This window comes from Camelina sativa, chromosome 11 (assembly GCF_030686135.1).
Source record: "Camelina sativa cultivar CO46 ecotype springtype chromosome 11, ASM3068613v1".
NCBI lineage: Eukaryota > Viridiplantae > Streptophyta > Magnoliopsida > Brassicales > Brassicaceae > Camelina > Camelina sativa.
The window spans coordinates 45,226,907-45,502,349 of record NC_141890.1 but is presented as its reverse complement, the minus strand read 5'-3'; the positions used below and the strand labels follow the sequence as shown (position 1 = coordinate 45,502,349).

General features: G+C 36.0%; 39 protein-coding genes, 3 long non-coding RNA genes, 1 other non-coding gene and 16 pseudogenes across 68 annotated transcripts in view; 24 read left to right on the top strand and 35 right to left on the bottom strand.

Annotated features, from left to right (window-relative positions):
• The window catches only part of LOC104726180 (gibberellic acid methyltransferase 2-like), a 2,333-nt gene extending 990 nt beyond the window's left edge, over positions 1–1,343 (bottom strand). The window contains exons 1-2 of the mRNA XM_010444979.3: positions 472–1,343; positions 1–131 (exon numbers count right to left, since the gene is read on the bottom strand). The exon at positions 1–131 is cut by the window's left edge and continues 157 nt beyond it. Coding sequence (XP_010443281.1) covers positions 1–131; positions 472–987 — 647 coding nt within the window. The 5' untranslated portion in view covers positions 988–1,343. The remainder of the gene's footprint in view (positions 132–471) is intronic.
• Positions 1,344–4,439: 3,096 nt separating this feature from the next.
• LOC147935470 (uncharacterized) lies at positions 4,440–4,988 on the top strand. The gene has a single exon (XM_087473025.1). The coding sequence runs from the start codon at positions 4,440–4,442 to the stop codon at positions 4,986–4,988; it is 549 nt and encodes a 182-aa protein (XP_087329151.1).
• Positions 4,989–16,722: 11,734 nt separating this feature from the next.
• On the bottom strand, positions 16,723–22,834 carry LOC104726179 (peroxisome biogenesis protein 5). Of its 2 annotated transcripts, XR_015571826.1 has the most exons (16): positions 22,451–22,834; positions 22,158–22,286; positions 21,934–22,066; positions 21,366–21,559; positions 20,651–20,902; positions 20,192–20,311; positions 19,689–19,850; positions 19,157–19,338; positions 18,553–18,787; positions 18,359–18,443; positions 18,119–18,228; positions 17,809–18,033; positions 17,662–17,727; positions 17,474–17,568; positions 17,218–17,380; positions 16,723–16,981 (listed from the first exon to the last, which is right to left on the bottom strand). XR_015571826.1 is itself a non-coding variant. In XM_087474047.1 (15 exons), exons 1-15 carry the CDS (start codon positions 22,571–22,573, stop codon positions 17,302–17,304), a joined length of 2,190 nt encoding a protein of 729 aa, XP_087330173.1. In that variant the 5' UTR covers positions 22,574–22,834; the 3' UTR covers positions 17,121–17,301. The 2 variants fall into 2 exon arrangements, 1 of the variants encoding a protein (XP_087330173.1); XM_087474047.1 differs by lacking the exon at positions 16,723–16,981 and having other exon boundaries at positions 17,121–17,380.
• Positions 22,835–23,167: 333 nt separating this feature from the next.
• Positions 23,168–25,363, top strand: LOC104726178 (COP9 signalosome complex subunit 6a). The gene is made up of 9 exons (XM_010444976.2): positions 23,168–23,538; positions 23,695–23,783; positions 23,894–23,987; positions 24,079–24,140; positions 24,226–24,304; positions 24,388–24,480; positions 24,617–24,717; positions 24,807–24,862; positions 25,031–25,363. Exons 1-9 carry the CDS (start codon positions 23,241–23,243, stop codon positions 25,110–25,112), a joined length of 954 nt encoding a protein of 317 aa, XP_010443278.1. The 5' UTR covers positions 23,168–23,240; the 3' UTR covers positions 25,113–25,363.
• A 231-nt stretch (positions 25,364–25,594) lies between these two features.
• LOC104726177 (putative WRKY transcription factor 2) lies at positions 25,595–29,581 on the bottom strand. Its single transcript, XM_010444975.3, has 5 exons — positions 28,722–29,581; positions 27,689–28,146; positions 26,634–27,610; positions 26,389–26,547; positions 25,595–26,289 (listed from the first exon to the last, which is right to left on the bottom strand). The coding sequence occupies exons 2-5, from the start codon at positions 28,094–28,096 to the stop codon at positions 25,734–25,736; spliced, it is 2,100 nt and encodes a 699-aa protein (XP_010443277.2). The 5' UTR covers positions 28,097–28,146; positions 28,722–29,581; the 3' UTR covers positions 25,595–25,733.
• A 4,073-nt stretch (positions 29,582–33,654) lies between these two features.
• Positions 33,655–35,618, top strand: LOC104726176 (putative 4-hydroxy-4-methyl-2-oxoglutarate aldolase 3). The gene is made up of 2 exons (XM_010444974.2): positions 33,655–33,983; positions 34,933–35,618. Exon 2 carries the CDS (start codon positions 34,955–34,957, stop codon positions 35,453–35,455), a length of 501 nt encoding a protein of 166 aa, XP_010443276.2. The 5' UTR covers positions 33,655–33,983; positions 34,933–34,954; the 3' UTR covers positions 35,456–35,618.
• A 4,094-nt stretch (positions 35,619–39,712) lies between these two features.
• Positions 39,713–44,353, top strand: LOC104726174 (uncharacterized). 2 transcript variants are annotated; one of them, XM_010444972.3, is made up of 4 exons: positions 39,713–39,966; positions 40,840–41,074; positions 41,569–42,529; positions 42,651–44,353. In XM_010444972.3, the coding sequence occupies exons 2-4, from the start codon at positions 40,950–40,952 to the stop codon at positions 43,989–43,991; spliced, it is 2,427 nt and encodes an 808-aa protein (XP_010443274.2). In that variant the 5' UTR covers positions 39,713–39,966; positions 40,840–40,949; the 3' UTR covers positions 43,992–44,353. The 2 variants fall into 2 exon arrangements, with proteins under 2 accessions (XP_010443274.2, XP_010443275.2); XM_010444973.3 differs by having other exon boundaries at positions 39,962–40,150.
• Positions 44,354–49,185: 4,832 nt separating this feature from the next.
• Positions 49,186–54,072, top strand: LOC104726173 (uncharacterized). 4 transcript variants are annotated; one of them, XM_010444971.2, is made up of 4 exons: positions 49,186–49,401; positions 50,256–50,490; positions 50,891–51,890; positions 51,987–54,072. In XM_010444971.2, the coding sequence occupies exons 2-4, from the start codon at positions 50,366–50,368 to the stop codon at positions 53,829–53,831; spliced, it is 2,970 nt and encodes a 989-aa protein (XP_010443273.1). In that variant the 5' UTR covers positions 49,186–49,401; positions 50,256–50,365; the 3' UTR covers positions 53,832–54,072. The 4 variants fall into 4 exon arrangements, with proteins under 4 accessions (XP_010443273.1, XP_019088646.1, XP_087330171.1 ...); XM_019233101.2 differs by having other exon boundaries at positions 49,214–49,401; positions 51,984–54,072; XM_087474045.1 differs by having other exon boundaries at positions 49,239–49,580.
• A 173-nt stretch (positions 54,073–54,245) lies between these two features.
• On the top strand, positions 54,246–60,116 carry LOC104726172 (PRA1 family protein G2 pseudogene; annotated as a pseudogene). Its single transcript, XR_015571825.1, has 5 exons — positions 54,246–55,059; positions 55,952–56,017; positions 56,299–59,396; positions 59,530–59,594; positions 59,897–60,116. The product of XR_015571825.1 is annotated as a PRA1 family protein G2 pseudogene (transcript).
• Positions 56,080–59,176, bottom strand: LOC104726171 (uncharacterized). The gene has a single exon (XM_010444968.3). It carries the CDS (start codon positions 59,174–59,176, stop codon positions 56,249–56,251), a length of 2,928 nt encoding a protein of 975 aa, XP_010443270.2. The 3' UTR covers positions 56,080–56,248.
• Positions 60,117–61,678: 1,562 nt separating the features above from the next.
• On the top strand, positions 61,679–64,057 carry LOC104726170 (WPP domain-interacting protein 2-like). Of its 3 annotated transcripts, none has more exons than XM_087474043.1 (3): positions 61,808–62,003; positions 62,869–63,136; positions 63,273–64,057. In XM_087474043.1, the coding sequence occupies exons 2-3, from the start codon at positions 62,917–62,919 to the stop codon at positions 63,947–63,949; spliced, it is 897 nt and encodes a 298-aa protein (XP_087330169.1). In that variant the 5' UTR covers positions 61,808–62,003; positions 62,869–62,916; the 3' UTR covers positions 63,950–64,057. The 3 variants fall into 3 exon arrangements, with proteins under 3 accessions (XP_087330167.1, XP_087330169.1, XP_087330168.1); XM_087474042.1 differs by having other exon boundaries at positions 61,808–62,767; XM_087474041.1 differs by having other exon boundaries at positions 61,679–63,136.
• A 1,125-nt stretch (positions 64,058–65,182) lies between these two features.
• LOC104726169 (uncharacterized) lies at positions 65,183–67,395 on the bottom strand. Its single transcript, XM_010444966.3, has one exon. The coding sequence runs from the start codon at positions 66,918–66,920 to the stop codon at positions 65,403–65,405; it is 1,518 nt and encodes a 505-aa protein (XP_010443268.1). The 5' UTR covers positions 66,921–67,395; the 3' UTR covers positions 65,183–65,402.
• A 2,702-nt stretch (positions 67,396–70,097) lies between these two features.
• LOC104726168 (putative WD repeat-containing protein C2A9.03) lies at positions 70,098–73,572 on the bottom strand. Of its 3 annotated transcripts, none has more exons than XM_010444964.3 (12): positions 73,251–73,550; positions 72,898–72,966; positions 72,648–72,733; positions 72,428–72,549; positions 72,163–72,330; positions 71,986–72,072; positions 71,662–71,796; positions 71,451–71,561; positions 71,198–71,289; positions 70,993–71,098; positions 70,817–70,903; positions 70,098–70,733 (listed from the first exon to the last, which is right to left on the bottom strand). In XM_010444964.3, the coding sequence occupies exons 3-12, from the start codon at positions 72,658–72,660 to the stop codon at positions 70,320–70,322; spliced, it is 1,335 nt and encodes a 444-aa protein (XP_010443266.1). In that variant the 5' UTR covers positions 72,661–72,733; positions 72,898–72,966; positions 73,251–73,550; the 3' UTR covers positions 70,098–70,319. The 3 variants fall into 3 exon arrangements, with proteins under 3 accessions (XP_010443266.1, XP_010443265.1, XP_010443267.1); XM_010444963.3 differs by having other exon boundaries at positions 72,898–73,129; positions 73,251–73,346; XM_010444965.3 differs by lacking the exon at positions 72,898–72,966 and having other exon boundaries at positions 73,251–73,572.
• A 3,425-nt stretch (positions 73,573–76,997) lies between these two features.
• Positions 76,998–80,852, top strand: LOC104732846 (actin-related protein 8). Its single transcript, XM_010444961.3, has 12 exons — positions 76,998–77,593; positions 77,665–77,750; positions 77,847–77,917; positions 78,036–78,103; positions 78,210–78,271; positions 78,365–78,462; positions 78,724–78,805; positions 79,048–79,190; positions 79,374–79,522; positions 79,817–79,950; positions 80,130–80,248; positions 80,536–80,852. The coding sequence occupies exons 1-12, from the start codon at positions 77,244–77,246 to the stop codon at positions 80,605–80,607; spliced, it is 1,434 nt and encodes a 477-aa protein (XP_010443263.2). The 5' UTR covers positions 76,998–77,243; the 3' UTR covers positions 80,608–80,852.
• LOC104726166 (GPI-anchored protein LLG1) lies at positions 80,845–82,188 on the bottom strand. The gene is made up of 3 exons (XM_010444960.3): positions 81,881–82,188; positions 81,706–81,765; positions 80,845–81,392 (listed from the first exon to the last, which is right to left on the bottom strand). Exons 1-3 carry the CDS (start codon positions 81,969–81,971, stop codon positions 81,028–81,030), a joined length of 516 nt encoding a protein of 171 aa, XP_010443262.1. The 5' UTR covers positions 81,972–82,188; the 3' UTR covers positions 80,845–81,027.
• Positions 82,189–82,790: 602 nt separating this feature from the next.
• Positions 82,791–86,519, bottom strand: LOC104726165 (phosphatidylinositol/phosphatidylcholine transfer protein SFH14-like). 7 transcript variants are annotated; one of them, XR_015570960.1, is made up of 15 exons: positions 86,318–86,519; positions 85,971–86,024; positions 85,611–85,890; positions 85,425–85,524; positions 85,064–85,330; positions 84,904–84,981; positions 84,646–84,750; positions 84,513–84,562; positions 84,300–84,399; positions 84,107–84,205; positions 83,918–84,023; positions 83,689–83,824; positions 83,254–83,600; positions 83,090–83,155; positions 82,791–82,978 (listed from the first exon to the last, which is right to left on the bottom strand). XR_015570960.1 is itself a non-coding variant. In XM_087471685.1 (15 exons), the coding sequence occupies exons 2-15, from the start codon at positions 85,975–85,977 to the stop codon at positions 82,955–82,957; spliced, it is 1,770 nt and encodes a 589-aa protein (XP_087327811.1). In that variant the 5' UTR covers positions 85,978–86,024; positions 86,318–86,519; the 3' UTR covers positions 82,791–82,954. The 7 variants fall into 7 exon arrangements, 5 of the variants coding, with proteins under 5 accessions (XP_087327811.1, XP_087327813.1, XP_087327810.1 ...); XR_015570959.1 differs by having other exon boundaries at positions 85,611–85,902; positions 86,318–86,453; XM_087471685.1 differs by having other exon boundaries at positions 83,918–84,028.
• A 503-nt stretch (positions 86,520–87,022) lies between these two features.
• On the bottom strand, positions 87,023–91,623 carry LOC147935469 (uncharacterized). The gene is made up of 4 exons (XM_087473023.1): positions 91,083–91,623; positions 90,719–90,901; positions 90,064–90,570; positions 87,023–89,226 (listed from the first exon to the last, which is right to left on the bottom strand). The coding sequence occupies exons 1-4, from the start codon at positions 91,621–91,623 to the stop codon at positions 87,023–87,025; spliced, it is 3,435 nt and encodes a 1,144-aa protein (XP_087329149.1).
• Positions 91,624–93,229: 1,606 nt separating this feature from the next.
• On the bottom strand, positions 93,230–95,274 carry LOC104732815 (ubiquitin-conjugating enzyme E2 30). 2 transcript variants are annotated; one of them, XM_019231535.2, is made up of 5 exons: positions 95,017–95,274; positions 94,393–94,481; positions 94,166–94,293; positions 93,942–94,046; positions 93,230–93,602 (listed from the first exon to the last, which is right to left on the bottom strand). In XM_019231535.2, the coding sequence occupies exons 2-5, from the start codon at positions 94,460–94,462 to the stop codon at positions 93,459–93,461; spliced, it is 447 nt and encodes a 148-aa protein (XP_019087080.1). In that variant the 5' UTR covers positions 94,463–94,481; positions 95,017–95,274; the 3' UTR covers positions 93,230–93,458. The 2 variants fall into 2 exon arrangements, with proteins under 2 accessions (XP_019087080.1, XP_019087079.1); XM_019231534.2 differs by having other exon boundaries at positions 94,393–94,478; positions 95,017–95,168.
• An 810-nt stretch (positions 95,275–96,084) lies between these two features.
• On the bottom strand, positions 96,085–99,756 carry LOC104726162 (KH domain-containing protein At5g56140). 2 transcript variants are annotated; one of them, XR_015571824.1, is made up of 8 exons: positions 99,356–99,754; positions 98,718–98,803; positions 98,172–98,317; positions 97,621–97,734; positions 97,417–97,533; positions 97,202–97,345; positions 96,874–97,120; positions 96,085–96,390 (listed from the first exon to the last, which is right to left on the bottom strand). XR_015571824.1 is itself a non-coding variant. In XM_087474039.1 (7 exons), exons 1-7 carry the CDS (start codon positions 99,529–99,531, stop codon positions 96,971–96,973), a joined length of 933 nt encoding a protein of 310 aa, XP_087330165.1. In that variant the 5' UTR covers positions 99,532–99,756; the 3' UTR covers positions 96,593–96,970. The 2 variants fall into 2 exon arrangements, 1 of the variants encoding a protein (XP_087330165.1); XM_087474039.1 differs by lacking the exon at positions 96,085–96,390 and having other exon boundaries at positions 96,593–97,120; positions 99,356–99,756.
• A 117-nt stretch (positions 99,757–99,873) lies between these two features.
• On the top strand, positions 99,874–102,475 carry LOC147935468 (THO complex subunit 3). The gene is made up of 11 exons (XM_087474038.1): positions 99,874–100,070; positions 100,169–100,264; positions 100,486–100,615; positions 100,943–101,034; positions 101,152–101,220; positions 101,396–101,453; positions 101,553–101,652; positions 101,747–101,833; positions 101,912–101,990; positions 102,085–102,220; positions 102,310–102,475. The coding sequence occupies exons 1-11, from the start codon at positions 100,008–100,010 to the stop codon at positions 102,342–102,344; spliced, it is 945 nt and encodes a 314-aa protein (XP_087330164.1). The 5' UTR covers positions 99,874–100,007; the 3' UTR covers positions 102,345–102,475.
• LOC104726160 (uncharacterized) lies at positions 102,466–103,767 on the bottom strand. The gene is made up of 2 exons (XM_087474040.1): positions 102,852–103,767; positions 102,466–102,774 (listed from the first exon to the last, which is right to left on the bottom strand). Exons 1-2 carry the CDS (start codon positions 103,542–103,544, stop codon positions 102,736–102,738), a joined length of 732 nt encoding a protein of 243 aa, XP_087330166.1. The 5' UTR covers positions 103,545–103,767; the 3' UTR covers positions 102,466–102,735.
• Positions 103,768–104,098: 331 nt separating this feature from the next.
• On the bottom strand, positions 104,099–106,190 carry LOC104726159 (transcription factor MYB80-like). Its single transcript, XM_010444947.3, has 3 exons — positions 105,775–106,190; positions 105,514–105,643; positions 104,099–105,035 (listed from the first exon to the last, which is right to left on the bottom strand). Exons 1-3 carry the CDS (start codon positions 105,905–105,907, stop codon positions 104,312–104,314), a joined length of 987 nt encoding a protein of 328 aa, XP_010443249.1. The 5' UTR covers positions 105,908–106,190; the 3' UTR covers positions 104,099–104,311.
• A 2,955-nt stretch (positions 106,191–109,145) lies between these two features.
• Positions 109,146–111,150, top strand: LOC147935467 (protein FAR1-RELATED SEQUENCE 5-like; annotated as a pseudogene).
• Positions 111,151–112,556: 1,406 nt separating this feature from the next.
• Positions 112,557–113,221, bottom strand: LOC104726158 (uncharacterized; annotated as a pseudogene).
• Positions 113,222–113,456: 235 nt separating this feature from the next.
• LOC104726157 (heme A synthase COX15) lies at positions 113,457–115,941 on the bottom strand. The gene is made up of 7 exons (XM_010444946.3): positions 115,540–115,941; positions 115,043–115,341; positions 114,716–114,941; positions 114,398–114,643; positions 114,193–114,303; positions 113,982–114,113; positions 113,457–113,865 (listed from the first exon to the last, which is right to left on the bottom strand). Exons 1-7 carry the CDS (start codon positions 115,711–115,713, stop codon positions 113,689–113,691), a joined length of 1,365 nt encoding a protein of 454 aa, XP_010443248.1. The 5' UTR covers positions 115,714–115,941; the 3' UTR covers positions 113,457–113,688.
• Positions 115,942–117,550: 1,609 nt separating this feature from the next.
• Positions 117,551–118,095, bottom strand: LOC104726154 (uncharacterized). The gene is made up of 2 exons (XR_758014.2): positions 117,973–118,095; positions 117,551–117,863 (listed from the first exon to the last, which is right to left on the bottom strand). It is a non-coding gene; the product is annotated as an uncharacterized LOC104726154 (long non-coding RNA).
• A 444-nt stretch (positions 118,096–118,539) lies between these two features.
• LOC104728925 (uncharacterized) lies at positions 118,540–121,705 on the top strand. Its single transcript, XM_087473022.1, has 3 exons — positions 118,540–118,631; positions 118,750–118,781; positions 118,876–121,705. Exon 3 carries the CDS (start codon positions 121,013–121,015, stop codon positions 121,703–121,705), a length of 693 nt encoding a protein of 230 aa, XP_087329148.1. The 5' UTR covers positions 118,540–118,631; positions 118,750–118,781; positions 118,876–121,012.
• An 810-nt stretch (positions 121,706–122,515) lies between these two features.
• On the bottom strand, positions 122,516–124,822 carry LOC104728924 (nucleotide-sugar uncharacterized transporter 2-like; annotated as a pseudogene).
• A 15,577-nt stretch (positions 124,823–140,399) lies between these two features.
• Positions 140,400–141,361, top strand: LOC147935466 (uncharacterized). Its single transcript, XM_087473021.1, has 2 exons — positions 140,400–140,741; positions 140,855–141,361. Exons 1-2 carry the CDS (start codon positions 140,400–140,402, stop codon positions 141,359–141,361), a joined length of 849 nt encoding a protein of 282 aa, XP_087329147.1.
• Positions 141,362–150,724: 9,363 nt separating this feature from the next.
• LOC147935465 (small nucleolar RNA R71) lies at positions 150,725–150,831 on the top strand. Its single transcript, XR_015573295.1, has one exon. It is a non-coding gene; the product is annotated as a small nucleolar RNA R71 (small nucleolar RNA).
• Positions 150,832–155,561: 4,730 nt separating this feature from the next.
• LOC147935464 (uncharacterized) lies at positions 155,562–161,186 on the top strand (annotated as a pseudogene).
• A 2,003-nt stretch (positions 161,187–163,189) lies between these two features.
• LOC109131677 (uncharacterized) lies at positions 163,190–163,889 on the top strand. The gene is made up of 2 exons (XR_015571067.1): positions 163,190–163,367; positions 163,659–163,889. It is a non-coding gene; the product is annotated as an uncharacterized LOC109131677 (long non-coding RNA).
• A 1,219-nt stretch (positions 163,890–165,108) lies between these two features.
• LOC104726151 (uncharacterized) lies at positions 165,109–165,558 on the bottom strand (annotated as a pseudogene).
• Positions 165,559–167,379: 1,821 nt separating this feature from the next.
• LOC104726150 (nicotianamine synthase 2 pseudogene) lies at positions 167,380–168,647 on the top strand (annotated as a pseudogene).
• A 392-nt stretch (positions 168,648–169,039) lies between these two features.
• On the bottom strand, positions 169,040–169,941 carry LOC104728921 (uncharacterized protein At4g26485 pseudogene; annotated as a pseudogene).
• A 1,095-nt stretch (positions 169,942–171,036) lies between these two features.
• Positions 171,037–175,562, bottom strand: LOC104728920 (uncharacterized protein At4g26485 pseudogene; annotated as a pseudogene).
• A 1,640-nt stretch (positions 175,563–177,202) lies between these two features.
• On the top strand, positions 177,203–178,417 carry LOC104726149 (uncharacterized). The gene has a single exon (XM_010444944.3). It carries the CDS (start codon positions 177,334–177,336, stop codon positions 178,168–178,170), a length of 837 nt encoding a protein of 278 aa, XP_010443246.2. The 5' UTR covers positions 177,203–177,333; the 3' UTR covers positions 178,171–178,417.
• Positions 178,418–180,869: 2,452 nt separating this feature from the next.
• On the bottom strand, positions 180,870–184,816 carry LOC104726148 (leucine-rich repeat receptor-like serine/threonine-protein kinase RGI4). Its single transcript, XM_010444942.2, has 2 exons — positions 181,642–184,816; positions 180,870–181,551 (listed from the first exon to the last, which is right to left on the bottom strand). The coding sequence occupies exons 1-2, from the start codon at positions 184,451–184,453 to the stop codon at positions 181,091–181,093; spliced, it is 3,273 nt and encodes a 1,090-aa protein (XP_010443244.2). The 5' UTR covers positions 184,454–184,816; the 3' UTR covers positions 180,870–181,090.
• Positions 184,817–187,442: 2,626 nt separating this feature from the next.
• Positions 187,443–194,635, bottom strand: LOC147935462 (uncharacterized). The gene is made up of 10 exons (XM_087470901.1): positions 194,574–194,635; positions 190,047–190,545; positions 189,755–189,958; positions 189,596–189,685; positions 189,406–189,513; positions 189,074–189,325; positions 188,955–188,993; positions 188,567–188,866; positions 187,952–188,470; positions 187,443–187,874 (listed from the first exon to the last, which is right to left on the bottom strand). The coding sequence occupies exons 2-10, from the start codon at positions 190,533–190,535 to the stop codon at positions 187,599–187,601; spliced, it is 2,277 nt and encodes a 758-aa protein (XP_087327027.1). The 5' UTR covers positions 190,536–190,545; positions 194,574–194,635; the 3' UTR covers positions 187,443–187,598.
• On the bottom strand, positions 191,084–194,403 carry LOC147935463 (uncharacterized; annotated as a pseudogene). The gene is made up of 4 exons (XR_015570414.1): positions 194,285–194,403; positions 191,599–194,187; positions 191,405–191,510; positions 191,084–191,317 (listed from the first exon to the last, which is right to left on the bottom strand). The product of XR_015570414.1 is annotated as an uncharacterized LOC147935463 (transcript).
• Positions 194,636–201,134: 6,499 nt separating the features above from the next.
• Positions 201,135–203,470, bottom strand: LOC104728919 (protein transport protein sft2). The gene is made up of 4 exons (XM_010447834.3): positions 202,777–203,470; positions 202,043–202,301; positions 201,853–201,957; positions 201,135–201,392 (listed from the first exon to the last, which is right to left on the bottom strand). The coding sequence occupies exons 1-4, from the start codon at positions 203,007–203,009 to the stop codon at positions 201,282–201,284; spliced, it is 708 nt and encodes a 235-aa protein (XP_010446136.2). The 5' UTR covers positions 203,010–203,470; the 3' UTR covers positions 201,135–201,281.
• Positions 203,471–203,500: 30 nt separating this feature from the next.
• On the bottom strand, positions 203,501–206,453 carry LOC104728918 (heat shock protein 90-3). The gene is made up of 3 exons (XM_087470900.1): positions 206,109–206,453; positions 205,660–205,801; positions 203,501–205,560 (listed from the first exon to the last, which is right to left on the bottom strand). The coding sequence occupies exons 1-3, from the start codon at positions 206,229–206,231 to the stop codon at positions 203,726–203,728; spliced, it is 2,100 nt and encodes a 699-aa protein (XP_087327026.1). The 5' UTR covers positions 206,232–206,453; the 3' UTR covers positions 203,501–203,725.
• A 2,697-nt stretch (positions 206,454–209,150) lies between these two features.
• On the bottom strand, positions 209,151–212,203 carry LOC104726147 (heat shock protein 90-2). Its single transcript, XM_010444940.3, has 3 exons — positions 211,856–212,203; positions 211,227–211,368; positions 209,151–211,127 (listed from the first exon to the last, which is right to left on the bottom strand). The coding sequence occupies exons 1-3, from the start codon at positions 211,976–211,978 to the stop codon at positions 209,293–209,295; spliced, it is 2,100 nt and encodes a 699-aa protein (XP_010443242.2). The 5' UTR covers positions 211,979–212,203; the 3' UTR covers positions 209,151–209,292.
• Positions 212,204–215,042: 2,839 nt separating this feature from the next.
• LOC104726146 (heat shock protein 90-3) lies at positions 215,043–217,984 on the bottom strand. Its single transcript, XM_010444939.3, has 3 exons — positions 217,627–217,984; positions 217,133–217,274; positions 215,043–217,033 (listed from the first exon to the last, which is right to left on the bottom strand). The coding sequence occupies exons 1-3, from the start codon at positions 217,747–217,749 to the stop codon at positions 215,199–215,201; spliced, it is 2,100 nt and encodes a 699-aa protein (XP_010443241.2). The 5' UTR covers positions 217,750–217,984; the 3' UTR covers positions 215,043–215,198.
• Positions 217,985–220,612: 2,628 nt separating this feature from the next.
• On the top strand, positions 220,613–221,217 carry LOC147935461 (zinc finger BED domain-containing protein RICESLEEPER 3-like; annotated as a pseudogene).
• Positions 221,218–221,369: 152 nt separating this feature from the next.
• LOC104728917 (linoleate 9S-lipoxygenase 5-like) lies at positions 221,370–227,045 on the bottom strand (annotated as a pseudogene).
• A 114-nt stretch (positions 227,046–227,159) lies between these two features.
• On the top strand, positions 227,160–229,379 carry LOC147935460 (uncharacterized; annotated as a pseudogene).
• Positions 229,380–229,687: 308 nt separating this feature from the next.
• On the bottom strand, positions 229,688–232,320 carry LOC104726145 (calcineurin B-like protein 2). The gene is made up of 10 exons (XM_010444937.3): positions 232,062–232,320; positions 231,461–231,520; positions 231,206–231,372; positions 231,013–231,095; positions 230,848–230,907; positions 230,655–230,763; positions 230,515–230,567; positions 230,345–230,425; positions 230,150–230,262; positions 229,688–230,017 (listed from the first exon to the last, which is right to left on the bottom strand). Exons 3-10 carry the CDS (start codon positions 231,327–231,329, stop codon positions 229,960–229,962), a joined length of 681 nt encoding a protein of 226 aa, XP_010443239.1. The 5' UTR covers positions 231,330–231,372; positions 231,461–231,520; positions 232,062–232,320; the 3' UTR covers positions 229,688–229,959.
• A 1,299-nt stretch (positions 232,321–233,619) lies between these two features.
• LOC104726144 (uncharacterized) lies at positions 233,620–234,147 on the bottom strand (annotated as a pseudogene).
• A 129-nt stretch (positions 234,148–234,276) lies between these two features.
• LOC104726142 (E3 ubiquitin-protein ligase At4g11680) lies at positions 234,277–236,710 on the bottom strand. Of its 2 annotated transcripts, none has more exons than XM_010444935.3 (4): positions 236,130–236,710; positions 235,356–235,893; positions 234,903–235,275; positions 234,277–234,700 (listed from the first exon to the last, which is right to left on the bottom strand). In XM_010444935.3, exons 2-4 carry the CDS (start codon positions 235,865–235,867, stop codon positions 234,554–234,556), a joined length of 1,032 nt encoding a protein of 343 aa, XP_010443237.1. In that variant the 5' UTR covers positions 235,868–235,893; positions 236,130–236,710; the 3' UTR covers positions 234,277–234,553. The 2 variants fall into 2 exon arrangements, with proteins under 2 accessions (XP_010443237.1, XP_010443238.1); XM_010444936.3 differs by having other exon boundaries at positions 234,903–235,182; positions 236,130–236,699.
• A 2,324-nt stretch (positions 236,711–239,034) lies between these two features.
• LOC104726141 (uncharacterized) lies at positions 239,035–241,742 on the bottom strand. Its single transcript, XM_010444934.2, has 2 exons — positions 239,507–241,742; positions 239,035–239,420 (listed from the first exon to the last, which is right to left on the bottom strand). The coding sequence occupies exons 1-2, from the start codon at positions 241,370–241,372 to the stop codon at positions 239,325–239,327; spliced, it is 1,962 nt and encodes a 653-aa protein (XP_010443236.1). The 5' UTR covers positions 241,373–241,742; the 3' UTR covers positions 239,035–239,324.
• A 1,524-nt stretch (positions 241,743–243,266) lies between these two features.
• LOC104726140 (nucleotide-sugar uncharacterized transporter 2) lies at positions 243,267–245,772 on the top strand. 2 transcript variants are annotated; one of them, XM_010444933.3, is made up of 7 exons: positions 243,267–243,817; positions 244,047–244,198; positions 244,290–244,498; positions 244,604–244,697; positions 244,790–244,956; positions 245,048–245,218; positions 245,334–245,772. In XM_010444933.3, exons 1-7 carry the CDS (start codon positions 243,739–243,741, stop codon positions 245,656–245,658), a joined length of 1,197 nt encoding a protein of 398 aa, XP_010443235.1. In that variant the 5' UTR covers positions 243,267–243,738; the 3' UTR covers positions 245,659–245,772. The 2 variants fall into 2 exon arrangements, with proteins under 2 accessions (XP_010443235.1, XP_087327821.1); XM_087471695.1 differs by having other exon boundaries at positions 243,556–243,817; positions 244,290–244,697.
• Positions 245,773–246,028: 256 nt separating this feature from the next.
• On the top strand, positions 246,029–248,092 carry LOC104761642 (ER membrane protein complex subunit 8/9 homolog). The gene is made up of 5 exons (XM_010444932.3): positions 246,029–246,449; positions 246,860–247,006; positions 247,101–247,160; positions 247,603–247,769; positions 247,862–248,092. The coding sequence occupies exons 1-5, from the start codon at positions 246,045–246,047 to the stop codon at positions 247,890–247,892; spliced, it is 810 nt and encodes a 269-aa protein (XP_010443234.2). The 5' UTR covers positions 246,029–246,044; the 3' UTR covers positions 247,893–248,092.
• A 253-nt stretch (positions 248,093–248,345) lies between these two features.
• On the bottom strand, positions 248,346–252,927 carry LOC104726138 (oligopeptide transporter 1). Of its 3 annotated transcripts, none has more exons than XM_087471692.1 (6): positions 252,585–252,927; positions 251,311–251,507; positions 250,778–251,232; positions 250,372–250,469; positions 249,700–250,272; positions 248,346–249,615 (listed from the first exon to the last, which is right to left on the bottom strand). In XM_087471692.1, exons 2-6 carry the CDS (start codon positions 251,375–251,377, stop codon positions 248,544–248,546), a joined length of 2,265 nt encoding a protein of 754 aa, XP_087327818.1. In that variant the 5' UTR covers positions 251,378–251,507; positions 252,585–252,927; the 3' UTR covers positions 248,346–248,543. The 3 variants fall into 3 exon arrangements, with proteins under 3 accessions (XP_087327818.1, XP_087327820.1, XP_087327817.1); XM_087471694.1 differs by lacking the exon at positions 252,585–252,927 and having other exon boundaries at positions 249,700–250,111; positions 250,227–250,272; positions 251,311–251,543; XM_087471691.1 differs by lacking the exon at positions 252,585–252,927 and having other exon boundaries at positions 249,700–250,469; positions 251,311–251,549.
• Positions 252,928–254,475: 1,548 nt separating this feature from the next.
• On the top strand, positions 254,476–258,375 carry LOC104726137 (25S rRNA (cytosine-C(5))-methyltransferase NOP2A). The gene is made up of 16 exons (XM_010444930.3): positions 254,476–255,151; positions 255,241–255,304; positions 255,418–255,551; positions 255,672–255,755; positions 255,840–255,914; positions 256,021–256,092; positions 256,181–256,254; positions 256,454–256,506; positions 256,601–256,710; positions 256,886–256,954; positions 257,037–257,111; positions 257,193–257,285; positions 257,380–257,459; positions 257,545–257,644; positions 257,741–258,009; positions 258,107–258,375. The coding sequence occupies exons 1-16, from the start codon at positions 254,594–254,596 to the stop codon at positions 258,153–258,155; spliced, it is 1,959 nt and encodes a 652-aa protein (XP_010443232.1). The 5' UTR covers positions 254,476–254,593; the 3' UTR covers positions 258,156–258,375.
• A 2,644-nt stretch (positions 258,376–261,019) lies between these two features.
• On the top strand, positions 261,020–263,788 carry LOC104726136 (serine/threonine-protein kinase D6PK). Of its 2 annotated transcripts, none has more exons than XM_010444927.2 (3): positions 261,020–261,414; positions 261,877–262,635; positions 262,714–263,788. In XM_010444927.2, the coding sequence occupies exons 2-3, from the start codon at positions 262,001–262,003 to the stop codon at positions 263,573–263,575; spliced, it is 1,497 nt and encodes a 498-aa protein (XP_010443229.1). In that variant the 5' UTR covers positions 261,020–261,414; positions 261,877–262,000; the 3' UTR covers positions 263,576–263,788. The 2 variants fall into 2 exon arrangements, with proteins under 2 accessions (XP_010443229.1, XP_010443228.1); XM_010444926.2 differs by having other exon boundaries at positions 261,070–261,414; positions 261,872–262,635.
• Positions 263,789–263,809: 21 nt separating this feature from the next.
• Positions 263,810–266,141, bottom strand: LOC104726135 (altered inheritance of mitochondria protein 32-like; annotated as a pseudogene). The gene is made up of 5 exons (XR_015570303.1): positions 265,723–266,141; positions 265,139–265,224; positions 264,747–265,052; positions 264,490–264,573; positions 263,810–264,400 (listed from the first exon to the last, which is right to left on the bottom strand). The product of XR_015570303.1 is annotated as an altered inheritance of mitochondria protein 32-like (transcript).
• A 4,332-nt stretch (positions 266,142–270,473) lies between these two features.
• LOC147935459 (uncharacterized) lies at positions 270,474–271,208 on the top strand. The gene is made up of 2 exons (XR_015571495.1): positions 270,474–270,580; positions 270,724–271,208. It is a non-coding gene; the product is annotated as an uncharacterized LOC147935459 (long non-coding RNA).
• Positions 271,209–271,669: 461 nt separating this feature from the next.
• LOC109127203 (altered inheritance of mitochondria protein 32-like) lies at positions 271,670–272,743 on the bottom strand (annotated as a pseudogene).
• Between the last annotated feature and the right edge of the window lie 2,700 nt (positions 272,744–275,443).

Genomic DNA, 275,443 nt, shown 5'->3' with positions numbered 1-275,443 from the left:
CTCAAGAAATCATCCAAATCTTTGTCTGATTGCTCTGCGTATGCTTCCACCACCTCTTTCTTTGCTCCTTCTATCCATGTTTTCCCTTTGTTCCACGTTCTTGATCCTTTCTCCAATACTTTCTCCGGTATCTGCATTTATTTTTTCAATGGACACATTTTAGAAAAACGGTTTTGATATATAATGTTTTTTTTTTTTTAATTATAGTATAACCGTTATAGCAAATTTAAAATTATAGTCGTAACGTATATCCACTATATATATGAAACCATATTCCCCACCCTTAGAAAAAAGTATGATAATTACATTAAGAAATTCAAAAAGCCTTATAATAATAAAAAATGTTGATGTTTTAACATTAGTAGATTTGCTATAAAAAAAAGATATACCTATAATGCCAAATTGACGTCATTGATAATTACGATTAAAACATTATAATATAGAAAAAAATGATTAGTGAATATTTTAGACCTGAGAGAGCCAGTGTAAGGCACTTAAGCTCACAGCGACATGAATCGTTCCTCTCGGAAAAAGCCGATCATAGAACGAACCAGCAACGCAGCCGGCGAAGTATTTCGCCAGAGAATCAGCTTTCTGTTTCTCAGTCAACAGCTTGAACAACATATTAAAATCATTAGAAGGCAAATCACAGAAGAAAGCCTCGAACTCCGACGAGCCACCACCACCGTACACCGTCGTGTATCGCCGTTGTAAAGTCTCGACCACCGTATCAACGGTGGTAAACGTGTTGGAGCCGGTGGCGCAGCCGAGGTCGACGATCCTGATAGGAGAAGTTTGGTCGGGGACGTGTTTGAATGATTGGAGAGATGAGATAAGGATTGGTTTGCTTAAGGTTATAGCCAGAGCTTGGCTGTCGGAATTGTTGACGTAGCTGAGGTCATCTTCGCCACCTTGCACAGCGAATACACGGTGGAGACTGGTGGTGGTCCAGTCTTTTGCCGTCGTCAGAAGGCTTGGTGACTCCATGAATGTGTTCTATCTCTTCTCTATTATTCGATGTAGTTGTAATTAAAAGAGAGAAAACAAAGTTTGAAGATTTTGGTGTTGGACTTAGAACTAAAGAACGCATAGATGAGGCTTCACATTTATACACACACACACAAACATTCATGCATATTAAAAAAAAAAATATATATATATATATATATATATATAGCTTGGTAACTAATGATACATGAATATATGTTAAGTACTCATGTGGTTCATAATTGATGCCTTGATGGTAATCAATGGTCAATTAGTATGTTTTGTTTATATATTGGTTCTTCTCTTTTCCTTTACACTATTAGACCTTCTTTATCCGTAGTATATTAGGGGGTTGTTAGTGGGGTTTTTAGTGTTTTTTTGAGAAAAAATAAATCAGAAAGAAAGAAAAAACAGAAGAGATCCTCTTATATAATAGACTCTCTTCGGATGTAAGAGGCGCTACGTGTCTTTGTTTGGTTGGACGAGAGTAAAATAGAAAAGGGAAATATAAATTTTTGACGCAGAAATTTTTTTCTTTCTCTTTTTCTTTCTTTCTCTCTTTCTCTCTTTGTGTCGCGATAAAATTCTCGATCCGACAAAGGAAGTTCTGCATGAATCGGAGGTTAAAGAATCAATGGAGTGTTGGGTCGGAGGCGATTTGAATCAGCGGAGATCTTATCGGAGGCGACTGTAGGGCAGGCGATTTGAATCGTCATGGAGATGGTATCGAAGGCGAATTGAAGGAGAAGGCGATTCAATCGGAAGAGAGTGGATCAATTCGATTGAGAGGGTAAGTTTCTCAGTACAATAGTATGATTTTGTAAATTGTTAGGTTTATTTGATTTTGGATCGCAAATTAGGGTTTTTGATGTTTGTTCGAGAAATTGGGATCTTGGTGTGTTTGTGTTCCGATTGATAATTGAGGCTTTAAACGGATTAGGGCAACTTGGTGTGCATGTGTTCCGATTTGGTTTGTTTGTGTTCCGATTAGGTGTGTTCAGTCATTATTTGTGTTTGTGTTTAGTACTTTTTGTTGTTTGTGTTTGTGTTTGTGTACCGATTGATAAGTGATCTTGTGTGTGGTTTAGACACGATTGTAAAAAAACAAAGCATATTGTTCTTGTTCGATTTAGGTTGTATTAGTATCCACTCCTTGTGATATTCATTGTAATTTGCGTAATTGTGATATATGTCTCTCTTTTGTTTTGAGGTTAAATGGGCAAAAGTGGATTGTTGGATTGAGAAGTAGAGAGTGTGCTACCTATTCGGCCATGAAAGAAGGTAATTATCAGTCTATTCTTTCTTTATTTATTTGATGTGAGTTAAAGTATGAGTTGAGTTACTTGTTGTTGTTTGTGTTTGTGTTTAGTCTAGTTAGTCATTGTTTTGTTTTTGTGTTTAGTACTTGTTGTTGTTTGTGTTTGTGTACCGATTGATAAGTGATGTTTTGTGTTGTTTAGACATGATTGTAAAAAAACAAAGTATAGTTCTTGCTCGATTTAGGTTGTGTTGTTTAGACATGATTGTAAAAAAACAAAGTATAGTTCTTGTATCCACTCCTTGTGTTTGTTTGATATTCATAGTAATTTGCGAAATTGTGATATATGTCTCTCTTTTGTTTTGAGGTTAAAGCTTGTGTTAGCTGGCAGTGATTAATGTGTTTAGTACTTGTTAGTGTAGCTATTAGTCTAGTCAGTCATTGATATTGTACTTGTTAGTGTAGCTATTAGTCTAGTCAGTCATTGATGTTGTACATTGAAGTTTTGTGTTAGTTGGTTGTGAGATGTTTAATGTGTGGTTAGTTTAGGTAAAGACTTAATTTCACAATTTAAACCAACTAGTTGTAAAAGTAAATAAAACATAAACCTTATAAATTAAAAGACTTCCCCTTCATAGTAAAAAAACAAAACTCAACCAACTAAACGCTTTACCAATCTCTTCATTCTCCTTAAACACAAACAAACAAAGTAGGATATGGATCCAAACGATTACATGAATCCATATCGTCCCACCTCTGGCTATTTGAATCTGTTACAAACTCAACTTGATACCCAAAACCTCGATTACTCTCTTTTCTAACTCCATGTTCTGATGCTCCATCTTCACCTGCATCCCCACAAGAAAACCGCAAGTCAAGGCAAACATGGTTACCAATAGATGATACCATGTTGGTCAGCGCTTGGCTCAACACTAGCAAGGATCCGATTGCTTCCAACCAGCAAAGACTTGCATCCTTTTGGGGGAGGATTGCGACTTGGTGTGAAAGTTCGTTGGATGTTACGAGGATGCAACAAGGGAGAAGTCTAGTGGACAGAATGAAGATGATGTGATGAAGTTAGCACATAAGATATACTTCAATGACCATGGACAAAAGTTTAACTTGGAGCATGCATGGCGAGACTTAAGATACGATCAAAAATGGTGTGCCTCCACATCTATTAAAAATAATGGTGTGAAAAGGGGAAGAGTGAGTGTTGAGGCTGCAAATGATTTCGATGAACCATTGCCCCGGCCTTCTGGTGTTAAGGCTGCGAAGGGGAAGTAAAAAAAAAGCTCCAAGGCCGAACCGGATGTGGAGGAAGATGGTAAAGCTTACTTGGAGTGTCAGTTGGAGCGTGTGTCGAGGATGTATGAGATGAAGGAGAAGGACTTTGCACTGAAAGAGAAGGAGTTTGCATTGAAGAAGGAGCATATCAAGCATGTGATGCTTGAAAATCTGATTGCTAAAAAAGATGAACTAACTGAATCTGAAAAAGCTCTTAAGGAGAAGTCAATTGATGACATGATGTCTTAAGCTTGAATGTTAAAGAATGTAGTGTTTTTTTTAACTATGTTTGTGTTTTTAGTGCTTCTATCGGTTGTTTGATATTTGGATGGTTCTTTTGTTTTTTGTAATCGGACAAGTATGTGTAAGTCTGTTTAAGTATGTGTAATCGAATGGTTTCTTGTTTTTTTTGTAATCGGATAAGCTAATTAATCTGTTTAAGTTTTTGTAATCGAATGGTTTCTTGTGTTTTTTGTAATCGGACAGGTCGAGAAAGAAGGCAACCTCTCATTAGTCTGTGAAGCCAACCTCTCATCAGTCCGTAAAGCCAAAAATCTATCTCATGTCCGGGACACACAACAACTCTCTCACATACTATTGTAACATTGGTGTTTGACCACATGTTTTTACAAGCTCTTTTGTATTTTTGTGCTTCTACCACATGTTTTTACAAGCTCTTTTGTATTTTTGTGCTTCTACCACATGTTTGTACAAGTACTTTTGTCATTTTTAAGTTCTACCACATATTATTTCCAATGGTTGTGTACCATAAATTTCAAGAACTCAAGCTACCACCTTTTTCTATATAATGATCAACGCTTCTCAACAATATGTATCACAAGCAGTTTCCTATTATTCTCAATACCAACAAAAAAAACTCCTTCTCTTTAGTTTCATTTTTTTTACAATGGCTTCTCCTTCCCATTCTTCTTCCCAAAATGATGTTGATGACATACTTGATGAATGTTTTAATCAAACATGCGATCAAATCACCAATCATGTATGGCAAAATCTTCTTACTCCACCAATCCAAAGTCAACCACCACCTAAACCAAGAAAAAAGCGAATTCACATTAAAAGAAATCGAGAAGTCGGTCATGACCACTTGTGGAATGATTATTTCAGTGAGGATGCTACTTATCCTCCCAACATTTTCCGTCGCCGTTTTAGAATGAACAAGCCATTATTCATACGTATTGTGGATAAGCTCGCAAATGAAGTTCCCTATTTTCAACAAAGAAGAGATGCTACCGGAAGGTTGGATCTGTCTACATTGCAAAAGTGTACAGCAGCAATTCGTATGATGGCATATGGTTCTGCAGCTGATGTGTTAGACGAATACCTCCGACTTTCTGAAACCGTGGCGCTATCATGCTTGGACAATTTTACAGATTCAGTCGTAAATTTAATTGGATATGAGTACTTGAGAAGACCCACACCAGCAGATCTTCAATGACTACTCGACATTGGCGAGTTTCGCGGATTTCCTGGCATGATAGGAAGCATCGATTGTATACATTGGGAGTGGAAGAATTGTCGCACTGCATGGAAAGGTTAATACACCCGCGGATCTGGAAAGCCCACAATCGTTTTAGAGGCGGTGGCTTCTTATGATCTCTGGATCTGGCATGCTTTCTTTGGACTACCAAGTACATTAAACGATATCAATATTCTTGACCGATCTCCAGTCTTTGATGATATTTTGCATGGTCGAGCTCCTAAAGTTAAATACAGTGTCAACAGACATGAGTATAAATTGGCTTACTATCTGACGGATGGTATTAATCCAAAATGGTCTACTTTTATCCAATCTATTCCACTGCCACAAACTCCAAAAGCCTCTTTATTTGCAAGACAACAAGAAGCTGCACGTAAAGATTTAGAGCGTGCTTTTGGAGTTTTGCAGGCTCTATTTGCCATAGTCAAAAACCCGGCTCTTATTTGGGATAAGGTAAAAATTAGAAAAATAATGAGAGCGTGTATCATACTGCACAATATGATAATAGAGGACGAACAAGATGGATACACTTTGTTTGATAAAACTGAATTCACACAAATGGAGTCAAGTATAGCTTCATAAGTTGATTACACGCTTCCAACACCCAGGCTTTCATGTGTCGCTACTATGCTCAAGAATCGAAAGGATGTTCGTGATCGAGAAAAAAATAAATGCTTGCAAGATGATTTGGTTGAGAATATTTAGGCAAAATTTGGAGCAAATCAGTATTAAAATTAATCATTCTCTCTATTTATAAATTGCACTTCTGTTGTAATATGTATTAATGTTTTTATTATGTTTTGTATGTTTGAAAATTAATTAAAATGCAATATTTTCTAATTTTATAAAATCTTAAATGTTTACACATATATACTACTTCTATTATATTTAAAAATTTTAAATTTTAAAAAACAATATTTTCAAAAATAGGAGACCTAAAATAATAACCTACTAATGGAAGAAAAAATTTTATCCAAGAGATGATGAATTCTTATATTCCAAACAATACACAATTAATTCATAAAAAAATTTAAGAACCCTTTATAACATCCTACCGATAATTATGCTCTTAAGCGGCTTTCTACTGATCTCTGATGACACATTTTTAAAATATTTGCTTGTTTCGTTGACTTTTTTTTTGGGGAGAGGGCTAAATTTCACAATAAAGGCTAAATAGCTATATATATATACATATTTTTTTTAATTTAAAAACACAAGTGTGATATCATTTAAAATAATATGTCCTCGAATAAAATGACATGTAATTTGTTTATACAAATAAAAGTTAGCCATTTGTTTAAAACATGCTCAAAATTTTAGTTTATTAGTTTGCCAATAAGTCTCTAGAATTTGGTGTATGATATCGATATTGGAATGAGTTTTTAAAATATTAAACTTCTGCAGCAATAACGTCTACATTTGATTTTCTGGAACGTTTAAATTGACTTAATTGTAACGCTAACATCATGTTAATTAATTTTATAAGTTTAATTCTAAAAAAGATACCAATCCGCTTAGCTGGAAGATTAACTAATTGATATCCTTTTCAGCAAATTTATACTTTTTGGTACCAATTACATCTAGTACCAGTGTATTAAGTTTGTTGTGGCCAAAGCATATGCTAATCTGTCTACGAAACATATACGTTTTACACAGTGTATAGTATCTTTAACCTATTTTAAATTCATTTTTCTTAGTTGGATTTTGAAATATATATCACGTCCTCAGCAGATTAAACGGAAATTAAGTCTTCTGTTATATATATATATATATATATATATATATATATATATATTCGAAAAATTGTGTTTATATTTTTATAAATTATATAGTTAGTTGATTTCATTGTTCATTTTCTGAGACAAACATCTATCAGTCAGATTAGATTCATAGGTTCATAGCAATCTCAAATGTCATAATGCCCCTATAGGGGAGATTTAAATTACCAAAATTTGTTTATGTAGACACTTTAGTTCCTTTAAGAATGAATAACTGAATTAGTAAGCTTTCCATTAATACTATATATATATATATAGCTATAACTATTAACTACATATACACACACGTCGTTGTCAATCTTTAATCATAAAAGAAAAAAATGGGCAGTAACTAGCCTACATTGTATGTAGCGTTATTTATGAATGTCTCTGTATCTCTGCTCTATAGATTCTTTTCCTCATTTGTTTATTGTAAAGTATACGTTACTATATCTTTCAGGTTCTTTATTCTTCTAGAAACAGATCAATGTCTCTATTTATCCATCCTTATCTTCGTCACTTTATTTTTTCGTGTCCAAAAAAAAAAAAAAAATCTTCGTCACTTTATCTATATATATGTAGTGGAGAGATTATTAACATAAGTAGACTGAAGATTTCGTAGACGTCTTATATATAATCTTTTCAACATATGATTAAATGTGAAACTAATTAAGTAAGAGTGGTTTTCATTGTAACAAAGATTGCTTATCAAAATAAGCAAGTCCCGATTAGCAAGGTTATGAATGGTACGTTAGTGGTTCATATATATGTATTTTTTTTTTTGGTGGTTGATGTGTTACATCTAATATATCACTTGGCTTTTATTTTTCTGAATTTTAGTATGTATTTTCATTTAGCTGCTGGTATATATATATATATATTCATATATACTTAATTATTAACATTTTGATCTCATATACCTTCACGTTAAACTTATTTACTCATTTTTTTGGATCCCTTTTCTTTTTTTTTTTTGAGATTTCATCTCCATAAACTTCGTGATCTCTCACAACCTCGACCTTTTTTTTCTAATTTATCTTCGAACCTTTGTAACATGTTTTATCAAAAGACTTTAATTGTAATATGTTTACCATACGGGTCTACAATTAATTTTAAAAGACGATTGCCATTCTGCATTTCTGTAAAGTATGGTTTCTATTTATTTTGTTTTATTTTTACCAAAAATAGTTTGTACTTTAGAAACTTTGGTTTGGTATAATTTGTGTTTATGTTCGCTTTCCAATTCATAAGAGTTGGAATGGTTCATTATTTGGTTTTTTTTTCATATAGATAAAGATATAATATTCGTTTGTGACTAGTGGATATGTTATTCAATGATCGCTTCTTTAAGATTCTAGTTGGACTACTATTTCAATTCCGGAATGTAAAAATTATTTCCAGTTTGATGATCTTAATCGACAATAGATTGTGGTTAACCGATTCTCAAGACATTGATCCGAATATTTTGTTTTCCGGTTCGAACTAAAAATATTGATCTGGCCCTAAACTCAAACCATTGGTACAAGTCTGTCTACCTAAAAAGAAACTATAAAGTAGAGGGGCTTCGAATAAATTAACTTTCAGAGAAAATGGACCTTTGAGTTCGGGTTAATTAGAGGATGAAGTGGTCCTTCAAACACCTATGGCTATATGTATATATAGAGGGGTTAGAGTTGTCAATATCCTCTTTTTAATCTATGGTCTGAGTTCCCTCCCACTTGCTACCACCAAAATCTTCTATAAAATATTGTATAATCCTATGTAACCACTTCTAATGACTTTGGCATGAAACAGACTTAATTATCCAATTATGTAATAAACATAAAGAAATACTTATAATATTCTTTGTTACTAATTGAACGCACTATAATTTATCATATTATTCCTAATCCCCATACTTACTTTCATCAAATATCATTCCAAGAAAATGGTTGTTCCACTCTAAATCGCCAAGTTAAATTTCAGTGAAGTGAATGATGATATCATCGTATACGCCAAAGGGAATAGTTTAATACAAACAAAGGAATAAATCATTATACACAATTTTAAGCTATGGCCTAAACGAGATTCTTATTATAATAAATAACCCACACGCAACCATTGTCGATATATATGTCATTCGTGATGTCTAATGATCGAAATGGACCGTAAAGGAAACAGTTGAACTTTAGCTATCGTTTTTACTGAGTAAGTGGGGCTATATATGCTTTAGCGGAGGTATAGCAGTGGCCAAGCCGGTAAGATATGGGTGAGAGGGGAACTTTGAACTAGAGAGGTCTTTTTATTAGAAACAAAATACAAAAAGTAGCCAGAGAGAGATGTAACCGAAATATTTTCAAAATATAATGTTAATTTCACAAAATTCCAACTTGTTAATGTAAAATCTTTAGCTGGTTTAAAATTCATAATACAAATCTATACTAATAAAAAGTAAGAGCTATAAGCTCCTATGGCCGTCCACATAGGATTTTAAACAACCAATAGAAATTTGACATATCACTTATTAACATTTTATACAATTTCCTGAATTTTCTATATTAAGAATTATTTTAAACAACCTATCATGATTTGACATGTCATTCATTAACATTTTTTAAATTTACAGAATTTTTTAGAAAAAGGAAAATTTTAAAATTATGGAAATCAAATAACTAAGCACAATATCCCACATCGGCTAGAAATTTTTTAGACAATGGTTCAGAACCAGTATAAATAAGATTAATATGTTTCTAACAACGAATGAGCAGGAAAGCTTGATTTATCAGGCGTCCAAGTTTAAAAGTTTTATTTGGTTTGATCTGGTTTTTTATTTGATCAAATTAAAACTTTAAACAGTTTCAAAAAAAATATTATAATATTTCAAAATTTTAAAAGTTTAAATATTATAAATATTGAAACTTTTTAAAGTTCTTAGCTTTTAAAAAGTTTTTAAATATTATAAGTTTTAAATTTTAAAAGTTTAAAATATTATAAATATTGAAAATTTTTAAAAGGTTCAAATTTTATATTTTGAAACCTTTTAAAAGTTTAAAATATTATAAATATTAATGCAAAACATAAATTATCTTATTTATCTATATTTGTGCTTTTTATTTCTTATGAGCTGTAAAACATATTTTTGTATATGATTTTATAGATGAGTTGATATTCTTTCATTAATTTTTTATTTTTGGGTTTAAGGAAGAAGGATTGACATCGTGAGACCTTAATTTGATGTTTGAGTCAAATTTTGAGGTTTAAAGAAGAAAGATGGACGACAAACACACATGTTTTATTAGCTATACATAGGCATGACCAGAGTTACGGTTGTCACGGTTAAGGTTTATCAACCATCGGTGATGGTTAGAATTTTTTGTAATCTTAACCAGAACCGTTTAACAAACGGTTACGTTTAAATACGGTTACGGTTCAAGCGGTTACTATTATATACGGTTACGGTTATTTGATAATATGATATGGTTGATATTATTTGATGATATAATATAATTGATATTATTTATTTATAATTAATATGTTCTTATAGTGTACTCATATTTCTATATATCATATGATTCATATTAAATAAATAATTATTAGTATATTTTATTATGTTTTTAAAATATTATAAACCAAGTAAGGATTTTGGTTTGAGAAGTTTCTAAACGCGTGGATCTAAAACCAAATAAGTATATGGATAAAATTGTCAATAATTGGGTGCAAGTGTTGACTATGCTAGTAATCATGAATTTCACAAATTTTATGAGAAAAGAAATGATTTTGTTTTAGGAGTTTGATGGGTTAACAAGTTGTGTGGTAGTCTAAAAAAAGGTTTTTCAGTGAAAGAATGTGAAGAAGTTGACGAGGAAGAAGAAGAAAAAGAGTATAACGAAGAACCAAACGGTAAAAGTTACGATGACAATTAACACAAAATTTGATAATGAAAATGACAAAAAAGAATATGAAGAATAAGAAAACATTGAATAAAAAACACGAAAACATAGGTGGTAGCGATCAATTAAATATGAAAATGAGTTAAATTCATGATTATAAAATTGTTTCGTTTTTCTGGTGGTCAAAGAAAATGGTTTAAGATATGTGAGGTCATCAGTTTGATTTGCATCGCCTGGATGTTAAGTTAAATTTATGATTTTTTATCAGATTTGATTTTATAACACAACTGATTTTTATATTTAAAAAAATTGTGTATCTGAAATTTATTTTTTTCTTTAGTACTAATTAAATTTTTTTTTATGAGATAATATTTTATTACCGTAATTAATTATATATAATTTTTATCAAAATATATCAAATAAACTTACACATGGCGTGGATTCAAAACCTAGTATTAAAGTATATCATATGTTGTTAATATCTATTAGTTAATAGAAGATACGTTGATCTTAGCAACCGTGCTAAAATATGATGTGACGACTTAAAAAAAATAACAACTCAGCAATCTATAACAAAATAGAAAAAAGGTAGTTTCAACTTTCAATTGATACCCACCATTATAAAGAATATACATACATTATCTGAAGTACATATTCAATAAGTATATTGTAAATATATATATATATATATATATATTTGGGAGAGACTGAATTATACAATAAAAATAGTATCTAAACTAAAAAAGTATTAAAATAATTAAACCAAACTTAAATTTTAAAATTTTCTTTTGAACTAAAATTTATAGATAATCTAAAACTAAACTAAAATAATTACAAGCACACTATACCAAGTACATGTCCAAAACAATGTGAGATTAACACAAAAATCTGATCATAGAATAAAAATTCCTATGGCTTATACTTATGAGTTATGATATGACATATACTTAATTAATAAAATTTGGTCATAAAATACTATCCAATTAAATTATGATGTAACCAAAAATAGATTAGCACAAGAGTGACCCACCGTACGAAGAAACATTAAGGAAAAGACTCTCTATCACATCAAAGCCAAGTGAGTCGTTTTTTCCGAGGTGGGAACACTAAAGGTGTAGTGGACCGGCTTAGATACACGTACGACTGATCCCTACCATTTTACTCTTCTTAATTTAATATATAAATATTAAGTGGGAATCGTAAAGGTTCGGATAAGCTTTATATATGGAGATCGGTCCATAAGCAATCTCGTCCAGTATACGCTACAACCTTTAGGTCTTGAGATCGGTCTTCGAATTGATACTTAGTTTTAAAGGGTATAAAAAGGGTTACCATTCGAATGGCAAAAGTTTTAAGCAATTGCACGTATGATAATTAAATTTATTTGGTTTTCAATTTTCGTTTAATTTCGGAGTTATTCTAGGGGGGGGGGGGGGGAGGGGAACCGGAAACTAGAACTAGTTTCCAGCCAAACTGAGTCGAAATATAATCATAACATGTTATTAGTTAACTTCCAATGTATGGGATGGGACTGATCTATGAAGATATGCTATGGATGCTACCATGCATGTAGGACATTGTGTTTCATATCCTTGCATCAAATGAAACTTAGACATGACGACATCATAACATGCATAAGAGGGATATATATGCTTTCAGTGACAATCTAATTGGTCCATCGTATTGCGGCCATATGTTCAAGGCCTTGGTGTCGAGTAGACTATCCTTTCTATATTTGTTGATGTCTAGATCAATCAAAATATCTATTTTTTACAGAACATTAAGGAAAAAACGGAGAACTTTTTACTAAAAGCTACCAAAGGTTCAGCGATTGTTTGTTTTAAAATGCTCGAACTAATTGATTATAGTCGAAGTAAATGGTTGTTCTCTCTAGTTTTTTCTCAGTAAAACCAGGATCCCTCTTGTGGGTGGAATACTTTCCTCTACATATAGGGAGAGGTAGTGACGACCTAGGACTCAACTACCAGTACAAATAACATATATTCATTAAACTTAACAATATATCACTTGTATAACTTGAATTTAAAAGGCTAAGATCATGAGAGAAAAAAAAAACTGGATATATGTTCTTTCAATCACCTAACACCACATATAAAACTATTTCTATCTCGAGCTCTCGTTTTATTTATATGCATAATACAGTAATATATACATACCGTATTTTTTTACTTTTTGACAAAGTATGGAATTTTGTACACTTCAATGTATAGCTGCGTACTCTCGTTAGCTATAGGTAGGTATAGAGTAAGACTGGGGTAGCTAGAGAGAAATGTTAAGAGTTAGAACCCTACGAATCACGTGAAGCACTATTGGTCTGATCAGAAGTACTATACTGTAACACTACTATACTATAGTTATCGTGATCTACTCTCATTGGCTATTAACTATTGGAACAGCTAGCTACTTAATTCCGTTCAGATTTGTGTGACTTCGTTAGTTAATTTGGTGAAAGTTTGGTCAGAAAACTGTGACAAAACAGAAAACCTAGTTCCATTCCAGAGAAGAGAGAATATATATATAATACAATAAAAAAAAGTGAATATTATTACCAATACAATGGTCACAATAAATAAATATTTGGTTAAATAGTAACGTATTAATGACCAAATTAATAAATACGTCATAGTTTTGTATGTAAATCGTCACAATTTTTGGTCATAATATTAACTTCTTTTTTTTTGTAGTGAAATGATCATATATACAATTTTGCAAAAAATGCTGTAGTGAGTCAGATAATTTTACTAATCATCACCCCCATTGATTTTTTTTCTTTTCAGAACTATATATATGGTGATCAGATGTCAACTGAAAAAATTGACCACGTACATCAATATATGTAGCTCTCAATAGGAAGGAACGGGTAATAATGAATAAGGCTTTCTTAGGTTTGGGACGATGACATATCGTTGTGAACTTGTGATATCCGAGAGACCCTATTTTCGTACAAGCCAATTCTTCGATGATTTGAAAATACATGACGTCTCTTTCCACTCAAAGGCCAAGCTTGTTAGCTTCTGCTACGTCTTATATAAAGATGTATCCTATTATTATTTACACTATGTTTATGGTCCCCTACCTTCTCCTTTCTTCCTAGTTTTGATGAGTGTTACCTCTATGGTCTTATTATATTAGGCCCATAGAGAATCTAATACTCATTCCACGCGTCGGCTCCTTCTATAGTCTATACGTTCGAGTATTACTTCCTACGTAAAAAAATATATTCATATATAGTTTTTTTTTTTTTTTTTGGGTAACAATGTGAAGGCATTCATATATAGTTGCTACAATGTTTATGATCAAAATCATGTGTACATATCTATTTTATATTTTTGTAAACCGAAACTACTACAGTAACATATTTTAAAGGAACTTTTTCATCATTTTCTTTTTAAAAAGTTTTGTTTTTTCTCGAATCTTTTGCTATGATATATTTATTCGTTTCATCCCTTAGCACAAGGTGCACCGTCGTCCATAGAAGACATCATCACCTTAAACAGTTTAGGTGAATCCATTTTTTTCCATCAAAACGCGTCCATTCAGGTAGACGATAAGGATTCACAACAGATTTATTAAATTTGGCCAAATCTCGAAGAGCAGGATTTTCAATTGGGAGATAGTTTTTAGAAACATTTTGGAAAAACTTTTGTTTTTTAATTTTATATTCTAATTTAATTAATATTTAATATTTCATCATTAATTTGTAAGATTAGAAAACAATAATCTCCTATAAAATAAATTTTGAACATTACTGACTTTGTTTGTCAACTGAATTATAAATACAACAAAAATGTAAAGCTATTTCGTAAGGTAAAAGCTTGCATGCATATATACACATAACAATGCACATACACAATGCATTGACTTTACCCTTTAATAACAGAAAAACAACGCATTCTCAAACCGAAGTTAACAAGGACATATGTATAGAGAACAAACTCCTTTAAACTAATTTTTACTACTCATCTTTACAAAACAAGATGTTATTAAAGGGTAAAGAAGTTTGTTTAAACAAGATGTTACTATCCAGCTGCACTAGATGATCAAATGTCAACTTTAAAAATTGACCAACGAACATAACTTTATATATATATGTAGCTCTCAAGGAGGAAGGGTAATAATGAATATGGTTTTCTTAGGTTTGGGACGATGACATATCGTTGTGCTATCCCGAGAGGCCCCATTTTGGTACAAGCCAATTTGTCGAGGATATGGCAATATATGACATCTCTTTCCACTGAAAAAAGCCAAGCTTGCTAGCTTCTGCTACGTCTTATATAAAAGTGTATCCAATTATTATTTATACTATATTTAAGGTCCCCTACCTTCTCCGATCCCTTCTTCCTACTTTTGATGATTGTTACTTCTACGGTCTTCCTACTTTCATAAGTCCATAGAGAATCTAATATCCATTCTATGCCTCGGCTTATTCTATTCAAGTCTTACTTCCTATGTTAAAATAAAATTCATAGTTGTTATTTACAATGTTTTTTGATAAAGTAGTTGTTACAATGTTGCTGATTGTGTATAAAAAAACACCTATCAAGTGAGTTTCTCTGAGATATTCTGCGGGTTCAAGTATCGTAAATACACAGGCTGGTAAAAGTAATTTTTTGTTCGCTAGTGATTAGAAACCACTATGTCATGAGATTTTATCTAATCATGTATACATTTCTACTTTATATTAAACTAAATGTATATATTTTTACTTTTTTAGAAGAAAAATTCCCTAATTAAATTTTTATTTAATCTTAGATTCTAATTTAATAAAAAAATCATCATTTGTAAATTCTTTTCATGGTTTGTCTTTTGAAATTTCGATAGAAACTGATTTGCTGTCTAGAAAATCACTCGAAACTAAGATTAGAAAAGGATATTTTCTCTCCACAAAGTGAACTTTGATAGTACAAATACCATACAGTAGAACCTCTATAAATTAATACTCGGTAAATTAATAATCTCTATAAATTAATAATTTCCTCTGGTCCCAAGTTGGGATTAGTGTAATTTTGGACACTATTCGATAATATAATAAGATAATATATTTTTTGAAAATCCTTTATAAATATATGGTCTCATCAATAATATAAATTAATAATTATATAAAATTATCTAAATATATATATATATATATACACATTAATTTTTATTAGAATTTATTTTTAATATTTTTACTATATAAAAATCTTTGAGTGTTATTTTCAAAACATGATAATTGTTATTTTTCTTGGAATTGATTTTATAAAAATATTAGTTATAACGATTAAATTTTATTTTTGATTTTTTTTTTTACCAAATTAGGAAAGTCTCTTTATAAATTAATAATTATTAATTTATCGAGAAATTAAAAACCTCTATAAATTAATAGATTTGCATGGTCCCAACATTATTAATTTACAATTATTAATTTACTGAGGTTTTACTGTAATTATTTTTTCTTTCCCTCTCGAGGAAAAAGACACTAAAAATAACGAAGTTAAGATCTGATGATTATGCATGGTCCATCGTTCTCTTATCTCTTTTCGCTTTTCTCTCAATACCAAAATGTGGGAAAGCCAATAAAGTGTCTCTATAATATTAAAAACATCACTTTATTTTTATGATTATATATATTGCTATGCTACATCATCCAAAATATATATATTTTTTAAAAAAACTGAAATAGAAAAACGGTATTTTTTATGGTGTTTATTGTTTAATGTTTAGTACTGTACGCTAAAAAGTACACTAGTATATAGACCATAGTCTGTATATGGTATCCCTCGTGACATTGTCCTCAATTGCGTTTATAGGATTCATAGTATGCAACCCATAAAATGAAGTGAAAAGAACGAATAACGATCTCATGAGTAGGGATCTCTCGAAACATACATCTCATTCGACGTCTTCGCGATTCATGGAAACCAAATATATATACAATTTATCTATGTATATTCTCTTCATTGTCAGCATATATTCTCTTTTTAATTGCTTTAAATGATTAGTTTTTTTATATTCTTAGGGTTCGCAATCTCATTCACCACTTTAAAAGAAACACACACTCGTCTCTATTAAAACATATGTCACTTTTATATTATTTGCACGTTTTTGCGGTGTTCATCAGAGTTTTCAGTGCGTGGCAGCTAATTTAGGTCTAATGCATAGCGTTTTAAATATGCAATTAGGTAACCCATACATACTTTAAGACAATCACTAGCAATTAGCGTCCATAGACATCATCATTCCATGATTGAAGACCCGTACAGGTACATCATTTTATGTTCCAACAATTTTGGCTTTGGGACCATATCTTCAGATTAGTGTTGTACTGAAACAGAGCATAAAGTGTTACTTCACGTCTAAATTCTAGAATCAGTGTAATACTAGCATCTCTCCGGTGAAGAGGAACAAGTTACTACTATACATTATACAATGCATCATGAACGAATCAGTTCCATATTGCAACATTTTACGAGAATAATTTTATTTATTTCAACCCAAGGTTTATATTTTTAAATTTATAGTTTACTTTTACAAAACTAAAAAAAAAATGATGTTACTTACTTAATTGTAAGATTTTCACATCTGGCCACTTCGATTGTAAACGATCGATCTCAGGGTAGGATTTGAATCAGCTGCCTTGTCTACTCAAAGCGGGAATTCTTTCTGCAAGAGATCGAGGTTCCTTGACTCGCAGGCTTCGATCAGGTCTTGCCTTGAGGCACAACTGCAGAATTTTTTTAACAAAAGAACCAAAATTTTAACTCACTTTGAAACAATTCACACCGGAGAATAATGTTCACGAGTTTTTTATACGTACCTTAACGAGAGCCTCAAGTATTGCCATGCGTTATCAGCTTTAGGATTCATCGCAAGGGCACGAACATAATACGGGATTGATTCTTTGTACATCCCCTGTTACAATTACAAACACAATAGCATCCCCAATCTCAGTACTTTTTAAGTTGTCAAGTATTATCAAACAAGAAACAGAGACCGAACTCAAACCTGGTTTGCATAACTGATTCCCATGTTTGCCCATGCACGAACATAATTAGGCTTCAAATCTAGAGCCTGCAAGTACAATAACATAGTTAGAAAGAAACAGAAAGATGAAACCTAGAGAAGTTTTGGTTCCCGTGCTTAGAGCAGTACCTGTTGATAAGCAGATATGGCATCAGCACTCTGGACACTGTTGGCTTGTGTTGCACCGAGCTTATTCCACAGAGAATAATCGTTTGGTTTTAGTTGTAATGCTGTTTGGAAGGAAGTAATGGCTTTATCAAAATCCCTCGACAGATTGTAGAGCACACCTAACACTATATGCACATCAGCATCCTCAGGATGCATCTGAGAAGCTTCATTGAATAATCTAGCAATCTGTTTACACATAGATAAGCAATTGGAGTTTCAACACAAACCACTGAATCAACTGTGGAGTATTTAGAAGAGAAAGAGCACTTACATCAGCATGGTATAGAGAATCAGCCAGCTCTGGAGGCGCAATTGCTCCATATTTTGGGTGATTTCGCAGCCATCCATATAAATATTTCAAAGCAGTTGCTTGCTCCAACTCTGTAATTACAGAGAACAAGATATTAATTACCTATCTAATTCCAAAGAATGTATGACCATATGTATTCCATATTGAGCAACATGATACAAGACCAAAACAAACACATATTGCTACATAGCAAGTACTGACCATTGGTATGACTCACACCAAGCGCAAGAAGCACCTCTAGATTTGTGGGATCGGCCTCCTGTGCACGCATCATTGCAGCTATGGCCTGTGCATCCACAATGATGTTTTTTTGAAAAATGAATTGCGTAATAATAATCTCTTCTTTTTGACATGTATAGGTGATTAATTGTTAACGTAAAATAAATATGACTAACCTGTTGATCATCATCGTTCTCAGCATGTGTGACCCCAAGTAATCTCCAACCTTCAGCATTCTCAGGGTTTTTCATAACCTCCGCTTCTAGAGCAAGCGCTGCTTCACTCAGAAGTCCTTTTCGAAACAATTCCTGCCCTTCTTTCATGGGTTCAGGGTGACCCACATAAGGATTCATGTCAGAGAAGACGTAGACACCACTGGTTTGTTTTCCAGCATTTTTCTCACTCAGAAACCTAGAGAGCCACAGATTTTGTTAGATGAACTTGAAAGTCGAAGATGCATCTTGGATAAACATTGTCCGACCCCACAGATATAATTTAGGAGTTTATCATAAATAATCTCTTGACCAAACAGGTGAATCACGAATGTTAAATATAAAAACCTGGTATGTAGAAATAACAAAGAACTGCATAGTTGCAAAATGTTCGTCTAAGCAAGCATTAAGTAACCAGAGAGAAATGCAGAGAGGGGAAAGTAAGAAAAAAAAAAAAAAAAACCATCGTGTCTGCACTAACCCACCCCCTCAAGGATTACAGAATGGACAAGCAGAACGAAAAAAAAAGAGAACTTATAATAGATCAGTTAGAGAATAGTGGACTTACTCATCATAAGCATTTGCCCATGCATCAGCTGAACTATCACCCACGGGCCCTTCAGCAAATTCATCTATCCAGTCATCAACATTCAACTTCGAAAACTCATTAACCCATTGGTCTTCCGCTGATTCTTGCTGTCCTCTCCCGGAAGCAAACTCATCGGCCCACTGTTCTGGTCCACGTGCAAGCTGTAACCCACCAGATTATAAGCTTATTTTAGATGCTTCTTATACAAGAAAAAGAAAAAAAAGAGATGATACGTTGCCAATGTACTTTCTACCATGGCAGGACTTCATATTATGTAACTATAAGGAATCACTGGAAAATGTGCAAAGAAAGATCTAAAGGGAAGCCCTTCCACTATAAACACGTTACTAATACAAAGTCATCAAAATTACTAAACCTATCATCATGAGCTTCAATAGCGGATATAAAGGCAATCAAGACAAAGTATAGCAATAGATCAATTACATTAGCATGCTAAAGTGGCTAAGTAAGACCCTAAAGTGCACAGATACTTAATTATATAAGTACGTACTTTCTCATTTGCGAATTGATCAGCCCAACTTGGTGGCCCCAGATACTGCTGTTCATATTCTGTAGCCCATTCCCCGGGGGCTGATGCTTGCTTGACCTGATTCTCATCAATAATAAGCTCACCGCGGCTCATCTTTGAGACAAATTGAAGGAATCTTGAATTCTGCATTCACCAAACATTTTGCCAAGCTTAAACACAAATCTCAGGAGAACAGCCCGCACATGAATTCAAGAAGAAAAGCATAATATAATTTTGCGATATAATTAAAGAAACCATCAAATTCTAGCACATAAGCCCAACAAAAACATTTTCTATCTGCAGTAAAAGATCTCAGCAATGGCCATAAGTCCATAACTGGTTAGAACAGCCCAGAAAAAAGGATATGTCGTCCAACAGTACAATTTACTGCAGCCTGAGCGATTGATAATACTATCAAAGGCTGTTTAGAAATGAAGAAATTCAATTTGAAAGCACATAAATTATTTATGCTCGGCTACGCTGACCTGAAATTTAGGATTCCCATCCTGAGATAGTGTATGCGCAAGCTTACGAGTCTGCTCCATTGCAGCCATATTTTGCATATCCATACTTCTCATTTGGTTTGACATCAATTGAGATTGACCCTTTAAAAAGTTCAAGAAAATAAAAAAAAGATGAGGCACCATATATATTCAGAAGAACATGATAAATTATCATAGAACCGAGTTGCTGGCAAATAAAATGTGAGTCAAACACTGACGACTAATACAGCACTAAAAATTCACAACATATTCAGGCTTTCGTCTTTTGAACCCTAGGGACGATCTAAATCAAATCCTACGCTACACCAAAATAAATGCCCTATATTTGTCATGATATTCATTGAAAGCTTATCAAACATATGTTTGGCATGGACAATCAAAGAGAAGTTTTCAAACAACTGAAGGAAATTTTTCCTATCATATAGCTTATGCTAGAAGTACCTGCTCAAACTCAGTGGCCCACCCATTCACACCATGTTGCTGCTCAAAAGACTGGACCCATGAATCAGGACCACCATGATACGTCCCATGTTGGTTAAATTCATCCCCCCAACTGTCAGCAGGATGTAAGTTAGGTTTCACAACAGCTTGAGACTCATTCCAGTAATTATCTAGCTCCTGAAATCTCCCGGGAACATGACCTCTAGCTTGTATACCCTCGTCGATATCTAAAGATGACAATAATGCGTTTACCTTGAAAAACAAGATAGAATAAAATATTCAGCCGAAGAAATGGAGAAGAGAAGAGCAAAGAAAATTAAAGGAGAAGAGAAAAATACTTAGGTCAATAGCAGCATAAAAGGCTTAACCATACTGCATAGCTAGCATGGTCTCAACAAAATCCATACTAGACAGGAAAAAATTACCAAGTAAAACAACAGCAATAAACTAAAGCCCTGAACCACAGATGATTCTGAAATGTGATAGTGTTACATCTGTTGCCATTCCAAAATGTTACATTTTGATGTAAATTTAAGATCAAGGAGGGGCGGACCTAATGTTTATTGTTATTTCACTTGTCTATATAATTGAATAGATCTTCATTTCAACAAAGCGATGGGCATGAATAATTAAAGATCAAAATATGAAGCATATATACTCGACCCTTAAAACCTAAGTTGAATGCATATAACACAATGATGCTGCTACGGAAAACCTGAGAATTGATAAACTCCTCTCCTCTATCGGCAAAAAAATGCCGGGCCATTATGCTACTACGATCACGTATACATTGTTTGTCACTTTGTGACAAACCCAGAATTGGAACAGGTGCTGGACGAAACGGAATACCACCACGGCTACTCTCAACAAATGAATGCAAAAAGTTTGACAAAACTCTCTGTGGAGGTCCTGCAATATACAAGCAATGTGAGAAAAAAAAAACAAATCAAGCAAGCACAAGAGAACGCCTCACTAGACATTTGCTATACATCTAAGACGGAGCTATGAATATTCAACGAGCCATCCAGAAGAAATAGGAGTGTATAGAGAAGAAGTTTCATCAATAATGACCATGCTATACTAAACTACTAATAACACTTTCACTGTTAACTTTTATTCCTACAAAATACTGTTGTGTACTTCTTGGTTGAATATAAATGAGTGAAAACAATATCACCATTTCTTCACATTTCATCAACATCTAAACTGAAATATCTCTCCGTTTTATATCCGGCATTAAATAAAAGTGGTAAAGAAAGTCCGAGCGAAGTCAAACCACAAACCTTCAAATGTAGGCTGAACAGGCTCATACATAGGTCCCATAGGAGGCATAGGTACACCTTGCTGTACCTCATCCCAAGCAGCACCCAGACCATTTTGATCTACAGAGCGGAAGCTACGAAAGAACTCTGCCCCCTAATGAAAAAAATTGGCAAAACCCACCAGCCGTTACTAAGTCTATTCAGTCACAGTCAATAAAAAATCAAAAAAATTGCACAATATTAACCTGAGCACCCGGTTGCAGACCAGGTTGATCTAACTCAGAACCAGGAAGTGACCTTATATGTTGATCTTCCGAGTAAAATTGTGGCCCAGGACCTGAACGGTTAGCATTAGGTATCTCCTTGAGCCTTTCCTGCACACCAAATCCATCAACCATCAAATAAACATTTAGAATTTCACAGAAAAAAATATTAAAACCCCACGAAAAAAAGAAAGAAAGAAAGAGATCTACTTCGAATTCGAGAGAATTGAAATCAGGAGACTTCAAATTCAATACGGTATGATCAGGAACCTAACCTGAGTTTTGGAAGATGAACCAAGTAGGGCGTTGGTAAGAGCTCCGAGAGGATTAGAAGAAGAAGAAGAAGAACCAGGAACCGCACAGGCGGCTCCGCCGTTAACAAGGTCTCTCATCGCCATGGTTCCAACGCTTTATCTACAACTCCGCCGCAACCAACGTCGTCGAGTCTATTAGTATGGTTTACTCTGACCTCCGGAGTGGATCATCACCTCCCAATTCCCCCAATCTATATTATGTTGTCTCGTCTCGTGGCGGTGTTTTTTATTTTTTTTGTTTCTTGTGTTTTTAGTCAAAAACGAATTATAATTTTATTTGCGTATTTTTATTATTTATTATATACTTATTATCCACACCACACACATTTTTAGGCTCACCAACACATTTTTGTTTTTTTGTTTTTTTTTTCTTATGGTGAAAAAAATAAAAACATTTTACTTTATCTGTACTTTTAAAAATAATTGATTTTTTATTTATTATCTGTATTTTTTTAGAAAACGTTACAAACGAAGGTAGATTTGTTTTAGTCTTGTATCACTTTGCAGGACAAACATCACGTGACTTGCACGTGTATGCTCGGCCCATAATGCTTATAATTCCCACTTGTATAAGCTCGGCCCATACGGGAAAAGCTCAATATCCAATTAGTTGACCCGGTTTAATGTCTCTTGGACCCGAGTTATAGGATCCGAATTCGTATTTGGTTTTATATTAGAAAAAAGAACAAACAAACAAAAAAACCTGAAACCAAAAACAAAAAAATTCATCGAGAGAGAGAGATCGACGACAATGGCACGTTCGTCATCAAGTGGTTTAACCTTCAAGCTGCATCCTTTGGTAATCGTAAACGTATCGGATCACTACACTAGGGTTAAGACTCAGCTCAATCCTCCTGCTTCAGTCTGCGCTAGCGGTCATGGCTCAAACAACGGCGAAGCATTGATCCAGCAGAACCCTAGGGTTTACGGATGTGTGATCGGTGTCCAGAGAGGTCGTACCGTTGAGATCTTCAACAGTTTCGAGCTTTTATATGATCCTTCTACTCAAACCCTTGATAGATCCTTCCTCGAGAAGAAGCAAGAGCTCTGTAAGCTCACTCACTACTTACTCTCCCTCTTTTTTTTTTTTCTCTTAATTATATGCTGCAATTGTAGAATCAAGTGTAGATAAGAGTTTTATTGGTGTTTAAGAGTTTGAATTGTGCTTGATTAATTTGATTTATGTGGTGTTCTTGTTTGATTAGACAAGAAGGTGTTCCCTGACTTTTACATTCTGGGATGGTACTCTACGGGAAGTGATGCTGATGAATCTGATATGCATATCCATAAAGCCGTGAGTCCAATGCTTTCTGTAGTTGTTTTGTAAGATTGAGATTTTGGTCTCATTTTGTACTGAAAAAAGGTGATTTTTTATTTTTTGTGTCTGCTCTCTCTTGGTGACAGTTGATGGATATCAATGAATCTCCTGTTTATGTCCTTTTAAACCCGGCAATCAATCACGCACAGAAAGATCTTCCAGTCACTATCTATGAAAGTGGTATGTTTCTAATTACTCTTATTTATAACTTCAATGTATTAGAGCAGATTGTTTTTAAGATTCTAACTTTTCTTATTTTTCCATTGATTAGAATTGCATGTCATTGATGGGATTCCGCAGCTAATTTTCGTTCATACAAGCTACACAATTGAGGTCTGTGCTTAGGGTTGATTCTGTAGTTAATCAAAGTTATGAATGTGGACATTGACTAAGATTTTTGAGATGTTTACCCAAACAGACTGTTGAAGCTGAACGGATATCGGTTGATCATGTTGCACATCTCAAACCATCTGATGGAGGCTCAGCAGCAACCCAGTGTGAGCCTTATTTTATCCCTCATACTTATCATAATCCTCTTCTTAAGTTGCACTAAAATTTAATTAATGACATTGGTATGCAGTGGCTGCTCATCTTACTGGGATACATAGTGCTATCAAGATGCTTAATAGCAGAATCAGAGTTCTCTACCAATTTCTTGCTGCAATGCAGAAAGGTATCTTCTATTCTTTCCCGAGTTCCCATTCTCATCAGCGTGGTATTGTCTCACCAGTCCAGAAATCTAGATAGAAGATAGTGTAGGTTAGTGCTTTAGGTGCCAAGGATAATGACTCGTGGGATCTTATGTCTAGGTGATATTCCTTGTGACAACTCACTTCTGAGACAAGTATCTAGCCTGCTAAGAAGATTGCCTGCCATGGAATCAGAGAGGTTTCAAGATAATTTCTTAATGGTGAGTTAGTTAGATATGCATTTTATTCGTTTTATTGTAGCTTGTTGTCTTAAATGTCTCTCAACTTATGCTGTCCTTTTCTTTTGCAGGAATACAACGACAAATTACTAATAACTTACTTAGCAATGATTACAAATTGTTCCAGGTTTGTACCTTATGCAACATCATATTTAAAGTATTTGAGAGCACATTAATAGGCAGGCCAATTTATTTTAAAAAGTGCAATCTTTCTAGGCCTTTATGTTCTATTATCCATAGGAACTGTGTAAGATATAAGTGTTCATCTGAATGGTAATTCTGTTTCAATCTGCAGCACAATGAACGAGATGGTAGACAAATTCAACACAGCATATGACAGAAACACTCGACGAGGTGGAAGAACTGCATTCATGTAAAACCATTCTTTCCAGCGATTCTACATTCTAAAAGATCTTCTCTTGGTTTCTGAAACCATTTTTGACATTGCCTCTGGGAGAATCTGTAACTCAAGACGGCATAACAAAGTTTCAGATACCAAACGAGGAGGCGAAAGACTTATCATCTTCATTGTTTTAATATCTATAAGAAACATCTGCTTCTCTGTGAACAAGTTTGATGTTTAACAAGTTTCTATTGTTAGTAGAGAAAGATTTTTAAGGTTCGATTCTTTCAGTCTCTTGTCACATCCATTAGCTTTTGGAGTTCGGTTTCTGTCCTTTTGTTGCATGCATATACGCGTGTGTGCACGTGCTTAACATAGCTCTTTAAAAGGAAAGATAACCAAATAAAATGTCAAGAGTATCTGTTGGGAAGGTATCGTTTGGGGATTTGCTTATTTGATTTGTCTTAGTTTTTGCTTTTTTTCAGTAGAAGATAATATAGAGGACAAACCAAAGGATTGAAAATTTAAGAACAGCCTTTTACTTTACCTTCCCCAAAGTTTAAAACCAATAAAAATTAAAGAAGAAAGAAAAAAAAAAGACAGGAAATATAAAAGTTATATTATAAAGACAGAGCAAATGAAGAAGAGTAAAACTTCAAATCTGCGGTAATCTACTCATGATCTGGTTATATACCGATTGACCTGAATCAGAAACCGGTTCAGCCTTTGGCTCCATCCCCCCTCTCTGCATCATCGCTTCACTTATATTCCCAACCGATGGTTGTGTCATATACGGATGAGGCAAACCGGGCATTTTCCCTTGACCAAAAGCTAAACCAGGAATTGAAAGATTAGCCAAACCGGTTTGTCCTAAACCGAACGCGTAACCTGAAGGAGGACCCAAGTGTGGCTGAAAGCTAAACGGACCACGGGCATAAGGAGATTGATTAGTCGCCGTGACTTGTCTCTCGAATCTGCCACGTGGCTGCTCTGAGTGATGATGTCCGTTGTGGTAATGGTGAGACTGAGCAGCTAGACCGCCGCTGCTACCGTTACTGGTGCCACCGCCTCCGTGGCTGCTGTTGCGTGCGGCTGGGACGTCGTGGTTGTGTTTGCCTTCGTAAGTAGTTATAACGGATTTGAGATCATGAGAAGCTCTCTCTACATGTTTCCTCACTGTACATCCTGGAGCTGTGCATTTGTAATAACTCCTGCATAAAAACATTATGAGAACGAATCGGTTTTATCATTGTAATGAACATATATTAAACAGAACCAAACCAAAACAGAGGAGAGGGTTTGTAAAGAACCTGGGATTTGGATTGCCTTTGACAACTTTCTGACCATATTTTCGCCAGCGATAACCATCATCAAGAATGTCAACGTCACTCGTTGTTTGCACAACAACTCTTGGCTCACGTATGGCTCTTGTTGCTCCACTCATCTCTGCTGCATAAGCTTCTAGTTTCCTGAAAAACCAATACGTTTTTTGAGTCAAAAAAAAAACAGTCACACATATTGTTGTGCAAACAATATGATGGTTAAAAAAAGGAACCTTCTTTTCGACTCAGATTCTTCTCCTTCTCCTTCCCCACCTCTACCTCCTCCTCCATCACAACCCAAAGAGACACTTCCATGTGTCCCTCTATCATCTTCATCCTCATCGTTAGAGAATGTTGATGAAGTATCAACCACAACTACAGCATCACCTGACTCGTAATGACCTCCAGTTTGTGCTTGAATCGATCCAGATTGGTTTCCGTATTCGAATCCTGTTGTTCCCTCTTCCACATTGTTCACGTTGCTTCCACCTTGTTGTTGAGTATTATTACAACTAACCCACGTTGGAGTGGAATCTCTCTGTTGTTGTTGTTGCTGCTGATGCTGTTGTTGTTCAACTTGTTCAGTTCCATCTGTTTGCATCCCTGAGCGGCGATTAGGTAGAGGTTTAGAGTGATTATGAGCTCCTTTGTATATAATCTCTGTAATGTGACCTTCCCTTGATCTCTCAACTTTCTTCTTCACCTGACAGTTGGGGTTTGTGCACTTGTAATAGCTTCGTGGATACTCACTTCCTTTAACTAGCTTTTGTCCGTATTTCCTCCAGTTATATCCATCCTCTGCTGGCGCACCACCAACCATCGAATCACCACCACGCCTTTGATCTTCTTCTTCCTCTTGATGATCAACGGTATCAAGACCAGTGTTTGTTGTAGCATCAGATGCCTTGTTCTGGTTACTTGGATCAGTTTGAATCCCGTAAAGATTAGAGCTTTCTATGTTTAGAGAACCCGGTTTTACATCTTCTTCTGCGGGCTGATGAGAAGATCTGTTGATGTAGTTACCATAATCAACTGACATCATCTCTGTTGTGCCTTGAAAGAAAGAGGAAGATGATCTTGAAACAGACTGGAAGGTGAATGATGCTCCAATGTCGTCAAAGAACTCATCTTTCGCATTATCAGAAGACAATGCATTACTACTAAAACCAGGAAGAAATGGAAACTTCCCAGTAGTTGGAGACGGTTGTGCCTGCAATGTCACAGAGATTTCAGAAAAAAACGATCCATAATAATAACATGGAGTGAATGCAAACAACTTGTAGCTTACCATTGGGTTAGTAAGGAAAACTGGAGATTCTAAGAGTGTTGCAGGGCTAAGGCCAGGAGAAGAGATGGTTAAGCAAGGAGACCGACGACCAGAGTCGATAGAGAAGTTTGTGTTAGAGCGGATACTCTCGGTGTTTAACCTCGGAGCATTAAAACCAGCTCTAGCAGCAATTCTTTCGCAGAGACCACCTCGAGAAACATTGGTTAGTGAAGAATCATTGTTATGATTACCAGTAGTAGTGTCTTCTTCTACAGCCATAACTTGCCCATGGTTCAAAGATAACTCTCTTTCAAGAACAGGTTTCGAACTATTCCCTTCTCCAATCAACGAGGAGAAAAGCGTCCCGGGACTAGGACTACGAGGCACCCATTCTCCCATTACAGCAACATTTTCATCAAAACCAGCCATTTAGGATCCAAGAACGTGACTGAGTCTCTGATCAAACTTTGATGAAACACCTGAAAACAAGATTAAAAAAATAATCACAAAAACATCACAATCAAACATTGAAGACATGAGAAGACAAAAACTTCTTGTATTATACAATAATAACCAAGCTAAGTAAAACAAAGATGATTTGGAACAATTGTAAGTGAACCAGTGAGCTTAAAAAACACATGCATAAGTAGCCTTGGGGTCTAGTAGACACCAAAGTTTTTTTTTTTACAGAGTGGACAAAAAAAAAAAAGAAATATATATGAGAAAATGAAGAACTTTTTTTCTTTTTCACACGTTAAGCCACTTTCATGGAATCTCACAAAAACGAAACTTCGGATTTTAGATTCTAACGAATTAGCTTCGAGAATTTTGGAGATGAATCATTAGTAGAAACAAAAAAAATGATCATCGAGCCATGTATGAGTATAAAAGAGAAGCAAACCCAAAAAAAAAACGTATGATTATAGCTTAAACCAGACTGTAAGCAAAAACAAAAAAAAAACACTAAAGATGTGTGATTAAACAAATCATGGTTTGTTCAAAATCCAGAAATTAAGTTAAAGATGAAACATTTTAATCGATTGTGACTAATTACCTGATTGATTGAAAAACACGACCCAGAAACACCGTCACAGCCGCCGCAGCCGCAAACGGAAACCTTCAGTTCCGCCGCTAACATCCAACTGTGTGCTCTCTGATCCGACCACCAAAACCGAAAACCCACCCGACCCGGATCCCAATTTAACACTGATGAAGAAACCAAAAAAAAAAAAGAGAGCTTTTTTCACAACCGGGAGAGAGAGAAAGAGAGTGTCCTCTTCTCACCGTCTCCTTCTTCTTCCTCTCTCTGTTCTTCTTCTTCTGGGTCTCACGAGAAAAAAAACCCAGAAAAAAAATAAAAATACAAACTTTAACAACTTCTCTCTCTTTCTCACCTAAACGAGGAAAGATATAATTTTATTCTCCTTTTTTCTCACAATCGAAACGAGAAACAAAGTTCCAACATTTTCTTCCCGTATGTTATGCTTCGAATTGAATTCTACTATAACAAAAAAAAAAAAAAAGATTTTTTGGTTTGTGGGCGAGAAGAGGAATCTTCGAAAGTGAGAAACACAAAAAAAAAAGATAGAGAGAGAGAGAGACAAAGAGAGGATTATGAGACCATTATGATCGATTTGTAACTAAGGAAGAAGAAGAAGAAGAGGAGGAATAAAAAAGTTTTACGCAGAGGGAGGAGGAATGGTGAAGGAGATGATGATGATGATGATGGGGAAGATTATACACGAAGCGTTTTTTCTCACTATTGAACTAACCTATTACATAGCGCCACGTGTAATACTAAAACTTCAGAGAATAAGATCGACGGTGGGTAAGTAAGGGGACTACCGTGAGGTGTAACACAGGTGAGCTTTAACGAATTACAATCTGCCAACTTTTCACATTAATTTCTCTTCCAATTTCATTTTTTGCGGATTGGTTATTAATAGGAATAAAATTAATTTTTTTAAAACGGGAAATTTTTGGCAAAATGTTATTATTGTTCTGCTACATGCCGGATTTAGAAGAAAAAATGAATATCAGTGTTTTAGTAGTAATCTTGTATTATTGCTTTGATTTATGTGAAATTCCAATAACTGGTTGAAAAGAAGAAAATATATTTAATTATCCTTTTTGAGTAGAAGAAAATAAGAGTTACAGATAAAGCAGGTTGTTTTTTTTTTTTTTTTTTTTACTATAAGGGGGTCACACATTAGTTAGAAATTTGTGGAACAGAAAATCTAATCTGTAAGCTATTTATAGTCTATGTGTGTATTAACTATGCTAGGAAAAATCAGTTAAAAGGAGGAATTTTGTCAAAATATTGTCACCTTTGAGAGATTTTTTTTTGTTTTTGTTTTTGAAACTAATACAGGTATTTTGGAAAAATAAATAGTTATATTTAACAATTCCAAATTTTTAAAATCAAAACAAATTAATATGATTTTCATTATTGTATATATTATGATATTTAAAAATAATTTTGTAGTTATGATTAATTTTTTTGTCAACAATGAATTCAAATAATAATGTTTGCAGCGACATTAATAAAAATATTAAGCTATACTTTTGGATCAAATGATTTACTATTATTTTTCTCGTAAGTGATATATCCCGTAATGATGTAACAACGACACTAATAAAATTATTAGGCTATACATTTTGATCTAATAATCTACTATCATTTTCTTCCTTAACGACATATTTGGGTAATGATGTTACAACAACAATAATGAAATTATTAAGCTATACATATTGATTTACTATTATTTTTTTGTCAATGATATATTAATGATATTACATCGATATTAATAAAATTATTAGGCTATATGTTTTGATCTAATGATCTAATATTTATTTTCTTCGTTAACGACATATTCGGGTATGATATTACAACAACAATAATGAAATTATTAGGTTATATGTGTTGATTTATTTTATATAATTTTGTCAACGACATATTCGGGTAAAGATGTTACATCGATAATTATAAAATTATTAGACTATACATTTTGATCTAATGATCTAATATTTATTTTTTTCGTTAACAACATATTCGAGTAATAATGTTACAACAATAATAATGAAATTATTAGGTTATACGTGTTGATTTTTTTTGTCAACGACATATTCGAGTAATGATGTTACATCGATAATAATAAAATTATTAGGCTATACGTTTTGATATAATGATCTAATTTTTATTTTTTTCGTTAACGACATATTCGGGTAATGATGTTACAACAACAATAATGAAATTATTAGGTTATATGTGTTAATTTATTTTATTTTATTTTGTCAACGACATATTCGGGTAATGATGTTACATCGATAATAATAAAATTATAAGGCTATATGTGTTGATCCAATGATTTAAGATCTGATTGGTAACGTACCCAAAACTGTAAGTTGTTACAGAATAGTGTAAAAACTGAAAGAAAAAGTACCAACAAAAAAACAAAAATAAAGTTTTTAAGTTTTTAGTAACGCTTTTGTGATTTGTGATTGATACTTATACAACTTTGTTTGTGTTCACCAATCAAACTCTTAGTATTATTTTTCCGTCAACGATATATTCGGATAATGATGTTATACCGACACTTATAAAATTAATAGGTTATACATTATGATCCAGTGATTTACTATTGTTTTTTTCGTCAATGACATATTCGATTAATGATGTCAAGACAACACTAAATAATAAAATAAATACGTTATGATCCAATGATTGTTTTTTTCGTCAACGACATACTCGGGTAATGATGTTATGATGACACGTACAAAACAAATAAATTGCATGTTCATATTTAGTATTAGTTTTTTTCTGTCAACGACATATTCAGATAATGATGTTTTGACGGTACTAACAAACTATAAAGCTACCCATTTAAATCGAATAATTTACCATTGTTTTATCTTCAACAAAATACTCGAATCATGATGTTGCGACGCCATTTTCAAAATAAATATGTTAATTTTCCGATCAATTGTTTTACTATTTTTGAAAATAAAATTATTATTTTTAATTTCAAAAATAATAAAATAATGGAAAGAAAGTAAATCTTCTTACTCACATTGTTTTAGCATCACCTTGTGTATTTTTATCAAAAACAAAAAAGTGTGTTTTGTAACTGTTAATCATTTTTAACTTTTTAAGTCATGTGACAACAATGACCATCTTAAAATCATTTTCTATGAGCTATTTATATATTTAACTAGTTGTACTCATCTTGGGAATAATATTTGTCCTTTTTAATTTACGTACCAAAATCATAATAGTTTAGTGGAACACTCGAAGTTCAAACTAAAAATATGAAACTAAAAGACGCAATATAGATCTATATGGCAACCAAATCTTTCGACTTCAATCGACAAGACGTAAAACAATAACATTTTGAAATATAGACATGTTCTCAAGTCTCAACTTCTCATCATACATGCATGTGGTTTTTGAGATGAAACGTATATGAACCTAAAATTGCAAAATAAGGAGATCCGTTTACAAACCCATTGCTAACTTCAAGATATTCAAAATCTGACATAACTCTTTAGTAACTTGTAACTGATCCATGAAACACGAAAAAAAATCATTAAACGATCAGAACAAGTTCAGAGCTAACCAGACAAATATACTTTTACAAAATAAGGAGATATATATATATATATATATACGTTAAAAACGTTGGTATCTGTTTTTTTTTTTTTTTTTTTTAATCTTGTTGTCAAGTTTAACGTTCCCTTAATATAAGATCATATTTTTGTAGATATATGAAGTAAAGAGGAAGAAAACAAATGACTAACGTGCGTTAGGGGAATTTAGATAATAAAGGAAGTTTCTAATTTAATAAAATGGTGGTGAAATGACTTTAATTATAACCTTAAATTGAATATTAAATTGGAAATTGAGGACGAGGCAGTTTTTATTCCAAAAAACCCGGTCAAAAAAGAGACATTGACCAAGCCTCTTTTAATTTCCCTTTTTTTTTTTTTTAACTTTAATTTTTTTTTTTTTGTTGTTTGTCCTTTTAAGAGCCGCAAATTATCCCGTTACGGAGCTGTGACCTCCTTACGAAAAAACACCACTCATGTGACAGACAAAGCACGGTTGTGGCGTGGTATACCTCTTTCCCTCTATTTTTTATTTTTTCTCTCTTTTTCTTCTGTAAGATATTTTTGTATATTTTGACAACGTGGGACCCGCAAAACGAACTTTGAAAGGACAGTGGATCGACGGCTCTGATGTCTTGTCAGTTTTTGTTTAGGTGTTCAAAACTCAAACAGGTCCGGTCCAAACCAAACCGATTTTGAGATATTAAATTCAAAAACAAAACTATACCTTAATAGTATGATTTAAATGGATTATTATTGTTATTTAAAACATTGTACCTCTTAGTTATGATGTAAATGGATTATATCCGAAACATTGTATGATCTCCAAAACTGAACTAAAACCTACTTATTTTCCTAAATTCATAACATATTTGACTAAAATCCAAATTTGAATCCAAACAAAAAATAGAAATCGTACCAAATCATCATTTGCAAATTAAATGATAGAAAAAGAAAGTTGTATGAGTTTGTTGTCCTCTAAATCATCAACTTACAGCATGTGGATTCTAGTTTATGTTAAGAGAGTTGTAAATAGAAAACTTTAATTTAGTTTTAAAATTTGTAAAGAATCTATTTAATCTGATTTTTTTGAGGAGGAAAAAAGGGGGTCTTTAGAAAATAAAATGAAAAATACGATTAGAATCTACTAATAAGGACTAATATAATAGTTTGAATATTCGTATTAGTATTCATAAACCGGAAATTTTAAGAAACCGAAAAATCGAACCGAATCCAAACGCAAACCAAGATTGAACACAGTTATCACTTATCACTACTGTAGCTCCTCTCCAATGTGTAAACTTGAGTTTAAATTCTAACATCACAAGGCCCATATGGCCCGTTATAGCTTAATTTGGAATATTGATTGACCCAGCGGACTTGATTTGAATATCAGATGAGCGAACCAAATAAGTCGCAAAAAGAAAAAGAAAAAGAAAAAAGTCAATGACTGGATCCGAGAAAAGCGGGTCGGATTGAAAAAACCCGCACCGACGATAGAAGAGAACCAAGTGGTTCTAATGGCACAAGCTTCTATGAGAATTGTTTTTCAGTAAATGGATAGGCTGACACGAAGAAGAAGCTGACCTCACCCGTTCACTTGGGTCGATTGTATATACACATACATGTACATATCGTCGTTGAGAATTTTGCAGAAAGCCGAAAGCCGAAAGCCGAAAGCTTTGGATCTCTAATCTCTCTATCTCTTTTGGTAAATCTTCTGCTTCCTCTTGTGAAAAAGATTTGATTTTGTTGAAATCCATACCAGTTATGTTGATATCGATGTTTGAGATCGGTTTAGATTATGTTTTGCTTCTTAGGGTTAGAAGGGTCTCCTTTGGGTTTTGTTGTTGTTTGTCTAGTGTGTTTCCGCCGTATAAGTTAACTTGGAATTATTGTGTTTTGGACAAAAATAGAAACAATTCAGTACTATTAGGTTCATATAGCTTTGGTTTATTAGACAAATGGGTTTGTTTTTTCGATATTTCATTGTTTTCTTGGTTAAGTAAAAGGTACGTATGTGTGTACATATATATGTTTAACGTTTGGTATCTAGTCCGGGAAAGGAGTATCTTAAAGGTTGTTTATAGCATCTGGCTCAACTATGGTAGATAACACACAAAGCTTGTGTCCTTCTTAGTTAAATATCAAACTTAAGAGTCAAGCAAACAGTCATCAATTCAGTCAACTGCTGGGTATTTTTTAGGGGATTACATTTCATAAGTTGTTGTTTATAATCTGAGTTGCTCTGCTTTCTTGAGCCTGAGAGATTTGATTCAAATCCCAGCCTCTTCCAAGTCTGGCTTTAACAACACAGTTTTTATGCAAAGAGTTGCACATGTTTTTGTTGATAAATCATATGCTTGCCTTTTTATTCTCGTTTTGTCTTTTGATGTTTTGGCTCATTTTTTCTTGAACTTTTATATTCGTGTCTGTGTGTATTTTCTGGTTAAATCTTGTCATCAGCTTTCAAGTGCATTTGTTTAGAGTCAGTAACAAAAATGATACCTTGTTGGCATCTTGAATCCCCCAAATTGTTCATGTTGATGGAGAAATTCCAAATGAGCATGAGAACACTTGTCTATGTTTAGTTTGTTTTGCTATTTTCATCAGTTTCTCTCAGTTCCCTGCTCTAATCCGTCTTGTGATTCCAAATGCAGAACTCACAAAACACATTCTCCCATGGCTGCATTTGCAACTGCAGAAGCGTGTGACAGCAACGCAGAACTAATAGCAAACGGAGACCTACGCGCTCTCCACCCAATCTTCAAGATGTATGGCCAAAGAAGATGCTTCTCAGGACCAATCGTGACTCTCAAGGTCTTTGAAGACAATGTCCTCGTCAGAAACCAACTAGAAACAAAAGGAGAAGGCGGAGTCTTAGTTATAGACGGTGGTGGAAGCATGAGATGTGCGCTTGTTGGAGGAAACCTCGGACAGTTAGCTCAGAACAACGGGTGGGCGGGAATTGTTGTGAATGGATGCGTTAGAGATGTGGACGAGATCAATGATTGCGATGTTGGGGTTAGGGCCTTGGGATCTAACCCATTGAAGTCTACTAAGAAAGGTCATGGTGAGAAGAATGTGCCGGTTCATATTGGAGGAACTTTGATTAGAGATGGAGAGTGGCTTTATGCTGATAGTGATGGTGTCTTGATCTCCAAGACTGAACTCTCCGTTTGAGTCAGACTGTTTCCACGACATTGCTAAAGACACTGCAGCTTCTCTTGAAGCAAAGCTATTCGAATTCTTAATCATCTTGCCTAATGTTCCAAATAATCATTTCTTGCAATATACTTTATGTAGTTATGTTTTGTTAAATGTTATTATATCATACAAAATAAAATAGAGTGCTATGGATAAAACCTTTATTTCTAGTGAACTTTGAAAAGACGTGAATCATGTGATAAATAGATATGGTAATGAAAAAGTGGGTTTAAATAATTGCACTTTTTTTCGTCCTCATTAAATGAAAGAGATCAATAAGTCAATACATGTGTTGTACACATTACACAACAAAGATTTATTTCATTCTAGAAAGAGCGTGTTAAATATTCGATCACGATTATGATTTGAATAAAATATATTTATACGATTCTTTTTAAAAGTTTTTTTTAATAAAACAGTATGCAATAAAATTATATATTAAATATAATGACTTAAAAAATAATTATTTTGTAAGTTTTATATTGTTAATAATTCTAAATAAGTATTCGTGCTATAATACTGGTTAAATTTTATTTTATACAAAATTTTGTATATTTTGTATATTTTAAAATAAAATTTGTATATTTTGTATTAGGTTATACATGTGAAGTTATTTCAACAATGTATATTCTACATCATGACTTAAATGTCATTATAAGACATAAATTTGTAAATTTGAATTTAAATATTCAAATTTTGATTCGTTAAATATTCAATAGAAATTATTTCTAAAGAATAATATTACTAAAGCTTGAATATTTTATAGATCGAACAATTTATATTTGTTTTTAAAAATTAAACTTATTGTATATCCGAAAATAAAATATTTTTTAATTATAATAAATAATATGATAATTTATTTGTTTCACAAAATAGATTCATATATAAAAATGAGAGGTAAAGTATAATGATAATTAACAAATTAATATGTTAAGTTAGATATCAAAATATTTAATTTGATGAATAATTTAATAAAAAAATTAATATGGTAAGCTAGATGATATGATTTTTTAGAATATTCTCTTTGAGACTTTCGGTATAACCTATTTGTAACCAATTAATCTATCATTAATGTATAACATATTTGTAACCAACTTATTAAAATTATATAGTCTACAAAACAATATTGCGTACTTCCGTTTTATTATAAAGGAAATACTAGATTATGACCTGTGCTAGAGCACGGGTTGAAATTCCTTTTATTTATATTATAATTTTAGAATAAAATATATTTATATGATTCTTTTTAAAAGTTTTTTTGGATAAAACATTATGTAATAAAATCATATGCTAAATATATAGACTTTAAAAAATACCTATTTTGTAAGTTTTATATTGTTAATTTTGTAATTTTATGTATGAGAAATGGTTATGTTTGTTGTTTGTTTTTATTTTAATTTTTGAACATGTTTGGTGAAAGTTTTTTAATATGATCCGTGCTTAGGTAAGATTTTATTTTCAATTGCACAATAAGATCTCGGAAATCACGATTAAGTGTGATAAATTGCCAAGATTTTATTTCTTTTTACGCTTAAGAATATATTTTATGTCTAACAGTATATATTTTGTAACAATACATGGAATATTGAAGTTTTTATTTAGGAAATTGTATAAATCATTGGAATATTCTTTTTAATAAGATTCTTTGGAATAATTTTAAGTGTATTCATATAGCTCACAGATTGACCAATTAATCTATAATATTTTTTTGTAACTAACCTATATTTAATGTATAACCTATTTTGTAACTAATTTATAAAAATTATATTTATAAAAATTATATAGTTTAAAAAAAATGTTGTGTACGTCTGTTTAATTATATAGTTTAATTATATAGGAGAAAGATAGGCAAGTATAAAAATTTCCATTTACTTGAATGCGAATATGAAATTCTGCTAATAACAGGTTTGAAAGAAGAATACACATCGTGGTGGACCAAACTACTTTTATGGAATTGAAACAATTGAATAAAAAAATCTATAATCACATTCATACCAAACCAAAATATATAAGATCAGATTTTATTTGTCACGTTAATTTCGGTTCACTCATTTTTTTCGACCAACACACATCGAAGACGTACGGAAAAATCGGTGCTCCCCGTTATTAATAGAAAAAAATTGGTATCATAAAGAATGGTAATAAATATTTATAAAAAAAAAAAGAAGAAGAAGAATAGTAGTAATAAATAAAATATATTTTAAGGATAAGAAATAAATTATGAATTAATGTTCCGTCACAATAAATAAAAGGATCATAAAAAGTTAGACAGACCACACCATCATCATATGTCTATGCCATTTGATAATTTAACGTATGTGGACATTTCATAAAATAAAAAAATTCTTAACATTAGTTTGTTTGTTTTCATTTACATGGTATCTAGAATAACAGTCTACCCTCAAATTAACTTAATATAACTTTTTCTAGCATATTTTTGTATCTATCGAATCTTTTAAATCAAATGTGAAAATAATAATGCTGAGATATGTTTTCTGTTTAATATAACATAATAATTTGATGCTGTTTGGCTTTTTATTTTACCAGCAGAATGTTTGAATTTTATCAAAAGTGAAAATATTCTTATATATTTTTGGATGATATGACACTCTAGTAGACAAAAATAAGTTAAATTATATAAACCATACATATCTCTATATACTTACGACCACTTGTTGTTTCTCACTCTATCTTTGAAGAATTTTGGAAGTGCTAATTGTGATGGAACTTGTTAATCAAAAGCTATAAACGGATGTTTCTTGTGGTTTATCATTGCGATTAAGAAGCTATACTAACCTTTTTTTTTACTTCTTTTTTTGGTGTCTTGCTTCATTCCATTCATTACTTTTCAAAAAAATTTCATTCATTATTACTACACAAAATATAAAATGTCGTGTAGCGAAGGAATGAATTATGGGACCTCCAATAAGTCCCATAGGGCATGGAATATGACTTAACGAGGAAAATGATGTTTGACTAAAAATCATCATTTGTTTAGCCCTTACGTTTCCACAAAATGGCACTCTCTTCTTCTTTATTTAGATTATTATATGATATTTTTCTTCTTCTTAATTTCTCTAATAATGTTGATGATTTGCGATAATTCTGGCTGTTTATACTAAAAAGATCAATATATAAGATATCTCATAAGTTTATACACTACTATGGATCATGTAAGAAGAACTTGTATTTGCTTTCAAACAAAGAATAGCTTGTAAATTTTAGGAATGCACAAACATATGGCCAGCCAGCTTTTCAAACACTTGGATCCCTTTTTGTTACACTCTTGGACATCATGTTTTCGTAGACATGCATTGAATAACATATTGAGTCTAAAATCAAAAGTCTTTCTTCATTTGTATGTCTTTTTTATGATTCCAAACTCTTCGATCACTTACACACAGTCTTTATAACTTAAAACGTTGGAGAATCTTTTGAACGATATACCTCCATATCATCCCAGATATCATAGCCATTCGTTTATTTTTATATGCTCCACTTTAAATATCTTTCAAAGATCTTCTATTACCTACGATTCTAGATTCATATATTCCTAGATACCGATCGATATCACACTAAAAAACCATCTTAATGACTGTTACAAATCAGATAATTTTTGTTTACAACCCCGTCTCGTTCCAAAGACTTTGTCCCGAATTAAAACTAAAGTTAGTCAACCTAAACATGTATATATGTAAAAATCATATTTGCTATTTGATGGTCTCAAAATTTCATTCCTCCACGATTCATATGTTTAGACTTTAGAGCATATAAAAATGTAAAACATCTACGGTAAAGACTTGGCAAAGTCTAGAGGTCGTTGGTTCGAGGGACGGTGCTTGGAAGAAGACCATATAAAATGTTCTGGTTTCTAGGTCCGAGGGGATGTTGGGCTTAATAATTAAAAAAAAAAATTTATACCCAAACAAAAAAAAATCTTCAATACTTATGATATATATATAGATAAAGTTTCTTAATTTATTACAAGTTAAATTTTTGGAAAATTGTTGCATTTTGTATAGAAGAAACATATGATAGAAACCATTTCCTAAAGACACAAAAAATAGTAAATAAGCAGCTCTCTACTGTCTCGTTCAGTTCAGGCCTAGAAGTGGAAAATAAAATAATAGTTATGGTGACGAACAAATGCATTAAAAAAAAAAGTTTAAAATTTTCCAAAAAAGAAAAGAAAAAAACTATTTACGAATTAACACAGCTCACTTACAGACAGACGAAAGGAACAGCGACGAGGAAAAATGAAAATAATCAAATCATTTTAACATTTTTTTTTATTAAAGAAAAACTTTAGTCTATTTTTTTAATAAACAGTATGTTTATTAAATATACTTAAGGGAACCTGATACCACTTTGATGTGTTAGTGCGTGGTTCTTGTTCATCTCCCTCTCTCTCTCTCTAAGAAAATCTTTTCTCCTGCCAAGAAAAAGAAAAAAAAAACCATTTTTGAAATAATCAAGTCCTCTAAAAGGTTTGTGTGTAATATTTATAGTGATTCAATTTCTGTGTTTATTTTTATACTTTCTATCTCTACTTCTTCTTCTTCTAGTTCTAGTTCTTTGTTTTTTTTCTTCTTTTCTTGTATTGTATCAGCGATTTACAGTTTCTAGTTTGTTAAGTTCCAAAGATCCAAACTTTCTATTCTTTCAAAATTGGTATGCATATTATCTTTACTCCTCTGTAAGTTTTTAGTATTTTATGATCCATTTTTCTTTCTTCTTCTGTTCATAGCATTATTAAAAAAAGGGTTTGGTTTGGTTTTGTTATATTTCTTGGATTCTTAATTTTTTCTCTCCAGATTTGTTGTTATAATCTCATGATTCAATTAATTTTTCTTCTTTCATTGTACACACATAGCTTGTAAGGGTTTGTGTTTTTTTCTTTTCATTAATCTCAAATAGTTTCTGGGGGAAACAATCTTAAGGATCTTTGGTTTTATAATCCACCACAGATGGTTTGTTTTAGTTAGTACTGTCAGTTTCCTACACTCTTGAGATCTATATTGGTCTCTTATTGTGTGAGAGATGTCTTTTTGAGTTTTATGTGCATAAAATAACACTCCAATCAGATTGGAAACTGATGGCTTCTCAAAAGGGGAAATTTTTTTAATAGAATTAAAAATCCAATCTTTTGATTGTTCTTTGTTAATGATCTCCTTCACCAATCCGACCCAGATACTTGAAAATCTCACCCACTAATCCTAATTTTACTCTCTGTTTTCTCATCCATTCACATGAAATAATATTTTTTTCTTTTTCAAGCAAGATCTTTATAATCATGTGTCTTCAGACCAAAGAGTTTTAAAAAAAAAATAACAGTTGTTGTTGTTGTAACTCTATTTCAGGTATCATAGGCTCACAAAAATTTTGGTAATATAAGAAGATCTGGTGTTATGCAGAAGAGCAGGGACAAGGTTAAAAGTGAAGTGAATAGTAGTAACAGTGGAAGAAACAAATGTTCTTATCATCCACTGATCAACAAAACCCTTCAAACAATCCATCTTCTTCTTCTGATTTCTTACATCTGACCAACTCTAGTGATGAGTTAGGTCAATCACATCTTTCAAGTTTCTCCATCAGGTAAAGTTTCTTTTTTTTCTTCTCAGATTTTGTTGGGGTTTTATTATGGTGGAAGAAGAAGAAGTCAACAGTTTCTTCTTTCACCATTGTTTTAGGCTAAAGTCTTTAGCTTTCTTGTTTAGGTCTGATCATCTTTGATAATACATATCTTTTCTTCTCATCCATTCAATTTTGCTTAATGGGTCAGATTCAAAACAAGAAGCTTTTTTTTTTTTATGTATTTTTATTTTTTTCTCTTTCACCTTCTGTGATTATGTGACTGGTATTAAGTTTTGTTTGACTATTCTTCATATCTTTTCTTTGATCCGTTGGTCCATACCGTGTGCGTTGATCTGTACGAGGCTCAGTATTATATATCATCAAAGGAACAAACTTTTCTTTGTTATGTCATGTCTCTCAGAAGTTTTTTTCTTTTTAAAGCCTGTACCCTTGTTTTGTCTGGTTGTTTGTTGTACTAATGGTTTATAATTTGGTTTTTGTGAATGTTTTCGCAGAGATTATGCATTTAGTAACCGAACCAAGAACATCAACAAAAATTGGCCTTTCTCCTCAACAAGTTTGCAACTTTGTTTGAGACATGGCTTAAGTGATCCATTGCCACCAATTCAAGTGAAGAAGCTAAGCATAACTCATGTGGAAGCGATAAGTAGTAACAAGAGAAAGTCGGAGAAACTTTCCTCTAATCAGACATTAGTGGAGACTAAACAAGGGTTTGAGAATGGTTGTTTGTTGGCGAGTGGTTCGAAATCCAAAATACAAGTAGCTATGGCTAACAAGAATCCTAGAAAAAAGTGTGGGATGGTGGTTGTGAAACCTGGAGCCTGTGTGGATAGTGGATCAAAAGAAGATCATAGTTGCCTCTTTTCACCTTCTGAATCTATGGCTTTGAGAACTTGTCCCATCTGCAAAACCTTCTCGTCTGCTTCTAACACCACTTTAAATGCGCACATCGATCAGTGTCTGTCAGTTGACTCGGAACAGCAGCAGCCAATTAGTAAGCCAAACAGGCCTAAGACTAAGCCACGGTTGAAAGTTAAATCGATGGTTGATATCTATGCTTCTGCCAAAGCTGGCACATTAGAAGATCTTGATAAAAGGAATGGAACAAACTGGGTTATGATTTCGAGCTGCTCCAACCGGGTTGTCTCTGATAATAAGCCTGACGTGTTCAGCAAAGGAAAGAAGCGTAGTGTGGTGCGTGTTCGCATTGACGAAGAAGCTGCTGGCATTGGACCTGTTTACATTGATGCTAAAGGCCAAAAACTACGGATTATATCTGAGTTTAGCGAGAAAACTTCTGATCCATCAAGTAAGCATGAAGATGGTAGTGATAAGAAATCTTGTAGCGACAGTAAAGGGAGCAAAATCTCTAGGGAAAAACTCCCGGGAAAGAAATATCACAAGTATCCTAAACTAGTTCGTCAAAGCAGAAAAGGCAAAGGCAATGCTTTAGAGGTATGCTTTCATTTGACCTCTCATATATAGTTTTTTCCGGTAGTCTATGCATTTGTAGGATCCGTTCTTGATTTGTTGCTATACTCTTAATGTTTGTTTAACAAAATCACTTGTGTAACAGATACCGGATTATCAAAGAGGATATTTTGAAGAAGGTAAAGACTTTGAGAGGTCAGAAACTTCAGGTCTTGGTCACCGTAGAAGGATGATACCTAAACGTCGTCTTTCAAGACATGGAAATAAGAATGGGACAAAAACTTGTGATCAGCCATATGAGAATCAGCATTCATTGTCAAAAGATCATCTTGTGCTAAGAGGTCCAAGTAATGTGAATACTGATTTGTTCGAGACAGTTTCTTCTCCCTCAAACAGTCAAGGCTCATGGAGAATATGTGGGGAGAGACAAGTCTCTGGAAAGAGCTTGGCTTTATCTAGGAACAAAAGCATTGATGAAAGGGATTCATTTGTTGCAAATCCCTTGAGATGTTCAATACCTGTGGATAAGGAGTTTTCATCCAAGGCAAAAGGCTTCATGAAGTTCAAGAAAGCTCGATTGGGTTTCTCAGGGAATGAAGATGAAGAAGATGCAGGGAAATGGGAGTCTGAAATGAGTCAAGAATGTGATCTGACAGATTATGATGATTGGGATGATGATGATGGAGAAGCTGATAAGTTTGTACTAAGCTCAAATCCTTCATTTAGTGGGGAAGACAATGATCATGAAAGCTATGAAGATTGTGGTAATAACAAAGAAGATGATGATATGTTGCACAATTCTAATGATGCAGATGTTGAGTTTGAAAGCATGATTTATGAGAAAACTGGTTGCGAAACTGCGGAACAAGACGGCTCGTTTATGGAGGTTGATCCCATTCCTATTCCAGGACCCCCAGGCTCATTTTTACCAAGTCCTTGGGATATGGCAACTGATGCAGTTGAACATCATGGAAACTCTTCAGTTATCACAAGCCAAGTCCAATCTTCACAAGATCAGCTTGATCTCACTGACAGAAACTCATCAGAATCACCTGTTTCAGCAACTTCAAACTTTGCAGCTCCTGAAACACAGATTCTTCATAACATCATCACCATTGACAAGAGGCCTTCCAGATTCAGAGACGATGATCAATCATGTTGTTGCCAAAGAAAGGAGAAAGCTTTTGAAGAGACACCACCACCACAACCACCACCCTTGATCCAACAAGATTTGGATTTCCTGAGTAAGCCTGCGCCAGTGATTACTTCAAATCCCAATCCGGTGTTGCGGCTAATGGGAAAGGATTTGATGGTTATGAACCAAAGAGAAGAAGAGCCTTCACATAAAGAATCAAGTCCAAAACCAACCTCTCAGTTTCTTGATCTCTATAAGACACAACAAGTGTCTCCTTCTGTCCTTCATCGTCCTTATGGTGGAAACGGATTATATTTCGACCCCAGCACAAGCTTCTACAACATTCCATGAAAAAATCTCTGATCAAGAACTCTACTTGTCTCCAAGATACCATTATTCCACGGCATTTCAGATCAAAGTCCAGGCAATTTCCTTAAAGCTTGAGATATAGAGAAGCTAGTCTCCTCCTCATCATTCAACTTCAAGATCTCATGTATCACTCTGTTATATAAAGAGGTTGAGAATCTCAAAGAGGCTGCTTTAGAAGAACTGGTGAGATAGATTCTCATTCTCATTAGGATATGAGAACTCCACCAAGGTAATGGACCCTGCTTTTGTAATGGTTTCAAAGGGGTTTAAAGATTTTAAAATATGAAAGTTATTATAATGTTATGAAAACGAATTTTAAATAATTTTGATATGAGTTAACATCATTGGTGCTTCTCTTTATATAGATATATAATTTATATGGTTGAAATCATATGAGGTAGTCAAGATCATAGTCACCGTCATGACATACACTATGTATACGCAATAACGCAATTCTTTTTCTTTTTTCCTAACTCATTCCTTGTTTTAGACTGCAAACATATAAACTTTACTACAAACATATATATTTAGATGGACAAGTTTTTTTATATATAACAACAAAACAAAAAATAGTTGCATCTTGGCGTAGATGAGCTGTTTCTTGTTACAAGAAAATTTTAATCAAATTGGGAAATATTTGTAGTGAAAAATATGAATATATATTTGCGTAGAGATGAGTACAACCACAACGGCTATATTGCATGCGCATTTTCAAAATTATTTGCTTATTATCATATGCTTCTCACTCCATCATCCATGTGTATATTGTCTTCTTTTGTTTTACATCATGAATGTATAGTGAATGCACGCACATATATACATATATTGGTATAATAGTGGTCGACCTTTCAAGTTATTTTTCTCCGGTCCATAAGCAACTAATTTGTCAACTATACTATTAAATGATTCATGCATGCATCGATAATTCAATTACTCGATGATGTTAGATCCAAATTCATGTGCTGCTGTTTATAAAGAGGTTATTAATTAAAAAGCTCTATGTATAATACATATAGCTTAATTCGTAACTTATTATAGTATGATTGCAAGGTTTGAAACAAAACAAACTGAAAATTTCAGTTTATATTAAATTTTGAGAGAGATACTCCTGCATCAAATTAAAAGAGGTATATATATGTCCACTGTACTGAAAGGAAACATTGGTCCTAAAATTCAACTATGTTGTTTTTGAAATTCCCACTAACTCTTATATAATTAAAACTTGTGGCAACATTTGACCGTTTGGAAAAAGTTATTATCATGAAAGATTTATTATATAAGATAAAATGACTAGTTGAAAGTTGACACACACTATTGAATACTTAAAAGTTTTTTTTTCTTTGGTCAACATATAAAAAGTATTCATATTGACGAAAAAAGCATTTTATATAATTATATTTAGTTTGATGGCCAACTTTAGCCTTGGACATTCGGGTACTCGGATCGGGTTCAGATAGGAACTGACCGGGTTCGGGTTTTTCGGGTAGAGAAGTTTAGGACCTAATAAGGTAAACAGAAAATATTGGTTCGGGTTCGGTTCGGATCTTACCAGGTTTGGATCGGTTCGAGTCTAAAATTTCAGAACCTATATATATCCGAAAAAATCGGGTATTATCCGGGTTCGGGGTTTTTTGTACCTGATTACCCGAAATTTAACCCGATAATCTGTATTTTACCCGATTATCCAGAAATTTTAATGTTAAATATTAAAATAAAATTTTGAAAATTAATTTTTTAAAAAATTGGTTAATTTTTAAAAAAATATAGCTAAACATTTCAATATAATTTTGGTTATTTTGAGTATTTTGATCTAGGAAGAACTAATATTTTTGAATTTTAAGTTATAATTTTGAATAACTATGTTATAAATAAAAAAATATAACAAGTATTTTATGTATATTATTTTATTTCGGATTTGTCGGGTACCCATTCGGTTCTCGGTTCGGTTTTGGGTTCGGTTCCGGTTCTTCAGGTTTAGGAGATTAGGACATAATAGGATATTCTACCGGTTCCAAGTTCGGATTCGGGTCCATATTTTCGGATCGGTTCCGGTTCGAGTTTTCAGATCCGATTCGAGTTTTCGGATCCGGTTTTTTTGCCGAGACCTAGCCAACTTTGTTCCTATATTTAAGGTTTTGTAATACTTAATTACGACATTATAAAAGTCATATAACAACAACATTACATAACAGCACATTTAAACTTGAAAGTTCTCTTTTAGTCTTGTAACAAAATTATATCAGATTTTGTATGTATAATAACTAAATTAGGCGCCGACAAAATAATAATGAAGATTCGGGTTGGCAGCTAGCTAACTTCCATGGAGAGAAATTTTTAGTCGACATATATAAGCAATAAATTTAATTAGTATGAAAAAATAAACAATAATTTGAACGATATGCAATATCAAGAAATTCCGAAGATATGGTCTTTTAACAATAGTTTAGAAGAACCAACAAGAACCTACCTCATCCAGCTGTGTCTAAGGGCCGACTCTGATAATTAGGCCTACTGATAATACCTGATCTATTAATATATTATTTATTTATCATTAGGTTCACCCAAAATGACTTAGTTTGAAATTTAAAACCATTTTTTTGTTTGTTTGGATTGATTTTACAATATCATAATTTTCGTAATAATGTATGAGTTTAAACTACATATAGTAGAAACAATCATTAATTAGTGATATACCAAACCACAATACACACAAATCCACAATTTTGATGGACCTTTTTTTGTCACAAAATAAACCTCAAAAACATTAAATTAATACTTATATATAGTTTGGCCTCTCAGAATAGATATAGAAAGAAACCAAAACTTTTGACAATAGAATAAGTTTTCCATTATTTTCGATAAATGAATAATATTTCGGATTTTTCTTTTGACATCTAACATGTCTGAAATAGATATTATATATATCAGTACATAAAATAACTTTACAACAAAAATTAATTGTACGAATGCAGCAGTCGTATGTCCATTAACCACTATAATTTGTAAACCACTTTCAAGAATTTGTGTTGATGTTATTTAAAGCGGGTCACTTGGCGGTTGGCGTAAACAAGAGAAATGTTGGTTTTGGTTCTCCCATTAGTGGATTTACACAATTAAAAAAAGAGCGCTAAATTGCGCGTTGTTCTAAGCAAATTAAAAAGCACGACACATATGATATAATAGAACTTTGTATATATTTATTTGGTGCACATTCCGTTGCTATTAAATTAATATGGCACTAGCTAAGACATAAGTTAAATTTTATATATGTTTTATATATTTCACGAGTTCCACATCATATCATATATGTAACTTTCAGATTCCATACACCATACTTTGAAAGATTTGTAACACATCAGTGATAATACATACATTAGGAGATCTATAATACATATATGTACGATTATTGAAATCTAATGCACTGTAAGTATTCAAAATCACATCAATGACATTACGTTTGGTCACCGTACCCTTTGAGATGGTGTTATATGGCGTTTCGTCCATGTAGGCAATATAATTGAATTTAGGACGAATATGTCTTCTAATTATTTGTAACATACAACTCAATGAACCCCATCTTCTACCACAAAAACGTGACATTCATACAAGAACTTCACCACAAACTTGTATACATTGATCTTACACGAAACATATACACAGTATATGCTAATTTCGAATCAAAGATTGATTCAAATCCTCCTCCCTCTCTCTCTCTCTATCTCTATCTCTTCCTTATATATATAGTAGATAGTAGATAGCTAGGAATATATAGGTAGGAGTCATACATACGGTATGGCTGAAATAATTTAATAGACTGAGCACATGCATATACATGCATGCATGACACAAATAAGATTTGGGTTAATCTCTTTCGTCCACGTCGAACCAACGTACCAACTATATTGTATATATACACCACTTTTGCATATCCATACCTTTTTTTAAGTATATTTCTGCGTTCATGCTTTTTCCCATGCTTGCTTATTAAATTTTTTCCGAATATATCAGATTTCATAAGTTTCTATCATAAATCCTACGAAGAGGCAAAGATAACATAAACAATTTTAAACTTCTTTTTATTCCATCCAAAAGTTTAAATCGAGTTTTCAAAACATTATAGAATAAAGCTTAATATTGTATTGGTTGTGGATAGGAACATATATCAATACAACTACATATACTAGTATACTACTAGTACCACTATAGTATCTTATATGTGTAAGATGCGCGTATGAGTAAAAAAGTGACCGGATATTATCTAAAACGCGTTTTTGTGAGAGAGCTTTTGAGTTTGTTCTTTGTTGTACGAATATCATCAGTAAATAAGATGTTATTGGACGTACAAAATGATTTCGTTTCGGTTAAAGAAAAGATGTAAAAATAGTAAAAAATGTTATAATAAAAAAAAAATGAGTAATTTAATAGAGAGAGTGGAGGAACAACGGCCCCCAAGATATTTTTATTAGTTTTTATTTTTTTTAAGATTGATGTGATTGCGACGTGTCGCTTGCTTGTCTGCTTGGTAGATCCCACATCCATTTGCTACTTGGTAATTATTTTTGAGCTTATTTATGTTATCTTTTATAATTGGATCTTGAAATTTTGGTAACTCTCGAAATGATTTTAAAATAATTTTTAACGATGTTTAACTGAAATTCCTCAAAATATTACTATTAAAACTAGGGATTTAGTGTTTTGTATTATGCAATTTGAAAAATCATTTGAATCAGTTTCGAATTAATAAAACAATTTACTCATATATATTCTAATAACACAATTTTTTTTTGATAAATCGTCTGTTAGTTAATGAATTATTGGGATGATTTTAGTTTTGAAAATTACACACCCAATAACCTTAGTTTCTTTTGATTATCTATTGCATGTTTAATTTCTTATGTCTCAGAAGTTGATTAGTATTCCAACCTTCTAATAACAATTTCTTATGCGATAAATGATAGATAAACAACAACCCCTTTTACATGGTAAAGCCAAACACACCAAAAGTTACATTTATCGGAATAAGAGAATGTAGCTACTAGCAACCTAAAAATTAAAATTTTAACTAAACCAAATCTACATACAATAGAAAAATGATTAATAAAAAAATAAAGATGGTGGTGGAGTGTGATAATAATTGAACTTAGTGTGGACACTTTCAATTTTTTTTTTCCTTCTTGCACTCATTTGTTTTTCTTTATTTTTTTATTCACATTTAGTGATAATACGTATGTGGACTTATTTGGAACACCATATTTTTTTTTTTTTAATTGTATAGTGTGCTTTGGTTCTTCCTCTCTCTTTCTCTCTCAATCTCTTTCTTCTCTTCAATGCTCTCTTTTCTCTCTCTCTAGGAAGCCATTTTTTTCTTCTTTTGCCAAGAAAACAATCTAAGGTGTGTGTGTGTGTAGATACTACCCATCGTTTTATCAAATCCATCTTCAGTATCTTATTCTTCTTTTTGTTCATTCCTGGTTTGAAGTTTTTGGATTTAGTTATCCTTGTTCCTACTTCTTGATCTCTCTCTTTGTTTTTATTAATTTCAAGATCCAAATCTAGAAATCTAAGAGATGGGTATGTGTGCATATGCATATATTAACTAGTAAATATCACTGTTTTTTTTTTGTCCCCGATCTTGGCTTTCTTTATATAGTGATGTTTTGGGTTCTTGAAATCAAGATTTTTTTCAGATTTCTCTATCTGTGTGTATAATAAATATCATCTCTTGTTTATTTCAGTATCCATCTGCAGTCTTCTGTTTGCTGATCAAGAATCTACCTCGTTTCTTGAATTTTTTTGTTTTTGTTCTTACAAATGTTGATGATCTTTGTTTAAGTGTATGAACACAATCAGTTTTGTTTTTAATTACTAGCTACTAGTTGAGTTTCATGTTAACTTTGTTCTATTATTAATTCTATTTTGGTAGCTTCTTCATCTATCTATGCATGTCTTAATGCACTTTTTCTTATGATCACTCAACATAAAATAAACTCTCGAATCAGATTGGAAACTGAAACTTTTTTTTTTTAAATTTTTTTTTGCGTGCGAAGAGTTGTTTCCTCCTTGTGAGATTTTTTTTTTCTTTTTTCACTTCATCAAAATCAAAAAATAAATAAATGTTTAACCAACTAATCCTAATTTACTTTAGTGTGACTCCCTTCCACATGAAATAATGTTTCTTGTAAGTTTTGATCATCAAATCAAAGTCTAAAACATCAGAAACATGTACTTGGTGTTTTGTTTTTGCAGGAGGGGAGGAGTGTGGTTTTAGATTTGGGTAAGGGTGGATGATAAAGATCTGGTGTTATGCAGAAGTATTTGGGAAACGAAGAGGCAAATAGTAACAGTGGAAGAATCAAATGTTCTTATCCACTGAGAACCCACCAAATGACCCACTTTTTTCTTCTTCTTCTCATTTCTTACAACATCTCACCACTTCTTCCCATGAGTTAGGTCAATCCCATCTCTCCAATTTCTCCATCAGGTAATTCACTTTACTTTTTTTTTCCTTCTTCCTCTGAATCTATCTCTTTCTGGGTTTCTTCGCCAATATGGTTTAAAGAAAAAGAAAACAAAAAAAAAAGGCTCTGGATTTCATGATGGGTCAGTGTCAAATCATAGCTAAGGGAGCTCATCACTCATGTCTAGATCGTAAAGTTTCGATCTTTTCTTCTTTCTTTCTTCCTTGTAGTGATTAAATGGGTCAGATTCCAACTTCCACCTTCTATATGATTTTGTATCCAATGAAATCAACGTAGGGAGGGTTTCAAATCTTTGTCCTTGTTCCTAGACGTAGCTCAGTGAAAAGTTACCTTAAATATACTTACTTTTGAGTTATAAAGAATCATAATTTGAAAGTAAACAACTTTGTTGATGCTTTGCAGAGATTACGCATATAGTAACCGGAAGAACAACAATATCAAGAACAACTGGCCATTCTCTTCAAAAAGTCTCCATCTTTTTTCAACTCATGGCGTAACAGATCCTTTGCCACCGTTTCAGAGATTCTCCACTGTAAGTAATCAGTTTGAGACCAAGGCTAGTTCATCTTCGGGAAAGCAAATCGCGTCTTATGTTCATCAAGGAAGAGGCTTGGCTAAGTTTGGTTTAAATCAGAGATTAGCAGAGACTAGTAGTAATAAACGAGTTTGTAGCCAATCAAGGATCATTGAGAATGGTTTGTTTCCGAGCACTTCCAAGTCTGAAGTAGAGATACTAGTAGCTACTACGAGTAACAAGAGCAATCACCACAGTAAAAAGTGTGGAAGAGGGATGATGAAATCTAAAGAAGATAGTTGCGGCGGTGGTCTTGTGATGACTTCTGAATCAGTAATGGCTTCAAAGACATGTCCTATTTGCAAAACCTTCTCATCAGCTTCTAATACCACTTTGAATGCTCACATCGATCAGTGTTTGTCTGTTGACTCAGCATTGCCACTGGTTGTTAGTAGTAAGCCAAGCAAGCCTAGGAGTAAGCCACCGGTGAAAGTTAAAACGATGGTTGATATCTACGCTTATGCTAAAGAAGACACATTAGAAGATCTTGATAAAAGAAATGGAACAAAGTGGGTCTCTATTTTGAGTTATACAAATAGAGTTGTTGGTGATAAGTCTCAAGTGTCTAAGAAGCGGAAAGTTTCGCCTGTTGGCGTTGGACCTGTTTATATTGATGCTAAGGGTCAAAAATTGCGGATCTTATCAGAGTTCAGTGAGAAGAAGACTTGTACAACTCAGTCGAGAGAGCAGCATGATGATGGTAGTAGTGAAAACAAATGTTCAAGCCAAGGTAGTAAAGGAAACAACAAATGCTTGAGGAAAAATCGTCGAGGAAGGAAACCTCACAAGTTTGTTAAACTAACCAATCAAAAGGCCAATGCTTCAGATGTAATTCTATATGTTTCTGTCCATTATTTTGCATATCTTTAGTTGAGTTTTGTGGCAAGAATCATAAAATAACAGTAGGTTTGCTTTGTACAGCAGATACCGGAGTATCAAAGAGGGTTTTCTGGAGAAGGTAGTAGCAAGGGTCATCGTAGACTCTATAATCAGCGAATGCTAGCAAAACGTGGTATGACTTCGAAGAAGCTAAATGAGGAAGGGCATAAATTTTATAGTTTGCAGGATCAGCCATCTGAGGATGATGATGTTACATGGTCAGGAGGAGATCCTGTTGCGTCCAGAGGTACTGACTTGTCTGCCACAGATTCCTATCCTCGAAATAAACAGAAGCTGGGAAGCGAAGTTGCTAGAAAGAATAAGACTTTAGTTAAGAGTAAAAGAGCTCAAAGTCGTTCGTTTAGAGACCGCATGAGAGAAAAGGAGGAGGGGTCACTTAAGGGAGTTCATGTAAACACTCTCCGAGTGAAGAAGACCCTTGCTTCGATTCAAAAAGATAAGTTTAAGAATTTATGCTTAGAGGCCGTAGAGGTTTCAGATGCATCTCCTCGTGCAACTAATATGAGAAAGTTGTCACCACCATTTGTACCAAATGCCTGTAGGAGACTATCTATGCCTGTGGAGCTAAAGAAAGCTCGGTTGGATTTCTCGGAGGAAGATGATGAAGAAGAATTAGGGAAATGGGAATCTAAAATGACTCAAGAACGTGAGCTGTCAGATGATGATTATGTCTCTGGTGATAATGGAGGAATACTGAGATCACATCCTTCATCTAGTGGTTACGATGACTATAATGATGATGACGAAGAAAATAGTGAAGAGGAAGAAGATAATAACAAAAGAGCTCATGCGTTGGACAAAACCGATGATACTGGTGCTGAGTTCGACCAGTTAGACAGTCCACCATCTAATGAAGTCATACCTAGTGAGCGAGAAATGTATTACTCGAAAGAAGTTGGGAACATGATTTACGGGCAGACCTCTTACAAGGAGGATGTGAGGTTTGATTCTGAAGTAGGACAAGGAATAAGCTTATTTGTAGAGGTTGATACTATTCCCATTCCAGGACCTCCAGGATCATTTTTACCAAGCCCTCGTGATATGGGTTTCGATGAGAATCTTGGGAACTCGTCGGTTATCACAAGCCAAATCCAATCTTCCATGGATCAGCTTGACAGAAACTCCTCTGAATCACCTGTTTCCGCAGTTTCAAACTTTGCACCTGGTAGATTGAATTTTCCTGCGGAGTTATCTTCTTCTATCCAAGAAAGTTTCTCTCCGGACATTCCTGTGTCCTCCTCCTACTCAACAGCCCCAATGAGCTTTTGTGTTCCATCTCATCATGGAACAACAACCGAGGCTGAGCAAGTTACCGTTGACAAGACAACAACACCTTCAAGATTTAGAAACAGTGAACATGAGTCTTGTTGTTGCCAAAGAAAAGAAAGAATCTACGAGGGCATTACTTTCAATCATCAAGCATCTCATCTACTGCAGCGTAGAGCAGCTTCTTCGTCAATTGCCATGAACTTAACAAAATCACCCACACGCGTGGATCAAAACCATCCATTTGAGCAGTCTCCATACAAGATCCAACAAGATTCGGATCTTCAGAGTAAGTTCTCCAGCAGAACGAATCTCAACGCGGCTGTGCCTCCAAGTCCTTCTAACCCGGTTTTACGGTTAATGGGAAAAGACTTGATGGTCATGAACCAAGGAGAAACAGATCAAGAAGCATCACAACAGTCTAGCTTAACACCAACCCCACCTCAGTTTCTTGATCCTCCTTGCGCTGGAGCTGGCTTACACTTCAACACAGGTCTCTATATAAGAAACAATTTCGAGTCAACACATCAACCACAAGCCCAACCACAAGCTTCAGCATTCAGAAACAATTTTGATCATGTAAGGTACTTTTCTCCGAGCTAGTCACCGTAAAGTTTCGACCTTTCCGAGTGTCCCTACGGCAGACATTTACTATGCTTCCATCTCTTTCTGCAGAGAGACTTTGTGTAGTTTACTGTTTACTTAAAGAAAAAAAAGCAAAACACTTGAAAATAACAAAACACTCTGTAGTCTAGATTAAGTAACTTTTTATGTAGGCTTTCATTGCCACCAAAGTTGTCCAAAACACTCTTTTAAAAAGTTATAAACTTATAGTTTATCTTTTTATCTTTTGGCCATTATCACTGTTTTACTATATGGTAAGTACTACTAAGCAGTAAGCTAACCAAATTTGTCAAAGTTAAAAGAGTAAAACAATCTATAAATTCTTAAGAACATCATAATTGGAACTCATAACAAAAAAAGTGGTTAAAACTAATTAACAAAATTTGGTTTTGTATTTTTTAATAGAAATTATTATTAAAAAGTGTTCAAATTTGATTAGCTGGCGAAATTGGATTGGTTGGTACAAAGAATAATGTAGTAGTTGACTAAAAAAAAGTCGTTAATACGACGAAGGTTTTTATTACTCCCGGGTGGCAATTTCGGGTCGGGTCAAAACCAGTCAACCAAATCGGAAAGTTCGCCGGATGTAATCCTCTTCACGGCGATTATGACTCCTTCTTCTCCTTCTCCTCCGACAACAACAACAACAACCTACACATCGATTCCGATTCCTACCGGCGACGTTATCTCCCGATCAATTCATAATCTCACTACCACCATCTCGCGCCACCGTCCCTGGTCAGAACTAGTCTTCTCCGGCGATTACTCTCTCCCGTGGCGATTCTCCTCTCTTCTCCTCCGATTAAAAACGAATTACCACTACTTCTTCGTCAACTACGCGATCGTCGTCGCCGTTTGCTCCGCGTTAGCTCTCATCACAGCTAGTCCCGTCGCGTTGATCGTCGTCGGCACGATCGTCTCCTTGTGGCTTCTGTTTCACTTCTTCAGAGAAGATCCTCTTATTCTATGGAGCTTTCAGGTCGGTGATCGTACGGTGGTTGTGTTTCTTGTTTTAGCTTCCGTTTGGGCTTTGTGGTTCACTAGCTCCGCCGTCAACTTGGCGGTTGGTGTTGGCGTCGGATTGCTGTTTTGCATTATTCACGTCTTCATTAGAAACTCCGATGAGCGTTTCCTTGAGGAAGATGATGCTGTTACCGGAGGCTTGATCGGATCTAATCGCCGGTGATATTTCCCGATCGTTCTTGCCGTAATTTTCAACTTTTTCCCCCCCCCCCCAATTGCTTGTGAGAGATGTTCAGTTTTTTTGGTTTTTTACCATTTTTTTTTTGGGTCTTTTAAAATTACTTCATTGTTTGATTTCTTGTGATTTGTGTGCTGTGAATTTTAAGTTTGATGATCTAAAAATGATTTAAGTTCTTGGAGACTTTTTAGTGTTGGTGTTGGGATTGTAATCAAAAGGCAAGAATGAATGGTTTCTTATTGATTACTAAAACAGTAAAGAACCCAACTTGCTTTGGTCATTTTTTATCACATCTTTACATCTGGTTGTTTTAGATACAATGTATCAAATCCCCACTAGTTGTGTGACCAGGTTTAGTTTTGTCATGATGCTCGAGACCTCAAGTTGTTTTAAAGTAGACCTTGTTGTAGTCTTTTTTTACAGTAACAACATTTAGTGTTTAACTGTGTTAGTTATTAGTCTTCTTCAGAGAGTTCAGGGATCCAAATTGCACAAACTGAGTTAAATGCTTATATGAGTCAGATCATATATTCTCTTGATTGTCAATTCAATACCTTAATAATCTTGCTTTTGCTTTGTTGGATATCTGACTAATTTTGCTTCATCAATTTGTATGACAAAGTCAGATCTTTTTTTTTTTTTTTTTTTTTTAATTCTTTGAAAAGGAAACAAAACTGAGTAGTGTAACTCCGGGACCAGTAACAGGAGAGGGGAGAGTGACACTTGTTGGCAAAACGCAGACACTGATTAAATTGCATGTTTTATTACTACTACACCCATACATATTTTTCTGTGTTTGTCTTTAGGTCCCACTTCTTACACGAGCATTTGTCCTTTTTTTTCAATTCTGTTTGTTACTGAGATTGTGTTATCTCTTTTGTTTGATTGGCTATATCAGGTAAAAGGATTCAGCTTGAGAATTCATTGCGTTGAATGTTAGTTACTACTTAAGACTCTCTCCCTAGTAAGTTATTTGACTCATCTACACCCTGTAAAGAACTCAGTAAGTTGCAATGATTCATGATCTGAAGGAATAAAAAGGAGATTAAGATCAATAAGGAAGTTGGTAATGTACATAGGAATAAGATAGGTCTTAACTAGTTTAAAGTACCCGTTTACACATAATTTTGCTGTCTTTAACAAAACTGAGATTAGAGTAACAAGATAATAACCAGGAGAAGTATTTTGTGGGTGGTCATATCTTGCTTCTCATTCTGACTAACTTTGCTAGTGTTTCTTGAGCAGCCAAAGTGAGATCATGGTTATGGCCAAGCATCACTGTCCTGATACTGATACAAGTCCTGCAAAGTTCCTCTCCACTATCGAAATGCCCGCCTCGTAGCAGTAGCTTCGCTCTGGTCTCCAGCAATAAAGCTTTCAACAATGTAACATCCTGCCACACGTATTCATCGACCTTCTTGTTGGTCTTCTTCTTCCAACAGAGTGAGCCTTGACGCCAATCTTGTATCTGAGACACAAATGATTTCTCCACTTCCTCTAACACGTTGGTGCATACTTTTAGGAGCTCTACTGCGGAGTTACACCTCGAGAAGGTTGTGAAAGCTGTGATTGCCAGAGGAAGAGCTGTTCTTTTGATGTAAAGTACCATATCCATGGCTTGCAGTTGCACCAAAGGAGGTTCTGATTTGAACCCAAATACTAAGAAAGCTGAAGCCCATAGGTGATCAAGATTCAACAGCGGGTTATCGATTTTCCTCACACCTTGAACTGTTGCCTTGGGTGCAAGTATGTAGTCTCGTCTCCTCGCGAAAGTTTGAGTTATCGGATGGAACTGAATCCAACATCCAGGTTGTCTATTTGTTATCCTCGCTAGTCCTAATCTGACTAGTAAAAAGGCAGCATCCTCTTCGCTTCTGCGTCCTAAACCACAACCACCGCACCAAGCAAATGTGTGACTCAAACATTTGTTCCATTTGCTAAATCGGTTTCCACTTGTGGGCATGTTCTTAGCCGCTGCAGCTAACAAATTAACCGGAATAGGAACCGGAGCAAACCAAGCTCCCACCAGCAGCATTTTCAATGAGAGAAGGTTTCTGTTTCCTTCAGCTTGCTCAAAAACAGCCAAACTAAAAGCTAAGACCTTTGCAACGAATGGATTGGATTTGCAATACTGCTCATCGTTTGCGTTCAGAAAAGGTGATGCTGAACGTTCTTCGATTTGAACTTTGTTCACAGCCTCAAAGAGTGCAGAAGGCGGAATTGCAAGCTCTGAAAGCAATGATCCTACCACCCAAAGACCGTAGCTCAACCGTCCCAATTTCTCTTCAAAAAGCTTGAGGATCTCAACCTCTTCTGCCGGGTAATCTTTCTTTCTTCTTCCTCTCAGTAGAACCATTGCATCAGATGAAGGCAATATAGAAAGCTGCACACTGTCAAAGGTCATGACTTTAGGAAGTCTAGTAGTGATCAAGACATGTGTTCCTCCAGTGTTCCTCGGAATCAGGTCATTCAGATCTTTCCCTTCCCACCAATCCTTTTCTATCTCAAGATTATCGATGATCAACAGATAAGGCATTTCTCTGAAAAGCTCACGCTTTATTCTCTTGAAAGCTTCAAACTCCTGTTCATCAAAGCTCCTTAGCCTGCCTCTATCCTTCTCAGCATCAGCGCTAACATCAAGCCCCAAGCTGAATGACAGATTCAACAGGTTCTGTCTGAAGTACCGAGCTTCCCCTCCGACCCACAAAACCATCTTATACCTCTGAGAATACCGGTAAGCAAATTCAAGAGCTAGCTCTGTTTTCCCAATCCCGGGAACTCCATTTACACAGACAACACTTGTGCTACTTTTGCTGTTACTACTGTTTTTATACTTCTTAGTCTTCAACAGTCTTTTAAGCGAGTTTTTCCCACCATTTGGATCACTCCAAGCCTCACTTCTTGTCTCTGAGCATTTTCCAAGCTCCAAACTAATAAATTTCCCAGTTCGAGTTGATACAACATCTGATTCCTCATCTGCAAGTCCATCAGATTGTCCACTTGCTTCTCCTCTGGTGCTTGGTGTTGTAGACTCAAGATACTCTCCGTTACCAAAGAAAGCCATCTCCATTTCCATTATCTCTTTCTCTCTTCCAAGAAAAGATCTGTTCCTCGGAAAAGGAAGCTCATCAATTCCTTCCACTGTCTCTTTATCAGCCACACTCTTCCTCCCAAGCTTTGCCCTGAGAATCGCTGCGGTCTTTCCCACACAGATTCTCCAGTTGCTCTCATTAGCTTCGAGTTTAAACTCATGGGACTTGATCAACCCATCAATGGCTTCTTTACACTCTTTATCTATGGCATTGCAGTTGAGAAGACCCATTATCTCAGAAGGTCCAGTTCCATAGAAAATCGGAATCAAGTTCTTCTTTTGAGCAAAGAACCTAACTTCCTCCAAGCTAAGGTAGTTGAGCAAGCTCGAACAGGAGACAACCACAATCCCATAAGTAACAGAACAGATAACTCTGTCGGCAATCTCATGACTCTGTGTGTCCGAATACTTAGCTCTGTCAGCAACGAAACAAGCGATTCCCTGAAGCTCAAGCTCTGACTTTAACCATTTGCAGAACCTCACCAAGTTTGGGTTATGTCCATGAAACCCTATGAAGACATCAGAGCTCCTGAGCTTGGTGTTAGTTGCAGGTGAAGAAACAGAGACTTTAGCTAAAGAAACCCTAGGAACAGGGAAAGTGAAGGAGATTCTTGGAGGAGCAGGATCTGGAGTACAAGCTGATAACTTTAGCTTCCGATCTGATGGTTGTTCATCAGAAAACTCATACTGGTCTGAAGGAGGAGTGTAGGAGCTGCTCGGTACATCTTCAGATTGTGAGCCTTTGTAAGAAACAGGCGGTGAGGGCTTGTGAGTGGTGGTGGTTGTGGTAATGGGTTGTGTAGCTCTTGGGGATATATAAGGAGATTGTAAAGCGGAAACAAAAGCAGAAGATGGTGGGGACACAAGAGAAGGTGAATTGAAAGGAGAGTTTTTGATACTTGGAGATGAATCTGAAGCATTGTTTGTTTGAAGAAGATCTTTACCTTTCTTACTTGAAGAGCTTGCTGGAGATGAAGTTCTTATGGTTAATCCAACTAAACTTGCTTCTGACTCGTCTTCTATTCCTCTCATTACTCCCTTTCTCTTCTTAACTTCCTCACACCAAACCCAAATTAAAAACTCAAATGAAGCTCTCAGCAGCTCAAAAGCAGGGTATGTCTTTATCTCTCTAACTTGGTATGAATCATCATTATGGTCTTTCTCTGACAGATTATATATTGGAGTGAGTGGGACTGTGAGGAGATGAGTCAGAACATGAATGCAACAGTTGATGTAGTTCAAGGAGATTGAGGTAAAATCTGAGGAACTGCATGTGATGTATCTAACTCTTCCATTTTGTGGGGTCCTCTTCTTCTCAACAACACTGTTGAAACCCAACTTGTTTATTCTTCTCTTTATTTCTTATTTTCTCCTTTCTCCCTTAGTTCAGATTTGACCAAGAAGTTCCAAGAGCCAAGTTTCAGAGTCTCTGCAACAATGGACGTCACGGGTCAGAAGAAAAATCATTACTTTACAATGTGTTGTGGTCTAATAATGTTCATCATCATCATCATCATCAAGATTGTATCATTTTTTTACTCTTGTTTGAATTAAAGCCAGAACCAAATTTGAATAGGAACAGAATAAAAAAAGGAACATCTTAGTCAAAATCTTTAAAGATGATTTCTCAAAGACTTACACTTTGGTTTGATCTTTTTCAGACACAAGTCTGAAAGACGTGTCACTTCCCCTACAAGCCTCTCTCTCTCTCTCTCTCTCTCTGTGTGCTTCAATGTGTATCTTTTTTTTCAGGAAGAGCAGATTGTGATATAATGAAGAGGGAGAGAAGAATCTGGATATGTGAGTTGGATCTGAAAGTGCTTATGGAGATTAATTTTCTAAAATAGTGATTAAAGAAATGGTTAAGAGAGGAGCAGCCTGGAGAGGGTTAATGTCTAAACATGTACCAATGCATTAATAATGATCACCCACTTAATCGAAATTTTTTAATATAAATTCCTTGATATATAAATCTTGGATTCTCCTTTATTTCATTTGTTTTTTTAGCTCTCTCCCTCTCTCTCTCTCTTCTCTCAACAACCTTCTGCAGTTGGATTCTTTTCTTTCTCTCTCTCTGTGGTTTCTCTGGAAATGTTAAATGAAAGATTTAGTTTACCAAGAAGACTCGAGTTTTTATTTAAAGATGGACTAATTAAGGGTATAATCTAACATGGTTACATGGGTTTAAAGAGTTATAAAAAATAGACAGACTCAGATTTAAGACATTGAACTTTGAGCTGAAAAAAGAAAAGAGGTTGGATTGAAGTAAGTAAAGGGAACCCATTTTCAATTTTCTCAGTACTTTGGTTGTTTGTTCTCTAGTGTTTGTATTTTTTTTGGTATATAGAAAATAAGAAAACTCCAAAACATTTGTACTACATTACAACATTTATTGAACTATATTATACTATCATTGCTACAATTAATAGAAGAAAAAAATCAAGAGAATATTTACAGTTCTGTGGGTTATCAGTAAGTGAAATTCATGTCCAAGGTATTTAGTTTACTAGTTAGTAATAGTAACCTAGTATTGAAAATTTTCAGACATCTTCTTCTTAAACTTTATATTTTCTTTCATCTATATCAAATGAAGAGGCAGTAAAAATAATTAATCCTTATGTTTCGTAATATATTACAGAGAGAAATTTCAATGTTTGTCAAAGGAAGTGTAGACATAATAATATAATCACATATATAGAGAAATTTCAATGTTGTCACAGCAAGTGTAGAGTGTAGACAGTGTAGGTATTATTTGCGTACACAAATTAACTATTGGATAATGGTCCACACTATTCTGTAGACAACTCTATGTTATAGTATTAGTTTTTTGAGCAAACAAAGTTATAACTTCTTTCATAATTAGCTTTGTAAGAAAATTTTCACTAACGTTAGTATTGACTTTTCTTATAAATCTTGGATTTTTGATAACTTATAGATGTAATGATAACATCATATCAATATGTTTAGTCCATAATATGATATTGTTTTCTCAGTACCGTTTTAGTTTGTAAATTTGATTTGTGAGACAGTGAAGTAGTACTATTATTGTAAGATAAACTCCAAATAATGAAAGCAACTATCTCTTTTTATTTGAGACCTGATTATTTATGGAGTATGTATCATATTATATGGGTACACTGACACCATTTGAAATCTGATTCACAGTGGGAATTGGTCCAAGACCACTCCACTTGTGACTTTTTGTTTATTTACCCCACCCATTTTCACATTTATCTACAATCACAAGGACTCTATGAAAAACACCAAAAATACAAGATTGATTTGTTTCTTTTTTCCTAGTAGTAGTATAAAAAGATTGATTTTTCGATGTGGAAAGCGTTTACGAAACGCTGAAGGATACGTACCGTTGTTTTCGAACTTAAAAACGGCAACCACTGTATATAAAAAAGATGGAAACGTCATCAAGTCAAGGAGACGAGGGTAAACTAGTAAATTGCAGGAGATCATGTTTATTTATTTAATTCCGTTAACGGTATATCACACACCGTTGAAATCCCAGATCCGACCAGATAAGATCACGTCGAATCGAACGGTCACAAAACGTCTGAGTCCTTGCTACAGTAACCGGCGGTCTCGCCACGTGTCCCGACCAAGTCGCTCACACGTTGTTCTTTATTTTCTCTTAATTATTTTAAAAAAAATAAAATGCAAACAAAATAAAGGTAACAAATTTTTGGATCATAACCGGAAAAAAAAAAATTAACGATTTTTCGCAGCGAAGCGTTTAATCGAATTTAGGGTTTTTCCTAATCAACTTGTAGTTTCGTTTCGTTTCGTTTCGGTGTCTCTGTAAACTGTAAAGGAATCACCTTTAAGGGGGGTTTTGCGTTTCAATTAGGTACGTAAAGCTCGAATCTTTTTTTGTTCATTTCGTGGATTTTGATTTAATTGGGTTGTTTTTTTTTTTTTTTGTTTATTGAATTCTCCTTCTGGTTCCCTGCTGGAATGATGGTTTCTGTTCTTGAGATTTGATCCCTCCCATGTGAGAATTTGGAAGATGAGGAATTAGTATAGGGTTTTGAGGTTTTTGTGTAACGTTATGGATTTGGAGAGTGAAAGCTCTGTTCTTGAGTCTGTTGAAGATAATAATGGTTTGATTGGTGAAGTTGAGACTATTGGGGATAATAAAGTGGTCTCTTCTCCTACTACTGACCTTGATGAACAGTTGATTTCACGGGTTGAGACTTCTCCTCTTGTTATTAAGGGGGTTTGGTTTAAGAAAATGGAAGAGGAGGGTAAGGAGTGATCTTGTTAAGGATACTTCTGTTAGTTTTGAGAACAGTAAAGCTCTGAAGAGGGTTTTGTCAGGAGCACTCGACCCGAATGCTAAACATATGCATTTTCCTGGACCTGATGATGGACAAGATAGTATTGGTTCGTTTGGCTCGGTGGATAGTGTGGTTGGTTTTGATATAGCTGGGTCTAGTCATGGATATGGTCTTGCTTTTGCAGCTGGTTTTGATTCTGATAACAGTGAGGATCGGAGTAGTAAGTCCTCCACTGCAGCCAGTGGTCCCAAGGTTAGGTATGAGAGGACAATGGGTGGGAAGAGTATGATTACTTCGGGTGAAAGTCAACAGAGGAAGAGTAGTGTAGTAAAGGGTAAGAAACTTAGAGGAGAAAGGATCAAAATTGAGAAGGAAAACCCTCGTTCCAGTTTGGAATCTGCTGACTCAAGAAGCTCCAACTTTGTGTTTATGCAGGGTGCTTCCTTTAGTTTGAGTAGCAGCGAACACGGCGGAAGAATAATAATGGATTACAATGAAGATAGTAGTGATCATGACGCACATACTTCGAAGGGAAAAGATAACGTGGGAGTAGAAGAAGAAGAAGAAGAAGAAAGAGAAGATTATTCACAAGGAGACTCTGTTGATGAGTCCCATATCAAGAACAATGGTTCATCAGAAAACTTGGATCCATTAAAAGAGGCATTTAACAGTTTTCACGCTTTGCTAGAAGCTCTCCAAAAAGGTAGCAAATTCATAGTGTGGTTTTTCATTTGAATATTGATGGTTGATACTTACACTAGTTCCTTATTGCTCCTTGTAATGTTAACATGATTGTGTATCGAGTTTAACTGAACTTGTGGTTCCTTTTCGATGGTCAGAACTTCTTAAATTCAAAGAGCTTGGGGAAGAATCACTACATGATGGAGGAGAGAGCAGCAGTTGCATACATGTGGGACATGAACAAGCTAACGAAGCAAGTTCTTCTCGCCGGTTTGGTTCTAAGAATATGGGGGAACTGGGATCAACTTCTCTAGATTCCGAGATACTGAACCTGGTGAATAATGTAGAGCATCTGGAGATCAAACTAGAAGAAGCAAAATGTATTCTCGAGGGTAAAGAAACACAAATCCGTGAACTCGAATCCACCATAAGCGTTTCAGAGCGGCTTAATGGAGGAACAGAGATCGTGATCGAAGAAATTTTCCAGCAAAAGATGAAGGCAGAGATTGAATATATCATATTCTCAAGATCAGTGGCAAACCTAAACAGAGAGATCAAACTGATTGAAGATGAGAAGACATTGGCTCAGAAGACATTTGGTCAAAAGATGATGTCAAAGCTTGAAAAAGTAGAAACCAAAGCTGAAAATCTAAAGAATCAAGCTCAAGATTTACAAAACCATTGCGTAGAGCTCACAGAGATTCAAGAAGTTAAGTGTTGGAAGAAGAGAGCATTCAAGACCACTTCATGTCTTTTTCTACAGTTAGGCTTGCTGTTTACGCTGTTTACTTTCCAGTTAATGCCAGAGTCGGAGACTGTTGTTGTGCCAACATGAGAGTTTTGTTTGATGGAATCTCTTTTTTAGTTACTTTTCTATAAATTATTGTCATATAATGTTGTAACATCTTTTGGGCTCCAATAGACCAACTCCTCTTTGCTTCTACTACGTTTTATTGTGTGCTGCAATGTCATGACGTTAGTGTGCGTAATGTATACTAATATTGTTGCCTCTTTGTCAACTTTGCCATCATTTTCCATAATTTATTTATTAGATAAGAAACAGAAGATAAATTATATAAACACACTATGGTTCTAACTTTACACTTCCACATTGATCCAACATTTTCTTGAAAGGGTTCTAACTTCTAACCCATATGGTTAACTTGGTTTAAGAACAAATTTAGAGTCTATTTGTATCCAAATAGTTTATCATGGATTTTACAGCTTTTGGGAATAGGAACATAAGCTTAAATAAATAAGTTGAGTCGGTCTTAATATATTATATTCATTTGTAAATCTCTTAAGAACTATAAATAAGAAGAAAAAAAATCAATAATTTAGTTGTCTAAATATTGGCTGGTGTGTTGTTTGTGATGACACATAGAAGTGGTCTTATGTCATTAGCTGCAAGTGGAGACTTTTGACAATTTGACTATAAAACAGCCATATTAATGTTGGTTTGGTCCAACACTTAACAATGTCCCACGTCTTGAAGAGTTTTAGACTTGCAAACCAAATCAATACACAATATACAATACACAATATACTTTAAAAAATAAAGGTATGATTCATCTTAGACTCTAAGAGCATCATTACTCGAGTAACACTGAACGTTTTTCAAAAAAACAAAAAAAAACTATTTTTTTTACAAATTATTATTATTTATTTATTTTTTAATTTCTGTTCTATTGAACAAATGACACATGTGTTGTTTGGTCTGAGAATCGTTTCTCAAGGTCTTAGGTGTCTCCTAATGTGATGATCTTTTAATTGGCTTTACGTAAAGATCCACACTACTCTACTAATAGTTTGGTATTCCAATTAAATGGAGCAAGTTCTAATATTTATCATCAATTCGCCATCTTAAATCTATGGAGAAACCATTTGTTTGAAAAAGAAAGATAAGATGGTGAGGAGATGAATAAGATGGTTTGCTTTATGGAACTTTGGTCAATTAAACTATCATGCTTTTATGTGAATCCAAAAGCATAATAAAGAAAGATAGAAAGAAAAAAAAATCAAAGCTTGAGAGAAGAAAACAAAAGAGTTATAATATCCTCTCATCAAATTAACAAAAGAAATTAGATTAAAAGCCAAACCACCAAAGTACTTCAAGAACCCAAAATCAAAATATCTTTCTGTTTTTTTTTTTCAAGACTACAATGTCAACAACTCCTTTATACCATCATTATACTTCCTAATTTAATAAGTTTGTTCTCTCTCTCTCTCTCTCTTTTTTTTTTTTTTAGAAGTTAAAAAGCTTACTTTTGCTTGCATATGTACGTCTCTTAGACTCTTTCTTCTTCCTCGTCTTCATTAGGTGGCAACTCATTCAAGTCAAACTCCAAAAAACTTCTCTTCAATTTCTTCACCTCTTGCACTATCTCCGTTGCTTGAGCTTGACTAGAAGACGCTTCTGCTGGAGCAGTAGTTGGAGCAGCTGTTGGAGCTACGGTTGCAGCCTCAGTAGAAACTGGTCCAGTCCAATGACATCTCTTGTGACCTCCAAGAGCTTGACCTGTTGGGAAGCTTTTATGACAAATATTACATATGTGATCTCCATTGTTACTACTGCTTATAGATGTGTTTGATCCTTGAGCACTAGCTAAACCGGTTACTATTGCTTCGATTCCAAGTAATGAAGCTTCAGCGTTTGCCCTAGCTAGATGATTCTCCGAAATCTTGACCTTGTTGTGACTTGCTCTATGACCTCCTAAAGCTTGATAAGAAGAAAACGACTTGTTGCAAGTCACACACACGTGCTTCTCACGTACACCAGCTGCAGTACCACCTTCCTCAGCTGCAGCAACAACCTCAAGCTGATGATGATCATGATGAGTAGATGATGACTCTTTCTCCATCTCAGACAAACTTTTCTTCTTCTTCTTCCTCTTCTTAACCATTTCCAGATCTTTCTCTTCAACTGAATGCGAATTAGAAGTCTCTGCTACATTAAGATTAGCAGCTTCTTCTGCAGTAGTAGCTAAGAACAATAGGTTATTAGCATCATTCATATCATCCTGTGGTGGATCCTTCAAATCTGATTCATCAACCTTCAAATCACTTCTCCTTCCTCTCTTCCCTTTAGTAGACCATCCTTTAAACGATTCCTTAAGGTCAACAACGTTTTCAGATTCCAAATTATTATCCCATAGCTCCGAGTTCTCATCATCATCATCATCATCATCGTCATCAAAATCATCATCATCATAATCCGAGCTAATGAACTCATCATCATGATCATCAATAGAGAGTGTAGAAGACGAAGAGTTACCAAGTGGATGAGGAAGAGGAGGAGGAGGAGGAGGCAAAACTCCTTTCCAACCTCTGTCTGGATGATACCTCATGTGTCCATACAAAGCCTTCATAGATGTAAACTTCTTGTAACAAACACAACAAGCCACTTCCAACTCACCTCTTTCAGATCTACCAACCATACCTGACACCATCTTTGGTCTCTGCACCACTGAGTACTGCGCATGAATCCGTTTGTGACCTCCTAAAGCTTTACCTGAGCTAAACCTTTTACCACATTCACAACATACATGATGCTTCTTCTTCTCTTCATCTTCTTCCTCTTCTTCTTCCACACCTCCTTCCTCTAGATCCATACTCTTAGCTTGATCATGATCATCTTCTTCTTCTGATTCTTCCTCGAGACGGAAGTTTTTAGCTTGATCATCTTCTTCTACCACTTTACCTTTCTCCTCAGGTTGAATCCTTGGGATTTTAACCTTGATAGATCCAAATCTCGGTCTCCCAAGTGAGAATTTACAGTTGGTTTTGCTACCTCGTAATTGGTCCATCGCCTTTTGAAGCTTGAATCCGCACAAAACACCAAGCTCAGATCAAAGCTGAAACAGATCTATCCAGCTGATTACACTAGGGCTAGCTAGCTTCTCCTGTATGTTAAAAACACACACTAACTTAGTACTGAAGAAAGAAACCCTCAAAACCTCTCTCAAACTCGATAAAATCTCAAAGCTATGAAAATCTAAGAAAAAAAAAGCAAAAGAAAAAGTTGAAGAAGTTGAAGGAGAAGAAGAAGAAGAGGCTATAGCCATAAGAGTGAAGAAGAGTCTGTATTGTGCCTCACGTTTTTGGATGAATAGTCTCTCTCTATTTATTTATTCACAAATATATAAAAACAGCCTTTTTTATTTAAAAGCTAATAATTATAATTATAATTAAATTTGGTGTTTATAGAGTTTGTGTAGCGTATCTCTCTCTTGTAAACACACTTTAGCTACTTACCAAACAAATACTACAAGATATGACTTTTATTTACTTGAGGCTTTTTGTTTGACTGTGTTTTATATACAAAAACACAATCTGCTAAGTGCTAAGTCTTTGACTAGTAAACAAACTTGTTTTATGGTAATTGTGTAAAAGCAAAGACTATTATTAGTTTGTGGTTAATTCACTTTCTTTTTCTTTTGATTTATCCCTTATAATAATGTTTCCATATCTTCCTTTGGGTAGATTCAAAGGGTATATTTATGATTGATTGAGTTTCCTAATTTATGGAAACGCAAAACGTGGTTTTCATTGGGTGTTTTGAGCAATATATAAAAGTTGAGTTCACGTTTTGGGTTTGAACCAAACACGTCGTAATCCGATCGTGCTTTAGGGAATAGTAAATAGGTGATTTAACTGCCATTTATCTTTTTCGTGGGTATTGCAATTAATGGCAAATAAATCAAGATTTTATTTAAAGACCCAAAGATTAAAATTAAAATGAAAAAGATTTTATTTGGATTTTCATTTATTATTATTATTGAGATAATCATTTGGCATCAAAAGAAAATCCTTTGAGTAGGATTCCAAAAGGTTTGTTTAGTAGAGAGAATTTAAAAAAAAAAAAACATATACCAGTAAATTTGTTGGGATACTTATCCTGATTTGTAGTTAAATCTTCAAAATAAGGGTTCTTATAAATTATTGTCCTACTTTTCCTGAAGATGACTCACTTCCTCAAATCCAAATCTAAAATGATTTAGATTGGTACAGTTTTAGGTTATCTGAAAGTATTTTGGAAAAATTAGTTTTTCTTTTGCAGGGTTGGTTTGTCTTTAATTTCGTTCAAGTTTTACATTTTTTTTAAATTTATTATGGTTTATCCAAAATATAAATTTGTGCAATTTAACTCAAATGATAGATTGTATGTACAGTATTTTATTGACACATATTTATATATATCTTAATAATTTATATATGTAGAATATATACTAGTAAGAAAATATTTTTTACTCCATTGAACTTCTTCATAAACAGAACAAATCTAACTTGTCAAAGAAAAAAAAAACAATCCAATTAAATCATAAATGGTCTAGTAAAAATATATTTCCCATGAAGATCATATTTCATATTTATTTTCTAATTTCTTAATCATTTTATCTTAAGTTCTTTTCTTTTATATTTTACCTTTATTAACCTATTCAAACAATTTATATTATTTTCCTTATTTTATACTACTTTCTATCTCTTCTTTGATATTTTTAATATAACAAAAGTAGTATAACAAACACATGTAAAAGTATATCAACTGGTAGCTACACTAAATCAAGTCTTCATAAGTATAAAAAATATAGTATGATATAGTTTCATGAATGCTCTACACTAAATCAAGTCTTCATAAGTATAAAAAAATATCAAGTCTATATTTTCATAATAAAATATTAAATATTTTCAGATATTATATATAGACTTTGGTATTTCTACTTTTCTAGTTATAAACTAGAAAGGAAATGGATCACTTAACTTTCAACTCGTACATTTATGCATCTCTCATTCACCGCCTCAAATTTTTGTTTTGTTTTTCGTTACAAATTGTTTTATACCAAAAAATTAATGTTCATTTAACTTTTTTTTTGGCTAGTATATAACTTCTTAGATTCTATTTTCTAGAACTTTTACATACGTTAACCTTAACAATATAAATATTATTCTTAAGGTTAATTTTCAAGCATCGACTTGTAAGTCCATTGTAAGTATTTTGGTGAATTTTGGTGCGTACCTCACAATTTAACCACACGAAGTCGACCAAGCACTAAATGCATTTGTATGAAAATGTATGTTCATGAGTTCATCTCAACTACACGGAGCATGCATTCTCAGGCAGAGTGACATGACATCGATCAAGAATCAAAGGAGTACACCAAGATTATCATGTCGCACCCGCCAAGACAACACTACAGTAGTTTCCCTAAAACCCTAAGTTACGTACCAACTAAAACTAGAATGATCTGATCTGATGAACGAGCAAGGCCTAAAGATCGAAGTCATCAGATCGAAAGACCGCATGAGCTAATTCATCTACATAACCACATATATGCATGTCACCACACTAAAGCAAAGCAGGTGTCGTGATTTTCTGCAAGAGACAACATCTTTCTTATGTTCATCTATTATACAAATCATTGTTCGGGTCTTCGGGATCTCTAGTCTACTTGATTGTACTCACCCTTCCGAGATTTAATTTTCACTCAGTTAGATAAGACTTTATGATTACTGAGTTTTGTATGATGAGGCCTTTATTGGCGAGTAGGTAAAAATACTAACAAGAGATTACATAAAAACTTAGTAGTGGAGGACCACTCTTACCAGTCATTCAAGTTATCAGAGATTTAACCTAATATAAATCCTCTTTACAATCAATGCTAGCTCAACACAATTCGTAAGAGATCAGATGTGGAATGGAATTATTCCATTTGCATTGAACTGCAAAACTGGGATCAATTAATTTTCACAAAGTTATTTGGTTATGGTTTCAAATAACGTAAAATCAAAACCAAGCCAAATTAGTTTTTTTCTTAACCTGGTACAAGCTTGTCGCGCATGAAATTGTTACACACTTAAGAGAATATTCTTGTAACGATATGCAATAGATGCTTAGGCCAAAATAAGTCCAAGTTGTATGATCCAACCCCTAGGAAGACTGTTTCTTTGTTGGTTAAAAATCTTCTAGCCAAATCTACAAGATCTTTGAAGGGATTGAGTTTTTTGACTTATGAATCCCAAAGACAATTTCCAAGTCCGTGAAAAATGTACATTTTAAAAGCACAACAAATCAAATTACACAAATGAATAGCTGATGGTTTCTCTCTTTTTTTTCTCTTTGCCGGTATGATTATGATTAGGCATATAATAGATTACTTTTATGTAAGTTTTTTTTAATATAAAAAAGGCTTAAATTTGATTTTCCATCAAAGTAATGAATCAAGATAAGTGTAGTCTCTGGTTCGACCATACTCCAAGAGACTTCCATAAGTCCGGTCCCAAACACCGATGAAGAGAGATTCAGTATCTGGACTAAAGGAAATCCCAGATATCTCTCCAAAGAAATCAATCTCTTGCTCCTTTCTGTAACCTGTTTTTGTGTCATAGATATGAACAAAATCTGCTGGCTCGGCCATTGCAACGTACCGTCCGTCAGATGTGAACCTAATGGACCGTACCGCCCCGAGGTTACCTTTTAGGACAGCAACTGATTCCGAGAGCTTCCTTGTGTCCCAAATACGACAGGTCTTGTCTTGGTTTCCTGTGGCAAATGTTACACCATTTGGATGCCAAGCCGATGCAAACGAATAATCTAAGTGACCTTTTAGCGTCCCGATAGTCTGAAACAAAACTCAAAACCGTAAGGTTCCGAAAGTCCTAACCGCAGTAAAATAGATAGTTCAGAGAAGAAGAATATAAGTACCTGTCCATTGCTTGAGTCTACCAGTAGACCATCTGGGTCATCTCCAACGACTGCTACTAGTTTTCCATCAGGACTTAGGGAGCTATGCTGTAAAAATTTCCAATTAAATATTTTTGTAAGATTCAGTTTGATTTATCTGCAGAAAAGTAGAAGAATGAGAAATTAGGTGAGCTTACATTGACAGGCCATAGAAAACGGACGAGTTGGACAAGCTGATATCTCTCCATATCAAAGTCTCTGACTCCGCAGTCATTATTTGAGGCCATGAAATGAAGTGCGCCACTAATAAAACCATATTACTAGTTTCAGTTACTGTTTGTCTTAAGGCCTAAGACTTGGAAGTACAAAACCACCAAAGTAATTTGAAAGGCAAAAAGGTACCTGGAGTTTCTGTATATATCCACTGCATTGGTGATAGCGTTTTCGGTATAAGTTGTACGTGAACAGAAGCTCACACCAGGTCTATCAAGATGCTGTTTGTATGGGAAACAAAAAAAAATTCACAGAATTGTAACATGATGAATAAGCAACTCGTTTGGCATTTTAAATCAACGGAAAGAGGCTTCTAAGCAGTTGGTGGAAACACCGAAGTTTGCTACTATCCTTATTATCTATTCAAAGTCGTTGAACTAACCTTGCAAATGAGTTCTCCCTGAAATCCACCAGCAACTAGCAGTCTTTCTTTGACTGCAAGAGTGCTAATTTGAGTCTCTGTAAATCCTTCCAACAAACTCTCGGGATGTTTCTGAAACATATGTAATATCGGCTTTAGATAACTCAACAGAGACGAAAAGGAGTCCCAGTCAAAGTAATAAGATGGTTTGAATAATGCTTAATAGACAAACCTCAGATGGAGCTACATGACCTTTAACATTAAGTATTTCATTCCTGGAACATGTCAAAGAAGACCAGTGGCTGATGGAGTAGTTTGACAATAGATAAACATCATGTTTTGAGGTAGCCCAGACCAAATTCCTCAACTGCAACAAAGATAGGGAAAATAATTAGTCTAACTATGATTCCATCAACAATACTAGCATAGAGAAACGTCTACATTTGAATATCACGCATCTGACTAAGAAAAAAAAAAGCTACCAAGTTACATTTACATGATTTAAACAAAGAACCGCACTGTTGGCATAACAGAGACAGGTTAAGTAGACAAAAACCTGAAAATGGAGAATCGTTGATCTCACTGATCTAGAATTCCTCCTGAACTCATAGAAAGAACTGCCTTTCTCAGTATTCATGCATTTCTGATTCCAACAAGCAAGACTAGAGTGAGAAAAAGGTCGTACATCTCCAAATAAATAACCTTAAAAAGAAGCATGAAAAATGTGATTCACCTTAGCAGATTCGTCACCCGAGTTGGGGATATTTTCATAGTTTTTATACTGTTCTAGCCTAGTTTTCCTATACTCTTTTCTAGTAACGCTAAGTCTATCCCAGGGTATACCCTGAATATCTTTCCCATTCCTTGCTTGAGCAGCAGAAGTATCTGCAGCAGACTTGTTCTGAAGTAGTAATCCATGTACACAAGTTTTAGTAAACTGGGTGTTAAAAACATGACAAAATCTTCGATAAAAAGAGCAAAAAAGAAGAAAGACAAACCAATTGGTCTTGGTCTAAATCTTCGACTTCGGAATCAGAAGCATCGATATCCCTACCGTCAAACTCGGCATTCATATCATCTTCAAGATCATCCATGTCATACTCATCAGCCATAAATTCATCTTCAAAGTTCATCACCATATACATATATTGTAATCAGAGATCAATTTTTAGGAAAAAGAATACTCAAATCACACAGAAAAGGGAAAACAGAACAAACCAAAGTCAGCCATATCTTCTCTTATTACACCTCCCAAATTGAAACAAAGCCAAAATCCCAATTCCCACTTTCTCAAAAACACCAACCTGCAATATTATAGTAACAATTCACAACCCAATACAAATCAATAAATCTTGAGACTAATAAGATGATGCAAAATTCATAAATTTAGCAATCATCAAAAAATTCACAAATCAAAAAAAAAAAAAAAAACATATTATGAATCTCATAACTCTGAATTAGGGCTTACCCGCAAAATTCAATTCTCCAGGAATCTTTCAATTAAAATTGCAACGCAAAACTTTCAATAAAATTGCAACTAAAAAGAAACGAATAAAACGTTAAAAAAAAAAAAAAAAGAATCAAATAGTATTCGATCTAATGCACTAAAAAACCCTATGTTTTGAATCAGGAGGAAAAAAGAAAAAGAGATATATATTAATTCGATAAGATCGTCGTCATCATCTCAACCCCAGAAAACCCTATTATTAGTAAACAGAGGGGTTTCACCAGAAAAGAAAAAAAAAATAAAAAAAAAATAAAGAAGTGAGGATTTTAAATAAGATGTGAATAATAAAAATGAAAAAAAAAAAAATCGATTACCAAATCTCGAAAACTTGTGTTGAGAAATTGACGCGAATCAGGTAATCACCGGATCTGAGGAGGATCCAATTTTATTGTATACAACATCCACACTCCATATATTTTTTTAAAACAAGTTAAGTTAATTATTTACTGTGTCTGGTTGGACAGATGCCTGGATCTTTTACTTCAAATTTCAGATCTTATTAATCACAGTATAAACACATGGCGAATAGATCGGTTAGTTGACCATTTCGACCCAGTGGATGTGGCTTTGATAGGTGCTCTACCTCTGAGTATGACTACGCAAAGGGATTTGTTAGGATGACATTTTACGAAATCTAGTAAGTACACGGTTAAGTCAGGGTATCAAACGACACGTTTGGTGGTTCTTACTGGAACACCGACATTGGTTTGTGGTCCTGATATAAATCCTTTGAAGGCTAGTGTTTGGAAAGTTAAGTGTTCCCTAAAAATTCAGCATTTTATGTGGCAAGTACTTTCTGGATGTCTCTCGGTTACGGTAAATTTACGTCACCGGGGTATTGTCTGCGATGTGGAATGTGCTCGATGTGGTGCTCCGATGGAGACAATAAATCATGCCTTATTTCAATGTCCGCCTGCTCGTCAGGCTTGGGCTCTTTCCAATGTTCCGATGGGCACAATTGGTTTTCCAACAGATTCAGTTTTTGCAAACGTGGACCATTTTCTAGGGGCACAAAATCCAGGATCGCAATGTTTTGCATTTCCTTGGATTATGTGGTATATTTGGAAGGAGAGGAATGCCCGGGTTTTTGAAAATAAGGTGGAACGGCCCGACGAGGTGGCACGGCTGACAGCCAGTGAAGCGACGGCCTAGACAGAGGCTCAGGCTGAGGAGGAGGCGGATGGTTTTGAAGCTCCAAATTTAGGTCCTCGGTTGGAGAGAGGACATGTTTCTCTCCCTACAGTTTTTACCGGCTACCGCTGTTTTGTTGATGGCTCTTGGAAAGATACAGACAAGTTTGCAGGTGCAGGTTGGGTGTGTACATTGGCTCATGGAACCTCCCCGCTCATGGGCGCTTCCAACTTCCGGCGAAGTCTTTCCCCTCTTCATGCCGAGGTTGAAGCCTTTGTTTGGGCTCTGCGATGTATGATAGGACTTAATTTCAGGGATGTGGTTTTCTACACAGACTGCTCAGATTTGGTGAAGATGGTGTCTTCACCCTCCGACTGGCCAGCTTTCTCAGCTTATCTCAACGACATCAAGGTGGATATGGAAGAATTCACAAGCTTCTCGTTGAATCTGATTTCAAGGAATGCAAATGTTCTTGCTGATCGATTGGCGCGACAAGTTCGTACCCAACCGCATGTGATTACTTATGTAAACCATTCTCGCCCCAATTGGCTCGTTTGAGCTAATCTGTTTCGATTTTGTTGTCAAAAAAAAAAAAAGTTAAGTTAATCATTTTCTTTTTGGTATCAAATATTATCCACGTCAGCATATTAACAGCCAATCCAATAACCACGCGTTACCTGTATCTTTGAAGTTAACCCAATCTTATTTTCTTGGTCCACCTATTAAAAAAACAGTTTATTTATAATACAACACATCTCACAACAAATATGATTGACAATCGATAAACTATTACTCCTAATCTCGTATGACGAATAGGGAGGAGACACTGTCTGACCATCTCGATTTTATGTTATATTGGGCTTATAAGGTTTGGATAATAGGTCTGGCGATGGGAATTTTTTTTTTTTTAAAATTACAAGGTTTTAGGTCCTTAATATTTGATATTTTGATAAAAAAAAGCATTCTAAATTTTTAAAAACTAGAAATAAGACCTTTAAATTGAAAAAAAAAAAAATTTCACAAGGTCCAAGGAAAACTTCAACCATCCCTATTGCGCTTTGGTTTTGGGCCCTCTTTTAAAAATCTCCACTTAAACACCGATTATACTCGGTAAAATTGGTAGGCTCACTTCCATCTCGATTAATGAATAATTTCCGTTTACCATCGATTTTCTAATTATGTCTGTCTAATTTGATTATAACCCATCTAATCTAATTATTTTCCGTTTACTTTTTTTATAACGATTATTTTTGGAGCCAAATATAAATTAGTTTTTTTTTATTATTTAGACATTTAAATTAAGAGTTTGTAATATTTTACAAAATAACTAATGTACAAATTTTTAATAAAAATGATTAAATTTTACTTTAAAATTATGTTTTAATGTATTTACCGTAATTTTCAAGACAATACTATAGTGTTATATTTTATTTGATGTTTTTCTTTTAACATAAATATACATTATACATATATTTAGTACTATATTTTTTATTTACTATTATTAATTTAATAAAATAATCCTAAAACTAGTCTCCGATTAATTCCCATTTAATCTCCAATTTTTTCGCTAGGCGCTAGGCCCATCTCGACCGCCCAACTAGTGCCTAACAATTTCTAAAACATGGGTTTTGGGTAGATCTATTTGATTCTAGGTATTTAGAGTAGAAAGGTTTAGAATCTATTGTATTTGGTTATTTTATAATTTTGGTTTAGTTTAGAATATTTTTGGTTTGGTTCTCAATAATTGAAATAGTATAATTTTTTAAAAATGGTTAGGTTTGGTTCTCAATACCAAAAATCAATTCCTTTTTATGGCGTATGTTGTTAGGCGCTTTAGTAGTATCGACTCGTGTAGTGTTTAGAGGGTTGCAGGTGGATATTTGTTGTCCAAGTTGTGGATATGGTGAGGAGTCCATATGCCACACTCTGTTTGGGTGTCAGGTTGCACGTCAGGCCTTTGCTATGGCCAATGTACCGGTGCCCGTGACTGAATTTTCAGATACTAGTGTGGGGTTCAACTGGGAGCATTTGTTGTGTTTGATTCAGAAAACTGAAATTTTTGAGGAGATTCAATTGGTTATTTTGTGGCTGTTGTGGGGAATATGGACGTGCAAGAATAACTTTGTTTTTTCAAGGTAAACGAGGGGATCTACAGGAGCTGGTGAGGAAAGCACAACTCGAGTCAGCTCAATGGCATGAAGTACAAAATATGAACTTGCTTGACAATGCTAGCTCACAAAAACAGAGGTTGACAATGGAGAACAAGTGGCGTCCACCGGTTGAGGGCATGGTTAAGTGTAACATTGCGAGTTCCTCGTTGAATAAAGGATCAATGGTTGGTGGCGTGTGGATTACTCGTGACTTCCAGGGGGAGGTGCTCTTCCACGCTAGAGATGCCTTTTCATAATCAGATTCTCCAATGGTTGCATCACTCAGAACAGTTCTGTGGTCATTCAAGCTTTAGTGGTTCTTCACATATCAAGAGTAGAGATTACTTTAGATAACGCGACAGTGATGGCAGCAATTAACAAACCTCAGAAGTGGCCCCATTTTTATTATGTGCTGCAAAAGATACACAATCAGTTGGTTTGCTTCAGTTCTTAGGAGTGTCACCAGGTAGCTGCCCCGACGAACAAAATGGTGACTGATATTGTAAAGAGTATCATGAAGGATGGTAGATTTCAGTTATATCTAGCACTTGACTTCATTGATCGAGAGCAGACTCATAAACAAGTCTTTTGGTTATTACATTTAGTTTGATTTGATTGTTTGAATTTTTAATGATTTTCGGAAGAAAAAAAAAAAATTAACAATAACATACCATTTATTATTTTTTAATTTTGCTAAAAAAATTTAAACATCATCATTTCTAAAATGGAAGGAGTAATTAGTATTTTGAATATATATAACTAACAGTATATGTGTTAAGTATCTTTGCCGAGAACTACAAAAAAAAAGATCGTTATGATGACTTTTGACATTTAATCAGTGAGAGTCGGTGAGTTCCTTGTTTCATCTCACCGCACAAGTAAACACGTGTCATTATCTCAATCACTCCACGTCACAACTGTCCTCTCATATGAACCAAAACAGTAGTCCTGATCCGTTGCCTCGGGAAAGTTTTCTGATTTCCACAAAACCCGAAAAAGAAAATACAAAAAAAAAAAAATCTGACCATGATTCTAAGGAAGGTATGGGGATCGATGTGGAACCGATCGAATAGTTGTAAAGATTTGGTGAGTCCGACATCAGCGAGTCGTGTTACTCTTCTTCCTCCTCTGGCTATGTCGTCTTCGTCGTCGTCGTCGTCTCTTGGTGCGTTTGATCAGCTTCCGATGGATATACTAGTTCAGATACTGATGTTGATTCAGCCAAGAGACGCTGTGATGTTGAGCTTAACTTGTAAAGCCTGGAGATGTTTAGCTTCTGGTAATCGTCTCTGGATGTTTTATCTTCAGTCTTCTCAAGAGTCATGGGACTCTATTTTCTTCGCTGAGACTAGTTTGCGCTCTGGTTACCCTCTCCGGTAAGTTTTTGCTTTGGTCATCAGAGTTTAAAACAGTTTAGATGATTCAAAAGGTTTAATGGTTTTTGCAGATTGGTTTCTAGTCAATCAGGGGAGTTGTCTTTTATGCGTATTTATGGTCAGAGGGCTCAAGTTCCTGGTTCTGTTATTATTGATGGTATGGGTTTTGTGTGGTAGACTAGTTCTGTAGTTTTTGTCTTTCAATTGTGCTGAAAGATTTCTCCTTTTTTTCTGTATGTGTGTCGTTATGAAGGTGGTTCTGGATATTGTAAGTTTGGTTGGAGCAAGTTTGATTCACCTTCTGGACGTTCTGCTACTTTTCTGGTGAGTCAATCGTTGTACTAATGCGGGTTCACGATTTTGATTACAGTAAAAGATAAATAAGCTTGAATTCTTGTTCTCTTGCAACACACAAGATAGTTCTTACTAGTTTGATCGTCAGGAATTTGGCAACATCGAGTCACCTATATATGCTAGACTTCAACAGTTCTTTGCTACCATTTTCACCAGGTTTTTTTTTGTTTCCCTCATTTTTGTTCTTGTGAAGCTTACTGATTTTAGCAATTGATGTACGGCTTTTGCTTTCCCGACTTCATGAGGATAATTTTTTTTACAGGGTGCAGGTGAAGTCCTCTATGCAGCCAATAGTGGTTTCACTGCCCCTCTGCCATTTTGATGGTTAGCTACACTAATACTTGTTTTATCTTCAGGATTATAAATTTTTCGTGGTTTTTAAACATTGAAGGATTTATTAATTTTTTGATTTTTCAGATACTGAATCGGCCAAGGCATCAAGGCGGCAACTTAAGACTGCTATACTTAATGTCTTGTTTGACATGAATGTCCCTGCAGTCTGTGCAGTTAATCAGGCGAGTCTTTCTTTCACTCTTTAGTTCTTTATGATGACTGTTGCTCCAATATTGGAATCATTTTCTCCGGGAAATGTATTTTCCATCTCTTTAGCCACACAGTACATGTAATAGTATGTATTGGCGGAAAATTGTTTTTTTTTGGGGTATTTGATGCATTATCTCACCATTATCTGCAGATAGTATAATTAAGCTTTATGCATTCCTTGCTACTATTACAGTCATAAGCAATTTATGAAATATTCTGTGCTCTGTTCTCAGGCTGTGTTAGCTCTATATGCAGCAGGGCGGACATCTGGAATTGTCGTCAACATAGGTTTCCAAGTCATCACCGTTCTTCCAAGTAAGCTGTTTTCTCTCTACGTTTCTACTCTTTTTGTAATGTCTCAGATCTTGTTTAGTGTCATGGTATCCTTTGGAGCTTTAGTCTCTCATGATGTGATTTCTTTTGTGGAACCGAAGTTGATTAAAGATGAAAAAATGTGAACATAACAACTTGCTGAAAATTATCATCATGTATCTCTCTCATTCTTTCTGCACCATTCAATTCTGTAACAACAATTTACTTCTACTGGTGTTCTGCAGTTTTGAATGGTAAGGTGATGCGCCAGGTAGGTGTAGAAGTCATTGGTTTTGGAGCATTGAAACTTACGGGATTCCTTAGGGAGAAGATGCAAGAGAACAACGTTTCCTTTCAATCACTCTACACTGTTCGTACTCTTAAAGAGGTATTTCCATAGACCAATTTGCTCTCTATTGCAGATAACTATGTAGGTTTTCCATCCTAAATAGCTTCTGCCTACTCATGAAGAAGCTTTAGTTCATAGCACGTTCTATTCGAAGTTACTGACTATAGCTTTCTGTTTTCAATAGCTTCATGTAATACTTTTCTTTTTGTTATGCGAATGTAGAAACTGTGTTACGTGGCTCTTGATTATAAAGCTGAACTTTCAAGAGACACACAAGCTTCAGTCGAAGTTTCAGGTGAAGGATGGTTTACTTTGTCAAAGGAGCGTTTTCAAACAGGGGAGATATTATTCCAACCATGTCTTGCTGGAATGTAAGACCTGTATCTCTTATCACAATCACATTAAACCTTGACCTCTCTCTTAAGAGGTTCGATCTGATTAGTTCTGAAACTAAAATGATATCATCTGACCATACACTATAGTGCACCAACTTGTTTATAAGTTCCACTATTTTCATCATGACTCTTATATATTTTAAAATTACACGACTGTAATACTATAAAGCTTCATGCAGCTCGGGTCTGGGTTTCTTTCTTGTGAAGATTCTCCATATTTTGGCCATTTTGTAATTTATATTGGTATTGGTTCTGGCCTTTCCAAAACAGGCGTGCGATGAGTCTGCACCAAGCAGTGGCCCTCTGTATGGACCACTGTGATGCAGCGGGACTTGCAGGTGATGATAGTTGGTTCAAGACTGTAGTACTGACTGGGGGAAGTGCGTGTTTACCAGGGCTTGCAGGTTCGATAAATATAGCTCTTTCTTTTGTTTCATTTATATTTTGCAATGGCATCAATTTAAGCATATATCAAATAACCAGTACTTCTTGCATATGAATTAAAAGATCTTTGAAACTCAGTCTAAAAGATACATGTCTGACGTGCTTATGGGGTTTTTTTGTTTTTGTGAGCTGTATCCAGAAAGGCTAGAGAGAGAACTGCATGATCACCTTTCTCCATCTATAAGCAATGGAGTCAGAGTACTCCCGCCTCCTTGTGGCGTGGACACAGCATGGCATGGGGCAAAGCTTATCAGCAATGTAAGTGATTATTTTCTATCCATATTTGCAAACCTATTAGTAAATGACACAGTAGATATCTCTAAAGTCCTACTATCTGAAACCTATCTTTGATATTATATACACTTTGGACATATTTGGTGAATAAGCATAGCGTGAATTACAGATGCATTAATGACTCCTTTACGTATCTCGATTTTATACTGGACATTTATCTGAACTCTGAAGCTTGTTCCATAGATTAATTTAACAAAGTCCAGTCTTGTGATTCCTGACGCAATTGCCTTTGTACTTATTACTATGCGCAGTTAAGCACCTTTCCTGGTCCTTGGTGTATCACAAGGAAGCAGTTCCGTCGCAAGTCAAGACTCATGTGGTGAATCTCTCAGTTTGTTTCTTTTCTTACCATTGGAAAAAGACCAAGTGAGAGACAGAGCAAGTCTTTATATGATTTTCGGTATATGTATAGTGTCAATGCTTTGATTGATTGGACGCAAAAGCCATAGATAGCAAACAATTTAGTGAAAACCATGATAATTAAGTTACTTGTTTACCTTTATGCATATATACATACTGTAATTAAGACCTCTTGCAGATATATATAGATACCAATCATCAGTATTCACTTCGTTGGTTGAATTATATAAGAAGAGACAATGATACACACAAAAGCCATAAAGTTATCATTTAAGAATTTTTTTGGAAGTCCCTAAAATCAAAAGAATGAGACAGTAAAACAGCAAAACAAATCGTGGATATACATATACTCTCTTCCTCAGATTGTTACAAGAAGCATGTTCTCAGCCTCCGAACAGCTTAACGGAAACCAAGAAAGCCGCGGAAAGGGTCAGCCAAAGACAAGAAGAAGAAGCTGCGGTGGCTGCGCTTGCATCATCAGCTGAAGTGGGAGACGTAGCGGGGCATTCAAGACCTTCTTTGCCTTCTTTACACTGGTTAGCGAAAAGACCAGGCGGGTATTTACCATAAAGATTGATGTAACTGAACATAGTGGTAGCACAATCTGTGCTAAGGTCGTTGAGCTTGTCAGCGTAAGGACAAGAAAACTCCTTGAAGGCAGCGCAGCATTCCTTTGGTGGGAATTTGGGACCTTTGCATTTTTCGGTTATGATCTTGTAGTTCATAAACTCAAAGTTCACAGGACAAGCTGGTCCATGAAAAAAAGAAGAGAAACCAAATGTCACATAGAAGAAAAGAAAAAAACCAAACATTATAAAAGCCCCAAAAGACTTGCCATTAAGACACAACACCAAAAGTAAACACATTGAACATCAAGAACATATCTATCTATATCTTTAATCTGGATCTGTGTATGTGCATAGAACACATTGGGGGAATGAGTATATAATTGGAAACACTAACTAAGATCTACTACATACCAAAAAAAGAGAATACTCAATTGCTGGAATCATTGTAAAAAAGAAAAAGTAAGTTGAGGGAAAGAAGATAGAAGAACTTGCGTTTCTTGGTCTGAAGCAGGTTTCTTCCAGTACCCAAACTCTGAGATTGGAAGACACCATCTGCAATAAGTAAACCAAAAAAAAGAATTGAAGATGATGATGACCAATCTAACCAAATTAGAGAAGGCTAGGACATAGTTAGAAAAAAAACAAGAAAGGTGGGTGTGTTATTTACCTGAGATGACAGTTGAAGATGAAAAAGAAGAAAGAAGAGAAAGTAGAAGAAAGAAGAAGAAGAGAGCTCTAGAGAGGAAGTTGAGCTCCATGGTTCTCTTTTGGTTAACAGAGAAGTCACCACGAAGAGATCTGATTCAAGAAGAAGAACTATGGCAAACCACGAACACGAAGATAGAGAGAGAGAGAGAGTAAAATTAAAAATAAAGTATAAATTAGATGAGTCTGACGATGACATATTTATTTTAACAATTTGGATTACAGTCTAGATAGAATAACGCGGAAACATGCGAGCCTGTCTGTTTCTTCAACCTCTTAACTCCGAAACGGCGACGTTTAAATAGTCTTCTTCATTCTCAATCATTCTATATTCCGATGATTAAAGCAAAAAAAAACTACACTATACATCACTAAATAGTCTAAATTCTATGTTGTTTTTGTTGTTGTTGTTGAATAGTATGTTTCTTTTTTCTTTTCAAATTTGTCAAATTGTTATGTCATTTGTTATTCATGTTTATATATATAATCTTATGCAAATGATTGGCGAGGACTAGTAAGCCAGGGTAGAGAGAGTAGAGAGAGTTGGTTGAGTAGTGTGTTAAGAGTAATCCGACTTGTGACTTTCTTTTTGGCTGCACATAACATAATGAATACAAGTTACAAAAAATAACTACTATAATTTTCTATATCTTTGTCCCAAAAAAAAAACAAAAAAGAGTTGCTATGACCAAAAACAGATTTTTAGCATAATTGTTATTAAGTGATTGTAATTGTACGTGATCACCTTGATTAGGAGGCTGGATGGTAAAGTATGAACAATTCATAGCCGTGTGTTCACTACTTTTTTTTCTTACCCAAATTTAATTTCAAGATTAGGTAAGCTTTTGTATTGGTAAATTAAAGACTTCCAATTTTCAAACATATACGTGATATTATTAGTCGCCTCCCTCACTCGAAATTTTAGATATATTTTGTGTTTTTTTACAAGGTATATAAAGAAGACGAAAAATACAAAACCCCAAAGGTCTCTGTCAGCATATAGAATTTTGTTATCTCCTTGCAAATACCAAAAGCTTCAGAAACAACATCGCGTTCTTCGCTGTCAACATTAATAAGCAAAGTCTCAAACTTATGAATATAACACACAAATATATTGGATTAAGGAATAGAAAAAACGTCAATAATCATTAGATAATCTGAGTGGGCTTACTTCTTGGTAATGAGACTCGAGCTGTTCTGTGATCTGAACCTGTTTTGTTAATGTTAAGTGTAATACCTGACACACACATACACACACACAAAGAAGATGTATTAGTATATCATATAGCATTTACAAGCTTTCTTATAAGATCAAGATCGAGAGGGTGTACATACTGATTTGGTTTTGTCAAGATCGAGTTCTAGAGACCTGATCCTCTCTAGTGATTCCGTTATTAGCTTCTCATTCGCTTCTGGGATTTTTACAGGTTTTCTACTAATTTCGGTTAACTCTTTCTCCATCTTCTTTAGACGATCTAAACACTCAAGAACCTGGTTGTTTATCGATGAATCTGCTGGGACGACCACTACATTATTGTTCTGTCTTTGCCAGTATCCAGGCAATAAGAAAGCAAAGATAGCAAATAGCTTAAGTGGAAAGGCTAGTAGTATTTTCACAAAGAGGAGGATGTTGTCGCTGTTGATTTTCTCTCTAAGAGCACCAAACCGTAAAATCTGACCACCTGAAATGTGGTCATAATACATTTGAGTACACTAGAGAGGATCATGTTAACGAAACTTTATAACTAGGCATGAAGAAGAAGAAAACACCTTCTCTTCTTGATGAATTTGCGAAAGAAGAGTTTTCATTGTTCGTGTTATGTATTTGGGTTTGAGACCGTTCTCCTTGAGCCGGTTCTATTGATTCCACAGTGGTAATGAATTTATCACCGTCTGATGTACTAGCCTACACACAAAGAGGCTTAGTCAAAAACGAATCAAAGTAAAACTTTTTGAGAAACAAACAGGTACCAAATGAAGTGTAGGTTCCGAAGAGCACCTTATCAGAGAGTGGAGGAACTAAACAAGTGTATATTGAAGATCTTGACCCAGTGGAAGAGTAATGTTCTTCAGACTCTGGCTCTTCTTTTAACGTTTCGTTGTACCTTTCCTGACAAGATATAAAGTTACAACTTTGAACGTTACGTAAAAACTAAAACCTAATAACTTACTGGAGTATTGAGCTCACTTTAGGAGGGATTATGTGAGTGGTAGAATCATGATCACTTATGTGAAGTGGAGATTTTGTAGTTTGCGGCATAGGATTTACTTCCATGTGATGTACGAGCTGCCAAAACAAGCACCGATAAATTCAGCTAAGCCTATGATTACAGCTCATGGATTCCTAAATCTCTTATAAACAACAATAAAAAAGGACATGCCTCAACTATTTCAGGATCATTCCAGGGTCCTTTGTTAGACCTCAAGCACCCTCCCTCGTTAGGACATTTGCATAAGCCTCCTAAGAATTCTGGAAGTTGACTGTACAAAGATAAAAGAAAACCAGCAATGATAATATTAGTATGCCGTGACCAAAACTTGAATGAGACTATCTACAAAACAAAAACTTAATAGGAGACGTATAACAAATTAACCTGGAATCAATTACTTCAAGTAACTTTGACAAGGATCTTGACTCCAAAACCTGAGCAAAACAAGTAATGAGTGGTTTCTGACAACAAATAGGAGAACTTATGCTTAAAACTCATGGCAATAATTAGTCATTACTTGTATCTTTGCAATAGTCATTGGATCAAGAAGCTTCTGTGCGGCAGGCCAAAGAATATTCCTGAATCCAATCCCTGCATTGACAATGAACATTCGGTGCAAAGTCTGCAAGAGTCAGAGACCATCATTACAAACTTTTAGAGCAACCAAAACATCCATGTCCACTCAGCTCATCGGAGTCATATGACAAAATCTTCTCCCTTTCAATGCTTGGAATAGAGTAATACAGAAAAGTGTATTCTTCAAAGAGTTAGGTACCTCAGGGTAATAATTGCAATCTACTTTAGCAATAGTGGCCAGGAGATTAGCAGCTGTAGGAGTAAAGTTCTTCATACCCTGAACAAACCAATAGAGAAATGTTATGATTCAAGAAAAACCATGTGATTCCTTTAAAACATCTACAAGAGTTTAACCATACCAGGCCTTCAACATCTAGTATTGTAGTTGTCGTAGTGACTCGTCGCTTTGCTGCAACTGAACACGCAGGGAGCTTCTCTTGAAGGGTCCTCTCAAATTCTTGTACATGGTACTTCAAGTATCGCTCTATGGTAGTAACCTCCATAAGCTTACCAGGATGAGCTTTCCCAAGTCTCTCTATATAGATAGGTCTCCCATCTTTATCAACTCCATGATACCCTTGAGGATAGTGCCTTGTCACTTTGTCCAACTCTTTAAAATAGAAGTCCTATTTGTAAAATGTTGTTAGGTCCACAGCAAAGATGCTTCTGTAACTCAAAAAGTGATAAAGCAATAGATGAAACACCATACTACCCCTTTACCTGTATAATGTGATCGGTTCCAAAATCTTTCCTCCATTTAAGCATTTGTTCCCATGCCGTGACAGTCTTCTCAATTTTGAATTCCATTGTTTTTAGAAACCTACACATAGAAAAAAGCATTAAACTTATTTCATTACTATAAGAAAAGAGACAACTTTAGTAGCAAAATGCATCTTGACTTTTTACCTCAACAACATATGATAATCATCATGCCTAGGAGGCAACAAATCTTTCTTGAGAAGTTCTTGACGCAATTGAGAAACAATCTTCTCTTCTTCCTCATCCCTAACATCTTCAATCAAAGGGATCAAGTAATCGATTTTACGTTTGCCTTTCCTCTTCAAAGGATGTGTAAGTTTACTAGAACAACTAATAGCCTTCTTTCTCAAATTCCCAATTCTAGAACGTCTTGGTTCATCCTCTATACACTCAGAATCTGATAGTTTCTCTCTTGTTTCTTCACAACCTGCAACAAATTCTATATATACTTCAACCAAAACATCTTAAATTTCAACCATTTCACTGATGGGTCTCCTAAAAATTTACCTGACATCTCTTGAGAATGAGTCAAAAACGTCTCAACGGATGAGATTATCTCCTCTGAAGGAAAGAAAAAACAAAAAAGCGCAAGTAAGAATCACAACTTTGAGACCTAAAAGTGCTCCAAAAATGTCAAAAGCAATGCTGCAAGACGAAAGTCGTAAAAGAAAGGAATCGACAAAAACCCTAAGGGAGTCTTTAAAGTGTTACGCAAGGTTGATTCTAAAAAAGAGAGAAACTTTTTTTCTGAGAGATTTTAAAATTAGTAACAGAAGCTGTAACAGATAACATCAATATCCAAAAAAGGGTAGAGAGAGAGATAGAGAGATAAAAAAAGATGACGACGGTTATACCTCTTACTATATACAAAGAAGAAGAGATCTGTCGAGGAGATCAAAGAGATTTTGAATTTTGAGAAATAAAAACAGAGGATTTTTGTTGCACTTGGTTTCTCTCTGTATCTGGGGGTTTCCTTTTTTTAAACAAAAGTATTTGGAGGAGGAGGACTCTGTTTTTATTTTCTTAACACCACGAAATGGCCGACATGTCTCACTCGCAGTTTAACTCCTTCCACATCTTTGTTTGCTTTTTTATATGATTTTATAAAATCCGATGTCGTTTTAAAGGCTCAGATGAATATACTTCGAAGTCGTTGTTGGCTATTAATTTGGTAATAATATTGGCTTGCACACGTTTTCTTCTTTGCATCGCGTGTGTGCGTGTGTGTGTTCGTTCGTGCAGTGTTTCTCATTAACTGTTGTTTGCCTCATGCGTTTCTTAAAGTCTTTTTTTGTTAAAAGGCATTCAATTGATAAACAGAAAGAGAAAGCAAATGTTTACAAGGCTAAGAAAGCCCATAGCCCATTAGGAAAACTCATATTTAAAAAACTTGAACCCTTACAATTGAACTAATAGTTAGGATTAAACTAGATTTACGGTTGAGAATTTAACCGCCTAACCTCCTTCAATTATTGCTCTCGATACGTCCAACCCAAAAGAAAGTGAAGAGTTCCAGATCGCATCTGAAGTAGATCATTTTTAGGTTTAGGAGCCTCTTCCTACTCAGCTCCGGCGAACCAGTGATGAAGAAGAGATAACGATAGATCAGGATTGGTGTCTCGATAGCTCGATGCTCTGTTCCGTACCATCAATTCGATTTGCCGCAAGAGAAGATCAGGAGATTTGAAGCTATTTCGATGAAGCCGGTGATTCCTCTCAGTCCAGATCGTGTATATCACCGCTTGCCAAGCGATAAGAAGCAACCTCTTGGTAACTCGGGGGCCTCTTCGCTGAGTAAGGTTTGTAATATTTAAAGACCAGTTGGTTGAAGCAGGGAAAGAAACACGTCTCGCTATTGCTGACCAGATCGACCAACTGTAAGGACACTCAAAGAAAAGATGATCTCGCGATTCAGGCATCGTTGCACAGAGCATACACAGAGGGCCGACCTGCAAACCCCAGTTGAGAAGTCGATCCCTCGTCGGACATCGATTCAAAACAACCAGCCAGGTAAGAAAAGAGTGCTTGGGAATTCTTCCTGAGAACCAGACCAAGCTGTGCCAAGTGACTTCGGGAAGAATGTCTCTTAGCGTAGTGTAGATTGCCCCCGTATTGTGCCGACTTTTACATTGATCGTTGATCCACCATAAGTAAGTATCAGGCTCATCCGTTAGGTAGATGGTAGAGAGTTCAATGTGTAGGCTAACCTGAGCTTCAGATCGCGCAGGAGGTAGTCTCCATTCTCCTTGCCGCCAAAGGTCAGAAAGACGAGCTCCTCTGCGAATTCCTATCTGATAGAGACCATCTCCTTGAAGGTAGGTAGTCATCTTACCTAGATTGCTCCAATGATCTGTCCAGAATTGACAAGATTTTCCATTCCCCAACTTCAGCTTTATCCATGAGTAAGCATCTTCACAAAGCTTCAACAACTTATTAGCTAACCAAGAGTTCTTATTGTTAGGTTTGCGGGTCCAGAACGAACTCAAATTGTCTGCCAAGGCTTCCTTCCGGAACCAAGCTACCCAAACTGAACCAGATCGAAAGAAAAGCAACCAGATAAGTTTAATCATGCAAGATTTGTTCCATATGAGCAATTCTCTAACTCCCAACCCTCCCTCTTTCCTTTCTAATACAACTGTGTCCCACGCCACTTTAGCTGAATGATGACCCTCCGTTGTACCTTTCCAGAGAAATGCACTACAAAGGGAGTTCAAGATCTTCACGCACTTTTTTGGTAACACGAAGCTCGAACACCAGAAGTTGGAGATGCCAGCAATCACCGTATTCAGCAATTGTAGTCTTCCAGCAAAAGAGAGTGATTTGGTAGACCAAGCGTTAAAACGACCCTTGACCCTCTGTATCAGTGGCGCACAATCCAGGAGGCTTAGCTTCCTCGTACACAAAGGTACACCAAGGTATCTAATAGGCAATTGACCATGTGTAATTCCCGTCATATTAACCATGTGATCTATTTCAGACTGGGACAGACCTGAGGTGAAAAAACTTGTTTTGGGAAGGTTAATAGCAAGTCCAGAAACATCTTCAAACTCTTTTAAGACTTGGAGGACACTTTGAAAAGAAGAAACTGAACCATCAATAAAGATAAGTAAGTCATCTGCAAAGCAAAGGTGCATTAGTTTGAGGTCTTTACAGTGATGATGATACTGAATTCTTCCTTCTTCGGCTGCTTTGTCCAAGCAGGCAGAGAGGCAGTTCATAGCAAGAACAAAGAGATAGGGAGAGAGAGGATCGCCTTGACGCAAGCCCCTGATCCCTTTGAAGTAGCCATGCACGTTGCCATTGAAACCAACAGAGAAGGATGGCGTACATTTACAGGCCTTAAGCCAACGTAAGTATTGCTCCGGAATTTCAATACTTCTCAAGCAGCTGAAAATAAATTCCCACCTCACTGAGTCAAAAGCCTTTGCAATATCGACTTTGATTGTTATTCTTTTAGGTCCATTTATTTTCTGATACCCATTGACTAACTCAGCCGCTAAAAGAGTGTTTTCCACCAATAATCTCCCTGGATTGAAAGCTGTTTGGTTTCGTTGCACAAGATAAGGGAGGATAGGCTTCAGTCTCACCACAAGCAGCTTTGAGATCACCTTGTACAGGGTGTTAAGACAAGAAATGGGACGAAAATCTGAGACAAACGAAGCACCTGGGATCTTTGGGATCAAGGCAAGGATAATAGCATTAATCGCAGACGGGAGGAATGAAGTGTCAAAGAATCGGAGAATGCAGTGGATAACCTCAGGACCTACAATCCCCCAAGAAGCTTTATAGAAAGCGGAGGTAAACCCATCCGGGCCTGGTGCTTTATTAGCATTCAGTTGAACATGACCTTCTTATCTCATCCGCAGTAGGAACTCTTATCATCATTTATTTTGTATCAGGTGAGCATCTGTAGATCAAAATCCTTTGGCACCAAGTGATTGAAGCAATAACAGGCGGAAGGACAGCTGGCGCTAGAAGGGATTTGAAATGATTAACGGCCAACAAACTCATCTCCAAAGGATCATCTATGATGGAGCCAGAAGGAGAGGAGAACGAACGGATTGCACTGAAAGAGTTCCTCATTTGCATGATTCGATGGAAATAGGTAGTGTTCTTGTCTCCTTCTTTTAAACAGTTGATTCTTGACTTTTGTCGATAGAAAGCCTCCTCAATGCTTCGCAGAAACTCCCATTTTGAGTGAATTTCTTTTTCTTGCTGGAAAAGTTCAGGAGAGGGGTCTACCAGGGCTTGCACTTGCACAGATTGAAGCACACAGTTAGTCTCTCGCACTCTATTTTGAATGTCATAAAAATTCTCTCGGGAAAGTGATTTTAAATCTCTCTTTAAAATTTTTTGTTTTGCGCTCAATGTGGACAAACAGGGTTCCTGAGGAGATATGCTTCCAGCCTGATTCCATGCAGTCCCAACTAAGGTAAGGAAATTAGGGTGTTTGGTTAAGAATTGAAGAACTTGAAAGGCTTTGTGCCTGCTGAAGGTAAAGGGGCAAAGAGGTTGAGACAGCTAGGGGAGTGGTCAGAGATCGCAGGCGTCAAGAAGGAGACGACACTGTCAGGGTAAGAAGAAAGCTAGTGATTATTACCAAGAACTCGATCAAGCTTTTTGACTATCGGATTTAACAGGTTTTTATTGGTCCATGTAAATAGAGGGCCTGAGAAACGCAGATCGAAAAGTTCAAGCTGTAGCAGACAGTCACGAAGCTCCATCATACGAGATGTAAAATGGTTGACCAATGGATAAGAGTGCTCTGCAGGATGAATTATTTGATTGAAATCTCCACACAGGACCCAAGGAAGAGAGTCAAGGGAGAAACTCTGTTGGAATCGAAACAAATCACACCAAAGGTCAGTCCTATCTTCCCCTTGGTTTGGAGCATATACAAACGTATAACAGAAGTGATGGCCTCCTTGTACTGAGATTTCACACTTGAGCGGATGACTTGACTGATGAAGGACGGAGACTGATACCGTCGGTTTCCAAATGACAACAATCCTACCATCCTCATGAGAGCTATGGTTAGAGGTGTAGTTCCATCCAGGACAGGTAAGATTCATAACACGGTTAAAATTTGGTTCCTTAATATGAGTTTCTAACAGAGCACCAAAAAGAGGTTTATTAATAGCAAGCCAAGAAGCAAAAGGCCGATGCTTATCCGTATCATTCAGACCACAGATATTCCAACAAAAAGATGTTATATACATAGGGACGGGGAAAAAGTTAGTGGCAAAGTGAGTCACCACCCGAAGGAGGAGGACTTTCACCAGTTGAGGGCAATAAAAGGTTATGCACAATCGAGTCTATCACCATATCTGAGGGTTGAGTAGTAGAAATAGAGGGGGTAGGAGATGGGTGAGAAGAAGGAGTGAGGTTTTGGGGCGGGTTGGGAAGGTTAAGTGGCAAGGAGCAACTACTGGGGGTAGCTAACACCTCATAGGGGTTACAAGTAGTTATTTCAGTAGGGGCGGAGTGGTTTGACGTTTTGGTTTGGCTTGTTTGGGAAAGGTGGAGTGCTTAGGTTTAGGTGGGCTTGACAGGACAGTAGTATGGATATCAGCTGGTACTTGAACACAAGGCAGAGGGACAGAAGAGAGAGAGAGGCACATCCTGAACCATACAGATCAACCTGGATCTCAGGAGTAGAGGAAGGAGCCGATGAACAGCCAACTTCCATAGAAAAAGAAACGGAATCAGGACCAAGCTTTACTTTATCCTTCTTGACTGTAGCAGGTAAGTTCGATAAGTTTTTAGCTTGTGTGTCTTTCCCTTGAGTCCAAGGGGGTGTCACAAGTGGGCAAAACCGAATGACATGACCTATTTCTTCACAGTGGGAGCACGTTGGAGGAATCCAGGGGTATTCAACCTCAATAGTGATAACTTTGCCACTCTCCCTGACCACTTCAACTGAGGAAGGCAAATGTTCGTTGAGATTCCTCTCTATATTGACGTGAGCAACAGATAAGCTGACCAAGTTCTTTGTAAACTCATCCATTTCCTTCGGCTCTCCAACCAGTCCAGCAACAAAGCATATGCCTTTGTGATGCATCAGATCAAACGGCATACCCTTAAGATGAGCCCAGATAGGGATTGCATCAAGTTCAGTACTTTCACCTCCCAGTGAATCCCATTGTGCCACAAGAAACATACATTCACCAATATACCACATTTTTTTTCTCAAGGATCTTTTTCCTCAGGTACTCATCCGGGACACGGACCAACATCGAATTGTTTGCATGGTTTAGGTGGATCTCGAGTCTTTTTCCTCTTCCCCAGATGTGATTTATGACACTCTGAATGTGTTTGTAGGTAGGGAGCCTTCCCTTAAACCTACAAATTATAAAATCTTTATGAATGTCAGCACCTTCTTGAAATACAGAATCAGGGATAGTAACGCGAGGCTTCCCATCTGAAGAGAATTCAACTGGAGCTAGCCTGGTAAGTGTTCTATCCGCAGTGATTCTTAGCTTATGAGCTAGAGTTTTCGGTTGGGTACTTCGGGCTGAGGTTTGAGGTATGTGACGGTTAGTAGGTTTGGCAGGAGCAGCGGGAGCTGGAATAGGAGAGGGATGGGGTTGTAGAGGTTCGGGAGGAAAGGAGAAAACATGGATAGCAGAGGCAGAGGAAACAACAGTAGGGGTCATATCTATCTGCTCCTGGGAAGAGATAACAACAACAGCTTGCTCCTCACGAGCCAAGGCCCCTGAGGGCTGAGGAACAATGGCAGTATGCGGAGCCACTCCGCTTGGCAATGAGGAATTACGAGGATGCGAGTTGGTGATATAGCGACGCACTACCTTCGGTGGAGGAGTATCCAATAAGTCGTCTGTTTGGGCAACTGATTTACAATCTGCTACAGTAGGGTTTATATCTGAATTCGCAGATCTAGGGTTGAGACCCAAATTTTTGTAGTAGGAGTTGAGAATTGCTTGCACCTGAGGATTCACCACCACATGAGTAGATTTGTGCTGAGCAGGAAGAGCTAGAATAGTTCTCTCAGAGTCCAAGAGTACAGCTTGAACAGAAGTTTGAACAGAAGTTTGAGCAGAAGTTAGAGAAGCTGAAGAGGGGGAGATAGGAAAAAGAAGGGGGGAAATCAGAAAGGGATGGGAGGGGAGATTGGTCAGGTGGGTCAGGAGGGAAAAGAGGGGGACGATTGGAACTACTTTCAACCAAGATTGAAGTAGAAATCGGTCTGGAAGAACGGTTCTGCGGGAACCAACAATTCACCATATCGATGTTATGTAGGTATATTTTATATATGGAGAGATTTGTTTCTTAAAGTCTTATTAATTTGATCTACCAAACTTAAAAGTTAAAACCGAATCCAACTTTTTTGTCTATTCAAATTTTAAACTTCATTGTCATGGTGGCCTTACACCAAATTCTTTTACAATTTGAATACATTATGTATCTTTGTCATATGAAAAAGACTGAATAAAGTAGCTAAATTCATAAATAATAAAACAATAAACCATTTTAATAACTTGTTCCAAATTCTCAATAAGTAGAAAAGAAGAGAAAACCGTACCAATGGAACAAGTCATACTCAGTTGTTAATTTTACTTTCTTAAGTCTCTAGACTTTTCTAGTTGAACAAACAATTAGAGAGAGAGAGAGCCAATAGGAATCTTACACCGTAAAGACCTGTTAAGATCACCAAAAGGTGTTGGTCCAATCTCATTTCACTATCACTATTATGCGCACTTTTTTTAGTCATCCATAAACTTGTGCGTATAACAGTAGCAAAGGACTAATCATAATAGCCAATTTATTGGCTAAAAAAGCATTGCAAGATCTCAATGTTTCAAATAAGGCATAATCAAGCTCATGTACACACCAAACACACGGCTTAACGATAAAAAAAACCAATAAGCAAAAAGTAGCCAAATTATAATATAAAAAAAAGCCAAACTCAGTTTTTTTTCTCTTATTTCTACTGTTTAATGCGCAATGTACTGGTGTGGGTCTTATTGCTAGTTATCATCCCATTGCATACTTCTGGGTCCAGGATCTGGCAGTGGCCTCGTACTTGACTCGGTCTGTCTTATAGATGTGAGCTATTTCCGGAACCAGAGGATCATCAGGGTTTGGATCTGTCAGCAGTGAGCAGATTGACAGAAGAACCTGTGGAAATTGCAGACCAACTTTAGTTCTTTAGCTTACATGCAATTAAAAGAAAGTATATTCAAGCAACTCGCTAATGGCCCTATTTAATATATAATGAAAATCCACACATTATGTCACAGATTCACAGCCAGGACACAACTAATAGCCCAACAAAATGGGTTATTGTTTGTTCATATAAACAATGGAAAGACAGATTGGTCAAAGCAGATAACCACACCAGATAGAATGCATAAATACATGACCATAACTAAGACATGAGCACGAGAAGATAGATGCTGCGGAAAACAGACTAAATGATATGCAAAAAAAAGTATGAAAGTGAAACAAATTGATCACCTTGGATATGGTAAGTGCAGGGCTCCACTGCTCTTTCAGAATATCAAGACAGATACTTCCATTACTGTTGATATTTGGGTGATAAACCTTGGTACGGAAGGACACCTACATCATAAATAAAACACTCGATTACTTGACTGAACACTTGCTCTAAGCACAAGGGTGGATGATAAACTAATAAAACAAGCTCCAACAAACAAACAAACAAAATAACAAGTTTTTACCTTTGGTGGCTTGAAGGGGTAATCTGGTGGGAAGTGAATGGAAACAAGAAAAACACCTCCGGTGAAAGGGCTATCTGTTGGACCCATGATAGTTGCTTGCCAGTGGAACATATCATCTCCCATAGGACCTAACAACATCACCAATTCATTAGAGATAAAAAAACAACTCATACCATTCATTATCCTGAAACAGTTAGGTCATCAAAAACACAGATTAAAACACTCACCGGCACTGCATGAAACAGGAGGGTCCCTTTGCAAGTCCCTAAGCTCCTTGTTAATTCTTTTGGAAGCCATTGAAAAGTCCTTCCTGCTGCTAAAAAAAAAAAAAAAAACTCAGATGATTAAGTAAAGAAATCACCAAACTTTTACATGTATAACAGATGCAAAAAGCACTACACATAAAAGAATCAGTAATAGCATAAGGAGCAAGAACAAAGCTAATCCTAAAGGAAGAGACTTTATTACGAGAAAGTTTTTTAATTATTTAAAGGATAACACTGCATGAAGAAATAAACCAAAAAAATTCTCCAAAACCATACGGATAATGCAATCCTAATTTAAACTAAACAAGCCGATCAGAGATGTACCGATTCAGATCAAACAGAGAGACAAAATCATCAAACAATTCCAGAAACAGGATCAAGCAAAATCACGGATCAGACTAGAAAAGGTTAAATCTTCATAATTACGAGAAGATTCTAGAAATTAACACGAAGAACAGAACAAAATAACATGGATCGACGCTAAGGTAAAACAAACAGCGAGATCAAGATCAGGATTCTGGGTAAACCCTAAAGAGAGACGATGATGATGATGATGAATCAAATCGATATTTTTGATTGACCTACCTTTTTGTTTTTAGGTTGATCTAGGGTTTTGGATATTTGTGATCTTCGGAAATCTCAAGGGGTTGTTTTGAAGATGGATGATGAAGGGCATATCGATACGGCTTTAAATAGATTCCCTCATTCGAGCGGTGAAGCTTTGCCACGTAGCCTTTAGCTAGATTCTTATGTTATCGGGCCTTTTAAAGGCCCAATATTTTACTTGCTTATGGAAAATTGGTATAATTTGACTCTTTCCCAAAAGGAAAATTGGTAAAATATTCAACAAAATCATTTAAAAGTGAATAAATGAAATATTATTAAAGATTACTAGAAAATTTTGCTGATTAGTTTTCTAAAATCTGGTAAAGTAATCCAAATAATCCATGTATTTTTGTGATACTTTCCAAGATTTTATTTTGTAAAAAAAGTGTCTAAAATCATGAACCAATAACATAATAATTGAATTCATAAACAATCCTAGATTCTTTTGTTTTAATTAAATAACATAAAAATTTTAATGACTTTACAAAAATCTAAATCTAATAATCCAAATTTGTTAAGACATTAAATGACTTTTTTACAAATCACAAACTAATAACACTAAACTTTAACAAAGTTTAACAAAATCTTGATTTAATAACAAGAGATTGTATATAACATTTAAAATCTTTAAAACTCTATTCAAATCTCAAACCAATAACCTCCGTTAAGAAAAAAAAAAAGGATGAAAGAGGAAAGTAAAAATACTAAAATAGAATTGGAATCTTTCAGATTGCAGAGATTTGGATATGTTACTATTACCTTAACGGGAAAGACTGTTCACGGTATCACAATTCACAAGATTGACTTTTTTTTTCTCACCCGGACCACGTCAAGTGAACCAAGAAGTAGACAAAGTTCACCAAGTACACAATTTCTTACTTCTACTACGTATAATGCCATTACATCTTCAAATGTACAGGAACTAAGTTTGTTGTAATCGACACTTTACATATTAGTATGTACGTATCAGCACAGCATATTAATATACTTGTGTTTTTGAAGTGTAAATTATCATGTGTGATGTTAACATCTAAATTGGATTAGAAATTTCAAATATTATCTTTTCATCTATTATAAAAGGTACAGTACATAATAAATTTTGAATAGTCGTACAAAGAAAGCTACCTTGCATCACAAGAAACTAGGTTTTGAAGATTTATCAATTATCAATTGTTGTATCTAGTATTTACGATCTCATAGCTCCCAGTTTCTTTTGGCATTGCGACCAGGCACAGACCGTTGAACTAAACGGTTCATCAGTAAACCGAATGAATTATTGGTAGACAGTCTAACCGATTTACTTGAACAATATATTAAGCCTCTGCCGACTTAACTGACTAATCCAGTAGTAGCCTGTCAATTATGCAAACAGAGTTGACATGTAACAAAAAATGTCGATTTCAGTAATAAACATGTGAAAAATACTTGAGAACATAATTGCTTTACACAATCCACACATTATATTTGAAACAAGCTTTACTTTGACGTTTATGTATCCAAAAACATAATATGATTACTATCATTACGAATTACCCAGACACAAACCAAACCATCATGATTTAATGTTTTCTTTATGCTAAAATAATAAATAAATAAAAGCTTATGAAAGAAATCTCTTGGAAAACCCAACTTTCCAACAAACAAAAAAAACAACATAAAACAAAAACAAACCCAAAGTCTTGGAGAGAGACAGAGACTCAGCACTCAACAGACTCGTCACCTCCTTAGAAATTTTGTCATCTGATCTCTCTCCGGGACAATGATAACTAGACAAACAAACACATTCATAATTCATATATACAACAATTCTATCCCCAGGGACAAGAGAGACAGTACCGTGTCATCAAGAGTGGTATATTGCCTTTATTGTGTCGAATTGCATCGGTTTCATATTCCTTTTGTGATCACAACAAAGATCTTTGATTTGATTTTCTTACGCTTCTCTTGTCTTGGCTCTCTTCATACCGAGGCTATTGTAAGGAGAAACAGAACCAGACATTGGAGATCCTTCGTCACGAAGAGTTCCATTGAGCAATGCTAGCTCTCGCAGCTGCTGTTTCTTGTAAAGATCATGAGTTTCCTCCTACAACACAAACCAAGTAATTAGGACCGTCCATTTAAATTGTTTCAGGTGAGAAAAGGAAAAAGGGCTGATGAAACAAACCATAGGAGTAAGAAGATCGTCAAGTATTTCACGAGCTTGCATGAGACGTGCATCCACTATTTCAATCGGTAATTCTGCTTCGACTAAGATATGAAGTGGTTCATTTAGATGCTCATATCCTGGTTTGCCTCTCATCATTTCCTCCTACAAGAAGAAAAATATTAATACATTTTAACAATCATTGGAATGAAGTTCTAAGACTATATAATAATAACCTTAATTGGATCTTTTATACTGCCTCTTCCTCTTATAAGAACACGGCAATCAGTACTTGCTTCAACTCGCTTCAGGGAGTTTCCTCTAGGACCCAGAAGACGACCAACAAAGTTGAACTGTCATATCGAAAACTTAAGAGTTATATTCCGACCAGATAGTATATATACACACATAATCTCAAATGTAGAGATGATAATTCTTACATTGGGGTAACTGTCGACTGGAATATCGACCCTGATTGTTCGCTTGGCAATGAGACCGGATGAACTATCTGGTGAGTGAAGCCAATTTGGTCCTGGAGACGATGGAACAGATCTCTGCAAATGATCAAACAACCACAGTTAGAAGCAAAATCAAATTTGAATCATAAACATTGGCATATAGTTGCAGCATCAGTAGCAACAAAATAATGAAACTTCTTTCCCTGAAACTTCATGCAATGGAAAAAGGCACTGTATCAAGGCATTGCAACCTGTAGCTGATATATCCTAATAATATGTATAGAGTGATCACATATATACAAGAACACTATAGCAATCGCAACATCATTTCAATCCTGGCCGTGAGGATTTAATTAGTGTTGATCTAAGGCAAGAAAACATTCAGTGTTAGCCTAGGCTACCTGTCATGATAAACTACGAATAAAAGCAGTCAAATATTGTTATGTCAGCATAACTTACGTCAATAAAGATTCTATTGCAGTAGTATTGAATTAGACAAAAAGAGTTATTATGTTAATGGTTAGTAGTCATACTTCTGATGGAAACTGTGATGCCCATCCGTTCAGGTCAGCTCTTGCGTTCTGAAATATCCCTCCAGAAGCCAGAGGGTTATGGTGGTCAAGCCCACTCTGACTTAAAACTGTGGCATTCTCCAACAGTGTGGTTACACGCAAAATTTCTGTTTCAAAAATGTCAATTTCCAAGAGTAAGACGCACCAGTTAGAATTAGTCAACAAATGGAGTCAGCATAGTTAATTGAGTTAGCAAAGAATAGTTTCTTGCTCTCACTCTAGTTAAATGAAATGACAGAAGTCAGTATAAGAAGTACAGAATTAGTAATTTCGTGTTCTAGTACTCTAAACATTAGTCTCTCTGTGGATTGTAAGATTAGACACACTTGGGAGTTATTCAACCACTTTGTTATATTAATTCTAGCTGGTAGCTACTACTCATTAGGTCTCTGTTAGTAGCAACGTTTTAGCGTTCATCAACTGTAAAGTTCTGAAGCAAGGAATGAATATTATATTATGTGAGCAGAAAAATACAGATGATAAACAACAACAAACAGCAACGCTCACCTTGGTTTAGTAGCCGATATGCGTGTGGAAGCACAGGCAAGAACGGAATAAGCTTATGACGTTCCGCAAGTAACTCTGAAAGATACCTGCCAAAACAGAAACATGTGCTTAGTATACAAAATAAGTAAAGCCTCAAAGACACAGTAAAAATTACAAGCAGATCCCACTCAACCAATACAAAAAAAAACGTTAAATCCATACAAACCAGATTCAAAAATCCATTCTTTTAGTGAAGTGGATCTAGTCAATCAAGAATACAAATCAACAATAACAGAACGAACACAACCAACGAGCTACAAGATCTCACAACACAAAAAAGACTGATGCTTTAAAGAAAAATTTAACCGGATTGATGCAAATATGAGCTAAGAAGATGATCCAAGATGTTGAGATTTAATCAAATGCATCAGAATCGAAACATAGATCCTAATTATATAGAATCAGAAGAAAACAAAACAGAGAAATATCCAGATTCATCAAAAAAAAAAAAAAAAAACTATATAAGATCTAGTCAAAACAAAGATCAAGAAACTTCATCAGATACATCAGCTAATCATAAAACCACCAAACAATATGAAACCCAAAAACTCAAAAGAAGCAGATTAAAAAAAAAAAAAAAAAAGGTGAGATTCAATTACTTCTCCTGCTCAACGAAGACAGAAGACTGTGATCGGAGACCACCGGAGTAATTAGGCGAGTGAGGAGCAGAAGGAGGAACCGAAAGAGACGAAGAATAATTCATAAACCTGCCTCCGCCACCGCCACCACCACTTCCTCCTCCTCCACCACCACCAAGCGACGACATCATCATCATCTTTAAAGACAAGGAATCAGAGAAGAGCAAATAGGGAGATAAGAAGATGATGAAGCGGCGGAGTCAGGTCAGAAGCAAAAGCTGTTGTCTTGTCTCTCTATAACGTCGGTGGATTTATAGAGAGACTGTGTTGTTGTTGTTGTTAGGTACTCTCTCTCCCCAAAACATAAATGATTACTTGTTTGCTTAGCTGTGTTTTTTTTTTTCACTTTTCTTCATTCATATTTTACACACTTCCGCAGTTTTACCGCTCTTGTTAGTTTCTTTCAGAAGCCTCTTAACCATCTAGAATGTTAACTAAACCGGTCCCGGTTTATAAAAAATTCGGTTTGGGTAGAGCTCTACCGGAATAACAAAACGCTGCGTTGCGGGAAGCGAAGCTCTGATTCTCTCATTCTCAGTGAGAGTGACGCGAAGGTTGAAGAAGAGGGTAAATAAGTGGAAGAAGAGAGAAGCTGGGAAAACAAAATAAAACAATGGAGGAGACGATTCCGTTTAAGAGCTTACATAGCCGAGAATATCAAGGTCACAAGAAGAAGGTTTGATTTAATTTCGAAATCTTCATTATAATTTTCTGTTAAATCTTAAAACCCTAATTTTGGGGGAATCTTTTTTTTTTTTTTTTGGGGGATTGAAGGTACATTCAGTAGCTTGGAATTCTAACGGAACAAAGCTTGCTTCGGGTTCTGTTGATCAAACGGCTCGTATTTGGAACATCGAACCTCACGGTCATGTAATATTAATTTCTCTTTTTGTCTTTTGTGAGATATGGGAACTTTTTTGTGTGTGCTTGTGATGATGATTACATATGGAGAAGTATTTCTAGTTTTGATTCAGACAAGACTTGTTTGGTCATTGAGTTTTTATGTTCGATTGTGTCTTTGTCATTGTTAAGTTTGGAGTTATGTACTCTTTTTGTAATTTTGATTATCTATGTTGATGTGTTGGATACAGAGTAAAGCTAAGGACCTTGAATTGAAGGGGCATACTGATAGTGTGGATCAGCTATGTTGGGATCCCAAACATTCAGATCTTGTTGCTACTGCCTCTGGGGATAAAAGTGTTCGTCTCTGGGATGCTCGCAGTAAGTTATTATATTCTCTCAATGGATTACCTTTCTGTATCTGAATTGTGATAGGCTGTAGCTTCGTTTCTTTATTTTCTTATGGGATTAGCTTTGTGTCATTCACGAATACTTCTTGCAGTCTTGGCTTTTTCTCTTGAGTTATATCTCGGAAATTATTGATTGGTGAGAATAGGATTAGATAGGAGATTGATAAGGATTACAAACTTGTTAGTTAGCCTGATTCCAATAATAGAGCTATTTAATCAGGTTTTTCATTCGTGGCTACTATTGTGTGTTTTTTACTGTCAATTGAAAGTTGCTGAGTGTCTTCTTCGAGTTGTACAGGTGGGAAATGCACACAGCAGGCAGAACTTAGTGGAGAGAATATAAATATTACCTACAAACCTGATGGGACACATGTTGCTGTTGGTAATAGGGTATTTATCTTGATCCCCATGTCTTTACAATTGAATTGTTCCTTGCTGGACTTTTTCTATGCAATGCTTGATGGATCACTTTATTGTGGTTGATCTTTCACTTACTCCCCAATGTAGGATGATGAGCTTACCATTCTGGATGTCCGTAAGTTTAAACCTCTACACAGGCGAAAATTCAATTATGAGGTAATGAAAGCACAGACTCATGGCTTTCTTTTTCCTCTTCCCTGTCTTCTATTTCTAGCTCATGCGGTTATATTTCACCTAACTTTCTTGTTTATGTAATCCTCTTAGTTGTTATAGTTAGTAACTTTCTGGTGCCGTATGGAATGTTCTCTTAGCTTTCGTCTTCTTGTAACAGGTAAATGAGATTGCTTGGAACATGCCAGGAGATTTTTTCTTCTTGACTACTGGACTTGGTGAGGATTTGAAATTCTCTTCTTTCCCTAGCTCAGATTTCCTTATTGTTGAACTTCAGAAAATGATCTTATTGGAAACTTATATGTTCTTCTAATCAGGCACTGTTGAAGTTCTTTCATATCCATCTCTTAAACCACTTGACACTCTCACAGCCCACACAGCCGGGTGTTATTGCATTGCAATTGATCCTAAGGGAAGGTAATATACATTATGTTTACATTTATTGTCTTACCCTCTGAGACACGAGTTAAATTTTATTATTCCGGTTGCATCCAATTCCTTCTCTGTACAGATATTTTGCTGTCGGGAGTGCGGATTCTTTAGTCAGCCTTTGGGATATCTCAGATATGCTTTGTTTAAGAACATTTACCAAACTTGAGTGAGTCCCAGCCTGAAATTTACATATAAAAAAAAGGCTTAGTTTCTGTTACATGCTAATAAGTTACTCTCCTCGCAGGTGGCCTGTCAGGACAATAAGCTTCAACTATTCGGGAGAGTATATTGCTTCAGCCAGTGAAGATTTATTCATAGATATTGTAAGTTATAGTCCAGACTTAAACACTGCTAATTACTATGTACTTTCTCAATTTTAGATTAGTGCCTCATATCTGACCACGGACTACAAAACAGGCTAATGTCCAAACCGGGCGGACGGTGCATCAGATTCCATGTCGTGCTGCAATGAATAGCGTTGAGTGGAATCCCAAATACAATTTACTAGCATACGCAGGTGATGACAAGAATCCCAAGTATAATACTGATGAAGGTACTTCTTTATTGTTAGCAACAATATTACAATAACTTGGTTGCAGAAAATGAACAATAACAACAAGCTCTCTTTGGATCTCTTTGCAGGTGTTTTCCGGATATTTGGTTTTGACAGCACATAGGAACAGACAGAATTGCATCTTGAACCCTTGTTGTATCGGAAAAATGTTTTTGTGCTTTGTGTACTATACTACTAATGTCTTGACAGTATCAAATAATTACACGAAGAGTTTGCAGTTGTGATTTTCTATAACACTGGCATTTTATTCACTGCAAAAATGGGCAATTTATACAAGATGTCTTCTTTATTATAAACGATGAATTGAACTTAATAATCGAGATCAGAATTCTGATTCCGAGTTACATCTATTCTCTATGTGTAAGCGCTAAAAGTTACAGATTGTTCTTGGGCCCGGGAATATTCTCAAGTCTGGAAGATTTGACAGCAACTCTCTCAAAGCCTGATGATACAGAGGCCAGTGATAAGCTTTTGCTAAGATCGGACCAAAAGCTTCATCCCCACGATGGAGGTTGAAGAAGGAATGCAGAATCCTGAGACAAATAGAACATATTTATCACTAGGAGTCCAGATTTGGATTAAGAGAACAAAGAACACAAAATTTGCTTACCGAAAAAAACAAATAATAGTTAGAGCAAAGAAGAACAATGGTGATCAAATACTGAGAGAACCAAGTAACAGGTTTCCACTTGATCTCAACGCTTGAGCTCTTCATCCTCTTCCCACTCATTGGCTCCTTTGACAAATCGAAGCTCGACCCTTTCATCCTCAACTCCAAAACACACCGTGTAAGCGTTCTGTTATCATTCCTCTCCCTATGAACTCCTCTGTAAACTTTCCAGAACACAAACAGCTTAGCCTGAACAAGAAACACAAGAACCAGCGAAGTGGCTAGTGACACTGCAGAAGGTATCCACCATTTCTTGCAGACCGCGTCTCTTCTCATCAAGTCATCATCATCAGAACAAGTAGCAGAGTAGACGAGAGTGAAGAAGAACCCGTGGAAGACGAGGAAGAAACAACAGAGCTGAAAGATCTCTCTTTTGATTGACTCTAGCCTTGATTCCTTAAGAAGGACACGACGACAGAACAGATCTTCTTCTCTTTGCCATAGCTTCAAAAGCAACAAATGTCCTGGACTCTCTGAGATCTCAGACAAAGGATGCTGCTGAATCACCTTGAGTATCCCCAACCCTGGATTCGAAACCGTAACCAACTGTTGTTGTTGTTGTTGTTGCTGTTTCTCTTTATGCTCTTCATCTACCGGAATCTCCACTACATGAGAATCTTTAGTCGCGGCCATTAGAGTAAAAGATTGATACTTTATGAAGAAACAGAGATCGGAAATGGAAAGCAATATGAGAGAAGAGATTGAGAAAATGAATAAAAATTGCAGAGAAGACTTGAGTTCGTTGTTTTTTTTAGTAAGATTTCCATTTTCTATGAAATTAAGATTTCAGGTATTTAAATTGTTGTTTGTTAACGGCTATATGTGTGCAACGGTCGGATTGTTTTCTTTTCACGTTATGTTGTTTTGTTACTGCTGCGAAGATAATGTAGTAGGCGCGACCTTTTCTCACTGTAACGGCTATATTTTGCTTTTCCAACGTGTACAATATTGGGCCACTAATGGGCTTAATGATTTGCAATATCGTTAATTAGGCCCAAAATCGATCATCTGGTTCTATAGCTTTTTTGCTCTATGATTCCATTGTTCCACCACAATTTTTTAACAAGTGATAATTGAATCGCAACTTTTGACTAATTTTTAGATAAATATTGGAAATGACATTTTTGAGATTTTGTAGTCTAATATACGAAGAAGCCAACATTAAAAGTTTTTTATAGTATGAGATGGAAATAATAAAAGCTCTTTATTTACATTTCTTCATTTTTGAATGCTTTACAAAGCAAAACTTATTAATCTCTCAAAGAAAAAAAGGAAAAAAAAAACAGAAAACATCTAATTAATCATGACCAAATGTTTAACTACCAATGTGATCCAAAATAATGAAAAACCAAACAAGAAATCTTTATAGAAAAAAAAACGAAAGTTGAACGAAATAGGAATCAAACCATATGATTAATGATATCATCAGCTTGTAAATCCCACAAGACATTATCCACATTAAACACATGTTGATGATGTTGTTGTTGTTGATGATGATGATGGCTCCTCATCATCATCATTCCATCTCCTCGTCCTCCTTGAGATCCATTCTCCTCTTGATCAACCACTTCTCCCTTCAGCTTCCTTCTTTCCTCCTCTTCCTCCGCTGCCGCGGTTTCAGCCACCGCCGTGCGTATTCCTCCGTGACCTCTCCATGCTGCTATCGCAGGAGACGCTGATCCATCGTTTCTTTCTTCGATCCCAAACGACGACGAAGACGATCCATAGGAGAATCCGTTGCCCATCTCCCATAGCTTCATTATTCCATTACCAGCCTCTAAACCATCCATTTTTATCTTACCAGCTTCGTTATCAGCAGTAATATGGTTAAAGTTGTTAGGATTGGGATTAGGGCTTGAGAAGTTGATTTGGTTTAGGTCAACACGTTTCTTGGTGAGCAAGTGAAGCATCTCGTCCTTGAAGCAACCGAGGGCAGCTTCAGCTAGGTGAGAAACCTGAGGAGGATTGAGTGTAGTGGTGATCTCTGCCATTAGATGCGAGAAAGGCTTGTGGGTAACCGGGTCTATTCCCATTCCCGACAACTTCTTCTTCAGCTTCGTGTTCCAATAGTTTTTCACATCGTTGTCTGTACGTCCAGGAAGCTGCGCCGCTATCAACGACCACCTGATCCATACCCGACAAAAAACATTAACAAGGTCTGTCTTACTCATGTTCTTGTTTCCCAAGAAACATGATAACTGTCTTGTGTTGCCCATGGAAAAAGAAAAATATTATTTAGCATTTCATTTCAAAACCTATTCTTGAATCAAATGTCATGCCAAAATAAAATTTATTTTTAGAAAATTAAACTTCTCAAAGTTTAAATCCGTATAGTTAAATAGGGTATAAGGTATTTGAAAACACGGTCTTATTCCGTTTCTTGAGATTCTTAATTCTCAAGAAACATATCGACAAATTCGTCCAAAAAATATATAGTCATCTGTAAGTCATAATCAAATTTTCAAAACTTATTAAATAAATTCTGAAATTTATCAGTACATCTCTATATTTACACACCAAAACCTAAATCAAATTAAATCACTCCAAAAGAACCAAACGAATGAAAAATATTTAAACCATAGTTAATCAGATCTAGTCATACCGGTTACCAAGGACAGAGTGAAACTTGACAATAATATGTTCTTCAGCTTCGGAGAACTGGCCGTGTTTCAAATCAGGACGCAAATAGTTCGTCCATCTTAGCCTACAACTCTTGCCACATCTTTGCAACCCTATTAGCAGAAACAAAATTTTGTCGATCCATTACATAAATTACAATGATCACATATAGTAATATTAATTGTAACTTGATTAAAGAAAACCATCAAAAAAAAAAAAAAAAGGATAAGAGAAACTAAATTACCAGCATTCTTAGGGATGAGACGCCAATTACGAGTACCATGTTGAGCAATATAAGAAGCCAATTTGTTGTCTTCTTCAGGAGTCCATTGTCCTCTCTTCACATTCTCCTTTTCACAACATGGAATCCGCCCCATTTCTTCTTCCTTTCTAGTTTTTATCTCTTGATCGATTTGATTACTCTTTTAGTTAATTTACCAACAAGAAAAAAAAGAAAATTTGGTTAAGAAATGAAAAAAAATAAAAGAAGAAGCTTATAAATCAAAGATTGCCCAAAAGATTTTAAAACTGCCAAACTTTTGATTTCTTTAAACTTTCTTGTAATTAAGGGTTTTAAATTGCAAAAGAAGAAAGGAAATGTATGCATATATATAATAAATTGAATTAAACAAAAATGAAAACATAGTAAAAATTAGCATCAAATGTGCATGAAGTGATTAAACTCTTTAAAGAATTCAACGCTACAGAGCGTGTGATTCCCTTTGGCCGGTAGGTCACCCACTCAACGCCTGGTCAACTCCTTTTACATTCATTTCATTATCAGAATATTCACCCATCAATTATATTTCTTGATATAACTCTTCTGATATATATATATATATATATATATATATATATATATATTATCTATGCAAACAATAACTTTAGCATATTGGTGATGGGTAGGACGATTTGTATAACAAACTAGGGTTTAAATTATGACTTTAAAATGTTATCTCGCTCTCTTTTTTAATGTAATTGTATCATACTGAAGTTCTGAGGAATCTTTTTCTAAGTTATGACAATTCTTTTTATTTATTTATTTTGTAAGGGATTGTCCATGTGAAGTACGGAGAATATCGCGAGAGCGTTCGTGTGCATTAGTGACTAGTGAGCGTTCGTGTAAAGCACAAAATCTTGTACTAGTACAATTAGGTACCTACTTATGTCAGCTTTTGTTGTAACATCTTGTAGTACCGTACCTTATCCATAATACAAACATGAATATATTCAAAAGTGAATCCGACATCAAATAAAATAAAGTAAATTATGGAACTAGAGGTAAATAACAGTTTTTTGAATATATATAAATATATATATAAATTTTGTAGATTTGACTTCTAATTCGAAATCAATTGATATCAGATGACAAAAATTAATTGATGATTCTAATGAATCATATTTTACTTTACAAGCATATATTTAATATTCGAAACTATACTTTTGATAATTCAACGAGAAAGATGGATAATACAATTTTTTTTTTTGTCTTTTGTGTTTAAATAATCCGGATAACGTAGGTTTGGATAAATGGAACAGTTCAGATAGACATGATAATGTTACCTTTTTAAAAATTATTATATCCATTAAACTTAACCCTCTTTCTCATTATTTTGTGTTTTATCTACTTGTTTTTTTAGGCTTTGAATGGTTGTGCATATAATCCATACTAAACAATACGTACTAATAATTTAGTATGCTCAGTTCTATACTAAAAGTATAGAATATTTTTAAAGCAGACCAAAAAATGTAGATAGATAGTTATATTTTATGGAGTTACTATTTACTCCATCACTCCATACTAACATGTATTTTATTAGTCTGCACTTAGTCCCACATTAGTATAGAGTTTATCAAACATTTGTGTGAATGGTGGAAAAATAGGAACCATTCTTGTGTTCACTCCTAGGGTGAACCCATTCATTCACTTCTCCTTGTATTATCCAATGAAAACACGACATGTCACTTTGCATTTAAATTGTAAATATTTTGAAAGATCTAAAATAAAGGAAACAAAATAAACAAACAAAAACTAATAAAAAAAAATTATTAATAAACGTAACATTGCGTTAACGGCGTTGCAGTCTTTTTTTTTTAGGTTTTTGACGAACAATTATAATGGTGACAACAGACGATTGTTGATTTGGTCAATTGGGTTCGGAGAAGGAGACTACTACTATCACTTTCAGTCAAATTCCTGTAAATTTCTCACTTGCGTACTCTATAATCTATATCCACATATGCATATCTCTATATCCAAACATGAAATTTCAATTTCTCAAAAAAAAAAAAAAAATTAGAGATGATCATCAGCTGCAATTAGTTTCATATTTGTTCTTTACATGTTTCTTTTATATCTGATTGAAGGCAGATTATAAATGACAAAACTCAACCATATCCCATCGTGAATTAAGAGATAGTAATCAAATTGTATAGGATTATGTGTGCTTTTTCGTTTGTAATTATGTTATCTTAACCTCGTCATGTGTATAGCTGATCGTCAACCTAGCTGACCTAAACTATATCAAACTATATTAAATTTTGCTGTAGAAAGAAAGTGTACATATGCATATAGAATTTTGAAACCAAAATCTGATTCTTTTGGTAGTTAAAGTAGTCCTCTTACTACACACTTTCGTAAGGCATCGGAGTGTTAATAAGATTTTTTTTGTTAGATTTTTATGATCATCGATGAGTACTTTAATTGAGTTCAAACTTTTTTTTTTTTGCTTGACTTTTTTCATAAATGATTTTTATGTGCAGATCTAAATAACTAAAAGATATTTGTGGTACTAAGTTTTCCACGAGCATTAACATGAAAACTACATCCATGGGTGACAAAGACAATGAAGAAGTTCTTGCATCAAGAGAGGTACGATGATCATGATTATATATATGTTCAATCTTGGATTCATCCACATCAATTTTTGTGTTCACTGCTTCAAATATAAGGAAGACGTTGCCATTGTTCGGTAGACATAATATCTATATATATATATATGGTTAGTGCAGATTGCAATGGAGATTCAATTAAGTGGTCATGAAATTGTTCTTGATGGTCGTGAATCTAGTTTGCAAGTCTCGGGTGATTTTGGTTTGTTAAGTCAGAATTCGATTGACTTTTTAGCTACAAATGATGAATTTGAAGAAGAATGTGACATAGCCAATAAAGAGGATTATGTTCAAACTGAAGAGGTTGCTACTTTGGAAGCAAAGGAAAAAAATGAGAAGAAAGATGAAATATGTATTGGAATGGAGTTTAGTTCTGATGAGGCTGCATATATAGCTTATAAAAACTATGGCGGCAATCATGGTTTCGATGTAAGGAAACAACGGAGAGAGAAGAAAAAAGATAAGGTAGTAAGGCTTGTTTATGTTTGCTCAAAACAAGGGTATAGGAAAGAACTTGAGGTCGAAAAATCTTATTCACACCCAGTCACACGGTGTGGCTGTAATGCTCATATGGCTTGTTACCTTCAGGAGAACGAAAAATATAAGATTGTGTCTTTCGAGCCGAACCATAACCATAATTTAGTGAGGACACCTATGAAGCATTTGTTGAAGGTCAATCGGGAAATCTCTGACTCTCAAAAACAACATGCTCATGATGCCGACATGTCAGGAATTTCAGCAAAACAAACTGTTGAAATGATGAGCAGAGAAGTTGGGGGGCGAGGAAATCTGGGTTTTATGGAGAAAGACTATCGAAATCACATATACCGCAAGCGAATGGCAAGAATGGAAAAAGGAGATGCTGGAGCAGTTTTAGAGTACTTTCAAAAAAAAAAAGAGGAGAATTCATCTTTTTTTTATTCAATGCAACTTGATGAGGAAGATATGATCACTAATATTTTTTGGGCAGATGATCGGTCTATAAGTGATTACAATCTTTTCGGAGATGTTGTTTGCTTCGTCACAACTTATAAGACCAACGAATATGATAGACCATTTGCTCCATTTGTTGGGGTTAATCATCACAAGAAAACTGTTGTGTTCGGTGCTGCTTTGTTATATGATGAAACCACTGAGTCATATAAGTGGCTTTTCGAGACTTTTCTTGGAGCAATGTCTAGAAAACAACCAAAAACAATTTTTACTGACCAATCTGCAGCAATGGCGAATGCGATAGTGAAGGTGTTCCCTGGCACAAAACACAGGTTATGTGTTTGGCATATATACCAAAATGCTGCAAAGAAGTTAAGTCATGTATTTCATGGGCCATGACAGTTTGCCATAGACTTTGGGAAGTGTGTATATGACCATGAGGAAGAAGAAGATTGGTTATTGGCATGGAGTAATATGCTCAAGAAGCATAATTTGACAGAGAATAAATGGTTGAAAAATGTTTTTGAGGTGAGAGAAAAGTGGGCTATGGTATATGGACGTCATAGTTTTACAGCAGATATGGTGAGCACACAGCGTAGTGAAAGTATGAATAATATCTTGAAAAGATACTTGAAGAGTAGTTATGACTTATTGTCCTTCTTTGAACACTATGAGAGAGTGTTGGATGATCGGCGATATAATGAATTAACTGCTGACTTCAAAATGATGCATACCTCGTCGGTATTATCTGCTACTGTAGAGATGTTGCAACATGCAGAGGAAGTGTATACACCCGAAATTTTCAGGTTGTTTCAGAAGCAATACATAGTTATCGGCGATTACGTTGCCAAAAAGGTTAGTAAGTCTGAAATGGTGTATGAATACAAAGTATCTTATCGTGGTGGACCGCGAGAACATTTGGTTAGTTATGATGCTACAAACCAAACGATACAGTGTAGTTGCATGAATTTTTCTTTTGCTGGAATCTTATGTCGTCATACATTGAAAGTGTTGGATAAAAAGGATGTTAGAAGAATCCCATCTAGCTACATCTTGACTCGATGGAGTAAAGAGGCAAAATCACGAAGCATTTCTTCTTATCGTTTAGAGGCACCTAGTGGAACAATAACACAATCGATTGGAAAGCGTTATAGCCATTTATGTCGCAACTTCCGTGAGATTGCATCTGCTGCTGCTGAACATGTAGAATTGACGATGTGTGCAAATGAAGCTGCATGTCAATTGCTTAAAAAGCTGGAGGAAAAGAAAAAAGAACTTGTGAAAACTAATGAATGGATGCTCCCAACTTCAAATGTTGAACCTGTGAAAGGAGAAGAAGAAGACGTGGAAGTTTCAAATGCTCGCGGAATTAAAAGAAAAGCAACTGTTGGACGGCCAAAGAACAAAACAGTCGGACCCCATGGTCGATATTTGAATGTTCTTGAAACAAAAAAAATGTAGTACATCAAAAACATCAACTAATGCTACAACAAAGAAAAAGTTATCATTTCAGGTATTTCATATATCATTTTCTTTGTTTTTTATGTCCAATTTTGATCCAAATATGACAAGATTAAATTGATTAAATGTTTCAGGACTCAAGTCTTACTCTGGATACTCAATTATCTGTTGCTACTACTAGTCCAACCTTATATAATACGTCATTTGCCTCACAAGTGTTGCAGGTAAATGATTTATCCTTATGCTTTGCTTTCCTATAATCCATATGACATTTCCTGTTTTCTTTTAGGACAAGCAAGAGGATAGGAATACCGATGAAGAGAACAAAGTATGAAGAGAAAGCTACAAAGAACCAAACCAAAACTCTCAGAACTCTTTAGGCCAAGAAATTGTACGAGTGATTTTGGTGATAGTTCATTTGTCTCTTTTGGTTTTGCTAACGTTTATGCTTTCTATTAAAAAAAGGTTTTGCAACTTTGTTATATCCTTACTTGAATATCTAAAACTCGTTTCCACATTTTAGACACTGTACAAGCGTAAACCAAGATGAAAAAATTGCAAGATAGCTAAGTAGAACAGAATCTTGAAGCTTTTAATCAAATTATATGCCCGAAGAAGAAAACCCATTAGAAAACTCAAGACTCTTTTGTTCCTATATATGTTTAAGTAAACCAACCGGGTTGGAGCTTGAATTTTGTGGTGGTCTGGTTGCCTTCCACGATGTGGTTTAAGAGGACCCAAAACCAGCAGCTAGCCTAGTCAAATTTATAGACAAGTAAGTTTGAAACCAACTATCTACCATTTGGAAAATAGGAGACAAGAGCTATGAGACCGGCTTCCAAGTTTCGTTTGCTTCAAGAGTCTAATAGTTCATACTCTGTTTTTATAACTATGTTTTAGTTCCAGAGATCAAAACTCTGCAAAAAAAACACTTGTTGTAAAACACTTTCTATCTCCATTAAACTTATAAAAAATAAAAAAAAGAGTAACGAAGTCAGCAAGCTTCACATTTTTTAACACATGACAAGAGGGTTAAGCTAACATAATTATAAACCCAAAACAAGAAGCATTTAAACTTCACGATGGGATATGGTTGACTTTTATCATTTAATATCTGCCTTTACTCAGAATTAAGAGCAACACCAAATATGAAATTAATTGTAGGTAATGATCATTTCTGAATTCTTTTTTGGTGTGAATACTGATATATGCATATGTGTGTCTATCTGGAGTACACAAGTGGGAAATTCACACTTCACAGTATGAGTTTATCTAATTAAAAAGGGATCGTTGTATCTCTTCTGTTCCCAATGAATGTCTTCACGTTTCGTCCTCTGAATCCAAATTAAATGAACCAACATCGTCCTCCTCTGTATACATACACACACAAAAGAGGGTGGAGGATAGAGATTGGAGAAGTTCATGCTAATACCCATAGGCAGAGAAGGTAGTATGTATCAATGGCCATTATAATTGTTCGTCAAAAACCTAAAAAGAAAAGACTGCAACGCCGTTAACGCAATGTTAGGTTTATTAATGATTTTTTTATTAGTTTTTTTGTTTATTTTGTTTCTTTTATTTTAAATCTTTCAAAATATTTATAATTTAAATGCAAGATGACATGTCATGTTTTCATTGGATAATACAAGGAGAAGTGAATGAATGGATTCACCTTAGAAATGAACCCAAAAATTGTTCAAAAAATAGTAGACTGGTCCGACTTTAATCCGGTCTGGAGCGTATCAACCAACCATTCATGGCCTTAGAGTTCAAAAAGAAAAAATGATATAGCATTACAAAATTTTCTACGGAAGATTTTACAAACTGTGTCTCTGGAAAAATTCTACTTAATTTTGTTTGCTTATCATAGCCATATCATCTTTGCATTCTCTTTATTCACTTGAAATTCCCATGAATAGGAAAGAGGCCTTTTCCAAGTTTGAACTAGTCAGAAGAGTAAGCCCGAGAAGAAGAAGAAGAAGAATCTGACTTCTCTCAGAAGTAACGACTTCGACCATAACCTAACTCTCTCACCACCGACTCAACCATCCTCTCAGCAACTCCGGTTCCAACACCAATCTCTTTCGCACAACAAACCAAAGCGGCTATTCCCACCAACCATAAGGCTGCAGCCACCCCAACACCAACCATTGCCGCCACAAGAATCGCCACCGTCCCAGCCAAAACCGGAGCAAATATCAGCATCAGTGGAGAAACGATCAGAAACAGAGTTACCGTCGCTACGAGGCTAAAACTCATCAGACCAAAGAGCGGCCCGACCACTGCCACTGCTGCTACCGTTGCTTCCACAACCAACGAACCAGTCGGCTTCACTCCATCGGTTATGGCTATATCTCTCCTTCCTTCAGGATTCTCCATAGTACTACTAATGTGAAGTTAACTGAGAGTTTTGTATCATGGCTCTATATAGAAAGGAAGATGGTGCGATATTGACACGTGGATCCTATAAGCTACAGTTCTACGACACGTGTATAGTCTTGTTAACCCAAAACGCCAAAAACTGTCTCTAAACATTATCCACAAGGCTTGCGACGGATTTGAACCAAAACTGAACTCAAATATAACATTGAAGTATTGAACCGAATTGGTTATAGAGAAATTACAAAGCTATCAATGATATTAGTCCGAAAACGAAACATAATTAATATACTCCAACAAAATCACTCAGAATTCTGGGATTCATATGAAGGTTTTGTTAATTGTTTTCGTACATTATTTATCGAACCATGACTGATAGATAATACAAACATCATTGACACAAAGTTCGATGAGAAAGCTTGCTAGTATAACAGTGTGAGCCAAAGAATCGTTTCTTAGTAAATAATGAAAAAGAACAGAAGGTGTAGGAGGCTTAGCTGAAATTTAATTTAGCAACTTGTGGAAGAGATTTGAGAAGAGAAGGTGATGGTCTCCGAAGAGTGTGATTAAGAAGTAACATCAAAGTGAGAAGTGTTAAAGCTCCTGCTTGGTGTGCACTTCCTAGTGAAACCGGAACATAACTCAGAAGCGTTGACACACCTAATGTTACCTGCAAATAACAGAACAGAAAAAAGCCCCATCAACGGTTTTCATATCAAGTTTCCATGAAACTTTATGGTGATTGAGTTTTCATGAAAGTTTATGTTGATTGATTGAATAAAGAACCTGAACAGCAGTCATTCCGACAGTGCTTCCAATCAAAGCTTTAACAGCTGGATGTATATCTAGCTTCCTCGTGAACCACCACATTGTTCCAATCGCCATTAGCGTTGTGGTTGCCAGAAGGCGATGATCAAGCTGAAATTTAAGTAAAGTTTAAGTCTTTTTTTTTTGAGATTCTTGAAGCAAAATGAGAAAGTTCTGTTTCAATGTGTACCTGAACAGTTGCTGTGTTCTCGAAAAAGTTGCGCATAAGTGGTTTCATCTCAAATATATTATCTGGTATCCATGTATCGCCCATCTTCGGGAATGTGTTGAATGCACGACCCTACCATTCACAAGCAGAGAGATCAAAATGCTCAGATTTTTTACTGTAACTAAACAAAGGTAGAAGCTTATATTCAAGTTTTTAGTTTGCTTACAGCATCATTTCCAGCAACAAAGGCTCCTGAAATCGCAGTGATACCAACAATCAAGCTTACTGGTAATGCAAGCTTCTTCACTTTAGCTGCTCCACGAACCCAAGCCAGTGACTCAGCTGGTGGTTCAGGCATAACAACAGAGAGAGCGGTCCAGAAAAGTCCACAATAAATGGCGAAAGCTGAGGTCAGGTGAGCTGCAAGACGGTATGGGCTTACCCTTGGTTGAGAATATTCAGACGGTGGCTCCTACAGGACAAAACTGATTACTGGTTACACAATATTCTGGACTTGAAATCTAATAAGATCATCTCTGATTACCTCTAAACCACTTTTAACCATCCACCAACCAATGAAACCTTGTCCAGCACCAAGTGCAAATAAACCAGAGAGCTGAACTCCAAGACGTAGAGTAATATAACCTTTACGCAGAAAAAACGAAAACGGCAAAGCAAACATGATCCCCAATCCTCTTCCCCACATTCGATGAGCATACTCCATCCAATATATGAACTTAAAATCTTCAAGATTCATCCCTTTGTTCACACTGCAAAACACCATATACCAAAACACAAATACCACTTTAAACATCAACGATAGAAAACACAATGTAAGCAACAAGTTAGCAACCAAAATCACAACACTAACCGCTTATATTCAGGTGAATGCTTATACTTCTCAAACTCCTTAGCCCAAGCTTCATCTGACAGAGGAGGGAATTCACCGGTGAATTTCCAATCAGTCATGGATAAACCAGATCGAGTTAATCGGGTTACACCTCCTAGTACCACCATGCTGAAAACCCAAGCAGCTGAACCGAACAACCATATACCAACCCATTTCCGAGCTTGAGGTCCTCCAGTGACAAGAAGCTTCAAACCCTCTTTACTCTCTGAGCTAATCGACGCTACAGTTGACATATTCCTAAACAATGAAGCATTTTGACCCTACACATAACAGAATCTTGATCAACTCCAATCTCAATTACAGAATCTTCATCAATCCCAATCTCAGAATCGTCAAATAGGAATAAAAATCTCAACTTTAACAAAAATCCTGATCAAAAGTATCAACCATTAGACAAATTCTCCAAACTACTTGCGAATTGAGTTAAGAACATGAGTAGAAATGAATGTAGAAACTACCTTGAGAAGAGATCGCAAGCCATATAAAGAGTTCCCCGCTAAAGGGGAAGACGAAGCAGAGGAGGTTACAGTAGCAGCTGTGATTTTAGAGGTGAAAGCTCGATGAGACCCTCGAGCAATTACATTAAACGCTTCCTTGTTTCTCTTAAGAGCTGATCCCACCGCCCGAAACATCTCTTCTCTCTCTCCTCTCTCCTCTCTCCTCTCTCTAGGGTTTAAGCAAAGGTTTTTGCGTTCAGGCGACAAAAAGAAGACGGGAGAGGCAAATCAAATCTGCTTCTGCAATTTCGACCCGGCCCGGCTTTGTTACGGGTTCGGGTTTTGCTGTGGTGGCTTATTCGGTAGACACTAAACAATGGCCGGTTGAAAAAACGACACGGTGTTTAGATCGAAAACGGGAAACAACATACTTTAAATATTACTATATAGTATATTGTATATACATGCACTTAGCAAGCAAATTATGAAATTTTTGTTCCTTTTTGTAAAACATAAACCTCTGTAAAATTAGGTTAATCTAGTTTAAGTCATTAAAATTGCTTTGAGAAAAACCTTTTTAATTTTCACCATTTTGTTCATTACAAAATCTTGTCGTAGAAGCAATTTTAACTTTGGTTATATCACGATAGAATGTCCGACGTTCGAAATAGTTCGAAATTTCAGATATAATTTGGATGTTCAAACTTCTTAAACGTTACTGTAAAAGTCCGACGTAACATGCAACATGTCTAAATACCCATCAAAATTTACTTTATCTTAATTATAAGACTATGAATACGTTTTCGGTTACCAAACTTCTCCAGAAATATTGATACTATCTAAATTAAAAAATCATCACGATGTTTTTAATGTCGTTTTCTTTTTAATTTACTAATTTAGCTTTGATTTTAGTTTGATTTTAAATTTTCGTTTTGGGTCAAAAAAATGCATCACTTATTTTCTTTTCATACTGATTATATATTAAAATATTAAAAATGTAATTCAACCAAAAAAAAAAAAACTGATTCATGTAAGTCTTTCTCTATTTACATTGATCGAATCTATATCGATATACACAAAATGTAAAATGTAACTTTGTAACTCTATCTTACAAAACATAACTATAATATTATCAATGACACATTTACCAGTTTAATAAATTCCATTAGACCTTCTTTGAGGCTTTCTTGCAGATATAAGCTCAATGGGTAAACCTCCCGGGGACATAAATATCTCCTTTCTTGCTGAATGTTTTCTCTTTTGGAAACGTATCCGAAATTGAGAGAACAAAATGTTCTTTTGATGTTGGAACTTGGCAGCGTGTCCTTCTAGATATAGTCCAAAGTCAACAACCTGAAGTAAAAGACAATCCACCATGAGCAAACTAAAAGGTGGTTTATCAGAAAAGCATTTTGATACTATGTCTCAAATCTTTACGAAGGCTCATCAATTAGTGTAGTCGATCTATATCATCGATTCAATAAATATGTTACAAAGAAACCAAATCTTCCAATATTGTATTGAGAATTCATTTAGTGACAATTAACAGATTATTATAGTATGTTAAAATAGGTAGTTGCTTACTTTATAAATTATAAATGAGGAGCTAAGTATCCTTTACTCATGTAGACATATATATACAAGCATGTAGTGGCGGACCCAGGAGAAAATTTTACCCAGGTCATAAATAGAAAAAAAGACCAACATAGAGTAAACATATTTATGTTGCGCAGAGAACCCAACATGATCAGTGGCGGACTCACATAGAGTTTTGTTGGGAAGGTCAACAAAGGGAAGAATGACAAACTATGCTGCTGAAACTTCACATGCAAAAAAACTTTATTTCAAAGTTTTACCCGATCAGTTGACCTACCTAAGCTCTATTTGAGTCCGCCACTGATCATGTTGGGTTCTCTGCGCAATATGAGTTAAACATTTGATATATTTAAATTGAATTGGTTGAATTTTAATGGGACTTATTACGAAGTTCATGTTGAGAATCGAGATCTAACATATATGCTGAAATTTAAAATCGAACCAAAACTTCTAAAATGAAACATTCACATCAAAATTAGAAAAGATGCAATATTCAATTTTTTCAACCCATTATTTTATTAAATTATATTTGGTGATTGTTTATAGATAATAAAGGAAAAATCGATTTTAACAATTAAAACTGCAGTAGCAGGTCTAGTATTCTCTTTTAAGGCCTGGTGGTTCACAAGTTCATGTTCCTTTATACTTGTCACGACAATCTAGGTTACAGTCTGAAGTATCACAACCAGGAGTTGCTCCTCTAAGGTAGGCATGACATATACGTCCTTTCGTCTTTTCCATCACCATTCCTGTTAATACATATTTAAAACATATACTATCATTTAAATTCTGTTATAAAACTATAAAGGTGATTAGCAAAAAAACCATTTAAAAAAAAAAGACGTAGAGAGCATATACCAATAACAAAAAACACCATTAAAATTGTAAGAACCATGTTTTTAGTCATCTTTGATGATACAGATAAAATAAAACTGATGGATGTTAATGTATATGTTGTGTGTATATATATATATATATATATATATACAAAAATATCAAGAATTGTATTAACATCAAATAGTGTTGACCAAAAATAAAAGGTAAGAGATCAATTTGCATTTAAGAAAAAAATCAATAAGTAAACAATGCTTGAATCAGAAGAAGAGAAATTCGTAAAAATTAAATTGAAACAATAGATAGAAATCAATTAAATGTAAAAACAGACAAGAACATTATAAATCAAAATTAATACATTAACTATTGTTGACCAGAAAAAATGATGATAAAGTCAACAAATATGAAATAGACTGAATGGGTATAGAAAGACATTAATTAACTTTGACCAAAATAAAAAAGAGAGAAATCAATTAGTAATTAATGAGATGCATGAATCAAAAAACCTCACCAAAAGTGACATGACTAAAAATTAACTAAAAGTGAAAACATGTAAAACCATTATAAAAATGTACTATTAATTTTACATTTAATTCGAAAAAAAAACTAAAACTAAAACTCTTTTTTGATTAAAAAAAACATTAGTCTTTTGGGGAAATCTTAAACAAGATTATCTTGGAAAGGTAAAACAATGCCAATTCTTCTAATTACTTGATTCTTTTATTCTTTTTATGGAAATGAATAACATACAGAATCATCAACTAAATCCTATATGTATCATACCTGTTTGAAATGGAACAGGAACCGGAAACGATCTCTCCAGCTTTGGATGGGTGAATAAAACAAACTTATTGTCTTTAAATTTTACCTTAATTTGATCAAAAGCTCTGTTTTGTCATCAGGGTTTAACAATGTTGGTGTTTCCAGGGATGTTCGTTCCCATTTGCCTAGAAGTCTGCGATAAAATGAACACTTCATAGGGGAAGTATTGCTCCCATGAGCCTTTTACATACGTAAAACTTAGTACCGAGAAAGCGTAATATGAATCATCTGTTCTTGAGCTATACTTGGTCTTTTGATGTTGAAAATATTGATGCAGTTGGAATATTCTGATTACAATGCCTTCTGGTGAGATCGGATCTACTTTACATATTATCTAGTATCTACTAACCGTTGTGAACTAGACTTTATGTTTTTTATTTACTAATTATGAACTAGTCTTTAGCGTACCTGTCAAGTGCCGAGACTTAAATATTTCCATATAGGAATGTTTGATTTTTAATTATATTAAAATTAGTTTATAAATCTCATTTTGAAATGGCGATGAGAGTGATAGCTCACGATCCACGCCCAAAGCAAGGCCCGCTATCATTGATCAGGTTCTTACAATTTTCATATTTTCTGGTTGATGTAAATTAGATTAACGAAGTAGGTTAATTAAATAAATTTGGATCCAAGTGGGGTTTTAATTGTTTAGTAATCTGTAAATTATTCTCAAAATTATAAGTATGATCACCATAGAAATCTAATTCGTGACTTCGACATCTTGATTATATTGCTTTGGCATACGATCATTATCACCATCAGTTCTTCTTTTCTACGATAATTGAATCAACGACATCCACGAATCATATGCTTCAGTTCATGCTTACACATTAAGGATTCCCACATTTAGTTCATGCTTACACATTTAGGCTTGGTACACTTTCAGAATTCGTTGTCTTATTATGGAGATTTTCCTTCTTAAATCTGTGGTCTACCTGTTTTAGAAACATCTCAAAAAAACAATTTAACTTCATTAGACTCTAACACAAACACCTTCTCCCGAAGAGATCCTTGGACTCTAACGCTGCTGAGATAAGAGATCCTTGGAAGAAAACTAGGGTTTGGTTAGGCACTTTCGACACTCCCGAAGAAGCCGCTCTTGCTTACGAATGATGCAGAGCTTTGGTTGTGGTGATTGATTGATCACAATGGGGAGATAGATTCTCCACCATACCAAACAAAACCATAAGAAACAAAATTATTGGGTGGCTGTAAAATTATCTACACTTAATCATATTTCATATTAGAAATTCAAAAAGAAAAAAAGAATATTACCTTACAATATCCTTTTATGGTATACTTTGGAACTAGGACACATATTTGTCAGATAGTAGTAAATAAGATATACTCTCCTCTACGGCTCTTCCTCCATCAGCTCCTACACCAACAACATAGCAAAATTTAATATTAACTTGAGATTAATTATACCGAGATCAACTGTTATGATAATAGAAGTGCATTTACAATCTCAACTTCAACTTCTAAAAGAGAACGAACATGCTTTTTGTAACTTTACTTGGAAATACCTCTGTCTGTGAATAGAATGACTTTTTCATCGCATCCACCACGCTTAATGTTGTTATAAACTGCGAAAGCTAATAAATAATCAGAAGAGATGTTATGGAAAAAAGGACAGCCAGAGTAGAAACTTGTTCTGTTTTATTATGCATGTTCAGAAAAGTTCTCTAGGCCGCCGAAGTTTTCCAAGACTAACTTCCCTTCTCCTCTCTCTCTCGACCTCAACCACATCCCTTCCGTTCCCTCCGCTGCAGCAGATAGCCAACACCACCATCAACATCAACATCAACAGCTCTGGTTCGCCGCGCCTCCTCCTCCTCCTCCTCCTCCTCCTGTCTCCGACCACCATCACCAACACCACCGGATTTTTCTACGAACCGGAGTGCTAAACGATAAAACTTCGGATTACACCTCCACCGAAGCGCCGCTTTACTTCACCGCCTCCAACACCACCACCAACACCATATATCAACATCAACATCAACAGCTCTGGTTCGCCGCGCCTCCTCCTCCTCCTCCTCCTGTCTCCGACCACCATCACCAACACCACCGGATTTTTCTACGAACCGGAGTGCTAAACGATAAAACTTCGGATTACACCTCCACCGAAGCGCCGCTTTACTTCACCACCTCGTCTAACGCTGCCACGTCATCACCTGGTGGTCGAGTTGTTGCGTCAATCTCTCTCTTTTCTCAGATAGTGCATCAAGAAGAAAACACCATGTCGGAAACGCCTCCGTTTGTAACCCCGTCTTCACAATGGGGTGCTACAACACCAAGAACGACACCTAATCTAGACGGCATCGAACAGCCGGTTTACGAGAGGGTTTGCGTCCGGCTAAGCCCAAGCCGCACCAGTCCATGGACATGGTTTGGTGCCATTTGCTGTTTCTTGTTCAGCATTGGTCTTCTAATCTGTGGGATTACTACGTTAATCCTGATTTTCGCCGTCAGACCGAGAATCCCAGTTTTGGACGTCGCCAACGCAAGCCAAAACACAATCCTCTTCGAGTCACCGGTTTTCAGCGGCGATATTGTACTGCAACTTAATTTCACCAATCCGAACAAGAAACAAGTTGTTCGGTTTGAACATATTAAAGTCGAGCTCCGGTTTTCGGAAGAACTGATTGCCAGACAGAATCTCTTGCCCTTTTCCGTGAGAAACGGCCAGAATAGGCTAGAATCGATCGGTCTGGTTTCAGATTCTATCTTGTTGCCGGTCAATGATATGGTTGAGCTCAGAAGACAAGTTGCGAGCAATTTGGTTGATTACCAAATAATAAGTACATCCAGAGTCAACGCAGTTCTAGGGTTTGTTCCGTACTCGTACATGCTGCACGGCACTTGTCATATTCAGTTGACGGGTCCACCCGGCGGCGGCTTGGTTTCACGTAACTGCACGACAAATCGATAAACCCATTATGAACTATTAGTATTAAAAATATAGTACGACTTGTAATATAATATAATCTTGTTAGCTAATTAAATTATATATTTGTACTTTATTGCAATTAATTAATGTAGTCAACTTATATCAAATTTTATATATTTTTTTTCGATTTCGATGCTACGATAGGTTTATAAACATATATTTGTATCACAATACAGAATATTAGAGTATTGTTGTAGGATTAACTGGTTATGTCTTACGCTGAATTTGTCTGATATCGATGGTTCGACCTTCAGGAGTGTGGATTTTCCATATTTTTGTCGATTTCGATACTACGATAGATTTATATCAATAAATTTGTATCATAATTTCGAGTATTGTTGTGAGATCAACTGGTTACGTCCTTCGCTGAATTTGTCTAAGATCGTTGGTTCAACCCATGAGAGTGTTGATTTCCCACATTATTTTTCGATTTCGATGCTATGATAGGTTTATAAGAATTAATTTGTATCATAATATCGAGTATGGTGTGGGAACAACTGGTTACGTCTTACGTTGAATTTGTTTGACATTGCGGGTTCGATGCTATGATAGGTTTATTATTGTAAATGTGTATCGTTATTTCAAATATTGTTGTAGGATCAACTGGTTACGTACTATTCTGAATTTGTTAGAGATTGCGGGTTCGACCTATAGGAGTATGGTTTTCCCTCATTTTTTCCCGATTTTGATGCTATCGCTGAATTTGTATGAAAAACTAAACTCTTTTATTTTTTTAATCTTTGGCATCTAACAAAAACAAAAAGCTATACAATCTTGGAGGTTACGTTATCTTCGGATCAATGGAAACTACGGCTACTCCGGTCTCTCCTCTTCCGTCGTCAGCCTCGGCTTTAGGTTTTGAAATGGTAATGTTTGTCTTGGAAGCTGCTTGCTCGAGATGTAATCGACTGATTTCCCCGGAAGATTGAGCCACGTGTAGACAGACATGCCGACAAGAGCTGCCACAGCGCCGTAGATGCTGATGAAGCCAGGATCGGACCCGAAGATAACGTAACCTCCAAGCAATATCACACATGTCTTGAATTGCCCTAATACTACATGAGATTTTGCCGAGGTTGCCCTGTAATTAAGAAACAACAACTTTAGTACTCTAGCCTCTTATGTATGGTGGTATAAAATGTAAACCAAACCAAATCCACACTAACATTTTATCAAACTCAAGAGTGATCTTCAAAACCGAAGCAAATAACAAAAGACTACTAACCCGAGAGCGAGTGCACCAGAGACCATTGGAGAAGAAAGCCGAGAAGAGCCGAGATGAGGATTGCAGAAGAGTTACCTAAATCCCATTTGAACAGTAAAACTCCAAGTGGGTCTAGCCATGGCATGAGAGCCAATAAGAAGAAGACGGTAAATGGCGTTGTCTTCCACATTAATCTACGTTCAGTAAAGAGTTTATTTTTAAGAGACATGTAATGCTTAAGCCATAAGTTAAAAGTAAAAGAGAGCTAGAGAATTAGTATATCTTACGCTAGGGCAGTCCAATTAGCTTGTTGCTGAAGATTAGACCAGAGGATTTTATTGATGGCACTTGGGATAATCCAAGCAACAGCTACCAATGCGACAAACAGATTAAATTCTAGATCTGTCACTGTCGCGATTGCCACCCCTAGAGATACTACAGCTAATGCCATGACCTGTTGTGATAGGACAAAACCCCAAAACAGAGTAAACAACAAAAACCTGCATGTAATGATACATAATTGTTGAAAATGTCATCAAACTCAAGTAAAACATTTGTGGAAGAAATGGTTTTCTTGAAAAGAACACTGCGATCTTAGCCATCTGATAGAATCCACCGCTGGAAACAAAAAAAAAAACCAAAGCTTTCAAATATGAAACAGAGTTATCAAATGCAAAGGTAAAGGATTGAGCTACGAACCTGTTGAGTTTGAGACTGGCATTAGCGAGTCCAGAAGCAAAGGCCATGACAGCTCCACGAGAGAAGAGAGAGGAGAAAGGTGTAGTCTTTGACGGAGGAGACATTGGAAGCAAAGAGAGAGATTTGAAGAAAGCTAAAAGAATCCAAGCAACGGTATAGTGAATCAATGTTAGGATGATTGGAAAATTGAATCCAACTCTTCCCATCACCTGCAAAATTTCAACCATACAAATCACTATGACATGGGCAAAACAGAGAACAACAGGAATATGGAATTTGGGATTACTAGTTTATTGGCGAGGATGATGCCAACAGCAACAATGAGATTGAAGGACATTGCAACAATAGGGCCACAAAATCTCTGTTGTTGCCGTTTAGCTCCTTCTGATGTTTTAAGCTCATTGTATAATGAACTTCTGAGTTCCTCCAAAGCTCGTCCTGCAAATCAAAACAAAAGCACAAACAGATCAAACAAACCTAAAGATGATTCATTTCAACAAAACAGAAACAAAACCTTAGAACAATCCGATCAAAACAGATGAAGAAAAGAGTCAATGTGGAAATAAAAGCATCATCTTTTAACATTAAAAAATCTGATCTATTTTTATAAGGAAGATGAAAGAGATTCATAATAATAATCACGTACCTGCTTCTGCAGCATCACTATCTTCAAAAGTCGAGACTAACAAATAAGTTACCAAATATTACAAAAGTCGAGCTTCTCAGTCTTTCACATTTTTCTCTTGATCTTATATTTGGCATAACTTGATCTTTTTGTTGTTAAACTACAAAACAGCAAACAGGTGCAACATAAGATGGTCGAACCTAGTGATTAAAGAAACTCCTATACTTGAAAGTAAAGGATAAGAGATTCACCAAGAGAATTGGTGCCTGAGGGAAATAGCGAGAGATGTGATCACCAATGTTCTTAGCCACACCACAGAGCTCGACATCATCAAACCTCTCGTTCGCATGAAAGTATCCAACAATACTCAAACCTTGAGCCACGTAATGCTCCTCAATCTACCACAACAAAAGTACACCTGAATCCGTAAGTTTTTTCTTTAAAGGATTCTGACCAAATAGCGGCCCGCCACTGCCACATCTGCTACCGTTGCTTCCACAACCGATGAACCAGTTGGCCTCACTCCATCAGTTATGGCTACATCTCTCCTTATTCCCTCAGGATTCTCCATAGTACCAGTGTGAAGTTAACTGCGAAAGGCTATGAGTACGTTTTGGATTACCAAACATCTCTAATTCAAAATACTGATACCATATAATATGAGATGATTTGTACGTTGTCTTTTAAAAATCATTACGTCGCACTCAAACTCAACATGACCATGCACGCACCTAATATGTATACAAGAATACAACAGTCACCATATCTATACTACTATAGATGCATGTTGAAAGATAATAATTCTTACTTTAGAACCGTTGATTTTGAACTCAAAACAAAATCGCTCCTTTCGTTTAAAACGTTTGCTGAGAGCTGCGTAAAATTGGCTGTTCATTTCATGCAAGAGGCACTGATATAAAATAATGTACGTGTAACATCAATATATCAATTGCAAAACCTGTATCTTTCTTTTTTATGTTTTCATTTAGTTTGGTCTAGTTGGCACCAACATTTATAGTTTGTACAATGGCAATATCCTTGCAAACTCATTCAAATATGCTGAGAAGAATAGTCATTCTCTTAGTTCTAAGCGTCCTGTCGAAAAGAAACAATCGTTGCTCGGTCATACATTTCATAGTATAAAATTGTAAGTATGATATTTTAAACAATGTTTTAGTTTGAATATTAACAAAAAATAAATAAGTTTTTAATTTGTGTGCATTAATGTAAAAAATATCCAAAAAAAAGAAAGAGTAAGTATGATATTTTACATAACTACATTACCTTTAATGAAAAATGTATATATCTTATTATATAAATTTTAGTTTTCAAAGTTAGTAAGTCATATAATCGCGACATGTGTCAAATATATCGATAATAGTTTGACATGTATGAAAAGTATTAAATTCGGGCTTTACTGTGGGCTTCCAACTCAAAACCAATTGGCAATGAATGGAGAGGCCCTAACCTTTTATATATTAGTTAATCCTTTCACATCTTTCCGATGTGGGATATTTTACACTAACACCCCCTCTCACGTTTAGGCATGACCATCTGAAGCGTAGGCATATGTGGGAACAACATCTACGGGGTGGCCAAAGAAACAACCTGCTCTAATACCATATTAGACTCTCATCATTATAATTGTACAAGATACCTTCTCTTATATAGATATGAGTTTCCTAAACTAAGATAAGGATAAATGTAAATAATATATTTAGATAAATGTAAATATTCCTAAACTATATCTTCTAGATTCTTGTCAATCTTCATAATTTACATATTCTTGGGTTTGTCATCTCGACCGTCGATCTCGGTCGATCTTCGGTTCTCCATATCCCAATACCCCCGACAAGCTCATACGTGGTAACACGGGTGAGATTGGACAAGTCTTCAAAATAACGGCTTTATACCCGGCCGTCGGGTCATCATCGACGTTTATATCCGGTCGTAGGGTTCAATGCGGCTTCAATACCCAACCGTTAGATCATCGACGTTTATACCCGGTCGTAGGGTCATCAAAGGCGTTTATACTCAGCCGTAGAGTCATCAATGACGTTTATACTCAGCCGTAAAGTCAATTCCTTAGGTTATGCTCGATTAAGCAATAAACCCACAATTAGGATAAACTTGGTGAAACATTGTCACCATCAATCTTCAACACCATGGATGAACCAAACGGGTTCATTTTCAAATCTCGTGAAACGCTATTAACACCACCATCATGTACGTCTTCATTGATTTTTTTTTTTTTTTTTTCACTTGGCCAACTGGCCGAACACCATCGTACGTGCTCATAGAGATGTGTTCATAGAGATAAGAAACGACTCACGTTTTTTTTCTTTATTTTTCTTTCTATTTTTTTCTTTTTTTTTCTTTTTTTTTGAAAATCCAAAGACACAACCAATCCAATATGCTCGGTTTCATAACAAAAAAAAGGAAGAATAAAATCAAAAGAGTGAAACTTGCATAAGAAGCAAGCAACAATAGGTCAAAGAAAATTATAAATATATTTTTTTTCAAGAAGAAAGGACGGAAAATAGATAGAACATCATAGAAGCGGAAACAAACAAAATCCTAACCCATCGGAATAGAGATCCACATGATCGACTGTTCTGATACTATATTAAATTCGGGCTTTACTGTGGGCTTCTAACTCAAAACCAATTGGCAATGAATAGAGAGGCCCTAACCTTTTATATATTAGTTAATCCTTTAACATCTTTCCGATGTGGGATATTTTACACTAACAAAATGAAAGTTTATTTAATAATTATAAGAAAATTAAAAAATAAAAAGAAAAGGATTACAATTAAGATTTTTGAAAGTATATAAAATCAAAAGTAATCTATTATATCACTAATTCTAATAGGAAAATTATCTTTTAAATTACTAATTTCGATAGGAAAATATGTACAATTAATAAGAAAAATATTTACAATTTAATTACAATTATTATTTATTATAATCATATAGTAAAAAGAAATTTATACAGAAAAGTGATTAAAGTATAGGTTTAATGTGTTAAAATTAGTGATTAACATAATGTAAGAAAAAATAGATAATCAAAATAAGAAATTAATGTAATTTTCTTAAGTTTTTCAATCGGTGAATGATTTGACAGTGTATTCAATATTATGTTATTATATAAACCTTAGTTTTCAAAGTTAGTAGCTTATGTGATCGTGACACGTTTTAATTTAACAATTACAGATTTTGTCATATGTTATAAAAAAAACTTTTTTAAACATATTTGTGAATTATAAGAAATTAAAAATTTAAACAATTTAATAAATATAAAAAGATAGCTCATATATGTATATAAAAATAGCACTAATTATAATTTTAAATTACAAAGTCTATAAGAAAAAGAATTAAGAAAATTATACAATTAATTACTATAATATCATAATTAAATAAATTATACTGTCAATTATTAATCCTAAAAGAAAAAGGATTGTAGATACTCACCTTTACATAAACAAATAATTTTTTCATAATAACGTCTTTGAATTTTTGATTAATTTATGACAATGTTGGACAAATAGTAAAAACTATTACTTATGGGATTACAAAATATGAAACAAATAGATTTAAGATATTGTTACTTTTTCAAATATGAGATAAAATTAGGTTTCAGTTTTTTTTTTGAGAACTATGTTTTATTAATTTTTAGTTATAAAATATTACTTAAGGTATAAATTTGATACAATACACATTTTTTATATGAAAATTATAAATTTTATTCATTGGGATTGAGTGCATAGAATGAAAATCTAATTTTTTTATCATGCAATAATATACGAAGAAACTGTATTGCAAGTGTGTGAACTCTAAATCCAGTTTTTTAAAAAATCAAATGAATAAAATTAATATTGTAAATACAACTAAAAATTTTCACATATTTTTCTTAAATCCGCGTTAATACGCGGATCTAATCTAGTATATATATATAGATTGGAATATTATATTGTAGTTTCATTGTAATCTAATTATTAATAACTATTAAGTTATATTTTAAATATATATTAAGTTTAAATATTATTAATCCTAATAGTTTTTAAACTTATTTTTTTTTCATATGTCATATTTTTTTTTATAAACTATAGTAATATATTTTTTAAAAATAGAAAAAATAAACTGTTTTGGTTTCTGCTACAAATTAGTATATGGTAGTTGTATTGCAGTTGCAGATTAAACGAGAGTCGCTGATGGCAGATTAATAAAATAATATATTAAACATTTGATATATTTTAAATTGAATTGGTTGAATTTTAATGGGGCTTATTAGTAGGACGAAGTTCATGTTGAGAATCGAGATTCAACATATATGCGGAAATTTGAAATCGAACCAAAACTTCTAAAATGAAACATTCACATCAAAATTAGAAAAGATCACAATATTCATTTTTTTTCTTCAATCCATTATTTTATTAAATTATATTTGGTGATTGTTTATAGATAATAAAGGAAAAATCGATTTTAACAATTAAAACTGCAGTAGCAGGTCTGATCTTCTCGTGAGAAGCCTGCTGGTACACAAGTTCCTGTTCCTTTCCACCTGTCACGACAATCTAGGTTACAGTCTGAAGTATCACAACCAGGAGTTGCTCCTTCAAGATAGGCATGACATATACGTCCTTGCGTCTTCTCCATCACCATTCCTGTTAATACATATTTAAAACATATACTATCATTTAAATTCTGTTATAAAACTATAAAGGTGATAAGCAAAAAAACCATTAAAAAAAAAAAAGAGACGTAGAGAGCATATACCAATAACAAATAACACCATAAAAATTGTAAGAACCATGTTTTTAGTCATCTTTGATGATAAAATAAAACTGACGGATATTATTGTATATATTGCGTATATATATATACAAAAATATCAAGAATTGTATTGACATCAATTAGTGTTGACCAAAAAAAAAAGGTAAGAGATCAGTTTGCATTTAAGAGATATTGCATGAATAAGAAGAAAAGAAATCCCTAAAAATTAATTTGGAACCAAAGATAGAAATTAATTAAATGTAAAAACAGACAAGAACATTATAAATCACAATTAATACATTAATTAGTGTTGACGAGAAAAAATGATGATTAAGTCAACATATATGAAATAGATTGGATGGATAGAGAAAGACATTGTAATTAACTTTGACCAAAAAAAAAGAAAAGAAATCAATTAGTAATTAATGAGATGCATGAATCCAAAAACCCCATAAGAAAAATGAAATAACTAAAAACTAACAAAATGTGAAAACATGTAAAAACATTATAAATCATAGTTATTACTCCCTCTATCACATAAAGAGTGTCATTTAGAGTTTTAAGTGTCCTTTTACATTTCCAATGTATTTTTACATAATTGTTTTTTTTAATTTTACCCTTATTTAAAACTAATTAAACTATTAATCACTTAATAAACAGGGGGTATATATGTATAATTCAATATTTTCTTAAGTTGTGTAAAATGTGTAAAAATGACACTTTTTATGAAATAGAGGGAGTAATATATATTGAAAAGTATATGGGTCACTAAGTGATTAATGGTTAAGAAATGAAGAACCAACAAGAATAGAACAATCAATTTTTTCCATCATCATAATACTCTATTATTTATCATTTTACTCTAGATTAGGACCCGTGCTAGAGCATGGGTTGAAATTTCTTTTATTTATATTGTAGTTTATATAAAAAATATAATCTATGTGATTATTTTTAGAAGTTGTTGTGAATAAAAGTAAAGAAACGGGTTGAAATTTAGGACCCGGGTTAAAAGTGATTGTTTTTAAAAGTTATTGTGAATAATATTATTTTTTTTGAGATTTTGTTGCCGATATATGGTTACTTAAATATTCAGTGGAGATTTTATTTTATTTTTCTGGAATTCTAAGAGGATCTCAAATCGAGATTTAACTAATGGTTAAAACTCATATAACCTATAACTTATCAAATAATCAAATAATTAATCTTATAACCCATATTATATAGTTTACACAAAAAAGTTGTGTACTTCTGTTTTATTATATAGAGAAAAAAAGAAGGTGGTAGAGAGTAATAAAAAAAAAAAAAAAGATGACGGCTAGGGTTGGCGATTCTGAGCAGCAGGTCACGGGCGCGCAAGATGCGACCATGACAGATATCGGGGAGAGGTTTAGGCCTCCGGGGGACCCTCCATTTGAGCGTATTTCTAGTTAAAGGTTGATCGACTTACAAAACTATGCATGTAGATTAGACTAGCTACCGCTCAAACGTTACATATTCTTTTTGTTTATTTTTTTGCTCTGGTCAGCTGAACGTGACATCCGAGAAGACCATTGAACCGAAGTCATTTATTTTGTTGTTGGGGCTCACATTTTTCTCTCTATATGATTTAAACTGTAGTTTGGAAGATGAAGTCAATCTTTGACAAAAAAAAAAAAGAAGATGAAAGGTGGTAGGGAGTAACGCGGGTGGGATGTTGTCTCCGGAGGCAGTTTTGGATGATGAGTTTGTTACGGCGCGAGTGCGTTTGGAGTTTCCGAACGGGGCGAATGGCAAACCGGTGGTAACAATAGGGCAGGAAGTGTTAGACTCTATGCATGGCCTTTGGAAGCAGTGTATGATTGTCAAGGTTCTGCGTAAGCACATTGGTATCTCGGTTCTGAGTAGGAGACTACGAGAGATGTGGAAGCCGAAAAGGGCCATGTATGTTTATGGACCTGCCAAGACAGTTCTTTATGGTTCGCTTTGAACAAGAGGATGAGTATTTGGCATCATTAACAGGTGGACCATGGAGGGCGTTTGGCAGTTATTTGATGGTACAAGCCTGGTCTCCAGAATTTGATCCTTTGAAGGATGAGATAGTTACAACACCGGTGTGGTTGCGTTTTCTAGCATACCTATCAGTTTTTACCATCGATCGATTTTGATGAGCATTGCTCGTGGTCTAGGTAAACCGCTTAAAGTGGATCTGACTACATTGAAGTTTGAAAGGGGTCGATTTGCCAGGATATGTGTGGAAGTTGATCTGAGGAATCCGTTAAAAGCACAATATTAGTTAATGGGGAGCGTTATTTTGTGTCATATTAGGGTCTGTCCAATATCTGTTCCGGCTGTGGTATGTATGGCCATATGGAGAAAACATCGCCAGGCTCTCTTAAATGCAGTAGAAGACAAGATAAAGAAAACCACTCTCACTCGATCCTTAGGAGACGATGTGGCTTTATGGAAAGGAAGGAATGATACCTACCACAAACTTTTCAACACGAAGAACACTTGGTTGAACATTCGCACCTCTCACCCACTGATGGAAGGCTACAAAGCAATCTGGTTTCCCTATGCCACTCCCAAGTATGCTTTCATTACATGGTTGGTGGCAAGAAACAGATTATCAACAGGGGAAAGGATGTTACTATGAAATTCAAATGCTCACACAAATTGTGTGTTCTGCAGCAACACCATGGAGACAAGAGAGCACTTATTCTTTAGCTGTCCATTCTCGCTGCAGGTATGGGAAGCGCTGGTAAAAGGACTATTATCAAACAAATTCACGGCTAACTGGACAGAGGTCATGACTCTATTAGAGGGTACTGAACTGGATACAACTCAACGGTTTCTCTTGGGGTATGTTTTCCAAAACACGATCCATGCTCTCTGGCAAGAACGCAATAACAGAGCCATGGGGAAGTACCGTCACCAACTGACAGGCTGGTAAAACGTCCGCAACCGTATGAGCACATTGGGGGATGGAGGAGACACTCGCATTCAACGGTGGTTTGCCGCTAGATTCTATTCACGATGAAACTACATTAAGTTACAAACATTACTGCATACAGTCTTTTATTACACAAATGTAACAAACAGTTTATTTTTCTTTTGAATATAATTTAACATTAGATTCAAAAAAAAAAAATGTATGGCCATATGGTCCATAATTGTCCAATGCGGGTTCAGGAAAAACCTGTGGAGCCTGTTGTTCCGGCTATAGCGATGGTAGTGGCAGAGCCGGTGCGACGAGATGATGGGTTTACAGAGGTCCGACGCGGGGGGGGGGGGGGGGGAGGAAGTCAGGGCTTTCGCAAACTAGGGCTGTTTCCACGGCGGGAGGTTCCGGTTTTGTTTTGGAAAAAAATCTCCGGGACATATCGCAATATGAGATTAGGCAGGTGAATATCTCAAACAGATTTGGTGGTTTAGGTGAGGAAGATACGATCCCTGATCAACGGGAGCCAAATATTCGGTCTGGTGCAAATATGGAGAATGAATATCATTCTGCACAAATTGTAGGAGCGAAGGGTACCGTGCAAGGGAAACAAGTGCAATCTCAATTGGGCTTCGCGAAAGAGAAAGGGTTTGTGCGAGATGGGTCTAAGGACAAAAAACCCCAAATTAATAGAGGAGGCGAGGCACATGGGTTTAAAAGACAACAGAAACAGGCTCGGCCTGTTAGGGGTTTGGTTTTTGGGCCCATACGGGATGAGAGTTCTCTTCTGGCCAGTGGTAAGCGACTGCGAGTCGAAACAGAGATTATCGCGAGACCTGGTGGTGTGTTTATGGTTGGGGCTGGGGACAAGATGGTGGATTTGGGGCCGGATGAAGTCGAATCAGGCTCGCAAATGATGATTTGTTTGGAGTCGGAGGGTGTCGAGTTATCCAAGGCGATGAGGAGTCGGGTGATTCATCGGCGGGAGAGGCGAACCCTTTACGCCAATAATGTTTGTCCCCGGTGGTTCTATGCCATGTCGTTGAATATATGATGAATTGCTTGTTGTGGAATTGTTTGTCGTTGAATAAACCCAATTTCCGTAGATCCATTCGATATCTCTTGAAGAAGAATGTTACAGATATTTTGGCGTTGTTCGAAACACATGCTGAGGGTGATAGAGCATGTCGAATATGTCATGGATTGGGGTTTGAAAACTCTGTTCGAATTGATTCGGATGGCCAAAGAGGTGGTTTGTGGCTTCTGTGGAGAACAGGTATCAGCACGGTGACGATTATGGAGTCTTCGGACCAATATCTTTATGCGAAAGTGGAGAATGGGTCTGATATCCTACATTTTATTGTAGTGTATGCGGCGCCGACAGATAGTAGACGAAGTGGTTTATGGGCAAAAATCCATCAGGTTATCAGCAGGGTTGATGGACCGTTGGTGGTTGGTGGGGATTTTAATACCATTGTTAGGGTTGATGAGAGGATTGGGGGTAATGGTAGGATCTCCTCGGATTCTTTGGATTTTGGGGACTGGATTAGCGCAGAGTCTTTGATTGATATGGGATTCCGCGGGAATCGTTTCACCTGGAGAGGGGACGAGTGGAGCAAAAATTTGTGGCTAAAAGGTTAGATAGAGTGTTGTGTTGCGCAGAAACACGTTTGAAGTGGCCGGATGCGTCGGTGACTCATCTCCCATTCCTAGCCTCTGATCATGCTCCCCTGTATATACAGTTATGTCCAGTGGTGAGCAGGGACCCTAGAAGGCGACCTTTTCGATTCGAGGCAGCATGGTTGAGTCATTCAAGTTTTTAGGAGTTGGTGTCCTTGTCATGGCGTCGAGATTTGTCCACTCCAGAGGCTCTTGATTCTTTACAAGTGACGTTGAAGAAGTGGAATAAAGAGGTTTTTGGGGATGTTCATAAGAAGAAGGAGGGTCTACTGGGAGAAATAAAACTGGTGCAAGATTTGTTGGAACATTCACATACTATGTCCTGTTACAGAAGGAAGAGGAATTGCTTCAGGAACTGGATAAAGTTTTGGAGCATGAAGAAACTCTGTGGTTCCAAAAGTCACGTGAGAAATGGATTTTTCACGAGGACCGTAACACGAGTTATTTTCACACCTCGACGGTTATGAGGAGAAGACGGAACCGGATTGAGGCACTGAAGGATGATAGCGGGGTGTGGCAAACTGATCCGTATGGGTTGGAGCAGATGGAAATCTCTTATTATAAACGTCTTTATTTGATGGAGGATATTGATGCTGTAGTGGACAGTTTATCGAGTGGAGGTTTCCAGAGTTTAACCAGAGAGGACAAGCTGGAGTTGAGTAAGCCCTTTTGTGCATATGTGGTTGAGCTTGCTGTGAGGAGTATGGGACAGTTTAAAGCTCCTGGTCCGGATGGGTATCAGCCAGTCTTCTATCAGAGATGTTGGGATATTGTGGGAGAATCCGTGGTCGCTTTTGTGCTTCGTTTTTTCGAAACAGGGATCTTAGAGCCAGGACTGAATGATGCATTGGTTGTGTTATTGGCGAAGGTGGAGAAGCCAGAGAAGATAACACAGTTCCAACTGATCAGCCTCTGCAATGTGTTGTTTAAAATGGTGACAAAGGTCATGGTGTTGAGACTGAAAAAGTTAATGATAAAGTTGATAGGACCAGCACAATGCAATTTTATTCCAGGGCGTCTTAGCACAGACAACATAGTTATTGTCCAGGAGGCGGTTCATTCAATGAAAAGGAAGAAAGAGAGGAAGGGTTGGATGCTCCTAAAACTTGATTTGGAAAAGGCGTATGATTGTATTCAGTGGGATTCCTACAGGATACTTTAGTAGCTGCTGGTTTATCGGATAAGTGGGTTCATTGGATCATGCAGGGTGTTACGGGTCCATCGATGAATATCTTATGGAATGGTCAAAAAACAGAAGCTTTTCAACCTTTGCGGGGATTGAAACAGGGGGACCCGTTATCTCCGTACTTGTTTGTGCTTTTCTTGAGCGTTTATGTCATCAGATCGATTGTTCAGTTGGTAGGAAGGAGTGGAAGCCTATTCGCCTTTCTCAGGGAAGTCCCTTGCTTTCACATGTTTGTTTTGCAGATGATTTAATTTTATTTGCTGAAGCATCTGTGTCTCAAATACGTGTTATCCGACGGATCCTAGAATGGTTTTGTGTTGCCTCGGGACAAAATGTGAGCCTTGAGAAGTCAAAAATATTTTTCGCCAAGAATGTGTTTAGGGACTTGGGGAAACTTATCAGTGATGAGAGTGGTATTAGTCTACACAAGATTTAGGTAAATATCTGGGAATGCCTATATTACTGAAGAGGTTAAAAAAGGAGACATTTGGGGAAGTATTAGCGAGAGTCTCCTCGAAATTGGCTGGTTGGAAAGGAAAATGTTTGAGTCTCGCATGCCGTCTTACACTCACTAAAGCTGTGCTTTCGTCTGTTCCGGTTAATACTATGTGTGTTATCTCGATGCCACAAAGCTTGTTGAAAGAGTTGGATAAAGTGTCGAGAACGTTCTTATGGGGTAGCACGGGTGATAAGAAGAAGCAACACTTGGTTTCTTGGAAGAGAGTCTGTCTCCCGAAGAAACAAGGCGATCTTGGGATTCGACAGGCTATAGAAATGAATAAAGCCTTGCTGGCTAAGTTGGATTGGAGACTTCTTCATGACTCTGTCAGTTTGTGGGCCCATGTGCTAAGAAGCAAGTATAAGGTGGGTGATATGCATAATGTGCAATGGTTATCACCTAAAAATACTTGGTCATCGACGTGGCGGAGTGTAGCTCAAAGTATTAGGGAGGTAATCAGTTTGGGCCATTGTTGGGTGCTTGGGAATGGTAGTACTGTTTGTTTTTGGCAGGAGAAGTTGCTCACACGAAAGCCTCTCTGTGATGGGGTGCTTGATTCTTTACCTGCGGAGTGTTTGAGTGTACTAGTACAAGATATGTGGCGTGATGGTACTGGGTGGAACCTGGGAGGAATGTCTGCTTATGTTAATGAGGACACTAGACTACGACTAGGAGCCATTGTGGTAGACAGGGTTACAGGTGCGACAGATCGCTTGTCGTGGGGAGAGAGTTCAGACGGGGTCCTTTACTGTCACGTCGGCGTATGAACTACTCACGCGGAGTACAATACCATCACCTGATATGCCTGCTTTTTGGTCTCGTGTGTGGAGTGTGTCGGTACCGACACGGGTTAATGTTTTTCTGTGGCTTGTGGGGAATCAAGCGATAATGAAAAATGCGGAACGGTTTAGACGACATCTTGCGGATTCAACCTGATGCCAAGTTTGTAAAGGTGGGGAAGAGACCATAATCCACATTTTATGTGATTGTCCAGCAATGGAGGGGGTATGGAGGAGGTTAGTTCCTTTGCGAAGACAAACTCGATTTTTTGGGACATCTTTATTGGAATGGTTGTATGAGAATTTGAATAGTGATTGATCACCACTGTTTGCTATATCAGTATGGTGGGGTTGGAAGTGAAGATGCAGGAATGTGTTTGGTGTCAATGGGAGGTGTCGTGATCGGGTGCAGTTCTTGAAAGATTTGGCAAAGGAGGCAACATCAGCGTTTTTGAAGAACAAAGGTACAACACATAAACCGGTAAGGGAAGAGCGCATGATAGCTTGGACACCACCGCGAGAAGGTTGGCTGAAACTGAACACAGATGGGGCTTCACAGGGTTATACGAGTTTGGCTTATGCTGCTGGGGTATTACGTGATGTGTCAGGGAATTGGTTAGGTGGTTTTGCAGTGAACATAGGGATATGCTCGACTGTTCTAGCAGAGTTGTGGGGAGTGTACTACGGTCTTCATTTTGCGTGGGGTAAGCGTGTGACGCGTTTAGAAATAGAGGTTGATTCAGAAGTGGTGGTCGGGTTTCTTCAGACAGGGATTAGTGATTCGCATCCTCTGTCGTTCCTGGTACGTCTATGCCATGGCTTTATAACAAGGGACTGGTGTGTCCGTATTTCGCATGTGTATAGAGAGTGTTGGTGCAGGAATTGGCACCCCCAACATACCGGTCTAAACCAACAAGGAAACCGATTGACTAAACCGGGAGTTCGCTCATAGAGATGGTTTGGCCTTTGAATGAAGGCCCAATAGCTTGAAGAAGCCCAGCTCAAGAGCAAGAAACCGACTTCGAGTTTGCCCGACGGTCGACCTAGCAAGAAACAAGCAACTTTCCAAATCATGAGTCAACTCATTAGGAAAGTAATTATATTTTGTAATCTATGACAAAGTATAAATAGAAGGATCTTCCACATTGTAAGATCATCCAGCAATTAATACAAAAAACCCTTAATTCTTCATTGTTCTTGAGCAAAACCCTAGCTTGTTTCTCAAGAGATCTAAATCCCCTTTCAATTTCTAGTTTTAATTCGATTCTACGAGAGAAGGATTATTGAATTTGTTTCCCCCTTCAAACAAATTCATTGTGTGAAACTCAGTTTCTACAATTGGCGCCGTTTGTGGGGAGGTTAAGTTCTCAAATCACTTCTCTCTTAGGTTCTATTGAAACTCATCAAGCAAGAAAGACCATGTCTCCAGCATCCGACAACGGTGTCACCAACGCGACCGCTCCACAACAGGACAACCCGGTCACCGGAGCCACCAATTCGCAGGATGTCACCACCGATCCACCTACCGACTCGCCTGCCACGCTTGTCTACATATGATGCCACCTCGGCACGTCGGAAGATCCAGCAGACGACTCAACGGTACACTCCGTCGGGGTGGAGGATGTCGAACCACACCGTCACGGAACCCAGGGGCCTGGCAGAGAACTACCCGTTGATGGATATGTTGCTAGACAGACTGCGTCCGCGCAAATCGTGCCCCCTCCCCAGCTCGTCTCTATGGACAACCTCTGTCATGTCTTCGGAACGATCTCCAAAGATCTCTTCCAGGCGATATCCGATACGAACCGACGGTTGGACGCAATAGCACGAAGCGCGCCCCTTCCACTTCAGCAAAACATCGTGCCACCGCCAGCAGTCCGAAGAAATGGTCCCCTAAACCGACAGCTGTTTAACGATCCGCCACCCTCAGCCTTCCGATCTCAAAACCAGTACGCACTCTCGGTGCTAGCTTCGGGGGTGCAACCCCACATCGGGCAATCCTCTCAGGGAGATCAATTTCCTTCTCCCTATCCTGAATTGGAAGAGATCCACCTCAAAATCTGGGACATGGGATCCCTCCTCCACCGGGCTGTGAGCACGGCTCCGGAGATCGATAGGATGTTTGAAGCCACGCAGCAGACCCCTTTTACCAAACGAATCCTAGAGACCTATGTTCCGGCCGTAAAACTAAGGCTTCTGACCTACGAAGGGACGAAGGATCCAGTGCATCACATGACCTCGTTCATGGCTACGGTATCCAAAGCCAGACTCACCGAGGATCAGAAGGACGCTGGCCAGTGTCAGCTTTTCGTCGAGAGTTTAATAGGGAATGCGTTAACTTGGTTATCCTGACTCCCGGGGAACTCGATCGACAGTTTTGCTCAGTTGTCAACAGCTTTCCTACGGAACTACCAGGTCTTCATAAAACGCGGTATTTCAAGCGCCGAACTATTGGAGATAGTTCAGGAACCCGGTGAACCTCTGCGACAATATCATACCAGATTCAAGGAAAAGTATGCTAGCGTCTCGGTCACCGAGGATGATGGATTCCTTTAGTCAGCATTTCATCAGGGGTTTCGTTTTGCATACGTCGAAGAAGATGAAGAGAAACGGATCACGACCCAAGAGATCCTAAGCATGGAGTAGCCAGTGCGATTTCCGATACACAAGCGGAACTGTATTGTGATTTTCACATGTTCGGAGGCCATTCCACAGCCGAGTGTAAACATCTGTCCAACTATCTATATGAAAAGTACCTATCCGGCAAGATCAAAGCTGTCTATCAGCCTAAAGCCTTCCGCGGTGGTCGTGGAGGAAGAGGTCGCGGGGGCAGATCCGGACGATCCAACCCTGGGCGAGGTCAGAAGGGCAATAATCCCCCAAATAACATGCCAAGCGAGCAGCAACACCCTCCTCCTATCGCGCAACAGAACAATCCAGCGCTAGTGGAAGGACTCCTGGGACCGCCGAAGCGCCAAAAGGGGAGCAAACTGAACAAACCCCATCCCGGGGTCGCATCTCCATGATTATCGGTCAAACCCTAAAGAAGCAAGCGCGATCTCCGAGGAAGAGCGGCTTAGTGCCGACCCCACCACTAAGGACACTAAAGGAATCCATCATCCTCATAACGACCCCCTGGTCGTGGAAGTTACGATGGGCGAGTTTGAAGTGGAGCGAGTCTTATGGGATACCGACAGCACGATCAACGTTCTATTCTGGCAGACATTAGAAAATGGGCGTGACACCGGAGCAAATCAAACCAGAGTCCAGGACGCTGACCGGATACGACGGTGTGGCCAAAATGTCAATGGGCGATGTGAAGTTGCAAGTCCGCGCTGGTGGAGTGACGCGCAAGACCAAGTTCGTGGTCATAGATGTACCGCCAATTTACAACGCCATTTTGGGTTCTCCCTGGATTTACTCGATGCGGCCAGTACCGTCCACTTATCACCTCTGCGTTAAATTTCTGACTGCCACTGGGATTTACACGCTCTATGGCGATCAAAAGATGGCCAGAACCTGCTCTGTTCTCGAGAAAAAGCAACAGCGGAAAGAGGACGCCGCATAGCAATTACAGAGCGGGGATCACCTAGTCGATCCTTCCCGGACGGTTGGAATTGGGGCCGAACTTGAAGATCGGATCAAGACCGAACTGATAACGTTTCTAAGATCCAGATCCTCGACGTTCGCCTGGTCCACTAAGGACATGGTCGATATCGATCCCTCGGTAACTTGCCATAAACTGAACGTTGACCCCACTTTCAAACCAGTCCGACAAAAGCGTCGACGTCTCGGATCTGATCGGGCGAAGGCGGAGCAAGACGAAGTCGAGCGACTTTTTAAAGCCGATTAGATATTGGAAGTACAATACCCTGATTGGGTGGCGAACCCGGTGGTGGTCAAGAAAAAGAACGGCAAATGGAGAGTCTGCGTTGATTTCACTGACTTCAACAAGGCATGTCCCAAGGATTGTTTCCCTTAACCTCACATCGATCGACTCGTAGAAGCTACCGCGGGGAACCAGCTACTCTCGTTCATGGATGCATTCTCCGGATACAATCAAATCGCCATGAGTCCAGCCGATCGCGAGAAGACCGCATTCATCACGGATAGAGGGACTTACTGCTACAAAGTGATGCCGTTTGGGCTGAAGAACGCGGGGGCGACTTATCAGCGCCTGGTTAATATGATATTCGCCGACTTGTTAGGAAAGACGATGGAAGTCTACATCGACGACATGCTAGTCAATCCCTGATAGCAGAACAACATATCCAGCACCTTGCCGAATGTTTTGACATCCTGGATCGATTCCAGATGAAGCTAAACCCAACCAAGTGCACATTCGGTGTAACCTCGAGGGAGTTCCTGGGATATCCGAAGCAAACCAAAGCAGTACTGGGACTCCCATCTCTGACCAATAAGCGAGAGGTACAACGCTTAACAGGTCGGATAGCCTCGTTAAATCGGTTCATAGCCCGATCAACGGACAAATGTCTCCTATTCTACCAACTCCTCCGGGGTAATAAAGATTTTCACTGCGACGACGCCTGCAAGATCGCCTTCGGACAACTCAAAGAGTACTTCACCAGTCAGCCGGTACTCGTCAAGCCTGAAGAGGGGGAGACACTATATCTCTACGTCTCTGTCTCCAGTTCGGCAATTAGTGGGGTGCTAGTCCGGGACGACCTTGGAAAAGTTGGCTCTTGCCTTGAATTCGGGCCTAATGATTAATCAAGAAGCGATGGGAACGATGGAACCCATGAATATAGAGGATTCTATTATCGCACTCTATCGTTGTCTACACCGACCAACAACTCCGGATTGTTCTTCACAGCCCTCTTCAATCCGGGCGAATTGCAAAATGGGCGATCGAGTTGAGCGAGTACGATATCGAATTTCATTCTCGTCCGAGCCTAAAGTCACTGGTCCTAGCGGACTTCATCATGGAGCTATCTCCCAAACTCGAAGAAACCATGCCCAAGGAGGAACCTTGGACATTGTTCATTGACGGTTCTACATCCAATCAGGCGTCCGGCGTCGGGAGCATTCTCAGATCGCCAACAGGCGAAGTCCTCGAGCAGGCTCTCAGGCTCGGCTTCAAGGCATCAAACAATGAAACTGAATATGAGGCCGTCCTGGCCAGACAGAGGTTGGCACGAGGACTTGGGGTAACAAGCATCCAAGTTTTCTGCGATTCACAGCTCGTGGTTAGCCAATTCAGTGGAGAATACGACGCTAATAATGAGCGCATGGGGGCATATCGCCAGTTACTCTGAACTCTTTCGGAGCAGTTCGCTTCATTCGAATTAATCAAGGTTCCGAGGAGCGAAAACGCGTCGGCAGACGCTCTCGCCGCTCTGGCGAATTGTTCCGATCCTGGTTTGCGATGACAAGTCCTGATCGAATGCATCGAAACGATATAGATTCTCGCCATCCATGACGATATAGAACCAATGGAAGTCGATGATCCAACTCAAAGCTCGGCGGATCAAAACGTACGTCGCGGATGGCAGGGTTCCAGAAGATCGTTGGCAAGCTCGACGGTTAAGAGCCCAATGTGCACATTACGTCATGTTAAGGGACAACATTTTTCGACGCAGTTCTTCTGGAACTTTACTCACTTACGTCGACCAAGAAGAGGCGGATCGAATAATGATGGAAGTCCACGAAGGTGACGATGGCAACCATTATTGGCCAACTATGGTCGCTGATTGCGAAGCGTTCTCGGCGAAGTGTGAAGCTTGCCAACGACATTGACCGATGAAACATGTTCCACCCGAATTGCTAAGCATGATTACCGCGCCATATCCTTTCATGCGCTGGGCAATGGACCTTGTCGGTCCACTGCCTATGTCAAAGTCAAAGCGCTTCTTGTTGGTCTTAACCGACTATTTCACCAAGTGGGTGGAGGCTGAATCATTCACAAGGTACAATTGCTGGATGTGACCAACTTTATTTGGAAGAACATCATTTGTCGCCATGGACTCCCATATGAGATCGTCACCGACAACGGAACACAGTTCACCTCGCTGATCACCCGACGTTTTCTCAGCAAATGGCATATTCGTTTGAGCACTTCGACTCCCTGATATCCTCAGGGGAACGGTTAAGCCGAAGCCACAAACAAGACCATAATAGATGGGCTGAAGAAACGCCTGGGACGAAGAAAAGAAGCTTGGGCAGATCAACTCGATGGCGTACTATGGTCTTACCGGACTACCCCGAGGTGAGCTACGAGGCAGTGTCCTTTCTCGTTAGCTTATGGCAACGAGGCATTGGCTCTAGCCGAGGCTTGTGTGCCAACGCTTCGCCGTACTATGTTAGTTGACGACTCTGGGCTTAACGGCAACATGATGCTCGATCATATCGACTTTGCCGAAGAGTTTCGCGATCAAGCTTTGGTCCGAATCCAGAACTATCAGAATGCTGCGGCCAAGTACTACAACAAAGTTGTCCGTCAGCGACGTTTCAATAAGGGCGACCTAGTACTACGCAAGGTTTACGAGAATACTAAGAATATAAATGCCGGTAAACTTGGCGCCCGTTGGGAGAGACCGTATCTCATCTCCAAAGCAGTTCGCCCCGAAGTCTATGAGCTCTCGACAAGGGAGGGTACGCAGGTTAAAATTTTTTGGAATTACTAGGTCGTTTGTCCGATCCCGATTTCGAAAGTGCTTGTACTATGAACTACGACTGGCTTGATCCCAACTTTAGGTATGTAGGCAGCCCTGATCTTTTTGTTAATAAAATAATTAAAATTTCTTTTCACCAAAAGATAAATCTTTATTCATTTCAAGATAAGTACAAAGTCAATTCGACATATCGCCTAAAAAAAAAAAAAAAAAAAACAAGCAACAGTACCGCAAAGTTTTAGAAACTTGGTTTCGACGACTTGAGGGAAAACCGGTCTCAATGGACGAAATTACTAGCCTTCTGATCTCAGGGAACATGTCCGAAGTGAGATCTCCCTCCTGTGATCTCAACCTCCTCGGCGATTCATAGGCGCAGAGCTTGAGAGGTCAGACTCCAGCGGCTCTTCGACGATCAGACCCTCAAGATAGGATCGCCATCTTTGACTCTCCCGTCTTAGTTCCTCTAGCCGGACTGTCGGCACCTCCGCACCTCTGGCTGCATCTCTTCGAGGAACGCGCATGGAGTTGCTTTCCCGGAAGTGATGGTCCGTGGATTCCAGATGGAGGATGTACCGTCTCAGCCTTTCTATGTGACTCCTATAGACGGGGATCTCCGTGATGTGCAGATGTTCCGATTCCCCCAGCGGTTCGTAGTCACCTTCCGGCAGGTCGGGTATCAGGGCCCTGGCAACCTGTTCTTCACATCGGGCATGGTCAGCAAGCAGTCAGGTCATACGCCAGTTCGCCAGATAGAAGCCGTCGGCAATAAGCTCGTCGAGAACTGCAATAGTTCCCTTTAAACGGCAGACCCGGAAGATGAGATCGTATTTCAGGCGGAAGGCCTTAATGTACGAACCCATCCTTTGACAGCGAGCTCGATACACACAGGTTTCTTTTTTGAATTGTTTCGCAAATTCCAGTTTGGATGGATATGTAAGCCGAACCCAGAGTTTTAAATTTCGCCGTTCGACTTCCGGACTGGAACAAAGGACGTAAGCCAAAGTCCTGTACTTCTCCTTCCGCCAAAGCGCATGGACGCTCGGGTTAAATTATCCTAATAAGGATTACTCGGTGTAAGCCGGGAGACGTTCCGCCTCGTGTAAAATTTCGAACAGAGTGAAACCTTTATTTTGTAAACACAATTTGTCAAAACGCGACAACTTTATTAATAATTCAAAAAGACCAGGGGCAAATCGCCAATTACAAATACATCGGTTATCCAGAACTTAAGGTGAGCCCTGCTGCGATCTTTCGAGTATCTGTCTTAAGACATTTCAGCATAGGCCATAGTAGCTGAAGTCCTGTTTTATCGCACTCATCAAGATGGCTTATGGCTCTTTTTCTCTTCGCCTTCAAGGTGGCGACCTCAGCTTCCAGTACAGCTAAATGATCATCAATCTCATTCTTCTTCATGCGATGGTAGTAAAGTTTATGGCATTGCTCTAAATGCACGAATTCGATCTACACACCAAAATCTTACGTTAGCATTAGCACTTAGTTGGGAATTATGCAAGTAAAGTTCGAAAGTGTTACCTGGCGAACAAAGGCGTGAGCTGCAGCTGCCTCTACATTGTTGGCACGTTTGTTCATGAAGAACAGTTTCACTTTGGAGGGAATGAATTCGCCGCTCAGGGAGTAGCTCGGCTCGCTTGGCGAAGAGTTCGCCGAATAATAGCATTCACTACAATACTCAACCAAGCACGACGGCATATCCGCCACCCTGCCCAGTCCATTCTCAATCCAAAATCTTGGATGAGATTCAAACAGCTTAAGTTTAAGTAGCAATTCGTTCTGCGACTGTTCTGCCACGGTGAGCCGACTGCGGTATTCGGTATGGTGTTCCTCGATGCGAGAAAGGAAGGTCTCTAGGTCCGACCTCGCCTCCGGTTTAACGAGAAACATCAGCATCCACGGAACCAGGATGTTTGGATAATAGGGCATCCCCCTTTCAATAGCCTCTGAGTTTGAGAACGTTGGGACATCATGTCCAACTTCAACCTCGGGATTGCTACTTCCTACAGAGCTTGGCATCCTGAGACCTCTTTCTCTGGTAAGATTAATGATCAATTGAGGGGATGGACTTTGTATATTTATACAAACCCCAGACGAATGTTTTCCAATTGTGAAATTGGAATATTAACATTTCTCTACGGCGAGATCTCTTCCTAAAGTATAAAGGAAATATTCCGTAAAAGAGGAAAGTTAACAAAAGGAAACCGGACACAAAATAGGCAATGTCGTTACAGGGTTTTTAATATAAATGACAAACAACAAAGAAGAGTCATTACATCAAGCTTCCGGGAGATCGGAAAGGTCAGCTTGAAAAACATCAGCGTTGGATCCGTGCAGATATCTGACGCAATCAGGAGCTACTGTCCCAGGATGAAGGAGTCCGAATCCAAGCTAATCTGGCGACATGTTGAGATCGCCTTCAGTTAACTCAATGATGTCCAAGGCTTCGACGGCCTCAAACGCCTTTTCTCGTCTATCCTCAATTTCGGCGATCAGGTCATCGGGGATGGTCACACCCTTCCCAAGCAAATACTTCACGGTTTGATCGACTCCGTGAGCTTGGTTAAGCACATCCTTCTTTGGGCGAGCTACCTCTTCCTGTTCGACCAGATACGCTTTCACCCTGTCTTGTCGAGTTTGGGCCTTTTTGGCAGTTTGCTCCACTTTCGCCAAACGATCTCGACGAAGTCGGCTCACTTCGGACTCAAGCTTCGATCTCAACTCGTCGCACTCCAGCTGCAGTTCGGATTTCTCTCCTTTGGATGTGGAGATACGGGACTCCAGGTCAGATATCTGGCGTCTAGACTGTGCAAGATCTTCATCTTTTCCGGCGATAACGACTTCCAGCTCCTGGATTTTGACATCTTTGGCCCTGTCGGTCGTCTGGATTTGTTCCATACATTCTTTCATTTTTTCCAGCTCGAACCCAAACGTCGATAGCGACTTGAGTCGTCTATTGTAAAGCTGGGTGAGTGCGTTGATACGAGTGGCTGTCTGTGAATACGAAAAGAAGATATCAGTCGCAAATTATCAAAAGAAAATGATAAAGTAGAGCGCTAGGGAAAATGATGCAAACCATGAGGTGCGATTGGGCGACATCGAGGAATGCCTGCTCGAAGTCCAGCTTGTCTGTTTCGAGAAGAATCCGAGAAGGGGTATCGCGAGAAGTAGCTCGGTTTGTGATCAAAGGGGTATCGCCGAAATAGTCGAAGGCAAACTGATCACTTCGGTCATCCCTCCTCTTAACACGGAACCGATCGGCGGGTTCAAGACAAGCATCTTCAGCCGAACGCTTGTGAGTGACCTTGGGAAGTGAACCAGTAGCAGAATCTTCGCGGATCTCTCTTTCGGTCCCTTTCTTCTTCTTCTTTTTCTTCTTCTTCTTCTCACAAGTCTCCAACTCGTGAGCAGCTTGGGCAACCTCTTCCGGATTTTCTTCAAATTCTTTAATCTCAACAAACTCCTCTCCGATCTGCTTAGGTGCTGGGTCAGGTCTGTTCTCAGTCAAAGGGATCGGATTGTCGATTGGAAGAGCATCGCCAAGAACGATGGATGTTCCGACAGACCTTGACGTTTGACCTAGCGAACTTGCGAAACTCGGAAAGTTTGTTCTAGCTTTGCCCATAGCTTGCTCGACGCGGATACGGGAGATCAAACTCCACTCTTGATTAGAACCAGAGAATAAGGCTTCTTTAACCGCAGTATATCCGGGGGCTAATCTGGTTGGACAAATGGGGCGATCTGTAAACAAAAAATAGAAAGTTAAAACCCAGTTAGAAATGATGTGATCAGCTCGGACAAATCGAAAGATGTAAAATCTACCGGGTATATCGTTCCACACTCTTTGTGTCCCGCTCAGTCAATCTTTGAATGAATATTGGTCAACTCGGACAAAGAAATAACTATTGGGGAGAAAGTTGTGTTGCGGCTTCATGTTCACCGTCCAGAATTCTTTGACTTTTGACGCTTTGAAATTGGTCAGGTGTTCAAAGCATTGAACTCCAATCTCAACCCCGACCTCTGCTGCAATAGTAAGAGCAGCGGTGAAGTTACAGATACTGCCAGGGGCGAGCTGGCAAATCGTTAATCGATGTCGATGAGCATATAAAGTTAGCAGTTTCGGAAGCGGGAAAAATAGGCGGCAATCGTTAAAATAGTCTTTGTAGAGACAAATATACCCTTTTGGAGGAGTCCAAGGGCGCTGATCGTCACGAGGGATTATAATAGTTACGCCGCAACCACCCAGAACACAAGAATTTAATGTTGCATTCACCGAACTGATGGAGCTCCAAGTTTTCTCACCACCGATTTGACCTTTGTGGTCTAACGCTGGTGGAAGATCCACAAACATAACCCGTGAGGTACGAAACGATCTTCCTCGTTTGAGGTAAAGGAACTGAGCTAGAAGCACAAAGACCATGCTAGTATCCGCAGCATCTCCTACTAGTAGTGTATCATCCCTAGCATTGTCTAATACTCCACTCAAGGCAATGTCTAGCAGCTGGAGCTCATGGTCATTCACATTCCCAGACTCCTTTCTAGCAAAAAGAGTGTAGGCGAGGGACTTGTGAAAATACCTCAAAACGGGGCTCCTTATTTGAGCTGATTTGGAGCTTGTAGACTTGTAAGGAAGCTTGTTGCCTATTGTCAGCCATAGGTACTTCATCTCCTCTTTGCTCACCTCCATGCTTTCTCCACTCCTAGCCTTGAAACCATATAGCTTCTCCATCTCCTTGTAGGTAAGCCGGTACTCCTTGTTCCGCACAAAGAAAGTGATGAACCCAATCCTGCCATCGGGTAGTAGGGTCGGGTGGTCTTCAAAATAGTGTAACCGCAGCGTGGAGAGGAAATGTATTGTCTCCTCCTCATAAGCCTCGAGGTTGGCTCGCATCATCTTGCCCATGTGGCACATGTCGAACAGGAACTCGACGTCTCTAGCGATGCCCAACTGCTTCATCGTTTCACGATGAGGGTAGCGGGTACCAATAAAGTTCATCTTGCGGAAGACCTTGAAGAGCTTGGTCGGGGTTTCCACCTCTTTCTGCTTCAGCCTCCGCGAAGCCTGGCGTGTGCGTTCTCTTTGCTCCTCCTCTCGGTCACGACTCTCCTCCTATGAATCTCGATCTTCTTCTTCTCAGCCCTTTCAGAGGCTGGTCTCTTCCCTCTCGCAACGACAGCTCTGCTTCTTAACCGCGAGGTTTGGATCTCCTCTGGCTCTCCTCCACCAGCGTCAGAGTCGACCTCCATGGGGTCGGTAACAGTTCTCTCAGACGTAGACATGTCCCTACGTCGAGGAGATCGGCGAACAGCAACAGCTACAGGATCGGAACAGAGAACACTGGTTGCTCGAGCACCGGATCGGGTGATAGATCGGGTTGAGCATCGGGTTGGAGAGGCGAAACATCCAACCAGCGGTTGGGAATGCGGAATGTCTCCTCTTCCTCGGGATTCTCGAGGTTCGACGGCCTCACCTCCGGTTCTAGCAGCGGCGGAGGTTGATCTTCTACGCTTTCTTTGGTAGGTTCTCATGTTTGGTTCCATTATCGAATCCTTGAGAAGAAAAGAAAAGCTAGACTTCGAGATCAATAGGGTTAGTTCCCAAAAAAAATCAAAAATCACTCGAGTGTGAGAGAGAATAGAAAGTAAGAATACAAAAAGTTTTTTTTTAGGTTGAGAGACTTATCGGTTTGTGCTGCTGAGGGAGAAGGGTTCGAATCCTTTAAATAGAGTAGGGTTAGCAGTTTGGGCTTCACCGAGAGTGGGCTTGGTTTGTGGAATTCAGACTCCACACACCACTCGATGGGGAACACGACCAGGTGCGTCAGGTACGGTGTCGGGTAGGGCCTCGGGTCCTCAAATTTCCTTTTTCACCCTTTTTTTTTTTTTAATAAATGTAAATATGCAAAAGTAGAAAATAAGATAAAATAGATAAATAAGAATTAAGACAAAATAAAGGATACATGTGGGACTTCCTCCCAAGTGAGCTTGTTTTAAGTCCCTAAGCTTGACTCTTCATGCTCTTCAAACATGGGAATTAGGAGGGAGAGGTTCTGGAATCCTCTCCACTGTAGCAGGCTGATTCAATGGATTCTCCAAGGCTTGTCCGGGTTTCACAGCAAATATGGTGTTGACTTCTTCCAAATGTTTGACTTTTCTATGTTTTGTCTTAGTGGAAAAAGCTTGACCATCAATGGTTGGCCTCTTAATTCCCTTCTTGACATCAAACTCCATCTTGAAGTGCTCCCCATGCTCAATTCCGATCTTGCCTTGCTTCACCTCAATTACTGCACCTACTGTTGCCAAGAATGGTCTCCCTAGGATCAGTAGATCGTCTGGTTCCTTATCCATATCAAGGATCATGAAATCAGTGGGGACTTCCACCCTTCCAATCCTAAGAGGCAAATTTTCCATGATCCCAATTGGATGTCTGATTGTTCTATCAGCTAGAACCAAATACAAACTACTCGGTTTAAAACTGCTAAAACCCAACTTGTTGGCAACTAACAGTGGCATGATGCTGACTGAAGCTCCTAGGTCGCACAAGCAATTCTTGAAAATCCGAAGTCCAATCGAGCATGGCAAAGTAAAAGAGCCAGGATCTTCCAATTTTTCCTCGATTCGCAGCTCAGGATCTAAACAAAGTCCACTCCTGAGAATCTCATACCCAATCTCCTTGACAGCCTCCTTAACCTCATTCTCCAGCCGAACTGCCTCCTTGGCGATTTCCTCTTGAAGTTCGTGTGGTGGCAAAAGCTTAGGAGGTGGAGCTTTTCGCTTGGCCATACGCTCTGCAAGCGCCTCCAGTTGGATGTCGAGGGCAGCATTGAATCTTTCCTCTAGCTCCCCTTCTGCTGCTACATGTAGTTGAGGTTGATCTGTCATGTTAACATCTACTCGATGTATCATCTGATCACCGTCATCGGGTAAGTTATCGGGTTCTGCCTCGAGTGGTTCTTCGATTTGTGATTCTTGAACTAGTGCCCGATCATCAACTCGATCAGTCTCCTCGGGTAAAGGCTCGTGTTTGTACTCGGATATGTAGTACTGATACTCATTCATCCCATAATGATCTGTAACCTCCCCATCTTGAACATCACTGTCCTCAGTGAGGTAGTCCTCAAAGTCATCATCAAGGAAAATTGCCTGGGCAGTGGCATAATCCTGTGAGATCTAAACAGCTTTACCTGGAAGCTGGTTGATCTTTGGAGCTGGTTGGTTGTTGTGGTGGCCTTCTAGGTACCTCAGTTTAGTATTGAGCGAATCGTACTTGGCAGTCAAGTCATTGTATCCAGAATCGATCTTGTTGCTCATCTCCGCAAAACGTTTGGCATTGTCCATAGCAGTGGATGCCTGATTTTGAATCATCTGCTGAATTAGGCCGCGTAGGTCAGCGTCTTGGGATTAGTGCTGCGTGCCTTGCTGTTGTTGGAATCCAGGTGGTGCAATGGGTTGGTGGTAATTTCCAGAATACTGCTGCTTAGGGGCATAGCCTTGATTGTATTGGACAAAAGGTTTTTGCTGGACCTGGTTCCCTTGAACTGCTGATGGGTAGGTTTGGTCTTGAGGATTGGCAACATTCGGATTACGGTAGGACAGATTCGGATTCGGCTTGTAATTGTTGTACCCTTTGTTATAACCTCCTTGGTTGTTGATGTAGTTCACATCCTCTATTTGTAAATTCTCCCCATCTTGTTGTAAATACTGCTCTTCCTCTGATAATGCATGAACATGCTGTTGCTGGCTGAGTAGTTTATCGAGCTTGTCATTGAGGGCTTTTATGTCCCTCTTGTACTTGGCATCTTCCTCTCCTGTAGATCGCACAGTACGATCGTATTCCTCATTATAATGCCCATCAGATTGAGCCAAGTTCTCCACTAGGTCCCAACCTTCATCAACATCCTTGTTGAGGAAGTTACCATTGCTTGCGGTGTCCAGCAACATCCGTATCTTGGGACCACTCCTCTGTAAAGTGTACTCAGCAATGAAGCATTGCTGAAGCCGTGATGAGGGCATCTGGTGGTGTATCCCTTGAAACGTTCCCAAGCTTCACTGAACGTCTCACTGTTCTTCTGAACAAAGCTGGAAATATTATTTCGCAGCCTTGTGGTTCTGGAGTTGGAGAAGAATTTGGCCAGAAACGCCTTCTTGCATGCTTCCCAAGTGGTGATGGACTCCTTGGGGAGTGATTTTTCCCAGATGTGTGCTTTGTCTCCCACAGAGAATGAGAAAAGTCGGAGTTGGAATCCATCCTCACTAACTCCATTTATCTTAGTGAGGCTACAGAGCCTATCAAATTCATCCAGATGATCCAATGTTCTGGACAGCAGGTGGCACAATGCCATTCCTTCGAGAAACATGACCAAGCAGGCAATTAAAATATGAAAGCTTCTAAGGATGGGGTAATCGAATGGAACTGATTCATTATTGTCAGTGAACCCCTTACTCATCTAATCTTTTAGGCTAAGTGAGTAAACCTCTAGCATTGGTTGATTCAAGCATTTCATCTACACCTCTCGGTGGTAAAACGCCCTAGATCTAATCTCACCTTCTCGGTTTGTTGACAACATTAAGAACACCAATCTAGAAGGGAATCTATTAAACATATACAATCAAACTAAGACATCCTAACCAATCAAGAACACAAAATTACTACACTACTCGGAATTCATTGCAAGAAAAACAAAAGCATATACGAATGAAAATTGCATTGTAATAAACGATAGAGTAGAGAATAAAGAGTACAAAGTAGAAATCTAAAGAAATGACAAAAAGATGTAAAAATCAATCCTAACAAAAAGTGAAAAGTGTTTTGAGTCGCTCAGTTCTCTCATAGAAGCTCTCGCTCTCTGGTTTGAGGGTCTGCGGCGTGCTCGGGCGAGAGGAAGAAGGGGGGGGGTTATATATGGAAACCCATTAACCCTAGCTTCCAGTCCTGCCCGAGGGTCTGCTCGATGGGGTGCACGAGGATGTGCTCGGGTTACTCTTCGGGTAGGTCTTCGGGTTGTTTTTCCTTCTCTCGGATCCTCCTCGATCGTGTTGGGGTTCGGACTGTTCTTCCAGCTCGATGGCTCCTTCGGGTACATGCTCATATTTCTCCTTGTTTCTCCCCATTTTAGGTTCTAAAGCACTTGTTTTCATCCAAAGTATGCAAATGCAAGACTGCAACACCCTAAATGGTCTAAAAGTGAATTTCTACAGTTAATGACCTAAAAATGCTAAGTTAAGGGTATAAACAATACAAAATATGAACAAAAAAGGATGCTAAAAATATATAAATTAGAGAGTTATCACTTGGTCATACATATCATAGTATAAAATTGTGATTTCAGTCCTAGGGTAAGAGGTTTCGATAGGTAACAATTGAGATCGCACAAGAAAAAAAAAAAAAAATAGAAAGTCAATCATTTTAAGAAAGCAGTCTGAACCTTGATCCAATATTGTGTATTCAGTTCAAATTTAATGTTGAGTGACCCTCAAAGGACTGATTTATTCCTAACAAAGCATGTAAGTGAAAGAAATCTAATATTTTAAATTTTGATAACCGTTTAGAATTCAACAGTATATAATATAAAATTTAACTAGATCATATATATATATATATATATATATATATATATCTTATATACTATTAAAAAATAACTGATGCATTTTCGAGGCGACTTAACTATGTTATGAGACATGCCTAAAATACCAACCCTAGCCATATTGGTTTAAGTTTGAAGAAAGCTTGAGGTGCAATCTAAGGCAAACCTAGTCCTTTTGAGAAAAAGAAGTTTGAGAAAAAGAAGCTTTAGGAAAATTGAAGTTTAGGAGTTATCTAAATTTGTATAGTTTCCTATTGGATTAGGTTTGTGTTATGAGTTTCTCTCTATATAAGAAGATGCAAGGATGTTGCATAGCTTATGAGTTTTAAGAGAGAAAAGAGAAATATTGTGAGAGCTTTAGTTTTGAGTAATTTTTTAGAGCAATAAAAGAAAAAGTCTTTTATAAACAACTTTTTTGTTTTCTTAAGTGCTTAAATTCAATAATTGGTATCAGAGCATTATTGAAGCTAAGCACGTTTGTTTACACCATGATATGAGCGAAATTGTTGTAGCCAAACCTAATGAAGGCGGTCCTTCGTCTATCCAATGTCCGATGCTCAACGCAACGAACTACACCGTCTGGTCTATGCGCATGAAGATTGCTCTTAAGGTGCATAAAGTATGGGAAGTTGTCGAACCAGGAAAAAAGGATGGAGAGAAGGACGATATGGCAAGAGCGCTACTCTTTCAATCCATACCAGAGGCTCTAATCTTGCAGGTCGGAGATCTTGACAATTCCAAAGCAATATGGGATGCGATAAAGGCAAGGCACGTTGGAGCTGATAGGGTGAAGGAAGCTCGCTTGAAAACCTTGATGGCAGAGTTTGATAGGATAAGGATGAAAGAAACAGACACCATCGATGTCTTCTCTGGCAAACTTTCGGAGCTATCTACAAAGTCTGCAGCTTTGGGTGTGAGTATTGAGGAGTCTAAACTTGTGAAAAAACTTCTTATGAGTTTGCCTCGTACGCGCTACATACAGATGATTGCTGCTTTAGAACAAGTTCTCGATCTCAATACAATAAGTTTTGAAGATATTATGGGACGACTAAAGGCATACGAAGAAAGGATTCGTGCTGAAGAAGATGAAGACCAAGCTAGTGATCAGGGAAAGATCTTGTACGCCAATTCTGATACACAGTCGTATCATGACAATTTTGGTTCCGGAAGAGGATGAGGTCCGGGAGGACGGTTTTACGGACGAGGTAGAGGACGAGGGCGTTATGGTAACCAAGGTGGAGGCTACAGGCAAGACCGAGATAAGACGAAGATAACTTGCTAGCGTTGTCACAAAACAGGGCATTATGTGTCGAATTGCCCTGATAGGCTGCTTAAACTTCAAGAAACACAGGAGATTGAAGAAGACAACACGAAGGAAGCTGAGGAACTAATGGTACATGAAGTTGTTTATCTTAACGAACAAAACGTTAAGCCAAACAATCTTGAAACTCAAACAGATGCGACCAATGTTTGGTACTTAAACAATGGGGCTAGCAACCATATGTCAGGAAACCGTTCCTATTTCTCAAAACTTGATGAGACAGTAACTGGAAAAGTGAGGTTTGGAGATGACTCGAGGATAGACATCAAAGGGAAAGGGTCAATTTTTTTTTGTTAGCAAGAAGGGTGACAAGAAGATCCTAGCTGATGTCTATTACATACCAGAATTAAAGAGCAATATCATAAGTCTTGGTCAAGCAACAAAATCAGGATGTGAAATTAGGATGCAAGAGGACTCCCTAATGTTGTATGATCGGTATGGTAATCTGTTAGTAAAAGCTAATAGGTCTAAGAATCAGCTCTACAAAGTAGTCATGGAGGTTGTTGAGACTACAAGGTGTTTTCAACTAATGGAATTAAGTGATTCAACAAGGTGGCACGCACGGCTGGGACACATTAGTGTCGAAACCATGAAGTTGATGATGAAAAAGGAACTTGTTACTGGAATACCAAATATACTAGTTGAGAAAGAAACATGTGGTTCTTGTCTACTTGGAAAACAAACAAGGAAAGCCTTTCCCCAAGCAACTTCCTATCGTGCTTCCAAGGTACTCGAACTTGTTCATGGTGACTTATGTGGTCCTATTACACCATCTACGCCTGCTGGAAACAGATACATCTTTGTCTTAATCGATGATCATTCTCGATACATGTGGACATTACTTCTCAAGAGAAAGGGAGAAGCCTTTGAAAAATTCAAGAACTTCAAGAGACTAGTTGAACAAGGAACATGAGCGACCATTAGGACTTTCCGAACGGATAGAGGAGGAGAATTACTATCCAGTGATTCCAAGATTTTTGTGTAGAACATGGTATCGAAAGATATCTCACTGCGTCGTACACTCCCCAGCAAAATGGAGTCGTTGAACGCCGAAACAGAACACTGCTCGAGATGACAAAGAGTATGATGAAGCACATTATGGTGCCTAATTATCTCCGGGGGGAAGCAGTGAGACATGCCACCTATTTAATTAATCGCGTCGCAACAAGAGCTTTGGTTCTGCAGACTCCGTATGAAGCAATGAAAGGAAAAAAACCCAGCTTGGACCATCTACGCGTGTTCGGATGTCTCTGTTTCGCTAAAGCAGACACATCACAACTTAAGAAACTGGATAACAAATCTCGAATGTTGGTTCTTCTAGGAACGGAACCTGGATACAAAGCCTATCGACTTTTTGATCCATCAACGCAAAGGGTAGTAGTTAGTCGAGATGTTGTTTTTGATGAAACCAAGAGTTGGTCATGGAATAAAGCGGGAATGGAGACAAGTTGGGGTAATGAAATATTCAAGTTGAGCTTCGGTGAGTATCGTGGTCGTTTAGAATCAGAAGAAACAGAGCAAAACAGAGTAGTTGATGTCACGGACGAAGATGACGGCGATACTTTAGGAGAAGAAGGCTCATCTGGAATTAAAAGTTCGCCTCAAGAGTCGAAAGCAGAAGCAGAGGAGACCTCAAGAGAAGAAGAGGTCTAGATACGTCAACCACAGCTTCGAGTTTCGCTGAGATCTAAGACAAGGCCAAAATACTTGGATGATTATGTGTTATTGTTACAATCTGAAGTAGAGCGTTTACTGTTAGCAGCGAATGATGAGCCGTGGGATTTTAATGAAGCAAAGGAGTCGAAATTCTGGAGGGATGCGTGTGAAGAAGAACTCGCTTCGATAACAAAGAACAAAACTTGGAATTTAGTTGATCTCCCTAAACCGATTGGATTGAAGTGGGTGTTTAAGATAAAAAGAAACTCCGATGGAAGCATCAACAAATATAAAGCGAGGTTAGTAGCTAAAGGTTATGTGCAATGACACGGTATTGACTTTGATGAGGTCTTCGCTCTAGTGGCTCGGATTGAAACTGTTCGTTTTATTATTGCTTTGGCGGCGACAAAAGGTTGGGAGATACATCACCTAGATGTAAAGACGGCATTTCTTCATGGGGAGTTGAAGGAGACAGTTTTTGTCTCTAAACCTGAAGGTTATGTTGTCAAGGAAAATGAAGTCAAGGTGTATAAACTGAATAAAGCACTTTACGGATTGAGACAAGCACCAAGGGCTTGGAATGATAAGCTGAACAAGATTCTTAAGGAGTTAAACTTTGTAAAGTGCTCGAAAGAACCCTCTCTGTATCGAAAACAAGAAAAGGGACAACTACTTCTTGTTGTCGTTTACGTGGATGACTTGCTAGTTTGGATTTGATATTAAGTTTCAAGAAAGGTATGGCAGCAAGGTTTGAGATGAGTGATCTCGGTAAACTAACTTACTATCTTGGAATTGAAGTACATCAGCGAGAAGGTGTGATTACTTAAAATCAAGAAAGGTATGCTCTCAAGATACTAGGAGAAGCTGGAATGGGAGAATGCAATGCTGTTCACATACCAATGGATGCAGTTTTGAAGTTATCAAAGGCACATGAAGAACAAGACTTCGATGAAAGGGAGTATAGGAAACTAATTGGATGCTTGAGTTATCTACTACATACTCGACCGGATTTATCATATTGTGTTGGTGTGCTTAGTAGGTACATGCATGCACCAAAGGTATCTCATGGTTCAGCACTAAACAGCACCCCAACCTCTAACCACCTGTATCACCAAGAACAGAAGGCTAAGCAACAAATAAATCTAATAACAAAAGAACACAACTCACCGTGGAATCACAAAGCATGCTCGAAGAGGATGTTCTAGGACCTCATGCTACACACAATTGACTAATTCACATAATCAACTCTAGCATGAAATCCTAAACACAACAGCAAAAGCAACAATGAACCCTAGACCTAGAACCGTAAGGGCTTTGATACCAAAATGAAACAACCCTTCCTGTTTTTTTTTTTTTTTTTTTTTTTTAATATTAATTCACTAGTGGTCTCATACACACTAACACCCTAGCACAATCAAAAATAGCGGATAACAAAACAATTCCATTAAACCAATAAGAATTCCAACAATAACAATCCAATAACCAACAATGCAATAATCCAAAACTAACAATGAAATAACCAAGTTCCAACATCCTACAATGTTCTATCAACTCAATACTAGCAACCAAACAATAGCTAGACCACAATCAATCAAGCCTCTAGAACATCCTCCTCCTCATCGCCTTAATTTCACGATCACACTTTGCCTTTACCTGCACACCACAAACAACAATTGAGATGCGTAAGTATTATCAGAAATACTTAGTGAAGCAATCCACCCATCTACCGGGCTATACACACAAGCATTTGAGAATCTAATATCAATCAAGCATCAACAATAACAATCAAACCCGGAAACAAGTAATCGTCGACCAACAAAAGTTGGTGTCGACCGACACCATACCAGTGTCGATCGACACTGACAACCTGGTGTCGACCGACACCTGCTCGACACCTCCCGAAAACCCTAGTTGTGTCGACCGACACCTCCACATGGTATCGATCGACACTCCCAAAGATCCCCGAGCCGTCCTCGCACAAGTGTCGACCGACACACCGAAGGTGTCGATCGACACTGATGCCGAGCATCGTCTTCCTCGACGCTCTCTTGTAGATCTCCGCTTCCCAAAGCCTCCCAATCATCCCAAACTCATCCATAAGCCACATAACGATGTAGAAACACCAAAATTACCACAAGCAAGCAAGGAATCAATCAAACAACTCAAAATCACAAAGAAACATAGAATTCTCAAGCTTAGATAAGCCATGGTCATGCACTCACCTCTTTTGCAAGAGAATCTGACTCAAAAGCAGCTATCCCACACTCCTAGCAAGCTTCTGATGCAATCCCAGCAACAGATCTTCCCAAAAACCACCACAATCTCTCCAAAACTCAAGAACACTCACAAGTCTCCTTTTTCTCTCTGAAACACTTAAGCGGCGACAAAAAGAATCTTCCCTCAACCCTTTTCGTCGACCTACCCCTTTAATATGCCGGTTTAGGGATTTCTAATTGAACCAAACCGAACCAAACCACAATCAAAACAAACCGGTCGAATCCAGAATTGATGGTGTCGATCGACACACCCATGGTGTCGATCGACACTCAGACCAAAAATGCAAATTCTGGTTCGCCGATGTTACAATTCTCCCCCACCAATAAGGATTCGTCCTCGAATCCCGCAGCACCGTCCATTCGTCAAGGACCTCCATGCCACCGTCAACATGGCCCGCATGTCCTCCGACCGGACTGAATACCATCAGACAAGGTTTTCCGTGCAACTGTCGCAATAGCCCGCATACCTCCGACTGAACCCTGAGGTCCCCCTCTAGCCAATATACTCACATCTAAGACGTTGTTTGCTCACAACTCAGTGCTTCCCCCGTATGTGGTCGCAACCAACGAATCATGCCGGCTCGCTATCAGGCCAACCGCCTTAAGCTACGACATCCAGGAAATCACTCACACACACTCCCCCTGCTCTCGGGTTGCAACCCTCGAGACATACCGGCTCACTGCCGAGCCGCGGCTCACAGCTACGGTATCCAGGGAGTCTCAAATATCCCGCCCTTGGGTCGTCACCCTAAAGCGCGCTTCGGATCGTCATCCGAAGCAACATACTACTCCCATTCTCTGTCCACAAAGTCCATCGAGTTATCGGTATCACATGAGTTGGGCCTCCACGGCCTTGAGCAAACAAATCTGATGCTATTGAGTATCTCCCGACTAGATCTACCTCATCACTTTCCACAAAAATTTCCCCTTTTAGAACTTTCTAACTCTGGAAACTTCCTTTTTGTGGAAACTTTCTATTTATGGAAACTTTCCAAAATTAGAAACCTGAACTATTTCTCTTTTTCCCATGACAATAACAGTCAAACATAAAGAAAAATACTCATCTTATTAATCTCAAAAATGTCATAATCGTTACAACCTCAACGAAAATACATAAGAAAAATAAGATACAACAATCCAAGCCATCAACCCGCATCCCGAACACCACCTCATCTTGGTACTTAGTCGCACAACCAACCACCCCTAAGCGACCAAGTATCAAGAGAGATGGGCTGGAATACTCCGTACCCGCTCCAGCCACGGACTACAACTTGGACCCGGCTAGACAAGCTCAAGTCGCGGCCTGCTTCTCGAACCACTTCTTAAACCTTGCCTTCAACCTCGCCTCGGGCTCCCAAATCTGTTCCTCTACTCCATCACAGTCCCACAGGACTCTCATCAAAGGAATCTTCTTCTTCCGAAGTTCCTTGACTCTCCTCTCGAGCACCTTCAACGGTCTCGCCTCCAAGGTCATGTTGGGCTGAAGATCCTCAGGAATCTTAGCCAACAACTGATCACTCTCGTGAAGACACTTCCTCAGCATCGACACATGAAATACCTTGTGGAAAGCACGCATAACCTTAGGCAACTTCAGTCTGTATGTCACTGGTCCCATCCGCTCAACTACTCTGAACGAACCCATATATCTCGGACTCAGCTTAGTCTCTATCAATGATCTATTCGGACCCTGCAACATAACCATCTTGAGATACACTCTATCACCAACCTAAAAGTCAAGATCGTTTCTCCTCTTATCAGCATAGCTCTTCTTCCTCCGATCAAGATCCTTGTAATTGCTCTAAGGTCCACGCGATTATGAACAATTTTGGTATGAAGAAGAATTTGATCGAGGAGTTTAGTGCCATCGAGTAAACAAGTAATAATTATAACACATCTCTTTTCTTAAAATTATGTGTTTTTATGTTTTGCTATTTTCGATTTTATGCCTTGTGAGGAGTGTTGTATACTGTTATGTTTGTTAAGTATTATCATTTTGTGAATTTCGTGAGTTCTTTAATCTTCATATTAGTTTGAAGATACGGAACCTTGTTGATGTTCTTTTTATATTGTGATCAATAAAACATAAACTTGAGTTATGATAAAGCTTATATTTATTTTTGTTTAATTTTATGATTATGGATTTGTGATCATATGAGTTACTAACTGTGAAAATAAAACTTATATAATAAATTTATGTGGTCTACATTGAAATCTCATTAGTATTTTTTGAATTGGTAGTGAACCAATTCAAAGTAAAATGTACAAGAGTCCACATATTTTATTTATACTAACATTTTTGAAGTAGGAATTTGAAATAATTTTTGATTTTCAAAAAAATGACAATGTTTGTAATTACCTTTATTTATGTATCCAAACAAATTTTACTAAAAATTTATATTATTCATATAACCAAACAAAATTAAAAGATTTTAGTATAAATTAAAATTATATGTATCCATATAATGTTCCATAATTAACACTACTAATATTAGATATGTTGAATAAAATTAATTTAATTAAGATTTAGCAAAATATAAGCAAAATATAAGAAAAAAATAAGAAAAAAATAAGAAAAATTTAAGCTACTTTTTTCAAGCTCAAAATATTAAAATGAATTAATTAATATTAAATAAACTACTGTAAGTTACAGCTTACAACCTATAGTGGAAGAGAATAAATCTTCTAGACAAATCAATAAAATTTGTCAAATCATTTGATAAGTAATAAGAAGAGTGAATAAAAACACCATTTCATATCTTCATATTCTTCTCACTCCTCACAATCTCTCTTCTTTTTAACATAATAATACTTAAACTCTTTTTCTAATAAACCAAACACCATTTTATGTCTTCATATTCTCTTTTCAGTATATGAAGAATATGAAGACATATTCTACTTATCAAGACATAAACAAAACCCCATGTCGGAAACGCCTCCATTTGTAACCCCGTCAATGGGGTACTACAACACCAAGAACGACACCTTCTAATCTAGACGACATCGAACAGCCGTTACGAGAGAGGGTTTTCGTCCGGCTAAGCACAAGGCGCACCAGTCCATGGACTTGGTGTGGTGCCGTTTGCTGTTTCTTCTTCAGCATTGCTCTTTTACTCTGTGGGATTACGACGTTGATTCTGATTTTCGTCGTCAGACCGAGAATCCCAGGTTTGGACATCGCTAAAGCAAGTCAAAACACAATCCTTTTCGAGTCACCAGTTTTTAGCGGGGAGTTTGTACTGCAGCTTAATTTCACCAATCCGACACAAGAAACAAGTTGTTCGGTTTGAACATATTCAAGTCGAGCTCCGGTATTCGGAAGAACTGATTGCCAAACAAAGTCTCTTGCCCTATTCCCTGAGAAACGGCCAGAATAGGCTAGAATCGATCGTTCTGGTTTCAGATTCCATTTTGTTGCCGGTCAATGATATGATTGAGCTCAGAAGACACGTTGCGAGCAATTTGGTTGATTACCAAATAATAAGTACATTCAAAGTCAACGCAGTTCTAGGGTTTGTTCGTACTCATACAGGCTGCATGACACTTGTCAATTGTCACATTCAGTTGACCGTCCACCCGGCGGCGGCTTGGTTTCGCGTAACTGCTCAACAAATCGATTTTGAAGAATTATTGTATTATATAAGCCCATTATAACTAGTAATAATAATATAGTACGACGACTAGTAATATAATGTAGCTTATTAAATTGTATTTTTATACTTTATTGCAATTAATTAATGCAATCAACTTATATAAAATTTTATATTCTGTTTATATACGGTGCTACACATAAAATATTTTATGTATCTGAAATATTTATGATGAGCATGGAATGTTGTACAAATATGAAAAACTAATCCATATAATTATGTATGATGATTTGTTTTGTCGACAACATGAATCATCATACATAATTACATATTACATATATTGTTTGTGCGGCTAATATTGATTAATTTTTCATATTTGAACCCTATTATATATAGTTTGTTGTATAATAGATTTAGGAAAGTATGTACATAGAAAAAACTAATATATCTGCATGCATGAACGATTGTAAGTAGGCATATTGTGTTGGTTTTGTTGTTATAAAATTAAAATATTATTAATCTGACGCTTAATTGCGAATATTTAAATCCTTATTAACACTAGTAATGTTAGACATGTTAAATCAAAATGAATTAATTAGGATTGTGTAAAATTTAAGAAAAATATAAGCAAAATATAAGAGAAAATTAAGAAATTTGAAGCTACTTTTTTCAAGCTCAAAATATTAAAATTAATTAATTAATATTAAATAAACTACTGTTAGTTACAACTTACAACTTATAGTGGAAGAGAATACATATTCTAGACAAATCAATAAAATTTGTCAAATCATTTGATAAGTAATAAGAAGAATGAACAAACTACCAATTTCATTCAACACACATCTTCGTATATATTAAGTATTCTCTTCACAATCTCTCTCTTTTTCTAAAAAGTAATAATACTCAGCTTTTCTCAAATAAACCAATCAAGAAGAAACTCCATAGACAATCTTCCAGAGGTTCGTTTGTCCTCTTCTAGTTCTTTTACTTATCAAGACATAAACAAAACTGTTTATCACTACAAGAAATATCCACATTGATAGCACAAGACAATAACTCATTTTTCGTAACTGCTATGAAAGATAACTTTTTTTTTCGATTACCCTATAATAGCACTCAAACAACACTATAACAAAAAATCATGAAGCGGGAAGTTAAAATTACTTGTTCCGCCAATATTTGGGGAAAATTTTCACTTAAGCGTCGTATGTGAACAAGTCCATAGAAAAAAAAAACTTACCTTGAAAAATTAAAACATTAAACATATCTCAAAAGAAAAAAAAATTAGAAACTCTCCTTCGTCAAGGGTTTCATCTTGGAAACCACCGTCGTCGCCATCAACGGCATGAGTTGTTGGAGCTTCAGTAAAGTCTAATCCGGTATCTCTCGACTCTCACCCGACCCAAATTGGTTTCTTTCTGAGATTATTGCCCAATCTCATGCCAAGGCGAAGAATCTGGCCCCTCTCCTAACAGATCTGAATTTAGAGGATGCAGCTTTGGTTTCTCCGGAAAAATCTCTCACTACTGCGAAAACCACAGAAGTGGAGGACCCAGAATCCGGCAAGCGTAGAGGAAACTTGGTCGAATGTACTCTCTCTCTCTCTCTCTTTCTCTCTCTGACTTGAGACTCTGTTTATCACTGAACCAACTCATCCATATTGATTTATATCAATTCCACCACCATCGTCACAAAGAGGCTCTTTAAGTCTCTGTCGGTAATCTCATCTTCTTCTGCTTATCTCTCAGGTTTTAGGGGTTTCTGCAACATTTGTGTTGATTCACTCTCAGATTTTAGGGGTTTCTGCAACATTTGTGTTGATTGGCTGCATTTCTTCTTCATGTGTTGATTGGCTGCATTTCTTCTTCAGATTTTAGGGGTTTCTGCAACTGGTCTGGTCTGTTCGCATTGGACAATGGAGGGTAGGTTTAATTGGCTGCATTTCTTCTTCATGTGTAGGTTCTTGTTGTAACAATGATCTTTTATGTGAATTTTGTTGCTCACTCTCTAATATGAACTTGGTTTTTTTTTTTCAGAAGCCCAAGTTGTTGTAACACAAACTCGTTAAGAAGAAACCTGCAGAGAAGTAATACTCGTTAATTGTGATCTATCTGCATTTCCTTGCTGTGTATTGACAACAGTCGGATATATCTAGACTTGAAGCCAAAGCATAACTCCAGCAGAAGGATAGGGAAATTGCAGCTCAAGTTTCAGGTAAGATGCTTTTCGCTTAGACTTTTGGTTGACCAGGTTTGTAAACACTTTGAATATATTTTCCTGTTTTTCATTTCTCTTGTTTAATCCTTTGTGCGTCCTACGACTTCACCAACTGTACAAAAAATAAGATTTTTACCATTGCTTCTGAACTGATTCAACTTTTGACTCTGTTTTTGTTTTGGTTACAATTACAATTTAGGGTTTATTTATCTCTCGGTGATTGGTATGTGCTTATATTGTTAATGGCAGATTGTGGCTTCTCATGATTCTTTTGTTTCATATGAGCAGATGCATATGGAGAGGATAACATGGAACATGTCTTTTTCATATATTCAAAGTGAACTAGTGGCTGTTCATTGGATTGTTTCATGGCAAAGTGAGCAGAAGAAAGGTTTGGATGGGTTACATGTACATGTAAAGTTTGTCTTTGTTCTTTGTAATGTTAGTTTTATTTTATTTAAGACTTGGTGACACTTGATGTTATGTAAGACTTATTTTGGTTAATGTAATATTATTTTATGAAATTTAAAAATATAGAATTTAATTTAATAAATTTTGAAAGAAAAAATGATACTACCATATTATATAAAATAGCACTAACTCCTAACTTAGCGTGTAAAATAACTTATAACATTAGTTTAAAAATTTAGAAAAGCCCCATAACAGAGCATTTTGGTACTGCTATGGTAGAAGACTTTATCATAGCATACATATCTGGCGCTATTGTATGTGTGGTACCTACGATAACAGTGGCCTAACATAGCATTTGTAAAAAAGCTATGAATTACATATTATAGCGTTTCTTTCGTGCTAACAATGTACATATTTGTTGTAGTGTATATACGGTGTTATACATAAAATTATTTTATGTATCTGAAATATTTATGATGACCATGGATTGTTGTACAAATATGAAAAACTAATCCATATGATCCACATATATAATATGTAACCTATGATGATTTGTTTTGTCGACAACAGAAATCATCATACATAAATACATATTATATTATTTATGTGGATCATATGGATTTATTTTTTATATTTGAACCCTATTATATATAGTTTGTTGTATAATAGATTTAGTAAAGTATGTACATAGAAAAAACTAATGTATATGCATGCATGAATGAGTTTGTTTTGTTGTAGGTATGTATGATGTGGATTGAGATGGGGCCAATGATAACGACATATGGCTTTATGAGAGAAATCATAATAGTGACCTTTTTTTGTGATGACAAGTTGACAACAACCACACGTGCTCATTCCTTCTACCAAAGGTTTGCGCAGTCGCTAGGCCTTTTCGTTGCACCTTTTTACTACAATTTATTTGAGAGCCAAACTCTTAGTTCTCAATCCGAGTTTTCTAAGATCGGTACTCAAACCTGTTTTCTATAACTTCATTCCATTGATGTTGTTTTACTCCTTTTAACTAGCTTTCAAGTACTCTGTCTTTGGGATCGAAACTCAAAACTGATTTTCGTTTCAAATATTCATTGACGTTTTACATCCTTTTACATTCTCATAGTCATAACACCAAATCTATCTATAAATTTTGTAACTAATTACAAAATTGTCTTTGGAAGATTATACAAATTGTATCTCTGGAAAAACTCTACTTAATTTTGTTTTCTTATCATAGTTATATCATCTATGCATTATCTTTATTCACTTGACATTCTCATGAATCATGAGACAAAAGTAACATAGAAAAGAGACCTTTTCCGAGTTTGAACTACTAAGAAGAGGTATCCCGAGAAGAAGAAGAATAACCAACCTCTGACTTCTTTAGCAAGTAACGACTTCGACCATAACCTAACTCTCTCACGATCGACTCAACCTTCTTCTCAGCAACTCCGGTTCAACACCAATCTCTTTCGCACAACAAACCAGAGCGCGCGGCTATCCCCACTACCCACAAGGCTGCAGCCACCCCAACATCAACCATTGCTGCCACAAGAATCGCCACCGTCCCAGCCAAACCCGGAGAAAATACCAGCATCAGTGGAGAAAATGATGAGAAACAGAGTCACCATGGGGCCCGTGTCCACGAGGCTAAAACTCATCAGACCAAATAGCGGCCCGCCAATGCCAAAGCTGCTACCGTTGCTTCCACAACCGACGAACCAGTCGGCCTCACTCCATCAGTTATGGCTACATCTCTCCTTCTTCCCTTTGGATTCTCCATAGTACATGTGAAATTAGATGCGAAAGGCTTTGAGTACGTTTTCGATTACCAAACATCTCTAAAAATACTGATACCATATAATATGAGATGATTTTTACGTTGTCTTTTAAAAATCATTACGTCGCACTCAAACTCAACATGACTATAGATGCATGTTGAAAGATAATAAATCTTACTTTAGAACGGTTGATTTTGAACTCAAAACAAAATCGCTTCTTTCGTTTAAAATGTATGCTGAGATCTACGTAAAATTGGCTATTCATTTCGTGCAAGAGGCACTGATATAAAATAATGTACGTGTAACATCAATACATCAATTGCAAAACCTGTATGTGTCTTTTTATGTTTTCATTTAGTTTGGTGCTTAAATAATATCCTTACAAACTCATTCAGTACCTTGGCAATATCCTTACAAACTCATTCAAATATGCTGAGAAGACTAGTCATTCTCTTAGTTCTAAGCGTCCTGTCGAAAAGAAGCAATCGTTGCTTGGTCATACATATCATAGTATAAAATTGTGATTTCAGTCATAGGGTAAGAGGTTTCGATAGGTAACAATTAAGCTCGCACAAAAAAAAAAAAAAAAAAAAAAAATAGAAAGTCAATCATTTTAAGAAAGCAGTCTGAACCTTGATCCAATATTGTGTATTCAGTTCAAATTTAATGTTGAGTGATCCTAAAAGAACTGATTTATTCCCAACAAAGCATGTAAGTGAAAGAAATCTAATATTTTAAATTTTGATAACCGTTTAGAATTAAACGGTATATAATATAAATTTTAACTAGATCATATATATATATATATATATATATATTTCTTATATACTATTAAAAATAACTGATGCATTTTCGAGGCGACTTAACTATGTTATGAGACATGCCTAAAATACCAACCCTAATCATATATACGTTATCTCGTAGAATGAATGATACCAATAACAATTTTACACGACTACGCGTAGAAGACCAAATCGTAGTATATTTCCTTTAGATTCCATTCATGCATGACAAACACAATCATACGCATTTGCACACATCACAAGAGAAAATGTTAACACGCGAGCAATGCTTAAATTTATTATGAATTTGGTGAAGAAAACTTCTCTCAAAAAATATAATTTTTTGTTACCTTCTCATTTTTCTTCATAAATATATTGTTTAGAACAAATATGTGTTGACAAAGAAGCCATAATTTGTGTTCATTTTAATGTAAAACTTTTACACATTTTGTGTTGAACTCTAACTATTAGAAGTTTAGATATGATAAATGCATGCTCGATTGGTTTGCATCAAGATAGTTTAGAAGTTTATACTCTATAATAAATCCTTAAACTCTTTAAAATCATGCTGCACTTGATGTAAAAACGTATTTTTCGAATAAATTTTATAATTTATTCAAAAAAAAAAAAAAAAAAAAGCTATTAGACTTATAACTCGTGAATCTTTTCCACATTAGTTATACTTGTAACCAAGGATAACAAAATCCATATAGATTTTTTCCACATTAATATTTACATGTTTTTTTTTGTGAACTTACACATGTACATGATATTTTTAGTTCTTTAATTGTGAGGATAGTAGTGATTAAGGTCAGTAATTATATAGAAAACAAGTTAACATTTTATGTTGAAAAAATCATTCATTTGAAAACATAAAAAAATAATTCTAAAACATTAAAAAAAATGACATATAGGATTTTTTTTTTTTTAATATGTATGAATCGAATCAAATAAATAAACTAACAAATTTTAGCCAAGAATGGACCCCACACTGCGTCAATAAATAACGACCCCTTGCGAGGGTTAAGACAACACAACACAAGCTTTTTTCCAAGTCTTGAAACAAAATTCAAAGCTCTATTTTCTCTCCTCATAGTGTCGACATGGCTTACGGAAGTAACCTAGTTGTAAAGCAAATCATCGACTTATACAACCAAATCTCAAACCTCGAGAGCTTAAAACCATCCAAGAATGTCGACACTTTGTTCGGACAACTCGTGTCCACGTGCTTACCAACGGACACAAACATCGATGTCACAGAAATACACGATGAAAAAGTCAAAGACGCGAGATCTCATCTCATCAAGCTTTGTGGTGAAGCCGAAGGTTATTTAGAGGAACACTTCTCAACAATCTTAGGCTCTTTTGAAGACAACCCACTAAACCATTTACACATCTTTCCCTATTACAACAACTATCTCAAACTAGGCAAACTCGAATTCGATCTCCTATCTCAACACACAACCCATGTCCCTACCAAAGTTGCCTTTATCGGTTCGGGTCCGATGCCACTTACTTCCATCGTCTTGGCCAAGTTCCACCTCCCCAACACAACGTTCCACAACTTTGACATCGACTCACATGCCAACAAACTCGCTTCAAGCCTCGTTTCTCGCGATCCTGACCTCTCGAAACGCATGATCTTCCACACAACTGATGTGTTAAATGCTAAGGAAGGGTTAGACCAGTATGATGTTGTTTTCTTGGCAGCTCTTGTTGGGATGGATTAAGAGTCAAAGGTCAAAGCTATTGAGCATTTGGAGAAATATATGGCTCCGGGAGCTGTGTTGATGCTAAGGAGTGCTCATGGTCTTAGAGCTTTCTTGTATCCAATCGTTGACTCTTCCTATCTTAAAGGATTTGAGTTGTTGACCATTTATCATCCCTCCGATGACGTAGTGAACTCGGTGGCCATCGCACGAAAGCTAGGTGGTTCGAATGGAGTTAGAGGCAGCCAGATTGGACCGTGTGTGGTTATGCCTTGTAATTGCTCTAAGGTCCACGCGATTATTAACAATTTTGGTATGAAGAAGAATTTGATCGAGGAGTTTACTGCCATCGAGTAAACAAGTAATAATTATAACACATCTCTTTTCTTAAAATTATGTGTTTTGTGTTTTGTGTTTTCTTATTTTCGATTTTATGCCTTGTGAGGAGTGTGGTGTACTGGTATGTTTGTTAAGTATTATCGTTTTGTGAATTTTGTGAGTTCTAAGATTGAGAACCTTGTTGTATGTTTTTTTTGAATTTTATTATGATCTATAAAAAATAAAATTGATAATTCGCAATATATATTGATAAGTCATAAAGGTTTTGTTTGTGATTGATCTCAGTGGTGCCTGAAACCATTTTTTATTGTTATTATCAAACTGAATATATATACATATATATATATATATATATATAAATCCTTAAAAATACAAATATATTGGTTTTCTTTTCTCAACATGAACATATTCAGTTCAAATTTAAAAATCACTGAAAATGAAATAGTAAATAAAAATATACATATTCATACAATTTCAAACATTTGTGTAGACTGGTCGTCATATATTTATGATATACTACTCCATGATTATGAATCTTGTAATTTTAAAGAAAAATCAAGATAGTAACAAAACCAAAATAAGTTGTCCGACTACGAAACCAAGACAGTAACAAATGAAAACTATTAAGCATCCAAATTAATAAAAGAACTGTTTTACATGAAAGTAGAAGATTTTCCGATAGGGAAACTAGAGTCACTGTAACCTCCACTTCCTCTCTTGTTGGAATAACCAGGGTAATGACTCAAACAAAACTCGATCTCACGAATCAAATCTAAACCTTCTTTCTCGCCGAGAGTCTTAAGCTTCCACTCGCTAAATGGATACTCTGTCCTATGAACCACATGAATCTCGCCTCCCTTCTCTTCATCTTTCACCAACACTCTTGCATTCTTTATAAACCCTCTTACAAGCTCTTGATGCCTCCTAAATCACACAGTAAAATAAATAAAAAATTAAAAGAAATAGGTTTGACTATATATTACCAAGAAATAAAATCGATCGGTTCAGATATATTTTTCCTACTGCTTCACTAAGTAATATCTTTTAAAATGGAAAATAAAAAAGACAACAGAAATATATCTATGGGTCGATACAAGGGGTATATATAAACATACATGATGATTTTAATTTCGTGCTCACGGCCATAGTCGAACCCTGCATGAGGAAAATTGAAGATGACTCTTATCATATATAGCGGAACCACCAAGGGTAGGCTTTGTGGCCATTGAGTGGACGTTAATTCCATAGACCACGCTGCACCCAAGTTTCTCCAACTCTTCTACGTTCGCCTTCCCATTCTTGAACTTACGCTCTAGCTCCCCTATACAACGTTCGTCATTCCAAAATTAATTCACATAACTAATGTGAAGAGATTTAATATATATTAAATTTTGATATACGTACCTTGAGTATCAAGAGAGGTTGCAGTGAGATTAGATGCGGAACCAAAAGCCCTTGCTAGAGACAACGAAAAGGAGAAGTCTCCTTCTCCGACCAAAAGTATTTTTTGTTTGTTATTGTAATGTTTTAACCTTTTAGTTCCTTGAACCTCCATTTCGTCTCTGCATGAGTTTGCCTCTCACACCAAGATTATAATGTATATATGTATGCATATAAACAGGTATACGTACATATGTATTTATGGATGCATGGGTCAAAGAGGACTTAAATGTTTTATTTTGTTTGTTTACTAGGCTATATATCCAACTGGCTCTTCGAACTTTGTGGGTATTTATGTAATTCGAAAAGGATTCAATATTCTGTTCATGTATCCATCCTTTTGACGAAAAGAGGCAAAAACCTTCTTTCTTGCCGAGAGTACATAAATTTATAATGCATCAATTGATACATTTATCTCTTTTTGCGTGTGTAATAAAAGAGATGGTTGAAAAAAAAAATCCTAATTAAGCAAATATTTTTCAATAATGAAAAAACAACCCGTGTGGTATTATATACTTTGATATAGTGCAATAATATACTCCATTTCATCCATGTTATTACTTCTCACACCATGTCCATTAATAGTCCATAACTCCATATATATTACATACACATATAAACATATATACTGACATAGTGTCATCAATTCATATATGGATGAATTTGTCAAATTTAGAGACTACTAATATTAAACTCTGGTTTTGTAATCTGGCTATTGAAAGATTGTGATTGTTTATGTACCATTTCATCCATGTTATTACTTTTCAATTTTTTGGATCAAACCAATTCCTTAATTAGTTGGATCATTTATTTATAATGTGAAGAATGACAAAATTCTAGCTTCCAGCATATGCCAATTAGAATGATGCGGTATTAAATTATTTCGTTTTACCATTCGATTAACATAAACATTGGTATTACCATTACAAATCACATGAAATATTTTGAAAATTGTAGCAATGATTATTATTCAAAGTTTCAAGCAGTCAAGTAACGGCAAAAAGAACTTTGAAATTTTTTAGGAATAGTGCGAAAGATAAAAATATAATCTCCGTCACATGAAATTTATCCACTAACAACCTGGATACAAACTAGTAAGCTTCATGATCTTCGTCACACAAAAAATATATATATATATATATATATATATGTTTTATAAATCCGATCCAAAATCCAAACCCACTTAAGTATATGTAGCAGAAGAGTTTTTTCAGAAATTCCGTTTCCGGAACATGAAGGTAGAAGATTTCCCGACAGGGAAGCTACCGTCACAGTGACGTCCACTTCCTCTCTTATTTGAGTAACCAGGAAAGCATGATTTGTTAAATTCCATCTCCCGGACCAAACACAAACCCTTTTCTTCAGCCAGAGTCTCGATCTCCCACTTGTCAAATGGATGAGACGTCTTAATTATGAGTAACATGAATCTCACCACCGATGTCTTTTATCATCTTCTTCGCACTCTTCATAAAACCTCTCACCACTGCTTGGTGTAACCTGTGATACACATACACACATTTTCAATACACCAAAGATAACCATAAAAATGGAGCCAAAAGACAAGTCTTATAGATTAATTACATGATGTAGTAGCTCTGATGCTCACAACCAAAACCTAACCCTGAATGAGGAAAATTGAAGATGATTCTATCATAAAGTTCCGATCGTTGACCATGCTTAAGATCTTTGGTCATGGAATGCACATTAATTCGAAGTGCATTCAATATTCTATCCATGCACCATTTTGGCGACAAGAATCAAACCCTCTTTTGTTTTCAATTGGGTACCATATACCACGCCAATTAGCAGTTTTACTAACAGAAAAGATGCATTGATTTGTTCTTACCCATTCATTTACCCGTCTGAGTTGATTTACATATTTCTTTAATAAAATCTAGTGTACAAAAAATATTTTGAACCAATGAAATTTGCAACCTAGTATTAGTTTCATAAAAACCGTCAATGTGACACCATTTATGTGTAAATTTGACTATGTAACATACAACGTATGATTTATGTTGTTCTTAGAGCATTTAATATTGCATTTGTGTTCATCCACCATTTTGACGACAAGAATTAGACCTTCCTTCAAGTTCGGTACCAATTGTACACCTTCCGTTGACGCTGTGCCAAGTAGCAATTTATAATAAAGGTTGTGCTGATTTGTTCTTAGTTTCTTACCTACTTTTGTTATACCTTTCTGAGTTAACTAATCATTATAACATCCTTCTTTAACCAATCGAAATTTTACAATAGTAATTTAAGTTGATAGCCATGTTTAACCATTTGTTTGAATTTAACATATATATATATATATATATCTTATATATATGAGAAGGTTTTTCAACTTTTATTAAGGAGATAAGACTTGGCTTACTATATTTCTGACACATGTATTTTGTTGTTTGCACCTAATTAACTATAGTTTGGACCTAACTAACTATAAGCCTATAAAACCAAAAAAAAAAAACCATCAACATTTTCTTCCTCTTTTCTTTAATCAGAAACATATGCAGCCTCCAAGAATCTAGAGTCACTTTATATCAGTTGTCGTTGGTTTCATCTCGGAACTATACCAACATTAAATTAAATTTATAGGTTTGAATTATTGGGTTTAATTTATGTGTTTGAATCTTATATCATTTTCACGGGGATAAGCGGAATCAAATTTAAGTAAGATGGTGGGATGGTATTATTTAAGTAAATTAGTTAAATTTTTTTAAAAATTGTTTATATAAAATTAAATTATGAACATAATTACTTAGGTTTGATTTGACAGAATACCATCATCTACCCACTATTTTCCTCAGTTTTCATTTTTTTTTATATTACTTCTCATATTTTACTTTTTATTTTGAAACACTTGCGAATTTATGATCACTAATATTTGATTTCAATCCCTTCTCTCTTTTAAAGGCTCAAACATTCTATGAAGTTTATTTTTTAAAATTCAACCTATTACTATACAAGCACATTCTCTTTCATATTATTGTGAAAACTAAAACATTTATTTTCTATTCTATACTTGATTCAATCTCCAACAAACAACAAAACACTGGTAACAATAGTATCGATATTCGGATCATCCGTTTTTGGGAAGTTCCTAACTTTTGAAGAAATATTATCTTACTAAGTCTTGAATATTTCTTCCACAAATGTAAATTATTTTTACTTTGTTCATCTTTTGATGATTTATGCAATCATTTTAAAATACTTATAAAAGAAAATAAATAATTTCATGTGTATTTGATTTTAAAATAATTTTAATATATAATTATGTTGGACGTCAGATTCTTAGAGTAAGAGTTGAAAAAAACCTTCTCTAAGAGTTGAAAAAAACCTTACTATATTATATCACTAATAATAAAGTAAAGGTTTCTTTTGGAAAGCTCCAAAAGATTGTCATTTGATGCTCTCTTCTTTCACAAGTGTCATTTTGTTTCTTTTAGTTTTTAGTATAACAAATTTATTCAATTAACAAATAATTTGATGATTAAATAGTTTAAGGATATAAGATTATAATATTTGGGTTATATAGGATAATGTCGAGTAATAATTGGCTGTTTTATTTCTACATTTTAATATAAATAATTCACATGATCTTGATATTACACTATTTTATTTCATTTTCAATCCATTTAAAATAAACTAAAGTATATTTTAATATATAATTTCTAAATAAATTACACTATGAGAATTGAATTTTTTTATATATAAAGAGATAATTGTATATATTTCTGTTTAAAGAGAGAAGTGAATATATATTTAAATTCATGATTTGATTAGCTAAGATGTCTCTTCATAGATTTATATTCATAATATATAACTCTTGAATATATATTTAAAACATTAGACAATTTAGTTATTAATTCACAATAATGTATTTTAATAAGCCTGACACATTTTTTATTAACTTCTCTATTCCATCTCATCAATCCCATATTTTGTACTAACTCTTATTTTTGTAACTTTCATAATATTTATAGTAATGCAATGAATGATTAATAATAGTATTTAGAAATATTACATATATAAGAAAATATATTAATATGTAATGATTGCATATCTATAACTCTCACATAGTTTATGTGACTCTTATAACAATGAAATACTCCTTCCGTTTTAATTTAGTTGTCGTTTTAGGTTTTCAATGAAAATGTTTGGTAAATATTCCAGTTTTATCTCTGCTGTTTTAAAGATTTGACCAATGAAATATTTATAAAATATATTAATAAAATGTAAAACAGACAATTTAATAGATTTTTTACTTGTGTGAGAAAACCTTCAACGACAAGTAAAAAACCGGAGAAAGCATAAATGACATTTACCTAATTAATATAAAGATTAATGTATTTATTATCTAATTAAATAAATAATTTTCTATATGCTCTTAACTACAGTTTCTCTTATAAATAGAAAGATACACATTTTACTAACCCTCATATTTCAAATCTTACATAATATTTTTATTTAATTAATATTATTTTAACTAACATTCTCTAAAATTACAAAAAAAATATCCAAAAACAATGTAAACTAAATCCGTGTGTAGCACAAAGTGACTACTAGTATATATATATATTGTGGTACTTAAGTTAAAATCACAATGTGATTTCTCTTTAAAATTTTGGAGTTATATAAATTTAATTTCATTATCTAGATAATTTTATATAATTTCAAAATTATAATAAATACTAAAATACATTAGAAAATAAGATATCACGATTTGTTTATTTTAATAATTTTCAGAAATAATGAAAATATACTGATTAGGAGTCTAGGAAACTCTTGAGCTTGGCTTGTTCGCGTGGATAAACGAAATCTTAAGATTAGTTCTGCTTTAACTTATTTATTCGAATCTCAAAGCACCCATTTCCTAAACATGAAAGTAGAAGATTCTCCAATAGGGAAGCTTGTGTCACAGTCATTTCCACTTCCTCTCTTGTTGGAGTAACCCGGATATTGCCATGTGCCAAACGCCACTTCTCTGGAAAACAACAAACCCATTTCTGAACCCAAATCTTTTATATTCCAACTGGCAAAGGGATATGCCGTCATATGAGTCACATGAATCTCTCACCACTTCTTGGTGTTTCCTGTGTCCTCACTCACAAGTATACACAAACATTTGTTTACTACACCAAAAAATTGCAAAACTACATATACGTACCATACAAAATAAAAAACAAAAATTACGAACATGATGGTGTGGATCTCATGTTCGCGACCAAAATGAAACCCTGCATGAGGAAAATTAAAGATGATTCTATCATATAGAATCGATCTGACGACACGATAATCTGCGTTCATGGAGTGCACATTAACACCGTGGACGAAAGTGCATCCAAGTCTCTCCAACTCTTCTACATTATTTTTCGCATCCTTGTACTTTAGCTCTAACTCCACTACAACAACAACAAGAGTAAGATTGAATTAACCACAAATTTACGTGTCAATAATATTGTATTCGTCATATAAGGGAAAATACAAACACAAACAAAGAATGATGATCTCAATACTATAAAATGATTTTATAGAGATCAGATTATGTCGATACGCTGCAGATGAATGATATATGTAGCTACCTCGAGTATCTAGAGAAGTTGCAGTGATGTTAGTAGCCGTACCAAAGGCTCTCGCAAGGCATAGAGAAAAGGAAAAGTCTCCTTCTCCAACCAGAAGTATTTGATGTTTATTATTGTAATGACTACAGTATGAAGTTTGTGAAACCTCCATCTCGTCTTCATTCATATGCTGCTTTCACCATGCATTATATAGTTTAATTATAAACGGATATGAATGCATGGATCAAAGAGTTTTTTCTCTTTATAAATTTGGCTCTTCGAACTTTGTGAGCATTTATTTGCTTTCAACATGCATTCACGATTCTCATTCATCTGCCATATATACATCTTGAGTTTTAAACCTTCTTTTTTGACCAGCGTTATTAATACTTTTGGAATGCTAATTTCAAAACGTGAATGCTAATTTCCAACATACGAATTAATTCAACCCTATGATTATGATTTATGAAGTTCCAACATGCGATGCGAGCATAAAAGACTGTTGTAATTTGTTATTTTTCCCGAAATTTATTACACTAACAGAAGTATATACATATATACATTTTCTTCCATGGCAAACCAGAGCTCGACATGAATATGGTGGTCAAACCGCACAATTCCTTTCTTGTTCGGATTGGTGAAGTGCAATTGCAATAGCATATTCCCGTTGAAATAAACGACTCAAGAACAACTTTGAATTTATAATTAAGCTTTATATAGTAAAAAGATATATTGGGTATATGTTAGAATCTCATTAGTAGTTTTTAAAATTTCTTTACTATATCAAGTTGTGAACTTAAAAATCAAATAACCAACATAAAGTGTACCATAAAAACTAACAAAGCTGTTTACTGAATATTTTGTAGCAAATTTGAAGCAAATTTTGAGCATATGTTTTGCAAGCTCAAAATCATAGAACTGAATTAACTAATACTTCTAAACTAAAACATTAATTAACTATTAATTATGTAAAGAAAATTCAACCAGTGATAAAATAATGTACAAAATATAAAGAGCCCAAAACAATTAAAAACTAATTATTTTTACATTGAAAACTTAAAACATCAAAGAATTTAGAATAAAAATTCTTCTAATAAATCAACTATTAAAAAACGAAAGGAGTATTGAATAAACGTAACTACTGTTAATTACAACCTATAGTAAAGTACAGTAAATTTTCTAGACAAATCAACAAGATTTTTCAAATCATTTGATCTCAGATCTCAAAGGGACTAAATCTCTTTATTTTTTAGGAAACGAGAAACATGGAATAAACCATTGTTGAAAGGACAAAAATAAAATTCCAACATGCACTTTATAGAGAAAAGATGTTCCTTAGTGATGAAGTGTTTAGGGAGCCACACCTAACGACACTAACATTATCAAAAAGAAAAGATCAAGAATACAAAAAAAAAAAAAAAAAAAAAAAAAAAAAAAAAAAAAACCTGATTCAAATCATACCGAAACTCAAAAGCAGCGATACGCATTCTAATTACGTAGCTTAAATGATTTATTTATCTAAGGCTATATCGTAAGATAATCCAAAGTATTAGTAAAACAACTAAAAATTATATATTTAATATTACATTATATCTTAACATATATGTTTCCATCTTTTGTATACAATAAAGTTCAATAAATAAATGCAAAAAAGTTTCAAAAATGATGCATGGTGCATCTCTACAAAACAAAACCCATCCCATTAAGGAAAAGCTCCCTCCTTTTTTCCCACTCACAATCTCTCTTTATAAATAAAAAATTAATATTAACTTTTAACTTTTGTTTTTTCTATTAAACCAAACACCATTACACATTCCCAAAATTTCCTTTCATTCAACACACATCTTAGTTCTCCTCACACCATCAACACATCGTAGCTTAAACTCCATAGACCTTCTTCCTCTTCTAGTTCTTCAACAAGCTATCAAGACATAAAAAAAACCATGTCAAATCTTCATCCACCGCAACCGTCCGAAACACCTCCATGGGAAACGCCGTCTTCAAAATGGTATACTCCAATAAACACACCATGGAGAACAACCCCAAGAAGCACAAATTCAACTCCGAGTACAACACCAATAGCTCTTACCGAAGTGATTGTGTCTAAATCACCTTTATCTCATCAGAATAGCCCTACAACGCCTAAGCTAGACGGTATCGAAACACAGCCTTTACACGAGACGATGGTTCTCTTGCAGCTAAGAACAACCCGGACCAGTCCATGGATCTGGTGTGGTGCAGCTTTGTGTTTTATCTTCAGCATACTACTTATAGTCTTTGGGATTGCTACTTTGATTCTCTTTCTAGCCGTCAGACCAAGAACCCCTGTTTTCGACATCTCTAATGCAAAGCTCAACACCATTCTCTTCCAGTCACCCGTTTACTTCAACGGTGATATGTTGTTGCAGTTGAATTTCACTAACCCAAACAAGAAACTAAATGTGAGGTTTGAGAATCTTCTCGTAGAGCTCTGGTTTGCCGACATAAAGATTGCCACACAAGGTGTCTTGCCGTTTTCGCTAAGAAACAGTAAGACTAGGCTAGAACCGATCCGTTTGATTTCAAATTCGATCTTCTTGCCTGTAAATCATATAATTGAGCTCAGAAGACAAGTGACCAGCAACAGGATAGATTATGAAATCAGAAGTAAATTCAAAGTGAAAGCTGTTCTTGGCTTTGTTCCTTATTCGTATTGGCTGCACGGGAGTTGTCAGCTTCAATTGACCAGTCCACCAGCCGGTGGCTTAGTTTCTCGGAACTGCACTACTAAAAGATGGTGAAGAACAGCGGTCATCTTCAAATTCTCTAGCTTTGCCACTCTTCTTTTGCCCCTTCACAAGATGTAAAGAGGAATCAAGATTCAATAGACTCTATGCAAGAACCGAGATAAGAGTCTGTTCTGTATTGGTAAGATAGATTTAGTAATTAAGATTGGTGTAATTAAATGAGTCAAAGAGATAATTCTTATAAGGCCATATATTCTAATCCCGTATTCAAAGAATCAAACATGCTACACGATTACTAAAATCTGATCCATATCTGATCCACAAGACACAATCTCAAAGAACAAGGATCTCACAGTAGATTCCTATGTTGGTTCCTTAAGTGTTTAAGTAATCAAAAGAATTATATTCAAAGTAAAAAGAAGCCAACTCACAACATGGAGTTGTTCTTTAGTTTTAATGAATACTTTTTCTTCAGGAATTAGCTACAAAAGTGGCAGAGAAAAAAAAGTGAAGCTAGAACTGATTGGCTAAAGCTCAACTAGCTTACGCGGGACAAGCATGTAAACTTGATTGTATAAGATTAAAAGCCTCAAGTCTTAGCAAAATCTCTAAACAAAAGCTAAAGTAAAAGGACCTAAAATGAATTCTAGTGGTAGACTAAAACAGGGATCAAAATGATTTAATTAAGATTGAGAAAAATATAAGCAAAATATAAGTTAAATATATGCAAATTTTAAGTGAAAAAGCTCAAAATATTAAAATGAATTAATTAGTATTAAATAAAATACTGTTAGTTACAATTTACAACCTATAGTGGAAGAGAATAAATCTTCTAGACAAATAAATAAAATTTGTCAAATTATTTGATAAGTAATAAGAAGAGGACATAAACAAAACTGTTTATAAACGGTGTTACACATAAAATTATTTTATGTATCTGAAATATTGATGATGAGCATGGAATGTTGTACAAATACGAAAAATTAATCCATATGATCCACATATATAATATGTAACTACTATGTATGATGATTTGTTTTGTCGACAACAGAAATCATCATACATAGTTACATATTTTATTATATGTGGATCATATGGATTAATTTTTCATATTTGAACCCTATTATATATAGCTTGTTGTATAATAGATTTAGGAAAGTATGTACAGAAAAAACTAATATATATGCATGCATGAATGAGTGAAAGTAGGCATATTGTGTTTGTTTTGTTGTAGATATGTATGGTGTGAATAAACCCGTAACCACCTGAGAAACCGTATCCCTCAAGTTAAAGGGGACAACAAAAGAATCGGTTAACTAATCTACACTTTAGTTATCGCGAATTGGTTTTACTCAATTGTATTGTATGTGATGAATAAGCGGGCTCATTTTCTCATAACAAGCCTAACGGGCCCGCGAATTTCAAACCCATTTATGTATGACGTATTTGGATCGGTTATAATCATACATAATATGCACACCCGGTTAATTCATATCAAAATTAAATTTTGGAGAAACTCATGCATGCATGGGGCATGGGGGCACATGACTTGAAAATCATGAGATGATGTAATTGTTAGTATGTCACAATACATGGATCGAACACATGAAGTGGTTCCCGTACATTCCGCATAATCATCATTATAAAGCTTTTGGTTGCTTCTGTCTGTTGCGAGACTTCGTAATCCTTTCTTTTCATATTCATTTTTTCTAATGCTGAATAAATATCTTAGGGAACTGTCCAAAGTCCAAACTATACAAATAGTTCCATTAAGTTTTCTAATGCTGATTTCGTATGCTTTCGTCATAGTTGTTCCAAATACGAAAAATTAACCATTAATACCACGACCACGAGTGATGGATCGATCTATACAAACTAAACTTACTCCTCACATTTTCTTTTTTTTTTTAAATGTGAGGATAATATTACTCTTTGCACTATAATGGCCGCAGATTGACAAAACTCAAATTTCAGACTAATTTTAGGAAGTCGCTGTCAAAATGTCTTGAACTTAAGAGATTAAATAGACAAACATAAACACAACAAAGAGAAGCAACACCCGCAAAACTGAAAACTGTCGTTCTTACATTTGGTTTAGGCATGTGCACTTCTTTTTATTGTGTACACACAAACTTTTTTTGTGTTAGCTTAAAAAGGTTATTTGAGCTTCGAGTCATCATCTTCAATCTTATATTATATATATAAACCAAAATATATACATATATATTGTATGTAAGATGATAAAAATAGGTGATCGTTGGCTGGAAAGTCATTGTTATTCAGACAACACATGATCATGTGATGGGGTGGCGCGTGGGTCCACGTGATCCCACGTCGAAAGCCTCTCTTCTCAATTTCACAAAATTAGCAAACATCCAAAAGATTTTATATAATAGATTATTGAATAAAAGTTTTGAAAAAAGAAGAACGAATCTTTCCTATGTATATAACTCCAAACACTCCCGGCCTTTTTTCCTCCAGTTTTATTTCTTGAATCCTCCAAAATTACAAAAACAAATACCTTAAAATTTTATATAAATAATATACTCAACATGTTCTATTTTTGGATAATATAATTGTGGGTCGATGAAACTAATCCTCTTCTTCCTCTTTTATCTACGCACTATGCACGCTCATATACAACAAATTTATTTCTGCAAAGGTCAGATAAATTAGATTGAATATGCATTATTCTTGGATCTATGAATTTTCGGTTTATCTCTAATTATTTTTGTTCAACTTATATAAGATAATAACAAAATAAATCACTTCCAATCTATTGCAATTATTGTACATTACATTTTTTTTAACTCGTTTGCAAGAAAATAAAATTAAAACTCACAAACCAAAATAATAAGCTAAGCTTAGATCTTTCTTTTCCTGATTCTAACAAAAACCATTGACAACAAATATTCACACACTTTTTTATAAAATGTTATCACCCTAATCGTAGTAGACGTTGTGTAGTTTTCTTTTATACGGATTCATCTGAAAAAGCAAACGAACAATTAGATGAACCTCGAGGAGTACTGACAATTTTCTCCGGTGGTAACGGTTGCGGCTGCCATTTCTTTCCTTTTTTCATCATATCGGTTTCCGATTGCTCAATATCAAATTGCCTAATCTCTTTAAGCATTGCCACAATGTCTTTCATCATAGGCCGATCGGCTGCCTTATTGCTCACGCAAAGGAACGCAACAGCTAAGGTTTGTAGCATCTCGTGCAATATGGGATCTGCCCGTCCGCGTAGTCTCGGATCAAGAACTTCTCTAGGATCTTTCTTTCCGGCTAAATGATCTCTCACCCATTGAACCAAATGAGCACCTCCCGGTAGATCCGGATCCAATGGATGCTTCCCGGTTAAAACTTCTAGTAACACCACTCCATAGCTATACACATCACTCCTCTCGGTTATATGTTGCATCGAAGCATGTTCTGTAAACCAAACAAAATAATATCCGTTATAAATTCTACATTTTCAAATCGATAATTCATGACGTAAAAAATCAAAATTCTTATTTTTACCTGGAGCCATGTAACCATAAGAACCGGCTAACGGAGGCCGGTTACTCAATTTCGACGATTCTCCATCGATTACTCCCTCACCGGAGACGATTTTTGCTAAACCGAAATCGGCTAAGTAAGATTCGAACCGGGAACCCAATAAGACATTCATAGCTTTAACGTCACCATGTAGAATCGGAGGAAGACAATCATGGTGAAGATAAGCTAGTGCATGTGCAACGCCCAAAACCACGTCGTAACGTGCTTCCCAATCAGGTCCACCACTTCCTTTACCGGCACCATGAAGCAGAGAGCTTAAACTCCCGTTAGGAAGATAATCATAGAACAAGAGTTTCATATTCCGGTTCGAACACCAACCCAAAAGACGGATTATGTTCCGATGTCGAATCGAACCGAGAGTGTTGATCTCCGAGTTAAACGCACCGTTTTCTTCCTTTGACCACATCTTTTTCACGGCCAACGTTTCACCCGACGGGATTGTGACTCTGTAAACAACACCTGAGCTTCCCGTTCCGATGACGTTAGCTGAAGTTAGGTTCTTGACGATGTCGTCGATGGAGAAATCGAGTTTTTGATACAGAGTCACTTCCCAAGAATCTATCTCCTCATGTTTTCCGGCGACTTTTTGTGCCTTGACGAGAGTGTAAATCGCCATGAGAACAAGAACGACGCTTGCTGCGACGAGGATCGACATGGTTAACTTAACGGCTGAGCGGTGTCGTGTTTGGATCCCGTTCTCGGGTCGGGTCGAAATGAAAAGACCTTTGTTTGATTCAAGAACAGAGAGTGGTAGTTCCCGGAAAAACAGAGTGTTTGGTAACTCGCCGGAGAATTCGTTGAATGAGATGTTGAGTGAGACGAGGTTCTGTAGGTCAGCTAAGACGTTTAAGTTTCCGGCGAGTTTGTTGTGAGAGACGTCGAGGGTTCCGAGATTAGTGAGGCTGGAGAATCTCGACGGGATCACTCCGACGAAGTTGTTGCAGCTGAGATTCAGAGATATCGCAAGAGACGGGATTCGACCTAACTCGTTTGGGATTTCTCCGGTGAACTCATTGTCGCCGAGGTTGAGAAGCTGTAAACTCCGGCAAGACGAGATCTCTCTAGGGATCTCGCCGGTGAAGCGGTTCTTGGCGAGGTTAAGCTTCGTGAGTTCGGTTAACGATCCGATTCCGGTTGGTAAAGAACCGGTTAACGAATTATCTGATAAATCAATGAATTGTAAACTCTTCGGAAGCGTACCGGGTAAACCACCCGTTAAACCGTTTGAATGTAGATCGACGAATTCGAGACTTGTACAACCGTAGATCGCCGGAGGGATGTTTCCGGTGAGACGATTCTCGCTTATATCGATAAAGTTTAGGTTTTTCAGATTCCCAATCTCCGCCGGAATATTCCCAGCGAGTCTGTTTCCGTTGAGTCGAAGCCGGTACAGATTCGTGCAGTTTCCAATATCCGGCGGTATAGCTCCGGTTAAGTGGTTAGAGATAAGGAGAAGCTTCGTGAGGTTTCGTATCTCGAAGACTCCGTTAGGGATGGAGCCAGAGAGGTTGTTGTAAGAGAGATCGATCGCTTGAAGCTCTTGGCACTGAGATAGAGACTCCGGTATTTTTCCGGTTAACTGATTCTGCCACGCGAAGAACATCGTCAAGCTTGTTAATTTCCCGATCAGCAGCGGAATCTCGCCGGAGATTTGGTTGTTGTCGATCTCTAGATGTGTTAGCTTCGTGCAATTCGCTAGCTCTTCGGGGATCGTACCGGAGAGCTGGTTAACGCTGAGCTGAAGCTCTTGGAGATTCGGGAGGTTTCCGAAGCTTCTTGGGATGATTCCGGTGAGGAGGTTTTCGGATACGTCGACGAGGAAAAGGTCCGGGCAGGTCCCGAGCTCGGTTGGGATTTTTCCGACGAGGTTGTTTTGCCATAAGAGAAGACTTTGAAGCTTCTTGAGACGTCCGAGTGATACAGGAATCGAACCAGAGATTGAGTTTTGGTACAAGTAGAGGTTTTGAAGCTCTGTGCAGTTACCAATCTCATCAGGGATTGGACCAGACAAGAGTGCTGTGTACAAAGCTATTGTCTGAACTTTTTTCAAGTTTCCGATCGACGCCGGGAGTTTACCGGAGAGACTTGTCTCGGCGAGACCTAAAGTCACAAGACTCTCGCAATTACCAATCTCCCAAGGAAGCTCACCTCTTAAGTTCTTGTTACCACCAGCACGGAAGATTTCAAGACTCTTGAGCTCTCCGATGGTTCTAGGGATCTCTCCGGCGAGTTTATTGTCGAAGAGTTTGAGCTCGACGAGGTTAACGAGTTCCCCTAGCTCCGACGGAATCACACCTTCGAGATTGTTTGTGTTGAGAGACAGAGTCTTGAGTTTCTTGAGCTTGAAGATTTCAAAAGGGATTTCACCGGAGAGAACATTATCAGCTAAATCAAGAACTTCAAGCTCCGACAAGTCTCCGAGCTCTTTAGGGATTGAACCGGTGAGATTTACGGAGGTTAAAACTAGTGAAGTCAGAGACTTTAACTTCAGGAGATTCGTCGCCGGCAGAGGACTTTGAAAGTCCATGACTTGGAGTTGTATCTCCGAGACTTGACCTCTCGCGTTGCATTTGATTCCGAACCATTGACAAGGATTGGATGCGGAGGGTTTCCAAGAAGACAAAACGTCTCCGGAGATGTTTAACTGAGATTTCCATGAGAGGAGAGCTAGACCTTGTTCGTCTATGGAGAAACAGGGGATGAAGAAGAAAACAGAGGACTTAAAGAGAAAGAAGAGGAAGGGGAAGAAGCAGAATCTAGGGTTGCGTGGCATTGGTGAAGAGGGAGAGGAGGAGGAAGAATTGAGAGAGAAGTGCGTTGGGATTGTGAAGCGAAGAACCCCATGGATTTGGTTTTTACTTTGTTTTTATAGAAATATATAAAAAGAAAAACAGAGCAAACCGAAGGAGAGAGAAGAAGAAGAGTAGTAGCAGCAAACGAAGATCTGGATCCCCAAAAAGCACCTCTACCTTTTTTCCTTTATTATTATTTTCCAATTTTTTTAACTTTGTTTATTTTTAAATTTTTTCTCTTTATTAGTTTTGTGAACAAAATAGAAAAAGAATTGAAATTGAGTTAAGGAAATACTAAAAGTCGATTCTCTTATTTATTTTGAGGTTATACATAAATGATGCATATTTAAGTGAGTGTTTATAATTTTCTTCTTTTATAGTTGTATGTTAGTGGATTTATTTGTGGTAAACGACCTTTTAGATGAGGCATGCTAATAATACTTTTCATAAATGGTAATTAGACAAAATAATTTACTATTAGTAATCGAAAAAACCTATAGTATACGGCTCCAGATTTTAAGTTACAACTCCTATTGACCTAACTATAACATGCGAGTCATACATCATATAAGAAAGAAAAAGAAAAGGTTATCAAATCAGAAAATGACTTGTTAAAATTAATTGGCCCTATTGTTTTTGGTATTTTCAGGAAACAAAAAGAAGACAAATGTTACACAAATCAATAATAATTTCTAGTTATAAATCATGATATCTGTTGAATACTAACACCTATTATTGATAAACAATGCTTGACGTAATTGTTTTCTTTAATGCTTGCAAAGACGATTTTAGAAACTTTGGATTGTGATTATTTGTTTTTGATCAACAATGCTTCACATAATTGTTAGTTTTTGTTTACTTCGGGGGAGTCGGAATTGGGTATACGTATATAACTGTAATATGGAGATATCTACTTTGGAACCTTTTCTGATATAGTCATATAGTATAGTATTAAATTAGTAGTTGGAACAAGGAACCTTGAAGAGAGTGAACTGCACATGCAAGCTAAGAAATTATGTGAAAAGATTAATTAAATTTACTAATGTTCATCTCTGCTCATCTTGTCGGTCCATTTCATTCGCTGTAATTATATGATACATATGCTAATATTAGCTAATATATATGTGTGTCACTGTGTCAGTGTGTGTATACGTTTGCTTCATACACATGTATATGCAATTATGCAAGCTCAAAGAGTAAAGAAGTAATAACTCTATATTTTGTCTACGTTGTCTACTAACAACATCAAGACCAAGCACAGCCAATCGACTATAGTTGTAGTTGCTAGTTAGTAAATATATATATATATATATATATTGTAGATGTTCATACCAGTTTAAGATGCCACAGAAAACTTAAATATATCAAGATTTGTAGTCGTTTCGGAAAAGAAAAGAAAAGAAGAAAATGAAGAAAACAGCAACATTTACCTACCTTTTTCTTAATTGCACTTTTAATAGTTTGTAAGGTATATTAATAGATGACGATGTTTAGATCCAACTTCTTGGACAGAAGTTTTAAGAATACTGATTACAAAAATTAAGAGAGGGGAGAAGTGGACAAAACAAAACAGAAAAAATGGAAAAGATAAAGTAAATTAAAATTAAGATCATGGGTCAAGCATCATTAGGGTCAAGAAGATTATATATAAAGATATAACACCACACCTCTAGTCACATGCCATAGTAGCATCAAAAGATTAAATAAGAGTATCAATAGATATATTGAGAGATGGTCATGTGCATATCAGCATATCTGTACACATATTTACACTAAATTTATAGTAAAGTAAGAGAAAGCATTGCGAGAACATGGTTTTATTCTGCAGGTAATTAATTATGGAATAGTGTGTACTCTAATTACCGTAAATTGCACTTGAATAAGATGGTGATACTAAATATCAATCACGTATCACGAAATGTGTTTCGTAATATGTAATTTTTGTTTTACGTTACAGACAACATATATTCTCTCGTTTAAAAGAGTCTTTATCCTTTGAAGAGTTACATTGATAGTAACAACAAGCTAAGTAACAAGTTTCTTTCTCACGAAAATATAAACAAATATCTCTTGGGTTTACTACATTTGTATAATATATACATACTAATTAAATCATATGCACTACACATACAAGTGGGGATGTCTAAAAGTGATCAAACTTGACTACTAGTGAGTAAGGTGTTCACTGACCTCAACTTTAAGACCGAAAATTTGCTAAAGTTTCGAGTTCGATTTCGCTGTATGTACACTTTGATCATTTGGACTCGGCTCCAAAGTTTTGACGAACCTTGATTTATAACTTTTTTCTTTAGTTTTTAACTCTTTTTTTTTAATAGTTTTGATAAATAAATTCATAACTAAGAGATACGAACATGAGTGGGAAGAGTTAAATGAATATGGTCCATAAAGAGGAAAAATAAAAAAGGGAAAATAATAAGACCAAAAACCAAAAACCAACAAACAAGAAGGAAGTAAAGAGACAGCAAAAGATGCCAGAGAAAAGACAAGCACCCACTACAACAAATATGCACATTGTTAACCAGAGAAAAACGCTATCATAGGTCTTTGATAGCGTTTTCATGAGCGCTGTTTTAGGGCACTGTTATTATATGTACCCCATATACAATAGCACTTATTACGTATGCTATGTTATAAAAATATAACATAGCTTTAAGAAATTGCTATATTATCAAGATCATAATTTTGAAAAAATTTATACAACATTTGTTTTTTCGTGCTATGTTATAGTTTTATAGCATAGCTCTAATAAACTGCTGTATTATCAAGATTATAATTTTGCAAAAATTTATACAATATTTAATTTTTCGTGCTATGTTATACATATCTAATATAGCTGTTGCGAAATGCTGTTTTATCTTGTTTACTGTGCTATGGTATATTCTTTTATCATAACGTTTACCTGTACTTTTATAGCATTTTCTGATATGTGATTATAGCACACATAACCTGTTTTATAAAATCTCATAAAATCTGATTAATAAACGTCTCAGATCCAAAATACATAACAAAAGTCTCAAGAACATCAGTTTACCATCAAAGTCTCAAGAACATCCAAAATAAACAAGCAATCTCAAGTACTTAACATTACACAATAAAACCATCAGTTTAAGACATAATGACCTTGTTCTCTGGCCAAGCAATGCAGGAGCTAAGTGCATCTTCAATAATCTCTATTTCATCGGATGGCCTCCAAACTTTTACATTTTTCACCTTCACAACATCTATCCACACTTTAACTGCATTAGAACCCAAGCGAGTAAAGTGAACCTTATGTTCTGGATCATTTGTTCCCCATCGTCCTTCAGCCACAACCCTATTCTTTTCAGTTAAATCCATCAACTTGCACTTCTTATTCTCCTTGGAAATAACTTTATTAATGCGCTGCCATGTTTACAATATAAACCATCAGTCATCATATAATTAACAAAAACAACTTCATAACATATGAAAACACTTACTGGAGACTTCCTGAGAGGAGACTGTGATGGTAAAGTATTCTTTATTGGTGATATTGGACCCGTTGCATCATCAACAGGAGACTCAGAACCAGATGCAGACTTAGAAGACATAGATGCAGATTTGGCCTGCGATGCAGCCTTTGAAGCTGTTGCTGAAGTTTTGGACTCTGTAGCAGACTTAGAAGCTGTGGCTGCAGACTTGGCCTTTGATGCAGACAAAGAAGCATGTGATGTAGCATTCTGACCAGTTGGAGTTGAGGGATTTTCAAAATCAACCTTACTCAGGGGCCAAGATACGTAAGCCATCAAACAGTCCTCAAGAAATGACATTTCAGCTGTAGGTCTCCATAGTGATGTATCAGGCTGCTTTACTGAATCCACAAATACTTTAACTGCTTTTGGTCCAAGAGGAATTCCGTTAACCAACGCACTTGGTTCTTGTGTCTCCCAACGCCCCTCAGCAACAATGACGTCACCCTTAGACAAATCCAATAGTTTACATTTGTTTCCTTGTATACCCTGTTAAACACAATCAGTAAACAAATCCAATATAATTAATTAGCATTATAGACAGGGGTAATACATTGCTAACACATTGCTAGAAATTATAAATACCATAGGGGCAATGTCTTCCATTTGGATGTTGTTGTCTACCAGTCTACACTTATCAGTTGGCCATGCGATTATATGTCCAACAGCTTCTTTCATATGAAAGATCTTTTGTGCAGGTCTCCATAGAAATGCATCTGGTTTATATGCAGCTTCAACTAACACTTTGAGATCATAAGGGCCAAGACGACAGTCATTCACTATGTCATCCGGATCAGAAGAAAGAATCCGACCCTCACCAACATTTTCATCAATGTCAGACCAATCAACAAACACACACTTAGGATGTGCTCTTTTGTTTACACTCTGCAACAATTTCATGAGCAACTAAGAATCATAAACGACACTAAGAAGAATCACTTAGCTGATATGAAAAGAAGTAAGAATATGTTACTCTTGCAGCTGAGTTTTCATCCATTTCAGCTTCTGGTCTCTGTAACATAAACAAAAATAACATCAATTTATATTACTCTAACTGGCTGATGAATAGTAGAGAACTCTTAAGTATCTAACCTGATTCTTGATTCTGCCAAGTTCACTTTCCAAGGCATTGACCTGTTTTACTAATTTTACTTGCCGCTCTTCCATTTCAGCCATACACTTGCTCTGCATTTGTAAACAAGCTAATTTGGTCTTACTCATGCCTCTACCCATTGCCCTCAGCCTACCAGAATTGTCAGGTCCTAAAAGCTTGGCGAGGTGATCTTCATCTGGATTTGTTAAAAATGCTGGAGCATCACTTCCACCAATTTCAGCTGCTTTTTGCTGAAAAACATAAAGACAGTTTCAGGTTTTACTAGTCGATAACACACTATTTACTGGTGTACAACTCTATTCAGACTTACAATCAAATCAGCTGCATTCGTATCTACTGGTGTACCATCCTTTTTGGTGCGAGACTTGATCCAAACATCTAGTCTTGTCACGCTGGAAGGATCTTCACTTTCAGCTTTCTGTTCCAGAAAACAAAATTTCAGTAACAGTACAAGCACTATGTATAATAATAAACAACATAGTTGTAGTATATATGCTTGCCATTTCTTCTGTTAGTCTGCTGATCCCTTTACGACTAGTGGTGTGAGGTATCTGATTCTTTCTTTTTGCTTTATATTTCTCACTCACGGCCTAATAATGAAACATGTTAATTACTAATCACCAATCAACTACTAAACAATTATAATCACAAGTAATTACCTTAAATGCAGCACTAGTTTTGAGTTTGACAAATTTTTGCCAATCAACAGGACCAATATTTGGTGGTCTCAAATTCATCCTCTCTTGGTTATTTGCAGCCAAATTTATAGCCTTCACCGTGACAGACTTGTGTGATCGCCACAAATGTCCCATCTGGTGAATCACAGATATCCTTTGCCAATCTTCATCAAGCTCAAACCTTGCCTGCATTCACTTACACTCACACCATAACTATAAAAGTAAACATGTTCAATTGAGAGACTTTTTAAAAACAAAAAAAAATTCTTGTTACCTGAACAGATCTCCAGAGAAGTGTTTTAAGATCTGGACTCACTTTCTTCCAGTTAGGTATGTTGATAGGGATGTGTTCTCGCATCAATGTCCCTACATATGATGCCAACTTGACTGACCCTGGACCAACCGCTACTCCAAGTACATTGTAATCAACTTTCACTCTAACAGATGGATCCTTGGCTAGGTTTTTCATCTTTGTTGGTCCTCGTTTTCTTTTACGCGTAGCAGGCTGCTCATGTTCTTCAGACAACACAAACTCTCCTACTGGTTCTTCTGGTTGCTGTTGAGTTTGTGGTTCTTCGAAATGATGCTCCTCTTCCTCCACATGCTGTTCTGTTGCTACAGGTTGGGCCTCCACATGCTGTTCTGTTGCTACAGGTTGGGCCTCCACAGTACAAATAAACTCAGGTTCGTCATCATCCTTAGACTTTCTCTTTCTTTTTCCTCCACCCTTCTTCCCTCCAACCTTCTTTTTAGTTCCACCCATTTTAATTCACCTGCGTAAACAGAAAATTAATCACTTAGAACAGAAACTTAATCACGTAGAACTTATATAATAGAATACATCATAAAATCTACAACATTCAACAAACATCAACCATAAACAAAAACATATATATATATATATATATATATATATATATATATAAATGAATCAAGAATCTACTCTTGCACATATATGCCTTCACAATCAGATCTAGCATATTCAGCTTCATCCATTTCAGTATCCATGTCAACATCTACTGGCAATGGACCAATTATATCTGCATTTCCAGACTGAACATCTTCTTTACTATATCTTCTTGAAGCACCTCTCATAACAACAGACCAACTTGATCCATCTTCACTTGAATAAAATACTTGCTTTGCTTGAGATGCTAGAATATACGGATCCTTCTGAAAGCTTACTTGGCTCTGATTTAAGTTAACAAGTGTGAACCCATCTTCCACTTTAACTCCATTACCTTTTACTGCCCAGTTACATCTAAATATCGGCACATAGAACACATGGTAGTCCAACAATATGATGTCAGTAATTCTCCCATAATATGACACCAAATCAACTACTTGTGAAGTATCCTTAGCACTAGATCTACACATAGCCGTTGCCTCATAATAAACACCACTGTTCTGACTCTGCCTTTCAAGTGAGTATGTGTGAAAACGTTGTCCATTAACTATATAACCAATATAGGACCTTGCAGTACACCGTGGACCATATGCTAGCCATTTAACTATGTCTTCATGTCCATCAGAAGTAATAGATATCTACAAAATTAAACAGACTAATCAAAATTATGAATGAGTCTACTATAGATTTATAAACAGACTCATCAAATTCATAACTTTACTCACCTGTCCTTTTAACCAAGCAGCAAAATTCTTAGAATGCATAGACCATAAATATGTTGCATCACGTCTACACCTTGGATTTGAGTCTTGTAGATATTGCAAATGCATACTACCAAATCATAAATACGAAAAGAAACTATCAGCAGCATAATTTTGACCTTATAATTTATAAGGAATGAAATACACAAGTAACTTACTCCACATAATGATCAAAGGCAGCTGTATTTTGAATGACAGCAAGATGGGCTATATTCTTCTCCATTTCAGTAAGAGTGAATGACGTTCCTGCTGATATTGGACGACCTTCTAATATAGAGCTGTTCACATACTCTACATTCCTCTCAGGTTTTTCTTCTACATTGGTTGTCTTTTTCAGAAACTCATTACAAAACAGCATGCTTTCTTCTGCAAGATATGACTCTGCTATACAACCCTCTGGTCTTGCAGGATTTCTTACAAAATCTTTTAGAACTTTCATATACCTCTCAAATGGGTACATCCACCTAAAATGCACAGGTCCTCCTAGTCTAGCTTCTCTTCCTAGATGAACAGTCAAGTGTACCATGATATCAAAGAAGGTTGGAGGGAAAAACCTTTCAAACATACAAAGCGTTTCTACAATTTCAGCTTCCAATACTGTAATAACCTCAATATCAATAACTCTCTGACACAAATGATTGAAGAATGCGCATAGCCGTAGTATTGCTGTTCTAGGACCTTTTGGTAACAATCCTCTAAGTGCAACCGGGAGAAGCTGTTGCATCAAGACATGATAATCATGTGATTTCAGACCTCCTACCTTACACTCTTCTACTGAAACTCCTCTTGAAATATTAGAACAGTATCCATCTGGACCTTTAAAATGAAATAGTCGTTTGCAAAAAATCTTCTTCTCATTCTTGGACAAAGACCAAGGTGCTGCTGGAAGATATGTTCTCTTTCCTTTTGTGGTAGGATGCAACTCTTTTCTTAGACCAAGATGTTGAAGATCCTTACGAGCATTAAGACCATCCTTAGATTTTCCACAATGCAACAATGTGGATACAATGCTGTGAGTCACATTCTTTTCTATGTGCATTACATCCAAATTATGCCGTACTGGTAGATCCTCCCAATAAGGCAGAGTAAATAAAATGGATCTTTTCTTCCACCTTGATAACTCATCTTCATCTACTTCTACTTCCTCATCTTCATCGGATTCACTTTCATCATCATCACTGTCAAACACTGGTTCTTTATAGACAGTTCTCTTTCTCTTCATCCCAGCCTTTTTCACATTTCCGAAATCATTTTGGAAGTTTTTCAGATTCTGATGAACTTCATGACCAGTTAAAATTCTTGACTTTCTCCTATGCTCAACTTTTCCATCAAACCAAGTCTTCTTTTCCCTATATCTGTGTGTTGGAGCCAAACCTTTTCTATGACACATGTAGACATGTTTCCTGCTAAACTTCAACCACATACTATCAGTATTTTTCCCACACATAGGACATCCCATTTTACCTTTTACTTTACAACCAGCAAGATTTCCATACGCAGGAAAATCACTAATGGTCCAGAGAAGCATTGCCTTTAGAGTAAATGTACTTTTACTAAAAGCATCATACGTTAGCTCTCCATTCTTCCACAGATGATTCAAATCCTCAATAAGAGGTTCTAGGTAGACATCAATATTATTACCTGGTTGTTGTGGACCAGGAATCAATAATGTCAACATTATATTCTCCTTCTTCATACAAAGGTGAGGAGGCAAATTGTAGTTTACCAATAGCACAGGCCAGCTACTATAATTACTATTCTTCATGTTGAATGGATTAAATCCATCTGTGGACAGCCCAAGCCGTATGTTCCTTTCTTCAGCTGCAAATGAAGGATACTTCTCATTCATCTGAGCCCATGTAACAGAATCTACTGGATGTCGAAGTTTTCCATCAGTGCTCTTGTTAGTGTAATGCCACCGTAAGTCCTTAGCCATGTCCTCTGATCTGAACATTCTCTTCAGCCTTGGTATAATTGGAAAATATCTTAATACTTTCTGTGGGACACCTTTCTTTACCTCATTAGTCCGCTTATTAGTCTTCCACCGTGAAGCATTACATTTGGGACATTTATCAAGCTTCTTTAACTTCTTTCTGAAGAGGCAGCAATCATTAACACATGCGTCGATCTTTTCATATCCCATATGAAAGCTCTTTAAAAATTTCTTGACATCATACAATGATGTGTGAAAGACATTACCATCTGGCAACATGCTTGGCAATGTCTGAAGCAGTTCATTGAAGCTCTTATCCGACCAGCCATTATGTGTCTTAATCCTAAACAAAGTCACAATAGCCGATAACTTGCTGTGGTTTGAACAGCTAGGGTATAGTGGGGTTTCAGCATCCCGGATCTTTGCAAGGAACTCATCCTCTTGTTGGTCCTCACCCTCTGCAATCTCACTTAAGTCGCCCACAGGTTGGTCAGCTAAGTCACCTCTAAAAGCCAACTCTTGATCAAAAAATTCAGCAGCTTTATATAACTCAAAAACTTCCTCATTCCACTGAGTTGGTTTACTTTGAAATTCATCTACTGACTTCACATCTCCATGATGATACCAATCACTATGCACCTTGTATGCCTCATCCATCCCTCTTATTACAAGATGCTCAACCACAACACTGTTTAACTGTCGTACTACATTACGACAGTCTTTACAAGGACATATTATCATTTCTATGTCACCTAAAGCCGCAGACACATCCCTTACAAATTTCCAAGCTCCACTTTTATAACCAGGATCAGCTCTTCAATGGATAATTAAAGAAAAAAATCATAACTAAAAGAACATCTTAAAGTATCCAAACCCAAAATAAAACCTAATTATGAAATATAATTCCTTACCTGCATAGATGCACCCATGCCTTGTCCAACATTATATGTTATAATATAAATTTTAACCTTTATAGATAAAATAGAGATACATATTATACAAAGCTCACATTAAGCAACAATTCAGACAATACTGCACTACTTCAGACACATACAGATGCTCTTAAACCAATATCTAACTGTGTAAAATCTCACTAATCTAATCACTATTTATACGAATCAGACTCAAAGGACAAAACATAGCAATCACCAATATTCGTGTGTAATAATAATGTTTAACTATTGGTTGAGTGATACTAACCTGTTGTGTGAGTACAGAGAAATGAGAAGCTTCAGTTCCCCAACATTTCAATCACCAACACTTGGGAAAAAAAAAAAATCGTTCAGTTTATGAAGGCGCAAATACTCAAATCCAAAAGCTATTTTTGAGTCAAATCTGTAAATAATCGAACCCTAAAAAACAGATAACGAAATAAATCTAGATAAATCGAACCCTAACAAAACAGATAACTAAATCTGACCCTTATCGAAATCAAAAGCTGTTTGAAATCACAAATAATCGAAACAAATAACGAAATTAGGAGGAAGAAGAAAGACATGCCTCAAAAATGGATTCGAGCTATCAATTGCGATGGATATGGAGATTTAGGGCGAAATTGGGGCTTTTCACAAACGGCGAAATTGGGGCTTTTCACAAACGGCGATAAAACTGAAGAATTGATAAGAAATTTAGAAGAATTTGAGCACACACAGAGAATTTAGAAGAAGAAATCTTCTTAGGTTGAGCTTAGGTTGTAACGAGAGAGAGAGAGAGAGTGTGTCGAGTTTTTGGGTTTTTTTTTTATTTGGCGATTAAGTGAATAATTTCACTAAGTATTGGCGGACAAAAGTCACTTTTGTTTCCCGCTACATAATTTTCCTATCATAGCGTTAATAAGATGCTATTAAAAAGTAAGCGAAAAAAAATCTCATCTTTCATAGCAGTGACGGAAAATGAGCTATATCCGTCTGCTATCAATGTACATATTTGTTGTAGTGACCCAACTGTATTTTTTCCAAACTTGTGAAAATTTATATTTCTTTCTCAAAATCATATGATTATCATTTAATGGTCCATATTGTTCTTTTGCCTAGCTTTCGCATCTATCATTATTTCGAAACAATTTCGACAATTCGGGACTGTTATAACTAAGCAGCTCTCAATTATATCTCAAAACTTTCACATGTATACGATGAAGGGTGATGGGTATTATGATAATGATACGTGATTGTTTTTATTACTTTTAAGGGAAAACGTCCTATTTCCCCCTCGGAACTATCATATCGTATTAAATCCACACCGAACTTTGACCTTGTTCTATAGCTCCTTCGAGCTTAAGTCGTCCACCTATTTCTACCCGAATTCGTAATTCTATTGCTATTTCTCCAATTTTTTTGGTTTAAACGGTTTACTAACAAACCGACACAAATCTGGTATGTAACCAATTTTTCAAACCAGACAACATTAAAAATTTGACCCGACCCGTAAACAATATGTCTAACATATTTTTCTTCACCCGGTTTTTGAAACTAAAAAAAAATTACTATTTTGTGAATTTTGATTTCAAAATTACAAAAGTACATTGGAAAATCATTGCAATTAACCAAAAATCATTTCAATTGAGATTTGATAATCTGTCGATAAGGATGAACCAATCTAGTGTCGTCGATGTTACCCACGTCTTTCGTTTTCAGATTTTTTTTTTCTGGGCAAATTTTAAGATTTTTGTTCATCGGTCAATTTTCATAGCAATTTGAATCATCTCTTTGATTCCTTGATTCCATTCTACGCCGTGAATCACTTCCATGACCATTCCTTATCCATCCATTACACACCTAAAGAAATCAAGACTCATGATTTTGACCTAATTCCATAAAACAATCGAAACTACATTAAAAAAAAACCCAGACCTGGTCATCATTATTATCATCGTCATTGTCGTGAAGACAAGAAGAGTGAAGACCACACAAAGACTCTTTGATCTTCTCCGCTTCACCACCACTAGAAGACGACAGAGGAGATTAAGCCACATCGATATCATCATCTCCTCTCACCACAGACGAGCCACAACATGATTTGCTCCGCCCAGATCCCATCTTCTTCTCAAAACAGCAAACTTTATGCTAAAATCACATCATTGCCAATTTGCCACAAGACCCAAAAGTTTTTCCCCAGTCTTCTTCTATCTAATAACCCACATAATCGAAATCCTCAATTCAAAATCCAAAGGATTAGTCTACCTTGGCTGACGAGAGATTAATGAGTTTTATGCAAAGGTTTCTCAATTGTTTTTAAGCTTTATTTTTTTGTGGTTAAATTTTCAGCTTTCTTCATCCGGTTTGATGGGTTTAATTTTAAAATCGGGTTGAAATAAGATTTAATCCGGTTAATAGGATTTATTAGTTAGTTAAGCAAATATTAAACCAATTATAAACCGTATAAACCAAATTTATGGAGAATTAGATGAGAAGTTTTAATCCGAAGAGAAAATAGCAATAGAACTATGGATTCGGGTAGAAATAGGTGGACGACTTAAGTTCGAAGGAGCTATAGAACGAGGTCAAAGTTCGGTGTGGATCTAATACGATATGATAGTTCCAAGGGAGAAATAGGACGTTTTCCCTACTTTTAACAAAGTTAATAGTGATGATAGCAATTTAGATAAATTAAAAGATGTAGACTTAGTTACGACAATGGAACAAGATCTGGATCTATATCACGTTTCGATTAGGTCAGAGATCTCACCACATGATGATAGTGCAATTAAAAACAAATCTACGGATACATATTCAACTTAGGATAAATATTAGTTTTAATTCCTATCAAAAATTACGAATAAGTAATTTTAAAAAGCATAATTCTTTACTTTAAAGTTAGTCTCTAAAACAAGAGATACAAAATTATAATTCAAGATTGTGCTTGGAGACAACAATTGAAGCAGTCACTTAAATAATGCTAGTTTAGTTAGTATTCGGTATTACAATTTCGTAAACGTTTGAAAATATAAAATCATTTAGTTAATTTCTTTTTGAGGTTTTAGAAACCGATAGTTATGTTTTATTATATACTACCAAAATTTTGGAATCTTGGAACGAGTTAAGCTTGTTTAGTGGATAAATCAGCACTAAGCGAGTGTTATAAATTAATTTAAGTGTGGGATCTGATCGAGGACTACGATGGGTAATTGTTTACTTAGTTTATATATATATATATATATATATATAATGATTATATACAAGCATTTGTCTTTATCAATTTTATAAATTGAATAATTATAAATAAAACTGGTCCATTGTGGGGTATTTAGTAGCAGAAGCAGTCCAAGAATGTAGTGGCAGAAGTACAGAAGTGTGAATAGAAGTGGGCATCGATCAAAACTACTTGTTTATTTGTTAGATTTGTCGATCCAATGAATATAACATATATAATATGGTTGATCATGATAATGCTACGTCTTATGAGTGGTCATGTTGATAAAATTCTATTGGTTGTAACGACTCATACGAGTATATACGACCACGAAGACACTGTAGTAGGAAAAGTACCTTACATATATACATGCTGATAATATAAGTTTTTTTCGGAAAACCAACTAATCCATAAAATAACAATGCAAAAAATATCCCAAAAATAATGTTTATCGTTTATTTTAAAAAAATACTACACCAAAAAAGTTTGAGAACCATATTTTGGTAATCTTATATATAATAATTTACAAGATATATATTTTAAAAAAACTGAACGTTGCTCATTATTTTAGTTTCTTTTAGTGCGTTCTTTTGTCGTGACAATTTTGACAGTCAATATAAAGTTTTTCTGGTTAATAATATTCAATAATAAATATTATACATAGAAAGGAAATTTTGATATATAGAACATAGTTAATATATAGTATGAAGAAATATATGTGACATTTTCAATCAAATGTTCGCAACTGGTGTGTGCCTGGGGGTCAAGTTAGGCGCGAATGATGCGAGTGATCTCTTGCGGGGTGAGTGTCAATGAAAAGTAGAGGGGCATACTATAAAAGGCTAATAATTGGATTCCTAGCCTGCTTGTATCATCCAGTAAACTAAAACACGAGAAAGATGATGAACCATTGCACTAGTAAAAAAGATTTGTCACTAATTAGTAACTAATCGTTACAAATATTAGCTACAAATTATATGTGTAACAAATGGCGAAGCTATATCATCTAAGTTTTGTAGTGAATTGGAATGATTCACATATGAAAAACTAATCCATATGCACATATATATAAAGTGATTTTTTTTGTTCGAGGATATATAGGATGATATATAGATAGTTTACATTTAACTTTTTATTACTAATTTGGGACATCTCCATATCAAGTGTGAACCCTATTATATATAGTTTGTTGTATAATAGTTTTAGGAAAGTATGTACAAAGAAAAAACTGACTTGTATGCATGCATGAATGAGTGTAAGTAGGCATATTGTGTTTGTTGTAGGTATATGTATGATGTGAAATGACATGGGGCCAATGATAGCGAGATATGGCTTTAAGAGGGAAATCATAATAGTGACCTTTTTTTTGTGATGACAACAACCACACGTGCTCATTCCTTCTACCAAAGGTTTTTGCGCACTCGCTAGGCCTTCGTTGCACCTTTTTACTCCAATTATTTCAGAGCCAAATTCTTAGTACTCAATCCGAGTTTATTAGATCGATACTCAAACCTTTTTTCCTTTGTATTTTAACTTCATTTCATTGATGTTAATCAAGCTCTCTCAAGTACTCTATTTTTGAGATTGAAACTCAAAAACTGTTTTTAGTTATATTTCATTGACGTAATTAGTCTTTTTGAAAGACGCTCAAGTACTGTATATTTAACATTCCCTATAGACACCAAAGCACAGTCTATTAATCTTTGCAACTAATTTGACAAAGAAATCAACAAGTTTACGTATTAGAGGTATTATTCTTTTATGTAACGAGAGAATATCTTAATACTGTATAGAACGCATAACTCTGTTGAAACTCAATTTTCATAAAAACATTCGTAACCTAACTTTTAACTAAACTGGCCAGATAGTTTTCTTTAACTTTGTTACTTTTACACACCATTTTACTTTCTTGGTCAACAAAATATGTTTTGGAAACATAAATATAATATGTGTAATTCACCTTTCACTGTTTTTCTTCGTCCTTTAATCCTTTCCGTAATCTTATTAATTAGATTTTCAGCTTTTTTTTTTTTCCTTTCCGCTTCATATACTGTCTTTTACTCTTTTCTGTTTTCCTTTAGTAACGATCATGCTAATTTTTTCTATCATAATTGTTTTGTTAAGTCATATTAAGTTTGCGTAACCATGAAAAATTCTCACCGAGAGAACCAGCCTTTTAAAACTTTCCTTTTTGTTATCTTTTTTACCTTTTTATATCGCTTTTCACAGAATAAGAAATAGACGACAACAACAACAAAAAGTGATGTTTTTAGAAAGACAAAAAATAACGTAACACTAACCTTGATGTGTCTTAAAAAACTAAACATTGCTTAGTGGAGAAGTTGGGCTTTTGCAATCAATTAATCTTTTATTAATAAAAAAAATAATTTAAAAAATAAATGGGCCTTCGATGTTTATGGAAAAATTGAGATAATAAATAATAATACATCTGTGATTGAAAGGTGTAAATTAAAAGGGTCAAATATCCCTTCCGTATTTCCAGGACTTGGGTTTCTCGCTTACATTAAATTAAACTCTAACTAAAGTCTAAACATATTTCCACTCATAAAAATAAAATAAAGTAGTATATGTAATACATCACTAATTGTTTATATCAGTTGCCTATTTTTTTTTTTTTAATAATCTAGATGATAAATACGGTAACATTGATTGTCAAAGTTTTTCAGAGATTAATGAATGGTTATGTATGTATGATGCTTCGTCCTCCCGATCACCAGATGGACAGTTCTATGTAGCTAACTCTAAACATTAACTGAATAGTAGTAATTACACAAGACTAAACAAAGTAACAATTTGTTAAGATATTAGGAAGATGCCAAAACAAAATAAAAGGAAAAAAATGTGATTAGTGAATATGTTAATCAATAGGCTCCCTTGTTTTTAACCTAAATAGCCTTTGCTTTTTTAACAAAAGACTATAAAGAGTCTCTCACTTGCACTAATGCCAAGTTCATGGTGTATTATATATTTCTCCACTAAAACGGTCAAATTTTTGAATGCAAAAGCAGTGTTTTTTTCCTTGAGTAATTTTGATTACATTAATTAATTAAGATATAATCTTTGCATTATTGGTGATCTTTTTGTATCAAAGCCAGTCTCTGATATTGACGAGTCTTTTTGACCTGATGGGGTCCTGTTAAATAGAGGCCCATACTATACAATAGCGGACCTTTTTGGGCCCAGCTAAATAAATAGATATATCATTTGTTTGCACTTTGCAGTGAGAGATGTTATTATCCCGCAGACTGCACGTCTCTTCCATCTTTAAATCGAACAGAGCTTGAGTTTTTTGATGATTTATAACAACAATTTTTTTTTCCTAACTCCTAAAAATTCATTCACTTAACCATGATGCATAAAAAGGGTAAAGTACTTGTCTTTTTGTTTGTTTGTTTGCACTTTGCACTAATCCTTGCTTTTTGAAAACTGTAAGTTAAGAAAAACATTTCAGTGTATGTGTTGTACCTTTCCTAATTCTGATGCAATAATTCACAGCAACAAACTGAAGCTAACTCGTAACCACCAAGCCACACTCTTCAAGTTCCATACCTCATCCACAGTGGCTGGTGATTTGAACCAGTTTGGTAGGAAAAAAAAAATCAAAAATAGAAAAGTCATAACAAAACTGTCTTTTGAGCCTTTGCGCCAACATATATTACCAGGGTTGTCATTTTTAACCACTGTTAAAGATTTTTCATCCTTCTTTATACACCAGAGAATCAAGTTATATTTTTTTTTTGAATAGGTCGAGGCAAAAGCTTATCTCCCAAACATTCTGAAGACAGAGGAGGTAAGAGTAGAAGTGAGGAACTTCATTCCCGATGATCCACCAGGGAAGTAGGATATACAGTAGTATGCCAGTGCAACAACCTATGGATTCACAAAGAAGAAATACACGAGTTTTTTCATGAGAATAGAATGTGCATATATGCGAGCAATCTTTAAACCAACATGAAGGAACTGCTTTTCAGAGTTATAAACGTATATATTTTTGGTGCAATCCAGATCGATAATGGGTGAGTAAATACTAAAATCAAAGCTGTTTCTTAAATTTGCAAAACAATAGCTTGAAGTAGATAAGACATTGTCAATGTCAGTTTCTTCGTACTAACCCTACTTGTATTAAGAAACAGCATTAAGTCTAAATGTTTGTTCCCAAACCCGTTATGTATCCAAGGCAAAAGCTTACGAAATGGAAGTTTCTCATTCAAGGAATCCAGGGGAAAAAGAACTTCAACATAACCAGATTTTGAAATGGAAAATTTTAACAATGAGAAACAGAGGATATTAAAAGTGGTAGAGAGTGGAGAAGGGCGATGAAATTAAGTACCTGTAATGCAGAGAAAATCACAGAGAGAATGTAGCTATGGAGCACCATGGAGACATAGATGGTACCAACCATGGTGGCAATGAAACCTAAAGTTAGTGGAAGCCTCTGGAGAAAGCCAGCAAAAACAAGAAATTAACTTTTGCAAGAGAAAATGAAACACACAAAAAAAACAACTAGTTCTTGTCAGTACCTCTGTGGATGACATGTGAGCGAGTTGATTTTGAGGGCCACGTAGAGCAAAGAATGATCCGATGATAAAACCACATCCAAGGGTGAAACAAATAGCAAATTTCTGTGGCATAAGCACCATGACTGGAAGAAACATGGTGAAGGCAATGAAGATGAAGAAGACACCACTTGCTAGAAGTAAACCGAAATACATCAAAGCTTTTCCTGAAGGCATACTGCTTGTTGCAGACTGCAGGTTATCTCTAACTCCTTTCGAGACACTGTTTAACAATTAAGGTTTCAAAAATCTAGAAAAAAGAGTTTAAGAAAACAAAGGAGACACTATTGAAACCTAATTAATTTACAGGATGGGTTTAAGACTCTTAATCAACTCTTAAGTCATCAATCTAATGAAGAGATGAACATTGTAATTGCATAAAACAAATAACAAACAACAATCTTACAGGTCCATCAAGTTTACAACAATGCAAACTTCATTTAAGCATAAGAAAGATCTGAGAATATATGTGTATTTTGATTAGTGCTTTGATGCCTAAAGAAAGAATACAAAAACCTTAAAAGCTCCTCCTCACTAATCAAAAAACTATTCACTAAACTAAATCGTAAGATTCCATCAGATTTGGTAAATCGCAATTTCGCAGATTCCAGATTTAACAAGACATAATAGCAGAACAAGTTGAAGAATCGATCGTGTTTAAAAAAATGAGGGGAAGAAAGGGAAAAGGATCGGTTTACACATTGAAGGTGCCGGAAACAGTGTCGTTGGCAGATCTAACGGCGGATTCGATGTCGAAGCTTAGAGTAGTTCCTCCGGTATCTTCTTCGAAATCTCTGGATGCTGCGTAAGAATTCCAATCAGCTAGTAGAGACGTTCCTGTTTGCTGCTGCTGCTGCGACGACGGCGGCGGCTGAACTCCGCTGCTACTGGTGCCGCTCATCGAGAACCACTCTTTCGCTAGTTTCTCCATTTTTTGGTATGTGAATTTTTTTTGGAGTATCTAAGGGAAATTTCAAAATCTAAAATACCGACGACCGCGGTGGTTTTACGTCGGAGGCTCGGAGCTAATCGCTAGACTTCGAATCGAGGAATCAAGTTCTGTGAGCGGCTTCAAAACGACTGTGTTTTGAGTGTTTTTTTTTTTTTTTTTTTTTGTGTTTCTAACGGTGAAGGAATGTAGTCGTCTTAAACCAACAGTAAAACTAACTATGCAATTTTCTATCGATCCTTAAATAACATAGTTAGAACAAATTATCCAATTTTTGTCAAAGTAACACCACAGAGTTTATGGCTGAAAAAATATTACGCTATTATGAACAACAAATCAGTAAAAAGATAATATGGAAGTGAAACTTTTAACTCTACTGCTCTCGTTTGAGGTTAATGTTCAGTTTTTTTTAACTAAAGAACAGACTCAAAACAATATCGTTCAAGGTTAAGTTGTCTTGGATGCTTCAGTTATGATTAATACTGACAAAAGTCAGCAGCTTGGATTTGCTAGAAAAGGGCCTTTTGTCAAAAACACCGAGTTGATAAAAAAAAAAAAAAAAACTACACCGAAATTATAATAACAAGAGAAAGAAATACCGATCAAAAAGAAAAAAAGTTTCAGACGAAATCATAAAAAGAAGAAACCGATAAGAAGTCGAGAAAAATCATTAAATTGCAATCTTGTGCAATATTTATTTAGTCGACTTCCTCCATCTTGCTACCTTCGGCATCAGCATCATCTTCAAGAGGAGGCATCTCGGCGTCGGCTTCAACGGTATCATCTTCATCAATGCTCAATCCAAGCTTCAGCATCCTGTGGATTCTGCTTCCGAAAGTGTTGGGCTCATCGAGGCTGAAACCTGAAGTGAGAAGGGCGGTTTCGAAGAGTAGAAGCACAAGATCCTTCACAGACTTGTCATTCTTGTCCGCTTCAGCTCTCTTGCGAAGCTCGTCCATGATGGAGTTCTCGGGGTTAATCTCCATTGTCTTCTTGCTCGACATGTAACCACCCATGCTGCTATCCCTCAAAGCTTGAGCCTTCATGATCCTCTCCATGTTAGCGGTCCACCCATACTCGCCAGTTACAAGACAGCAAGGAGAGTCCACAACACGGTCAGAGACAATAACCTTCTCCACCTTGTCTCCCAAAACGTCCTTGATCACTTTGCAGAGTCCCTCAAACTTCTCCTTGAGCTCTTCTTTCTTCTTCTTCTCGTCTTCGGTCTCTTCCAGTTTCAGACCTTCCTTGGTTGCAGAGACCAGCTTCTTTCCCTCGAATTCCTTGAGCTGACCAATAGCGTACTCGTCGATCGCATCAACCATGTAAAGGACTTCGTAACCCTTCTTCTTGAGCTTCTCGAGGAATGGAGAGTTCTCGACAGCCTTTTTGCTCTCACCAGTGATGTAGAAGATATCGTTCTGACCTTCCTTCATCCTTGTCACGTAATCCTTGAGACTGGTCAATTCATCACCGCTCTTGGTTGAGTGGTAGCGGAGCAACTCAGCGATCTTGGTTCTGTTTTGAGAGTCCTCGTGGATACCGAGCTTCAGGTTCTTAGAGAAAGCCTCGTAGAACTTGTTGTAGTCCTCCTTGTTCTCAGCAATCTCAAAGAAGAGCTCAATGCACTTCTTCACAAGGTTCTTGCGGATGACCTTGAGGATCTTGTTCTGCTGCAACGTTTCTCTTGAGATGTTAAGAGGAAGATCTTCAGAGTCGACAATACCCTTGACGAACCCAAGGTACTCAGGAATGATGTCTTCACAGTTGTCCATGATGAAGACACGACGGACATAGAGCTTGATGTTGTTGGGCTTCTTCTTAGTGTCAAATAGATCGAAAGGAGCTCTCTTGGGAACAAAGAGGATAGCTTTGAACTCAAGCTGTCCTTCAACAGAGAAGTGCTTCACAGCCAAATGCTCCTCCCAATCATTGCTCAGACTCTTGTAGAAAGCAGCGTATTCCTCCTTGTTGATTTCTTCTGGCTTCCTCATCCAAATAGGCTTCTGCTTGTTCACCAAATCCCACTCGTGAGAAACCTCCTTAATCTTCTTCTTTTTCTTCTCCTCCTTTTCCTTCTCCTCATCAACTTCCTCAACCTTGCCTTCCTCATCCTTCTTCTCTTCCTCCTCTTCATCATCAGAGATCTCCTTCTCAATGGTCTTCTCAACCCAGAGAGAGATAGGGTAGCTGATGAACTCAGAGTGCTTCTTGACCAAATCCTTGAGCCTGCGCTCCTCAATGTACTCCATTTGGTCTTCCTTGAGGTAAAGGGTCATCTTGGTACCTCTACCGAGAGCCTCACCAGAGGTGTCTCTGGTAACAGTGAAAGACCCACCAGCCTGAGACTCCCACACGTACTGCTCATCGTCATTGTGTTTGGTTGTGACAACAACCTTGTCAGCAACCAAGTAAGCAGAGTAGAATCCAACACCAAACTGACCAATCATGCTAACATCAGCACCAGCAGCCAATGCCTCCATGAACTCCTTGGTACCAGATCTCGCAATTGTTCCAAGATTGTTGACCAAATCTGCACAATAGAAGACAAAAACACGCATTAGCCAAGACAAACCAAACACAGAGATAGAACACTAAGAAACAATAAAAGACTGTAAAATCAATAACGTACCAGCCTTGGTCATCCCAACACCACTATCAATAATGGTCAAGGTGTTGTTAGTCTTGTCAGGAATGATGTGAATGAAAAGCTCCGGCTGACCATCGAGCTTGCTCTTGTCCGTCAAGGACTCGAACCTAATCTTGTCCAAAGCCTGTTTTCACCAGAACAAAATACTTAGTCGTAAGTAACAAGATACACAGAACATATATACAAAATTAACCATAAACAATCCTAATCTAACTATATACTGCTTAATCTCATTGGTGTCAAAACTAACAAAACCTAATAAATCAACAGATTTGAGTATAAACACTTGCCTCCACTTAAAATTAACAAACCAAATTCTCAAATCGACAAGAACACTAAACCCTAATCGAACCTAAATCTACAGATCGATCAACTAAATCGAGTCGGAGGAGATAAACATATAAAACATAGAGAGAGCGAGAAAAACGTACATCGGAAGAGTTACTGATGAGTTCACGAAGGAAGATCTCCTTGTTGGAGTAGAAGGTGTTGATGATAAGCGACAGCAACTGGTTGATCTCAGCTTGGAAGGCAAAGGTTTCAGCATCCGCCATTGTCACAGACCGGAGAGAATATCTAGCTAAAGGTTTATGAATCGGAATTGAGAGAAGTATTGATTGATGCGAGATTTAGGTTTTGGGGGAGAAGTATATATAGTGTAGGTTTCTTTATCTTGTGTGGGGGAACCTCCTCATAGTTTTCTACTTTTCTAGATCCTTCGTTTCCTTTTTTTTTCTTTTTCTTTTAATATCTTAAATGGGAATAACTTTGTGGACAAAAAAATAATGGGAATAACTAAATACAAAAAGAAAAGCAAATACTTTAATAGATGATTTTTTTTGACACATTCACATAAATTAAGAAAAGTATTTAATGTTTATCAATAAATGCATTATTATTCATAATAACATATTTTCTAAATTATTAACCAATAGTAATTCATCAAAATTTTAAATTCTCAATCAATGATTTTTGAAATTTGTAATTTTTTAGTATTAATTAATAAAAATAAAAAGAAAATCATCGATATTTAAAAGAAAATTACAAAAACTTCATTAACTGTAATTTTAACTTTCCTCTTTTCTTTGGGGAAAGAGGTGTATTTTACTCTTTTTTATATTTTTGTAATTTACTGTTCCTTTTGTTGTTGATAATTTACTATTTAAAAACCAAAAACAATAGAGATTTTTGAGAAATAATCATTTTGGTGTACTCCTTTTCAAAAATACTCTTTTCATCTATCCATTTTCAAAAATACAATTTTTTAAATATGAAAAAGTATAAAGGTTTATATGGTTTACAAGGTACTTCTATATAATAACTACTACCTCTAGACCTGATCCAAATATTTATGAAGTTTTAAAACATTTTAAAAGGTTTTTACAAGATTTTTAAAAGGTTTACAAGGTTTTTAAATAGTTTGAGAAGGTTTTTAAAAGGTATTTATAAAATATGTAAGAAAATTTACACACATATAAAGGTAATTTGTGTATATATTTATTAGCTTGCACACAAATTTTGAAAATTTGCAAATTTATAGTGGCTTTTTTGGTAAAGTTTGAAAGAGATGGTATTTTTGAAAAATAGTATTGCAAAAGAGGTATTTTTGAAGTTTTCCCAAAACAATAAGCTTTCTTCATAACTTTTGTTAATTTGTTTCTCCTAACTCTTTCATATAGTTTACAAATCACAAAATTGGTATATATCTCTTTTTAAAATGCTAAAAATTAAAATATCAATAACAAAGTAATAATTTTAAAATTTACATGAATACAACACAGATTTATTGAAAAGAATGGAAATATACATCAAAAGGTATATAGAGCAGCATATCTATAAGAATGTTACTGGGATTAAGTTATAAGTTTTATACGTACAGGTACAGATGTAGTTTTTACTTTATTCTACTAAAATCATAACTAATTTATTTGATATAATTTTTTATTTAGTTAAAATATCTTGTCTTTTAACTGAAACCAATTAACATCTAATATCACAAAACTAAGGCAGACTTCAAATCTCCAAACACTGAATAAAATTGAACATGTTAATTCAAGTCCATAGCAAAATCAAATTTAAAACAAAAATATCTTGAAAAATCTTTGCATTTTGTGCTTTTGAGATGAACTTGATAATCATTTTTATTATTTTTGTTATATCAATAGATATTTATTACCTAGAAGACTTATATACACCAAACCAAAAGAACAATGTTTACATCTGAAATAAAACACGGTTGTACATAAACAATATGTACCAAATCATCCGATATTAATATTTGCTTGTTGACGATATCGAAGAAAAAAAATATATATACTACTTTGTCTCTCAATTTCATCTAAATAATTCAAAAAGAAAACTTGCACATGTATCCATCATTTTCTCAAAGGTTTTTTGAACAAACGATTTTCTTGTATTTTACTAGTAATTTTTTTTCTAGAAAAAAAAATTACGAATATGAACAATTTGTCTACATATATAGGTTTTGTATATATGAAAAGACATTGTTTTCTTTATATTAGTATTTTTCAGTGTTCAACCATGATTTGAGGCCGATTCTGGTAGTGTCGAATTTCAAACCACAGTTATTGAAACTAGAAAATAGCTTATTGACTATTCATATATCCTAAGAGTTCACTTAACAAACAATGATGCAACGAAAAAGTGAAATATACTTGTCTTTTTCCTTGTCTTTCTGCACCAACTTCATAAAAGTTGGAAATAGGAGAACATTTCAGTGTACTGTATCTTTCCTAATTGTGATGAAATGATTCGCAAGCTACTCTTCAAGTTCCATACCTCATCCCAGCGTGGCTGGCAGCTGGTGATTTGAACCTGTTTGGTTGAAAAAAATCACAATAGAAATGTCCTAACAAAACTTAAAATAATGTTCTTTTAATAATTATGCGACTCTCACCGACCAATTTTTAAAAACTTGGTTTTTGTATTATTCTTTTTTAAAAACTTAAAATAATGTTCTTTCCATTTTTGTTTCACCTTTACCTAACAAAAAAAAGATACAATAGACTTAAAACACTACCGTTTAAGGTTAGTTCAACTAACTTAGTTGTCCGTACTCTGTATAGCAATGCTTAAATACTGATGATAAGCGATTTTACGTCGGAGTTAAGAAAAATCGATAGCCAACGAGTTGAGGATTACGCTGAAAACAAATTACGCTATTATATGAAGGAATCATCGTCTTTTATGTGCTGAAAAGAAATTACGCTATTATGTGCTACCAGTCTTCGGTCTAAAAGTAAATATTTCGACTTTTACTATAAAAAGAGACGGTAGTGACTATTCGAAACACTACTGCTCTCATTTGAGGAGAAGAGTTATGGCCTGTTTAATTTTTTTCAACAAAAAAGAGATGTACTCAAACCACTACCGTTGTCTGAGATGCTTAGCAATGATTTTAGCAGCCGTTCACCTTACTTCTAATCAGCTATCACAAATTAGGCTAACAAAACTGACAAAAAACAGCGTGGATTCGCCAGAGATAGACTCAAGTCACACAACAGAGTTGATAAAAACGCTAAACCGACAATATAACATAAAAGAGATAAGTTCCAGACAAAAGTCATAAAAAGAAGTCGAGAAAACCCACTAAATTTAGTCGACTTCCTCCATCTTGCTACCTTCAGCATCAGCATCGTCTTCAAGAGGAGGCATCTCGGCATCAGCTTCAACTGCATCATCCTCATCAATGCTCAATCCGAGCTTCAACATCCTGTGGATTCTGTTTCCAAAAGTGTTGGGCTCATCGAGGCTGAAACCTGAAGTGAGAAGAGCGGTCTCAAAGAGGAGAAGAACAAGGTCCTTCACAGACTTGTCATTCTTGTCCGCGTCAGCTCTCTTTCTAAGCTCATCCATGATTGAGTTCTCAGGGTTAATCTCCATCGTCTTCTTGCTGGACATGTAACCACCCATGCTGCTATCCCTCAAAGCTTGAGCTTTCATGATCCTCTCCATGTTAGCGGTCCACCCATACTCGCCAGTTACAAGACAGCAAGGAGAGTCCACAACACGGTCAGAGACAATAACCTTCTCCACCTTGTCTCCCAAAACGTCCTTGATCACTTTGCAGAGTCCCTCAAACTTCTCCTTGAGCTCTTCTTTCTTCTTCTTCTCGTCTTCGGTCTCTTCCAGTTTCAGACCTTCCTTGGTTGCAGAGACAAGCTTCTTTCCCTCGAATTCCTTGAGCTGACCAATAGCGTACTCGTCGATCGCATCAACCATGTAAAGGACTTCATATCCCTTCTTCTTGAGCTTCTCGAGGAATGGAGAGTTCTCGACAGCCTTTTTGCTCTCACCAGTGATGTAGAAGATATCGTTCTGACCTTCCTTCATCCTTGTCACGTAATCCTTGAGACTGGTCAATTCATCACCGCTCTTGGTTGAGTGGTAACGGAGCAACTCAGCGATCTTAGTTCTGTTTTGAGAGTCCTCGTGGATACCGAGCTTCAGGTTCTTAGAGAAAGCCTCGTAGAACTTGTTGTAGTCCTCCTTGTTCTCAGCAATCTCAAAGAAGAGCTCAATGCACTTCTTCACAAGGTTCTTGCGGATGACCTTGAGGATCTTGTTCTGCTGCAACGTTTCTCTTGAGATGTTAAGAGGAAGATCTTCAGAGTCGACAATACCCTTGACAAACCCAAGGTACTCAGGAATGATGTCTTCACAGTTGTCCATGATGAAGACACGACGGACATAGAGCTTGATGTTGTTGGGCTTCTTCTTAGTGTCAAATAGATCGAAAGGAGCTCTCTTGGGAACAAAGAGGATAGCTTTGAACTCAAGCTGTCCTTCAACAGAGAAGTGCTTCACAGCCAAATGCTCCTCCCAATCATTGCTCAGACTCTTGTAGAAAGCAGCGTATTCCTCCTTGTTGATTTCTTCTGGCTTCCTCATCCAAATAGGCTTCTGCTTGTTCACCAAATCCCACTCGTGAGAAACCTCCTTAATCTTCTTCTTTTTCTTCTCCTCCTTTTCCTTCTCCTCATCAACTTCCTCAACCTTGCCTTCCTCATCCTTCTTCTCTTCCTCCTCTTCATCATCAGAGATCTCCTTCTCAATGGTCTTCTCAACCCAGAGAGAGATAGGGTAGCTGATGAACTCAGAGTGCTTCTTGACCAAATCCTTGAGCCTGCGCTCCTCAATGTACTCCATTTGGTCTTCCTTGAGGTAAAGGGTCATCTTGGTACCTCTACCAAGAGTCTCACCAGAGGTGTCTCTGGTAACAGTGAAAGACCCACCAGCCTGAGACTCCCACACGTACTGCTCATCGTCATTGTGTTTGGTTGTGACAACAACCTTGTCAGCAACCAAGTACGCTGAGTAGAATCCAACACCAAACTGACCAATCATGCTAACATCAGCACCAGCAGCCAATGCTTCCATGAACTCCTTGGTACCAGATCTCGCAATTGTTCCAAGATTGTTGACCAAATCTGCACAATAGAAGACAAACACACACGCATTAGCAAACAGAACAAACACAGAGATAGAACACTAAGAAGCAACAAAAGACTGTTAAATCAATAACGTACCAGCCTTGGTCATGCCAACACCACTATCAATAATGGTCAAGGTGTTGTTAGTCTTGTCAGGAATGATGTGAATGAAGAGCTCAGGCTGACCATCGAGCTTGCTCTTGTCTGTTAAGGACTCGAATCTAATCTTGTCCAAAGCCTATTTTCACCAAAACGAAACACTTAAAATCATAAGAAACAACATACACAGACCATATATACAGATCTTGCTTAATCCTAATCAACAGATTTCAATCAACAACAAAAATTCGACCACTAACCCTAATCAAACCTAAATCAATCGAATATGATAAGCAGAGATAAAATAAGATAGAAATAGGGAGAGATCCTAAACTTCTAATCTAAACAATAGACTGATTAATCCAAATTTAGACGCTAGACTGCTTAATTCTTCCTTGGTTTAAACACTAAAGTTAAATCCACAGATTTGAATATAAACACATGCTCCACTTTAATCTAAACACATGCTCCACTCAAATCGACATGAACACTAAACCCTAATCAAACTCGATCAACTAAAACCAAATCGAAGGAGTTAAACAAGAGCAAAACATATAACGAACGAGAGGAGAGATAGAGAGAGAGAGAGAGAGAGAGAGAGAGAGAGAGAGAGAGAGAGCTCATACATCGGAGGAGTTACTGATGAGTTCACGAAGGAAGATCTCTTTGTTGGAGTAAAAGGTATTGATGATAAGCGAAAGCAACTGGTTGATCTCAGCTTGGAAGGCAAAGGTCTCTGCGTCCGCCATTGTCACGGAACGGAGAAAAATATCAAGGAGGAGCCTAAGGTTTAAGAATCGATCTGAGAGCAAAAGCAAGAAAGAGCAGAGACAGAGAGAGAGAGAGAGAGAGAAGTATTGAATGCTGAGATTTAGGTTTAGGAGTAGAAGTTAATAGTATTTATAGTAATGTGTGTGGGGGGTACCTTCTAATAAGGTTTTTCTAGATCATTCGTTTCCTTTATTTCCTCTGAACTACTTTATACTATAAGGAAATAGATTTGGGCCTATATTGGAATTTGTTAAGCCCAGTAAGCTTCATAATATTCTCAGTAAAAACACTTAGCACGTCATTAAACCCCATTAATCTTCACGTATATTTTCTCTTTTCCGTGAATTACTATTGTAGGTTTTGACGAGTTAACAAAAGATTAGTGAGACTAACAAAGACTGCAAAGATTACTCAAGCTCGAGTGTCGTCTATAAAACTAGAAATTTCTTAGTCACTAACAAAGCAAGAGAAGCCACAAGGTGTCTACTTTTCTCACAAGTCACAAGTTTTCAATCCAATTCACTCACTAAATAAGGTTGGATGTGTTTGTTGGATCATGGTGATCAGTCGACAGGGTCGGCCCTGACCTAAAGCCAATGAAGCAAGGGCTTTAGGCGCCAAATATTAGATAGATTTTAGGGGCATCATATAAAGAAAACTTCCTTTAGTGTAGTGGCTTTTATTTTTAATTTTTAGTGTCATGTAAGGGGTTCAAACCAGCCCCACATTTATATTTTTCCTATTTTAATCTTAATCCATAATATTTTGTTCTATCTAAATTTTTTAATATTGTTTTATTACATAATATAAAGATTATATGATTAAAAATAGCAATTGAACTAGTTTACAAGTTAATTTGTTATGGATGTCATCGTGATCCATAGACTAACTTGCGATCAAGTGTAGATAATTTGTTACAAGTTAAAATGTTCATGCACTTAGACTAATTTCTATTTTAACATTCGAGTAGATTTATTCTCTACTAACTATTTTCTATTTGATGATGTGTTGTTTCGTTGATTGCTTGTGGTTTTGGTGTATAATTTGATATTGCCATCTTTAGCAAACGTAAGTGGTTAACTGATTATACTAAAATATAAAAGTGTTTTATGTGTTCTCCCCTGTTCTTTCTCTATTTTTCATTAAAATAGAATCATCTCATATTTTTTTTGGAAAAAATAGTTGAATTAAGGGGCACCATTTTTTTGTGTGCTTTAGGCGTCATACACCTACGGGCCCGCACTGTCAGTCGATTAGTTGAATGATAAAAGTTTGGGAACCGTTCGTTTACACAGAGCATGAACTTTGAAGTAAGTCGTCAACATGAACGAGGACCCTATATGATAAACATTTGTTGTTTAACTCTAAAACTTGTTCCACCTAAATGGCATTACAAAACTGGTCCTCAACAAAGATGATAACTTAAACAGGACAACACTACACCTAATGACAATACCGAGTAGTGCAGCTAGAGGCAATATAGAAGTTTACTCTAAGTCTCTAACAACTTAGAAGCTATATATATATATATATATATATATATATAGAAACGACTGACTAATCTACATGCAGTTCTATGTTCTTAAACAGCGAGCCAGTTGTTCGTTTGACCCTTTAATTAGGACAATTAATGTTGCCGTCAATATTCAGAAAAGAGTGACCGTACCCTTTTAATGTTGGTAAGTTGTCTTTCAACATTATTCTTACCCATAAATGTTATAATATCTTTCCTTCTTCTCTTTTGTTGTTCAGTTTATTTTCATGTTTTTCTTTTTGTTAGTTGTATTTGATTATATATATAACTTTTATTTTTGGAATTTTTTTATAAGGATCACGTAATGGAGAATTGAGTGAAGGATAGACGTGGTAGAGGGGATAGAAAATAAAGATAACTATAATAACTGCTTGCAAAATGACAAAATAATGATCGATTTCGAAGAAATTTGTGAACATAGAAATTCATAAATACGCTTGTACAACGGATTCAAAACCTAGTATATGTTCAAAAATTGAAAGGATTGAGTTTTTTTTTTTAATATGTGCAGACATATTTTTATTCCATTCACTATACTTCATAATTATTGTATTACTAGGTACTAACCCGCGGTTCGGAAAACCGCGGGCTGACTTTTTTTTAAGAATTTTTTTAAATAATTTATTTTGTTATTATGTTATTGATAAAGGTTTGTGATGAAAAATTCAGTTTGTTTATATTAAAAATTTGTATTTTAAAAATGTTTTAAGGTATAAATCTCATCTTAGCTATTAATTTTTTTTTAAAGTACAAATTAGTTTTGATTCTAATAGATTATTTTTTTACTTTTCTACAATTTATTTTATTTTATTTGTCCTCAACTTTTGTTTTTTAATTAATTATATTTATTTAATTAATTAATTAATCTTAATTAAGTTTTGCTAATGACAATTGTATGTAATTTTTTAAACATTTTAAGGTTAGTTTCATATTTGTACTTCCCAATTAATATAGTAGAATTTTTATTTAGTTGGCATATCCTCTTACCCTAAACCAAAAAAAATCATCAAATTTTAACAAAAAAAAAAAAATCATCAAATTCAAAAACTATCCGAAAACTAGGAGATACAGTACATGGATCTTATTATGTAGGTTGATAAGAGATTAAGAGCTGGCACTTTGATGAAAGGCACCATGGGTAAAGCAATGCGTTACCTCCTCGAGAAACTAGCTGAGAATGTGAACAGCTCAGGGGACTATATGAGTGCTACACAGAGATTGGTCTTTTCATTTTCTGGGCACAATGGAGAATAAAGAGGCCACTGACGTTGGAAGATTCCCAAAACTAATGACATTTGTGGGTTATTTGAATGAGGTAACGAAGACTGTCCGCTTGATGGAGCTTTTTGGTACAACAGGTTTGGGAGTTTACTTCTAGTAAATATATCGATTTAATCTACACCTTCACAAAACAGTGCAATTTAAGAATAAGGTTTGATGTCCGAGAAGTTTAGCAAACTGTTAAAAGCTGCTATCACAGTTAGGATACTGACATCAATAATGAAATCTGCTGGAAGAATACTGATCCATAACACCGAGTTGATAAAAAATATTACACCGAAAAAATAATAACACAAAAGAAATCCCGAAATCATAAAAAGAACTAAACAGAAAACCGAAACAAAAGTTCGAGAAAAACCACTAAATGCAACCTTGAGCAAAACTTAGTCGACTTCCTCCATCTTGCTACCTTCCGCATCAGCATCATCTTCAAGAGGAGGCATCTCAGCATCCGCTTCGACGGTATCATCTTCATCAATGCTCAATCCAAGCTTCAACATCCTATGGATTCTGCTTCCAAAAGTGTTGGGCTCATCGAGGCTGAAACCTGAAGTGAGAAGAGCGGTCTCAAAGAGGAGAAGAACAAGGTCCTTCACAGACTTGTCATTCTTGTCCGCGTCAGCTCTCTTTCTAAGCTCATCCATGATTGAGTTCTCAGGGTTAATCTCCATCGTCTTCTTGCTGGACATGTAACCACCCATGCTGCTATCCCTCAACGCTTGAGCTTTCATGATTCTCTCCATGTTAGCTGTCCAGCCATACTCGCCGGTTACAAGACAGCAAGGAGAGTCCACGACGCGGTCAGAAACAATAACCTTCTCGACCTTGTCTCCCAAAACGTCCTTGATCACTTTGCAGAGTCCCTCAAACTTCTCCTTGAGCTCTTCTTTCTTCTTCTTCTCATCTTCAGTCTCTTCCAGTTTCAGACCTTCCTTGGTTGCAGAGACAAGCTTCTTTCCCTCGAATTCCTTGAGCTGACCAATAGCGTACTCGTCGATCGCATCAACCATGTAAAGGACTTCATATCCCTTCTTCTTGAGCTTCTCGAGGAATGGAGAGTTCTCGACAGCCTTTTTGCTCTCACCAGTGATGTAGAAGATATCGTTCTGACCTTCCTTCATCCTTGTCACGTAATCCTTGAGACTGGTCAATTCATCACCGCTCTTGGTTGAGTGGTAACGGAGCAACTCAGCGATCTTAGTTCTGTTTTGAGAGTCCTCGTGGATACCGAGCTTCAGGTTCTTAGAGAAAGCCTCGTAGAACTTGTTGTAGTCCTCCTTGTTCTCAGCAATCTCAAAGAAGAGCTCAATGCACTTCTTCACAAGGTTCTTGCGGATGACCTTGAGGATCTTGTTCTGCTGCAACGTTTCTCTTGAGATGTTAAGAGGAAGATCTTCAGAGTCGACAATACCCTTGACAAACCCAAGGTACTCAGGAATGATGTCTTCACAGTTGTCCATGATGAAGACACGACGGACATAGAGCTTGATGTTGTTGGGCTTCTTCTTAGTGTCAAATAGATCGAAAGGAGCTCTCTTGGGAACAAAGAGGATAGCTTTGAACTCAAGCTGTCCTTCAACAGAGAAGTGCTTCACAGCCAAATGCTCCTCCCAATCATTGCTCAGACTCTTGTAGAAAGCAGCGTATTCCTCCTTGTTGATTTCTTCTGGCTTCCTCATCCAAATAGGCTTCTGCTTGTTCACCAAATCCCACTCGTGAGAAACCTCCTTAATCTTCTTCTTTTTCTTCTCCTCCTTTTCCTTCTCCTCATCAACTTCCTCAACCTTGCCTTCCTCATCCTTCTTCTCTTCCTCCTCTTCATCATCAGAGATCTCCTTCTCAATGGTCTTCTCAACCCAGAGAGAGATAGGGTAGCTGATGAACTCAGAGTGCTTCTTGACCAAATCCTTGAGCCTGCGCTCCTCAATGTACTCCATTTGGTCTTCCTTGAGGTAAAGGGTCATCTTGGTACCTCTACCGAGAGGCTCACCAGAGGTGTCTCTGGTCACGGTGAAAGACCCACCAGCCTGAGACTCCCACACGTACTGCTCATCATCATTGTGTTTGGTTGTGACAACAACCTTGTCAGCAACCAAGTACGCTGAGTAGAATCCAACACCAAACTGACCAATCATGCTAACATCAGCACCAGCAGCCAATGCTTCCATGAACTCCTTGGTACCAGATCTCGCAATTGTTCCAAGATTGTTGACCAAATCTGCACAATAGAAGACAAACACACACGCATTAGCAAACAGAACAAACACAGAGATAGAACACTAAGAAGCAACAAAAGACTGTTAAATCAATAACGTACCAGCCTTGGTCATGCCAACACCACTATCAATAATGGTCAAGGTGTTGTTAGTCTTGTCAGGAATGATGTGAACGAAGAGCTCAGGCTGACCATCGAGCTTGCTCTTGTCCGTCAAGGACTCGAACCTAATCTTGTCCAAAGCCTGTTTTCACCAGAGCAAATACACTTAGATCGTAAGAAACAAAATTACGCAGAACATGTACAAAAAAATTAACAATAGACTTCTGAATCCTGATCTAAACAATAATAGACTGCTTAATCCTTCCTTGGTTTAAACAGTAAACCTAAATCCACAGTTTTGAATATAAACAGATGCGCCACTTTAATCGAAACAATCCAAATTCTCAAATCGACAAGAACACTAAACCCTAACCAAACTCGATCAACTAAAACCAAATCGAAGGAGTTAAACAAGAGCAAAACATATAACGAACGAGAGAGAGATAGATAGAGAGAGAGAGAGAGAGAGAGAGAGAGAGAGAGAGAGCTCATACATCGGAGGAGTTACTGATGAGTTCACGAAGGAAGATCTCCTTGTTGGAGTAGAAGGTGTTGATGATAAGCGACAGCAACTGGTTGATCTCAGCTTGGAAGGCAAAGGTCTCTGCGTCCGCCATTATCGTTGATGGGAAGAAAAATATGTGCTAAGGGTTATGAATCGGAATTGAGAGCCAAAAAAAAAAAAACCTTGAGAGAGCAGAGAAAGTATTGATGCGAGATTTGGGAGGAGAAGCAAACAAATCTATATATAGTGGGAACCTCAGTTTTCTAGATCCTTCTGTTTTCCTTAAAATTTTCTGTGAACTCGTTGTTTGTTATAAGGTTTTCTAGATCCTTCTTCTCTTTTAATGTAAGTTGTATAGGATTAGAATTTGGATTATGCTAATTTGCTAGTTTTTTAAATATCTAAGACCCATATAATCTGCATCAATGATTATTATTATTAAATGGAAATACCAAAATACACCAATTTCCTTTTTTCTTTTTACTTTATTTTAATTTTTGATTTTCAAATTGCATATTTTTGTGTTAATTTTGTAATTTACTTTTTTCTTACATGACTTTTTCATATGTCTAGCAACAAATTACGAAATTGGTATAAAAGAAAGTTTTTACGTTTATTTTGGATAATGCTACAGCCAACGATTGTTTGCAAGATATATTGAAAGATCGTCTTAATCTGGATGATTATTTGCTGTAAAGGAGATTTTTTACATTTGTGGTGCTGCGCACATATTTTAAACCGTATTGTGCAAAATGGTTTGCTTGTGCTTGATGATGCATTGTATAAGATCAGAGAGACTCTGAAGTATATTAAAGGTTTAACATCCAGGAGAATAGCACTTGCAGAATGTGTAGAAGGTGAAGGAGAAGTGTTTCTATCTTTAGATGTACTAACTAGATGGAATTCAACATATTTGATGTTTACAAAAGTTTTGAAATATCAGCGAGCGTTGAATAGATTTAAGATTGTTGATAAAAATTACAATTATTGTCCCTCAACTAAAGAATGGAAAAGAGCAAAGGCTATTGATGAGATTCTGATGCCATTTTACAAGATTACTACTTTGATGTCTAGGAGAAGCTACTCAACTTCCAATTTATATTTTAGACATATTTGGAACATTCAATGTTTGCTGGAAATGCACCAATACAATGAAGACAAGGCAATTCGGGATATTGATTTTTAAAGGGAATTTTGTGAGAAGTACTATTTTTATAATTAAAGTTGTGAGAAATGCCACTTTCACTTTTTCCTTTTCAATTATGCCATTTGTTGTTTTCATACCATATGATCAAAATACCATAATAACCTTTAAAACAACGAAAAAAAAAGAAAATTAAAAAAATAAATCATTAACTTTTGGGCAAGCATTTTGAGACTGACAAAAATAGTGATGATGTGACTGTTTCTTTTCTAATTATCAATGTTTAGCACTAAACCTAAACACATCTGGATATAAAAGAGATTGAAGTTGGTGGAGTTCTCCAGGTCAATAATATGGTTTTCCTCAGGGAATTCATCAATTTTTTTTAAAAAAATAGTCTATCTAGAAGTTAATAGACAAGATGGGTTGGAAAGACAAAAGTAAGCCTATTGTGGTCCACCAACAGAGACATACCTTCTCTGTATATCACTGTTGTCTTCCGAGAGTTCACCAATGTTTGGCTAAACGTCTTCGAACCTGTACGATGGACAACACACATGTGAGTTCGATGGACTTAAGGTTTTAAAATAAAAACTTAGTCTATCATGAACTTAATAGACAACATGGTTGGATAGATAAAAAATTAACTGGTCCATAAATGAAAATGTAGTGGACTAACAAAGATAAAACTGGTCCATAGAGGTATACCTTCAATGTGAAGTAACATTGTTGTCCTCCGGGAGTTCACCAATGTCAATATGAACATCTTCAGACCTGTGAGATAGACAACAAACATGTTAGTGTAATGGACTTAATGTTCTAAACTAAAAAGTAGTCCATCAGGAAACATGGTTGGATAAACAAAAAGCAAGTGTATTGTGGTCCATAAATGAAAATGCATTGGACTAAACCAAATATAAGATTGGGCCACAGAGACGTACCTTCTTTGTGCAGTAACATTGTTGTCCTCCAGGGGTTCACCAATGGCATCCTGAACGTCTTAGACTTGTGTGATAGACAACAAACATGTTAGTGTGATGGACTTAATGTTATTTATAAAACAAATTGGTCTATCATGAACTTAATAGACAACATCGTTGGATAGAAAAAAAGTAAGCATACTCTAGATAAAATAAAAATAAAAACTAGTTCATAGAGATACCTTCTTTGGTTGATCATATTGTTATCCTCCGTGAGTTCTCCAATGTCAAACTGCCAATTGCAATAAATTTCATCCATCAGCAAAAGCGGATCTGGTCCAATATAAAAAGACAAGTTTCGTCTGTCAGCAAAAACAGATCTGGTCCACTAAATATGTTGAAGAACAAGTTTGTGGTGGACAAACCTGGCTAGGCGTTGGATCTGGTCCTTCGAAGATCCAACCTAGCAGCATGTGTTCAACGTCGCATCAGATCTCTTGTGATCTCAATCTAAGTTCTAGAAGTTTGTCAACATCTCCTTTGATGGCCTTATCGTCGCAGAAACCAATCGTCTGAGGCTTCTCTTGATTTCTCTGGCGCTTCCGTCAAATCTTCAGCTCCTTCATTATAAGGATTCAGCTTTAGCAGCTCTTTTAAATATGTTCAGCGGAATTTTATGGAAGAAAGAGATGGGAGAGAAGAACTAACGAGATGAGAAAGGGAATAAAGTGTAAAGAAAAAATAAAAGAAAGTGGGATAAGGTTAGGTTTTTGCAATTGAGACTGTGGGAGAGAGGGAGCAATTTGGTCATTTTAAATTGAGGTTGTGGCAACAGGAAAAAAGTTTTTTCAAAAATGGTATTTCTCACAAGTTTACACACTGTTCATGGCACATTTAATAAATTTCTTATTTTTAAAATGAGGGTGAGATTCGATAAATACTGGGAAGAATATAGTATTATTCTTGCAATGGGGACTGTTTTGGATCCTAAGATGAAATTTAAACTTCTGAAACGTTGTTATGATGAGCTTGATCCATCCAGTTCACAACAAAAAATAGATTTCCTAGAAGGTAAATTTATAAAGCTTTTTGAAGAAAATAGAAAAGCTTTTCCTTTGACTCGTGTTGTGAATTCTGCAAGAACAAATTTTCATGTTTCAGAACTAGAAAGTGAGAACTTGGACGTGCTAGAGGTAAGTTTTTGATAAAATTTTAAGATTAAGACTTGGACCTTGTTAATATAACTTTTCATATGATACAAGATCTAATCGACTTAGATAATGTTCTAGAAGTTGAAGAAGAAAAGTCAGCATTAAGAATGTATTTGGAGGACCCAAAATTAGAGATAAAAAGTCATCACAATTTGAACATATTACAATATTGAAAAGAAAATAGACAATGTTTTGGTGCTCTAACATACAGGGCGATGGACATGCTTAATATCCCCATTACAACAGTACCTTTTAATCCTCTTTCAGCATTAGGTCTTACACACTTAAACAGTTGTGAGAAGTAAATAAAACCTAAGGGGAAAAAATATTGACTTTGAACGATCCAAAAAAAATGGATAGTAACGTAGAAGAGTTCATAATAGCAAGCAAAACCCAAAAAAATAATAATAATTAAGTTCAAAAAAGAGAAATAATCACAAAATACAAAAAAGCAACTCTAGATTGAGACACTGTTTGGGATCCCTTTCCCAGTAAGCCCACCTTCTCTTGTGTAATCCGTAGTATTCGGGTATAACAGAGTGTACGGTATGTTAACCGGTCCGGTCCTGTTCTTGAACCTCTTGTCATTGTTTCTCTTTATGATATTGTTTTCTATCAGCTCCAGTTCTTTCCCAAACCGTTTAAACGACTCTAAAGCCTCATCATCAACCGTCCAATTCGGTGACTCTCTCTGCCCTAAGTAGACCTCGTCCGTTGAATGCAGAGACAAGGTCTCTATGATCGAGATCCCAAGAAGAGTTTGTAACTGCGGCGTGATCGTCTTCAAGAACGCTACATCATTGTCTTCTGCCAGCTCAGTGTACTCAACGGTACCTGGCTCTGGCATAAACCGGCGGCTGACCATAGGCCGATTAGGGAGAAACCCCGCGTAAGGATACTGTCCAAAATTGACTGCTGCGTGAAGAGCAGAAGCGATCCAAATGATGATCGTGCAAGACTCGATGAGGTCGTCACGGGTTTGCATCGATGGCCACCATGATTCGTGTTGTTTGTCGCCGTGGCCTTTCGTTCGGAGCTCGGTCCACCATGACTGGATCTCTATCGGTTTGGACAGTTTCGTCATCCTTGTAATAGAATGAGCAGTACTCTGTGACCCACGTTTTGATCGCTGACCAAATCTCTAAACCGTCAACTGCATAAGGGTAATCCTCGATCAAAAGCTTAACACCATTGTCGCTATTTGGATCTTCCACGGCAACTCCTCTGCGGAAATAGAGCAATTTAAAGTTACGTGTCCCGCAAGACTCTAGGTTTACTTGTGACTCAAGAATTGTGTAGAAAGATACTTGATGTTTTACCTTTTGACAAGATCTTTGGGGAGAGCTTGATCGGTGAAAACCCAATTCTTGTAAATTGAAGAAGACAGTTCCATGGCGTATCGACCAGGGAAGACCGTTATCTCCAGAATCTGGTCTGAGTTTATGAGGACATGTCGCGCCAATGCATTGATGTTCATCGTGTCACGGAAATGTGGACCACACTGAGTTGCCTATTCGACGCTATTATAAACGGTTCAATCACCGCATGCGTTTGCAACCTGCAAAAACCATAAACAAACCGGTCACTTCAAACCAAAAATCAAATCTTTCTAGCTAGTCCACAATGTTGTCACCATTTATTTACCAATGGCTTATAAGCTGGTGATAACCGGAATCATTAACCGCTGTGTAAGCCTTTGCAAGCTGCCAAACCGATCCCTCTACTCCCATCTCTTCTGGTGTAAAAACTTTGCTCATGGATCCATGTGGTTCACCTTGTGCGTGTGGAAGACTCAGCTCTATGGCGAGTGGCTTCAGTGTTCAGTCATCTTGAAGCAACAAAAGGGTTCGAGTCGCGTAGGTTTTAGTATTTGTTGAGTTTATCCGCATCAAGAAAGGCATTATTGCATCGTGGTGATCCAATATGTATAGCTTATTCTGTTCCAAAGCCTTTTTTGTACACAACAACACAAAACCAACTGCAGTTAGCTACAAATGGCTATAAATCTGTTACTTGTCAAACAAGAAAACTATATTATACTTACTTCTTGGACATTGAGGCCGTTCATGAACGCTTCTATGTGCTCTTCGCGTATCGAGCTATCTTGATTTCCATACTTTGCAGAGTCCAGATTGCTCTTTGGTGGAAATTCCTGCATTTTTGTATATCCAAATTATTTAATAATTAAGCGAGATCAATCGATGAATTTCAATTATTCCAAAGAAGAGGTTGAATGATAAGATTTAAACCTGGAGACGACTAATCACTACTGGATTGAGACCAGCCAGCATTTCCCTTGCAAACTCTTCATCAGTTCTCCAAGCCGACCTACTCTCTGTAACAATATAGGATCACTGTATGTCAAAATCTATAAAAAGTTTAGGTCTAAATCGACTATCTAACTGTTTATACATTACCTTTGAGAATGTCAGGCAATGGAAATTTCAAGAACCGTTCTCCATCATTACGAATAAGCTCTCTAAACATCTCCCAAGGAATAATTTCACGGAGCTTAGAAATGGTGTGACCATTGGCAAGCTTAATACCACCGTCATAAAGGTGAAAAACATCTCCAAAGGAGTCAAACTCGTTGATGGTCTTGTTGCAAACAGAGACGATCTCAGGGACGAGCACTTGAGTCACCGCTTTGAGTGCGTAAATGAGGACATCAGAGAACTTCACATGACTAAACCGCTTATCACATGGCACGTATATGTTTAGGTTGAGCAAAGCCAGCCTACTCTCGGACTTAGGGTCTGATCAAACAATGACGTATATGTCAAGTAACCATTGAGTTTTGCAATGTACATATGATTTCAAAAGTTTGAGTTGACTAACCGGTTCTATTGTGTTTACGACCGGTTTTTCCACGACGGGGATAAGGAAGCTCAGGTGAACCACCGAGAACCGGACGGACTGAGTTAGGACCTTTCTCCGGAGCACCTTAGTCGTTGTAATAAGCGTAGTCGTAAACTCTGTCCCATTCTTTGAGTTCTCCTCTTTTCTCATCACAACCACTTCTCCTTCTATCTTCATCGTCTTCGTCTTCTTGGGGTATGGTATGAAGATAATATTGCAGAATTTTCTCAGAGTGAGGTTGAAGAAAAGGTGAAGAGAGAGAGAGAGAGAGTAGAGAGATTCTAAGCTTGGGGTATGCCGGTATGGTATGAAGATAATAGAGAGAGATTATAAGAATGTTCTTCTTTTCGCATATTACACAATGTTAATGTGATACTCTATTTATATTGAATCTAATACTGAACACCAAAGGGTTTTAGTTTTTACATTCTTTTCCTAAAATAAATTATATATCCAATTCCCGTAAAAGCATTTCCTCAAAACTACACCAAGTACTATGTATCGACATAAATATTCACGTTGTTCATTATAAAAAAGATAACGAGTTGAATTCTGAGAATATAGATTTTAATATTTATTATCTACTAGTATAATTAATATAACAACAGCTGTTAAAAAAAATAGTAACAAATAGTGTTGTTTTGACATTTTTTTTTTAATTTTGTCTCTTTGCTATGCAGGATTTTAAATTTAATATTTATATATAAAAAGAGAAAGTTATTTAGTTTTGTGTAAAATAAAAAAAAATTACATTCTTTATGAATGGAAGTTGGAAGGAAATACTTTTTTTTTTCTTTTTTGGAAAGTTGAATGTAGTCTTCTCATTAAGACACCGAGTTTTACAAGACAAATCATTTATAAATTTTAAACATAATGAAAGTTTGTTTTGAATCAGCCTATACATGCATGAATATACGTTCATTTACTAGGAGAATTTTATTTTAATACTTGTCTAGTTGTCTTTATTAGTTGACGCTGAAAACGAAATTGTGATAGTCAAATTCAAATATTGTTCATTGTGTGTTGCTCACTAAATCCCTACCATATTATCTCCTAAATTTATCGTTTTTTTTCTTCTGATATTCATCAGTAACATTTTACCCCTTCATGATTTGCCATCAGTAACATTTTGTAACTGTGCTCATTTTATTTGCGTACAAATGATATGATAACATTAAAATATTCTACAGTGTTATGTTTTATGGTTCATTGCTATGTAAGAGGAGATTATAGAAGAACAGAAGTAAAATTACAAAAGTTTAGGACCTTTTCTCATAACTCTATCTCTTGATTTTCTGTTGATTTCCTGCTGTTGAATTCATCATTTTGATGCCTAACTTTAGTTTTGTTTGTTTGTTGATGTTGTGCATGAACTTGGTAAGTTTAGTGTACTCTCTCTAGTTAATATATAAGATAAGGACATGGTCGGATTATAAGAATATTACAATGAAAATAAGATTACAAAAACACTCTAGTTATATGTCGACGGTATACTATGTTGATAAAGGTCTTTGTTGTTTTCGTGATAATTGAAGGAGGTTTCTTTCTCTATGCAACATTTATGGAACATAATTCTGTGTAACCCGATGTATCCTCAGAAAGCGTGGAAGATTCTTCAAAAGACACTGATGGAATTTGGAAAACAGGTCTAGGAGGGACTTCAAGAGCGTCCAGGTTTCCTTCCATCATCTCTACAACTCTGTTCATCGCTGGGCGATCTGATGGAGAAGATTGAATACACCACATACCCACCAATGTCATCTTCTTTGCAAGCTCCTCGTCTTCAATGCTGATTCCATCCTCGATAAGCCTTTCAATGTCTCCTTTCTCAAGATCCTTGTATATCCATTCAGGAAAATACATTGAGCTTGTGTTGGATGCAGAGGTTTGAGCAGCTTTATCTTTGTTCCTTGCTCCTATCATCTCAAGAACCAACATACCATAGCTATACACATCTGACTTGTGGGAGACTCTACCGTACATTTTTGAAAACAGTTCAGGTACAATGTAACCTATTGTACCTCTTGTGTCTAGCAATGACAAGATGCTTTCTTTCTTCTCGCATAGCTTAGCAAGGCCAAAGTCCGAAACTTTGGGGACAAAATTGTCATCTAAGAGTACATTTTGAAGTTTTATGTCAAAATGTACAATCCTTGTTTTGCAGCCATGGTGCAAGTACTCTAAACCACGAGCAACTCCAAGCGCAATTCTAGAAAGTACCGGCCAATCTATATCCATCGAGGTCTTGTCTGAGATGAACTTATCAAGAGACCCATTTTCCAAATATTCATAAATAATTGCTCTCTTGGAACCTTCAGAGCAGAATCGTAGGAGGGTAACAATGTTGACATGAGAAGTTTGACTCATGCTTGCAACTTCATTGATGAAGTCTTCACCATCATTACCTTTTGAGTCTTTTAAAACCTTCACTGCAACCATGCGGCCATCAGAAAGGGCTCTCTATATACCGTTCCAAATCCGCCTCTCCCAACTTGTTCCGCGAATGACTTTGTAATTTTCTTCACTTGTGCGTAACTATACTGCTTTAGTGGAATAAGTGCTTTAAGTTTTGGTTGTGAATTAGGGTCTTGAGGTTCTCTTGACCAAGATCATAGGATTTTTTTCGTTTTAGGAGAAACAGCGTTAAGACCAAGATCAGGAACAAAGCAACACCTACTCCTGAACTTAAAGTAAGAATATGAAACAAAAATATATCATCTGGCTAAGAACCTGTTTATAAGAAAATCTCAAAAATAGTATTTAGAATAAGTAAATTTAAAGAATAAAAGAAAGTTAAGCACCTATTTTTACTCCAGCTCCGTAAGAGATTCCTGCATCAATGGAACAGCACCAACGATTATTTGGAACTCAATACACCACACTACTACACTAGGATATGTTGCCAAAAAATCCTACCTTTCTTTCTTGAACCGCGAGTCATACCCTTATGTCGTTCATCTACACAATAGCAACTGAATTCATTTGAGCTCTTATTAAATCCACATGTATCCCCAGAACGTCTTCATATCACACATTCTTGGTTAAGTCCAAGATCAAAACCATCTTCAAGAGCCTTCTCTAGATTTTCTGCACTCGAACTTGTCTGCAGTGTGTTGAGGGAAGGTCCAGATGCAGGAATACTAACGTTTCTTTGGCAAAATCTCTTGAAGTCGTTTAAAGATGAACTGATCCCTTGAAGTAGAGGTGACGAGAGGTTTCTTGTCACATAGTAGTTTCTTTTGTGATCAGTTTTGTCACTCGGACAACCAAGCATGCCACCACAAGTATAAACTTCACGTGAAAAGTTACAGTCGTAATAAATTGTTAGGAGCTCGGTGTTAGGAGCAAACGGAAGGCCGTTATCCACATAGGACACATTTAAAGGAGCATGGGGACAAACATTGTTGATAAAATCCGTTCTGGCGAGTCTTATCCTACGAGTTATATAATTAGCGTCCAAGATTCTGAACTTCACAGAGGAGAAATATTATGGGATCGGGGTGTAAATATTACATTGTATTTAGGTTTCCTTATTTGTCTACTACCCTAGGGTTCTCACGCTTGTATATATACGCTATGTATCACATCTTAATAGGGTTGAGCCGTTCTATTCCTATCTTTACATGGTATCACAGCCAAACCTAGATCCAAAATTCTTGTGAATGGTTTCAATCATGACAGACACAGAGAAGCTTACGACTACTGTAGGAAAGGTAAAGAGATTGTGAGGGTGTCCGAAATCTCAACATCCTCGCCTCTTTACTTGCATCCGTCCGAAGGACCGGGAAGCTTGATCACCACGGTGCAATTGAAAGGGGACAACTACGAAGATTGGTCTAAGCATGTGTGGAATGCCTTGCGTACTAAACGGAAATTGGGTTTTGTCGATGGGACTTTGGAGAAACCAGTTGTGGCGGAATAAATTGAGCAGTGGGAGGTTGTTAATTCAATGATCGTGGCATGGCTGATGAATACAGTCGACCCGACGTTGAAAACAACAATTTCGATGGTGGATGATGCACATACGTTGTGGGAAGATTTGAGGTTACAGTTCTCGGTTGGGAATGGACCGAGAGTACATGAACTGAAATCAGAATTGGCGAACTGCAAACAGAAAGGAGATAGTGTAATGATTTATTTTGGGAGACTTAAGAAGATGTGGGATGAGCTGGCGGTTTACAAGCCTTTGAAGTCGTGTTCATGCGGTGAACTGGCAGCACATCTTGAACAAGATAGAGATGAAGAACGTACACATCAGTTTTTAATGGGGTTAGATGACGTTTGTTTCGGTGGAATACGATCTACTTTAACAAACATGGAACCGATGTTAAAACTGTCTCAAGTTTATCAGCGAGTGGTGAGAGATGAAAGACAACAAGGTATCACTTGAAGCACGGAAGAACATGTTGATGCAGTGGGGTTTGCGGTTCAAGCTGGGAGCAAAGGGAAAACAGGGGAGTTTCAATATCGCGAAAAGGCTGTTACATGTAGGCATTGCGGTAAATACGGTCATGCTCTCTCTGACTGTTTCCAGATCAAAGGGTATCCAGATTGGTGGGATGAACATGGTAGAAATTATGGTGAAGGAAGAGGGGCTGGAAACAGAGGAGGTCGAGGACGTTTTGGGAGAGGGGGAGGAATGGTTGGAAGTTTTGGTCGGGGAAGAGGTTCTCATCTGGCTCATGCGAATGTGGCTCAGACTCAGACTCACCCTGAGGTTGGATCTGCGAACTCAACACTTGCTCAACCCGTCGCAAACTCGGCGGCAACCACACGCAAAGAGTTAGATCGCGCCTCTCTACCCTAGTTTACCGACGAGCAGCTGACATCCTTGATCAGTCTTCTCAATCAACATAAGACAGCACCCTCGGCATCAAAAATTTCTGGTAAGACAGATATGATCATAGACTCTGGTGCATCACACCATATGACTTCGAATATCGATCTTTTGAGTGATATACAATCGATATTGCCTTGTGCTATACGACTTCCTGATGGAGATCGGGCTATGGCGTAAAAACAAGGGCGGATGTGTTTAGGTGGTGATATATGGTTAAATGGGGTGTTGTACTCTCCGGATTTGACATGTTCTCTTCTCTCTGTTGCCAAACTACTTAAAACAACTAAAGGGTTTGCTACTTTTACTGAGGATGTGTGTGTTTTGCAGGACCGTACTTTGAAGATGATTGGTGCGGGTGAAGAGTGTGATGGGGTTTACAAGTTCAGAGGAGTCTTTCACGGTCAAGCAAACAAAACAACAAGCAGTGATCAACGTGAGCTGTGGCAACGACGTCTTGGGCATCCATCTGATCGTGTGCTATCTTATTTATCTAGTATTTTTGGTGTTGGAAAAACTGTTGGAACAAACAGGGGTTGTGATATTTGTTATCGAGCTAAACAAACTCGGGATTCATTTTCTGAAAGTAATAATAAAGCTAGTGCAATTTTCGATTTAATCCATTGCGATATTTGGGGAGCTTACCGTACTCCGTCTATGTCAGGAGCTGTTTATTTTCTAACCATTGTGGATGACTATTCTCTTGGCCTTAAATTGTGCTATGACGCTCTCTCTTACGATATAACTGATTATAACAAACAACTTGAGTAGGCATGCACATTTGTTGGACCTTAACCTTTTCATTTGAAACATATTGAAGATTTTCTTATATATTCTTCCATCAAAACTTGTCACCAGAGCAACCAAAACATTTCGGAGAGACAACAATTCAAAGGTCTGACTTTTATTAGAAGGCATCAACCAAATGAAGAAAACAAAAAGGTACTACTACATAAGCATGCTTTTCCCCCTAAGAACTGGCAAGAATATCCAGCATTATTAAATGACCTAGTTTTGCTTACAGTCAACAAATCCATGGAACTAATAAGATGAAAAAGCAAACTCAAATAACCAAAACAGGAAGCAAATCTTTATACTTTGGATTAATAAACTTAAAAAACTTTACATATCATAAGATCAAGATGCAAAAGTTGTATCTACAGACAGGCCGAGCGAAATCAAAATGGACAAAAACCAAACAAAAAAAAAAAGGAATTTTGCTTCACAAAAAAAAATCTCAATAAAATTTAAATGAGTTCAGAGATTTAGAGATGAAACAAATAAACAGCCATAACGAAAGAACAACAACCTTCAACAGTACAATGTCTTGCTGCTTGTTTTTGTTTTCTTCTTAGGTATCTTCAACCTGAGAATGGAACACAAAGCTTGGGAATGTAGTTGTGATATCCCTGCAAGCACACACAAAATAAGATCACGACCTTTACTACATAATTATCATAGAGAATGAGAAGAAAACAAAACTAAAGAAGCAAATTTAATTCAACTCCAGTTACATAGATAGAAAGATTTTTGAAACTCACTTGAGATACTGAAGAGTCATGTTCTTCAGAAGGCTGGGATGTCTAAGAACAAGGCTTCTCCACTCTTCCTTATCAATCTTTCCATCATGTTTTGTGTCTGCTTCCTCAAACGTCTGAACAATCAAAACTCAGGAAGTTACTTTCAAAGAAAAGAAAAAATTTGGGCGAAGAGGAAAAAGTAACTAACTAACTTACCTTGTCGATTATATCCTCTATGACAGTATCCTTCAAATTCATTCCAGATTCAGCAAGCGTAGCGACAACCATTTGTTTCACCTATACAGATGAGTGACGTTAATGTCTCTGAGGATGGATAAAGTGCACTTTTCACAAGGTTATTTATAAAGAAGATATGGAAGCTTTACCTCTTGTCGTTCGATGAAGCCTTGCTGTTTAAGATCATAGAGCTGAAATGAAACTGCAAAAGCAATATATATATACCATTAAAATATGAAACCAAAATAACGTGGATTTCATTACTCCTCAAGTTATTAAAGACACATACAGTGGATTTTGTCATCTATAGGCGCATTTGGGTGAAAGACAGAGAGAGCACGAGCAAACTCCTCAAACCCGAGTATTCCATTGTGCTTTGTATCGAACAAATCGAACACCTAGAAACCAAAAAACACATATCTCAACATTTCTTCTAAACTTAAACTTGACAAAATGGGTCTAAGAGCATTTAGAAACATTACCCTATCAGCAAACAAGCTCTCTTTTTTATTTGTCTTAAACAAAGCCAACTGAAACTCTTCCTGATACAAATAAATTTAACAAGAGGATTAGTAATTAGACAGATTGTGAGATCACCACTCAAGCTTTCAACTAATGAGCAAGATCAGACAAGCAGCTAGCTTTACCTTGTTTATCAACCCATCATCAATCACGGCACTGCTGATTTTCTTGAAGAGCTCATAAAGAGCTTCTATTTCACTCACACTAACTGCACCCAAAAAACAAAAACCCAATCATCATACACAATCAGAAAGTTTTATTTCATTCCTCTAATAGAGAAAAATAAATTTAAAAAAAAAAAAGATGGTAGGGGCATACAAACGGTGTCTCTTGCAAGCAATTCAGGGTCTCCAAGGCCACCAGAACCTTTGTACAAATCAAGATCAAAACACCCTAGTACAGAGGTGCATAAATGCTTGATACCGTCTATGCACTGCGACATGATATAATAATCTTAAAAAGCAACAAATCAAAACTCTCCATGCCTACAAAACAAAACCAACAAACAGTCAGAACTTTTTTTTATTTTGGAAGTCTATTAAGAAGAATGAACACTAAAACAATAAATTTTACCTTTCAACCATTTCCTAATTAGTCTGTAATGAACGCAACTTGCTTAAATCTTTCGCTTCACTGCAAGAAAAGAATCAGAGATCAAGAAATCATAATGTTGTTGTTTGCATATCCTATATTGGTCCAATAAAGGCAAACACATTACTTACAACAAAACTAGAAAAAAAGTTAAAAAGTCATTGTCTCATTGATTGTGAGATTACTTACTCAATGTCCACACGATAAGAAACCTAATAATGCACACAATCTAAACACTAATCAAAGGGTTAACCTAAAAAACTTTTTCTCTCCCATAAACGTCACAACAATTAATATTAATCAATCGGGAATCCAAATTTTTGCATAATGATTAAAAGACAAATCGTATGATGTCGTAATTAGGGTAAATTCGATTAGTGGGTTTCTGAGAAACAATAGACCGATCTAGATCGATTTTTGTTTGTGTATGTATGGATTGATTCAAACAAAAAAAAATCCCAGATTCAATTACAGATACAAGAATATTTTGGTGTGTAAAGAAGTTAAAACTCAAAGAAAAAGAATAATAAAAAAAAAATAGTAGATGAATTTGGATTTCATAAACATACGAAAGATTTATTACCGGATTAACGTTGATTTGTTGGATGCTTCTCAATCTGAAGTAGTCTCGGCTCTGATGTGGTGGTGGTTGAAGGCTTTGATAGCTGTGCGAGAAAGGTGGAGACGATATTTTTTCTTTTTTTTTTTTTTTTTTTTTTTGAAAGCAGCGGAGAGAGAGAGAGAGAGAGTTGGAATTTGGAAACCAAAAAAACAAAAACCTGATAAATATCTAAAAAAAATATTTTGGGATTTATTGATTTAGTTTTTTAATTAATTAAATCACTAAACACAGTCACAATTATGCGTTGCACTTATTGAGTGATGCCGTTTTAGTCGATGTCATATCTGCTCTATCGGGTGCCGTTTTTCAAAATCTTTGGTTTGGTTTCTTCTGGTAAGGTTCTTGTTCCCGGTTAAATAGTTAGTAGCCGAGATGAATTGAACCGGACATGATTTATCTTTTCAATTTTAGAAGGACAATTCTTAGGTTTATTCACCCCTTTAAATTAAAGAAATAAATCTGAATTAAAGAAACAAATTCTATAGATCAATTAATTTTAAAACTGTTAATTCTAATATTATATTAGAGTTTTCAATTATCACATCTAAACTTTAACTATTTTTTATAAACTCAAACCGACATATAATTTTGTTTAATTGTAAAATTTAAACTCTAAATACTCTTTTATAAATCCAAACCGACATATAATTTTTTTTAATTGTAAAATCTAAATCCTAAATACTCTTTTATAAATCCAAACCGACATATAATTTTGTTTAATTGTAAAATCTAAATTCTACCCACTCTTTTATAAACTCAACCCGACATATAATTTTTAAAGTTATAATAAATTCAAATTGACATAATTTCCTTAATAAAATATCTACATAATTTGTTTCCATAATTTGTTTTGTCCTTTCATTTTAATTTCGATTTATTTTTTAAAATATGATATGACTTTGACATATTGGTGTATTCTGATTGGTTAATTAAGAGCGGTGAACTAGAGTGGTTGTTCCCACTTACCTGGTATAGAATTAATTGTATAAAAATATTCACTATTTTTGCTGACCAAAATATATATATATATATATATATATATATTCACTACTTTTAGAATTATGCTATAAATTACCCCAACTACATAAAAATTATCTAACATTAAAATTGATTTTATCCGAACTAGATTCATTGCCCAATAATGGCCAATACTTTTTATTTTACTTTGTTGACTATATTCTTTACCTTAAAAGAGAGATTCGAGTTATCCATATTTGATCCTTTTAACACTCTCTGACTCTCATCTCCGTACATCTAATTACATTTGATTTGTTGAGAATACAAATATTATAGTCTTCTAGTCTGATGTATCGTCGTCATATGGAATTTTAGTAAATGATAAAGCGTATAAAATGTGTAATGTATGTAATCAAAACTAAAATATAAATCAACTCAGTGCAAATTTTATAAAGTTTTACCTTGAATCGGCCGATTTCAATCGGTTTAGTATATACATTATTGAACCATGTTTTTCTGATAAAATCGAACAATGTCAATAGAATAACAAAACCGACAATTATTATACCGAAACAAAATACAGGTAACCGGCTTACGGCGCCCTGGTTTACTGAGCCTTGAGGGTGTCACTAAACCGGCTTGACTTTGATGACAACAGCACCGCGAGGTTCGACCCAATAAACCCGACACGTGTTAATGAATAATCAACGCCGGTGGTGCCTGCACCTGAAAGAACCGGCGTGTGTCGTAGGAGAACATAGACAATTCTGCCTCGTCGGTTTACTTGAGGACGATCCCCAACGGCGTAAACTCGGTGCGTTTTGGTGATCTTGGCTCTGTTTCGTGATCGATCCATAAGGTTTTCGGTTGATCTTAGCTAAACTTGTGGAATACTTTTCCTCCGCCGTAGATTGTCCAAGAACTAGGGTTGAAGAGTTTTCTTTTGCCATGGTTTTGATGAACGTAAAGAATGAGTTGGAAGTTTTTTTTTTTGGGAGTGTTGTTTCTTTCTTGGTAATGAAATCAAAAGGTCATTTATATGGAGACTTGTGTGAGAAGGCAGCTAAAAAATAACCTTGGAATGTTGTTGACAAACTGCTTTTTTAAGGAGATGCTCTAAGAATGGAGTTACTCCAAAATGGAGTCAAAAATGAAGAAATGGGTTGGAGATGCTCTAAGTGTATATTCTAGAAAAGATAATATATACGAACATATTAAATGTGTAATAAACCCTATATTAAGATTTTATAAATGTTTTTGCCATTGTGATTTGCATCATGTACTCACAATGTAACTTACGATTACTGGTGAGCTCTTTTTGTACAAAAAATCTGACACTCACACAAGTAACCGACTTGCTTCAAACCAAAACTAAAAGATTTAAAACCTTTGAAAGAAAAAAACCAAAAAAAAAAAAAAACAAAAGAGAGAAAGTATAGAACTTAATCAGAGATTTTGTTGACTCTTTTGTCTGCTTTTAGAACTTTTTTGCTTTGTCATCTTGAAAGATCTTGTTTGCAGAGAGGACAACAAGAGATTATACGAAGCCACTGATCTACACACTTTGAGTGGAACTTATGAGAACATGGAAGCTTCCTTACTTCTTCTTTGTCTTTATATTTTGCCAAACATATACAACACTCCTGCAAACCAAACCAAAACTCAAAATCTAATCCATTTCAATCCTAAATTACATTAAACCGGGACTGGTTTAATCTGTGACACTTATTATGAAAGTGATATAAAGTATCAAGATACTATATTAAGGATTTTTATTTAAAATAAGATCCACTGGTCAACGAAATGGATATAGATTGAATTTTGAGTAAAAGGATTAGGACTTACTGGATCATCTGTTGTGGTAGCTGAATCTGAATCAGAATCAGAAGCATTTTCGCCTATTCGTTTGTATTTCCAACTAGGGAGACTAGAGATTTGGTCATCTGATGCTCCTCTCTCTGAGGATCCCATGTTCATGTTATATCCAAGGATGCTACTTACGAGAGGCACAAGGCAACAAAGGAAGAGGAAGAGAAGAAAGGGAAAGGAGTAGCAGACAGCGTTCCAAGCTAGAAGACAAACGCATAAGACGTGAAGCTTGGGAGCATGGTGGAAAGAACCGAACCTAGAATCAAACACCCAAACATTCCCAATTACAAACCAAATCGCAAAGAAAAGCTCTAACGACGTTCTGCATTTGTTCATCAAATGAGATGACCTGAAATAACAACAGTTAGAGATATCAGTACAACCTCAGGATCTTGTTGGATTCAGAACCAAAGATTTTGGGGAGTTTACCTTGTATCCTCTCTGCCTCTCTGTTGCTGCTCAACATCTCCGAGGACAAAACCAACATCTAGTTGACGATACCGACCATATAACAGCATGAGATTCAGAAGACATCCCACATCGTAACCCGTGATCCATAGCCTCACTGGCCAAATAGGTCTCTCATCTTTGGAGATAGCTAGCGTGAGTGTTATCACAGTGAGCTGAACAAGCAGAGCAACGAGCTCAGACATCATCCAAGCACTCGAATTGAAAGGATTAGAGCCAAGATCAGATCTTGAACCGTTCTGGTAGTGAAACACTCTTCTCAAGAAGATAAACCACCTAGCTCTAGACACCTTCATAGCCAACCTTATGTAAAACGAAGATGGAGGAGACCTCTCTTGATCATTATTACCAGCAGTAGTAACATGACTGTTATCGCCTCGAGGTGTGGAGTTTAACGAAGCAGACGATGAAATAGTGATGGAAATGTTACTGGAAGATAACTCCTCCGGCTGACCGGAATAACGTGTATTCATCGGAACTTTTTTCAAGATTTTAAAACCTTCACAGGACAACCAAACAAACAAAAAGATTGCATAGAGAGAATCAAATTTTCTGAAAGGTATTATATAAGAGCACGTACATGGAACCGTAACTATAAAAACGAAAAGATCATGAAACAAACACATGAAAAAATAAATAAATAAATAAATAAAGAATAAAGTCATGAAATTTTCATGGTCCAACAATAACAACAAAAACACACATGAAAATTCACTGAGGAATAAAATCAAATACCTTATCTGCAACTGCAACCATCAAATAGGCAAAACCCAGCTCTGTACACGAACTCCTCGATTTGCCCCAAAAAAAAAAAAGGAACCTCTTTTACAAACGGAAACGTAATTTACCACAAACCCAAGTACTATTTTGTAATCGAAATTCAAACCCACGAACAAAAGGAGAAAAAGCAACAATTTTTTTTTTTTTACTTGAGTGTGGAATGAAACAAGTTTGGAGGAAAGATCACGTTTCTAATTATAAGGAGAAGATAGAAGAAGGTGTAGTGATTATGTCAGAGAAGGTGAAGAAGTTGGGCGAGAGATGGCGACCAAGAATCAAACCATAAAAATGGAATCTTTATATTTTATTCGAACCAAACTCTATTTTATGGCTTTGGTTTGAAGAATCGAAGAGAAGAAGAAGAGAACCGTTGGCCTAATCTTAACACCTGAGATCGATTTTTGTATATGAAGCAATGTTTTTTGTTTTTATAAGAGAGAGATAGCAACTGCTGCTTCCAACCGCCAAAGCAGACCCTTCTCTCTCTCTCTCTCTCTCTCTTAAGAATTGTGAGTAAAGATTGAGATTTTTCAATTTTCTTGTTTTGGTATTTATTATTATATCTTTCTTTATCAAAAGAAATGGATAAGAATAACATATCTCAATGAAGTCATCAATTTTTCAATTCACCATATCACTATCTTTTTTTCTTTTTTTCTTGTTATAACAGAAAAATCGTCTCTTTTTGTTTTTTTTTTTGGGATCATTTCCCAAATATAGTAATATTGATAACCATATTTTTTATCTTCCTATGGATCTTTTTATACTATGGTGGTAATAGGGTATATGTCAGTTTTCAAAAATACATTTTCATGGTATCCATTTTCAAAAATACTCTCTTTTAATATATAAAATGACAAAATTATAAACTATAAATCCCAAATACTAAACTTTACCCCTAAAAACTATATAGAGAACTCTAACCTAAAAAAATTCTAAAAATTAATTTAATATATTATAATGGTGTAAAAGAGGATAAAAATAAAAATGTTCAAAAAAAGGTAATTTTGAAAGGGGTATCTAAAAAATGGTATTCTAACAAATTCTCTATAATAAAAATGATTAAAAGAAATAATTTTAAGCCAAAATTATAATTTATAATAATTTGAAATTATTTCGATTTTTTATTGAACATGGACTTTTTTTTTACTTTGTTTCATTGTTTTGAGGAAGTATATATATTAGGGCAGGTCGAAAAGCAGAAAAAGAGCATGTATCGAAGAACCAAAAAAATGCTGGTGCTGGTAAGAACAAATGAAATAAACAAATATTATTACATGTATATATTTTGGCAACACAAAATAGAATAATTGGGCGGGTAACATTGGCGGAGGAGGAGGAGGATGTAACCGAAGGAGTGGGGATGGTTGGCTAACTAATCTCAACCATAAGAGTTTCTATCATTTACGTTCCTTTAGCTTTCTCTCCTTTTCCACGTTGTTATTCTCCCATTTTTTAATATGATGTTCTTTGTCCGGATTGTATAGTATAGTGGTCAAGATACTTATAAGATTAACCAATTTAAAAATGAAATTTATAAATATTCAAAAATTCTAGAACGTTCAATTGATGTCGGAGGTCTTTGGTCAAGTAAAATTTTATGCATGAACTTATATAGATCGCGGGCCGCGGCTTTGACATTTCTCGTTGTTGTTGTTGTAGTAAAACTAACCTTTTTCCATTTTACATATCAACCCGATATAAGTTTGAGAAATTTCCGAGACTATGTAATTGACCTATAGGCATATGGTATATCCCTTAAAATAGTATGTATTAAAAGGTGACACTGACAACACAAAATTCCAAAGTGTATTGTCAACTTTAATCTAACACAATTGTAATCCTTACCTACATAAACAAAAAGATATAATTACGTTTCTGGATTCGTGTTAATGAACTCCATTACTTTGTAATTAACAACTAACCACTAGTAATTATGTATATATTCTATTCTATGATTTACACGTAGAATTAGGATAATTTAACTAAATTGTATAATGTCATTTCATGACGTAATTTCAAGGCTATATAGACCATGTCTTTTGCATACATATGTCGGCCTCGTCGAGACGTCGACGACAACAATTCAGGGACCAATGGAGAAATATAACTTAACGAACATGATTACTTTTGTTTGACAAGAGAAAAAAAGATCTCTATCCCCCAACATTATATTGACCAATTATTTATTTTTGGAAAGAAAACAAAATCCAAAAACAACATCAAATCCCGACACGTGGCTTCAGAAGAGTACACAAGAAACGTGGATTATTATTAGCTTTAAATCGTCGCATTATCAGTATTTGTCACACGGCTCTGACTCGCTTCTTTTGGTGTCATTATACTTCCGACATCACTTAAACTCATACTTAACCGTGTTCATCATATCATGTTTTTGTTCTAGTATGTAGATTTGCACAGTAACAACTAACAACAATACATCCCACCACGTATGATTGGGCTTTGAGCCATCCCATAACCGTGTAATAATAGCATCTTCTATATAAGCGCAATGGTTTGATTTGGCTTTCAGCCCTCTTAACCGTCTAATAAAGGCATCATTTGTTTGTTTTATTTGTTTCTGCTTTTGTTACATAACATTTATCAGTAAAACTGTAAAAATAAATGATCTTTGTGGAGTATCATATAGCAAGGAAACTACCCCACTGTACCAATAATCTTCTACGGTTAATTTTATATTTAGTAACCAATATAAATTCTAAGTCCAACAAAGTTACAATATTGTTTACCATATATCTTTACAATAAAAATACATCAAGTTATAACATTTCCGTCATAATTCAACTCGATTCACGTAAGCTCAATTCTAAATTCAACAGTTCTATACGTATAACCTAAATTTATAGAAGAAAAAAAAATTATGTTTAAAAAAAAAAACATTTACACGGTATCCCAAAAAGAATCAGAACTCATACAATACAACAGGAGACAACAACAATTGAAAATTTACTGCTACACATTTCTCTCCACACTATAAAAGTACAATCCCCAAAAAAAACACATCAATCAACACTTTAGCCTCTCCCTTTCATTCTCTCTACACTAATCCACATGATTCTTCTTCCAATACAAAGCAGCAGCCATGGCAGAAGCACTTAAAGCTCATATCAAAGAAACCAAGATAAACAGCTAATTGATCTTCTTTGGATCATTCAGAACAAACTCTGCATACAGATCCTTCAAAGCAATCACAACCGTCGTTATCAACGGTCCCATTATCGCTCCCTGCAACAACAACAACAATAAACATTACAAAATCGCCAATTTTTAGTTTCGGAATCCCAAAAGATCCAATCTTTTATTTTTGTTACCTCGAGAGCAGAAGGAAACAGAGTCACTCCACCAATGATACTTAGTCCAGTAATGTAAGCATTAGACCCTGGAATGTCATCTTGAATCTCTGAAGCACCATACTCCATCAACACAAGATGAGCCACAGATAAAGTCACTGCAACAATGTATCTTCCTTCTAGCACGAGCTGCAATGCCGCTGGAATAGTGGCGAACCAGTAAGGGAAAATGGGTAACAAAGCACTGATGAAGGCGAGAACAGTCGACATGTAAAGGAAATGTATATTGTATAGTCTAAACAATAGCCAAGTGAGACATCCTTGGAAGAAGGCGATTTCAGCTGTTGCTAATAACACGCCAGAGATCGCTAAGTCTAGGACTTCGACACATCTGTTTCTAGCACTTGGATTGATCGGGAGCATGTTCATGACTTGCTCAGTAACACCACCTGATTCAGATGTGATTAGAATGTATAGAACCCAAATGAAAACCATCAGCTGAGAGACAAAGTTAAAGAACTCAGCTGCTCCCCAGATAATAGAGTTTCCAATAGAGAAAACGAACTTAGCTCCTCCCCCAACAACCGATGCACTGCTTGAGAAAACACGTTGCGATACATCCATTCCTTTAACAGCAAAGCCTTTAGCTTTCTCTACTAAATCTTCTCTTGTGATAATAAGCTCCCTGAAGATGACATCAACCTCCGAGTAGATCTGACTCCATTCTTTGTTCTTAACCCGAGTCCTCAAACTCATGAGCTTCTCTGTATAAGGAGACGGAGTTATAAGGGCAGTGGATGGCGTTGACGTGTTCTGAGGATGCCCGATCACAAAATGCTTAATCCCAGTGACTAACTCCGTCATATTATACTGCATTGCCAAACTATCAATCTGCTCAGAAACTGTTTCATAGAACTTCGTAGTGTACATATCTACCATTCCAGGGACATCATTCTCATCCATCCATTGCTTAATCCCAATCTTCTCAGCGTAATTACTCTCTTCAACATGAGACTTGAGAGAATAAACAGCGTCTTTCCCTTCAACACCGATCTTATAAGAGAAGAAGATGACACCAGTCAATGATCCAACAATCATAAGCACAATCAAACCAATAGCAACAATTGTATTCAATCTCTTCATGATCCCTCTAGTGAAATAAGCAGTGAAATGGCTTCTCCTGAAACTGTTACTCCTCAGAGAAGAAACAACAGAGAGAGTCGAATCAACATTCTTGGAACTAAACAAGAAACCTAAAGAGAGTATCACAAGAGACCCAATTCCACCAATCCTCTCGTAAGCAATCACAAACACACCAAAAGAGACCAACCATTTAACAAGTTTCGAAAACCCAGTACCGTTCTTCTTCCTCGTCCTCTTAGGTTTCGATCTCCTTAGAAAAACCCTAAAGCATAGGTTTTTAATATCCACGATGGAACCGATGAAGACATTGAAAACAGAGACGGGAACAGCGAGGACAACTTCCGTCAACCCTAATTTCAAGGGCTCGCTCCAGAAATCAACAAGGGTTTCTTGAATACCTCTCAAAGGGATCGAACAAAGGATCGCCCATTGAATCGGTCTTAGATACTCTTGTAATAGCCTCCCGACGAAATACACAACACAAATGGCGAAAACGAGACCAGCGTGAGCCATTGCTATGTAGATAGCGAGACGGGCTTGTGAATCAACGGCTGATAAAGATGTTTTGTTGCTTGATTCTTCTCCCCCATCTCCGGGAGGTTTACGAGACGGTGGGGGCTCCGATGAAGAAGAAGACGGAGGGTCTTGAGGTTTACGGGTTGAAGCGGAACGAAACATCTCTTGCCACGCGAGGTTCGTGGGGATCGAAGGTTTCGTCTCCGTGTCGTACGGGACCAATTCCATCAAATTGAATCCCTCCAAGTTACGATTTTTTGAAATTTCTTTGAAGAGAGAAGAATTGGAGAGAGAGAGAGAGAAAGAGATGTTTCAGATAATTTATTTGTTTTTTTTTTTTTTTTTTAATATTCTCAGATGATATTATTGAATGTTATGATTGAGACATTAATGGAGGAGAGAAACTATCTTAGTAAAGTTGTAATGACGGAAGTGCCCTAACCGACGACATTGTCTGTAACCACGACTGCTCCAAATTCTTCTACTTTACTAATTTGATGGTCTAATTCTGGAATTAAAATCGGTAGTTGTAGAGGATAATCCAGATAAATAAAGGAAAAGTTTATGAACTTATTCGATATTTGAGATTTTGTGTGACTTGGTTCAATTGACGACCGATCGATACAAGTCGTGTGAACTAATAAAATGCATGTCACATGCCTTGAACATGCATGACACAACACAACAAAGCAGAGATATCTCTAACGCAAGTCACAATCTAACACGTTCTCCTGTCTGTGTTCTATTGTGTTTAATAGAAAGAAAGATATTTTATATACTTACACACAAAACGTGATTACCATCTTTTTTTTTTGGCACATATATATATATATATATAGTTGCATTTCTTGATTACAAAATTATACTATTATACCGACATTTCGATTGAAGTTTTCTATCAGGAAATTTTGTTGGGAAAGGATAATTTAAAAGCTTTAACATACGTATGATCAAGAGTTAATCCCAAACACAAAAGAAGAGTTTAGTGTGCCTGAACTTGAGTCATGAGGTCAAGTGGTAGCAGAGATTTGAAGAAGAAGAGATTAATGCATTATGCATGAAACCTGAATTCTTCTATTAAACATATACAAAATCTTTTAAAAAAGTTCATTCAAATATTTTAATTTAGATGCTATTTCCTCTTTTGTTAAAGATACTTTTGTTTGATTAATATAATTGTAGATGCTTTAAAAAATTATTCCAAATCATTATGTTTTGATGAGATATGCCAACTCTGGAGTTTCTTCACCATCTATCTCATTATTAGACGGCTGGTATAGATCGGGCAGACCACTTAACATATTAGGCTGATTCAAATGGGCCGTATCAAAAGGCTCGTGAATCTCTCTGCCTGTGAATTTACATACTTGTACTTGCATATATTTCACTTGTTCCGGTTCAAACAAATTTCGCCAAAAGGGATATGCTTTTATAAACCAAACAGGACCCGGGGGACCTAACTATATCGGTGTTTATGTTGCAATCATAAAAAATATAGACAGAATTTAAAGTGGTGGATCCACAAATCTTAACATTTTATTAGAATAAGAGGTTAAATTTAGGAAAAGTTTATACAAAGATACGATGACGTTGCCATGCAAGCTTTTTGTTTATTGCGTTAGGCCCCCTCCAAAAGTTTGTTGAGACTTGGATATCTTGAAATTAAAGCTTCTCGTTATCGAGGTCAAGCGTACATGTTAAGTCACTTTTATTCGTAATATAGCTTTACGTATCAAATTTTTCATCACTCAATTAAAAAAAATTACTCATTATGTAGTGATGTGTTAACTTATACGTATGACACACCTAACGCAAGCTATTGCTATATTTTATCATTTGGCTAACTAACCCTACTTTCTCCTTTTTTTCTTGGTAGGTTGTGGAACTAATTAACGCTACTCTTCCCAAATATGACTATGAGCAAACAATATTAGTGCTATGTTTCTACGACAGTATGTTGCGTCTACAATGCCATATTTGTGAATTCTGATCACAAAAGAGGTAGTTCTTTAATGTCAAAACTCAAAAATACATAAGACACTTCAATGACTTTAACTTTGTTAAGTAGAGAGGCACTCTCGTAAATATATAAAAATATACCGTTAAAATCTCAATGTATTGCGCATTAAACCTCGTACCGATCTGATAAATTTGTTTTTTGATCAATGAAGCCACCAATTGGACGTTGAGGAAATCAACACGTGGCAGCTTACACAATCGACAATTTTCTCAAGAGAAACAAAAAAATCCCTCAAAATTTTCTTAATTTTCGAGAAAAAATGAAAAATTCAAAAAAGATATCGCAATGAAACTGCGTTTTCAAGCAAACTACTAAATTGTTTTTTTTTCTTTTTTTTTTTCTTTCATCTCTCTCTCTTCTCTATAAGGGCTCTGCCTCTTCTACACCAGCCGAAACAATCATACCATGACATTAAAGTCCAAAAAAAATAAATACATTTTCGTATTTTTGATTTAAAGTAAAGTTTTTTTTGTTTTCCTCTCACCCATTAAAAATGGAAAATGTGATCTGGGTTTTTCATAGAAAGGATTGAAACAATTTTTGATTTTTCATCTTCTTCTCCTTGTGTGTGTAAATGGGTCTGGTTGATTCTTTGTTTGGAAAAGATGCTAGGAAATTTCTCAAAAGGAAAGATAGTGATGCTGCAGAAGCAGGTACGTGAATTATTATTATGAATCTGTTTCATCATCTTCTTCATTTTACAATTTTTCCTATAAAAAAAGATCAGATTTTTAATGGTAAAACATGATGCTTTTATTTTCACATTGTCTCTGTTCTTCATCTGCTTTGATCGGATTGTTAAGGGTTTGTTTCCGTTTTGGTTTGATCAGGTTTGATTGATCTGATTGTGTTTTTTTTCTTCTGTTTTCTTTTGATTTGCAGGGAGAGCTTTGGAGGAACTCAGAAGTTCATTATACAATGAGCTTAAAACATCAGAAGGAGCTAAAAGGCAACAGCAGAGATTTTGTGGCCCTGTTGTTGCAATGTCCTTCAATTTCATTGTTGCTGTTGGCATCATCCTCGCCAATAAACTAGTAATCCCGAATTCCATATTCCAAATTCTTTTTAATTTTTTGTTCTCTGTTTTGGCCATGTCATAGTGATTTGTATGGTTGAATTTTGCAGGTAATGGGAAGAGTTGGATTCAATTTTCCAATCTTTCTAACATTGATTCACTATACTGTTGCTTGGATTCTTTTAGCTTTCTTCAAGTCTCTCTCTTTGCTTCCAATGTCTCCTCCATCAAAGACTACACCTTTCTCCTCTCTCTTCTCTCTTGGAGCTGTCATGGCCTTTGCTTCTGGACTCGCTAATACCAGTCTCAAACACAACAGGTTCGTAGCTCAATGCCTCAATCCATATTTGAAACAGAGCTATTGCTCAAAATTGACCTTTAATAGCCCTGTTTCATATTTGAAAGCTTTGGTTTTTGTTTCCAGCGTTGGATTCTATCAGATGGCTAAGATCGCAGTGACACCAACAATTGTTCTTGCAGAGTTTGTTCTTTTCAAGAAAACCATTTCTTCCACAAAGGTATTACTTGAGTTTTTTTGTACATCAAGTATCATTACATATATTTTGGTGCTTACTCTGTTTTGGGGTTTTGTTTTGTCCTCACACAACAGGTCATGGCATTAGCTGTAGTATCTCTAGGGGTGGCAATTGCGACAGTGACAGATCTAGAATTTAATTTGTTTGGCGCATTGGTAGCTGTTGCTTGGATTATCCCAAGTGCCATCAATAAAATCCTCTGGTCTAATCTTCAACAACAAGCTAATTGGACTGCCCTAGCGTAAAAATACTAATTCTCTAGCTCTCTTTTACTTTTACTTATGGCTTAAGCAATACAAGTCTCTTAATAGTAAACTCTTCACTGAACGTAGATTGATGTGGAAGACAACGCCATTTACCGTCTTCTTCTTATTGGCTCTCATGCCATGGCTTGACCCACCTGGAGTTTTACTGTTCAAATGGGATTTAGGTAACTCTTCCGCAATCCTCATCTCGGCTCTTCTCGGCTTTCTTCTCCAATGGTCTGGTGCACTCGCTCTCGGGTTAGTAGTCTTTTGTTCTTTGCTTCGTTTTGAAGATCACTCTTGAGTTTGATAAAATGTCAGTGTGGATTTGGTTTGGTTTAGCTAAGATGCTAGAGTTTGTTGTTTCTTACAGGGCAACCTCGGCAACATCTCATGTAGTATTAGGGCAATTCAAGACATGTGTGATCTTGCTTGGGGGTTACGTTATCTTCGGGTCCGATCCTGGCTTCATCAGCATCTGCGGCGCTGTGGCAGCTCTTGTCGGCATGTCTGTCTACACGTGGCTCAATCTTCCGGGGAAATCAATCGATCACATCTCAAGCAAGCAGCTTCCAAAACAAAACATTACTATTTCAAAACCTAAAGCCGAGGCTGACGACGGAGGAGGAGAGACCGGAGTAGCCGTAGTTTCTATTGATCCAATTCACTCCAAGACTACAACTGCAAATATCGTATAGTTTTATATTTTTGTTAGATGCCAAACATTAAAAAAAAAAAGAGTTTAGTTTGTAACAATGGTTTAATCTCGAACTAGTTTAGTAAATAATAAAATACAGATTTTGATTTATTAATGTGACATGTTTAGATATATACACTATATTAATTAATTATTCATTTGGCTAGTGGTCTGACTGGTTATAGACAAAAATATTTTTCAAAAACATGCAATTAATTTTATATTTACTTAATTCATAAATAGTTTTGGAGTATAACTCGGTCTTTTTATAATATGAGGTCCAATTAGTAAAATAAATAAACTTTATGTGCATTTTCTGTAATTTCAGTAATCTTAATGTACTTAAGTAAAAATATACAAGAACCGGGTAGTCGGTATAAAAGCGGGATGATCCGGACCTGGATCCGAACCCGGATTTGTGCGAGATTTCGACTGTCGTTAACCAAATCTTTCATCTGTGAACGTTTTTTCTCGATTTGCGTTGCGACTTTTATAAGTTTTCCTCTGTACGCCGGCGAGTGGGATTATAAAAGGACTCACTCAGTGAGTCGACGATCGAGTTGCGTAGAGATGGGGATGGGAAGTAACGGCGAATTGAAGTATGAGATCTCTCAGAACGCGTACATCAAACTCGTTCTCCACTCGCTGCGACACAAGACGGCGGCGGTCAACGGAGTCTTAATCGGAAGAGTCAGCCCTAAGGACGACGGAGTTGTAGAGATCTCAGATTCTGTGCCGCTCTTTCACTCTAACCTTGCTCTCCTCCCTCCTCTTGAGATCTCCCTCATCATGGTCCGTATCTCTTCTTCTTATGCTCCCTGATTCGAATTGAATTTGATCTTGCTAGCTCTGAAATTGAATTCTGGATGAGACTATGATCTGACTGCGTTAGTATAGATATTGAATTACGGAATTTGGAATTTTTAGTTCGTGTACTTGAAATGTGGTTGCAGCTGTGTATGCTATCATTAGCAAGTTCTTGTTGTTGATGCTCAGTGAAGTGTTACTGTGTTTCTATTTAAACATGTAAATTTCAGATCTTGAATTGTTTGATCTGTAGCTGTGTTTTTTAAAGTTTCGTGCGAATTGGCAGATGAGAAGATTCCAACATTGTTTTTACATAATCTGAGATTCTGAACTTATGGATTCTGAATCCTTTAAAGAAAAAACTTACGGAATCAGGTAAATTTTTGTTGTGGTAGATTGAGGAGCATTACGTGGCTCAAGGTTTGAGTATTGTTGGATACTTTCATGCGAACGAGAGGTTTGATGATGTTGAGCTCTGTGGTGTGGCTAAGAACATTGGTGATCACATCTCTCGCTATTTCCCTCAGGCACCAATTCTCTTGGTGAATTTCTTATTATCCTTTACTTTCAAGAATATGAGTTTCTTGAATTACTAGGTTCAACCATCTTATGTTGCACCTGTTTGCTGTTTTGTAGTTGAACAGCAAAAAACTTGAAGCCTTGTCAAAGGGTAAAGAGCGAAGCTCTGTGATGCAGGTTGGTATTTCTATTCACAGCAATGTTTGAAAAGCTAAGGATAGCATGGATATGAGATTTAGAAATTAGTCAATTTAGTAAGAGTTTGTTCAGTTAAATTATGGTTTTGGTAGATTGTTATGCCAAATATAAGATCAAGAGAAAAAAAATGTGAAAGACTTAGAAGCTCGACTTTTGTAATATTTGGTAACTTATTGTTGATCCCGGCTCTTGTCTCAATGTTGCATTCATTATTCTTTTAGTTGCACCTTAAGCTTAATTTATAAGATATAAAACATGACCAGACTAGCTAGCTGATTACAGTTCCACACGGTCTACTTCAATCGTGCTAGCAAGTAGCAATAAAAGTTTTCTTCTTGATGCAATCTTTTGCAGCAGTTAAAAGATCTATTTATCATTTTAATTTGGTTTAGTAACAATATATGTTGTATGTATATGATAGCTATGTGTGAAAGATGCTTCTAAGAACTGGAGAATGGTTGGAGCAGATGGAGGAAGCAAGCTACTCTTGAAAGAGCCATCGGCCAATGTAGTTTTGTCAGATTACATCTCATCTGAGAAATGGAAGGACGTCACAGATGTTGATGATCATCTTGATGATGTTACCAAGTAAGTTAGAGATACTCCAACCATAAAAAGAAAAAGCTATGACCTTTATGTATTAGATGGTAATATCTTACTTATATTCACTATAATTGCAGGGACTGGCTAAACCCTGGACTTTTCAACTGATGACGGGTATGCGATATAGCTAAGATAGACTTTTGCTTTCATCTTCTCTCAGTCGAAAAACAAAAAAAAATCTCGGAGACCCTTGTTTAACATTTCCCTTGAATCTTGTTAAAGTATTATCCACTTACGCGACAGAGCTCATTATAAACCTTAGTTTTATCATTTGAATGATATATTTCGGAGCTTGTCCTCGTGATCAATTTTCTTATCTCTTTGGTTGCATTTTGATTATATTAGTTGGAAAGAAAGCTCTTCTTTATTTGGCTATTGTTTTTAAACTTACACAAAGTACATAGTTAAATACTGAAGAACATGAAACCAAATCTAGTGCTTTACATTGCTTGAATTACTTTTAGTTGGTACACATTATAAACCTTAGTTTTATCATTTGAATCATATATTTTGGAGCTTGTCCTCGTGATCAGTTTTCTTATCTCTTTGGTTGCATTTTGATTATATTGAAAAGCTCTACTTTATTTGGCTATCGACTTACAAAGTACGTAGTTAAATACTGAAGAACATGAAACCAAATCTAGTGCTTTACATTGCTTGAATCCCTTAGCTCCATAGGGAGAGTACTTACCGATTACCAAAGCCCTTTCCGAGACAAACAATCACCCCTTTCAGGACAACGTTGCATCTACATCAATCTTAGAACACGGGACAACCTTTAACAACAACACCTTTGGCCGTTGGGCAATGGGCCAGAGGACAATGGTCTGTATTCTCAAGCCCCCACCAATCAGGTAAGCTTATATCATTGTTCTGAAATGCAAAGAATATCAACACTCCCATGATCGCAGTACCTGCATCAAGCGCTGCAGAGAGGATATAGTTGTGCCTCGCCCACCAACTTTTGAACCTCCTGAAGATGTAGTAGTTGAAGATAACCCCAACGATAGCCCAGGACCAGTAATGCACAGCCTTGGCTTGTGGCATTGCGCTTACTGCAGAGAAGATCAACGGAATATGGATCTGTTTTAGCCATTTCTTCTCTGGGAACTTCTTCGATAGATACCAGAAGGGAACTGGAGCGAGGAGACCGATAAGGAAGAACCAGTTCATCCCAGGATAGATACCCTCTTTAGTAAACATTCTCCCTGGACCAATCACTCCCCATATGATCGATGCATTGTAGAACACTTCATCTCCAGGACAAGTCCATGGACTACCGACCGGGAGCAAATCCGTGTTACATATGTTCTCGACGGATGTAATGAGCCACCAGGTTGTTCCGAAGCAGACAGTTGATGCAACAACAGTCGCAACAAGCTGGACGATGAACATTGATCTTGGAGGAATCTTCATGTAGTGACCAAGCTTAAAGTCTCCTACAAAGTACAAGGCTTGAGACATACTGATGTATCCGTAAGTCTTGAAAGCGACGTTGGCTAGTGGCCTTCCTGGGTATAAGTACCCGATGATCAGTTCGGTGATAACATTAAGACCCATTTGCTGATTCGTAGTTGCTTGGATAACTCCGATAGGCAATGTGAAGAACAAGGCAATGGCGCACGCGAGTATAAGACCCCACCATGGAAGCTGAAGCTGTTTGTCAAAGCCCTCACAAGCATAGAGTGCGAAAGCAAAGGAAATAATGAGAATCGTGACGAACCACCATTGAGGTACTGATTGATAATTCTTCTTCATCAATCTCGAATGCACATCTCCGTACTTGTCCTTTGTTGCTGTCTTTGCCTTCTTCCACATTCCCCATATAAACCTTAAGATACAAAACACAAAAGAAGCTTAGAGAGGGAGAGTCATAATCAAATCAGTTATACAAAAGATGTAGAAAGATCCTTACTTTCCATCATACAGGGCAACATGAGAGATGGTAGCGAAAAGAGAACCGAAACTGAGTCCATAGAGCAGAGCAAACATGACACTCAAATAGAGTTTGCTGTAATCGTTGTAAGCGTCAAGATTGATATCGAAGTTCTTCTCATTGAGGATACGGGTAATGTTATAGGAATGTCCAGTATGATCAAAGGTTTGTGAAGTGTAGAAAGGAAACTTCTGTGCATCATAAGCATTAGTCCAGTAGAAGATAGGTAGAACAATGTATAAGAAGATGAAGAATCCGGCGAAGAAATTGGCAATGGCAAAGAATGGTACAGCCAATGGACTGCCTAAGAAACCAGCAACTGTGGACCAGTCAAGACCAAACGAACCAATTCCTAAACCCTTGAGCCCCGAGCCGATTATCTGAGCGGTCACTGAGCTTTTCCATATCCAGCAAACAAATGAAATTGCGGAAATGGAAGGGAAAAGGTACCCAGGGATTATGTAGTAAGCAAAGCTGATGCTAAAGACAATGAGGAAGAATCTTACCCTTGTTTGTTGCCCTTTTTGTAAATCCTCCTTCTCGTGTAAAGCTCTGTTACAACATAGCCAAAAACCAAAAGCCAGATTAAGACTTGAGAGAAAGATAAAAAGAGTCACATATATACATATATATATTCGGATCAAAACAAACCTAAAGAGTGAGACTTGAACCAAATTGGACGGCCACCACATATACGGCGAGTCCACGAGGAACTTCCTGAAAATTCCAGCCCATCCATATCCCAACAACTGCAAAGGAAACGATTGTTAAAGAGCACAAATCGGTATAAGATTGATTCTTCATACATACCAAAAAAAAAAAGATTTTAAGAACTTAAAACTGCAAGAAAATAATCAAGATTCAGTTAAAATAAAATAATTAACACTGTTATATATTCACAAAGAAAAAAAAATTCTAAATTTTAAGATTTAAAAATGGAAGAAAATAATTATAGAAACATAAGGATAATAGCTATTTTTTTGGCTTCTGTTTTATATCCACCCATTAATAACAGTGATATATAACAATTTTGAAGACATGTAATAATAATATATACCTGAGTAGTTTGTGTGAGCAACATCGCCGCGGCAACATTGAGTTGACGGTGGTAAAATGCTTTAACGATGGTAATAATATTCGTGGCGTAAGCTCCACCAGCTCCTGTATTAGCAAATATAGTAATGAGGACGTGTTCCTTCATACTGAACGGACCAGGGTTCAACGACCACGACCAGTTCGTCCCGGGGAACCCGAATTTCTTGGTCGGAAGCGTCGCAGCCATGAGTTTTCCGAGAGGAAGGGTCACGATCTGAGCCGCAACGGAAGACACCCAAAGCTGGTTTGACCGGAAACTAAAGAACTGGTTCACGAACGCAAGCAATATGCAAGAGAAAAGACCAAGAAACCATGTCCGAAACGTTAGAACCGGTATTGATGGATCGTCGGTTATCGGTACAGTTAACCGGACTTCTTCAATCGGGTTATCATTCTCGTCCTCCTCCTCTTCTTCTCCTGCACGTTAAAAAGTACATACATGTAAAGAATGGAAACTAAACCGGTATAAACCGAGAGAACAGAGAGATATGTTACCGTTGATTATGATCTTGGACTCGTGTTTATCGTCGGATGGTTTTGGTTCATCGAAAACGCTCGTCATTTGTTATGTCTTCAAGCTCCTTTTTCCGTCTTTCACGATGGTTTTATTGTTGAAACCGAGGTTTGTCTCCGGCGACAGTGACCGGACTTTCTAGCCCTCGATAAACCAGCCGGAAGTTTAAAAAAGGAGCCTGAAAAAAATTAAAGATTACGATGACGTTTTTGTCAAGCCCAAAAGCAATTGTGTGTGAATATTACTTCATTTTATAGAGAGACTTTACACCGCATGAATTTTTTTTTGTTTTTACCGTTTTACTATAATTAAGGTTACGAAGGACGTAAACTAAGGATCCGTTTTCTTTGGGTTTTTTTGAAACTGTTTAAAATTTTTTGTGACTTTTAACTGATTCAGAAATTAGTAAACTGTTTTCGAATCTTCAACACGGTCAACTCTAGATTCTATGTTTAATCAAAAGTAACTTAATTGAATCATATAGACTGGAATCTTATCAAAAATACTTGCACACAGTAAGAAAACAAGAAAAAGAAAAAAAGAGAGAGAGAGAGAGAGTGTACATATGCAAAATGACATATACTGATATACATACTCTCTATAAGACGTAAATGAAGCGTAAAAATCCTTGATAATTAAGAGGTTGAGACTTGAGACCTATTGAAACCTAACATTCTTTCTTGAGATAGGCCATGATGGTCATGTCAATTACGCTTGCTAGTGTGTCTCTGAATTCAGGTCTATGTTAACTGAAAAGGTTAATTAGTAGTTATATATATATATATATATATATATATTCAACAATTCAGTTTTATGTTTTCGAGTTTCCAAAAATTGTTTTGTTATTGAAAATATACTAACAAGTATAATATAGAGGTTATTTATCGACTTACTAAAACCAGCATTTAGTTTTAATTAGCTTCTTCTCTTTTTCTTTGTTCCATTATTTGAGTGGTACATACATTCATGTGACTCGCCAAATTCGTCACCAAATTTGAATATCATGTTATTAACAATATCCTATACTGATTTAGAAAACTACGAAAATGAAGTAAAAATGGACTACAAACCCGACCTAACTAAATATTATATGATAATTCAGTTTGATCTAAATTATTCTAAAATTTCAATGAATGTAAATCTTAATAATCATAGGAAAATTACTGGCAAGAAACTATTGACCTCAGAAAAAGAGAATTTATACATCGTATAACATAACAAATATAAGGTTTTGAAGTTTTATGTGGGAACTTACTTGTGAATTCTCTACTCGTGGTTAGGTCGTGATCACAAACCGTAACTCGCAATCACAGGGCTTTAGAGAATAGTGTAAACTGTAAAGAGATCCTCCAAGAAGATGGCATCTTTATAGGATGAGAAGATAATATCTATTCTCCAGGATATCTTTTATTGCAGTTATTGCAGATTCTTCTGTTTCTATAAATAGATTCCAGAATCGTTAGCGTTTTTGACTTTTTGATTCTGTTTTCTATTTTTGTAAAAAGTCCATGCATGATAAACTTTTGAACTGTCTAGGTTCATTTTGACGTTACTTTTTGCCAGCTCTAACGATTTTGATATTGATTCATCTTTAATTCGGTAAAATTGCTATTGCCAGCTCTATTACCATATGTATTACTTGATTATCTTGTCACAAGCTAATCTCAAAGACTAAAGGAATATGGTTTAAGGGTCTTGTCAACTTGACATGTCCTCATCAAAACATAATGTAAAGACGTGAGTCAAATGAATTCGTAATTTTATAAGGTATATCCCACACTCCTACACATGAGTTTGATGTACGTAGAACTTCTTAAATATTGAATCCTCTGTCTCATTTGATGTTTGAAATCATGTGTAACAACTTTTGGCACGATTAGCATTATATGTTTATTAGCTTTCGCAACTAAATTCTTGAATATGGTTTTTCTAGCCGTCATGTGAAAATGATGTAGCTAATAAATATGGTCTTCTTTTTATGTAAAACACCGACTCAAAGGTAACTCCAACAAGCAAAACATGAATGTTTTAAGTATTTATACAAATATAAATTGTGTTCAGCCAAATTGATGGGTAATCTTCTATATAATAATTAAAGAGGTGAGGTGATGATAATTTTATAGTAATTACATAAAACCCCATATAATAATAATACAATGAATTAGCAACTACTAGTCTACTACATTTATCTCAGAACCACTAATTACATACGTGACTTATATATTATTTGCCTTAGTGAGATTGATAGAGCCGATATCAACTCAGCTTGTTCGCACAAGACACACAATATGAATAGCAATACATTTTCTCGATCCATTTCACACGATGCTACGAGATAAGGTGCTTTCGTGTCAAAAAGATTACGACAATGTTGATTATAACTTCCGTTGACTGAGGGGCTCGAAATTGACGAAACCATTAATTACCAAATGATATGAGCAAGTTCTCTTCATTTTTAGTTTCTTTTTTTTCTCGGTCCCAAAAAAAAAAAATGATAATAGCAACTTGTTAGAAAAAGACGATGAACAAGTTTGAGAGTTGGACCACTGAAAATCCAATTTATACCCAACCAATGGTTCTACTTTTAGTGGAAAAAACTTAGGTCAACCATTTTTGTCAACTTCGCCAATATGTTTTTCAACTCCTTGGTGCCACAAATCTCGGAACTACATATTGTTTGGTCACAACGTACGCTAGAGATAAAAGAATAAGAGTTTGTTAAAGTTTACAAGTTGTATTATACTTTGTAGATAGAACTTAAAAGTCTTCATGAACCGCGTTAATTAATCTTTTATGTTCCAACACAAGTTTTGGTCCAAATGGTTTTGTTTGTTTTTGAAAAGCAAAACTTTTTGTTTTTTGTTTTGCAACCTCTCTAGAGCACGCTTGTACCAACAAGATAGAATAGATGATCGTGGTGTTTCGGATTCGTGTTGAAGTTGACACCATTTCGTTTTCTTGTATACTGATTGAGACATTTTTGTTTCTTCTGTTTGTGGCAAATTTTAAAGCATAATATTGTGTGTTCACACTAGTTTTAAAATTTTTGTTTACCACGAGCTGAAGACACTGTATGAAAATTGGGCCAAGTTATTATATTGGGCCAGTAGGCTATTAATGATCTTATCTAAGCCCATTAAGAGACCAATCAGTTAATATACATTTTGGTCAAAAAAAATCTCAAAACTTCGACTTCCTTCTTCTTCTTCATCTTGTGTTAAACCCTGGCCGCGAGAAAACCCTAATTCAGACAGAACCGTTGCCATGCCTGCTCTCACTCGTAACAAGAAGAAGGGTGCCAAGTCCCAAACCCCTCCAACGAAGCAAGTTACCAAACCCAAGACTCCTCCGTCGAAACCCCAAACCACGACGTTGAAGAAAGGAGCTAAGAAACCTCCATTGAAGAAGCAGAAGAAGGAAGTTGTGGTGGAAGAAGAGCCTCTCGAAGAAGATGATGAACTAGTTTCCGATTGTTCTATCGATGCAGAGTCAGAAGAGCTTGACGAATCTGATGATGAAGGAGGGAAAGGGTCTAATGGGTTTTTCTCTGATGATGAGGAAGAGAACGATGAAGATGATGAGACTTTGGGTGACGATTTCTTAGAAGGTAGCGGCGATGAAGACGAGGAAGAAGAGGAGGAGGGACCTTCGGATGTTGGTTCGGATTCTGACTCTGATGAAGACGACGACGATCTTGTGAAGCAGTCTGAAGCTATTGATAGAAAATTAGCAAAGCAGAAGGCAGACGCTGAAGCTGAACAGCAGGAGCTTAACAAGCAAGATGAATCTGAGCATGATGCGTTTCGGCTACCAACTGAAGAGGTTTACATTTCTCATCTGCAAATGTTCTGTTTGATTATATTGTTCTTTTTGTTGTTGTGGCTATATCTAACTTGTCCTTCATTGTCCAGGAACTTGAAGAAGAAGCTCGTGGACCACCAGATCTTCCTCTACTTAAGACTAGAATAGAAGACAGTTAGTATCGTTCCAAAGTTTATTGCTTTATCACTGTTGAATGTTTGTGTGATGGTATTGTCTTGGTTATTTTGGATTTGAGTTCCTAATGGCTAATTCATTTATCGTTTCAGTTGTTAGAGCTCTGAAAAATTTCAAGGCTTTTAGGCCAGCAGGAGCCACGAGGAAGGAATGTGTTGAACAGCTCAAAGCTGATCTTGGTTCATATTATGGTTATAACAGTTTTCTTATTGGTACTTTAGTTGAGGTTAGTCTCTTGTCTCTCATCTTTGATTTGAAGTTCCATTTTTTTTTACTTTGATAAACTATGTGTAGGATGTTGCCTATACTCTTTACGTATGGATTTTAAATTGGGGTTCTCTTGCAGATGTTTCCTCCTGGTGAGCTTATGGAACTGATTGAAGCTTTTGAAAAGCAAAGACCTACATCTATCAGGACAAACACACTTAAGGTGAAATTGGTTTTGCTTTGCTGGGTTATATTGCTTATGAGTTTCGAGTTCTGCAATTTTATGGTGATGTTTGATTTGGTTTAGACTCGAAGAAGGGATCTTGCGGATGTACTTTTGAACAGAGGAGTCAATCTAGACCCTTTAAGCAAGTGGTCAAAAGTAAGTTGTTCTTTTTAAAAAAAAAGTTCTGTAAGTCCTATTTTACTTTTGTGCTGTTCTGTTGTTGATCTGTCATAAGTCTTACTTTACGGATGACCTATTGTAGGTTGGACTTGTTATCTATGATTCGCAAGTTCCAATTGGTGCGACACCTGAATATTTGGCTGGTTACTACATGGTATGTGATATTCTGATGTGTTACCCTTTTGTTCACCTTTTATGTAGTGTAACTTGTTTGCTCAAGTCTGTGTTTGGTACATTTTCAGCTTCAAGGTGCTAGTTCGTTTTTGCCAGTGATGGCCCTTGCCCCTCGTGAGAATGAGCGGATTGTAGATGTAGCGTAAGTTATCATCTTTTACCATATTATAGCTGTACTTGAAATGTGTTTGAGCTGGTCCATCTTGGATTATTTGATAATTTATGATGTAAAATGTTTGAGCTGGTTGGCGTAGGAAAAAAATAGAGAGAAAGAAACCAATTTGAGTGTCTGACTGTTCCTTCATGTGTGAGTTTATAAGTATGTTTTATACACAATGCAGTGCTGCTCCTGGTGGGAAAACAACGTATATTGCTGCGCTAATGAAAAACACTGGTATGTCTTAATTGGTTTCTTGTGCTTCTATCCTCCATACTCAATTTGGCTGTCTCAATGTCTGTATTGAATTCTTTTTCAATGCTATAACCAGGCTTAATATATGCGAATGAGATGAAAGTACCTAGGCTTAAGTCGCTAACTGCCAATCTGCATCGCATGGGGGTCACAAATACCATAGTTTGTAACTATGATGGGAGAGAGGTTCGCTTCTCTAACATTTATTCTTCTATTAAATTTCTGTTACCTGCACAGAAATGTTAATAACCATAACATCTACTTGACTTTACATTACTGGTATGACTGGAATTAGATTATATGATCTGCTTAACCAAGCAGCACCAGTTTTATTCTTTAGTTTTTTTTTCTTTGCTTTCAGCTACCTAAAGTTTTAGGTCAGAACACAGTGGATAGAGTATTATTGGATGCGCCTTGCAGTGGGACAGGAGTAAGGACTTCAATCTTAGTCTCTGTTAAACCGTAGTTGTGGTCAGATTCTTAAACTAAATGTCTTCTGCTACTCAATACAGGTCATATCAAAAGATGAATCAGTTAAGATTTCAAAAACCGCTGATGAGATAAAGAAATTTGCTCACTTGCAAAAGGTTTGGCAGTACCTTGTCAAATAGATCTGAAAATTTTCATTCTTAACCAGATGTTAATTTAATCCTTCTTTTGGTATGCAGCAACTTATTCTCGCTGCTATTGATATGGTGGATGCCAATTCCAAAACTGGTGGATATATAGTTTATTCAACATGTTCACTTATGGTTGCTGAGGTTAGTTAACTGATAACTTTCACCATATTTCTCTTCTTTGGTTTTGAGTAATGCTAACCTTTTTATTTTATTTATGTATGAAAAAATTGTGCAGAACGAAGCTGTGATTGACTACGCTCTCAAAAAGAGGGATGTTAAACTCGTTACATGTGGACTCGATTTTGGCCGAAAAGGGTAATGTGCATTTTCTTCATCTGTAGAGATATGTAAAGGAGCACTACAAGGATATGTCTCAAACTCTTTGTTCTTCTCTTTTCAGATTTACCAGATTTAGAGAACACAGATTTCAGCCATCTTTAGACAAGACTAGGCGCTTCTATCCTCATGTACACAACATGGACGGATTTTTTGTGGCGAAGGTACTCACTTTTGACTCTATGATGGATTAACCATGTTCTAATTGTTGTACATACCCCACAATTTTTAATTTTATGTCCTTGTTTTTACTTATACAGCTGAAGAAAATGAGCAACATGAATAAATCTTCAGAAGATGATGATGAGGCGGTAGAAACTGTAGAGCAAGATGAAGTGTCTGATGATGATGATGATGAAGCTGAGGCCATTGAAGAAAACAGGAACAAGGAAAGACGTACGAAATCAAAGGAGGACAAGAGAAGCAAAAAGGATAAGAAATCAAAATCGGAAAATGGGAATGTGGAACCTAAAGCAAGGAAGCAAAAGAAGAAGAGATCTGAATGGAAGAACGAAATTGCTCAGGCTAGGTAAAACACTTTTTTCATTCCATGGACTTGGAGAACTTTGCTTTAGGCTTGTCTTATATATTTTGCTTGACAATGGTTTGAATTAACACGTTTGCAGGGAAGAGAAAAGAATAGCCATGAGAGAGAAGGCAAAGGAGAAGAAATGATTCAGTGTTTTTGCATGAAGGAGAAGAAACCCTTTGCGAAAACGCTATCGTCTATGCTAATGATAGTAGGCTTCTGCCATATATTTGCTTTGTTGTTTTTGTTTATTCACGACGATTTGTGTAAACGTTTAAGCGCCCAGAGTAAACAACTCTGTTGGACTCCATGGACAGATCTTACATGTCCCAAAGTTTTGTTTCCAAAAAAAATCTTTCAAGAGTATGAAGTTGAGTTGTGTTCTTGAGCCGATCACCAAAATTGCTTTGGTATTTCTCACATGAACGAAATCAAGGGTGGGCAAAAAAGTAAACCACAGAAGCAAACTAAAATCAAACCAAACAAAATTGTCACCTAGACAAAATATTGGAAATTGAAAGGCTCTGGATTGTTTCAGTTTAGTTTTTTTTTCTTCAGAAAACTGTTTATTAAATTAGGGATTTGGCAGTGAGCTGTTGATTGGTTGTAAGTAGTTAGAGAGAGATACACATCTCTCTCCAAAGTGGGACTTGTGTTGGAGAACATGACAACCCATTCTTCATCTATCTTTGTCAGATCTTGTTTGGGGACCTCTCAATATTTAATTTGATTATTTATCCTTAACTCCCCTTTTTCACATATTTGCATAATTCACTTCACTTTTTTTTGTATATATATTTATGTCAAATATTCTAAAATCATTAAAGATATCTAACTGGTCGATTATATGTTTCAATCAATCAATTTTTGTATTATGATGGTATGAAATAATTCATATATAATTTTGTTTACTTTTTCGTGATTTTATTATATTCGAAAGAACATTTTTTTTGTCTGCTGTTATAAAGAACATTTTTGCAGCGCAAAAGATGGTTATATTTTATAACCAAAAAAAAAGATATACCTTTTTCAAAAACAAGAAGAAGATATAACCTAAAATAAATCAGGTAGACTATTTTTTTTTTGCTCTAACGTCAAACAAAAGCATGTGGACTATGTTCTGACATTTGGGTTGTACTAAAGTAGAGTGGATATAAACTAATCCAACAGAAGTTAACTGGATACAATACGACATAAGATTATGGAAACTAAAATTGAAAAATAAAAAGAAAAAAGACAACAAGTTACTGTCAGTTTTTACTTTTTATAAGATACCCCCAACATAAAGGAAATATTATGGCTGACTATATATAGTTTAGTGAAACACATTTTTAAAAAATTATTAAAGTTACTGATTTTTAACCAAAATAGTAAAAACATGAAAATATAAATAATTATGTTGACGTTGACAAAAAAAAATAATTATTATTATGTTGACGAGTTTGTAGTTGTTTTCAATAATAAATCAAAACAGTATAGTTATATAATAACAAAAGATTTCGAATTGAAATCTAAACTAATTTTAAAGAATTCATGCTATTTATATAATAAATAACAACAGTATAGTTATATAATAACATGTGAAAACTAGGTATTTATGCTATTTATAACATTCACAACTAGTAATGATGATTAAATTGTATTGTAAAGAATTCATAAATCTTCAATTTTCAGATAAAATTTTCAACCATAAATCAGTATAAATTTGTTAAATATTTTTTCTTCTTTTTATAACCAAAGAATCCGAATGGAATCTGTATTGAAACCCCAAAATTTGTATTAAAAAAAATATTTTTTTGCAATTTATATTTTAAAGCATTTGAAATGTTAATGTTCAGCTATGGTTTAAACTGCAATAAGAAAACTTAGAAACGTAATCCCTCAAGTGTCAATGGTAAACCTTTTTATTAACCCACCGTAGATTAGTATTTTAACATAACACTTCTTTTGTTATTATTGCAGTATTTGAGACTGTTATGAAAAAAGATTCCCCACGTCCCAAGCCAATCGTGTAGAAAGCAATTGTCGTTATTGTTGGATCTTCTGAGCTTTTCTACTAAAATTGACGTAGTTATCGGATCTAAAAGCATGAAGTTAAAATAAGAATTATTTGAGAGATAGATAAACTAAATGGACAAATAATACCTACTTGTGTTTTTTTTATGTTGAACAATCTTCTGGTTTGTCAACTACCTGTTGAACAATTTCTAGAAAAAACATTGTTCACGTTCAATTAAATGGGGGAAAAACATGTTGTATGATCAGATCTTATACTTATGTGCTATGTAAACTTATATCTTTTAATTTAATGCAAGAAAACTTTTGAACAAAGAAAAATATAATCTTATAATCTTAGGAAACTTAACATTAAAATTGATAAGAAGTTGCTCAAAAGCGTTTTTTTTTGGGCATCTTTGAAACTCTCAAGTTTTAGATGGTGGATTTAACTGTAACCAGATATTTGCCAGGTTAATAAACAAAATAATATGCATAAATAAGCTTTAATTTTTTTGGAATGTTAATTGTTTCTGAAAACTTATTTCTATTTATCTATTTTGGTTTAAAACATAATTTCATAAAGTTTAATAACTTTCACTAAAATCTCCTACACTGAAAACTTGATAGTGATCGAAAAAAATTGCTAACAATTTTTGTATTCTATCAACAATACACGATCGGTTTATAAGTATAGATAATATATTTGACTATCAAAACTTATAATAAATTAATAAAATTAATGTTTTAGTATACTTTCAGTTAGAAAAAGGTTTAAGAGATAGAATACAAACTTTAGTGAAAGTAAAATAAAATTAATTTTAAGAAAAACTTAATTATATTTTATGATTATCGATTATACATAAAAAATTAATCCAAAAATTAAACATGTTTGAAATATACTAATAATCTCTATCAAATATTCAAAATTTATTTGGGTTTTCCCTAAAAAGCCTCAAAATACTAGAACAGCTCACGAGAGCATCCTTGATGTAAAAAACCTTTGTCTTCCATTTTGGAGAAAACAAAAAATATACATTGGAAATAATAATAATTGAATCCCTCAAAATATTAAAACATTTATCTAAAAAATAATTAAAAAAAAAAGTAATCAACTTTTTTCTTTGACCCCCCTCTCTCTCTCTCTCTCTCTCTCTCTCTCTCTCTCTCCTTCTTCCCTCTTTTCATGGTAGACCCAAACTCTCTCTCTCTTCTCTTCTCTCTCTCTCTCTCAACACTCTCTCTATCTATCCCCATTCCCATGGAAGCAAGCAGATGTGTTCATCTATCTCTTTCTCTCTCCACAGCCTTACATGAACAGTGACTGTTCTCTCTCTCTCTCCTTCCCTCTTCTTCTTCCCGAAAAAGAGTGTCTCGTGATCTTTATCGCTTAAAAATCAAAACTTTCAGGTAACAATTTAATGGGTTTCTCTCTCTAAAAGCTCTGTTCTTTCCCTTTCTTCTTCTTTTTTTTCTTCTGTGTTTTTATTATCTGATTCTTGTTAGATCCAAAAAGCTCTTTATCTGGCTCTTCTTCTTCTTCGTCTTCTTACTTTTTACGAGATCTGTTTATAAACCTAAAATAGAAAAACAAAACAAAATTTTTTTTTCACTTTTTTGCATGAAAAGCTTTCGATTTGCTTTATACTGGTTTTGGTTAGTTGAAGAGCTTCAATAGGTTTATGTTTATTATGATTCAATTGATTTCTCACTTAGATTTGTATTCAAAGATCACATAACAGCTCAACTTCGTTCTTGAGATTCATTTATAGTAAGATCCGTGACTGTTTGATGTTATTCATGATTTTGAATCCTCAAGCTTGCTGCTTTTTTTAATTGATGCTATTGTTTTGTTTTTGATGCCTAGATCAGGTCACTCTTTGATGGTATCTGTGACAATATTTGATTACTAGAGTGGAGAGACGTTCCTCTTAGAGTCAAGAATTGGCTTTTATAACAATCACAAATCAAGATTGCTCTCTGTTACTAGTTTTTAATGATGGCCTCAAAAACTCCAGAAGGATCACTTACCAATTCCAGTCAAAGTATGTCAATCAACACGTTAGCAGATCAAGTATCTTCGAGTTTGTCTTTCGCTGATCCAAGTAGTGACGGCAAAACCGTTAGTAGTAAGATCAACGAGCAAGGTGAGAGTGGAAAGAGTAGCACTTGTAGACCGAGCACAAGCAGTGATATAAGCGACGAGAGTACTTGTAGCAGCTTTAGTAGCAGTATCAACAAACCTCACAAGGCGAATGATGTGAGATGGGAAGCCATTCAAGCTGTTAGAACGAAACATGGTGGTTTGGGTTTGAACCATTTTAGGCTTTTGAAGAGGTTAGGATGTGGTGATATTGGAACTGTTCATCTTGCTGAGTTGAATGGAACAAGGTGCTATTTTGCGATGAAGGTTATGGATAAGACAGCTTTGGCTAGCAGGAAAAAGCTTCTTAGGGCTCAAACTGAAAGAGAGATATTGCAGTGTCTTGATCACCCGTTTCTCCCGACTTTGTATAGTCATTTCGAAACCGAGAAGTTCTCTTGTTTGGTTATGGAGTTTTGTCCTGGAGGTGATTTGCATACACTAAGACAGAGACAACCCGGGAAACGTTTCACCGAGCAAGCAGCAAAGTAAATAAATCATTCAAACTCTCTCTATCTAATAAGAAACCAGTTTTGTGTGTTTATATTAACTTACTGTTTTTGCAGGTTTTATGTAGCAGAAGTGCTTCTTGCAATGGAGTATCTACACATGCTTGGGATCATATACCGTGATCTGAAACCGGAGAATGTTCTTGTTAGAGATGATGGGCACGTGATGCTTTCAGATTTCGATCTCTCCCTAAGATGTACCGTTAGCCTCTCGATAGTCAGATCAGCCAATGTCGGATCTGAAGGCTTGTCAAAGAATTCAGTTTCTTGCTCGCAACAACCTGCATGCATCCAGCAACCATCTTGCATCTCGATGGCTCCAACATCTTGCTTCTCTCCTCGATTCTTCTCATCGAAATCCAAGAAAGACAAGAAACCTAAAACAGAAAACGGGAACCACCAAGTTACTCCGTTGCCGGAACTCGTTGCAGAACCTACAGGTGCTCGTTCAATGTCTTTTGTTGGTACACACGAGTACTTAGCTCCTGAGATCATCAAAGGTGAAGGACATGGAAGTGCGGTTGATTGGTGGACTTTTGGGATCTTTCTGTATGAACTGTTGTTTGGTAAAACACCGTTTAAAGGGTCAGGAAATCGAGCAACACTCTTTAATGTGGTTGGTCAGCCTCTGAGATTCCCGGAGTCTCCGGTTGTTAGCTTTGCTGCTAGGGATTTGATAAGGAGTTTGCTTGTGAAAGAACCACAACATAGGTTAGCTTATAAGCGTGGAGCAACAGAGATAAAGCAACATCCTTTCTTTGAAGGAGTGAACTGGGCTCTGGTTCGGTGTGCTAGTCCACCGGAGATTCCTAAACCGGTAGATCTTGAACCGGTGAATCCTAATCCTACTGTACCGGCTGCTGCATCGTCTAGTGTGAGATCTGATCAGAGTAATTATCTTGAGTTTGATTTCTTCTGAAGATACTGTTTCCACAGTTTGATGATTCTCCTCCTATTGTTCCTTTGCAAATTCTGTTTAGTGTTTTCGAAAAATGTGTTTTTTTTTTCTTCCTTCTTGTTATATTTTTCACGTCTTGGAAAAAGTTATGAGATTTGTAATCATTCTTCAAAAATGTGAGACAGTCTTTGTACCATCTTCTTGAGTTTAATGTTAGACACGAACCTTTGAGAATCGCTAGTACACAATATCAAAAACCTCAAAGTTTTGCCTTCCATTGATCTTAACTCAAAAACAGACAAGTAATTTTTTACAAAATGGATTATATTATATCAACAATCAGTTCTTACATAAAAGTTAAAACCCTCTTCTAGATAAATATGTACAGACGAAGAGGAAAAATCTAGTCTAAAGACTAAGATAATTACCATTGCATAGAAGAAGCTAGATATAAAACACATTGCTTCATTTCAATTGTTTATAGCAGTTATAAGCAATAGCCACAGATGCAGCAGCACAAGCAACAGATAAAGCCGCATATGTATCTTCTTTCTCCCAATGCTCCAACCACATTGACATCGCAGCACAAACCTTGAATCCACAAGAAGATACATTCTTGCTGCTACTTATCCAAAAAGATGCATTTTTACAGAGGTTACTCTTTCCGAGGTATTTTTCTCTGTGTGATTCTCCTCCAAACAGTTAGAGTTTCCATTTTGTTGGAAACAGATACTATCATTAACTGATTCTTGTGTCACCTCTCTGTTGCTGATCTTGTCGCTGTTTAATTGGAGCCTTTGTTCTTGAGTTTGCTTCTGATCTTCTTCTAACAGACCCATTTCACCCCTGGAAAACAGTCAATAAGTGTTGTTTAAAGGCCAGAAAATTTAAGAGAATGTCTAAAATCTAAATCAAGAAGCTTTGATCTTATATACCTCCAAAGCCGGTCTACAATTAAGCCGTTGTTTACATGCTGCTCCAACAAAAGAGGTACATCTTCTAGAGTCACACACCCATACCTAATAGACAGACAAGAATCAATTAAAAGTTAAAACTCGGATAGAAGGAACACATATTATTCTCTTTCTTAATTTTCGAGATAACAATTCGTTTAAGACTACAATAAAATTAACTAACCCTTTATGGTTGCACATTTATATCATTTACTCCAAAACAGCCTTGTTTTACTTACCAGTGTCCTGTGACTTTCTGGTTGATGTTCAATCCATAGATGATAACATCTCCTGTGTATCTGTGATCACCGATGTGAGAACAAGGGCTGATCGAAACTTCATCTCGAAGACCACATAGTTCAATTTCCTCTGTGAATCGACTAACCAAAGATGGTCCACAAACTCCACATCGCCGGTCTCGGGATCCATGACAACATATAAAGACATATGAACCGCTTAGAGACTCAGGATTTCCAGGCAACGACTCAACACCCTTCACAAGCACCTCTTCAACAAATGTGTCCACATCAAAATGAGTCAACCTTCTGCATTTTTTTGAAACTTCCAAAATGAGTTACCGTTTCTCAAGAATCATCAACCACAATATCTTACTGAGTAGTAGTAGTAGTACCTGTATCTGATCATATCTGGAAATATCAGAACATCTCCATTTGATGTCTCTGTTCCATCATGTCCCTCACATATTGTGAGTAGAGTCTGCAATTCAACCGAAACATTTGAAAAAACAGAGCATCAGGAAAGCATCTAAAAGACACAAAAGATAGTTTATAAGTAATGTGCAAGATCATAAAGAAGCCACATTGTAAGGTTTCCTTCAAAGACACTAGAATTGTGAATTCTGAAACTTTATCTACAAAACGAATCAACAAGTTCCTAAACTGTAACACATAGAATCTTAACAATACAATTCTGACTCAAGAAAAATCCCAAATATCCTCACTGAGATCTAAGAAACTCTTCTTCACTATACAAAAACAAAGTAATGCCTTTTTTTTTTTTTTTTGACTCATGTTTCAAATTAGGGATGTTCACTGACGAAACCTTTGTTAGGGATCTACTCTGAAGTCTCCCCTATGTTAGTGTCACAAACAAATGTAGATCAAATTTTTCAAAAATTATCAGACCTAAGTCCACTTAAATCACAGTAGATTCTGAAACTTCAAAATTCAAAAAAGGACTCGAAACAAAAATCACCTCTTTGTTCATACTACTCTTCCTCGCCGATACAGCGGAAGAGAGAAGCCTCGGTAACCGATCGAACTCAGACGCTTCGATCCTCGCTGGCCAAACGGAGGGTTTTTTGTAGCACAAGAAGACATGCCTCTCGTAGAAATCTACGGTCCCGGCGAGTCTCTCGAGTCTGAAATCAGCGTCGCTAATGCTCTCAGCATCTCCTCCTCTCAAGCTCTCACTCTCGTAGCTTCCAGAGCGAGAGATCGATTCGTCGAGAAAGCTAGATTCGGTTATGGGAGACGACGAGGAAGGTGGGTTTCTGGTAAATGTTAAAGGGTCCTCTAAATATCTTCCGCTTCCCATCTAATTCGACGGAAAGTTCCGAACTTTTTTTTGGAGATCGAAACTGAAAGTTTTGGAGAAGAAGAAGAAGCAGCAACAGCGAAAGAAAGTAAAATACTAAAATATATATATTTTTTTTTATTTTTTTTTATTTTTTTTTTGCTGTTAATTACTCAATTAATAATAATAGTGTGTGTAAGTGTGTACAGTATTATGGATTTTATGATGATGTCACGCACCACAGTTCGACATGGTATTCCGAAAATAACAGTTTGAAAATACAATACCAAATGTGAAAATTGAAATCCATTACCACTTCCATAAATCATTATTTTGGGGGAATTTCTATATAAACATTTATGTATGAGATTCCACTCATTTCTTCCACACGTTATTTCATATCACACATAATCGTACGTACGTGTATAATTTCTATCATTTATCAACTTCGTGACTAAATAAGAAAGATGTACATATCATCAAAGTCGAAGGGAAGGGTAAAACGTCAAAACACTGCCGTAACAATAACATAGCATAGCATATTCAACTATGCAATTCAATGAATTTAGCAAAGTTGTATGCATTATAATCCACCAAATCATTGATCCCTTTCTTTTGGGGTCGACATCTGATAAACCTTAGAAATTATTTCAGTAAATATTTTTGATTAAATATGATGATATTATTCATCAAAGTGAAATTAATTATTGACATGGAATCTAAGTTATGACTACTATATATGCAAAAAAAAAAAAAATGGTTGATCAGTTATTATATTGGGTGAATTTGTGTGATGACCAAAACAAAAAAAGGAACCAAGAATATAGCCATTAATTTAAGTGAGTAACCATGGACCCATGTACAATGACCAAAAGGATAGCAGTGAAGAACATGCCCAGGGGACAAGAAAAAAGGTGTGTGTCATAACAAAATTGATTTTACCCCTCATCATTTTAAGTCCTAATTTAATCTTATAAAATAACTAAATAAATCTTGCAATAGTTTAAAAAAACCATAGATTTTTTTATTTATATAACATGATTTGAATTTTTAAAATCTGATGAGAATAATAAAAATAAAAAATAGTGTTTATTTAAAATTTAAACTATATAATATAGAATAAAACTAAATAGTATAGAACGAAGCCTATTTAATAAAATAACTTTATAATAGTGGTAATGAGAGTACCGTACTAGTGGTGTTTATACGATATGGTGGTGGCTACAATAAAGCCTAAACACTCTTTTGTAAACCCAAACCGACATATAATTTCGTTTAATTGTAAAATTTTTAAATCCTAAACACTATTTTATAAACCCAAACCGACATATAATTTTGTTTAATTGTAAAATCTAAACCCTAACCACTCTTTTATAAACCCAAACCGACATATAATTTTGTTTAATTGTAAAATCTTAACCCTAACCATTATTTTATAAACCCAAACCGACATATAATTTTGTTTAATTGTAAAATCTAAACCCTAACTACTCTTTTGTAAACCGAAAACGACATATAATTTTGTTTAATTATAAATCTAAATCCTAACCATTCTTCTATAAACTCAAACCGACATATATTTAAATTCTAATCTTCTTTTATAAAACCAAACCTACATAATTTTCTTAATAAAAGATTGACATAATTTGTTTCTTTAATTTATTTTGTCTTTTAATTTTAATTTTTTTATTTAAATATGTTATGACATGTCATATGTTATAATATGTGTATATATATATATAGGGGAGAGAGCACGTGAGGAAGAGTGGTAACTGTTAATTATGTACATTGGGCAAAATTGTTAATATTATAGAAAATACATAGTATATTATAGGTTAATGGTTAGTATAGTCAATCGTTTAATTAAAGATTTTTTATTGGTTATTGCTGCCAATTTCCCTATTATATTTAACCTTTTGAATGGATTTTTTTTTTTTTTTTTTTGATGAAGCTAGAACTACTGTAGCTTAATATGAGATGAGCTCAATTGCTGTAGCTAAGAGGACATAGGAAGAAAGATTCGATATCAGGTGAGCTCGATTACTGTAGGTAAGCCTAGCTAAGAGGGCATCAAGTGAGAGACACCATTGTTGTATTGGTTCTGATTATCATCAATAAAAGGTTTCCTTGAATGTTAAAACAAAGTGTATTGACTATATTGTTTAAGGCTTTCAGCTTCGAGTTTAATTTAGCAATTTATAATTTAGTTAGTGGGATTTGTGGTTAACGTACCAATAGAAAGGCAGTCGATTTTGAATGCAAATGAAATTCTACAGTGCCTTTTAAGGGAATATTGGGAATTCAAAGGAAATCATTTTTTTTTTCAATCCATTTAAAAGTTTGTTCTGAACAATTTTAGAAATACCAAGAAACATTAAGAAATCTATAAGAATTGATGAGGCAGTTAGAAGTTTACTAAACATAAATTTTGAATCGTTCAAAGAGTTTTATGGAAACTGGAGTGTTTTTAGCTTTAAAAGTTTTATGAATCTGTCTCATTACGAATTTTCGTCTCATATTTTATTAGGTACACTTTGGATAAACTAGAATATTAATACATGAATTACTCGTTCTTGATGTTTACCACTATTTTCCCATCCCATATACTATACTAGATATACTCTTCGTTTTGTTTATATGAAATTGATACGTAATTAAAATTCAAATAAGTAAGTGAGATAGAGACGCAAAACAACTATTTGCAAAAAAAACAAAATGCAATTAATGAGTGGTACATCAGCGGTAAAACTCAGATAGCAGGAGGTTGAAGTGGTGGCTTGACTTCTCTATATATGTTTATGATTTGGTCATTTACATTTCCTACAACCAAAACTAAACAAAGAAAAGAACAGAGAAACGAAAAAAGAAAAGAAGCGATGGAAGATCAAAACTCAGGTATTGTTTCTTGATCATTTTGATTCATTAGATGGGTTTAACTTCATTTGTGTTCATGTTTACGTTACTTTTTGTCCTGTTATTCGAAAACAGTAACTTTATTGTACCTCTTAGGGCTTGACCTCTAAATTGTCTATCGATTCTTTTTGAAACTAGGATCGAGTGTGAAAACGTTCCGTCAGAAGATATCTTGACGCTATTGAAAACGACTCGCTGGGGTAAAAACTATGCTGGTCCTATAAGAGACTTTGCTCAGATGTATCAGAGCCAGAACCCTTCTGATTCAGCCTAATAATGCCGACCCGAGCCAGGCCCGTCCTTGGTTTCCGGAGCCTTCAACATATTAACATTTATTTATACAAATAGTAATTAAAAAGTATAGTGAAAGTATTTTAAATAATGAAACTAATACAAAAAAAAAAACAAATAGTTTAACTGTTTAAGAATGACCATATGATGAGTGACTCTCGTCTTACTTGTAGCAATTTCTTTCACTAGCCGATTAGCATTTTCTACCATGATGAACCACCTCATACTGTAATTATGGCCTACGGATATCAAGCTTTATATAATTTTAATCTGTATGGTTTTCTTTTTCTTTAGCAATTTCTTACGTCCTTTAGCATTTTATATAATGATGAGTAAAATTTTATTCTTAATATATTAAATCGAAAAAAAGAATACTTTTATTCTTAACAAAATTCTAAAAGAGAAACCTCATCCTTAAAAGTACATAATTTAGGATGTTAAAAATCCCATGGATAGAATAGATAGCAGATATATACACAACAACATTAAAAAAAACTAAAGATTTTTATAGATTTTTTTTCCCTTTTACACGTGGTTCTCATTTTTTCTATACTATTATTTATTTCAAAACTATTTAAGATTACTTAACAAGTACGGTTGTGTAATGTAAACCATTCAGTTTTTTTTTTGCTAAACCAGAAATATATATATTTATTGAAACGAAAGAATAATTAATTTCCTGATATGCTACGTCGTTATATGGAAAATATATGAATGGCATGTTTTTAACTTGAATATGATATCATATTGTTACTATATACATAAGACACACCAATAGCATTATTTAGGTTCCTACGTGTGAATGAATAATGTGGAAAAAAATCTGAACATTATCTTTCTTGATATATTTTCCAATAAATAACAAGGCCATGAGTCTCATAAAGTCATCAAACTTGTCTCCTCTATAAAAATTCTCACCTCTTCCTCAACTTATTCTGCAGAATCAATAACATATAAATTACAAAAAAAAAGGTAAATTGAGGATAAACAGAAAAACAATGGAACTGGGAGCTCAAAATCTCGGTAATCAAATTACCACAATACTGTATATATACTAATATTTTATATCATTATATGTACATGTACATCCATGCATTGATTCTGTTTTTCAGTGCCATTCAAAAATGTCTAATCGGTTAATCTCCTTTCTTTATAATAGTTAACTTCCAAATTCTTAAAATTAATTTTTAACTGGTTCAGTCATTAATTTTGCTACGTTTCTTAAAAAAAGACTTAGGGTGGGAACTTCTCACGCCGAATGAGGTTGAGATATTGAAGAAGGCGATGCCGCCGGATGAGCCCGAAGTTGTTGACGAATTAAATAATGCGATGCGTGAGTTCATATTAAGTGTTGATTCACAATATTGTTATTGTTTTCATTCATAATAATTCAACTGGAACTTTTTTTGATAATATATTTACGTTTTTGGTCAAAGTAAACTAAATATAGTTGTAATAATTTATTTCATCTTTCAGAAATTTTGCGGAATGGAAATGTCCGTTTAGATGAAAAGCTATCTGTAATATTGAACATACTAAAGGCAATAGTATTTCTTATGCAATACACGGAACACAACGACCAGGCAGCTGTCAATGTCTCTTTGGAAGAGGAGAGATTCATACTGCGGAACCTCACCAAGTTTGCAATATTTCTCATCAAATCACTCTCCGTAAAAGAGGTCTTCGAACTCATCAAAGCATCTGCCGCAATAATTTGGAAGCTATTACAACAAGCTGGGTCGGATCAGGGTCCAAATACTGCAGAGTCGTCTTCGTCTTTTGGTGTTGACCCATCTGGTCCCGAAAATTCTTGATTATCTAATCAACAAATTTATCAATGCTTGTCTTCATCTAGTTACTTATTTGCTTTTTAATATATTACCAATATAAAAATTTATGTTTTAATTGGTTCATGGATATTAAAACTCTTTGATAATAAAAGTAAAGAGATTATTGGTTCATTGATATTTTAAATTTAAAGCACTTTTAAATTCGAATATGGCCTCCATGTCATATCCGTGTTTACTTGATTGATGTCGATTTCTATATAACTATGGTATACTTATAATTTGTCCTTAGCTTCTGTAATTTGGCTAATGGATCTGAACTTAGGGTTTGACTAGGATCGAGTGTGAATCAGCCAAGTGAAAAGGTAACAGGAGCAAAGATTTGGAATAGCTTGTGCAGATACTTTTACCAGAAGGTCAGTCCATCACAACTTTTGGCCATTACGATCATGATCATTGGCTTATGTTCTAATGATCAAGAAGCCGTGGAAGCATATACCGTCATCGACCCTCAAAACGATTACATGCCTGGTATGATTCTCGTTTTATCTCTTCACTATATATATATATATTTTTTTTTTTTTTTTTAATTTTCATTCTTTTATGTTTTAAACCTATGTTTTAATCAATTAAAATTACACGACTACATAACAAAATTTTAGGCTTTTAGAGTGAGTATTATTATATAAGTACTTAAATACATAATTCCTCTTTCGTATTATATAAGTATTTTTCTCTGTGTGATTCCCCTCCAACAAGTTTCCATTTTGTTGGAAACAGATACTATCATTAACTGATTATTGTGTCACCTCTCTATTTCTGATCTTGACGCTGTTTAATTGGAGCCTTTGTTCTTGAGTTTTCTTCTAACAAACCCATTTCACCCCTGGAAATTAGTCAGTAAGTGTTGTTTAAAGGCCAGACATTTTAGAGACTGTCTTATATCTAAATCAAGAAGTTTTGTTCTTATATACCTCCAAAGCCCGTCTACAATTAAGCCGTTGTTTATGTGCTGCTCCAACAAAAGAGGTACATCTTCTAGAGTCACACACCCATACCTAAGAGACAGCAAGAATCAACTAAAAGTTAAAACTCGGATAGAAGGAACACATATTATTCTCTTTCTTAATTTTCAAGATACCAATTCGTTTAAGACTACAATAAAATTAACTAACCCTTTATGGTTGCACATATATATCATTTACTCCAAAAATAGCCTTTTTTTTACTTACCAGTGTCATGTGACTTTCTGGTTGATGTTTAATCCATAGATGATAACATCTCCCGCATATTTGTGACCTCCGATGTGAGAACAAGTGCTGATTGAAACTTCATTTTGAAGACCACTTAATTCAATTTCTTCTCTGAATCGACTAACCAAAGATGGTCCACAAACTCCACATCGCCGGTCTCGGGATCCATGACAACATATAAAGACATATGAACCGCTTAGAGACTCAGGATTTCCAGGCAACCACTCAACACCCTTCACAAGCACCTCTTCAACAAATGTGTCCACATCAAAGTGAGTCAACCTTCTGCATTTTTTTTGAAACTTCCAAAATGAGTTACTATTTCTCAAGAATCATCAACACACAATATCTACTGAGTAGTAACTGTATCTGATCATCCCCATTTGATGTCTCTGTTCCGTCATGTCCCTCACATATTGTGAGTAGAGTCTGCAATTATTCAACGTACAGAAACATTTTTAAAAAACCATCAGGAAGATCATAAGAAGCCACATTGTAAAGTTTCCTATCCTTCAAGTCACTAGAATTGTGTATTCTGAAACTTTATCTACAAAACGAATCAACAAGTTCCTAAACTGTAACACATAGAATAATAACAATATACAAATCTGACTCAAGAAAAATCCCAAATATCCTCACTAAGATCTAAAAAACTATACAAAAATACTTCATTTTTTTTTTGCTGTTAATGACTCAATTAATAATATTATAAAAGTGTATAATTGTGTGTTCCGAGAATAAAAAAAATATGAAAATACAATACCAAAGGTGAAAATTGAAATCCACTTAGTGGAGTATAGTGTAAAATAAAAAAATTACACTTAATATTATTGGTTCATGGAGTAGAGTGTAAAACACTTTCAATTCCAAATATGCATGGATGTAATTTTAATATACATTTTTAAATCTATCTACTTGATTTTGATATGGATTTCTATATCATTATGATATACTTCAAATTTGTCCTTTTGTAATTTTTTTTTGTTTTGAAAATAGTCCTTTTGTAATTTGTGCTCCAACAATGAAACTTATTATAATTAGTATTTCAAAGTAATTGATATAATAAATAACACAACAATTTGACAAAATAGTTTACCAAATAATGTAAAATATCTAATCTCATACTGGGATTATTATTTTGTACACATTTTATTTTATTGTCATGGCTTTCTTTAGCCTTTTCCAAAATGTAAATCGTAAATGCTTATCGTTGATCTCTTATTTTTTTGGGGTCAATAATTGCTTATTATTGATCAAATAATATGCGAACTAATTAAAAAGAGAGCTCACATGTAGGACTTTTGATTCAGTTTTGCTTAATAATTTATGTGAGAAATATAAATGAAATCAATCACCTCTTTCGTTTACACAACAAAGAAACTCAATACAAAAGAAGCACCATGACAAAATGCAAATACATACTATGACAATAGTATGTATTGTTAAGTGTTAATCATGGTACCATTTGGTTCATTTTTTGGATTTTGTAAAATATAAAAACACGTAAGTGAAAACTGGATGTCAAAATTGTAATTACCATGTATTATGTTCGTGTCTAACATTAAACTTAATTATCTCTGTCTCACATTGTTTATTTCTTTACCTAATTAGTTGCTCTAGAATATAGTGGAAAAAAAGAAGAAGTTATTGGTTCATGGAGTGGAGTGTAAAACACTTCCAATTCAAAATATGGATGTAATTTTAATATACATTTTTAAATCTAATTACTTGATTTTGATGTGAATTTATATATCATTATGATATACTTTAAATTTGTCATTTTTTAATTTGTACTATAACAATGAAACTTTTCACCATAATTTGTATTTCAAAGTAATTGATAGAATAAATAACACAATAAATTGACAAAGAGTTTACCAAATAATGAAAAATATCTAATCTCATACTGTAATATGACTAATATCTAATCTCATACTGGGATTAATATTATATATATATATATATATATATATATATATTTTTAATGTCATGGCATTTTTTGGCATTTTCCAAAATGTAAATCAGAAATGCTTATTTGTTGTTCTCATATTTTTTGGGTCAATAATTTCTTATTATTGATCAAATATAGTAGTATAAGAACTAATTAAAAAGAGAGCTCACATGTGTACTTTTGGTTCAGTTTCTCTTAATAATTTATGTGAGAATTTAGAATTATAAATAGAAATTAATCACCTCTTTCGTTTAAAAACAAAAAAAAAACTTTATACAGCCACGACGAAATGCAAATGCTTTGATTTTTTTTGTTCATAGACAAATATTGTTAATTAAAGTGTTAATCATTGTATCATTTAGTTCATCTTTTTAGATTTTGTAAAATATACTAACATTTACCTGAAAGAATTTTTTCTGCCTCTCCGATGGCTTGCCAAAGAACTTCCCTCACACATATGTCACAAAGGCTCCCTTACTCATGCCCACAATCTCTCGTGATGTTTTCCCATCTTCATAAAGAGGAACCCTTTTGGCCTTCCAGTTATCATAAATGAGTATGGCTTTGTCCATGTTGTTCTTCAAGACCTCTCTGTGGATTTGCTTTTGCAAAGTACGGAGCTGTGCCTTTTCTCTCGTCTTTAACCGGTCGTTTCTGCTACATTTGATTGGGAGGAAAGGTGAAGAGGAAGATGTGAGTGGAAGAAGAGAGGAAGAAGGGAACAAGGGTTTAGTGATGAAGCAAGAAGAAATCAAAGGTTTAGTGATAAAGGAAGAAGAGATCAAAGGTTTAGTGATGAAGGAAGAAGAGAAAGTTGTTTTGGCAACAAAGTGTGAAGCTTGCATCTTCACAAAAGAGGGAGAAGAGAGAAACGGTTGGGTGATGAAAAAGCTTGAACTTTGCATTTTCTAAGATCTAAGGAGAAAAATGTTGATGAGAGATAAGGTTTGGTTTTTATAGAAAGGTTTAATTTGCTCTGTTTTTTTACCTCTGTTTTTTTTTTCAATTTCTGTTTAAATAAAGGAGATCTTTCTTTGTCTTGTTTGTTTTCTTGGTAAGTGTAAAAAATTGTAACTTTAGATAGTACTTACTTAAACCAATAAGAAGTACATTAGTATTTCTTGTATTGTTATATTTTTCTTCTGTTTTATTATGCTCTTCTAACTTTTGGTTGTTGTTGTGGTACTCGATCACAACTATTAAAG

Excerpts from the sequence above, each read along its gene's own strand:
- LOC147935470 (XM_087473025.1), top strand. The coding sequence starts at position 4,440 with ATGGCTTCTCCTTCCCATTCTTCTTCCCAAAATGATGTTGATGACATA.
- LOC104726179 (XM_087474047.1), bottom strand. The coding sequence starts at position 22,573 with ATGGCGATGAGAGACCTTGTTAACGGCGGAGCCGCCTGTGCGGTTCCT. Across the intron at positions 20,903-21,365 it reads AGGAGTTTATCAATTCTCAG|GTAAACGCATTATTGTCATC; the intron begins GTTTTCCGTAGC and ends TTGTTTTTCAAG. Across the intron at positions 18,229-18,358 it reads TGGTGTGAGTCATACCAATG|AGTTGGAGCAAGCAACTGCT; the intron begins GTCAGTACTTGC and ends CTGTAATTACAG.
- LOC104726178 (XM_010444976.2), top strand. The coding sequence starts at position 23,241 with ATGGCACGTTCGTCATCAAGTGGTTTAACCTTCAAGCTGCATCCTTTG. Across the intron at positions 24,305-24,387 it reads AGGCTCAGCAGCAACCCAGT|TGGCTGCTCATCTTACTGGG; the intron begins GTGAGCCTTATT and ends ATTGGTATGCAG. Across the intron at positions 24,481-24,616 it reads TCTTGCTGCAATGCAGAAAG|GTGATATTCCTTGTGACAAC; the intron begins GTATCTTCTATT and ends TCTTATGTCTAG.
- LOC104726177 (XM_010444975.3), bottom strand. The coding sequence starts at position 28,096 with ATGGCTGGTTTTGATGAAAATGTTGCTGTAATGGGAGAATGGGTGCCT. Across the intron at positions 27,611-27,688 it reads TTTTCCTTACTAACCCAATG|GCACAACCGTCTCCAACTAC; the intron begins GTAAGCTACAAG and ends GTGACATTGCAG. Across the intron at positions 26,548-26,633 it reads GAATCTGAGTCGAAAAGAAG|GAAACTAGAAGCTTATGCAG; the intron begins GTTCCTTTTTTT and ends TTGGTTTTTCAG.
- LOC104726176 (XM_010444974.2), top strand. The coding sequence starts at position 34,955 with ATGGCTGCATTTGCAACTGCAGAAGCGTGTGACAGCAACGCAGAACTA.
- LOC104726174 (XM_010444972.3), top strand. The coding sequence starts at position 40,950 with ATGTTCTTATCATCCACTGATCAACAAAACCCTTCAAACAATCCATCT. Across the intron at positions 41,075-41,568 it reads CTTTCAAGTTTCTCCATCAG|AGATTATGCATTTAGTAACC; the intron begins GTAAAGTTTCTT and ends ATGTTTTCGCAG. Across the intron at positions 42,530-42,650 it reads GCAAAGGCAATGCTTTAGAG|ATACCGGATTATCAAAGAGG; the intron begins GTATGCTTTCAT and ends CTTGTGTAACAG.
- LOC104726173 (XM_019233101.2), top strand. The coding sequence starts at position 50,366 with ATGTTCTTATCCACTGAGAACCCACCAAATGACCCACTTTTTTCTTCT. Across the intron at positions 50,491-50,890 it reads CTCTCCAATTTCTCCATCAG|AGATTACGCATATAGTAACC; the intron begins GTAATTCACTTT and ends GATGCTTTGCAG. Across the intron at positions 51,891-51,983 it reads AAAAGGCCAATGCTTCAGAT|CAGATACCGGAGTATCAAAG; the intron begins GTAATTCTATAT and ends TGCTTTGTACAG.
- LOC104726171 (XM_010444968.3), bottom strand. The coding sequence starts at position 59,176 with ATGAGAGGAATAGAAGACGAGTCAGAAGCAAGTTTAGTTGGATTAACC.
- LOC104726170 (XM_087474041.1), top strand. The coding sequence starts at position 62,500 with ATGCATTTTCCTGGACCTGATGATGGACAAGATAGTATTGGTTCGTTT. Across the intron at positions 63,137-63,272 it reads GCTAGAAGCTCTCCAAAAAG|AACTTCTTAAATTCAAAGAG; the intron begins GTAGCAAATTCA and ends TTCGATGGTCAG.
- LOC104726169 (XM_010444966.3), bottom strand. The coding sequence starts at position 66,920 with ATGGACCAATTACGAGGTAGCAAAACCAACTGTAAATTCTCACTTGGG.
- LOC104726168 (XM_010444965.3), bottom strand. Across the intron at positions 72,331-72,427 it reads ATTTAGACCAAGACCAATTG|AACAAGTCTGCTGCAGATAC; the intron begins GTTTGTCTTTCT and ends TTACTACTTCAG. Across the intron at positions 70,904-70,992 it reads GTTTTCTATGGCCTGTCAAT|CATAGCTCCCTAAGTCCTGA; the intron begins GTAAGCTCACCT and ends AAATTTTTACAG.
- LOC104732846 (XM_010444961.3), top strand. The coding sequence starts at position 77,244 with ATGATTCTAAGGAAGGTATGGGGATCGATGTGGAACCGATCGAATAGT. Across the intron at positions 77,918-78,035 it reads GACGTTCTGCTACTTTTCTG|GAATTTGGCAACATCGAGTC; the intron begins GTGAGTCAATCG and ends TTTGATCGTCAG. Across the intron at positions 79,523-79,816 it reads CAACCATGTCTTGCTGGAAT|GCGTGCGATGAGTCTGCACC; the intron begins GTAAGACCTGTA and ends TTTCCAAAACAG.
- LOC104726166 (XM_010444960.3), bottom strand. The coding sequence starts at position 81,971 with ATGGAGCTCAACTTCCTCTCTAGAGCTCTCTTCTTCTTCTTTCTTCTA. Across the intron at positions 81,766-81,880 it reads ATCTTCAACTGTCATCTCAG|ATGGTGTCTTCCAATCTCAG; the intron begins GTAAATAACACA and ends TACTTATTGCAG. Across the intron at positions 81,393-81,705 it reads CCTGCTTCAGACCAAGAAAC|CTTGTCCTGTGAACTTTGAG; the intron begins GCAAGTTCTTCT and ends TTCATGGACCAG.
- LOC104726165 (XM_087471684.1), bottom strand. Across the intron at positions 84,751-84,903 it reads ATTGCAATTATTACCCTGAG|ACTTTGCACCGAATGTTCAT; the intron begins GTACCTAACTCT and ends TGACTCTTGCAG. Across the intron at positions 84,029-84,106 it reads CTCACATAATCCCTCCTAAA|GAAAGGTACAACGAAACGTT; the intron begins GTGAGCTCAATA and ends ATATCTTGTCAG.
- LOC147935469 (XM_087473023.1), bottom strand. The coding sequence starts at position 91,623 with ATGTTTCTTGTGGCACAATGGGATTCACTGGGAGGTGAAAGTACTGAA. Across the intron at positions 90,571-90,718 it reads AAGTCCTCCTCCTTCGGGTG|AAACTCATATTAAGGAACCA; the intron begins GTGACTCACTTT and ends GTGCTCTGTTAG. Across the intron at positions 89,227-90,063 it reads AAAGCTTGATCGAGTTCTTG|GTCCTGAGGTTATCCACTGC; the intron begins GTAATAATCACT and ends GGGGGATTGTAG.
- LOC104732815 (XM_019231535.2), bottom strand. The coding sequence starts at position 94,462 with ATGGCTTCCAAAAGAATTAACAAGGAGCTTAGGGACTTGCAAAGGGAC. Across the intron at positions 94,294-94,392 it reads TCCTGTTTCATGCAGTGCCG|GTCCTATGGGAGATGATATG; the intron begins GTGAGTGTTTTA and ends TGATGTTGTTAG. Across the intron at positions 93,603-93,941 it reads CTGCACTTACCATATCCAAG|GTTCTTCTGTCAATCTGCTC; the intron begins GTGATCAATTTG and ends CAATTTCCACAG.
- LOC104726162 (XM_087474039.1), bottom strand. The coding sequence starts at position 99,531 with ATGATGATGATGTCGTCGCTTGGTGGTGGTGGAGGAGGAGGAAGTGGT. Across the intron at positions 98,804-99,355 it reads GTCTTCGTTGAGCAGGAGAA|GTATCTTTCAGAGTTACTTG; the intron begins GTAATTGAATCT and ends CTGTTTTGGCAG. Across the intron at positions 97,121-97,201 it reads ACGATCTTCTTACTCCTATG|GAGGAAACTCATGATCTTTA; the intron begins GTTTGTTTCATC and ends TTTGTGTTGTAG.
- LOC147935468 (XM_087474038.1), top strand. The coding sequence starts at position 100,008 with ATGGAGGAGACGATTCCGTTTAAGAGCTTACATAGCCGAGAATATCAA. Across the intron at positions 100,071-100,168 it reads ATCAAGGTCACAAGAAGAAG|GTACATTCAGTAGCTTGGAA; the intron begins GTTTGATTTAAT and ends GGGGGATTGAAG. Across the intron at positions 100,616-100,942 it reads TCGTCTCTGGGATGCTCGCA|GTGGGAAATGCACACAGCAG; the intron begins GTAAGTTATTAT and ends CGAGTTGTACAG.
- LOC104726160 (XM_087474040.1), bottom strand. The coding sequence starts at position 103,544 with ATGGCCGCGACTAAAGATTCTCATGTAGTGGAGATTCCGGTAGATGAA. Across the intron at positions 102,775-102,851 it reads ACTATTATTTGTTTTTTTCG|GATTCTGCATTCCTTCTTCA; the intron begins GTAAGCAAATTT and ends TATTTGTCTCAG.
- LOC104726159 (XM_010444947.3), bottom strand. The coding sequence starts at position 105,907 with ATGGGGCGGATTCCATGTTGTGAAAAGGAGAATGTGAAGAGAGGACAA. Across the intron at positions 105,644-105,774 it reads TCTCATCCCTAAGAATGCTG|GGTTGCAAAGATGTGGCAAG; the intron begins GTAATTTAGTTT and ends TTCTGCTAATAG. Across the intron at positions 105,036-105,513 it reads CACTCTGTCCTTGGTAACCG|GTGGTCGTTGATAGCGGCGC; the intron begins GTATGACTAGAT and ends GGTATGGATCAG.
- LOC104726157 (XM_010444946.3), bottom strand. The coding sequence starts at position 115,713 with ATGTTTCGGGCGGTGGGATCAGCTCTTAAGAGAAACAAGGAAGCGTTT. Across the intron at positions 115,342-115,539 it reads GCTTGCGATCTCTTCTCAAG|GGTCAAAATGCTTCATTGTT; the intron begins GTAGTTTCTACA and ends TGTTATGTGTAG. Across the intron at positions 114,644-114,715 it reads TGGTTAAAAGTGGTTTAGAG|GAGCCACCGTCTGAATATTC; the intron begins GTAATCAGAGAT and ends TTTGTCCTGTAG.
- LOC104728925 (XM_087473022.1), top strand. The coding sequence starts at position 121,013 with ATGTCGGAAACGCCTCCGTTTGTAACCCCGTCTTCACAATGGGGTGCT.
- LOC147935466 (XM_087473021.1), top strand. The coding sequence starts at position 140,400 with ATGAAGCTAAACCCAACCAAGTGCACATTCGGTGTAACCTCGAGGGAG. Across the intron at positions 140,742-140,854 it reads ACGTCTCTGTCTCCAGTTCG|AGGATTCTATTATCGCACTC; the intron begins GCAATTAGTGGG and ends CCATGAATATAG.
- LOC104726149 (XM_010444944.3), top strand. The coding sequence starts at position 177,334 with ATGTCAAATCTTCATCCACCGCAACCGTCCGAAACACCTCCATGGGAA.
- LOC104726148 (XM_010444942.2), bottom strand. The coding sequence starts at position 184,453 with ATGCCACGCAACCCTAGATTCTGCTTCTTCCCCTTCCTCTTCTTTCTC. Across the intron at positions 181,552-181,641 it reads TTATGGTTACATGGCTCCAG|AACATGCTTCGATGCAACAT; the intron begins GTAAAAATAAGA and ends TTTGGTTTACAG.
- LOC147935462 (XM_087470901.1), bottom strand. The coding sequence starts at position 190,535 with ATGGGTGGAACTAAAAAGAAGGTTGGAGGGAAGAAGGGTGGAGGAAAA. Across the intron at positions 189,959-190,046 it reads TTCTCTGGAGATCTGTTCAG|GCAAGGTTTGAGCTTGATGA; the intron begins GTAACAAGAATT and ends AAGTGAATGCAG. Across the intron at positions 189,686-189,754 it reads AAACTAGTGCTGCATTTAAG|GCCGTGAGTGAGAAATATAA; the intron begins GTAATTACTTGT and ends TTTCATTATTAG.
- LOC104728919 (XM_010447834.3), bottom strand. The coding sequence starts at position 203,009 with ATGGAGAAACTAGCGAAAGAGTGGTTCTCGATGAGCGGCACCAGTAGC. Across the intron at positions 202,302-202,776 it reads GTTTCCGGCACCTTCAATGT|TGTCTCGAAAGGAGTTAGAG; the intron begins GTAAACCGATCC and ends ATTGTTAAACAG. Across the intron at positions 201,393-201,852 it reads TGATTTTCTCTGCATTACAG|GTTGTTGCACTGGCATACTA; the intron begins GTACTTAATTTC and ends GTGAATCCATAG.
- LOC104728918 (XM_087470900.1), bottom strand. The coding sequence starts at position 206,231 with ATGGCGGATGCTGAAACCTTTGCCTTCCAAGCTGAGATCAACCAGTTG. Across the intron at positions 205,802-206,108 it reads TCATCAGTAACTCTTCCGAT|GCTTTGGACAAGATTAGGTT; the intron begins GTACGTTTTTCT and ends TGGTGAAAACAG. Across the intron at positions 205,561-205,659 it reads TGTTGGGATGACCAAGGCTG|ATTTGGTCAACAATCTTGGA; the intron begins GTACGTTATTGA and ends TCTATTGTGCAG.
- LOC104726147 (XM_010444940.3), bottom strand. The coding sequence starts at position 211,978 with ATGGCGGACGCAGAGACCTTTGCCTTCCAAGCTGAGATCAACCAGTTG. Across the intron at positions 211,369-211,855 it reads TCATCAGTAACTCCTCCGAT|GCTTTGGACAAGATTAGATT; the intron begins GTATGAGCTCTC and ends TGGTGAAAATAG. Across the intron at positions 211,128-211,226 it reads TGTTGGCATGACCAAGGCTG|ATTTGGTCAACAATCTTGGA; the intron begins GTACGTTATTGA and ends TCTATTGTGCAG.
- LOC104726146 (XM_010444939.3), bottom strand. The coding sequence starts at position 217,749 with ATGGCGGACGCAGAGACCTTTGCCTTCCAAGCTGAGATCAACCAGTTG. Across the intron at positions 217,275-217,626 it reads TCATCAGTAACTCCTCCGAT|GCTTTGGACAAGATTAGGTT; the intron begins GTATGAGCTCTC and ends TGGTGAAAACAG. Across the intron at positions 217,034-217,132 it reads TGTTGGCATGACCAAGGCTG|ATTTGGTCAACAATCTTGGA; the intron begins GTACGTTATTGA and ends TCTATTGTGCAG.
- LOC104726145 (XM_010444937.3), bottom strand. The coding sequence starts at position 231,329 with ATGTCGCAGTGCATAGACGGTATCAAGCATTTATGCACCTCTGTACTA. Across the intron at positions 230,568-230,654 it reads TATAGATGACAAAATCCACT|TTTCATTTCAGCTCTATGAT; the intron begins GTATGTGTCTTT and ends TTGCTTTTGCAG. Across the intron at positions 230,018-230,149 it reads ATGACTCTTCAGTATCTCAA|GGATATCACAACTACATTCC; the intron begins GTGAGTTTCAAA and ends GTGTGCTTGCAG.
- LOC104726142 (XM_010444935.3), bottom strand. The coding sequence starts at position 235,867 with ATGAATACACGTTATTCCGGTCAGCCGGAGGAGTTATCTTCCAGTAAC. Across the intron at positions 235,276-235,355 it reads AGAGGCAGAGAGGATACAAG|GTCATCTCATTTGATGAACA; the intron begins GTAAACTCCCCA and ends TTGTTATTTCAG. Across the intron at positions 234,701-234,902 it reads CTACCACAACAGATGATCCA|GAGTGTTGTATATGTTTGGC; the intron begins GTAAGTCCTAAT and ends TTTGGTTTGCAG.
- LOC104726141 (XM_010444934.2), bottom strand. The coding sequence starts at position 241,372 with ATGGAATTGGTCCCGTACGACACGGAGACGAAACCTTCGATCCCCACG. Across the intron at positions 239,421-239,506 it reads TGTTTCCTTCTGCTCTCGAG|GGAGCGATAATGGGACCGTT; the intron begins GTAACAAAAATA and ends TTGTTGTTGCAG.
- LOC104726140 (XM_087471695.1), top strand. The coding sequence starts at position 243,739 with ATGGGTCTGGTTGATTCTTTGTTTGGAAAAGATGCTAGGAAATTTCTC. Across the intron at positions 243,818-244,046 it reads TAGTGATGCTGCAGAAGCAG|GGAGAGCTTTGGAGGAACTC; the intron begins GTACGTGAATTA and ends TTTGATTTGCAG. Across the intron at positions 244,698-244,789 it reads AAACCATTTCTTCCACAAAG|GTCATGGCATTAGCTGTAGT; the intron begins GTATTACTTGAG and ends CTCACACAACAG.
- LOC104761642 (XM_010444932.3), top strand. The coding sequence starts at position 246,045 with ATGATCCGGACCTGGATCCGAACCCGGATTTGTGCGAGATTTCGACTG. Across the intron at positions 246,450-246,859 it reads TTGAGATCTCCCTCATCATG|ATTGAGGAGCATTACGTGGC; the intron begins GTCCGTATCTCT and ends TTGTTGTGGTAG. Across the intron at positions 247,161-247,602 it reads AGCGAAGCTCTGTGATGCAG|CTATGTGTGAAAGATGCTTC; the intron begins GTTGGTATTTCT and ends TGTATATGATAG.
- LOC104726138 (XM_087471691.1), bottom strand. The coding sequence starts at position 251,377 with ATGACGAGCGTTTTCGATGAACCAAAACCATCCGACGATAAACACGAG. Across the intron at positions 250,470-250,777 it reads TGCTCACACAAACTACTCAG|TTGTTGGGATATGGATGGGC; the intron begins GTATATATTATT and ends TTTCCTTTGCAG. Across the intron at positions 249,616-249,699 it reads GTTGCCCTGTATGATGGAAA|GTTTATATGGGGAATGTGGA; the intron begins GTAAGGATCTTT and ends TTGTATCTTAAG.
- LOC104726137 (XM_010444930.3), top strand. The coding sequence starts at position 254,594 with ATGCCTGCTCTCACTCGTAACAAGAAGAAGGGTGCCAAGTCCCAAACC. Across the intron at positions 255,915-256,020 it reads CTTTAAGCAAGTGGTCAAAA|GTTGGACTTGTTATCTATGA; the intron begins GTAAGTTGTTCT and ends GACCTATTGTAG. Across the intron at positions 258,010-258,106 it reads AACGAAATTGCTCAGGCTAG|GGAAGAGAAAAGAATAGCCA; the intron begins GTAAAACACTTT and ends ACACGTTTGCAG.
- LOC104726136 (XM_010444927.2), top strand. The coding sequence starts at position 262,001 with ATGATGGCCTCAAAAACTCCAGAAGGATCACTTACCAATTCCAGTCAA. Across the intron at positions 262,636-262,713 it reads TTCACCGAGCAAGCAGCAAA|GTTTTATGTAGCAGAAGTGC; the intron begins GTAAATAAATCA and ends CTGTTTTTGCAG.